Source organism: Meriones unguiculatus, chromosome 2 (genome assembly GCF_030254825.1).
Source record: "Meriones unguiculatus strain TT.TT164.6M chromosome 2, Bangor_MerUng_6.1, whole genome shotgun sequence".
NCBI classification, from domain to species: domain Eukaryota; kingdom Metazoa; phylum Chordata; class Mammalia; order Rodentia; family Muridae; genus Meriones; species Meriones unguiculatus.
Window position 1 is genome coordinate 41028527 of NC_083350.1, and position 242123 is coordinate 41270649.

The following is a 242123-nucleotide window of genomic DNA, read 5'->3' on the forward strand; positions in this document are numbered from 1 at the left end:
TAGAGAAAGGAATACAGTTGATGAGGAGAGCAGAGGTCTTTGAGTTCCTAGAGGACACTCTGAAAATCCCAAGTCTTCCTCCACCAGGAAGCAGAGATGGGCTATACAATACATTCTGTCTTCCCTGTTAGGATTTTCTGATCCTGAAAGTCATATTTTATCTGTGATAAAATGAATAAACCACGATGACAGAGAACATAAAATCCCTACGGATATAGGAACATAGTCTCGTTTCCAATCTAACCCCAGAAATCCCTCTCATAAGTCTGAACAAGATCTTTTACTTGGCTTGGTCAGGTGACAAAGCAGCCTGCAAGTCCAAAGAGGTGCTTAAAGTTCCAGCTCACTCTTAGTTTTGCTCACTGGACATGCTTAGTATCTTTTTAGAGCATCCTTCAGACATATGGAGACATTTGCAGCCTTTACCCCTTGTTCAGTGTGCACGCATGTACACACACACACACACACACACACACACACACACACAGGCACCCAAATGAACAGTCTTGGTTTCTTCAACCCACTTCTCATATGTCATCCTCCCAGGTTCTTGCTTCCCTTTCTGGATTCTGCTACATTTATGGAATATCCTTTCAAAGTGAGAAGCCCAGCGTGGAGCACACTCTCTCAGCCTGTGTTCCTCACAGTGGAGTACTGTTTCAGATACTCAGCCTGGCAGCTCCACTGCCTGTAGGAGCCACACTCTCAGCTGACCCCTCTCCCTCTTCTCTAACAGTCAGTGTGGCCTCTTCTCTTTCCCTACTGTGTCTCTCATCTTATCCTTGTCCTACCTCTGCCACAGCCTAGGGTGGAATGGCCTTCAACTGACTTATTATCTCCACACATTGCAATTCTTCTTTCACCTGGTTACCAGAAAGTTCTCTCTTACCCCAAAATGAACGTTCATTTGCAGAAAGAAAAAGAAAAAAAAAAGTCCTATTCTTCAGTGTGAGTCGTGACTCCATGGTATAGGACTTGAAGTCCCCCCTGAGATCTAACTCAAACCTGTTTCCTGGCCTTATTTGTCCTCAGTACCCTCTCAGCTAAGCCAAACCCCTTGCCATGCTCCTCAGAATCAAATGTTTCATGTGTCCTCCCTGTTTTGTCATAGTTCAAAGCCTTTTTCCTAGAGCCATAACTGATATGAGCCTTAGAAATCCTAACATATATGTATAATAGTTTTTAATATATGATAGTTATATATAATATATTTTTATAAAAACCTATTTTTAAATATTTCTTTAAATACACACTCTTTGTGTATACTTCATTTACCCCTTTCCTGCATCCATCCTCTTTTGCAGGGGAACAAGCACTTTATTTAAAGAGGTTCGTCTCTACTAGAAGTAGCAGCAATGAATAATGAGTTACCAGTACTCTGGGACAGCTGTAAAAGCATGAGTTATGAAGGGTAGGTGTCTCTTTGTAAGTGTCCCTCGAGGCTGGAAAGATGGTTCAGCAGTTAAGAGCACCAGCTGCTCTTCTGGAGGACTTGGGTTCAATTCTCAGTACCCACATGGCAGCTCACTACTCTCTGTAACTCCAGTTCCAGGGGACCCGACTCCCTCAAACAAACATGCAGGTAGACGGAACACCAATGTACACAAAAATAATAAAAATAAAATCACGAGGAAGAAAGAAAGGAAGGAAGGAAGGAAAGAAGCAAGGAATGAAGGAAGGAAGGATGGAAGGAAGCAAGGAAAGAGCGAGGGAGAGAGGGAGGGAGGGAGAAAAGAAAGAAAAGAAAGAAAGAAAGAAAGAAAGAAAGAAAGAAAGAAAGAAAGAAAGAAAGAAAGAAAGCAGTGTCTGTCCCTCAGAAGGCTCCTGTGTTGTAGCACTGATCCACAGGTGGGTGGTGCCTGCTGTTGGGTAGTGTGAGCATTGGTGTGGTTCATTAATTAATCTACTCTTCAATTCACACTGATTGGGCTAGTAGGAGGTGGGGCTGAGATGGAGGACACATGATCTTTAAACTATATTCTGTGGCCCCACCCTCTTCCTGTCTGCATCATGGAAGCCCTCAGGTAAACAGTTCTCTCCCACCATATCTACCTCTAGGCCCCAGGCCTAACAACAGCGCAGCCAGCCAGCCATGGACTGGAAGCTCTGAGACTGTTAATCAAAATAAATTATTCTTCTGGGAAGTTGTTTTCTTCAGGTACTCTGTCTCACGGACAAAAGAAAAATGACTAACCATGTTCAACCAGAGATTGTAGGGTTAGGGAGATCATGACAGCAGAGCTGCGTCCGGACATGAGCAGGAGCTGCAGGCAAAGGGAGTCATCCATAGACACCCCTTTCACAGATGACATCATGGCGGTTTAGAGAAATGAATTTGTAACTTTGTGGCTGCTTTGAACCATAAAAGGTGGGCGTGGTAGAGATGAATGGAGAGAGGTTGGCCAAGGGATGTCAGGCTGGGCCTTGCAGGCTATGCTTCAGAGGTTGGCCCTTACGGGAAGGACAGTGGGAGCCTTTGGTGAATTTTTTTCAGAAGAATATGTCATGATCAGACCTGCTGAGATTTTGAGCTCAAAAATCACCATTCTGGCTAACAGTGGAAGATGGAAATGACAGTCAATTTGGAGTAGGGTCATGAGACTCAGGATCCTTGGGGAAATTTTTTCAAATGCGGTAGTATATAAAAAAAAATGGTGGCTAGGCTCAAAAAGTGAGGAGGAAGCAGAAACTTCAAATATGGTGACTAACATATGAACAGTTAGGAGAAAGAATATATGCTAGGTTTCTAATTAGCTTTTCTTTTACTTTTTCTTATTTTATATAACTACCTCCAAAGAGTGCTTCTGACATACCACAACACCACTGTCCTGGTTGTGTCAGGCACAATTCCTCCTTTACTGTCGGATCCTCTGTAATACCTCAGCTTTGCAGAGACTTAACAGATGCTTGTATAAATCTCCTAAATCTCCTAATTTTGTAGGAAATGTTCATTTATGGCAGTAGACAGGGCACGTTGTTTTCAAGAACACTTCTGCTGGTTGGTCACTTTGCAAAGGGACTGCAGTTGGCTCATCAGTGGTGTCCTATACATTTTCTATGCTACAGCTATTGGCTGGAGGTTTCCAGCCGTTGCTTTAAACGCTGCTGATACAATGATGAATAAGATGATAGTTTTCTGCCCGCACTGCACTTGTGCTACCAGAGGATAAGCACTGACCCAATAAAAGTATAAGTTCGCAAGCATATAATTGAACAGAAGAATAAAAGAGGAAACAAACAGTAAGGCAGTAAAATTAAGGAGTAAATAGTTAAGCTAAAAAACATGTCAAGAAATAGGCTGAGATATATGAGAAGAGAACACTGGACAGAAGGGTTAGCCTCCTGCAGATACGTTATATATGGAACCAAAATAACAGGAGAAGAAAGCGCCCTGTGTTGCGGTTAGAAAGATGGGCACACTTAGAGCCTCACAAGTGATGAAAAGGGGATTTGTATATTCATTAGGAGACTGACATGATCGGAATGTATTGTCCATCTCCTCAGAGGCTGTCATAGTTTATACCTCACATCCATGGAGAAAATCAGAACAGTGCCTCATGACTTTGCCTTTCCTAAGAATGTTTCAGAAGAAAGCTGCCAAACCATGCCTATGACCTTCATTCAGTAGAATTCCACCTGGGCCTTGTTCCAGCGGCTTTAGCAATATCATTGATTATTTTTTCAGGCTCAGGAATGTACACCATTCTTTGTCCAATGAGGCGAGCTGAACAAAACACAGAATAGAGTCTCCATTGTGTGGTGTGTGGAGCCTTAGTGTGTGGTACTCATCTTGTCTTGGAGCATGAGAACTGGGGATATAATGATGGTCCAGGAGAGAGCTAGCAGCGCTTATTATGACTGGAACCCTGAATGGAAAAAGAAGAGAGGGAGGCTGATACAAAGCCAATAGCAGATGGTGGCAAAAGAGCTCAAGCAGGTGATAAATTCAGATTGAAAGAAAAGGGAAGCCAAGGTCAGGAAGACAATGTGGCTTTAAGCCCCTTCGTGTGAGATGGTGGCTGAGTGTCAGAATTGCCGCGGTGCTTCTTTTTCTCTCCTGAGTCACGGAGAAGGGACAGTGATGATTATTTCTACAGTTCCAGTGAGTGAAAACAGCAGTAACCACAGCTAGAAGTGAGACTACAAAGCGGAGCGTGAGAGCCAGCCCTCTGCTCCACTCTGTTTCCCCACCATGTTTTCTCTAGGTCTTGAAGAGTCAAGAACACTTCTTAGAATAACAAAGAGGTGGGCAGCAGGGCTGCTGTTTATATAAAGAAGAAAGATATCAATGGGAAATAGGATTCTACCTAGCAAGTTTTGTCTTAAACATGAGAGCCTTCTACTTTGTTAGTCACTGACAATCTTCCGCTGTCCTGACCCTCTATTCCCTAAACAAGACACCCAACCTTAGAAGAAGCCTGTTTTCAGTTTTCTCTAGATTCCAAGTTGATTATTCTTAGGAATGTGGATGAGGCTGTGCTTGGGCTCTTTTTGCCTAGTCACTAGAATTTTCATCAATGCCCTCACAGTGGAGTGCTGCCCATGTGTTTGTGATCTCACAAAGACACCATTGTAATGCTTCATGATGGTTTTTCTTGGGGTGGGGAGTGAGGAGGAGGGGTCTTACATAGGTTCCAACATGCAAGAAAACACTGCTGTCAGAATATCACTCAGAGTAGAAGCCTGAGCATGTCACTCATATCTCAGGGGAACAGTATTGGCTGCTTGTCAAAGGTTGAATTGATTTTAAAATTGCTTTGATGACTTATATATTCAGTGCACAGTTTGGGGCCTCTGTTTATCCCTCCATATGAGCCTAGTCACAGCTTGAGAGCATTCGAAGCTTGCTCTATTGGCCGTTTGAAAATACAGGTTGTGGTCACGTGGAGTGTGGCTTCCAGTTGCCGAGGCAGAGTCTTGCTCGCGGGAGTTTATTCCTGGCTAGCCTCCAAAGCATTGAATGAATAGGTCTATTTAAGATGAAATTTCAGTTTGATCTCTCCACAGAATGCTTTTGAATTAAACATATACCTAAGTTGTGCATGATTTTACTTGGGGTTATATAGCACATGAGAGCTTGAGGAAAAAAAAAAAAAAAAGACAATCTCTGAAAAAAAGTATCCCTAGCCCACTGGTTAAATTGGTCATATTACCTATTTTTCCTTCCAAGTTCAGTCAGGTGTTCTGTACAGCGGGAGGTCTGACTTTTGCCCAAATCTCCCACCAGGATAGATAAGAAAACCTTGCCAACATAGACTGAAAATTGAGAATTGGACAAGAAAGATTAGACTTTTGTTCACCTAAGAATTGATTAATAAGAGGGAGGAGGAGGAATCTGAAATCAAATCAGGAAGGGATCTCAGCTGCAGCTCTCGTGAATGGCTAAGCTTTTGTGCTATGTGTTAGATTAGTGAGGATGATAATTAGTTGAAGTTAGGAAAATGGAAAGTAAGACTGGAATGTGATAGCCTGAAAAACCAGAGTCCCTGGAGCTCTGTACTTGTCCTGTCATGACTGGCTGATGTTTGCACAACTTCCCCCAGGGTGGGGGCCACACAAATTCCTTATGCTAATGGACACATTTGATGGATTAAACTGGGGATATTCTATCCATTGCCCTGTAAGGTGCATCGTCAATTCACACGGGCTTGGAAATAAATAGTTTTTAGCATGAAGGCAGAGATGAATCAGGCCTGCTTTTTAAAAACTCAGGCAAGTAATGCTGATATTAATGATTTCCTTTTCTGATTATTCTCAGTCTTTGTCCACGATGAGTGGTGGGGTTGGGGGCATCAGTTGTCTTACCTTTAGAGAAATAACAGTATCCTGAAGTCACCCCCGTGGGTGTGAACAGATAACAAGCAAGCACTGGATTAACCTTTTCTTTCAGGGCTCAGCCTGTACTAAAGAAGAGGCAGTGAGGGTTGGTAAAGCATGGCCCAAGTTGCCTCTCCAGTTTTCTTTTCCTTTGTTTTCTAAAACACAAGACCTAACTACTGAATTCAACAGAGAAAAGTGCATCGCCTCCGAGTGAGCGGATCAGGCACATAAGAGCATCGTGGCCTCCAGAGTGCCAAGGCTGTAGCACTGTGTGGTCCAGACGACAAAGGTTAAAGCCAGGCAAAATATGATCATCCTGCTAAGGCCAGTCAGCACCTTTCAGAATACTGGTTTCAAGTGAAGGATTAGAGACGGGTTTCCAGCAAAGAATCAGACTTAACTCCGAAGTCCTTTACTTTTCAGAGACCGTAAGGAGAGCAGTAAGCATGGGGTCCTGTTTTTTGGACCTGGGAAAACAGAGCTATTTTAACTGCTATCCTGTTACACTGTTAAACAGTTACACTGTTTCTTCCCCTCTCTGACTTGCCTTCCATTTCCTCTTGCATAGGATTTGGAACAGCTGTGTGCATTGTGGGTATCTGGCAGGGTGAGGTAGGGTTAGGAGCCCTTTCACTTGGGTTTCGTGTGCTTATGTTCATGTGGCTTACAAGGACTTCTGTGTGTACTTATTACTAGTCACCCCAGGGTTTGGTTTTTCCTGGGGAGTGGTCCTATCACCCACAGTACCAATTTACTCAGGGCTGGGACACAACAGATGCAAGACATAAAGCAATATTGTGACTTTGATTTGTCCCACAATGCTCAGCTGCACTTTTGGGGTAACATAAAAAAAACCATCTTTTTTAAATGTGTGGAGCCAGTAGCTATTCTGGTTTTTTGTTGTTGTTTTGTTTTGTTTTCCTATCTTTGCACTATTTGTAGAACTTGACAGATTATTTGAGTATGTAATTTTCTTTTACATTCTAGATAAGTATCTATTTTTATAGCTAATGTATATTTGTATTGTGTGCTATTCTCTAAGTTCTGAAACCCTGGACCTGACCCTGCCAGTGAGTAATGGGCTCATCGTACAGGTCAGATAATACTACCAGGGACTAGAGGTCACCACAGGAAGCCTTCCTAGAAACTGAGAGTCCAGAATTTGGCAGGATCACCATCTCTGCAGTCAGCCTTAAGCCTCCGGGAAGAAACCCCATACAGACCAACCCCACCTGACCAGTCCATTCAGAGATACTGAAATCTGCACACCCCTGCCCCAAAAGGTGAATGCACTGAAAGAGGGGTGATTCCTATTGTGAAGCATATCCCCACACCGCTTCCATCCTCCAAGGGCTGGGCAAGTGTGTGGCAGGATGGACTGTGATCATCTGTCAAACGCGTTTGGTAAAACCCCCATTACCACTTAAGGTCACACATGGTGCGCCAAGTCAGCCCTTCCCTATCATCTCAAATCCCCACTGGAGCTCCTCCCCTGTGTCAAGCTCTTTAGTACCTTCAAAGGGAAAACAAAGAAGCAGAAACTGAACTGAATATGATGTACTTACTTCTGAGAAAACACTCCCTCTTTTATTCCTTAAAGCTCTGAAGCATTTTTCCATATGGACAGAAGGCTTTGCTAGTGTCTGCCTTGATTTTCTCATTTCTCAACCTCTCTGCTTCTTTCACGGCCCATCTATAAGCCATATTCCAAAAGATGTTAATTAATAAAGTAGCTAATGGGATGCAGCATGGTGTCAGGACCATATCACACATTCTTTCTTCTGCTGTTTAAAGCATAATTGAGACGATAGAATCCCAAGCAATTTCAGTCATCAAATGAGTTAAACACCTTTTTCAGTATAAATGGGTTATTCATACTTATATTCAAATGAAATAATGGCATTTTAGAGACATTTTGAGAAAAAAGTCATAACTCTGAAAATATAAACACTAGCTAAGTCTAAATTTCACACATTATAATTGATGACGAGTTTTGAGACAGGGATATACTTTTAAATGTACATTGACCATTGATGTTCTTCACATGTCAGCAACCAGTTTTAAATTATATTTTTGTGAGACATTGTTTACTTTTAGTTTAGTAAAACTTAATCCTCTTTTCAAAATCATCAGACTTCAAGTATAATAAAACATAATATTATTTCACATATCCACCAATAAAGCCACTAGAAGTAAAAAGTGTTTAGCATCCTATTTTTTTTTTACCTTACATTTTGTCAACACAACATAAATTGGAAACTTTTACAGTCTAAAGTATAAGTGTATCTGATGGCAGTTGGTCATGATTGACACCATCAGCCACCACAGAACCTGTGTAGTTTTCTTCTACATTGTAACAGATTGAGATTCTGTTACCAAGAGAACATGACACAAGAGAGAAGATGTGACTTTTAAGATGAGGTTAGAAAAGATTGCTGCTCCTGGGTTCTTGGGGCTCATTCTCTCCTCCCCTTCTTCTTCCCTCCCATCCACCACGAAGGAAGCTAGTTGTGTGATGTGTGAGCAGCTTTCAATGCAGAGTATGTGACAGAGAAACTGAAGCCTCCAGCCAGTAACCAGCTCGGAGCTGCAGCTTGCCAGCATCTGTATGAGTGGACACACAAGTAGAAAAGGAGACTTGCCTGGCACTCCCACCACATCAGGTCCAAAATTCAGTCACCTGTTGACTGGAGAGCATATTTCTATGACCATACAAACTTGAGAAAAGACTGTGTATGCTTGAAACATGGAGGATCACATACTGAAGAAATAATCACCTCCTCTCTTCAAACACTACACAAGCCAGTGCTCTCGAAGGCATGAGAGGGGCAGAGTGCAAATGATATTATCAATGGCTTTGCTCTGTTTCAGCTTTAAGCTCATCTTTCATCCACAAAGAAACCCACAAGACCCCACATTTCTGAGGTCTATTTAAATCACATTGAATTCCTGCAGCGAATTCTTTGAATGTGACTTTGCGTTTGCGATGAACGGAAAGACGGATGCTGCTAGGTCAATTTGTGCTTTCTTAGAAATTGTTAACTTATGCAGTGTCAAGTCAAAAAAGCACTTTTTTTTAACTTACCAAGGAAATAGAATGTGAAATATTTAATTTTGAAAGTCCCCAAGGTAGAGGTCACTAATTCACTGGTGGCTAATTCACTGGTATTTCTTGTGCTTATTCTATAGACAAGAAGTCAATCTTTCAAACACAAAACTGTGGAGAAAGCAGGGTAGGTTTTGAATCGCTATGAATATTTTAAGATGCCCTTTTCTTTTTCTTTATTTCTTCTGCTTTGCCAAACACGCCTTTCGTTTATGGCTTTTCTAGTATGATATTCTGGAGGGAAGAGACCAGAGCTGGTTTATTTCCGAATCACCCTCTGAGAGTTTGTCACAATGCTGGTGCACAGCAGACATGACACACGATTTGATTTTACCCAAGCCCTCTCTTCTCAGGCAACCCCTAATGAGATTCCATGAGGGAGAACAACACAAGTGAAATAACGTTCCTAACATTTGAGAGCATGAGCGAAGCCATACACAGGCACATTGGCACATTGTAATATCTTCCTAATGAAATCTTGCTTGACTCAAAGATGAAATGTGCCCGGTGCATTGCAACAGAACAAGATCTGGTATGTAGCCCGGCAAGATTTAGATTCAAAACAACATCTATGTGATTTTTTTCTGCTAATCTGTGAGAACAAAGCAGAGTTTTGCTCTTTTTATGATTCTATACATATTTCTAATCTTTGTACATTTTAAACAAGTAAGACAAAGAAAAGCTTTGTATGTAATGTTGGGTAATAGTGAGTAATCGTTCCTACATTATATTCCCATTGAAATGTTTTTCCATGAAGAATTCATCGTTACCCAAGAATCCTGGAATTTGTCTCATCAAAACATACGGAAACTCACTCCATCTTCCAGAAGTTAGTATGTGGAATGTATTTCCATTCCAGGCAACCAGGAAGTAGAGCTTTATTTGCAAAGTTAAAATAAGAGCTGTGATAAATAATTACTGCCAGAAAACTAAAAATAAACTTTACTCATAATTACTACAAGAATAATACAGGGAAATGTTGGGACTTTCTTTTCAAGCACTTCCTGGCTATGCAAATGTCAAAGTGTCGTTTGGCAACAGTTGGACAAACAACCGAGTTTTGTGTAGGCCAAAACAAAGCAACTGGATGTCTCTGAGATGCTTTCTGTGAAGGGTGGGAACTCAGTGCTTTTGTGAACAAGATTAGTGTCTGCACCCTGCCCCCAGCTTTCACTTCTATTCATTATTTATTCATTCATTTATTTATTTTTGCTTTTGTATTAAAAAAATCACTTTTCAATTTCCCATAAGACTGAAAGGAAGTATTCTCAAGGACTGAATATGCATCTGGCCAGAACACAAAGCAACTGTCGGTGAATCAATGTCTTTCCAAAATTGAGTTTGGCCAGTGAAGCAAGCAGACTAGAAGTTCTTTGATGTTCAACAGCATCTGTCACAAACCAAAACATTTCCACCGGCTCTAAAGTTTCTGTGGGCTAAATCGCTCCCATGTCACCAATAAGTCCAGGCTGACTTTACCAAAAAGAGAATCTTCTATAGAAGTAAACACCAAGTGTGTATCTCCGGGGAGAATGGACTGCCTGAGTCTGAATCACCTTGTAGCCCATTTCGGCCTGTATCCCAGAGCAAACAACAGAAGGTAATTTCAATGATGGTATAAAAAAAAGAGAGAGAGAGAGAGAGAGATAACAATAAAATCTGTCTCGTAAGATGGCTCAGAGATGAACATGCGGAAGGGACGTGCAGTAAGTGCTGGCTCCATCGTTCTAGTCATTGTTCCCCGGCCTGCTTCCCGTTGCTAATACCATCACCGTCCTGAAGCTGTGGAGTCTGGTTTCTGAAATGAGGGCTGTGCACTGGAAAATTCTTGTTTACACGTCTAAAAGGGCCTAATGTTATAGAGCATGTTTGTTGAGCCAGTCCATAGGCTTGGGTCTGTGATATGTACAAAATACATACAGCCTGGATTTTAAACATAAAATCCACTACCTGGATTCCTGTGTCTCCTTCCCTGCATTCCGCACAATGATTATTTCTTTTCGTCTGTTTGTCTGTTGGTCTGTTTGTTTGTTTTGAGACAGGATATTGCTGGTAATCTCTTGAAACTCACTATGTGTCCAGGCTGGCCTCAAACTCACAGAGAAGCTCTCTGTGATGAGATTAATGGTGTCTGCCACTTCCCCAGTTCACACCTCTATTAGAAGAACATTTTCCAGTCTCCTCATAAGTCCAGATTCTTTTACTCTACATAAAAATTCTCAGTTTCTTTCATGACAGTGTTCTCAGCATGAATGTTGACAAAAATTTTGAGAAATCCATCTCTACTCCAAAGAACAAAAACCATAGCTTAAAAGGGATGCTATAATGCAATTATGTCCTTATAAAAGTTAAGATAGAGAGACAACAACAAAGGAAGCCCAGAAAGCTTTAAGCTAAATAACTTTCAAAAGGAAAAAGAAAAAGGTATGGGGTGGGTGGGTGGGTGAGAGGGAGCACTCTAAAATGAAGTCTTGTTCATAAAAGCAAAATTTCTGCAGGGCACGTCAGCTGATAGGTTTTTAATGGAGTGCAAAGCTAATTCAGTTACAAACTGAATCACACCCAAATCAAATCAAGATCCCTCCAGCTGACTGAAAGGGCCTAAGAAGAGGCTATCATTCATAAAGACCTTCTGCTCACATGCTTTAGTCCAGTTGAGGGCATAAACACATTTTTAATGGTCAACTCTTGAAGTTGGTATTTGTATTTGTCTCTCTCCAAAAAAAAAATTGCCCCTTTCTTCCCAAGGTCAGAGAATAATCCTTCAAAGGAGGAGGATTGCCCTCAGTAACAACAAAGTCTGCTTCCCTTTGTTTTGAGCTTAGCAAAATTAAGCAAGCAGTTGATGTGTCTGTCATGCTTACATGGCAGAAGGACTTACGGTTGTGGGTAGGGCTCATCTGATCATGGCCAAGAAGAAGGAAGGACTTGTCATTCACAGAGCCTTGTTGTATGTCCAGCAGGAGTGACTTTACAAAGGCTGCCATTTAATCCTTATAACAATCCAATGGTGACAGCACCGCTGTCCATATCTTAGGCTTAATAAAGAAACTTATGTCTAAAAAGTCTTGCAGACTTGTACAGACTCTTACAGCACTAGACCTCAGCCTTCAGTTGAAAACCTGTCTTGTACTGTGCTCTCTAACATTAACCAAGAAACAGGCAAAGGTATTTCACATGTGTATGTGCACACACACACACAAATTACATTTAAACAAGTTTTAAAAATTATTAACCTAGATGTTAGCAGCTCACAGTCATTTTTGATACAGAAACAATATTATAAATGACAGTCTTGCAGACAAGTTTGCAAACAAATAATGAAAACTGGATTGTACTATATTGTTTGATTACTGTTGCATAGTTATTGGTTATTTAATTTTTCTTTATTTTCCTAGATTTAAGGGCTGGTAAGGGGAAAGAACGGGGGGGGGAGAGGAGGAACACAATTTGTGACCCCTAATCCTCAGCATGAGCTCTGGCAGCAAACAACAAAATTCACTTAACCAGTTGAAGAAAAAAGGGAGGATTACAGAGATTCAAACCCAACATGAAAGCTGTCAAGAGCTGATATTTTTTCCTCAACCTCAGGATTTGCATGTTGCCTTTTTTTTTTTTCTGTTTTCTAAGTTACTTCTTTCTTCTCTCTCTGAAGATACTTTTCTCTGCCTCCTTTTACTCAAGGTAGAAAATTCCTTGCTTTGTGTTATGTCCCAGCTCAAATTCATTCCTAAAGATATCTCTGGTTGTGTTTGAGGTTATGCTATACTCCTGGATCAATGCCCTTCTAGTCATCATTAGAGAAGCTTTCTTCTGCAGCAGATATGAACAGATGCAAAGACCTTTAGCCAGACATAAGAGAAAGAGGCCTTGGAAGACACAACTCTAAACGGGATGTTCTCACCAAATCCTTTCCTTCAGAATTCAGAAAACCCCTGCAGAAAGAGGAGGCAGAAAAAGTGTAAGAGCCAGAGAGGGTGGAGGACACCAGGAGAACAAGGTTCTCTGATCAACTGAACAAAGCAAAGATGAGCTCACAGAGACTGAAGCAGCCAACACAGGGCCAACAAGAGTCTGCACCAGGTCTGTTTCATATGTGTTATAGCTTTCCTCTTTCCTGCATGTGTGAATGAGTGGGTCTCTGATTCTTGTGCCTGCTCTTGGGGCTCTCTTTCTCCTACCTGTTGGGTTGCCTTGGCTAGCCTTGATGTGATAGTTTTTGTTTTATCTTACTATATTTTGGTTATCATCTCTAGTCTAAGAAGAGACAAAAAAAAAAAGGGGTGGGGGTGGTCCAGAGGAAAAGAGAGATGGGGAGGAACTAGAAAAAACATAGAGGGAGGGAAAGCTACAATCAGGATATATTGAATGAGAAAAGAATCTATTTTCAATTAAAGGAAACAAAACAGGCTTGGGGGGGTGGGTATGAGCCCTTCACTGCCATTACTGTTTCAGGTAGCATTCGTTCATTCATTCTTTAAATTATTGCTTAGTGATCACTTCTGCCAACCATGAAGAAATGTGTAAGACATAGCAGGCCCTCAAAGAAACCTAGGCCTACCCAGGAAAGGAATATTGATTATCATGAAAACCAGGAGCTCCAAATGGCATTAGGGTGGGCTGACAACACTATAAATTTCAGAGAAGAGGAAAGAAATTTGGGCAATGCTGTTGAAGTTCTTCCGCATGGCTGAGTCCTTACCATGGAAGTGTCACTGAGCTGCATAGAGAGTCAGTTTTTCAGAGTAAAGATATATACAAAGGAAATTCAGGGTCTAGGAGGAATGGGTTCATTGGCCCACATTCTCCTTTAAGCTATAGTTTGTATTTTCTTATGAGAAACAGGAATCAGGGGCTGGAAAAATGGCTCAGAGGTTAAACATACATTCTGTCCTTGCAGAAGACTCAACTTCAATTGACAGCACCCATGTGACTAGCTGCCAACAATCTGTAATGACAGCTCAAGAAGACCCTATGACTTCTTCTGGCTTCTGTAGGGGGTTGCATTCACATGTATACACCCACCCACTACCACATCCCTCTAATGAAAAAAAAAAAGATATTAGGATGACTTCTCCAGCCTGTTTCTTGAATCTCTGATGACTGCTTTTTGATAACTTCCCCTGGAGACAGGCCACAGGAAGGAGGATTTGTTCAGTCCAGATGTGACTTGGCATGTTGGGGTCAGTTGGTAGAGGGGGCTTCCCTTTTCTGAGAAATAGGGGAGCGGGAGGGAGAAAAGGTAGTGAGGATGGGACCAGGCAAAGAGGAGGAGAGAGCATCTATTGGGATGTAACTGAATAAATAAATTAATTAAAAATAAAATATAAAATTAAATTTATAAAACATCTATGTGGAGGATTTGGGTCAATAGGAGTTTTTAGCTTATTTGGGATTGTTGGACTATATAAAATTGTTTAATCTGGCAATAAACATTGTTGTAGATCTTCCTCCCCAAGGTGGATATCATTGGCCTACAAGTTTGAGGCATTCAGATAGGGGTATGATGCTTTTAATTTGCAGTTCCCTAGTGGTATTCAAAGCTTAACCAACTTTTCATATTTTTTTGTCATTTCTATATATTCCTTGGAATAATATCCAGGTATTTTTTCCTTTATTTTAGAATGAGTACCCCGTATCACTGAGTTTAAAGAATATTTTTTTGTAATTTTGGAGAATACTTATTTACTAAGTATATTTTGTAAATATTTTCCAAAAAAATGTGGGAAGGAATATGGCAGAAAGAATATAGGAGTCAGGTGTCTGTCATTTCTAAAGTGTAACCATATCTGCAAGAAGGATGACTGATTCACTGAAGTCCCAGGCTAGCTGGCAGAGATTTGCACGGACCAGCCTGTCACTTCATCAGCATCCATCAGGCACATGTCGCCACACAAAGAAGCAGCACAAACCTGCAACTTCCAGTTCTGACTTGATCCCTCCCTGTTGTCATGCTGTGGCCTGGCTTTAAGTATGAATAGCACATAAAGAGGGTTAAGGTGAAACTGGTCCAGAGTTAATGGCAATGAGGCATAAAAGCAATTTCAATATGCTCACAGGCAAGAAACTATACTGAAACTAACCAAATATAATAAGGATGATGTGTGGCTTCTGTTTTTCCTTCTGAATATGCCAAGGTCCTGTTTTTCCTCCATTTCCAAGTTGCCATTTTGACTCCTTCAGACCGAAACTCCCACAGGCCCAAGGTTTTGCTCCCTGTTTTTCAATTCTACTTTCAATACACGGTCAGAGTATCTTCTTTCCAGTTTCATTACATCATTGCCTTCTCCAGAACCTGTTTCCATACACATCAGATGCATTGGCTACTGTTAAAAGCTTCCTGTTATCCATTCCTGCCGAACTGGTCACACTCCCACCTGTGGTGTGCTCATCCTGTCTCTCTGCCATCCTCCTCTGCTTGAATGCTTGATGTCACTAGCTTGAATCATTTAGTCCTTTAAGGTCAGTGAAGTTCCAGTCTCTTCATGAAAACTCACTGTGACCATCCTGGTTTGCTGTACTTTGTGTCTTAAGTGTCCCCAAAGGTTCATGTGCTGATGGCTTCGTCCCCAAGGAAGATACCATTGAGTGGAGGTAGAACTTTGATACCTAAAACCTAATGGGAGGTCTTCAGGTCTTGGCAGCATCCTTAAAAGCTGATGGTGGGTACCCAGGATTTCTTTTGCTTTTAGACTATGAAGTTAGCAGGTCTACTCTACCACATACTTTCATCATGATAGACAACACGTTCCCAGGACAGACACTGAGAGAATCAGGTCTGACCCCCACCCCCAAAGTCACCAGGAACTAGTGACACCCCCCCCCCAGGAACTAGACCATAGGTCACCAATTATAGGAAGAAGATAATAAAATTTCCTACCCAAGGAATAGCCTGGAGGCAACCACAAGAATGGGAAGGTATCTTATCTCAGGGTGGGGCATCTGTGCTGGGCAGCCCACCTACCTGGTAGTAGAACTTCCATGGCACAGAAATACCTAACATTTCTGAGGTCTATAGATAGCTTGCTCAATGTTATTTAGCCACAATCACTTTGTTACAAGCTTTGCCCATGCTGAATGTCACCCAACTATGTAATTGTGCTGTAACCCTAAATAAAAACCCCTCTCCCCCTGAATTTGGGGAGCTATACACTCTACACCACTGCTGTCGGTGACAGTGTGGGCCTGAGCTTGAGCTTCTAATAAAAGACCCTACTGCATTTGCATAGGAATCAACTCCTTGATGATCATTGGGATCCGAAAGACTTGGGCATAACAACACATTATCAACTAAAACCTCCAAGCTATCACCCTAAATAACCCTTTTCTTTTTAAAGGTTGGTCATTTTGGGTATTTGTTACAGAAAGCTGAAAAATGCAATGGATCAAATGATAGTATATTTTGACATCTTTTAAATGTGCTCTCCTGGCTAGCACCTGGCACCAAACCTGTCAAACAGGTTTGATACTTTTTTAATAAATAAAAAAATGAATCATGTGCTGGCCACAGCATCTATTGTCTTTATCTCCCACATAACAACTTACTCAAGCCAGTGTCAATATATTATCCAAAATTGTATATTAAGTAATTTCCAAGTATGACAAGTGTGTGACTTATCATGATACTGTAGGCAAAGTCCTCCCTCCACAAAGAGGATAACATATGAGAAGGATGATCCCCAAAATAAGTGGCAACTGAAATCTCTGAATCAGTAAAAGCTAAGGCAGCTGTTTTGTGAAGGCCAACTACTGCTGTCTAGCAAATGCATTTCAAGACAGAGTGACAGCAGACAGAGCAAGTAGCACCCTTGTATTAGTGAGTCTTCCTACTTAAACTTTTCCATCCCAGCTTGGACAAGACAGGGGTAGAGGCCCATCAGAGGAGAAATAGGCTCAACTGTATGGACAACCAGGTGTTCCTGTAGGTCTGGTCCTCAAAGTATAAGCACATGCCTGTCAGAGATGGAGTAGGAGGAGGGGGTTTATTTGCTTGGTTGTTGACTGTAACTCCAAGTATCTAAACAGACAGTATCCAGTCATCAATCCCAGGTGTTTTGTGTGGGTTCCACTGGTGATTCACTTGCTCATCAGCTGCTTTGTTGGGTGCTCGCTGTTAGATTCCTCACTAGTTCAAGCATGCAAGACACCCGGCCATCAGATAAAAACAAGACAGATGCAAAGGACAAACGATGAAAGAGAAGTAACCAAGGCCCCAGTGGGTGGGACAAACACTGGACCTGTGAGAGACCACAGAAAACTGCAGGCACCGCATATTGTGGAAATGGCTCCCACTTAGAATGTTAAACTCTATATAAGTGTAAGGCAGCCACTTTGTATTTTACTCAATAGGAACTAAACATTTCGACAGTATTGGTCGTAAAAGGGTGTATTCTGAGTGCTCTGGAAGATCAGCTCGCTACATTTTTACATCAGCACTATGACTAGATACTGTCATTGGCTTCATTCCATAGATCAGGAAACTCAGGCACTGAGAAGCCAAGCAACACCTGTCGAGGGAAACAGAACTTACCAGTGTCCAAAGTAGGGTCCTGGGCTGTCGAATCCATGGTGAGTGTGTGTGTGTAACAGAGACATATCATTTATCTCTTGATATCAATATAGATATAGAGACATAAATATAGATGATAGATAGATAGGTAGATAGATAGATAGATAGAGAATGTATCTTCCTCCATAAAAAAAAATATTAGCAAACCAAAGGTACATTTGTATCCAGGAGCCTTAGTAATCAAGGAACTCTGGACTTGATACAGTATATCAAATCAGAGGGTGAGGATTCAATTTAATTTAGCAAATATTTATTTAGCTGGGGAAGATTAAAAGATGCATAAGATCTAGTCACTTTCCTTAAGGAAGCCAATGCATGGTGCGAAACGGAGACAAATAAGCAGCTCATTACGGTACACTGTGGTAAGTGCTCCGCTACCGCTTCCATTGTGTCAACAAGGCTTGTGGGCTGCAAGAGACAAAAGGATTAAGTCAGCCTGCCAGGTTTATAGAGGCTTCCCAGAGGTGCAGACTGAGCCAAGCCTTGACAGCAGATAGGCTCTGCTCCGGAGTGGTGGGTTAAGAACTGGCAGGAAGATTTTTGCAGGGGATAGTCAGACATGAAACAGTCAGTGTTGACGCTAACAACAATAGTGCTTGAATTCTGCACTCATGGTTGCCTTGCACAAAATCAGCAAAGCAAGCAAGCAAGCCAATATTTTCTTCTCAGTTTCCTGTCCCCCACCCAGTAGGACAGAATCTGACAAGCTGGGTTACACCCATCTAGAAGACCGCCTTTATCCAAACTTAGTTTTTGAAATCTCTCAAAATCCTCACAATGTACAAGGGTTCCTTTAGCTTCCCAAAACCCAAACTGGGTGCATTATGCTTCTCCACCCTGACTGAGGCCAAGCTAAACTTAGACAGAGCATCTGAGTGAAAAGAACAGTTAGAAAACCCAGCCACGAGGCCTTGGGAAGGACAGGTGTGACCTACGTCTCTGGGATTGTCGCAGAAGATGGGGAGGAGAGATTATAAGAGCCAGAGGAACAAGAAGTTTGCTGTGAGATTATAGCTCCTAAAAATCATCTCACCAACATGGCTGCCTAAACTTGACAAAACCAAGCGCGGGTTAATGTGGAAAAAGGAAACTCAGGAGGCCTCAAATCTAGAGGAAGAATTACAGGCAGCTAAGGATTGCTGAGAGCAAGAGAAATAGTCTTTCCCAAACACACAAATTGGTTATCCAAATGCAAATAGTCAGCCCTGAAAACATACATACATGTAACAACATAACAGTATACAGACGACTAAGCCTGTTGTATTTATGTAATTTGGGAGTGCAGGCATGTGTGCATGTATACATGTGTACATGTATAACATCAATTAAAGAAAAAGAAGCCATGAATTTGAAAGAGAGCAGAGGGCCAGGGTATGGTGCATGGGAGGGGCAGGAGGGAGGAAAGGAAAAAGGGAAGTGATATAATTATATCATGATTTCAATTAAAATAAACATTAATACAAATGAAATCCCGGGAAGTTTTTATAAGAGCTGTTTCTAAGGGAACTGCTAGATCTTGGTACAACAGAGAGGGTTAAATATAGAGTGGGTTTTACTTCCAAATTTGGTGGCATCCTTATCCCTCACATTACAGAGGGGACCACAGTCAAATGATGGAGATACTCATCTCCTACAGTGACTGGGACAATTCAGTGAACATGCATATCCCATGCCATGCGTCAGGCTGGGTGCATGGAAGTCATTCCCTCCTCAAAGGGGCCTTAATAATATAGTCTTTGCCCTCAGAGTCCGTGGGACCTCACACTGCTCATGTCATTTGCTACATAGCAGTGAAGGAAGCAGAGTTCACCTTAGGTATTTGAGATAAAGTAGGTTGAAGGTAGGGATTAAGGGGCTTGCAAAAGTGCAGCAAAGGGTGATGTAAATCTCTCAAACCAGCTCTGGAACAGAGAGCAGACCAAGATATGGCCATGTCCCCAGGCAACTACAGGAGGCTAGAGGCCCATTTAGGAAAACCACACTCTTGCTGGCCCGTGGAGGAAAGCAGAAGACCAGAAGCCCAAGCCCTGTTTCTGAATCTTCCGTGAGAAAGCCTGGAGAATGTGGTTTCTTGGTCCAAAACTGTGTGCCAAGCCCAAACTCTAGTATTGCAACAGAACAGAAGAGAAATCTGTAAACAACAAAATGTCTAACTCTTTTAAGATCAGATTGTAGGGGGCCAGAGAGATGGCTCAGCAGCTAAATATATTTAATGCTCTCACAGAGGACTCAGCTTCTGGTCTCAGCAACCTCAAAACAGTTCAAACTGTTTGTGACTCCAGTTCCAGAGGTCCCAATGTCCTTTCCTGGTCTCCTCAGGTTCATGCACACATGTGGTACAAATAACATCATTATGAAGAAATGCACATACAGATATAAAATATTTATATCTTAAGATCAGGTTGGAGGAGGTATTTGAAGGTAGGAAGCAGTGTCAACAAAGCCCAGAGGAAAGGAAGTGTCTTCAAGAAGCGCGTGCTAAGTCTTAAGCAAGCCCCTGGGAGGAAAGCTGGAGATTAGCTGTGTGACATTCTATTCCAGTTCAGGCCTGACCATCCAGACTGCCTACCTTTAGAACAGTTCAAGCTTGTGGGCCTTCCTTTGATCTATGACCCCACAAACTCTGTGTAGAGTCCCATTAACTTGTCACTCTTACCTAGAGCATCATTAAATGGGTCTAGAAAGGATCAGAAGTATCTTCCTCAAAGGCCAGCTCTACCCAGAACTGATCTCCTCAAAGTCCAGGTGCGCTATCCACTTAGCTTAAGTCAGCCTATGAAAAAGTTGCTAACAGTTATCTGTCATAGGGTGTACCTGAGCTTTTCTTTTAAAATGTTTTCATCATCGTCATCATCATTATCATCATCATCACTATTGAAGGTATATGCTTTGAGCAAGTATTTCCTTAGAGTTGAGTATTTATGGAAAAAAAAAGGATGAGAATATGTGAAGGAAAAGAAGATAAAAGTGTGTGAGGATTACTTAAGAACAATAATGCTTTACCTCATCTCCAAGCACAGCCCCTGATGGGTGAAGCCTTCATTTTTTTATTCGTGTCTATGATGCAGGGGAGAAGCTCTAGTTGTTTGCTGGTAAAAATGGAGCGGTAGAGGCAAGCAATGGAAGACAGTGCTGTTTTCATTTTACACTAATGTCCCTAGACAGCCACATACATTTCTCAAAGCTCTTATTGTCCTGGTTTCCTGTTAAAAAAAATCAAGCTCGTGATGGCAGACCCACACAGTCCCATTAGAATACTGAAGGCAGTGTATTATAGTACCAGGCAGGAGAGGGGAGTCAGACAATGAGGATAATGACAAAGCATAAATTCTCACAGAGATAGCAAGCTGCAAGCCACCGCTGCTGCAGAACATGAGGACACAGTCTCAGCGATACTTCGCAAGCCAAAGAGAAGAGGCTGAGGAGAAACAGGGAACAAAGAAGTTGAAGACATCTCTGTACACCAAGACACGGCTACCAAAGACAAGCTCAGTTTGGCCATTGAAAGGACAGTTTAGAACAAAGCTGTTTCGACATTGATCTATCGAATAGGTATGTACCATTGGAGTCTTTGATGCTTTCTCAAGCATGCTTCTCTGTGTACTATCAACCATAAAATCTAATAATAATGTCTTGCTTTGCCTGGGCAGGAGTGAGCAAGAGGAGAAGGTCCTTCAAGAACAGAAGATTGAATTCCAGGGCCAGACCTTATGTACACTTCAATGAATCTGCAGGCTAGCCCGCAGGAGAAAGATCGGCTGGCAGATAAACAACAAAAAGATGAGTGAACCCTAAGTTGGGCCTAGGACATGCACCAGCAGCAGAAGTTTCTGGAACATACTCAATCACTGTAGAGTGTGTTTCTAAAAAAAATGTAGCCCCTGCCCACGTTCAACTTTGTACTAGGTAAGACAAGCTACCTCTTGCAAAGAAAGATTGCTTTGAAAAGCCATTCAAAGGCATTTCTTCCAAGAAAAAGAAGATTTTCTCTTCTTCACATTCTCCTGCCTAAAACAAATGTCAAAGCTTTTTGGATGGAAAGGATTTCTTTCTATTATCTGCTATATACAGAGTTCTCAAAAATTATTGGCCAAAATATTTTCTTTCTTTTCTTTTCCTTTTTTTCATTTATTTGAGACAGGGTTTTCTGCATAGCCCAAGCTGTCCTGAAACTCACTCCATAGACTAGACTGGGTTCGAACTCACAGAGATCTACCTGCCCCTGCCCCTGCCCCTGCCTCCCAAATGCTGGGATTAAAGGCGTTTGCTGCCAACACCCTGTTCAGCAAAAATATATTCAACAGAGATGGATTTGGTACATATATATATATATATATATATATATATCAATACCTGACAAAAGTCAAGGAGACACAAACTACAAGAGAATTCACAGCAAATACATACCTTTCCCTTAAGTCTCATGAGTGAGATTATGTTACTGGAGAAATGTAAAAGAAGAAAGACATGCTGCATTGCTAGGCAGGAAAATAGTTCTGTGAAAATTGCCAGTTCCCTCCAAATTAAGATGCCAGCCTTCTTGGTGTGCTTACTTATGTCACCAGGACCTAGGCCCAAGCCCACCAAGTGATTTTTTTAACCTATCTAAAAAATAAATAAATAAATAAATAAATAAATAAATAAATAAATAAATAAAAATGGAAAGTTAGCTCTTACAACGAATTCTAAAGACAGATTCAAACCAAAATTTAAGAACCAAGTAAAGACTTTCATAAAAGCAATAGAATAAGACATATAACCTAAGCTGCATAGCAACGTTCAGGCCAGTTTGGGTTACATAAAAGAACCAGTCAGGGATCAAGAAAGGGAGACAAAGAAAAAAATCTAGGAGAAAACAGGAAACAGATTGATTAATATGCCTGGGAAGTACAAAATTACTGGATTATCACAAAATACCATAAAGAAAACCATAAGATGTAGAACATTTTATGGTAACAAAAAAAAATTATAATAGCCACAATATATAAAGATCCTAAGAAGTCAATAAGAAATACGGCTAACTCGGCAAAAGGCTTACATGAGAAGCTACAAAGACTGAGTTTCAAGACTCTTCTCTCCCATTCACACCGCATCGCATATCCAACTCACCTCCCTGCTCTTATCTAACTCCATCTTCGATTACTCTCATTTATGCTGCCATCTTTGCCTTCCCTCTTAGCAGCCCCCCTTTGTATCTTTTTAGCTTGCCTTCTTAATCCCAGTTGAGTTTAAGGAAAGCACACACTCCCTCCATTATTATTTGAGTCCCCAAAGAGAGTCTGGAAGACTCTTGTGGCTTCCTGTCCACAGTGGGCTTGGCTCTCCCCGTGACAAACATCCCTAGAAGTTGCCTTCCTTGTTTTTTATTTGTTTTGGGCTGGTTGTTTTTTAAGTATGGCATGCCCCATCTTGACAAAATCTTGACAGTGTCCTCCAACCACAAAGCTTTCTTGCTCCCAAGCTTGCCTGCCTCCTTCCCCTTGATTGGCTCCAGACACTAGACACGCCCCTGACAGCCTTAGAATCTGAACTCAGCATCCTAACTTGCCTCGGAGGAAAGCTCCGGTTTAGCCACTTCCTCCGATTTAAGGCCTGTATCATACCTCTCCTTGAAAGCAGTGGTCACACTGTGTCATGCTGTTTATGACTGTCTACTTAATATCTCCCTCGGTGGGTTGGTAAGGCCGGGGGAGAACCAACCTCTACCTTCCCTCACCGTGGAGATGCTAATAGTTTTTCCTCGAGCAATGTTGAGCAGATGAAATTTGATTTTTAAAAGCATTTAGATATATTTGTGCCTGTTACTTAAGCTTACCTGACATACAAAAAAAATATTAAAAAAAAAAACAGGAAACTGCAATTTTTTTTTTCCTTTGTGTAGCCCTGGCTGTCCTAGAACTCGCTCTGTAGACCAGGTTGGCCTTGAGCTCCGAGATCCACTTGCCTCTGCCTCCCAAGTGCTGGGAAAAGGTGCGCGCCACCACTGCCCAGCTAAAACTGTGGTAAATTTTCACTTCCAAATAATCTGGTTTTCTTTTTCTTTAATTTTTTTTTTTTTTTTTTTTTTTTTTTTTTGAGAGGAAGAAGGAGCAGCGGCTGGGGAGTGGGGTGGGAAATAGCGTCTCCCTGTGTAATCAAAGCTAGACTTGAACTCATGGACCTCCCAAATGCTCAGAATACCACTTCCTGCCCTTTATTTAAAGTTCTTATTTGGTATGCATTGATTTGGCAGGCAAATAAATGTGTAAATAAATAAGTATAGTTATTTCTATATGTGGCAGCTGAAAAATGTAAAACTTTGTCAGACTTGGAGGAATGATTGTATATTATTGCTTTTAATGTCAAGCTATATAAATTAAAAGGCAGTTGGGCATGGTGGCACATGCCTTTAATCCTGGCACTCAGGGAGGCAGGGGCAGGCGAATCGCTGTAAGTTTGAGAGTAGTCTGGTCTACAAAGCGAGTCCAGGACAACCAAGGCTTCACAGAGAAACCCTGTCTCAAAAAATTATATATATATATATATATATATATATATGTACATATATGTAAAAAGTATATATAAGTGTATATATGTATACACATATATGTATATATAATATATCTATATACATCTATGTACATATAATACATATATATGTATACATACACATATTCATAGGTGTATAATAATATATGTATATAATATATATGTATAATATATACACGTGTGTATGTATATGTGTGTATATGTATATATACACATATATGTATATATAACATATATGCTTGTATTAATCACACTAGATTATTGCATGATTTTTTTATTTTTTAGGTGACTTTCAAACACTGCAGTTTACCTATTTGAATTAATTTCTAGGTCTCATCAGATTTTCATTCCCACATTCTAACACATTGTTGTTTTATTACTGTTTTTATTAGCTCTTTAAAAAAAAAAGGTTACAAAAAAGGTTAAGAAAATACATTTGAAAATACCACAAGGCCAAAGTGACCTTTCTCATCCAGTTGGACACAGGCAGCTTTCCGTACACTAGAAAGAGGAGACAGTTGGAAAGTAGAGAGAAATTCCTCCAAAAAGGATAGGTGAGGGTGTGGGAAAAGAGAACCTGAACCTAATTTCTGAGTGGTCACGGAACTCTTCAAAAGTGCTATTTCTCCGGCTGTTATCATAGTGGAGACAGGGGAAGTGTTAAGGCGTGGTGTGCTGTCTTTTCACTTTTGGGGTAATTACTCCTTTTAGGCAGCCAGTGGCCTACAAGGAGCCTACCTCTGCACTGACCAGGGAGTGGAGCTGCGATTAATAAAAGTTTAGGAAACTAGAATTGTAGGCTAAGCCTTAGACTTCAGTCTTTGTGGGATTTCATTCTCCTTGGAACGTTGAGGACCAGCCAGCAAAACATTTTAACAAAATTTAGTTCATGTATCCATTTTAAACCTTGGAGAGCCTTACCTAGTCAGACACTGACACTGATGTCTGGCGGCTATTACAGAAGAGTTGCCATTTTTGCCTTCAAAATTAGTAAGTGGCACTCCATGAACGTAAATGCATTGTTCTGCTCTCCAGAACCCATGATTCTTCTGTGTGTGATAACATGTGATCGGGCCTTCTTGACCCCAGCTGTTTGGAATAATTGCTTGCTGTCCTTCTGAGGAAAACATTTATTAAATGATGCATTAAACAAAATAGTACAACCCTGTTTTCATTGAGTCAGAAGTGGCTTCTACCCAGAATTTCATTCTGTGACTCTTTTGCCCCTTTTTGCAGCATTGCCGAGGAGAATGGAGGAAGATAGGAATGGAGTATTGTGATTAGAACCCCCATGGTTCTATAGGAGCACCACCAGGCTTTTGTCGCTAATTGAAGAAATAGATAATACGCATCTCTTCTTCAGGAGCTCTTATTTCCCTAATAGTCTTTTCCCCCAGTAACTTTAAGAAATGCTTCCCTTTGAAATACGACATCACATAATGGGCCCATCTGGAATGGCGTCTTTGCACTAAGAAATGAGGGACGTTTTTGTCTTTGTCTAGGGTAAATAATTGCAATTAGCTGCTGCCAAATAAGTGTGTGTGTGTACGTGTGTGTGTGTGTGTGCGTGTTGTGTATTAGAGTCATCAAAATCTTTTACTCAAAGGCATTCAAAATCATCAGAACCTTGATAGGCAAGAAAAAAATGTAGCAAAATTTCCTTCAAACTATACACATTTTACTTTTTATTCAGGTCTGTATTTCCTTGGTTTTTTACAATTTTGGGTTTTATTTGGGAAATAGGCATATAGCATAGACTAGCCTTATAGTCGATTTAGCCCAGGGTGATGTTAAACTTCTAATCCTCTTGTCTCCCTACCCAAGGGCAAAGATTGTAAGTGCACACCACCACCACCAGGCTCTGTATTGCTGGGGAGCACACTCAGGGCTTTGTGCACACCAGTGAGCTAGATCTTCAGCCCAACCAAAGCAGTGTTTGAAATTAAGAAAATTCCTTAAAGCTATGATGACTTGTTGACTGAAGAATGTGATTATTTTTGTTTGAGATAGAAGACATGAAAAAATTTTAAAACGGGGGTGGTGGTAGCATGAAATTTGTGGGTCTGGTGGTGCATGCCTGTGGTCCCAGCACTCAGTGAGGGAGAAGCAGGTGGACTTTTGTGAGTTCGAGGCCAGCCTGGTTTATAAAGTGAGTCTAAGACAGCCAGAAAAACACAAATGGCTGCTGAAAGCCTTTATCCCAGGGTTTGGGTGAATGAATACTAGGGAAGCCGAAGACCTCAAGACTAATGAAGAGGATGAGCCAAATTAGAGGGGCTAACTCTTCTTTTAGTAATATTTCCCCAGGTCTACACTCAAGGAAGCTTGTACACTTTAACATTAAGTAGCTCGTGGTGCAAGAAAGCCAAGCTACAAGACCAGGATGAAGACTGGAAGGCAGCAGTAGATAGAAAGATGGGGAGAGGAGGTGATCCATACATTGGCATCCAAGGCAGGAGCTTCCTTACACTGTGCAGGAAAAGACCAAAGGACCCTGCATTCCACAGGATAAAATATCAGGTAAATTAACTGAAATCTTTCACCCCAGCTTTGGGGGACGTTTTTGAGTTGTTATTAGCTGTCCAAACCAGTGACACCAATGCTGGACAGCCTTGTTTCAGGCCAAAGTAGTTGGTTTCACTCTTTCTTTTGTTTTATGACATGATTAAAATTAAAAAAACCCACAAAAAATTTTTTTTCACTCCAGTTTTGGCAGGGTGTCTTCCACTCACTCCCCCCAAATTAAGGAAAGATACGTTACTTGGCAAATGGGAAAGAGGAGCAGAGGGCTGGTTCTAATTGAGAGCAGAACATGCAATTGACTTGAAAGCTGTGGCTTATGAATTCTCGCTGTCACCAAACCTGAGGTCCTTTATAAACTCAGTCATTGCTGTGACAGCCGCATAAGAAGTCTCCTCAGTCTTCCCCAGCCTTCCCATCAGTCTTGAGGACTGCTGTCTGCTGGAATGGAAATTCTATCACACTGGCTGTCTGTGGAAATGGTAAGTGTCTTCCAAGATAAAACAATGAATGCTAACCACGAGGAGAATTCAAAGCAAACTGTCGGTATCTGCAGACCTCAAAGGACTATATCTATCTTTTGAAGATAATGACATTTTGGACACAAAAATCACTACTTTGTAACAGAAATATGTGATATTCAATCTGCCTCTGTAAGCATATGTTCAGGGCTTCAGATGCTGCTTATTTCATTAAGTCACTATAAGCTAGGGATTGAAATCCTCATGTTGTTCCATTGCAGTGCCTTTTTCTAAACTATGATGTTCCCATAAGTGTTTACTTTTGTTCTTTATTGTCCTTCTATCCTGCTTCCCATTTCTGTGCCAATTATCCATGACAGCACGAATTGTTTGACGGTATCACTTTGTCATCTAGGGATACAGGTGCGCATTCAAAAACCCCACAATTAACTTTGGAAGATGAGATCAAAGACTCAGCCCTTACATTTATGATGGAATGAAACTCTATCAGAAATAAGGTAATAGCCTCTTTGGCAAGCTGAAAGGCTCCAACAAGGAGTAATTCCGGCATCTGTGTGTGGTTGGGATCCTCCCGAGGTGTTGTCTGGCAGCCAGAATCTGAAACTCAAAATAAAACCTCCCTGTCAACAAAGGCAGGTCTCCAGGGATCCCGTAAAGCACAGACACGCACTCAGGATGACATGCAGCTTCATGGGAGAGCAGTGACTCTAAGGGAAAAGGTGTGTTTCAGAGTTTATCTTTCAGGAAAGGTGAAAGATGTTCTCTTAGTGATGTTTTCATAAGTTTTTTAAACAACACAAATACTCACACATACAGAGATATATACATACACGTATGTGCACAGACCCATAGACACAGAGAAAGACACAGAGAGAGAGACACACACAGTATGAATTTTCATAACAGTGACAAAAAAATGGTCAAGTTCAGATTTTACCCCATCACCATATAAACTGACAAAAGGGCACTGTTTGCAAGCTTCTTTTAGGCCCGATTAAAGACTCTCTACACTTTTTCTAAAATCCCCATGTTATGACACACTCTCTGGCAAACCCTGAACCCTGTCATTACTGTCCTTAGTTCAACAACACTGAGAAACTGTGGTCCCCAGGGATGCTGTCATCTTCTACAAAGGCCACATCATGTCTCTAATTCTTGATCCTAGCGGCTCATTTTATATGCTCTGCGTGTGCATGTTTGACTTTCAGAACATGACTCATGCCTTTTAAGTTTCTCATCAAGCCTACAAATGGAGAGAAGGAGTGATGAGTTGGCTGATTGGAAATGAAAGAAAGTGTCCTTCCCTCCCTGGACACTATGATCTTTTTTAGAGAGTGCACTAAGTGACTTCCTGGCTCACCAAGACCAATGTGATGTGACATTTGAGAAGGGAAAGGGATAGGGGGTGTTCCCCTTGTATTATTTTTAGACAGCTCATCACTTTCACTTCTGACAGCAATACCTCCTCCTTCCACTGCTTTCAGGAGAATAGCAGAGCAGCATAGGATGTCACCATAGGATATCAAAGCTTGGCTAGAGCTTTACAGCTAGGGAGTTCAACTTACACATTCAGGCAAGTTTTATGGAGCAGTATGTTAAAGTCCTCAGGACGGGTCTGTTATCTGTGGAAACTGGGATGGGCTTTGGGAGGTAAGTTAAATATATTCATGTCCTGTGTTTGGAAGATGGTGGAATGATGCTGTTCTCTCTCTCTTTTTCTTGTTTTGTTTTCAAGACAGGGTTTCCCAATGTAGCCTTGGCTATCCTGAAACTTATTCTGTAGACCAGACTGGCCTGAAAGGGATGAAAGGCATGTGCTACGATGTCTAGCCTCATGGCATTCTCTTTATGCTCTGGGGAAGCCTTCACTGAAGGGACATCCGGTAGAGGATGTCCTAGCTAGCGCTCGAGGTTTAGGACTTGAAAAAAAAAAATCTGTCATTTGGCTTCAAAGAGGCCTTTGGGGTGTGGACTATGTAAAGGCAAAGAGAAACAAGGAAAGGAAGACTGTCTTTGGAGTAAAACTCTGAATTGCCTCTGAAAGGAGTGATCAACAGACATTCTAAGCATGAACCATCCTATCTTCACTGATTAGAGCTGCCATGCGGACTCAGTGACCTTTAACCTTCACTTATTTGACACTGTTGGGATGAACAGTGCAGGACCAAGTCCCTCTGCACTGTGGGAACTGGAAACCTGGGACTGAAGAGAAGGCGCAGCAGTTGAGAGCACTAAAAACTCTTGCGCATGACTAAGTTCGTTCCCAGCACCCGCAACCACCCGTAACTCTAGTTCCAGGCAATGTGGTGCCTTCCTCTGGCCTCCGTGGGCTCCTGCACACAAGTGGTGCACAGAAACTCATGCAAGCACACACATGAAAATAAATAAATAAAACTAAAACAGAAAAAAAAAAGCCCAGAAACAGTAAGGACTTGCATGGCCTTTTCAAACCTGGGAAAGCGGTAGAAGTCTTAAGACTTAGGCCGTGAAGTCGGGAATCGAGGTCTCCCAATCCAAATCTAAATGACAGAATTCCAGCTATGCTTTGATTACGCTTTTCTTTCTATCAATGTTCACGTAGCAGTTATTCTTTTCTTATATGTCTAGTGTGTCCATGCATGTGTGTATGCACATGCATGTATGTGCTTATGCATGTGTCTATCTGTGTATGTGTGTGCATGTGTATGTATGTGTAAATGATATGAGAAAGAATATGTAGAAAGATATCCAGTCCACATAGCCACTCCTGGCTCTTTCTTCTTCTGTGTTCCTAACTAAAAAGGAAGACACTTTTAAGCCAACCTATTAAGTCTTGGGTGAAAACCCTGGAGTCTTGAAGAGATTTCTGCCCTGTCATTGACAGTTATGACTTTTCTGGGGTGGGGCCTCCTGAAATCATCATGATCACAATACTCTTTGTTCTTTTATTATTTTGACTTGTGTCTTTACACTTTCCAAATGAGTTTTACACCCTTTATGTCATTTCAGAATGAGGTTACCCCTGTGAGATGGCAGACAGCCTTATAATAACTCAGTCTTTCACCAGAGCTGAATAAGGATGCCCCAGGGTCCTTAGCAGGAGAGACAATCTAGTAGCTTTATGGCCTTCCCAGAAATATTCTCCAATGTTTACAATGACCAGTCATTGCAGGCGACTAAAGGAACGAATCCAGAAAAAAAAAATGGTGACCTCCTAGATGGACACATGCCAACAACTCTGTTTGGAACGGGTATAGGAAAGAACAAGGCTCTCCTGTAAAGTTTCATTTCTTCTTTTAAGGCTCCTAGGATGCACAGATTTTGACTCCATGGGGACAGACACGAGTCCTTCTATTCAATCTGTAGGATTATAATGCAACAAGACAGGATGGGAACCACAGTCGCTCCCTTTGACTTAGAGCTCTTCCTCTGCAAAACAGAAAGCAAGGTGCTCAGGAGTGAAGATACATAATATTCTCCTTTTCTTTTTCCCCAGACAATCAAATTAATGTGGCAAAATGCTGAACACTTCATAGGCAAATAAGCCATTTCATTTTCCTCAAGGATTTCTGTGACCATTAAATGAGGTAAAAACATACATGTAAAGTGATATTATAAACAGTATATATAAAGTGCCATACAGCAGTTTTATTGAATGTCATCACCTATTTTGTATTTAAGTTCTACAACAGAAAAAAAAATGATAGAAATGTCTGTTCAAATGGCTACTCACCTCTACCATATAGTGTTTCAAATGCCTAGGCATAGGGAGGAAAGAGTAACAGGCATTTGCTAGGTTTGTTTCAATGCTGGGAATTGAACCCAGGACCTCACGCATACTAAACATGTACTTGGCCACTGAGCTATACTTCGAGCCAGAGCGTAACTCTTGAATTTTAAGAAGTGGCATGAGCCAGGTTTGAAAGGAAAAGGCCAATGTATGAAATGCTGCCAGTCTTCCTTGTAACTCACTAAGTGTATTGCAGGCAGAAGACCTCCTTTTTCATAAAGGTAATGTCACCTCAACCAATATCTTATTAGAGTAAGGGAAGTTCTGTCACTGTGTCCAACACACCTATTGACATTTGTTTATGATCTGCCTGTTTGCATGCAAGCAAGAGCTGAAAATGCTTTTTCACATGCATCCAATTCACAGCCAAGTAAAAATGTTTCTGTAGCAAGAACAATCTTACATTAAACTTTTTTTTAATAGATTGTTTAACCAGATGAAATTCTTTGTTTCTTTTCAAAGATACAATTCAACCTTTGAAAATAGAAGAAACTGATTCTAGTTTATCTAGTCATTATTAAAAATTTATTTATTTTTATTTTCTGTGCATTGGTGTTTTAAGGGCATGTATGTCTATGTGAAGTTCCCCTGGAACTAGAGTTACAGACAGTTGTGAGCAACCATGTGGGTTCTGGGAATTGAACTCAGTTCCTATGGAAGAGCAGTCAGTGCTCTTAACTGCTGAGCCATCTCTCCATTCCCAAAGGATCTGATTTTAATGAAAGACATACATTTCATCACAGATGGCATGCAGTGTCCTCCCTTTAATTTCTCTCTCCAAAAGGAACACCTTCATCTCTGTATGCTTAACAGCAAGAACAGACTAAAGAAGCTTGCTTCTGTCCACACCTGCACTGCCGAGGACAGCCTCTTGTCTCCGAAGTGCTGGGATTAAAAGGTGTGTGGCACCACTGCCCAGCTAACAATAGGATTTTCTAAGGGGAGGTGAAACATTCCTTCCTATGGAAAGCTCCAAAAGCTCAGGAAGTAAACAACTCATTGGTTTCAGGAACTCCGTGAGACTAAAATTCACTAGGACCCTCCCTCCTCAAGCATCTATAAATAGAGACCAGCTGAACAGACTATAGACCAATCATATGAAGGCATTTTCTCAACTGAGAGTCTGCTTTCCCGGATACATCTAGGTTGTGTCAAGTTGAAAACAAACCATCACCACCACCACCAACAGTAACAACCAGGATACACACATAAACAAATGTAATTTTTAAAATGGTAAGAGGCAGAATTGGCAGGTTAAAGTGAAAATCAGTTGAACTCTAGTTTGTATTTTAAGTCTTGGAATCTGGATTATATTTTTTCAGTCTAGTACCTCCAGTTCTCACCTTAGAAGAGGAAATGTTAATTCTGGCTTTGTCAATACCACCAAACTACTAAGCACAGTAGAAATAATGAATATAAAACTATTATTAAAAATAGAGACTCTTTCTAAATGGTGATATGAAGACCCTTTAACATGAGGCAATCGCTAGTTCGACAGACAAATTGGGGTGATTGAATTTTTGAGCAGCCTATATAGGCCAATAACCATTGGCATTTTAGATGGCTCCGGAAGCCAATGGGTAGAGAAGAGACCATTGATCATGCTGTCTAACTTCCACTTCCCTTCTGATGACAAAAAGTATGGATCTCACTTGGGAAAACTTTCTGCTGGACACAGGCCTGACGGGAGCTAGAAAAAGAGCCCCTCGACTTGGTCCTAGGGAGTAGAGTTCTATGGATCCCGGGAAAGTTTGAGCTTACTCCACTCCTGAGGACAGCTTGAGAGACTTCCCACATTTCCTGTATCCCTGGAACAGCCCAGGTCCACAGCTTTGGGCAGGTCTTTCATTCTTTGCTTCAGTTCTCCTCCATATTCTTGTCCTTTCAATGACATCTAGTCATAATCTGTTACTGAGTTAGCTAGTATGAGAGCCAGGAGTTGCAAACAAAACCCATTCATGGTAAAAGCAGCCATGCATGGACATACGTTCCCTTGCAATGAGCAGCACCGTTTAGCAATACCCCAAATACAAAGAGTCCTGGGGGAAAGCAAAGCTGCTTTTGTCTGTCTGCTTTTGCTCTTTGTTGGTGAGTACAGTTTCCCTGTTGCTGCTCTCATTCTTTGCTGGCCCAGATTCTTCAGCCCTCCAATGTGGTCTAAAGACCAGTAACTTCTCAGGTATCTCCTTGGCCAACTGCACCAGCTTGGGATTGCTGAGGCACACATCTTTATGGTCCAAGCAACTATCATGCTCTCGGCCTCTCTATCATGCAGACAGTCAGTGCTGGCCTACCTAAGCCATTCTAATCCAAGACGGAAAGACAACCAAAAGCATTTGTGTTGTATCAATAAAAATATATTTTAAAATAACCCCTACCCCATACTCATAAGGTATAAAAAGGTTTTATAAAACTGTGTAAGATACTTGTTGATACTATTAGTTTTACAAGGCATGTATGGGTAGTCTGCTAATAAATTGTTGTGGTCACCTTTGTGTGACTATCATCCTTCCAAAGGTATGTTCTTCAAAAGGGAAGTTGATTGGTGCCACGTTATCACATAATTAAGTCACAAGAAAGAGCTGTATTCCAAAATCTTCACAAACACTTACAAGACAGATATCCATATGGGTACTTATGTTATTCCTAGATGATCACATGTGGAAAAAATTCAGATATTCATATCCAAATAAAAAAATCACCCTACAAATGTAGTATATTCCTAAATATTAACTTAGTTTTTTTAATTAAATTGAATTATTTTTATTTTATGTACATTGGTGTTCTGCCTGAACATATGTCTGTGTGAGAGTGTCAGAACCTCTAGAACTAGAATTACAGAGAGTTGTGAGCTGCCATGTTGGTGCTTGGAATTGAACTGGGAATTGAATTGTTCTGCTTTGAAAGAACAGCCAGTGCCCTTAACTGCTGAGCCAACTCTCCAGCCCCCAATATTAACTTAGTTTTAATGTCTCTTCTTTTAAGAAACTCTGTTCTCTAGCTATTGTTACCTGACAAACCATTTCAGATCTCAGCGGTGTAGAGCACTGGGCCACGCTAATGGACCTTGTAGGTTTAACTGATATGCTTTCTCTTTGTTCCGTGATGTCATGCCCTATGCAGAGAAGACTTCTGGGCCAGGGTCGCTTGGCAGCTGGGAATGAACATCTTGTCACTGCGTTCTTCTCCAATCTGTTGTTGATACTGGCTACCAGATGAGATAGTTGACCAGAGCATCTTCAAGTAGCTTCTGTCTGTGCCTGGGGCATCCTCACAGTATGGCCATCCCAGGGGAATTGGATTCCTCACATTAACTCACCAGACTGCCCCAAACCTGAGTCTCTCTTTTCAAACTTCCTCTGAGGCCATGCAGCAATGATTCCACAGGGTATTGTGTTGATTACAAGTGAGCTGCAAGCCCACTCAGATTCAAGAGGAGACACCATCAATACTGACTCCCTGTGGGTACCTATGTCTCCTTACAGAAAAGATGGAGGTTAAGAGAGTGGTAGGCATCCTTGAAAAGCCCTGCCCAGACAGTATTCTTGCTGCTGTCTCTCTACGCTCACATAAGGTTCAGTCTTCAAAGTGGTGCTTACCAAATTTCCGTCTATAAATGCCATTATTATGAACATGTGCTATCTTAGCCATTTTTCTAATGGCTGCCAGTCTCTCTCGCTCTCCATCACCAGTTTTCCACAGCATATAACAGAGCTCTCAAGCACTTAGGAAACAAACAAAGTAAGACATATTAAAGAAGTGTGTATTATTTAAAAACCAGTTTTAGCTATGATTATTATATGTCCAAGACATAATCTCAGGCTGGAGAGACAGCTCAGTGGTCAAGAGTACAGCCTGCTCTTCCTATAGACGGAGGTTCAATTCCCCAAACCTACGTAGCAGCTCACAACTGTCTACAACTCCAGTTTCATGGGATCTGATGCCCTCTCTGACCTTTTCAGGCACAGGCACACATGTGGTACATAGATATACATGCAGACAAAATGCTCATACACATGAAAATAAATTTAAAAAAAAACTAAAAGAGAGATGCTCTTAAGTCCTTTTAGAAGGAGGAAAAGGGGAAGAGAAAAACAGCAAGGGAAAAAATAGGATAGAAAGTGTGTCACTTCCCAAAATATTTAAATTACTTTATTTTAAAGGTTAGACAAGAGGAAGGAGCCAGTTCTTCAGTTTTCATGTTCAGTAGCTGGGTAGCTGACCATCCCTAGAGAAAAATCCCCAAGTAAGTTTGTTGGTATAATGTTCTTATGTATTGTATATAATTTATCCTTGTTCATTCAAATGCTGATTTCTCTATCCCATTATCTGGTTCCAATTCGGACATTATATTATGATGCTTATTCCAAGAATCACCTGTCTCAAGTTTGTGTAAACATGACACAGTTTGTTCTCTGTATTGTCAATAAAACAACCAGCCACAATGCTGAGCAATGGAGAGAATAGGGTGGAACAGACTGATCCAGAAGGGAGGAGAAGGAAGCAAGTGGGAGAGAAGGAGAACAGGGATCGGCAGAAGAGGACTTCGAACCACTAGGAGTGATGAACTGGACCTAAGATATGACTAAAAGCAAGTATAATGGGTGAAATCTGAGTGGTAGGAAAACTGTGTGGGCTTGGAGGTTTAGGATGGAGTAACTATTGCCCAGCACTGTGCTCTACCTTAATTAAATAAATCCTAGTCTCTGTGTGGAGATTTGGGTATACAGCTGGTTTAGGAATAACCACTGCTTAACTAAAAGATAAATCAATAGTAAATATTAATAACCCACGACATACATTGACAAGTCTCTTCTCAAACCTAAGACCAGGTATTCCCCTCAGTGAGGCCTGGCAACTGCACGCAGTTCCCTAGCCCATCCGTGTTTCCTCTTTCCCATCTACCTCACATCTCACACACCGCCTCCCTCAAGCTCAAGTATCTTTTCCTCCATTCTCACTTCCACTTGCTGCCTTTCTTATTTCTCTGACAGAATGAAGCAGTTCAGGCAGGAAGGAGACCACCTCCCCTCTCAGCCACCACCCTCTCTGCACATTGACCCTTCACCTTCCAGCTGTCATGCCCCACCTACAGCGGACCAATCTGCAGTTGCACACCTCTCCCCGCTGCTCACCTCAGTGTTTTGGCAACCTGTCCATCTCTATCCCCGTTCCCACAGCAAGCCGACGTACACTTACTTAACCACGTTAAAAAATACTTCTTTGGGCCATATTTCTCCCACATGTCCATTTGTTTTTCTCTAAAAGCAAAACAAAACAACAAACCCTCTCTGAATAAAAAAAGAGAATAAACTACAAACAAATGACAAAACTGAGGTGTTTTTTTTTTTAATGCTCATTTTATTGTTGGGTCTTTTCCATGCTTTTTCTTAACCTCATCAGGAAAAGGTTTCCCATTACTACTCCAGCCATAATTTCCTCAAAGTTATATTGTATTTTTGTCTCATGTGTGAGTGCCCAGGTGCCAATGGAAGCTAGAGAGCATCAGAACTCTTGAAACTGGAGTCATATTGTTGTCATGAGCTGCCTATGTATGTGCTGGGAACAGAACATGGGTCCTTTGAAAGTGCAGCAAGCAGTTTTAATAACTGAGCCATCTCTCCAGCTCCTAAAATTGTTTTTAGTTAAAGTTGTCTTGAGCCATCTCGGTACTGAATCCAACTTCTGATTCTGTTTCCACATCCCTCAACCTATTAGCAACCTTTGGTATGGTTTGCATTCTCTTCTCCTCTGTATGCTTTCCTCAAGAGCACCACAAACTTTCCCACGATCTTCCTGATACCTCCTCTGTATCCTCCCCTGGCTTCTCGTCCTTTCCTTTCCTTTTCAGTGATGCGCCCCATGTTTGTTATATGAAGAATTCCCATATTGAGTTCTCTCTCACATCACAAGTCCCTGCCATCCTTTGTCATAACGAAATTGCTTCCCGACGAGGTTCCCATTTGCTCTCCTCCCTCCCCACTGTCTGCTTTTAACAGTGCAACGAAAATTATTAATCAAACTATCAGACATGTCTTGTCTCCCTTCTGTTTAAGTCCTGCATTACCTCCTCACCTCACCCATGTTCTAAGATGGCCAACGAGTCATTACATGATTTGACACCTGGGTATGTCTCTGACTCCACCTTTTATGGTTTTCCTTCACTGGCCTCCTGCTTTACTGCCAACATTCTAGGCATGGCCATGTAATAAAAACTTTGCCCTGACTAATCCCTTTTGTGAGATGCTCCAAGCACTGAGTGGCTTCCAAGTCTCTCAAAAATGCCTTGCTACCTTGTCAGAGTTACCTGGTCAGAGAGTGCTGCTTGGCTCTGAATCCTGCAGGGGCCAGACCCCCAGCACCACTAGCCCTCCATACACAATTCTATTGATTTGCACATGCTTTATCCCATTGGACCTGTTCCAGTGAGAACCCCAATAAACCAATTTCTTGTTTGTAATAGGTACTACGTATTGTCTCACAAGAACAAGAAGCTTTATCTGTTTCACAGAGGTGCTGTAAGCCCGTAGGATACTGCCTGGCACATGGTAGGTGCTAAATGAATAATTTCTGAATGAATAAATATTGTGAAGACAACAGCTCAAGTATGAATGAAATACAGACCAATTTATATATAGTTGTTAGAGATCTAACAGTTTTTCCTCAAACCTCCAAGTTGCTTTCTCAGCACAACATGAAACTATTATTTTAAATTCCTCTTTAGCCTACAAGGTTAAACGTTATAGTCCTTGATTATAAATACAGAAGTGTAGAATAAAGAAATGAAAAGCTAAAAGAAGCAAAAGACAGAGCCTAGAGAGGGTTGGGCTTTCTTGCAGCATGCCATCTCCTGTTACTCAGAGAATATTATCCATACTTATAAAGAGAAAGACAGAGTATACCTATGGAGTAGGATATATTGGTCCAGCTACTTTAAGGACAGCATGGCAGTGTAAGCGAAATCACTTCTAATTTCAGAAACTTTATTGCCAGTTTTATATCTTATCACAACACTTCCTCACCCACAAGTGACATTTGTGTAAGGTCGTTTGTTTGCAGAAGAGGAAGCAATCCAGAAATCTATCAAAGGGAAACAGGTACAATAAACAATAGTAGATCATCCACTGTAATAGAATACTATGTGGGTCATTAAGACAGAAAGAAATCTCAGTACTGATGTGGAAAATTACAGAGTTCCAGGGTATGCTAATGGGGAAGGATGAGATTTTGAAGGAACTATATTGTAGGGTGCCTTTATGTTAAAGAGAGGCTTAGAGGAAAATCTGTTTGCACCTGCTTTCATATATTAGAAGGTTATGCAAGCATCTAATAAAAAAAATTCAACTAAAGTAAACATCAGGGACCAAAACTGTTGCATAAGCAAAATTTCTCCACACATAACATTTATGGCATGTTCAAATAGTTTTAATTAAGCCTCATGATTGTAATACTTGGTTAAACCTATACAAAATATATTAAGAGTGAAAAATATAACAAATTTCATGAGGAAAAAGAGAAGGCCCTGGAAGATCCATTTCTTCTTCTGAAATTTTAAAGGGTTAATGATCACTGTGCTTCACCCATAAAATGAAGTAGAATGAACAATATCAGATTAGGGATCTAACAACTAGGTTCAAATCCTGTCTCCCTCATGCAGTATCCTCATTTCCTCACACTTTCTCAATGATGGAGGGTATGAAAATGAACAGATCCTAGAAGAGGACATCCATACAAGAGCATGTATCCACAGAACAGACAGTGGAAGGTCATAGGGAAGCGGTGGGAAGGCCTAAACTAAGCCTGCTGCCATCATATGGATATGGCTATGACAAACACGGACTCACTTATTTAAAGGACGTACAGCAACAAGAGAATTGAGATGCGATCTCTCCATCCATTACCCATGACCACACTGAAAATCCAAGAGGAAAGCAGTCCCAGTGGAGATTTGTTTCAGACCATGGCAGATAACTATGGTTTAAAACCACAACGCCAAGACAAAGGTGCTTGAAGCAGGACCATAAAATCTGGCCAAGCCAATCCCCAGGAGCCCACTTAAGGTTCACAGGAAAAGGAACCAGGAGCCAACAGCTCCCGCTGCACAACTTAAGCAAGGAATCTCAGCAAGATGTCAGTTCAGATATTTTTTTCTCTTAAACTAAAGTCCTTTATGAGCTGTATCACCTTGAAAATAGATACAGACAATGAGTACCTACAGCCCCTTCTCCCCCTTTTTCCCTTACCCACCCTTCCTTCCTCCTTCCCAATAATTGTTTCAGAGTGCATCTGCAAGCACTATTTACAGGATTAAGAAACAGCAGTAATGCTCACTCCAAGTAGCCAGACACCAAAAGCAGACACTAGATGATAGCACTTACATGGAGCTGCAGAACTCATGCCTGACGGGAGGTCAAGGAAGCAGGTAATGGAAAGGGACAGGTACAAGGAGGCTCTGAGCCCTGCTAATGCTCACTCTTCTTCGGGTGCCGGAGATACTTTTAATGGGTTTTTTTGTATATTGTCCTACACTGTTTTAAAAGGCAAACTCTGGAGTGCTTTTGAGAAAACAGACTCCATTCTCTTATCAAGCAGGAAGTTCAAGCACACAGAAGTACCGTGTAAGCGCCATCCCCACATCAAGCATATAGCCTAGACAAAAATAATTCCAGGGACAAATAGATTCTATCGCATCTTCACATGTTAGAAAGTCGGCTATCAAATTATCCAAATATCCTAAGTACAAAATCTGAGAAAATCTGAACTGTTCACATTGCTATGACAGCCATCCCCAACTAAAAGGTTCAGTGTATGCAACCTTGGAGCTTAACTGGCCTTTGAAATTTTGGCAGTGCTGTACAGGGGCTGAGAGCAAAGGGGAAGCTGCATGTTAATGGAGCTTCTGAGACACTGCTCAGAAAAAAAGCCCATCTGTCAACAAACTGTTATATAGAACCCATCCTTCTGCATAGGTTCAAAGCAGTGAGCTATCGGGATTGCCTCTGAGGGGACAGAAGAGATCACTGCTCAAAGTGACATGCTCTAAGACGAAAAGAAAGCTCACCAAATAGGTAATTTCAGATATTCTCCTTTTTGTAGAGAAGATGAAGTCTAAAATGTCTGAATTTAGGAGTTGAATTCTCTAGGAAGAAAACATCACAAGTGTAGGCTAAGCCTCTCTACTCCTCACTTATAAATACCAGATTATATTTAATGAATAAAAAGGTGCCTTTTTTTTTGACACAGTGTCTCATGTAGCCAAAGCTGGCCTTGAACTAGCTATGTAATTAAGAATGTTCCAACTCTCCAGTCTCTGACTACCAAGTATTGGAATTAAGGCATACACCATCATATCTACTCAAAAGATATCTTCACTTATGAGATTATTGTTTAAAGTATACTTCACAAAAATTTTAAACAACAAAGAAAGGAATACCAAAAAGCATCTGTTAACTATATAAAATTACTGATTATCACTTTTCTATTCCTGCGAAGTTATATCATGCCCAAGGCAACTTGTAGAAGAAAGATGTTATTGGAGCTAACAGTTTCATAAAGTGAGTCCATGACCATTATGGCAGAGAACATGGCAACAGGCAGGCAATTGCGGCCTTTGAGCAGTAGCTGAGAGCTTACATCTGTACCCCTAAATGTGAGGCAGAGAGAAATCTACCTGAGAACAGTGTGGGCTTTTAAAATCTCAAAGTCCACCCCCAGTATACACCTCCTCCAGCAAAGTCCATACCTCCTAATCCTTCCTAAATATTTCTACCAACTGGGAAAAAAGTATTCAAATATATGAGCCTATGGGGGACATTCTTATTCAAACCACCACTCTGAAACGTAGCCTTGGCCCATGAATTATTAATTTTGTACAGTTCAAGATATCATCAAAAGGAGAAAACCACCCAAAGGCTGGTTTTCTTCTGATTATTCAATAGTCAGGGCTTGCCAAAGGCCAAGAATTGCATCAGAATTTGTGTGTAATGGGTCATTCCTTAGGTAATCCTTCCTTTCATTTGGGCCATAGACACTCACTAGCAAGCACAGGTTGCCCATGGCAATAGATCCACTGAAAGAAAGATGGTTTTCTTTCTTTTTTTTATATTATTTTTCAATACAGGGTTTCTCTGTGTAGCCATGGCTGTCCTGGAGAGCCACCACTGCCTGGGTATCCTACCCAAGAATGAGTGATGGCCAGGTGTGGTGGCGCAAGCCTTTGATCCCAGTACTCAGGGAAGTAGAGGCAGGCGGATTGCTGTGAGTTCAAGGCCAGCCTGGTAGACAAAGCAAGTCTAGGACAGCCAAGGCTACACAGAGGAAAACTTGTCTTGATAAAAGAAAAACAACAAAAAAAAGGAAGGAAAGAAGGAAGGAAGGAAGGAAAGAAGGAAGGAAGGAAGGAAGGAAGGAAGAAAGGAAAGAAGGAAGGAAGGAAGGAAGGAAGGAAGGAAGGAAGGAAGGAAGGAGAAAAAAAGAATGAATAATGCTCCCAAAAGTAAATGTTAGAGGTTTTCTCAGCATTCACTTTTAAGTTATACTACTGTTGAACTGAAAGAGCTAGGAGATGGCTTTCCTACTCTAGGGAATGCCTCCACAGTGTTCCTCACAGGTAAGCGTTCACTGTTGTGGTACAATTGCTTTCTATGTCCATGCACGAAGGTATAAGATACAGCGAAGCTGTCCAGCTCTTGTGGCACACATCACACACCTTTAAGCCCAGCACTAGGGAGGCAGAGGAAGGGGGATCTCTGAGTTTGAGGCCAGCCTGGTCTACAGATCCAGTTCCAGGATAGCCAGGGCTAAACAGAGAAACCCTGTCTCCGAAAAACTAAAAAGAAAATGCAATGAAGCTTTCCCTGCCTGTCCTCATTATCTGGTCCCCTAAAATAAGTATATTTAGGGGTGGCTCAAGCCCTAGGCCAACATAAATGATAGCTTTTAGCTACGAGTATTTATGTTTACGGTTCTTAATTTCCGTAAGTGATCCTTCGTATCCTTGCTTTTCTTCTGCTTTCTCTGGTGGGTGACTGACAGTGCATGACTTCCCATTGTGCAAGGACAGAGAAACATCCTGAAATGTATTTTAGGAGTGTTCTGGAGGAAACAGGAAGTCCCACCAGTGTGCTATACCCCATAGTAGGTGTGATAATAGGTAATCCCACCCTGAAAGTAGCTGAAAGGAAAGGAGAAAAGCCTGCGGAAAATCTTGTCCATGTATGGTTCCCTACTTTTTTAAAACTGCCTCTCTTAGGAATTCCAAGTGTCGACAAAGCAGTTTTGCAGACATGGAGACACACGATCTTGAGAAAACCTGTTTCATCATAGTACACCCAATTTCTAGAAAAATTAATCATTAAGTTGACTCAATATCAACACTTTGATTTCAAAATATTGGTCATAATTTATTAGAGTCAGTAAAGCCAAGAAGCACGGAGAGCAATCCATTTTCAAATCCATATAGCATTTTCTAGTTAAATATTTCTGCTTATATTCTTATATAATTGGGCTTCCTTTTTGTTGTTGTATTTCGGTTTGAGACTCTCTCTCTGTCTCTCTCTCTCTCTCCTTCCCTCCCTGCCTTTCTCTCTCCCCCACCTCTCACCCTGGCTGTTCTGCAACTCACTGTATAGACCAAGCTACCTTCAAACTACTTGCTGGGGCTAAAGGCGTGGGCCACTACACCTGGATTAACTGATAGACTTTTAACAAATAAAAATGTAAACGTCCAGGCTGAGGATATAGTTTGGTAATAAAGTATTTGACTCACATATCCAAGGCCCTAGGTTTGATACTCAACATCAGAAGAAAAGAAAAGAAAAATCAGACACCCAATTAAATCTGAAATTGAATTTTGGACAATGAATAACTTTTAATAAGTTTGCCTGTGAAATACCTACAATATAAGTGCATTTTAAAGTATTCATTGCTGATAGGAAATTTAAATTTAACTAGATCTCCTGTATTATCTGGTAACCTTAGTCCGTTTCTTCATCTAGCTAACAATGTTCTCTTCCTGTGGCCACTTCTCCTTTGCTCTTACTGCCATGTGCTTCGAGATTGGGTTCATCCTTAAGCCGTGGCACAGAGTTCCACAGAGGACCAGAGCTACACTGTCCCTTCAGCCACTTCTATCTGACCCACAATGACTTTATTTACCCCCATCACAGAACTATGATAACAGGGAACCTACATATTTAAACCTTGCTATGCCAAAGGAAGATAGGGCAGGTCCCAGAAGAAAGAGAAATAGACATCTCTGCTATCTCTAAACAGGTCACCAGAAAAGAGCTGACCAGTCCTGCTTTGCTACCTCCCTTCCCTGACCACTGGACCCTTAGTACAAAAGCAATCAGCTCCTGGAGACTGGAATGTTTCAACTTCAGCAGTCTGCATGTTCTAATAATAGCACACAGGATAATGTTGCTGGCGCTTTCCACTGCAAAGACATTACATTTTTGTTATTTAACCTGTACTTTAAAATATTTGCTATGCAAATATTTATTTATTGTAGCTTTCCCAAATTGTGGTTTATCTTCAAGCTTTTTGAGGTAGCCAGAGCAGGCAGATTTCCATCTAACACATCGTATCGCTGCTCAATTAAATATTCATCAACTGGAGCCTGTGAGCCAGGGTGCAGGCCATTGATCCATTTGTTTTGACACTTTAACTAGCAGTCTGAATTGGAGGTGTTGCTTATCAACTGAGTTCAACTGGTTGTTAATGAGAGGAAAGACAAACAGTTGATAGGACATAGTTTTGGCTTTAACTCCTACAAAGCAGTGATTAAGGGAGGAAAGTGGAGAGATGGGGAGATAGAAATGATGTAACGAAGCCAGAAGAAATGAGCAGGGATGGGCATCAATGGCTCTGTGTATTCTGGTTCCTCTCACCAAACCCCATGTATTTCTATTGGTCACCTTTTTGTAGGTAGCCCTAACTAGACAGTCACAATATATTCACCATTCTGTAACCACTCCTTTTCACTTAGCATTATACCCTGAAGAGTTCTCATGTTAGCACTTGAAACTTCACCTCACTGGTTTGACAGCAGTATTCTTTGTCATTGGAAAAACAATACAGTTTATTTAGTCCCTATTAGGTTTTCGCCTTCTTTATTACAGTCACAAACAATTCTGTACTGAATCTTCTTACTTATTCTTATGCATAATCAGAATTTTTTTACAGTGTAGATGCTAGATGAGAGTATTCGTTTCTTTGAAAACATGGAGGCCTGGAGAGAAAGCTCCGCAGTTAAGAGCATTTGGTGCTTCGGCAAAGGATCCAGGTTCAAACCCCAGCACCTACATAGTGACTATCAACCATTGGTAACTCTAGTTCAAGGGGATCTGACATCCTTTTCTGGCCACCACAGGCAACAGCGACCAAGCATGTGCACATGGTGAACACAAATACATGCAGACAAAACATAAAATTTATATATATATGGAGAGAGAGAGAGGGTTGGAAAAGTATTTCAGTTGGTAAAGTGCCTAGTTTGCAAGCATGAGATGGAAATCTAGATCTCCGGAACCCATATAGGTGTGGAAGGATGTTCTTGTAACCCCAGAACCTCGAGGTAGGTGACAAAGAGAGGCAGACTCCTGTAGCTCACTGACCCTACAGTCTAGCTGAATGCATAAACTTCAGGTTCAGTGACCCTATTTCAAAAAATAAATGTGGTGCCTGGTGGTAGTAGATCATGCCTTTAATCCCCGCACCCAGGAGGCAAAAACATGCTGATCTCTGTGAGTTTGAGATGGCTCTGCTCTACAGAGTGAGTTCTGGGCAGCCAGGGCTACAGAGAACCCTGTCTTGAAAACCAAAACAAAACAAAATATTAAATAAATAAATAAATTGATAAATAACTAACTAAATAAATAAATAAATAAGAAAGATGGAAGGCTGGAGAGATGGCTTGGTAAATAAAAGCTCATGTTCTTCCTTCCGAGGGCCCAGACCCCATTCTTCTAGAGGACTGCAGGCCTTCTTCAGGTGCCTGCGTGCATATGGTTGGCACACATACATCCAGATGCACGAACATGAGTACACACACATGAGTGTGCACACAAACACAGACCTCTTTTTTAAAACATTGTTAAATGGACATAGCATTGCAAGGACTCCTAATGGCTTACCGCTGCTCGCATAGATCAGTGTATCTATTACCCCTCATCAGACAAACTTACCGCGGTAGATGGCAGTTAATACGATGTCTTGAGAGTAAGAAAGCAGATTTCTCACCCTTAAATGGGATGTCTGTAACACACTCCTCCCCCCTAAAACGCTTGGGAATCTATGCAGAAGCGTCAGAAAGGTTTTAAGAGCCAGAGGTAGTGGATGACTTTAAGGAAACAGGTGTGTTTTCCCAACACAGCCAGGCAGATATAAACTAACATGTACGTTCCTGGTGGTTTACCTGGTGGGTCTCTCTCTGACCTCTGTCCATGAGATCCGAGCCATTCTTAGGCAATGACTGTTACGTTTGTCCATTTGCTATTAAAGATAAGTGAAGGAATTTCCCGAGCACCCTGGTGTGGAACAGCAGCCCTGCTTTGTGATTATGAGGATCCCTTACTCTTCCTAGGAAGGATGGAGGCCATCCACCTGCATGACAGACCTTGGCCCAAAGATTACATAGAAGCGTAATTAAAATAAGTAAGGCTCCCGATGAGTGTCCTGGAAGGAATGTTCCTTCTGGAAACTTGAGACCTTCCAGCCCTAGAACCCTGAGAGTATAGTAAAAAATGATTCATAGATTTTTGAAAGGGTGATTATGGACTGACATAAGCAGGGTCATGTCTTTTCCATTCCTTGCTTCTGAGATTCACAGTGCTACCTATGCAGAAACTGATTGTAAAATTGTTGCTGGCTTGGGGTGGACACTGTGTCCTGAAGGACGGTGTCCATCTCGAAGCTGTGTTCTCGCTGGTCATTAAAAGTTGCTTCGTCACTTTGTCAGACTTCATCCTCTGGGTGTTGCAGCGTGTGATGAGGCTGACAGGGACTAAGCTGCACCTCCTCGGCTCTAACCAGGTTCCTCGGGCCAATGTAATGCTAAATAGGCTCCTATGTCTGCGAGCCAGGCCTTCTGTAGCCCTTTGATAGCCATGCTGACAGATGCCTTTAGGCAAACATGACAGTCTTGTGCCCAGTGTATATGTTGACTCAGTCAATACACGTCGTTGACTCTTCCAAGATGGAAGGTGTCCAATGTAATCACTTGCCACCAACTGGATGGTTGGTCTCCACTGGGGATGGAGCCAAGCCAGTGGCTCAGTGTTGATCGCTGTGCCTAGATGTCTGGACATTTATCAGTAACAGGTTAGCCTTACTGAGAAGGATCCCACAATACTGGGCTGTACATGATTTCTACTCTGTCACTGGGACATGAAGCTTGTAATTGGTGTCAGCTGACCAAGCCGCTGTGCCTACTTCAGGGTTTATTGCTTCTTTCAGGGCAGATGCTCACTGTAGGATTTTCTGTTTTACACAAAGCTTGTCACACATCACGCTCCCTCTCACACATGCTTCTACATACTTCTTCCACATATTTCTCTATTCCTAATCCTACATTCTTCCTCTGTCTGGGTTCTCAACCTCTAAACATGTCACTTGTTACTAAATGTGGTGTTGGGCTTCAGACCCAGGACAATCTGCCGAAGTACCTTTTTAACCAAAGCAGACCTGGCCTCCAGGTTCTCCCAGCATCCCTCAGTCCCTTACTGTTATAGGATGTGGCTGGCAATAACACAAAACTTCCCACCCTAGAAGAGTGGATTAAAAAGCAAAAGGGGAGATGTTCAGGATGTCCCTACACCCTACCCAGCAAAAGGGCAGAGCCCTGGAGGAACAACAGAACCGGTGCTCCAGGTAGATAGCTTCACAAGTATTCTTTCCCAATTAACCGGTTCATAAAAGTCTACTTCCCAGGAGTAGAACAAGAAAATGGGCAGCCGGAAGTCAGCAATGTACTTAAAGAAAATTCTATTTTTTCCATTGGAAACCCAGCAGGGAACAAAGCATTTCTGCTCTAATAAGCAAGGTGAAATGAATTCTCCAGGGCCAGGAGAAGCAAATGCAATCAGCTAGGAAGAGGTTTATTAAGACCATGAAGGTCCCATGGCTGTCCAGCTCCGGTGCCATCCAGCAAAACTCCTACGAAGGCCAGAACATCCTACAGTTTCCACTGGCTACCTGTGGTTCCAGAGTGCTCGGGAATTTGGCTGGTGAGGCACAGAAACTGAGTCGTCCGCCTTATTGTGTTTCAGTCAATTTACATTTAAATGGCTGCAGGTGGCTAAACAGCAGCCAGACCAGACATTGTGTAGGCCTTGATCCTGGGGATGTATACCTAGAGAGGCAGGCCCCGTGGAGTGAGTGACAGCATGGGACACTTTCAGGTGAAAAGGCCAAAGCAGCCAGTGGGTGTGGGTCAGGCCTTGGACTCCCCAAAAAGCCAGTCAGTCCTGACATTCAATTTAGAACGACAGTTGGTAGGAGAGCATCTAGGAGGCATCCTGTCCAGTGGTCATTAACACTGCCTCCAATCGCAACTTCCTTAACTTCACCTCCTTAACTTCACCTCTCACCTCCTTCTGCATTTCCAAAGCTAATCCCCAGAATAGCACCCCAGCCCGGATCCTGGGTCTAAGCTCACTGTCCCACTGTGAAGGATGAAGGAGGTTAACAGCACCTCCTTGGATGGATATTCAAATTTATTGGCCTTTGAGAGCTGAAGGTATGGATTAGCTGAGTGTCAACATGGAGGACACTCTAATTACAGTTTCAGGGTGTGAAAAAGGGAGCCTGTCCTATAACCTCACAAATACAGCGTTTCCTTCCACACCAATGACAAAATTACCTAATAAAAACCAGCAGCCTTGTTGCATCGGTGGAAGCGAGATTCTCACCTAATTTTTTTGCTGTCAGCTCCCAGGAGTAAAAGTCTAAGGGGAAGCCGAATTTATCAGTGGAGAGCACTTGTCTGGGAATTACGGAATTCCCATAAGGCACAAAGCCAGAAGCGGGGTTTGGCTGCTCACCAGGGTTTGCTGGGGGCTGACTTCTCTGTTGGTTTGGCTCTTTAGCGAGTTGCTTTTGTTTTGGTTTGGGATGTTGGGAGTAGTGTTTTGAGCTATCCAAGTATTCTCAGGTCTGCTTTCTGGCCTGTTGTTTGGGAGAAGAGAGAGAGCACGCTCTCTTTGTTTGCGATTAGTAATGACCTTGTTATTTGTGAGGCAGGAAGTTCAGAGGTTTTGAATTTTAATCTAGCTCCACCATAGGTCCTCCTGATGAATTTATGTTTTAATTTTTTATCCATGTCTCAGCCACCCCACTTCCTATCAATAAATGAATACATAAACAAAATTCATGAACCTGGCCTAGGGATTTGAGACGGAGAAGCCTTGCTGAGTTTCAGGGATGAGTTTTAACATCAGAGCCTCTCACCCTGTTATTTATTATTTCCTATACAAAACCTTGTAATGAAAGAGCAAAGTAGGTCACTCCCAGCAGCACCAGAATAGAACGCAGCAGAGGTGCTATCAAGGAAATTCCACAGCCTGCCCGGTGCACTGTCAGAAGACAATATCATAGCTTTTGTTTTGCTGATAACCCTGGGAATCAGTCCTGTGAGTGGATTGATTCTTCCACCCTTGTGGAAGCGCCAGGAGGAAGGTGGCATTTCCAAGCATCTCGTGTGGAAAAGAGAGCATGTGTGTATGAAAATCAAAAGTCCTGGGGAACTTGTGGCCCTCCTCTGATGTTAATTCTTACATCATTTTCTGCTGTTTCTTGGGGTTTTGTTTTCTTAAGAGAACTGATAAAATAGCATCACTTAGTTCATTCTGATCTCTTTAAAGTCACTTTGTACTCTTTAAAGAAGAAACAAAACAGAGTTCAATCCCTGTTCTTCATAGTTAAAGCATTTTACCAGTTTGCAAGCCCAACTCCCGTTTTTGAAAAACAGAAAGAAAAAAAAATTCTTACAAATTACCATCTGAAAGTAAACCCAAGTCAGTTCCCTAGAGAGAGAGGAAAGTGGCAACAATCACAGCCCCAGTTTCTTCAAAGACAAATACAAGAGTGTAGGCTCAGAGCTAGCAAAAAGGAGACAATGTGTCCTAACCAGGCTGCCTTTGGTCAACAATTGTAAATTCCCTTCTTATTGTCTCTTTTCCCACCTCCATTCAGAAGGCCACCTGGAGGGCAAACCAGCTCCTAAATTGACGCCCAGAAAAACATGAATCAAGTGTTTCCTGGGAGCTTGTTGTCTGTCTACCCTTGGTTTAGTGTTTGTCCCACAACCAGGATGGATTAAGAATTGTATCCTCGACTTGGAAAGGGGCAGGAAGAAGCTGAGGGAGGGAGGGTGGGATTGGGAGGGAATAAGGGAGCGGGATACAGCTGGAATACAGAGTTAATAAAATGTAACTACTAATAATAAACAATAATTAAAAAAATTAAAAAAAAATAATTATATCCTCTGCAGAAAGAAGATGTCCGAAAACTGCTATACTCCTGGTAGCATCCGTGACATCAGATAGAGTGGCACACTGGGTGTTCCCATTCTCCTGTGTCACATCAGGCTAGAAATTTCTTCAGAGCTGAAAGAAGAATAGCAGGGCAGGTTCCCAGGAGTGACAGGTCACCCCTCAGTGTTGCTGTCCTGTGACACTCTTCAACCCCCACCCCCAGGTCCCCACCCCCAGTTCATGGGGCTTTCTCTGTAGAGTCCAGGATGATGCTACCCATAGAATTCTAGAGGGAAGGCATAGCAGAACAGCCCCTGGCTCCATCAGGCATGGGTCCGGAGCACAGCTCCGCCCTCAAGCACAAGCTTTAGAAAGCATAACACAATTTCTTTGAACTATCATTTCTTACACAATTCATTTAGATAATGATACCTGGTTCACAAAACTGAGACAAAGCTCAAATAAAATGATATATAAAAAGCTTCTTGACAGGCATGGCAGCATGGTGACTTATGCCTGGAATCCCAGCACCAAGAGGAGGATGGACACAGGCCAGCCTCAGCTATACAGTGAGTTCAAAACCAGCCAAGTATTTGAGTCCCTGTGTCAACAAGCAATAACAATGACACTAAACAATAATAAGAGCACCTAACCTCAGCTGATAGAGACTTCAACAAATACTGGCACTTTGTCTTGTTTCTATTCTCCTGAATAAAGCGTGTAATGAATTTCTCTATGAATAAATGGCAAGCACCTTCTCTATCTGTTCATTTCTCTCACATGTAAAAAGAATGACAAGATAGGAGAAGCAGAGGCATCAGTGAGATAGGTGCCCATCCAGCTGCGTACAGGAGACACTCAAGTTTCCTGTGCCCCACTAACCCCAACTACAAAATAAAGATGCAGAATTTTGAAGATTGGATAAAAAATGAGCTGGTATACGACTGGAGACAAGAAAGGAAATACTAGCAAGGAATCAGTCTTCTCAGCAGTTTGGGAGATCTGCCACAGTCTATAAAATGCTTAGAAGAGCAAGGAAGGTGCCAGGCGATGGCCACGGCAGTGCACACCTTTGATCCCAGCCCTCAGGGGAGGCCGAGGCAGGCAGCTCTCTGTGAATTGGAGATCAGCCTGGTGTAGAGTAATTCCCCGGACAGCCAGAGATATATAGAGAAGCCCTACCACGATGGTGGTAGTAGGGGTTGGACAAGAGGACTGTGTCTGAGAAAACTAAAGTATTGCCTTCTGACTCCTTGACTCTCTGGAATACCCACACAGTTGAGCCCAGGTAAACTCTGCTAGGCAGGTGGTTGGTAACACAATCAGCAATACTGATCACTCAGAGGAGGTTGGGTATGATTCTTCCCCTGGGGTTTTGGCTTGTTTAGTAGAGCCACACTGAATAGGAGCAGGAGGCAGGAGCGTGCAATGCAGATTGCCCAGCACAAGCACCTTCCTCTGTGCTCACATTGGCATCCAGACCACACAAAGATGCCATCCAATGCCAGTTTCAAAAATGCGGATTCAGTGTAGATTGCAAATACCTTAAGGGGCATCAGTTTCAAACTGTTCCCCAACAGAGCCCACATTGAGTCCTCCCTACCTGGCTCCCTTTCCCTGAAAAATCGACCCTTCTTACAGAGTGGAAGATGCTGAAATCAGCCAAAACTTGGGACACAAACCATCACCAGAACCACGAAGGAGGTATCAGGCAGAATGAATAAAATGCCTATTCTAATATGTGTTTTCTTGATCAAGAGTCTAGAAGACACCCAGCTGGGAGTCAGAAGCTGGGTGGTCTTGGAGAACTGCCAGCGACCCACCCATTCTGTGCCCAGTACAGAACCTAAGCAACAAAATTCTTCACATTTTTGAAAAAGGTGTTGGCTTTCAATTAAAATCCAACTTAATTTCCCCTTGAAATAGTCAGAGGTTATTTGTCCTTGAGTGGGTAAAGGGTTGCCTTTGAGGCCTTTGGTTGGTGACTCAAAAGCTCTTTCTCTCATCACAGTATCATAGATGTAATGCTTGGAAGAATGAAGGCAGCTGTGTGGTACTCACTGATCCTGAAAGATGGCTCCACATTCCCTAACAAATACTTGGCTTTGGATCCAGCCAGATCACAGAAATGAAGCCAAATATTTTTTGCTTCCAAGTAAAAAAAAAAAAAAAAAACCAACCAAAAAGAAAAAGAAAAAGGAGTGAGATTAGCCCTAAAATATATTTTCGTTGCTATTAGGGCTCTTTGATTTTTACCTAAAGTGGAATTGTTATGCTCTAGCATACAGCTGCGGAACAGTAAAAAGTGAAATGGATATAAAATATTATAGAAGCTTTTCCCCCAGGTGCTATGATCAAAGAAATGAAACTTTTTTCTAGAATTTTCTCCGATCCTAACTCTGACCAAGTTGATTTATCTAGAACTCAAGGCCAACACCATACAGCCCGCATTCCAACTCTGTTCTAGTCAGCCATCTGCTTCCCACAGTCAAACCTGTAACAGTGCGGAGCTCAGGGATGACTCAGGCTGTCCAGCCTGTCTTTACTATGTGTGAATGAAAGAAAAGATTGACACAGGAAAGTGTCGCCTCTGAGACCCTCTTTCCTTCCCTTGTAAATTGGCATAGAGCCTGTACATACTGGTAAAGAAACTAGGCAAGGTTCTTTGTTCAATGTTGAGCTGTTGTTTACTTTTGCATCTGGAGGTACAGTCAGAATGGGTGTTTTACCATCCTGGTTTGTTTGTTCGTTTGTTTGTTTGTTTTCAAAACAGTGTCTCACTATGTAGGTTGTCCTGAACTCACTTTGTTGACCAGGCTGGCTTTGAACTCACCAAGTACTGGGATTAAAAGTATGCACCACTATGCCCTACTTGTTCTGCATTTTCATGCAGTATATTTTTAAATTAATTTTTTTTTCTTCTTTGTATGGGTATGTGTCTATGTGTCTGTATGCACGGAGAGAAGGCCAGAAGAGGCTGTTGGATCCCTTGGAACTGGAGTTATAAGTGATCATGAGCCCTCATGTGGGTGCTGGGAACCAAACTTGGGTCCTCTTCAAGAGCAGCAAGCGGGACACAGTAAATACTCTCAACTGATGAGCCTTTCACACAGAAGTTCATTCTGAGTTTTTGCCACTAAATGTCCAACACTATCCCTAAGCATTGTTAGAGTGAACATGGGAAGTATAGCAAAGTCCAGACCTGAGCTTTTTGCTGAAAGAGAGGTCAGCCTGCAGCCTGTGCATGGTTGGGGGATCCAAATCACTGGTGCAGAATGAACTCCCTTGAGTTAGTGGCTGCACCAGTCTCATCTCTTAAATGTTTTCCTAACATATTAAACCAGCTCTTGGGAAAGTCAGTCTGACGGTAATTTGCTACTAATTGTAGTTTCGAATAAGCTACTCTGGGCATGGCAGATAGGAAGACATAAATCCAACTCTCTGCTTTCAGGATGTCCTTGGATGAAGGTGAACTTCAGAACCCTTACCACAGAGGCTTCTAGAGAGTGAGCGATTGCTCTGTCATCTGTGTAGATAACTCTGCTTCCCAGGTTTAGGGAAGTGCCCAAATCATTGGAAAAGAAAAGAATGGTTCTAGGTGGCATTTGAAACTCTGAAAAAGCCAGAGAGGCTAATTATACAGTTTCCTTCCAATGAGCTTTTCCTTGGCTGTTCATCTTCTGAGATGTTTAATCTTCCTCTGGCCACTTACTGTTTAAGCCGTTAGGATCAAAGGCTTGTGCTGGCACCACCCAGATTCAAGGGGACTTTTTAAATCAAATCTTCATCGTCAGTCATCGGAGATCATAGAATTGGAGAAGAAAGGGTGAGTCCCCACGACATCCTCCAGGCACCAAGTCTCCACTGACTGCCCTTGCTCTCTTGGCACCATAGTCTCAAATTGGCCAGGGTGGCTCCAGAGGTGGCTTCAGGATCATGAAACATATTTCAGGATTCTTCCTAATTCGACCTTTATTTCCTCTCACACACATCCTACTATAGTTCATCCAGTGGCTGTTCCTTAGGTCGGCCATGCTATGCCAGTCTCTGCTTAGAAAGACCCACATCCCTACAGGAAGCATTGCCTCTGCTCGTCGACATCTCTCAGTCATCTCTAGTGGTGCTCTGAACACCACAGCCCCTTTCTAGCACATTCCCTGAAACTGCGTTTTGACCCACATATCAAAATTCACATTTAATTCGTATAATTCCCATCTCACCAACCACATTTTAAAGTCCTCTTGCCAAGAGCCTGTCAGGCATTTCAAAATCTCCCTCGGGATGAGCACCGAGCGCAACCACTGACTGATGGGACAGTGTCCCACCAGCCCGAAAGACTGTACCATTCTCTTCAGCAGTCTGCAGAGCTGGCGCCAGCGACTGAGAGTCGGCGGTGTTACGTAAGAAGAAGAATCAGACCAGGGGCTCCAGACAGAGGTTAAGAACATGCACTACCCTTCTAGAGAAATGGAGTACAGGTCCCAGCATCCATAACAGGTGGCTCACAACCACTTTTAACTTCGCTCCAAAGGAACCAAAGCTTTCTTCTTCTTGCCTCTACAGGATCCTGCGCTACTGCTCTCATACACACAAGGGGGCATACACATATAATCTATAACTATGAAAATAATTGTTAAAAAAGAATCACATCAAACAATGCACAATGTTTATTAAACCCCAACTATGCACCTGGCACTGGGTAAGTTGCTAAGAATGTGGTCGTTCTAGTTTGCTCTCTTTTACTATAATAAAACCCCAAGATGAAAATAACATGGGGAAGACAAGGTTTTTTTTGTTTTTTTTTTCAGCTTCAGCTCCAGGTGACATCCCATTACTGAGAGAAGCCATGGCAGGAACTCTAGGCAGGAAACTAGGTGCAGGAATGAAAGCAGAGCATGGGGGAGTACTGCTTCCTGGCATGCTTTCCACAGCCTTCTCAGCCCTCCTTCTTATATCATCCAGCACCACCTGCCCAGGAACAGGATTGTCCCAGTATCAATTGCCAATCAAGAAAATGCCCAACCCCTGATTTCCTTATAGGCTAATCTGATGGAGGCATTTTCTCAACTGAAGTTCTTCCCAGATGACTCGGGCTTGTAGCAAGTTGACAAAACAGTAACCATCGTAATGGGAATGTGTAAACTATTCTCTCTCTAATATATCACAAAATCTTCACACTCCTCATGGAAACAGACATTCCCTTCATGGTGATCATAAAAATTAATAGAAGATTATAGATTATGTATGATAGGATAAAAACTGTGAGGGTGAGATGGGGTACCTTTGGTAGGCCTGTGCCAAGGTGTATCCCTGAGAAATTACCCCAAGCCAAGGAAGGGAGAAGGAAAGGCCATTTTGGAGAGAGGTCATGGGAGAGAGATAGAGGCAGACAGGCAGACAGAGGGAATTGGAGAAAGAGACAGATGAGAGAAGGCACAGAGAAGGCATGGGAGAAGGCAGACAGAGGGCAGAGAGAGATCTAGGTTGGCTGGAGGCCCTTTTATGGACAACACACACCTAGCACACCTGGCGGGTGGCAGGTGATGACTAAGCTGCCGCTAGGCCCTGAGAGGAGGCTAGTGGGAGTTCCTGTTTACTAACAATGCCAGAGACTGAAAACACAAACAGGACCTGACCTAGGACAAGGAATCTGAAAGAAGAGAAGACTGTTGGGTTGAAACAGACTCTGGCCTCAGGTTTAAAACTGCCAAATTCTTCTCCCGTAGACACTTCCCAGCTACAGAAATGGAAGTCACAGACCTGCCCAACTATGAAAGAGTGTATGTGGCTGGTGGCTGAATTATAAAAGCTAGGTGATCAACTTGGTTAATTCAGAATTGATGAAAACCCTAGAAGTTACCTTGGGTTGCCTGGTAATAAAATGGGATTGATAAAGGAATCCCACTAGCCTCACACTGTTAAGATTAAGGAATGTAATATTTGCAACTCCTGGGAAGAAAGTAGAATTCACTATCTAGTCTGCAGAGATTTAACCCTAAATGCTTTGCTAACCAATTCCACAGCAAATGTGAAGAAACTGTATGTGTTTGTGTGTGTGTGTGTGTGTGTGTGTGTGTGTGTGGTGTAAACAAGAAAATATTGGTTCCAGTCCCAGTGGGCTCTTAATAAAACTTGGTTTCACAGTTCAACTGTTCTCTTGTGACTTTCTGTTAATTATGATAAAGGGACATTTTAGGGGGTTCCAAAATAATCCTCTTAGGGGAATCTGACAGCCTATCAGGTGACAGTGTATTGTCTGAATAGCTTTGTCTGCAATAGGCAAATTTAATGAGATAGTTAGCCTGAAAACTCAGTGGGTCAGAAAAGCAATAACATATGGAGATGGAGATGTGTTTTATTGTTTTTCCTTTCTGTAACTCCCACAGAGTGTGCTCATATGTATGTGCCTCTCAAGAGTACATAGGAAGGTATGGAAGAGGTGAGGGGGAGACACCACAGGCGCAGGCCACTCAATAAAGCTCTGCTCAGTCAGATGGGTTTTATTATGTGAGCTCATACATTGAAGACGTTTCTCTTCAACCTTTAAAACACAAGATTCCAAATTTCACGTTGTTGGACCAGAAGACTTAAACAGATAACACACTTTGACTGTGTTTAACCAAATGCTTTTGGTGAGGTCTACAAACACCTTTGCATTAGGTGCAGTTTTCTTCTGATAGTCACTTGATAACTAAGGCCATGAAGGTCAAAGAGTCCTGTGTTTTAGAAAGATTGCTTTTCTGGCCTGTCAAATATAGCACTCAGAAGACAGTTCAACAAGGCCCACAGACTCAACTGACCAGGACTTGTGGAGGCTCACAAGGATCAGGGAGCCTGAAGGGGTCTGAAGGGGTCCTCTGCATATATGTTATGGCTGAATAATTTGGTGTTCTTCAGGAATCTAACAGTGGAAGCAGGGACTATCTCTGGCTCTTTGTCTACTTGTGGGACCCTTTTCCTCCTCCTGGGTTGCCTTGTTCAGCCTGGATGTGATGGTATGTGCCTATTGTATATACCATCTTATTGTAGCATGTTTTGCCATGTTTGGTTGATGTCCCTGGGAAGTCTGTTCTTTTCTGAGGGGAGGCAGGGGTCGGGGTCAGGGGGGCGTGTTTGAATCTGGAGGAAGAGGGTAGGTAGGGTATGGGGTAGAGCCTGGGAGGAGGAGGGAGGGAGGGAAAACTGTGGTCAGAATGTAATACAAGAAAATAATAAAAAAATAATAAAAAGAAGACAGTTCAATAGGAATTCATACTTACACTTCCTTCAATGGCCTGCACCCTTCTTGTCTTTGCTGTCTGAACCCATCTCTTTCTTTCCACAACTCTGGGAGAAAGGAATGAGCTTGAATTACCTCACAACCAAGAAAACCAAAGCACAGAGAGGATTGTGAGCTTGCCTCAGGTCACAGAGCTAAACCCTGGTAAGAGCGTCACTTGAATCCAGGCACAGAGATGTGGGCCAGGGCCCCTACCTGTCCATTTCACAGGCTGATGAAGAAATATTTTATGGCAAATGTAATTGTCTTTGAGTAGTTAGGAAAAATGTAATGTGTCCCTGGGCTTTCCATAGGCCAATTTTCAAAACTCTTGTTTAGCTTGATGGTTAATGATGAAAGAGTCATGAGTCACCTCACGGCTAACTACGTGCCATAAATAAATCAAAAACGGCTAATTTGAACAACCTAACTCAGAATTTGCAATGAAAGCAAGGGGGAGAAAATGTTTGAGAAAACTATCTTCAGAGGAAAAAGCAATAAGTAAAAATTGACTCCCTGAGGTAAGTAGACTCTCTTCTTTGCTGGGAGGTGACTTACAACTCCCAGCCTTCCCTCAGATGCGGGCTAAAACGTGCTTCTCTTAAGCAGCTCTTGCAGGATAAATTATGACTTCAAAGCAGCGATGTCTCCATTCAGAAAACGGGTCGCTGACAAGAGCTCTAGGGTCTAAAGAAACTATAACAAGCGAAGAAATATGGCAACAAGAAAAATGAGTCCTTAGCCTGGGTTCCACCTCCTCTCATCCATTTCACGCTGTATTACGGAGAACCTCATTCTGCCTTGTCACAGAGGGAAAGCACCTGTAAGAACGGACTCAATTCTGTACATTGGGTTTGCTCCACACAGAACGCTACTGGGACAGGGAGTCCGATACTTTTGTGAGGCCTGATGCCTCTCAGGCCCTTCGTGGTGGTGGGCCAAGAAGTTAAAGCTTCAGCTGGGACTGGGCATCTGGGCCCAAATCCCTTCAGCCGTCAGGCACTTCTGCTTGGGTGAGTCAGGTGGTTTATTTCTGCCCATAGCAGCGTTTTTGCGAAATAAAGTGTGAGTATAATTTTACATTGCAGTATACTGAAGTGAATGGGAAAGGCAAGTGTTTACAACCTGAGGAAGAGAGATTGTTTTCCAACAACACAAACCCCAGCCGACATCAGTGATGCAGACACGGGGTGGCCACATAGATCCCTAAGACGTCGCTACGTACATGGAGGGGGCATCATGGTACAACCCGCCCTCTAGCCCGACGGTGAGGAACTTGACAGGGAGTGCCATTCCTCTGTAGGGCAGAACCCGAAGCCGGTGAGCACGGCAAAGAGAAGCTGGGAGCCTGCCTCCAGGTGGCATTCTGGGCTGTGTCTCATTGTGGAGTCCAGCACAGCAGCTTCCTGGGACCGGCGCACGGCTGAGCTTCAGACCATCTGGCTGCTGTTCTGAAGACTTATCTGGCTTTTGACCTGCCTTCTCTCCAACCTGGCAACAGTCGTAACTTTTCCTCCTACTCTAACCCCAAAGGAGGCAAACTTGCATGTGGAGCTGGGGAACAGAGGTAGGGTCGAGGAGCTACAGTTCATGACTCCTTGAGAGTCCTACCTGCCGTGCATCACCCAGCGAGTTTTCGTTCCAGAGCAAGCATTGTGTCAGGCTCTCTAGGTAAGGTGAATTGGGTCCAGCATGGATATACCTTGTTTCTCCTTTTGAGAGGAGAAATAATAAGTTACAAAGTGGGTGCGACTTACCGAAGGCCAGCACTGGACGGTGGAAGGTGGACCCAGGACTTTTGGGCAGATCAACTCTCAATGGCAATGTCAGTGGCTACAATGGTAGAAAGCTGTCTGGTGTTGTCTTCACACTACATAGCCACTATGGAAAGGGAAACTCCATCTTCTTCCGGGACAAAATAAGGAATAAGAGAAGATCAGCACTCTGACCTTTCCCAGTGTCTAGGCTGAACCACAGAAACACAGGATGCAGATCCAACCCCAGGAAACAGAGAATGGAAAGAAGAAAGTCATAATAGGTAAAAATAAATAAGGAAATCAAATTAAAGAAAGAGGAAAAAGCATGAGGCCATGTGTTTTCCACAGTACAAAGGTAAAACACCTTGTGTGAGCATTGCTGAGGATCTGGCCAGGTTTCTATCTTGCTGTGACAAGAGCCATGGCCTCACCCATTTTTGGCCTGCCGTTCTAAGTTGGTTCAACAACTATCCTAACAAACGTCTTCTGATAATTAGTCAACCTACTGGCTCCTGCCTACTGTGAACTGTTCTGACAACTCTAAGGATACAGCATGTATAGAAACAAAATTGCCGGGGGGAAAACGCCACCTTAAGTCATCAGCTTTCTTGACAGAAAATTGTTTCATTTCGGTACTCTTACAAACTAATCCATGTAAATGTTTTGCTCATGAATTTGGTTTCTTTTTTAATGTAATTTATTATTGCTGTGTGCGTATATGTGATGTGTGTGTGAGTGCAGATGCGCATGCCCTAGTAGGCTGTGGGGGTCAGAGGACGACTTTCAGGAGTTGGTTCCTTTCTTCCGCCTTTGGTTCTGAGGAAAGCTGAGGTCCTCAGGCTTATACTGCAAGGGCTTTTATTGCTGAGGCTTTTCATGCCTCCCTCCTGGAGCTTTCAATAATATTTAGACTGACATTTTTAAAAGGAGACAGTAGATAAATATACCATGAACCTTCACATTGCCCTGCTTGAGTCTGGCCATCGTTGAACTGCGGCCAGACCAGATATCAACAATCAGGGCTTGGTGAAGATAATGCCTGTTTCACTTTAAGAAGTTGCTCAGACCATAGTCATCATATAGAAGACTAGCTTGGAGATTTGCCCTACCCCTTTCCTTGTCTCTAGAGTTTAGGAAATAATATAGACTTGATCATAAAAATCCAAGGTTGCATTTTCAGAACATTCTCTCATAGAGAATGAAGCTGCCGTTCATGTTTCTAAATGTTAAGCATGAATAGTGTGGAGCAGACAAGCATTACTAGGCCATCCTGTATCAAAATTCATCTCCCCACCGTTATTGAGAACTCTGGAGTTTCTCTGAATGTTCTGTGATTAATTTTTAATAGACGTCAGAAATGAAAATAACAGCCCTTGTGTAGAAGAGAGAGCTGCGGGGAGCCAGTCTATATGCCACTCACCTATAAGATGCCAAAGGGAGGAGGCTCATAACCTTTGCAATGACATGCTTTCTATTTAATGGACTCAGTGATTTCATTAGACTGCCAATATAAATCTTTGAAAAATAAAATAAAAATAAAAATGTGAGCAAAGTCAGCAGGGGTCCAAGTACTGATGTTCTCTTCCCCACTGCTGGATAAATGGTTTCCACCACCACACCGCAGCCCATGTCCTCATTAGTATGTATGAAATGAGAGCAATAAGCATTGAGAGATTCACACTACTCTATGTCCTACTTCATTAATAAGAAAGGGAGCTCATTTTTAGGGACGGAGTCAGCCTTTTCATCACACCCTTCATAACCGTTCAATTAACGTCATAAATCCATCATAAGCAAGTGGTTTTTAAAAGTGTCCACCTATTTTCTCTACCTTTTACAGCTATTAACAAAATCTGTCCATACCTACAGATTGCTAAGGTGCTGCAATCTTAATTTGCATATTTATTTATAGGCAAGATCTTACACATTCCAGGCTGGCTTCAGACTTGTTTTGTAGCCAAGGAAGACCTTGAAATTTGGATTCTCCTGCCTCTACTTCCTGCGTGCTGAGATTGCAGGTGTGCAGAACTGTGACCTGCCTATGCAGTGTTGGGGACCAACCCCGGGACTTTATACAAGCTAGGATAAAGCACTCTACCATCTGAGCTCCATCCCCAACTAACCCAGCCATGATCTTTAAGCAGACGACGTAATTTAATTATAACGTTAAAGTCTGTATCCAGCACCCAGCTTAGCCACCATTCGGTCAACATTAAGTAAGTGTCAGCGGGTGGCACTAGGGTATGCTAGGCTCAGTAGGTTGTGTAAGACAAAGCCTGGGTTTCCAGTAGCATTCAGTTAACTAGATATGGCAAGGATATGAAGGAAGATGAGGTTGAGAGAGGTTTTAGAAATACATAAATAACAAAAAGTGTCTCAGGCTACAGCAATGGAGAGTGTGTTGGGTTTGGGGTAGAAGCAGAGAAAATTCACTTCAGAGACAGAAGCTTAAAACGCAAGCTTTATTTTCTGTGCATGCAGGGAGGTGGCCTGTTCCAGGTCTGAAGCAATTCCTGAAGGGAGATTGTACAACATTTTTAAAGGATGGGGAGAGGAACAGGGTAGACTGTTGTATTGACCAATCATATTTTGACACAAGGGGCTAAGCAAGGGGTAACTGGGTCTTTCCAGGTCACCTGGTGTCAGGACCCTCGGCTCTGTTCTTATGAGTCCTCTTTTGGACTTTGGCCTGGAATTTAGAGTGATAAGGAAACAAAGGAGTGGGCAAACTTTAAGTCAAGGCAGGCAACGCATTTACAACCTGTTTGCCTTACTTTAGAAACGGATAAGGACAACTTCCCTCTTTACATCTTTTACTGGTTAACAGGCAAATATGAAACACCTGAAGAAGCAGAATAGGCATTCGGGACAGAGCCTGGGAATATAAACTCACTTTTGACCTTGCCAGCAAGATGGAACTTGTTTCTGAGATGGCTGGACCCGGAAAAAAGCCTCTTTTCAGGTAGGTAGAAGAAGTTTCAGATGGAATTAATAGCTGAACAAAGACAAAGAGCTACCTCCTCCAGAAGATTCTAAAACCTAGTAAGAATAAGTGATCAATAAATTTTGTAAAAGAGTTAATGTTTCTAGCAGCTTTATTTGTAATAGCCAGAAGCTGGAAACAGCCCAGATGCCCCTCAACTGAAGAATGGATGCAGAAATTGTGGTACAACTTTACAATGGAGTATTACTCTATAATGAAAAAAAAAAAAGGAAATCTTGAAATTTGCAGGTAAATGGTGGGACCTGGAAAGGATCATCCTGAGTGAGTTGTCCCAGAAGCAGAAAGACACACACGGTATATACTCACTCATATAGGCATATAACATAGGATAAACCTACTAAAATCTGTACATCTAAAGAAACTAAGCAAGAGAGAGGACCCTGACTAAAATGCTCAATCCCTATCCCAAAAGGCAAAGAGGATGGACATCAGAAGAAGAAGAAAACAGGAAACAACCTAGGAACCTGCCACAGAGGGCCTCTGAAAGGCTATGCCCTGCAGACTATCAAAGCAGACACTGAGACTTATGGCCAACTGTTGGGCAGTGTGCATGGAATCTTATGTAAGAAGTGAGAAATAGTAAGATCTGGAGAGGACAGGAACCCCACAAAGAGAGCAACAGAACCAGAAAATTTGAACACAGGGTTCTTTCCAGAGACTCATACTCCAACCAAGTACCAGGCATGGAGATAACCTAGAACCCCCTGCACAGATGTAGCCCATGGCAGTTTAGTGTCCAAGTGGGTTCCATAGTATGGGAAGAGAGACTGCTTCTGACATAATCTGATTGGTCTGCTCTTTGAACACTTTCCCCTGAGGGGGGAGCAGCCTTACCAGGCCACAGAAGATGACGATGCAGCCATTCCTGATATGATTTGATAGACTAAGATCAGAAGGAAGGAGAGGAGGACCTCCCCTATCAGTGGACTTGGGGAGGGGCATGTGTGAAGAAGGGGGAGAGAGGGTGGGACCAAGAGGGGAGGAGGGAGGGATTTATGGGGGGATACAAAGTGAATAAAGTGTAATTAATAAAATAATTTTTTTAAAAAAAGAGTTAATGGAGTACGTTTGTCAGTCACGGAAGGAAATGACAGCATTTTAGGAGGAGGTGCTGGGGCAAAGGTCAAATGGTCTTGCTGAGTTTTTTGTTTTTTTGTTTTTTTGTGGTTTTTTTTGAGAATTATGAAGGAGAACATGATTTGAATGAGAAACGTGGTGAAAGGTTAGCTGGAAAGGAATTATTAAAATTACAACAACAAGGACACGCAAACAAAAGCTCTTGGTCCCTGAGAAGAAGAAAATAACCTTCCAACAATGATTCACAAAACCCTGGAAATGCATCAGCCCACAGGGCAGGCTCATACATAAGCAAGTACAGTAGGAGAAATACCTTAAAAATCACTCAGCATTGTTCTCTGGCTTGTTTACATGGCAAAAAACAAAACAGAGGCAGGTGTCTCTGCAATATGATGTATTGATCGCTCCTTGGAATAGTGAACGTTCTGGAGGTGGGTGGTAATGCTTGTTGCTCAAAGATATGAATGTATTAAACATCATTGGACTGTATGCTTGACATGATTCAAATTATACAGTTCAGTTACGCATATTTTACAACAATCAAAACAAAAGAACTATTCAACATTCTAGAGGTAGAAGCTAGAAGATGGAGAGGCCACTCTGGTCTGCGTCACAAATTGTAGGCCAGCCTTGGCTACACAGGGAGACTTTGTCTCAAAAGAAACAAGGGTTTGGAATGCAGCTGAGCCAATTGCACCCTGAGCTCAGTTCTTTATGAAAGCATAAATATATACAGACCTTAAACATACACACCTTTGTTGGCTTGTTTTTTGTATGTAGGAACTAGTGCCTGAATCCAGCACCTCCATCAACATACTGTTGATGCCAGCACTCCAATGTGTCTCTTCTGCCTTTTTCCAGGAACTGTTTCCCCTTAAAACTAACTGTATTCCTGATTCCCACCATTTTAATTGGGGACGGTGTATGCTTATCTTCCTGTTTTCTTGATTTTTTATGCTGTGGCCTCTGCCCCTTACTGACACACCCACTTAGGTTTTATTGTTGTTTGTTTGTTTTTTGTTGGGGCTCTTCTGGCACCTTGCTGCCCCCTGAATTTTGGCATCTGGCTTGATCGGACTACTGACCAGATACAATAGTGCATTCCTGGCTGACCTGGGGCTTTCGATAAGATCATCTTCCTGAAATACCTTAAATCCTCCTCTCCCTCAGGGCTTCCTAAGTAACACTTCTGAGGAACTTTCCAAATTACCATTATTAGCACATCTTGGTGGGCCATCCTGTGATTTCTAGTCACTTAGTAACCCTGACAAAGGCAATTACGTTCCTTCCACTTCTGCCTATGTAGTTGTATGGAGAATTCGAATAAACGGAGACTTTGATCAGAGTTACTGCCTTGGTCTTCATTTCTCGCGCCCTTGTCCCCTTTTTCATTCCCACTCCCACATTCCGGATATCTGGGGACAGACCTGCGGGACGGGCCATTTTGTATTGTATAACTTGTGTAGAGTAAGACCAATTTATGCTCTCCAGTTCCCACCGTTCAGCATTTCAGGCACTGGTTAACTGGGCTCCGCAAAGGACCTTTCCAGACTGATATCAAGGTATAGGCTGGGCTGTTAGATCATCTAAGGCAGCGTCCTCCCTCATATTTCCTATGTGTTGGCAGAATTTTTTCCCTTGCAGCTGGGCTACAAGATTCTCTGTGCTTGCCAGCTTTCCTTCAGCCCTTTGTAAGGACATCTTCTCTCCTAGCCATTTCACAACTCCTGCCCCAAAACAGCAGCTGAACTCTTCAAGGCTAGGTGAAGGGGCCTGATGATTGCTGTTTCTCAAAAGCTTGCCTAATTTGCTCAGGTCCATACAGAACATTTCACCTGCTGGTTAGCTCAAAATCAACTGAGTTTGGGCTTTAATCTCGTCTATAAAATCTCTTTCTATTTAAGACATTTGCTACAGAAGATTTAGCCAGGCAGTGGTAGTGTATATCTTAAATTCAGCACTCAGGAGGCAGAGGCAGGCAGATCTCTGAGTCTGAGTTCAGCCTGGTCTACAGAGCGAGTTCCAGGACAGCCAGGGCTACACACAGAAACCCTGGCTTGAAAAGACAAAATAAGAAAAATTTAAAAATTACAAACAAAAAAGAAATTAATATGTTCTCTATTATAACCAGATGTAGTTAGCATTTCCGTTAACCTAAAGCACTATAAATACACATATGTAGGTATGCATTTGACTAACATTACACAGGTAACTGAGTTTTTCTATGGTTCTTCACTGGGTCCTTGGAGACCAATTTTCATGTTTTGGTGCTTTTATTCATCTAAAATCCTAGCAATATATGTACAATACTTCAGCCTGCTAAACTAAAGCGTGTAGATAATACATGTTCTAGTATGATCTCTATCACTATGACAAATACCATGAACAAAGCCACTGGGGAAGAAAGGATTTATTTGATTTACAGTTCCATGTCACAGTCCATTATTGAGGGAAGTCAGGGTAGGAACTCAGGCAAGATCTTGAAGCAGAAACCATTTAGGAATACTGCTTGCTGGCTCTATCACTCGTAGGCTTATGCTTGCATAGGCTTTTTCTACTGCCCAGGCCCACCTGCCTAGGGATGGTGCTGCCCACAGTGGATTGAACCCTCCTAAATCAATTAATAGTCAAGACAATCTCCCGCAGATATGCTCATGATCTGATCTGACTCAGGCAATTCTTCAGTTGAGGCTTTTCATCTCAGATGACTCTAGGCTGTGCCCAGTTAATAATCAAGGCACAATCTAGTCTAATCATCTCCCTAAAACAAACGTTTGTCAATTTGATGGGAACAAATCTCTGTCCAGGTATGTAAGGGATTATCTAGATAAGGTTACATGAGGTGAGACTTACTCTAAATATGAGCACTATCATTCCATGAACTGAGGTCATGCGTTGAATGAAAAAGAGAAAGCAGACTTGAGTACAGTCATTCATCATTGCTCCTGGTTTCCTGGCAGTGGGTGCCATGTGACCAGTTGCCTGCTATAGTCATTGCTTCTGCCTTAATGTCTTATCCTTGTTGCTATGACAAACTCCCTAGACAAAAGTAAATTAGTGAAATTGGGGGTTGTTTCAGCTCACAGTTCCATGTTACAGTCCGCCACTGAAGGAAGTTACAGTAGCAGGAGGCTGAGAGAGCAGGTCGCATTGTACTGCATCCACAGTCAAGAGCATAAAGAACTGGACACATGCATGTCAGCTTGCCCTCTCCATTTTATACAGTCCTGATCTTCTGCCCAAGGAATGGTTCTGCCCACAATTAATATGGGCCTGCACATTGCCAGTTAACTTAATCAAGGCAATTCCTCATGGACATCCTCAGAAGCTAGGCTTAGTCTATACAATCCCTCAGAGGTGTGCCCAGAGTCCTGAAGTTGAAACACTATACTGACTGTGACACCATCTCAGCCTTGATGATAGCCCCTGTAACTGTAAGCTCAAATACCTGCTTTCTTCCTTAAAGTGCTCTTGTCAGGTATTTTCTCGTAGCAATAAGACAAGTAAGGAATATAGAGAAGTGTCTGTCATTCACTTAAATTCTGAATTTTGAGTAAGGGTATGGGTAAAGGAATCATGGGAGTAGTTAGTGGCCATAGAAGCCTGTCCTAGAGAACATCTCCCATCTGCTCGACTTCATGGTAAAAAGATTGGAAACTGCAGAACATCACAGTGATGCCAGTTGGGGGTTTAGATCCTTCTACTTACCTTAAAAATTAAGGATTATCCTTTGCTAGTTCCTTGGGTTAGTTAGAAGCTGGCATGAAAAATATCCAAATATTTGTTCGAGTTGTTAAAGCCTAACCCCATTTTTTTAATCTGTTAAAAATTTATTAGTGTATAGTCATTATACAAAGTAGTTTCATTGTAACATTTATATATGCACTTTGGTCATATTCATAGACTCTCATAATTCTCCCTCATACCCCTAAAATTCCCTTTTGAAAGTAGGGTACCATAAGGGATTGCTTTTAATATATATGAATAGGCTTTTATGAGCATACAGCCTTTCACAATTATGTCCAATACGAATTTTCCATGGGTAGAGTCTTCTGACTCAGTCCTGAGAGTAGCCAGTACTTGTGAGCCTTAGGCATACATGAGTCATACGTTTTGTCTTTAATACATAACAGTTAACAAACAAACCCCCAAAACCATCAATCCAGCATAGAGTACTAGGTGATAACAGAATCCTTTTAGAAATGCTGAGTCCTAGCTTATCAGGTTGCACAATTATTGTATTTGAGGTAAATGGCTTTCCTGCCATTCATTCATCATTCACTGTTGTATATGGGCTGTATTTTTTTTTTCAGGTTGCCATGCTTCCAATGAACCATCGTGCTTTGACCAAGATGGAATGTGGCACCTTTCCCACTGAGGGTGAGTGGGCAGCTCAGGCCCAAGCACAGCAAGAATGCATGCTTCTCCCCAAGATTCAAGAATACATGACACTCAGTCTCTGCTCTGTTTGCTCTATCTTTATTCCTGCACATTTCATAGGCAGTGTAAATTTTGGATCGAAGTTTTTATGGGTGGGTTGGTATTCCCTGCCCTTTAGTAAAAGACTAGTTTAGTTAGTGGGTGTCCTCTTCTGTCTCTATGGCCTCTGCTACTAGAAGTCTCTGTTTGAATCCCCCTCATGTCCTCCCAGCAGCCTACCTTGACTTAGGTCTTCAGTTTGTCCCAGAGATGTCCCCACCCTCAGTTTCTCTTTTCTTTATAGGCCTTCTGTCCTCTCACCCTTGCTCGCCTCACGTCTGATCTTCACCCTCTTAGCTCTCCCCTACCTTGCTCCCTCTCTTCAGTCTATTTTGTCTCCCCTTCTCAGTGAGCTTTATGCATCCTCACTTGGGTTCTCCTTATTAATTATCTTCTTTGGTTCTGTGCCTCGTATTATGCTTATCCCGTACTATGTGGCTAAAATCCACTTATAAGTGAGTACGTACCATGTGTGTGTTTCTGAGTCTGGGTTACCTCACTCAGGATGAACAGAGATTGAGGGAATGCCCAACCGATTACTAGCACAACCAAAGTACCACCCTATCAGAGAGTGCCAACCCGTGACACTATGAACAATACTCTGCTGAACTTGCAGACAGGAGCCTGTCAGAGTTGTCCTCTGAGAGACTCTACCCAGAAGCACCTCAAAACTTATGCTGAAACTCACAGCTGAACACTGTGGATGAGTAGGGAGTTTGGGGAAATAGTGGGAGGAAAGAGTCCAGAAGTGACAGGAGCTCCACAAGAAAAACAGCAGAACCAACTAACCAGGGCCCAGAGGGGTTGCTGAGACTGAAGCATCAACCAAGGACCATGCATAAACTAGAGCAAGGCCTGCTACAAATATGTAGCAGATGGGCACCTCAGGCTTCAAGTGGGTCCTCTAGTAAGGGAAGTGGGGACTGCATTCAGACACAGACTTACTTGCTAGCCTTTAGATCACTTTCCCCTGGTGGGACTGCCTTGACACAGGAAAAGAGGACTCATTCACTCCTGATGCAACTTGATAAGCTGGGATGGATGGGAAAGGGAGCTCCCATTTTCTCAGGGAAAGGGGAGGGGGGAGGAGAGAGGGTTGGGTTGGGAGGAGAGGAGGGAAGGGGCTATAAGGAGGTAAATTGAATAAAATAAATAAACAAGTAAGAAGAAGAAGAAAAAAAAAAAAGAATACACGACACAGTAGCTAGGCCAGTAAGACCAGAGACATTTTAGTGACTGTGAAGAAACCACCCTTGCTCTTTCTTGAGACTTCCTTGCAATGACCATCTCTCTGTCTGTCCAAGGACACACACAGGAATTTGTCAGCAACCAGACAGACACCAGCAGATGAGACCAGCTTCACAGTGAACCTTATATCAAGGTAGGAAAAACAGGAAGGATCTCCCCACCTCACCCCTATCGATGATGTTGGGCTTGTGAATGAAACTCGCCCAGATTTACATCCTACTTCCAGATTCTTCAGTTATATGCACCAATATATGCATGTTTTCTTTTCTTTTCCATTTATTTATACAGTGCCTCAGTGCACACAAAGAAGTAAGAGGGCAGCTCCAAAGAATCTTTCCTTCTCCTATGTAGGTTATGGGATCAAATTGGAGCCATCAGGCTTGGTGGCAAGTTCTTTGCCCACTTTACTGCCATCTCAGGGACTCACTGTGCCCCTGAGCACTTAATGTTCACTTAACAGTATTTCTTAGACTTTGGTTTCCTTTATCTGACACAATTAAGAACACACGTTAAAAGTGTGACTAGAAACCCAGTTGCCTAAACTTCAGATGCAGCACAAGCATCATAAAACAGTTGCCTATTTCAGTGCTGGCTATGCTGGCTAGTCTTATGTCAATGTGGCACAAGCTACAGTTATCTGAAAGGAGGGAACCTCAACTGAGAACATGCCTGGTTGCAATGCATTTTAGTGATCAGTGTGGGAAGGCCCAGCCCATTGTGGGCGGCATCATCCCTTAGTTAGTGGTCCTGGGTTCTATAAGAAAGTAGGCTGAGCAGACCGTAGGGAGCAAGCCAGAAAGCAGCACCCGTCCATGGCCTCTGCATCAGCTCCTGCCGCCATGTTCCTACCCTCATTGAGTTCCTGTCCTCATTGTTTTTAATGATGACCTGCTATATGCAACTGTGAGTGAAATAAACTATTTTCTTCCCAAAGTTGATTTTGGTGGTCATGATGTTTCATCACAGTATGATAACCTTAAGTAGGACATTGACCGTGAGGCTAAGTGCCCTGAAATGACAAATAATTGTTTGCAGTGCTAGTCACAGCACCAACAGACAGAGTGGTAAATCATAAAGTCACTTTAGAAGTTTAGAAGACCATCTAAGAAATGATCATGTGATAAAAAGGGAATGTGAAGGAAGAAAATAAGAGAGAGAAAGAGAGAGAGGAAGGAAGCAGAAGAAAGGCAATGGAGGAAAGAAGGAAAAAGAAAAAGGAGGGAGGAAGGGAAGGTAATAGAGATAAAAGGAAAAAAGTTTTAGTAAAAAATGTAGTAGCAAACAGTACACATGGCTTATTGTATGAGCACAGTGCCCTAGTAAGAAAGCTAATTTACTCACACTATAATATCTTATAATACTTTATTTATCCCATTCGGTGAATGAAGGAAGTGGAAATGTCAGAGAAGGCCCTATCCTGATACCATGGTTAATGGTCAAGCCATAGGGTCTGACTTGAGTGTGAGCGTCACATCCCAGCGCTGCTGTTGTCTTTCAGGTGCTTTAAGGATTGTGTAGCGGTACACACCACTGAGCTGAGCTATTCCTTGGATATGCTCTGTTTGTAGCATCCTCTGCAGTTCAGCAACAATAATTTAGATTCATTTGGATGAAGCCAAATTTTCAGAGGGATGTTCCTGGCCTGGCTAACAGATAAACATTGCTTATGAATGAATTTTCTGAAGATTTAGGTCTGCAAGTGGGGTACTGTAGTAGAAGTTTTGGTTTCTTTAAAAACTTAGTCATGCCATGTAAAAACTCAGTTATGCTATGTAAACATGTTCTTGTTTTAATCCCAGGTGTGGGATATGAGGCTGCTTCTGTTTGTCCACAGCACTGGCTATTTACCATGTGCAGTCTCTGAGAAGGGTGTGATCTTTGCCAGCTGCAGATAGTTTAATTTTGAGGACTCTGAGAAAGAATAAATGCCAGAGCCAGGAGAGAGAGAGAGAGAGAGACAGAGAGAGACAGAGAGAGAGAGACAGAGAGAGACAGAGAGAGAGGGAGGAGGCTCTGAGAAAGAAGGCTACTGCTTCCTCCTTGCTGCTCCTGGTTGCTGTTGATGCAGTTTGATGAGAAGTTGGAGATATCCTGAAACAAAGATTGGACCTGCCCCAAGAAACCAGATGACCCTAACCAACAGGAAGTAGCCTAAGAAACCTATGCCTCGTCTCCCTTCTACAGTCTTTCTCTCCTACCTGGTGTTGGGTTGTGGGGAGGGATTGGGGTGGAGTAGGGAGAAAAAGATATAAATAAACCCAAATAAAATAAAATAGATTAAAAACTATGATAACAGGGCACTTCTGCCAGCGACCTGCTTAGACTCCACCTACTTACTTGCTCATCTTGCTGAGAGCCTGTTTCTTTTTTAGAAACAGATGCTACATTTCTTGCTCAGTTTTTTTTTTCCTAGAAAGAGATGTCATTGTAGGATGAAAAGGCACCTATTTGAAAAAAGATGTCTTTTTTATAGAAAAATATAGCAACCTTAATTAAACATAATGCAGAGTAAAAGTGAATAAACAGACAAACATTATCACTAGGAAAACTCACATCCTTGAGCTATTGGTGCCTGATGCTGCCATTGCAAATGTGAAGAAAGCACTGAGTGAGGTGAGGTGACATTTGGCTCCTGACTTATCACCAGTGGTATCTGAAGGTACTATGAAAAACATACACAAATCCTGAGAAGACACTCTTTTCGGGGAGCCTTCAGAGAGTGAAGCACCAACCAAGGAGCATGCATGGACTAGATCTAGGCCCCCTACACATGTATACCCAATGGTCAACTTTTGTCTTCTTGTGGGTGCCCTAGTAAGGAGACAGGGGCCTGTTTCTGACATGAACTCTGTTGCGTGCTTTTCGATTACTTCCCCCTAGTGAGACTGCAGTGCCAGGCTACTATGGAAGAAGATGTGCTCAGTCGTGATAGGACCTGAAGTGCTGGGGGAGGGGTGGTTAGTAGGTTTTGCTCCTCTTTCCTGAGGGGGAAGGGATGGGGAAAAGGGAAAAGAGAGAGAGAGAATGGGACCAACAGGAGAGGAGGGTGGGGACTGATTGACATATAAAGTGAAGAACTAGATACAGTTTTTAAAAATCATAGAGAAGATGCTCTTTTCAAATCTTTGTGTTCCCCTTTTTCTGTATTTCCCATGTTTTCCTCCATTTCCAATGACTCTCTCCCACCCTGCCCCCTCCAGCACCAGATCAGCTTTCTCACTCCAGAGAACAACCACACAACAGAGTGGGAACAGGGCAAACCACAGCTTTTGTTTCTTTGTTTTATAAAAGCCTAGTCCTTGGGGGAAGAGATTCTCTATTCACACCCTGAAGAAATGGGATGAAGAAGTTCCACCAAACTTCCCAAGTTCTCTGGGCTTAGAGAAGAGGGGAAAGGGCGGAAGCCTGGAGCCAGTCCCAGGAGCAGAGGCGGGCAGCGCCCCACATTAAGCAGCCCACTAGGAAGGCTGCCAGCCTTGAGAGGGATGGCCACATTGTGCACATTGACAGAAATATAAGCAGCTTCACAAAGATCCCCAGGCTCCCAGCATGACATGGGAACAGCAGAAGACCATTAAAACTAAAGACAGAAATGACAAGCTCTCAGCCTAACCCATCTCCAGCAAAAACAGAGAACCCAGTGTCTCTTGGCCCCCAGCACTTGGCTCTTCAGAAGATGCCAGAACTGGGGCATAGCCCCAGGGAAGAAGTCAGACTATCCCAAGACAAACTAAAAATCCATTGTTTCATATGTTGACTTGTTTTTCTATGGACCCAGCCGAATAGACAATTTATAATAAGATCTCAGGTTCAGATAAAGAAAGTATAAGAGGACAAATCACAGCTTACAGACCCAAATTTAGTGTGCAAACTTCAAGGGTGCTGCGGGAGAGCCAGGTGATCATTCTGGAAGAGATTAGGGTCTTCCAGATAGAGATTAGAGCTGACTGAATCAGAATGCCACAAACAGAAAGAGGTCAAACGCAGTCATGAACTACAGACAGATAGGACTATCTGCGGTTGATCCCCATGAATCTCTATGAAAGAGGTTATTTGACATGGTTTTCTGACAGTACGAAAATAAGGCTGTGCGGAGGACAGCAAGGGTAAGAACTTGGCAGAGCTGAGCGTGAGTGTTTTAATTCACAGTAATGAGAGCAGGAACACTCATTTGACAACTGCAATGGGGGAGATAATGAATGACTAGATAAAAGCAGGTCAACGCTGAGAGGGTCCTGAGATCCTGACTCAGAAGCAAGAGTCTCACAATCGGCTGTGAAATGATTCTTACCACTAATAGTCTCAGAGTATCTGCAGTTGCCATTATGGCTGGCAGGGAGACTGCGAGCAAAGGGAATGAGTAGGAGATCATTTCAACGATTTGGGGAAAGGTGGGATGAAGGTTTAGCTGTGAATGAAAAAGAAAATAAGCACAAGAAATTGTGGGCAAAAATGCCCTCAAGAGTGGAGGTGGTGTGGTCAGATGCAGCTACGAGTTTCTCATTCTATTTAGGGAATCTCACAATCAATTGATCTCTTCAGACTTGGCATAGTTCATTCACTTGACAGACATCAGGTGACATATCAGGTGACATGCTTCAGTTTGCTGTTTTAAACTATTGTTCACCTTAGTCTTGGCTGGATTGGGAAAGACTCTCAGAAGTGAAAACAAATGTTTCCATCCTTACAATGTTTTCATTGTTATAACATTCTTCACTATTGCTGGCTAATGTCCTCTGACACTTGGCATGTGGTTGCATGAAGCAACTAACTGTGGGGACAAAGGCTTCAGACTGTAGGAACACGCTATGCATCCCTGGATCTGTTAGTCCCGGGGAAGTAAGAAAGAACTGATAACAGAACTGACAGGGTTTGTGCAAAAACTACCTCTAGAATAAAAAGTACATTTAAAGGGCAGGCAAGAGCACAGGGGGATGGATGGTTCAGTAAGAAAAGCTGCCTGCTGCCACTCCTGACAGCCTGAGTTTGGTCCCCAGCACCCACATGGTGAGTGATAGGGGAGGACCTGATCCTTCAAGTTGTCCTCTGACCTCCTCTTTGTGATCTCTACAGTAGCAGGTGCACACGCACGCACACACGCACGCACACACACACACACACACACACACACACACGTGCTTGCACACACAAATGTAATAAAGTCTACAGTTTATTTACAATAATAACGATAACAACAATGACAATAGTGAAGCATGCAGTGAGTTGCTTCAGTGGCATGCCTGAGGTTCACATCTTGACTTTAATGCTTGACAATGATGTGATCTTTGGCCAGATTCTTAACAGATTAGCCCTGAGGACTTTGGTGAAAATTAGGAGCAGGAATGCTTCTTGGCAGATGAAGAACCTGGAGTCCAGAGGACTAGCCTTTTTATCTCCACTTAGCGTCTTGATCGACCACCCATGTACAGCAGCAACCGACACCACTGTGTACAGCGGTTCTGTTATTTGACACCCCTGCATTTTCATTTCCTCTTTGTCCATGGAAAGAAATGAGAGCGCCTGCCTCAATGGAAGCCGTTTTGGGGATTTCATTGCTGTAGAGCATGTACTCTTTAGTATGGTGGTTGGTGCATTGTAAATAGGCTGCAACCACTTATTGTGACCACTGTATTTACTAATCTAAATATCTCACCTGTCTTAAGGCAGGGGTTGGCAAACTGTCACCCATAGACGGACTCCATCCCACTGACAGCTTTTGTAGAGCCTGGGAATGAAGGATCAGTCTAATGCGTTTAAACAGTGGAAGCACAATTAAAAGAAGACTCTCATGACACATGAACATTTTGCAAAAAAAAAAAAAAAAAAAAATGAGAGTTTTATTGCCCATAATAAAGTTCTGTTAGTACACACACTGTGCTACTCATTAACATGCATGTCCATGCACATATGTGTCCATTCGTTATGTAAGGCTGTTTCTGAGTGACAGAGGCAGCAACTAAAGCAGATCCACAAAGCCCCAGGTATTGCCTATCTGGCCTGTGAGAATGGGTCTTGTGGCCTCTATTATAAAATTCTGTCAGCAGCACCATGACTTGCTCTTCAATCATTTCCAAGGATTAAGGAAAAAATAATCAAGATGATTTTTTTTTTTTAATTCTTGAACACCAGTGAGCTTCAAGCTGTTAAAAGGGAAGAATTCTCAGTTTTCCCAAATATTTGGGAATAGCTTTCAAAACACTGTCACCTTTTTTTTTTTTTTTTTTTTTTTTTGGTGGGTGATGACAATGTGCCTAACATTAATTCCCCTTTTAGAACACAAAGATAGTGGCAGCTTAGTGTTGTGCTGGGGCCAAACTGAACACATGCTGGCAAAAGCCATCTAGAGTGAGGCTGCACCAAAACAGAGTCAGAGAGGGAAACGTATTTTCTGTGGACAGGTGCCAAGCAGTTTTTGGCTGTCACATCATGTCAAGATACATAATGCCAAGCAAAAAGTTCAGTCAATCATTGAAATTCTTTATCTTTTTGATGAAAAACCCTAGATATTTGGAAACATCTTGCTAATTACCTATTTCTTGCTTTTTGTATGGATTTGGTACTCAGTCTATTTTGGTTAATGAGAAGAGCCAGATATTAACCTCTAATACAAAAAAAAAGAAAAAAAAATTGTCCTCTAGCCTCTCCTAGATAAACTTTCTGGCCCTATTTCTCCCATTTTAATATGTGAGTTTATTTTCTTCTATTTCTCCCTCTATTTTCTCACCACCTTTTGTCTCCTCCTCCTTGGTTTTCTTTTTGCCCTTTACTATTTCTTCCATCAAAATTTTTCCTGGAGAGATGGCTCAGTGGTTAAGAGCACTGTCTGCTCTTCCAAAGGACCTCGGTTCAATTCCCAGCATCCACATGGCAGCTCAAAACTGTCTGTACAGCCAATTCCAAGGGATCTGACACCTTCTCACTAATGCACATAAAATAAAATTAATTAAAAATTTTTTTTCCTGTCAAAACTTTCCAAGAGTATCACCATTTTCTCAATCCCATAAGGAAGAAAATGTCTGCTTTATAGTATTTGAAACTCTCAATAAGACCTAGCATTCATGCCTCCAGTGGCATAAAGAGCTGCTTACCTATTAGGAGGCTGTTTTCTGCACAGTTCCCAGGCCCCACCCTGTGGTAGAATTCCAAAGAAAGGTCACAGAGAGACAGCTTTTGGGTTATCTATTCATGATTTTCCTGTTGCTTTAAACTGGTTTTTAGCAGGCTGCTTGGCATTCGAACTGCACGTAAACCCCCACGACAGAACACAGATATCCCTGACCCACTTCTTCACAATTGCAGCCTTTCTATAACTTTGGCTCTTTTGGTAGGCATGGTTATGGTCCACACTGGTCCACAGGCTGCTTTTGTAGTAACATAGGCCTTGCCAAGACAAACGTAGGCCTCTCTCCCTGCTCCCCTAAATGTTTGACTGATGCTCTACCCTTATGAAGTCTTGCTGGGCACACAGCATTTAGTGCAGAGGGCTCTTGTCAGAATCTCTTTTGCACATTCCCAGGGAGCGACTTTTCTTCTCCAAATATCACTGTGAGGTTAGCGGGAGCCCCAGATCCTATAAGCAGGCACAGCAGCTGCAAAACTGTGAATTTTATTGTCTTTAGTTCTAAGCTACTGACTGCATATTTTTTAAAAAAGGAAGAGCTTCAAAAAGGAAGGGAGATTCTCCGGTTTTTAAATAATTGCTAAGTGATAGCTTGAGAAGGGTGAACTTCTCAAGAGATCTATATTTTTATAGATCTCTTCCCCTTTTGCTTGAAGTTCACTATAAAATATCATCTTCTGGAAAGTCATTGTAATTAAAGTAGGAAAATACTTTGGGTCCTAGATTGATCAGCTTACATTCAATACCTGCCTATTAAAAAAAGTAAATACAAAGTCTTGGAAAAGTGAATATGGCCAAATGACTGGCAAATCAGGGGTATAACGTTACAAATAACACTTCAAAAGGTTTGGGGATTGCCACATTTCCTTAATATGTTAGGGAATAAATCAGGACGATACTGGTTTATGTTTTTGGTGGTGGTGTTATGGTGTAGATATGAAGTAGCCCTCTGAAAGGCTCATGTGTAAGGGGCTGAGTCCCTAGCTGATAGATCTCATGATTAGAAAGTGATAGAATTAGAAAGGCTTTAACTTAAGCAACAGGTAAATCCCTCAGTGGCTGTGTGGGTTGAGAGCATTGTAGAAAAGGTGATGGAAGGTAGAGAGAGGGGCCTCTTGGAAGGAAGGAAGTCACCAAGGCATGCCTTTAAAGGTATCTTGCACCTGGCCCTTCCTATTAGCCTCTTTGACCCCTGGCTGCCATCTGCTAAGCTCATTATTCTTCCATGCCTCCCATTCATGATGTTTTCCACTTGCCATGGTCCAGTAATGGAGTCAAATGACCAGCAGGCAGGGGACAGAAAACCCTAGAAGCTAAACCAAATAATTGTTTTTTTTTTTTTCTTTAAACTCCTTATCTCTGGTATTTCTCACCCCGGTGAAAATCTAACTAATCGATCTGAGGCCAAATCTAGGACCCCATACATAGAAGGTTAAGTGCACTGAGCTGTACTCCAAGACCTGCATCTAAGTTTTAATTAGATGAACAGTAATTGTAAGCAAGTACCTTACAGTTTTTACACCCATGTGCTCAAGTCTGTGACGTTTCTATTGAAAGACTCCAGGAGCCTATCTAGACGGGGAGACCCCGCTTCCCAAGGAACAGCGAGACCAGCCTTCGGATGCAAACCGCAAGAGGTTTATTTTGATACACGGGTACCCGGGGCGACCAAGCCTATCGGAGGACTTGCGCGCCTCTCGGTTGGGGTGACGGGTTTTTATAGGGCTCGGGAGCAGGAGGCGTGGTTACAGAAGCGAGAAGCATAGTTACAGGGGTTTGATTGGGTGGTTTGAACAAAGCCGTAGTTAAGTCACGTACCCAGAACAGGGAAGGCGGGAAGGCAGATTGTGAGCCCAGTCACGTACCCACCCGGAACCGGAAGGCGGGAAAGAATGCAGCGAGGTAGCTCTTGCTATACCGCGCCTACTCTACATAGTGTTAACAATCGCTGCTTATCTTTTGAAGGAACCCCAGATCCCATTATAAAAAAATAAATCTATAAGATACAAGGGGTCATATCTGGAAGACCCAAGATTGGGTCTTCAAATGATCATAGGAAAGGGGGAAATGAAAGACCAAAAGATAAGCAGCGATTGTTAACACTAGATAGGCTCCTGGGAGTCTTTCACTATGTCTTTTCTCTGTGTGGAGGGGAAAAAATAAAAATGAAGAAATAGAGCCAAGATCGTCTCAGTTCTTATACCAAAGTGTCTATCCCCTTCAACACAGGCTTCAGGCTCTCAAGGGACTGAAGGAGAAGGGTGATATCACTCTTTCTTTCTGCCATCCTTGGCTATACTCAGCATGAAGTCCTAGAAGCAGGTCTGTTCATTCCTAAAACTTCAATCATGAAAGAAATACCTGAAAGTTATTTTTATTTCCAGAAGCTTGTGAAGACTTACCCATCTCCTCAGAAGCCTCCATGAAGCTTCCTAATTCCCTCAGAGGAAGCTCAAGACATACAGCCCTGGTATCCAGCCCACGTGTCTAAGTTCATCCTGCCATGAGGATTCTGCTCTTCCTGGAGAAAGCCTTCAGCCACTTCACTCAGGTGACTTAGGTCCAACTCCTCCCTAACCCCCTGAAGAGGGCAATAGAATAGCTCTGCTGGAGTTCATCATCCTAATCCCTAAAGAAGCCTTGAACCTGGGATTGTCTGGAGATGCAAGGGTTAGCCTGTATTTGCAGGGCAGAGCCAATGCTAACACAGGAATCCTTGGGCTAAGTCAGAGAGAGACTTGAAAATGCCAAGCTACTGACTTTGAAGGGAAGAGGTTAATGAGCCAAAGAATGCAGGGAAACACTTGCCAGGGTAAGAGCTTCCACAAAGAAAATAGCCCTGCTCACATTTTTATTTTAGCCCAAGGAGACCCATGGTGAACTTCTAGCCTAACAGTAGGATACATGCATTTGTGTTGTTTTCAGATCCTGATATGTGTAATTTGTTACAGAAGCAATAAGAGATTCAGTAACAGCCTCTGCTTCTAGCTACTTTCAATCCCCTTGGCCATCTTTATTTTGCTTCACAGCATTTACCACTATTAGACATTGCATTACATTCCTGCGCAAGTTACTTATCTGGCTCCTCTAAAATGATGTAAGCTTTATGGGAACAGAGACTCTCCTGGTTTCTGGATCTCTCAGAATGGATATTGCAGGCATTCAGCAGTCTTTGGTCTGACTAAATCAAGAATACAATGCATACTAAAGCCAGATACTGCTGTAACATACTTTAGATGCTACTGATAGGTGTATGTGTGTGTGTGTGTGTGTGTGTCTGTGTGTCTGTGTATGTGTGTGGTGTGTGTGTGGTAATGGAGTACAAGGGTTAAGTAAGTATTAATAGCAACAATAGTCATACAGTGCCAGCAATGATGGAATTTGATCTTGAGTGTGATGGAGCAGTGACCCTGACTGATAGGAACCAAAATTCGTCAAATATTTTAGAAAGGCCACCGATGTGCCCCACATGAAAATGTCCTCCATCTATAAGCTCAGGGTCATTCTGAACTAGTTTCTACCATTTAGTCAAAGCCTTCAAACGAAAGGTCCTGCCTACAGAGCGATTACCAAAACTCAAGGTCCATTTACTGATTATATACTCTGACACATTTCCAGATTTAGGTGGCTGAAGAAGTCAACCTCGTGTGATAAAAGCATAAAGAAACAAATAAATTGCCAGAAATATTTAAATTCACGGTGTGTAGGGCAGAAGACAGTCTCCACATGACAGAACAGAGAAAATCTGAGAAGCTAATTGATACCAGAAATAAACCTTAAAGGACTTACAGACCCAATTAGCAAATTGGGGCTTGGTTGGCAGTTCTGGTCCTAGTGTAATGATGTATTTATTTAACCACCTTCAGAGATTCTTTGCACTTAAAAAACAGTAATTTTCTTTAAGATACTAATGACTCTTCAAAGAATAAAAGGATAATCTCTAACTTTCTTCAGTTGCCGGGGGACCATCTCACTATTCTACTTATCACAAGTAAATCCAACCAATTAAATCAGTCAGCATCCTCTGCCCATTGTTCCTTGTGCTGGCCATGTTCTCAGTGCTGGGGCTTCTGTTGTAGAAGTTCTGGACCCCACTTTAAAAGAGACAGTACAGTGGAACACCAGACCAAACACAGGTGTTGCCTACATTTGGGGTTGAGGGAGGGGAAAGGATAGTATGAGATCAAGACTTCTTAGAAGAAGTAGAAGAAATCCAAGTCAACGGGATGGGGTCCTGGGAGCTGTTGAGAAGAAACAGGGAAGGCTGGGAGCCATGAAGAATCCTAGCAAGATGGAGGACACCCAAAACCACCTTCCAACTCACACTCTGTATTCTTCCCTGTGTTTCCAACATAGAGTGCTGTACGGTATGAGCCATGCATATTGATGAACATAGGGACAGTTTGCCTTTGTGTGGTTGAAGTTTTCATCTCTCAGTTGTCCATATTTTGTTTCTTCTTTTCCCCATGGATAGATAATTAAATAGTTTCAACTCTTGTTTTGTTTTGGGTATTATTACAACAATGCTGCTGTCACCACAATGAGTGGTGAATAGTTTTGCTATCCCTCCTTTCTTGTGTATACATGTAAGAAACATTATAGGACAGCATTCTAAGAAATGGACAGAGTGTACCTGGAATTTCCCAGGGCTCCTGAGTGAATTTTCATAAGTGAATGGGGAGCCAAGGGATCCAAAGGAAGTTCATAGCTTCTTCTTTTCTTTTCTTTTCTTTTCTTTTCTTTTCTTTTCTTTTCTTTTCTTTTCTTTTCTTTTCTTTTCTTTTCTTTTCTTTTCTTTTCTTTCCTTTCCTTTCCTTTTCTTTTTTTCTTTTCTTTTCCTTTCCTTTCCCTTCCCTTCCCTTCCCTTCTTTTCTTTTCTTTTCTTTTCTTTTCTTTTCTTTTCTTTTCTTTTCTTTTCTTTTCTTGTTGGGTAGAAGCTTAGGCTTTAAATATAGGCAGCACAGCTCAGCCACTGGGACTTTATGGAAGCAAGAGGCAAAGACTTGTGGTGTTTATCTACTGAGAGTTTGGAGTTTAATTTCCATTACCACATATGCCAAACCAGTGAATACCAAAGTGTAGTGCCAATATAATGTAGAGACTGGTGAGAAATCCAAATTCTTTGGCCCCAGCCCCTATGTCTACTCAAAATTCCATAATTGCCAAACTGGATCTTTTATTGTTGTTGTGTCTGAGTTTTTGTTTGGTTCGTTGTTAACTTGGCCTGTCAGGTGGTTCTGATGTAAACTTATGTTTGAGAGCCAGTGGTCTGGATCCTTCTGGCTAACCACATGAGTCACATAATGAAGGAGCAAAAGTGATAGTTCTTATTACTTGGTCAAGCCACCTGTGACAAACTAGTTATTGCAACTGAGTAAACAGACTTCTGGTGATAATCCTTGTGTGTTGGTCATATTCTGTGGATGGAGCCTGATCCCTAGTTAATACCTTTGCTGTTGGGAAATGAAGATGCTGGGACTGTTAACATGATCAAGAATCACACGCAGGCTGTGACAGTCCAGATGCTAAAGTCAAGTTTATGATTGCAATTAAATTGATATGTGAGCTTCATTGGCGAGGTTTAGAAATCCTGTCACCAAAGTTTATAAATATTTCATGATCAATTGTGCAACACAGCTGCAGTTTCCAAACTGTAGAGCTCAGAAAGTTGCAGTCGTTTGCTTTCAGAATTCTGTTTGCCTAACAGAACCCATGCTGTGTGCATGTGCTTGTGGCCAGACTAGGAAGAGGAGCCTTCTTTGATACAGTACGGAATTGTACCCTAATTGACTCATTGCAGCTTGGTTGCTTTCACTTTCTTTGTTTATTGAATTCTGTTGAGGACCTCTAATTGTGTGTGTGTGTGTGTGTGTGTGTGTGTGTGTGTGTGTGTGCAGGCACGCCAGGTAAATTTGTGCCAAGGTGCTCATGCAATATTGAGACAACCTCAGGTGTCCGTCCTCCAACTTTGATAGTGTCATGGTCTCTTCTTGGTGTGCCGTTGCTTACCACAGTGGACACCTGGGTAGCTGACTTGTGAGCTTCAGGGAAATTCTCCTGTCTCCACCTCCCATCTTGCTGTAGGAGTGCGGGAATTACAGAGCCACGCCAGCTAGTCCAGCTTTATGTGGGCCCTGGAGACTAGACTCAACTCCTCATGTTTGCTCAGCAAGGACTTTACCCGTGGAGCCATCTACCTAGTCCCAGCATTTTTTTTAATGGCCTGAAACTGTTAATTGTTTTATCCAGAGCTGAGTGGTAACTTACAACTCCCACGCTAGTCTCATTAATAAAATGTGATAATCCATTTTCCTCTCTTTAATGCGCTGAATGACATATATTTACTTGTCCTAATTAAAGCGAGTTAAAAATAAACTTTGTTTTAAGGATTTGGGGGCATGCCTGAAGCTTTCTTGGAGATCAGCAAAACTGGATCTAGAAACTACTTTTCTAACAATATTACAACTCGGTTGGTACAACTTTGAACTCTTATTTGGAATGCTTGGTGAGAGTGAGAATAATCAAGTTTATTATTTTCTGTCTCTGCTATTTTGTTTTTGTCTTTTACATTACAATCCCGCCCCCACCCATATTCCTTCTCAAAAACCTTGGAGGGAATACCTGACCTACTTTGCTTTCTGTTGGTATGATAAAACATGAAAGCAACTTGTAGGAGGGAAAGGTTCATTTGGCTTGAGGGTTACAGTCCAGTATGAAGGGAAGCCAAGCAGGACCTAAAGGCAGGAACTAGAGCAGAGACTATGGAGGAATTCTACTTGCTGGTTCCATGTCCAGTTACCTTTCATAGAGAGCCCAGTCCCACCGGCCCTAGGAAGATAACATCCATTGTGCTACACCCTCCTCCGTCAATTAACAACAACAACAACAATAATGAAGAAATTTCTTCAGCTGAGGGTCTCTCTTCCCAGGTATGTCAGGTTGACAACAAAACCAACCAGGACACACACTAATGATGTTTGTAAACTCATTTCATTTTTTAATAGTTCCATGCCTTAAAATTTTATGCTCACCCACTCTGATTACATTTGCAGAATCCATTCATCATTTAACAACCATTTCCCCCCTTGTTTTAGCAATTTTTCTATTTTTATTTCCTATATCTAGTTACTCTTTGCTGGAGCGGCCATTCCAATACATTTAATGTGGATGCTTTTGTTCATGCTTTTACAAAATCCTTATTACCCTTCTGACTGCATGTATTTTTATGTTTATGATATTGTGCTATATGCCTAATTTTCTTTCATGTATTTTATACTTAGCACTACACGTTTTGATACAAACTTAGTATTATGTACACTATCAATCTGTTTTTGATAACCCTTTTGTTTTTTTGTCTTTTGGGGCAAGGATCTCACTATGTAGCCCTCACAGTCCTGGAATTTGCTATTAGACCAGAATGGTCTTAAACTCAAAGAGATACTCTTGCCTCAGCCTCCCCAGTGCTGGATTAAAGGAATGTGCCACCATACCTGGCAGTTTTTGCTACCTCTTGTGTAATTCCTCATGACCCTTATTCTATTAAGAAGAAAAGGATCAGGGACTACAGCTATAGCTTGGTTATATAGCACTTGCCTAGCATATACCAGGTCCCAGGTTTGTTTCCCAATACTACCAACTAGCAAATAACAAAACCCCCACCCCCATAGTGACAAAACAGAATAAAGGGTCAGTCAAAAAACCTAAGTCTTTGTTTTCACAGAGTTCTTTATTTGTTTTGTTTGTTTCGTTGGTTGGTTTTGGATTTTCAAGCTTCTCTGCATAGCTCTGGCTGTCCTAAAACTTGAACTGTAGACTACATCTGCCTCTCAAGTGCTGGGATTAAAGGCACGCACCATTACTGTCCAGCAGTCTTACTTTAGTTACAAAATGGATATGTAACAAGTAAGTACACACAGTACATTAAGTGCTCATCACTCACTATTTCTGGTGCTGAGGGGGGTTGTTGACAGGCATTTATTGAATGGTTTTCATGTGTTTCAGATGTTAAGCACTGAAAAAAAAATAGTGGTGATGACAGAAGGGGGAAGCCTGTATTGATTAGCTAGCTAAGTCTTGCAGCTCATAGTACAGATTTAAGGTCAGTGGCAAATTCCCAAATGGTTTAATGCAGCAAGGTGATAAGCTGCGATTTGTGTCTTTGTTCTGGACATAGTATGAATATTTAGTTAGAAAGAAGCAAGTGCAGATTCCAAGAAACTAGCTAGGAAGCTGTCGTAGGAGAGCAATGGAAAACAGGGGTGGTGGCAGTCAACAGAAGAGAGAATGGTGTGACATATTATTTTAGAGACAGAACAAAGAGGAATTGCTAACAGATTAACTGTGGGGGAGGGGTGAAAAAAAATCTTGGTGTCTCTGACATAGAACCAGAGAAGGTTGAATGTGAGTTATTGTGTCTGGGTGACGTTGCTTAGCAGGGAGTGTCAGGCAGAAACTGAGAGCCTCAGGATCCAGTTCTATGAGAAGTGCTGAGGTTCTATGAGAAGTTCTATGAGAAGAAGCTGCATCCAGAAATCATCATACATGGATGGACTTACATTACTCTGTTTAGAGGGATTCTTCAGTCTTAGAAGGAAAGGGACCTAAATCCTTGAAAAGCAATTTGTGTGAAAGTCAGTGTTAAAGAAATGAGGCCCCAAAACAAGACCTCTACATAATTTAGAAGAGAATCAGATTCTACATTGTCACGGGGCAAATTTGGGTGAAGAGAGGGTTGTCTGGTGGACAGAAATTATTCGTTTCTGCCTGGGATAAGGCTGTAGCAGGCTTTGGCGGAAAGTCGACAAACTGTGCCATTGTTCATCGCATTTAATGAAAAGTTGCATATCTCCTCCCTCCTCTGTGTAAGAAGGCATACGGAGCAGAAAACAGATCCTCGGTGATCAATACAATTCAGAAATATCAAGAGAGAGGAGACATAATCAATGCAATAAAGCCAGTTACTATTCAATGGGTCCCTGGGGACCTCCCTCTGAGTTCAAGTCCTGTGTTGAAGTTTCTGCTTAGGCTTTGGGGGAGAGCATATGGAAATGGAGCAATACATGCTCATAGGTAAAGGGTAGATGGACATACACCTAAGCATACTATATCCATCCTCAAAATCTTGGCTAAAGTGTAGAAATGTTTAATTTGTTTATTATGATGTTGGCCTGGTAATGTCCTGGCACTTGCTGAAGTGATGTCCTACACATTTACTGATTGCATCTTGTTTTGATTTTCAGATCTGTATGTCCTGAAGGTGATGGCTCACAATACCGACACTGACTTTGGGCAACAACACTGTGGACAGAGTAGTCAGAAGGGATAATCCCACCCCACATTATTGGACTTTCAAACCCAAGCTTATATAATGAGGTATAGGGGCTGGAGAGATAGCTCAGTGGTTAAGAGCACTGGTTGCTCTTGGGAAGACCTGGGTTGAATTTTCAGAACATGGCACCCCACAACTGGCTGTAACTTCAGATCCAAGGACTCCAACATCTTCTTCTGGCCTCCTCAGGTACAAAAACACAGGCATACATGCAGGCAAAGCACCCCGTACACATGAAATAATAACATACTAAATGATGTTATTAACATGCAGGTTGGGGTGGTACACTTGTTGCAAACAATGCTGGCTTGGGAACTGTGAGGGTTAATGTCAGCTGTCAACTTGACAGGATCTAGACTATCCTAAGAGCTGCACCTCTGGGCCTGACTGTGAGGGATTACAGAGATCAGGTTAATTGAGGTCAGTAGCTCCACCTGGATTGTGGGCAGCACCTCTCTATGTCTAGCGAAGGTGGGTGACTATAAAGGAAAAGGTGAACTGAATGCTGACATTCATCTCCCCCTTTGTGACTGTAGAAACACTGTGACCAGCTCCCGCAAGCTTTTGCTACTGTGAGGTTCCCTCCATGATGGGCTATGCCCATAAACTATAAGCCTAAAGATGCTTGTCCCTTGAGTTGCTTTTATTAGTGGATTTTGTTTCAGGAAACATAATACAAAGATTTCACATTTAGCGCTGGCCCACTATTAACATGGTGATGGGACTTGGGAGGAATTATTAACTAAATAATAATAAATAATAAATACTACTACTAATAAATAATAATAACAACTGAAGTTCTACTTTATTTATTCAAGACTCTGGCTTTGGTTTACAAACCCTTGCTCTGATTAGTTTGATAACAAACGACATCAACATATCTCAAATTGACTTAAATAAGAAGATAAACCTATTGGTTTAATAACTGAAAACTCTTGGCATCCTACTTGATGGCCTCTTCTGAGAAACAGAAAAAGGGGCTTCTGAATGAGTATACATTTTGGTTAACCTTTACTTGAGGGGAAAAAAAATCAAAAACAAAAACTTGAAACCAAAAATCAAACCTTTTGGATTGATTGGACCTTGCTTGCTCTCAGTTTGGATCTCGGCCTCTATTTAGCTTTTGGTTGGCAACCCTTTGTTATTAATCCCAAATTATTTAACTCTGCATAGTGATCCTAAACCTAAAGCAGCCAGGAATCAAATACACCTGGGTCCACAGACAACGGGAATTATGTTTTCTATCAGCTTTGCTTTTCTGTTGTTAGATCTATTTTTGTCTGTGTGAAAACTATGTGTATGTGTGGAGGTGGGGATGTGAAGAGTAACAGAAATGAGTGAGAGGAGGGGAAGGAGTGACATAGAGGTGGAGAGAATAAGAGATTTAGAGAGGCATGGGCACAGAGATAGAGTTGCCAGCAACTATGTGGCCAGTTTGCATGTTAAAGCAGAAGAGCTCAAGGGCTGTCTCTGCAGAAAAGGAATAGATGCTGAGCCCGTTCCTGTGTTGTCATGGTTTTCTTACCAGGAAGTCTTAGAAGTTCTGAGGAACACTCTTCTGAAGTATTTGCATCAACAAAAGTCTTGGACTGACGCTAGCCAAAGCTGACATTGTTGTGATGAAGCTGGTACATTTATGCATGACCAGTGGCATCAACTCAGCACAAGGCTTTGGAAAGCTATTGATCAATTTTGATCAATAGTTATAAAATGTGCTTATATTTGATGACTCAGTTATCCCCCGAAGGAGTTACTGCAGGGGAATAACTCAAATTTAAAAATTCATGCATGTAAAAATGCTTATTGGACATTATTTGTGCTAACAAGTTGGAAATGGTCTAGATGCCACCCACAGGGAATAAATAGGTAAATTATAGCACAACAATTGAATGAAATATCGAGTACTCATTAAAGGGCAATTTTGAAGAGTATATAACAAGCATGCTGGGTGGAAACAGATAGCTACAAAAGTGTACACACCCTTTGATATCATAAAATGTATAAGTGCCAAATCCAGCAGTTTCCAGGGATGGAGCTGACTGGAGGCAACAAAGGAAAGGAGAGACAATAGATGGGCACACAGAAAGGCTGTGTTCCAGTAGACTGAGATCTCTGTTGAGAAACCACAGCACCCCAGAAGCTCACCATGGTTATTACACAGAGTTAAACAGGGAGGCAGGATTATTTCATACAAGCTGAACACGCAGATGGGGTTATTGCATACAATAAACATGGAGTTGACATTTATGTTACACAGTTGGGTCAAAGAGACAGGTTCAGCTAATCTAGGTCAGAGCCATCTCTGTGGGGAGCAGTCTTGAGGCTGTAAGAATCCCAGAGAGAGAAAGCTGTGGTGGATGTTTTCTGCACACACGGTTAACATCCAGGAAGACTTTGGCATTTTCCTCTGCGTCTGAGGCTGGGATCTCTGATGCGGCCATGGCGGTGTCATCAACACGTTCACGATCACTCAGGACTCCTGTCACTCAGGGCTTCCGCGTGTAAGAATTCCACATGTAAGAATATAGCTAAACCTCTGAAAGGAGTGTATCAAAGAGTAACAGTTGGCTAGAGGGTGGCTATAAGGGGGAAATGGTTTCTCTTCCAATTTCTTACAATGTTGCTTCGATAGTGAATTATAAGAAACGTTTTTAACAAGAAATTTCTATGACAAAAGAAAGTTTATCTCAACTTCTTCATAGGGAGTATTTCAAGGATTAATGAGGTCTGCCTAAAATGTTGAGGAAGTGACCGCCACGTACTGAACAAGGAGTAAATACTGGTCATCAATACTGAGCTGGCACACAGAACGTATCACATACTATTAGAAGATAGTGACTGTTTCACTAGAGTCTTTTTTTTAGTGATAAGAGAAAGTGAGTTCTCTTAGCCATAAACCTCCCTATTAAAACACTCTCCCTTACTCTCCTGTTTTGACCTCTAGGGATTCCAGTTGAAAGCATGGTATTTCTAGGGAGTTTATGGCAAGAAGATTTATTGTCTGGCCTTGGACCTGAAGGGCAGTCCTCCTGAGAAGTATTGCTGGGAGGATAAGAAAGTATTGTAAATGTCTGTCAGTGCCTTGATTAATATTGTCCAGTCGGAGTAGTGGGGTGGAGAAGGGTAGATTTAGAGGAAGAGAGAAGAGAAAGTTGACTTTTAAAAGCCAACCACATTCGTAATCCATGAATACATCCCTTTTTGGCAGTCTGAGAACATGACAGCTATCATTTCAGCTCAGCCCCAAATCCTCTGTGACACCTATCTTAGCCTGTTCAAGCCACCATAACAAAATTCCACAGACCAAGTGCCTAAATCAACAGACATTTATTTTCTCACACATCTGTAGACTGGAAAGTCCAAGATCAGGGTTCCCACAGGATTTGGTGTCTAATGAAGGCTCCTGTTCTGGTTCACAGCCAGCCAGCTGCCTTCTTACTCTGTCCTCCTGAGTCCATTCCTTGGTACACATTGTGGGAAGAGGACTCAAAAAACAGAGACAGTTCTGTAATATAAAGGGGCAATAATCCCATCTGATCTAGTACCACCATTATCCCTTCTGGCCTCACTAAGTTGAATTCTTTTAGTACTCCAAATGCAACCATATCAGGGTTAAAGTTTACGATGTGACCTTATTCTGGAAAGATGAGAACAAGTGTCTACTCTCTCCAAATAGAGAATCAAGGGAGGACCACAATAAGGATACCACCAAAGTCCAGTTTGGTGAACCAATGAGTTTTCTCAGGGTTACTTGCAGAAGCATGGGTGAGGCACTGCTTAGAGGAGCAGAAATACAACTGTATCCTCCAACTCTCACCCTAGTCTGGGTGACATCTCATGAAAGCTGGAGACCTGGGACACTGGATAGAGCCTCCAGGCAGCGCAGCAGCTTGGAGTGTGACCTTTGTAGGTTGTTCAATTGTGTGAAGCCTCTCCTAGCCAACTTGGATGTGTGGGAGTGCCAGTCATCAGTGGTTATTGCTTCTATATGCTTGAAGGGGAAAGGCCTGGTGTTATCTGGTCAGTTTTGTGGACTTGTGAAGCTCAGAGTCGATTACTTCCTGAGCCTTCACAAGCCTGAGTTTAGAACATCCTAGATCTTAACAAATTTCTTTGTGGAGTAGAACATTTCACCTAGGAGGAAATTGCTATACAACAAATCTGCACAGATGTATTTGGGGGGACCCAAATGTTTAGTTTATAACAACAACTGTTCCAATTAGGATTTCTATTACCATTCTTAGGAACAGATTTTTCTAAAAATAAAATTATAAACATATATATTTTTATGGAATTATTTTTTGCTCTGAGATGTTTTTAAAATCTTCCTGTGCATAGCCTTTCCTTCCTTCCTTCCTTCTTTCTTTCTTTCTTTCTTTCTTTCTTCTTTCTTTTTGTAAAATATATAATATATTGGTAAATTTTCACAGCAGGACATAAATATTCACTTAAAATTTTTAAGATAATGTTTTAATTCTTTGAGATGATTTTACCCATTTGAGATGAATTTTGCCTATTGTATAATATTTTAAAATGTTTGCCATGTTGAATTAAGTATTTTAAACAAATAAACACCATATTACTAACCATTCATGTGTAAACTCTTTTTATAGTTGCCTCAGTTAGGCAACGAGAGGCTTCAGTTATGCCTCTTATTGTAAAATCTGATGGCTTCTCAAAGTGAGATCATAGAATATACACCTTATCGATTTTAATAGTGATGGCTCCATTGTTGTCCAAAATTTTTGTACCGATTCAAAGCTTTGGAAGGAGGCTCGTCCACCATCCTTGCCAGCATTGATATTATCAAACAGCATTTCTGGCCTATTTCATCAGCACAAAAAAAAGACAGTTATCTTACTGCGAAGCCTGTGTTTTTCTGAGTGATGTTGCAGTGCAGTGTGTTCTGGGATATGTTTTGGCCAACAGCATTCCGAAGTCTTGCCTTTTTATGTCATTTGTTCATTTATGCCTAGCATTAGAAAAAGTTGTCTTATCCAGTTTCTGTAACTTCCTACATATTATACCTTTGTTAATTGGGTCCTAAATGCATCCTCCCAATCTGCCACCAGCCTTCTTACCACAATTATGGCATATTTTGACTTAAAAAGTATTAATTTTTTATATAGACAATTTTTCTGATGTTTTTCCCTTTATAGCTTTTGCCTTCCATGCCTTAAAAAGGTCTCTTCTGTTCTAGGGCCAAAACTGTGTTCTCACAAGTAGTGGCGTAAATGTTGTTTTTATTTCCTCAGAAGAGGGGATGAGATGAGAGGTATGTCCACACTTAGCTTGGTACATGTCTTGGGCTGAGCCCAGACTATTTCTAACTCTCCCTAGGTCTCAAAGCTTCTAGCCTTCATACAATTCAATCTTCCACAAGCCCAGACCTTGAAGGCTTCAGCTTCCAGCCTTTGTCTGCTAGTCTAGGCTTAGAATATTTTTAGCCTCCGAGACTTACTTAAGCTGAATAAACTTTTGCTTTGTAGCTCTTTCTGAACTCTGGCTGGCTGGTTCAACTCAGCAGTTCTGGCTTTAACTCCTATCCAAGCTAACTGATTCAAGTTGGCTTCACTCTGCTTTGACTGAATTGTTGTGCTTTGAAAAACTGCCTCTGAACTCCATGAACTGAATTGCACTGAACTGCCTGCATGAACTCAACTTTATTCCTGTACTGTCTAACTCTTATGTGTGCTGCTTTTAAGTAGTCCCCTACACATACTGTGTATATCCTATCTGACTCATTCTGACAAATCTTTCTCTGATTTGTCACTTTGTCTGCCCCTCAATTAGATGGCATTGTTTGTGATTAAATGTGTATACCATAGCCGTGTCTGTATTCCAGCCAGATCAAACTGTAACCCAGGGAATGTTTGTATTCCAGCCAGATCACACAGACCTAGGAAGTCTTCATATATTATCCCTTGCCAGAGCAGCCGTGTTGCCAGATTGAAATTTCTCTACAGCGTGGTGGCGCATGCCTTTAATCTCAGCACTTGGGAGGCAGAGGTAGGTGGATCTCTGAATTATAGGCCAGCCTGGTCTATAGAGTGAGGGCTAGACAAACCCTACCTCAAAACAACAACATACAAACAAACAAAAACAAAAAAGCCCAAACAAACAAAAACTGTGTTCTCAAACATACTTAGGTCTCATATTACATTTTCATTTTACATATACCACCAACTTGAAATTTAGTTGTCATTTTTAAAAATTTATTTATTTATTTATTTATTTATTTATTTATTTATATGTACATTGGTGTTCTTTCTGCTTGTATGTGTGTGTGAGGGTGTCAGAGACCGTGGAACTGGAGTTACAGACAGTTTCACGCTGCTATGTGGGTGTTGGGAATTAAACCTTTGGAAGAGCAGCCAGTGCTTTTAACCACTGAACCATCTTTCCAGGCCTCTTGAATTTAGTTTAAAAAGTGCTAAATAATTGCCTAAGAGTCAAAAACTTACATTATCTGTTTTCTTAATCAACTGCTATTTGTCTAGTGGGGAAAACAGACATGTTGGAACCTTATTCCTAAGCGGAAGAGTCCCTCTCATAACTCACTGCCTTTGGACCAAGTTGCATGAGAACACTGCCATGCTTACCTCTCTCTCTGAAAAAAACCTGAAGGACAGAGCCTAGAGCAGTGGTTTTCAACCAGCCTAATGCTGTGACCCTTCAACACAGTTCCTCATGTTGTGGTGGCCCTCAACCATAAAGTTATTTTTGTTGATACCATATAATTGTAATTTTGCTACTGTTATGAATCATAATGTGGATATCTGATATGCAGAATAACTAATATGTAACACCAAAGGGATTGTGACCGGCAGGTTGAGAGCCAATGGCCTATAGTATTCTCATTCTCCATACAACAAATACAGGTTGTCAGTATAATTTTATCAAAGTCAAACATTAAACTTGAATTAAAGCTTACTTTAACACTCATCCTTTCAAAAGCCAATCATCTTCTCTACAAATCTAATTATCAACCTCTGCTTTTATTTCTTTTACAATTAAAACTTTTTCTATAATTTGGTTTTTGGTTGAATGAGCCCATATTCGAATATAGACAATTTGCTGACATTGTGTTCAGGAAAGATTTGCTGTAACATTAGCTGCCTTAGGTACTTCTGTTCTGTTAAATTAACAGCAACATTAAACTCCACATCCCACAAAGATATTTTGAACTTCTGTGTAATTTTCAAAAAAGCGGAGCTAAGGGACATAGCAGGCACTTGATGCTTCTGTCCCAACACTGCGTTTGGCATTGACAGTCACTGATGGCCTGAGTCATTTGCAAGCTTTCTTAAGTCATTTGACCAAGCTTAAGATACAGTTGCCTCATTTGCTTTGTCTGTTGCAGAGGGGTAATAAAAATATTTGTATATTCGAGTCATTTTAATGTATAAATGCCCCGGTGTCACCCAAAGTTTCTAGAAAAGCATGCATAAGACAATTTGCAAAGTTGAAGAAAATCTCAGCTCTGTGGGGTGCCGCTGTGATGTTGTCTTACTGTTGTCTGTTAAAATCTCTGCACATTTTCAAGTTATCTTTCTATTATCAGCGTGTGTGTATGTGCATGTGTCTCTGTGTGTTCAATGTTGCGTCTTTGTCTCAAATTCATTCTTTAAGAAAGCTGAGAGGTGTCTTTCTGAGCAGTACCTTGACACCCAGTATAATTCCAAAGAAAGGGGAGCCTCACACACAGGCAGAGCTGGCTCAAATCTGAGTTATGAAAGAGACCTAGGAGATTCTGGGACACCTGACAGGGATATTGTACATGTCCCTATGAAGCTTCTGGGGCATGTGTCCTGGGTGCCTAGGTAAAAGTACCTTTCCTGGGCTGAACTTTGGAAATTGCAGGGATACTATTTCAGAAAAACTAGAGCTCAGAGTTGTCCAGGCCATCTGGGTTTTTCCTGACTCTTCAGCCTGTGCACTTTGATCATATGTGCTATCTTTCCCACCAATCAGACCATACCTTATCAGTCGGCTGTCTTCCTTCCTTTCCTTCTTCCCTTCCTCATTTTTCTTCTTTCTCTTTCTTCTTTCCTCATCCCCCCCCAACCCAGAGCACGGGAAAGACACTGGTGGCGCCGTTGGAAGATAGTGATCTGCAGGCCAGGAACCAAGAGTCCTTAATGACTCATCATTGTTGGCTAAATGTATCATCTTGACTTTCCATCTCAAGAACTCTAAGAAAATAAGTTTCTGTTCTTCTAGACATGTAGTCCATTGCATTTTGCTATTTAACTGAATAACACAAACATCTGGGTGGAGGTCACAGTGTAACACTAACCTCCTCCTCCGGTCTGTGGACTTGAAGGGGCTGAAGCAGACATTAACTAGAAAGAAAAGAGCTACCTGCTCATCTCCAGCAAGCCCCCAACCCTGTTCATAACCTCCTCTCTTAGGTACCCATGGGGACAGAAGGCTGTGAGTCTTTGAGTTGTTGTTGTACCCCTTGCCTTTCAAACCTATAACAAAGACAGATTAGCAAAAGAAAGACATTAACTGAGGCTTTATGTGGCAGGGCAGCCTTCAGAAATAATGAAGGCACAAAGACCCAGAGAAAGCTCAAGTTTTGTGTTGGGTCCTGAGAAATGTATGGGATGGAGAATGAAATTGCAAAAACCTAAGGATAATGAACCAATGGAAAACCCAGCTGGGCCCATTTGTTCCAGTTCTTCTTGGGATCTCTCTGAGACATTCCTTCCTCCTGAGCTAATGAGAGTCTTAGATTGGCTATCAGGCAAGGTGGGTTAGAGAATTACTTTATGGCCAGTTCACACTCAAAAGAGAGGAACCCAGAGTGCTTTCTCTAGGTTTTATGACTGGTTTTGGGAAAGAGAAGATCTGGTTTCCACAAACCATATTAGGGAAGAGGAATTTTCATTTCCATGGCCTGACCAGGAAGGGAGCAAGAGAAAGTCAGGAAAAATTCACTTCTGACAAATCTCCCATGTCTTATAGTCCAAAGTACTCACCATGATAGTGTACCAGACTTCTGGGTTTGATTTCCTGAATCCTGACAACATCCATCCTTACTCTCATTTCTTCACAAAGAAATCTGTGTTATTTTGAAAAAAGACTGAAATTGTCTACTCTAACATTAGACCAAGACATTTCATTCAAGAAAGCTATATACTTGAGTGGACTTCTTGACTTGAAGCTATGTACTTTCTTTGAACATTAGCCTGTGTATTCTATGGGCACAAATACTGGATGTGTCAGTCATTGCTGCTACTGTTAGGTGCCGGACATCAAGTGAAAGGGTCACTTTTCTGCTTGTTTGATTGCTTGAGTTTGTTTGTTTGCTTGTTCTTTGGGGTTTTTTGTTTTGTTTTGTTTTGTTTGGGGGGTGGGAGGGGAACCAGGTATAGAGCCCTGGCTGTCCTGAAATTTGATATGTCCACCGGACTGGCCTCAAACTCCAGTACCAGTTTTGTGTGTATGTGTGTTTGTTTATTTGTTTGTTTACTTGATGAAGCTCATGACAGACTGGCAGGAAACAGGTAGAAAACAAATAAATAAGAGGACATATATAAAGGCAGATGTCAAGAGGAGCTAAAAAGGGCAAATGGTGAGGAAATAGAAGAGACTGTGGAATTGTCATTTCGTATCAAGTCAGGAGTGCTGGCTGAGAAACCCAGCCTTGAGGCAGGATTCTGCTGGAAATGAGGAAGACTCCAAAGGAAATGAAATTTGAGTAAGAGGGAGGAAAAGCTCCAGGTGTATGGTGAAAGAGGTAGGAAAATCAAAGTGGAGTGAGAAGTGGGGAAAAGGAGGAGGTAATGAGGCAGAAAGGCCAGGAGGTAAGGACTGTAGATTTTCACCCTGAGGTTAAGCAGAAAAAAAAAAAAAAAATTCTGGATGGTTTTTTTTGGCTTTTTTTTTTTTTTTTTTTTTTGCTGTTGTTGTTATTGTGTTGTTGTAGCTTTTTGTTTTTGTTTTAATTTTTGAGACAGGGTTTTGGCTGTCCTGGACTTTCTTTGTAGATCAAGCTGGTCTCGAATTCACAGAGATCTACCTGTCTATGCTTCCCTGAATGCTGGGATTACAGGCATGAGCTACCACACTGGGCTGTCTAAATGGTTTTTACAGAGAGGAGACATGATTTTGATGAATGAATCAAAGAGTCATGTTGACTGCTCTTGGGAATTAGCTTGTGGGCAAGTGAGGTCAGCAAGAGGGACATAGGTTCAGATGCTGCTGAGGACTCCGATGAAGATGATGGCTTAGACCCAGGCAGTAATGACGGAAAAGAGGCATCCTAGAATTCTACATCAAGCTTAAAGGCAGGCCACTGAATTTGCTGGTGAATAGTATGTAACAAATGAGACTGGGTGTGGGTGGGGAAGCAAAGAGTCAAATTTGCGAGACTGAATAGCCAAAGGACAGCATCTTTCAGTGGTAGGGTGTGCATTCCATACACAGAACCCCAACAGGAAATGAGACTTCAGGGTGATTCTTGACCTACAGGAGTGGGTTAGTACTGAATGCAATGTTCTTAGTACTTTGTATTTAGAAGAAAGATGGCAGTTAATAACAAAACAAAGAAAACAGACCTTAAAATAAGGTGTGTATTGGCTAAGAAATTAAAGAGCAAGGAGGGAAATCCCCTAAAGCAAGGGAATATAGAAAAAAAAAAAGTCAAGGTCTGGGCTATAATAATGTAAACATTTGAATAGAAGGAGCAATGCTGAGGAAGAGGCAGGAACCAGGGACTTTCAAAAGTTGGCTTCACTAGAAAAAAAGCCTTTGAGGGCTTGTTTGGAAAAGGAAATGACTCAATTGCTTTGAGGCTGGCAAAGAAAGGATGCTGCCTTTTTATTAGTCACTAATACGGGTCACAGCACAATAACCTTTAAGAAAACAGGTATGTAGATTTTCAGCTCAGATGCTAAGGCTTGTCTTCTCTTTTCAATGAGTGACCAGGGAGAGTACAGATCGTGAGGTGGTTGGGTCATTTCACTGTCTGGAGTTGTACTGAGTTACCCAGTATTAGTTACACTCACCTCCCTAAAGGTTTTATCTGGAAACTCTTAGATCTAGCTGGTTAAATGTCAGCATCATAAAGCAATTAACTAGAGACTTCTCCTGAGTGCAAGATTTCAAGTAAAGTTAAGGAAAATGTTCTTATATTTTATAGCTATCCATACATAGGGTAATTTTCCTGAGCCTGATTATATATTCAATAGTATTATTTTTATATAGTTTAAATACAAACATCATTTTTTAAAATTGCATTTATTTATCTATATGTGTGTGTGTCTGGGGGCATATGTGCGGATGCCAAAAGACAACTTTTGGGAGTCTGTTCTCCCTTTCCACTGTTGTGGTGCAGGGTTATTAGGCTTGGCTGCAGGTGCCTTTGCCTGCTGAGCCATCTTACCACCCCCAAGCATTTAATTTTTAAAGTATGTTCATTGTCATTGCCGACACCTATCCATCATGAGTTTAAACATTTGAAGCAGCTGTCTCCTGTTGAACAGTTTTCATGTAAAAGGAAGAGTAACCCAAGTTGTTGCCATGTCTACAGTTATAAAATGATTCCTAAACATAAATTCATCAAAAACAGCCTGGAAACGTCTCTCAGTTGACAGCAACACAGTTTTCCAATGTAATCTAAAAGCTAAAATTGGAACAACCTAAAAGCATAATTTTTTTCTCTGAGCATGTATGTGCCACAGTATCCCCCTCTTTCTAGCTGGGCCTTCTATGAAGAGAAGGTCTTGAGGTGGGTCTCATAAACAAGAGTATTTTAATTTTCATCATCCCTCTAGCCAAATGGCAAATTGCAAAGTGGTATTTAATCAGTCGATTTATCTAATTTTGAGTAGGGTAAACTACATTTAGGCAGTTACATTTTTAAACAAACTCATCTCAAAGTAGATACTGTTAAGGTTAGGCTGGAAACAAGAAAAAAAAATCCAGTGACAGTCTTTACTCTGTATCATGTAACAGATGAATTCAACTGCCTCTGAAGGGCTTTTGTAAGGAAATAAAATAGAGTTGTGAGTTCTGGTTTACTTAACATGCATTGTTCATTCATTATCTTATTTCTAATCTACCATTCTCTTAATCTTGCAAACAATAATTTGATACGTGACGTGAATGGAGGAAGGCTTTGCTGTGTACAGTACAGTGATTGTTAGGCTCTGGGGGAGGCAGCAGGGCACAGCTATTCACAGAGGGGCACACAGTAAATCACTGTTAGCAAGCCCCACTTGCATTACGCCCAGAGGATTCAAAGCACAGCCTTACCTCCTGCCATGAGCCTCTTAGAGTTATGTTTCTTGTTGCTCCTAGTCCCAAGCAGCTTGTCATATTTACTCATCATTTACCTATCTAAGACCTTTTTTTTTTCTTCAATCAAAAATGACAGACACTGTAAGGTGGCAGTTATATGTCTGGGGAGGCCTTTATTCATTTTTAGATCTGGAATCATGGAATAAGAGGTCACAATTATTTTCAAGTGTTTCTTTATAATTTTTAAATACTGATAATTTACACAATGATCTATTCTTTATGTTACTGGATCCAGTTTTTACTAGTTCATCCCTTCTTTTATGAATGGAGCTCTTTTGTCTGCTAGGGGCTGGAGATAATAGCAAAAATAGAGACTGTCCCAGAGCTCAAGGCTTTTAGTCAGACAGGAAAGAAAAACATTCATTCCACCGTTGCACAGGATCTCAGCTCTGGCTATGATGTAGGACATGTTCTATGATATAAACAGACAGAATTCTTTCAGAATAAATGAAGGTGTGTAGGTGTGTGTGTGTCTCTCTGAAGTAGGAGATTTGATCTAGATACCTGAAGGACGAATAGTTTGTTTTTTGTTTGTTTTGTTTTGTTTTGTTTTGTTTTTTGCTATGAAAGAGGAGAGAAAGTTGCAAGCAGAAATATATAGTCTGGCCTTACATAAAAAGAAGAATTCCAGCTTTTTAAGAACACGTGTGCGTGCCATGTGTGTGTGTGCTGGGATCAAACCTGAGTCCTCTGGAAGATTAGCAAGTGCCTTTAATCACTGAGCCATCTCTCCTGCCAGAAAATTAAGCTATATGACCATGTCTTATTTCTTTAAAAAAAAAAAAAGAAAAGAAAAGAAATAAAAAGACAGGGAAGTATGACAAAAATTTAGCAATTGTTAATTCTGAGTGGTAAAAGTTGGTGTTGCTTATAATTCTGCATCTTTTGGAAAGAGATGTGGGAAGAGAAGCAGGGAGACAGTGTATCACAGAAGTCAAGAGCAGAAAGTGTGTCACAAAAGGAGAAACAACTGTGTTTGCTCTGCTGAGAATTCAAATAAAATGAAAACCTTAAAATATCCATAGCATTGGATGCAACTGAAGAATTTAGGAAAAGACTTATTGATGGACAGGTAGTGATAGATACCAAAGGGACACAGGAGTAGATGGACAAGGTCATCATTGACCATCTTTGACACTTGCTTTTGGAAGAGAAAAAAGCAGAAGGTGGCTTTGAAAGGAATAAAGGAATGGAGGGCTTATTCTAAGCTGTCAGAAAATGTTGCTTACAAATTGATGGGGAAATGCAGAAAAGGGACTAAAATCAGTGAGATGGGGTTTCTGAGAATGTGTCAGCTATGGAGAGGATGGCGAGAGACTGGCTTCATATTGAGAGAAACACTTCCACCACATAAAAAGAGACGCTTGAGAAGTGAGGACAGGAGCAAGCATATGCCAGTGTGTTACACAATGGCATATGTGAAGTCTAGCCATGTCCAGCCTCATGCAGTGGATGTTTCAGCAGTCTCTGTCTGGCTCCTGAAAGCCTAGAAGATTCCTGAAGAGTTTCTGGTCTTCAGTTCATGTTGTAAGGCTGAAGATGCTGAGCCTGATGTTATTATTGAGGGCTGGCGGCAGCAGCAACAACAAACAGATGCACTCACCATCAAAAAGCAAATACAGGCAGGCGAAGGACACCGCTTTGTCCTCAGAGCAAATGTAGGAAGGTGCCCTCACAGACCTGTCCAGAAGCTTGTCTCTTAGTTAATTCTAGATCCCATCAAATTGACAGTCAAGATTCACCATTGTAGTTGTCATACAGCTGTCCAGTACAGAAACACAAAGGCCGATTTTAATATAATTCAGGGCTTGTTATTGAATGTTAGGTGTTGACAGAGCAGCTAAGAAACGGAAGAGAGGAGGAGGGGAAGTGGAAAGAGAGGGAGAGACAGAGACAGAGACTGTGCATTGGAGAAAACATTTCAGAACATACCCAGGATGCATTGTGACAGTGGTTCCAAGGCTGTGCGTTAGATTCACCTGGGAAAGTTCAGCAAATATCCATGCCCAGATCCCATGCCCACGGGAAGAACTTGAACCTTTCACGCCTGGCCTTTAAGACACTCCCTCCTGGGTTCTAATAGCAAACGGATTTTGAAACCACAGATTCAAAAGAGAAGAAGGTTGGATAAGATATGTGGATTACAGACAGGTTTCTGGTTGTGAGTGATTACATCCTCAAAGGAGGCTCTCCAGGGTCTCCCAGAATTTCACATCCACAGGGTCAGGAGAGCCAGCAGCCCCTTCTCCCAGGCTTTTAATTTTAAAGCAGCATGTTCTTTAAAGGAATGCTGGATGAGCTTACCTTTCTCAGTCTTATTCTACACCTCCCCCCCTACAACACACCTTTTAAGGTGATTTGAGGGAAGCGGATGCGGTTATCTATTGACGGAAGTCACTGGAAGGAGCTTCCGACCCTGACCCAGTTCTTCGCACAAAGCAAACCTCTGGGCCTCCATCTGACCCCTTTAAAACTGACCTTAGGACTCGTGGAGGATGACAGGTATGCTCGTTAATGCTCTCCAGTCAGTGAGCGTCCTACATTCAGACTTAATCCACAGCATTCCTGGGAAGTGAGCAAGCCACGAAGCCCTGGGACAGGTGAGTCAGCTGTGGCTCCAGAAAGGCAAGTGATTTGCCCAAGATGACCGGTTAACATGCTGTCTAACCCGGGTGGCCTCCCGACACACCCCACCCCATGCCACCGAACTATACATTCTGTGATTCTTTTCTCTCATTGGCTTGCTCTCTTCACTAGCAGGTTAAATGGCAGACTTCAAAGGATCTGGAGGGCCATCAACTTTATTGAAAACTTAAATTTGGCTTTTGGGAGAGTATGAGGTTGTGAAGGGGAAATGGCATAATGTTTCTAGGGTTGGGTTTTTTCCTGGTCCCAGGAGCATCTTTCCTCGGGCAGGTGTAAAAGCGGTACCACGTGGTCAGGGCATGGGCGCCTAATTGGATAGTGAGCTTTTAGGATCTAGTAATTGCCAGGATGATTCTGGGTGGTATTTCTTTATCGTCAAAAATAAGTTCAGATTCTCTCCCTCTTGGATCCCACAGTTTTAAATTAGGTAAATTTAATCTCACCTCATGGCTCGGTATTACTACAAGTTAAACACGCAAGTATTAATATTGAAAATAATTACCCTTTAAACAATATCTTGAAACGCGATGTGGGGCACTTCCAATATATCCATAAAGCAAACAAGACAGCTTAATTGTTTGTTTCTCCAAGGGCAGGAGCTAAACCGGAATTAATTTGGTTCAGTCTGTGAAACAATTCGTTTGCTCTGCCTAATTCTGCCAATTAAAGAACTTTTCCCAGACATAATTAGCATGTAAATCAGCGGTAGGGAGCGAAGAGGGGAGCCTTGGCGACCGGCTCCGAGTGGAGTTGCGGGATGAAGGACCACTGAGCCTGCCCATCGCCAGCCTAAATCTGGGTGCTAGAGAAGTCTCCGCTGAGGGAGCCTAGCCCACTAAGCCCCAGGGCTAGAATGGCGACACCGGGGAGCGCCGTCACCCAGGCCTCCGCAGCAAGAGCCAAGCGGTCACCTCCCATCCCCAGTCTTTTTCCAGAGTCCTGCCCAGAACGGCGGGCGCTGCGCGCGCACCTAGGGCCGCGCCCCCCAACCACCCGGGCTCTGTATCTGCCTTCGCCGGCCTCGGGAGGGTGGAGCGAGCGGCCCCTGCTGGTAGTTTTGTAGAACAACAGAACTGATTTTCCCGGCTTAATCATTCTCCCACCCTTTCCCCAGGTGGTTTTGTCTGAGAAAAAAAAAGCCCGAGGGCGGGGGAGATGTTGAGGCCGATGTCACGCGTTCGTTTTTCTTTCCTGAGCACTCAAGAGCAGATTTATTGATTTATTTATTTTTTTGCACGCGCAGGGATGGAAATCAGGGAACGTGGACTGAGTGGCTCTAGCCCCAAATTGGGAAACAGGTACAATTCCTAACGCGAAGCTCCGCAGCCAACCTGGGTCGGGGACTCCGATCCTCCTCCCCGCTTGCTTTTCCCCGCTGGCCTCCCGTGAAGTAGGTGGCCCCGGGAACGGTTTGGCCCCCCGGCGTTACTTTCTTGGAAGGCAGCGGCCTCAGCGGGCACCATCTGCGAAAGCTACTCCGGGAGCAGCAGCCGGGGCGCGCAGTCGCTGGCGGGGCGCAGCCGGCGCGGCCGCGGGAGCGCCTGGGCGGGGGGAGGGGACCGTGGCGTGGCCTGACCGGTTGGCACAAGCCTGTAACTGCGAGACTTCTTGCCTATTGTGAGTCCCAGCAGCGGAGAGAGGCCGTGCCTGCCATTCTTCATCCTCTCCTAACAATAGAGCCTTGGAAATAGTTGGCGATTTCCCTTTTCCAAGAAGCGGGTCGGAGTCCCCTTTGGTATTGTTTGGGTCTTATTTGTAAAGTTTACTCATTTCTGAGAACAACCCTTTTATCGCGGACTTTGAAACATAGATGTTTGAAGACAGATTGCGGTCGTTAGCCAAGCTCTCGGCACCTTAGTTTATATGTTTATTTAACGTGTGCTAGGACCGGGTGTGCGCGCGAGCTATTTTTAACCACACCGTCTCGTATCTAATTCATCTGGGTAGGAAGAGGGACCATCACTTCCAGAATCTGCCTCCTGATACAGTAATCAGAAGTGGAAAGGTTCGCCGTCTCTTTAAAACTTTTCCATTTAAGAAAATCGATGGAGAAACTCTCTCTTGTAACTCGCTCCTCACTAAGTCTATTTTTATTTATTTTTCTGATTTGGCAGGGCTCAGCAATGTTGTCTGGGATTTCTTTTCTTTCTTTTTTTTTTTTTTTTTTCTTTTGCTAAAGCAGATGTGGGGGTGGGGAGGCAAGGGCTGGGCTTCTCCTAGAGTCGCCCCCTTTGGGACCTCCGGGATGTGCGTCCCGGGGAGAGAAATTGAGGTGGGAAGAAGCGGAGCTGGCGAATTAGTCCCAAACTCCACCTGCCCCTCCCCACGGCACCAGGTCTCCTCTTCCTCTGGCTTCCTCTCTCTCCCTCGCTCACACACACACACCGCAGCTCTCCTTCGGGTCGGACCAGACGCCAGCCCGGGGAGGCGGGGTTGCTGGAGGAGAGTCCGCTCTGCGCAATCCAGTCCGGGACTTGGCTCCGCCCGGAGCGTCGGCCTCTCCGGTGACACGGGAGTAGTGAGCCGCACGGGGTGAGGCTGCAGCCAACTCTGCTCCCCACGCACTCGGCTGCCTAGGCGCTCCGGACGCAGCACAGGCGCTTTCCCGCGGTGCCGACTGCCGGCGATGCCCGCCTAGGAGCGTGCGGCCGCGGCCAGCGTCGCCACGCCCGGGACCCTGCGCTCGGGGCTGCAGAGCCGGCCGGAGCCCGGCACCTCTGCCTCGACCCCCACCCCGCCCCCCGCCCTGAAATGACTAGTTAATGGGCGCTGGCACCGCTGAGGGGACTCAGAAGTGAATCCAAGTGGAATTTGGATTTGGAAAAGAGTTTCTTGAACATTCACCCTGGTCCTCGCTGGTTTTTCTTCTTTCTCTGTTTTTTTTTCCCCTTTTTCTTTTCTTTTTTCCCTTTTCAGTTTTTTTTTCCTTCCTCTCCCTCTTCCTCTTCTGTCATTGGAGATGAACACAGCTCGCTTGCATCCCAGAAAGTAATCGCCGTGACTGTTGCCCCCAAAGAGACAAGCACACATGTAGGAATGACAAAGGCTTGCGAAGGAAAGAGCGCAGCTCAAGGCCCAGAGAGATCTTCTCGATAATGGATTACTAAATGGGATACACGCCGTGCCCGTCCGCTCCGAGCCGCGGCCTCCTGCCCGTCGATGCACCGAAAAGGTATCGCCCTGGCGTCCCTGCGCGCCCCACCTCCTGGATCAGGCTGGGTTGAGGGTCCCGGGGTTGCCCCGGGTGCGCGTTGTGGGCTTTGTAGTGCTTGTGTTTTATTAGATCTCGTGTCTCTGTCTCCCGAGCGCTGTCCCTTTCTGGGAAGAGTAGCCCGAGCCCTGCCTGCAGCTCTTTTCAGTCCTGAACCCCAGAGACCCGGGCTCCATGTAAGGAGCTTCCCCACCCGCGTCGCGCACACCACCGGCGCCGCCCCGGACCGAGACCAAACCGATGGCTGTCCTACCCAGCGGTGTATTTGTGTTTGTGTGTGTGTGTGTCTGTGTGTGTGTGACCCGAGGATAAGAGCTCACTCTTGGGCCAGTAGGGAGGAGAGCGGCCCTGGAGGGTGGGATTCTCGAAAGCTCTGGGTCCTGGTGTCGAAAGCTGGGGAAGGGGGAAAGGGTCTGTCCTCGAGGGCTAAAGAGGGTTGGGGAACACTGGGTTGTTTGTGTCCAGCCACAGGTTTAGGCTCTGATGTGGGAGAAACGGTTGTGCGGAGACGGCGGAGAAGCGATGAGGATCTTTTGTTATCAGTGCGGGGTCTGGGCTGGGCTCGGTGGGGTGCGTGAAACTTGTAATGGCCCTGAGCGTCCGCGCACCCCGTCTCTCGGTGGGATGCACTCTTCAGTCGCCGCTGGCACCGGGGGTTCCGGGCTTTGTTTGCTGGAGAAAGTGCCTAGGAGCGGTGTCTTCGCTTGGCACGAGCCCCCGCCCTAGGTCCTGTCCCCTGCCTCAGCTCCCACCCGAGCGAGCAGGGCACCATTTGTCGCAGCGGCGTCTCTCCCGAGCACTGAGCTCTACTCGGCTAGGGCTGGCCCCTGCTGCGCCCTCCTCCAAGACCTGCGCGGTCCCTCTGGAGAAGAGATGTACCCCGGGAGAGGGAGGGAAGGGTGGGGAGACTGGCAAGAGGTATTTCTGGGCTTGCCACTCTGATGTAGGCTCTGCTGGGCTGCAGATTGTGGGTGTCCTGACAGCTTGCTTTGCTGTGTCCTGGGAGCTCTGGCTGTGGGGCGCCTGGAGCAAGCCGGGCAGTTCCGTGGTAGTGACCCGACTATATGGGTAGCGAGCGTTCTACTCAGCTCCCCGCGGAGGGGACGGTGGCAAAGCAGGATCCCGAGGTTTCCCGGCTGGCAGCACAGAACCGGGCTGCTGCTGCCCCGTTCCTGCATGTGTCAGAGAAAGAAACCGGACCCCGACATTTTTCCCGCTCCCTCGCCGCCCCTTTCCCAGCGCCTCCTCCCCTCCACAAAGCGGGGCCCCTACCCGGCGCTTCTGGAAAGTTTCTGGGAGAGCTAAAGACTCCTGGAAACACCGGACGAGGGCTCGGCGTGTTCATCCCGACCCCGAGCGAAGTGAGCGGACCGCTGGGATGTGACTGCATGCACTAGTCACAACAACCCACTGGAGAATGGCACCTCCTGGCCCGCTGGACCAGGGTCTCAAGCAACTAGAGAAGGGCGGGATGGGGGTGGTGGGGGGAGCGTGATGGGGACGAATTATATGAATTCCGGATGCTGGTGTGACCACAAGTGGCACAGAAGCTTGTGTTAGGGCGCGTGTGGACCCTGGTGCTAGCCCGCAGGCTAAGGAGTCATCCCGAACTCCCCTGCGCCAGGCGCAAGGCGTTGCAGCTCGCACATGTCCAGGGAGGAGAAGGGCACAGCCAGGTGTTCGTGGAGGGGAGGAGAAGGGAACGGTTGGAGGCGCTGTCCTCCTAGCCTGGGCGAGCATTGCCAGGGGCGGCCTCCAGCCTATGGAGGAGTGGGCAGTCCTGCCGGCAGTTCCGCCTCAGTTGGCGGGGAGCAATTGCGGCTGTCTTGAGAGTGCGGCTATCAGGCACAGCCACCGAGGGATCTCTCCTTGTTTACTCTGGGTGGAAAAAGGAGTTACTACTGAATGGGATCCTTGAAAGCTTTAAAATACGGGCGAAACCTGCACACACACACACACACACACACACACACACACACACACTGTTTTTATAACTTTCACTGCTATCTAATTCAGCTGTACTGTTCTAATAGTGGGTCTCATACCCTTCAGCTTTAGTTTTCATGCTTTGCTTGGGTAGGGCAGTCGAGGGCCTTTGCCTTGTTTTTTTTTTCCTTAATCCTGGTGATTTGGGCCTTCTTTCCCCTGGCGGACGTATATTTTGGCGTCAAATCACCATCTGCTACTGTGGTGGCAGGGGGTTAGTGGTTTCAGATACATTAATCCTTTATTTAGCTCACCCCGCGCCCCAGGTAAAGATGCCTGTGCTCCATTTTTGAATGAAAACACCACAATTCTCCTCCCCCCCCCCCCTACCCGGACGACTAGCAGAAGGCAAGAGAGCAAGCATTTTGTATGGTTTATAAGTTCCATGTTTATTCTTCTACAATAAACTTTTATTAAACTACTCCAGGCACCATAGCTAATTATTAGCCTAACCTTAAATACAGTGGCAGATCTGTGTCTCCCCCTATTAACCTAAACTGTCTGTTAAAACATAATTGCACTGGCTGTTTGAATTTGGTTTACCTATTTCTGTTTATAAACTTCTGTTTGAATCTCAGGTAACCTACACTCTTGTTTTTATTTTGGTTTCACAATTCTTGAATGAAGGTCTTTGCAAGCCAATCTAAGCAGAAAAGAATGAACAACAGAATTGAGACCTGGATTTGTTGATGTTGTTGTTGTTGTTAGCATTCTTTAAATTGATCTTGATGCAAAGAAGAATTCTATTTATATTATTTACTGTGGTTGGGTGTAATGGTCTCACTCTTGTGTTATATTTTACAGCTATAGCCATTTAGCAATTGTCACATCCCCCACAATAATGAAGTCTGCATATATGAATGTTTCACTGAATCATGACAAACGGAATCATGATTATGTTTGGAATCATTTGAAAAGTATCTGTTGGACAAAGTGCCTGAATTTAAATAGGATAAAAATACATATGCCCTTGTGTAGAACACTCAAGTAAATGATGAATGAGTAATGGATGAATGAACTTGTCACACATGGTTCACTATTTTCTTGTAGAGTAGGCAGGTTTTCTTCCAGCAGTGAAAACAGGCTATGTTTTCAAGTGAGTGGCTATTACAAAGTGGTAATAAGGGTTGCTCTTTGTATGCAAATACACACCCCTCAAGTTCTTTCCACATCTAGTAATGCTTTTGCTATCATTTTTAAAAAGAGAACATTTGCATTTTGAAGAGGCGGGTAACATCACACCAGTGAAACTGAGTGTGTTAAATAAGGATGGCGAGAACCACACAGGCGTTACCATTGAATAAAAATGAAGCACACAGGTTGAAGAACATGTGCTAAATTTACAGTAAGCACCTATGCTCTGAAAGTGAATGGGTAATTGTACTTTCATATGGAACGGGGGGGGGGGGGCTGTTTTGCATAAGGAAGTTTGTAAATGACCCATACATTGTAGTTCAGTTCTTTTGAGAGGAGGTGTTGATGGGATGAAAGGGCTTTTTGGAACTGGTTTTACAGAGCTAGTATACTCTCGCATCTAATTTGTTTACACAAAGGGAATCACAGGACAAGCCAAACTAATTGAAATTCCTTAATTAGGCACCTGCCATTTCCCTCCATGTAAAGTCTGTCTCAACACTGCCCCTCCCTGCCACACCCTCCCTCAGGTTAAGAGAGTTTCTTGTCCTTCTATGTTCATGGGGGGGGGAAGGGAGGGTGTGAGGCCTTGGAGCATCCTGCTGTGCCCTCCCCCATCAATGCCTCTTCTCTTAGGGTATCCTCAGAGCCAAACAGCTCTGAGATATTTTTATTTCAGAGTGAAGGCTTTAAAAGGTACTGTGAGAGCAACTGAGCTCTTCTCTCTGGCAACCACATGCCTGCCTCTTGGGGATATGGTAAGGTAAGGAAGGGAGGGAGGCATTTAATCCCTTTGAAATGGGCAAATAAGATGTCATACCCACAAACCCCAAGGGAGAAGAAAGTTCAGGACTACCCCCAGCGTGGGACTATTATAGTGTGGTGTATACACCAGGGCATCTTGCTTTCTGAAGCAGATGAGCTCTTGAAAAAAACCATTTTTCTTAGAATAATTGTAATCACATCCATGGAGTGTCATGTTTCACCATCAGTACACGGATACCCAAATCAGACTTTTCCCACACCAGGATAGTAAATAGCCAGGGCACACTGGGTAGGTAGCTCTTCTTGGACCTAATAGACACCTCAAATCTAGCATGTTCAGAAAGTGTTCTTCTGGCTCATTCTGCCCAAATTAGTTTTCTTCAGCTCCACCGTGGTAACTTTATGACTTGCTCAGGCCCCAGAGCTTATCTCCATTCCCGCTTCTCTTGTGCCATATGCCTGTTGCAATGATGTATTCCACCTTCAAGATGCACAGGCACTCCATCCCAGCCTGCCACCTCCCATCGTCCTCCTCAGCTGGGTTATTGTGCAAGAATCCCAGTTAGTTGCCCTGCTTCTGCTTTTGGTTCCTATCAACTTCTCTCAACGCAGCAACTAAAACACAGCAATAATGAAAAGGAAATAAATCCCTGGCTAGCTCGGCTAGCCTGTCTTCCTCTCCTAAATGCTTAAGTCCTTCTTCTGGCACATGATCTACACTCTGACCCCTCCCTGGCTTTTCACTTGCGGTCCTGGAGGTGCTTCATGGAGTCTATTTTACCAGCTTTTTGGAGGTAGAGGGCAGCTCCTTCTCCAGATGTTTGCGTTATTTGCTCCTTATAACCTACAGATATCTTTGCTAAAATATTGCTTTCTCAGCAAAGGTTTTTCATGCACCTGATTGTCTTCACCTCTGACACAGAGTTATTCTTGCCCTCTCGTAGGCCTCAATTTAATTCCTTCCACATTCCAGCAAACTATTATCCTTGTTTGTGTTTTGTCATCTTCTAGAACATAATACCAAGAGGATAAATAGTATCTTTATGTTTTATTCACTATATTATCCCCTCATTCACACCCCCCATAAAACCTGCCTGGCTCATCACAGGCCTTCTATCCATCTCAAATATTTGTTGAATGAATAAGGAGGACATCTTTTTGTAGATCAGTTGTAGATAAGTAGTATAAGTGTAAACTCTTTTTCTGCCTTGTTTTTCCTTCTGTCTCAAATTTGACGCTTCCTTCCTGGATATATGCCTGCGTGTCTGCTGTCTTCCATGGACATAAGCCTGGTCTCTACTATGGTGGAACAGTCACAGTCTTGTTTTTCCAGTCTTGATAATGGATTGGAGTCTTTTCATTCCCACAGGCTCACCCAGCCCACTTCTAGGGCCAAGAGCACACATCTGTTAGACACCTGGTTGTAGCTGGAGGGAGACTGAACTTGGGAAAATCAACTTGCTAAGAAACGGAGCTAAGAAGTAGCCAGCACTTATGAGGACTGAGCTTTTGACTCTGGTCTCATTTCTCTGCATTCTAACCATTGCCTACTGAACTTTTTTTTTTCTTCTCCCCAGTAATTTTCAAATTTTGCTGTTTTGGGGGAGAGTGTAATATGCCTGTTAACCTTTGTGATTGCCCTGTGGCAGAACAGCTGTTAAAGAGCCCAGACCTTGAGGACTTCATCTCCAGGCTCTTATTTTCTAGGATGAGACACTTTATTCCCCCGAGGCAGCATTATATGAGTTCTATGAATTGTAAGTCCACTCTTTCTGCCTTGCAGGACCACAGACAGAATAATACGAAAAAAATAAGAAACGTGAATATATTTCATAAAGTAACTACTGGAGACTTGGAAAGTTTGATGTCAATTCTCCTTTCCGTGTCAGGCTCTGGCATAATGTAGATCCCACGTTATCTCCTATATCGTCAGATGAGTATTGTACACTGTTGACATGGCTTGAATGTAAACCGCATTATGAAAATTAACAGTTTCCTGAGAATCATTGAAAGCACACAGTCCATATCTAGTGTGGATTGCAGCTGTATCAATCAGAATGTCAACTGCATCAAGTAAAGATTGCTTTCAATATGACCATTACTGGGGCAAGGTCATGAGAGTGGCATGATGCCAGACATTATAAAGGGGGAAAAAAAAGGAACAGAATTATTCTGCAATCATATGCATCAGTGTCAGTGCAGCCATTAATGCAGAACAGATATGTCAGGGTGAACCAAGAGTACTGGAAAAAGTTTCCATATTTGCAATAACAAGGGCAAATTCATTGTGGTTGGGGACGTTTAGGTTGCTGGTGGAATGCATTGGGTAGGTTCAGAAAGCAGTTCTGCGGTCAAGTTTGGCAGATGAAATACACGCGTGTGTGTGTGTGTGTGTGTGTGTGTGTGTGTGTGTATACCTGTACTTATATATGCATATAGTGTGTTTGCCATTTACAAATAGGGTGGCTTTGTTTCCTCTGCTCAGTTTTCGTTTGTAGATTTTGAGAATGGTGATATTGTTGTAGATGCTGGGAAGGACTAACCAGGCTAGCACCTGCGCATAACACAATGCCTGGCACACGCAGCGCTCATCTCATACAAAGGCTTGCTTTTATTTGGGTAACTACAGTCATGGAAAATGGCCTGGGAATTGATTTCAGAAACGCTGATACTGCTCTGTGGGGGCAGAGTCCAGAAGGAAATGGCTGCAGATCTGTAATACAGAGAGAGGATGCAAAGGAAACAACCTTTGGACTCCAAAGGAACAATCACACCACGAGCCAGCCACGGTGTTACCGGGTTTGAAGCGTGTGGACCATTCGCTCCCAGAGAAGGGGAGCTGTGATCCTTTTCTAAGTTAGGAAGTTGAAATATCACACCCAAAACATAGAAAGGGAAATGCAAGCGAAACACCACAACACTGTATGACTAAAACAATAGCAAGGCCAGGGATTTGTGGCAGGTCAGAGACTGAAGGGGGCTGTTGTTGTTTCTTCTTGTTGCTGTAGTTACTGCTACTTACCAACATTTAAAAATCAATGCACCTCCTCTGCCCATATTTAGAATCTGAGGGTCATCTCTTCAGGGATGAGCCAAATTCCTAAAGAAAAAATACAGAAGAAGAGCTTGGCTGCCTCTTGCATGTCTCCTGGAAGCAGGGCCACCAGACTCTACAAGACCACTTTCAGGGTGACCACACTTGGAAGAGCAGGGTCTCCGAGCAAAAGCAAAGGACTGCCCTCTCCCTCACATGTGGGAAATAGTGGCTGCCTGGAGCAGATCCCAGCACTTGCTGTACTGACTGATACCCTCCCACCAAATTTGAAGTATGAGTGAAGAGACAAGACTGTTATCAATGAGAAGAAAAAAAAATCTGATTTCTGAAAGACACAACAGAAGTAGAAATAAACTGACGTTGTCAGCACAGTTCCCTGAGGAGGCTACCTACCTGTGTCCTCCAGGACCCCCTCCTGGGAATTACAGTTATTTTCAGCTCCAGGGGTAAGGGGACTTACTAAGTTCTGTAGGTGGAGAGGCAGTGGGAAGAGTGAAAGAAGTCGGTGATTAACATGCCCCAAAGGCTGATGGTCTGGACCCTTGCGGGCAGCAGATGAGATGACCATGGCTTTGAAAGAATGATTAGCACATAGCATATTTCCACATAGGTACCGTCTGTAGACTTGGAACTTCCCTTTAACATGACAAGGTGTGCTTCCCAGCGGTTTCCAATTTCTCCTTGGTCAGTCTTCTGCCACGATTTGATTTGATATGTAAATAGACTAGGGCCGATCCAGCATTTTCTTTTTTTAATTATTTAATTAATTTATTTATTTTATGTGCACTGATGTTTTGCCTGCATGTATGTCTATGTGAGGGTGTCAGATCTTGGAGTTACAGACAGTTTAAGCTGCCATGTGGGTGCCGGGAATTGAACCCAGGTCCTCTGGAAGAGCAGTCCAGGCGCTTAACCACCGAGCCATCTCTCCAGCCCTCGATCTGGCATTTTATATGATGAAAACATAGCCCTGGAAGAAAAACCATTGTATGAGTCCTGGAAGAGGAAAGGGATATTTTAAATACTGTGTGATGCTATGTAGAGTTCTATAGCTGAGCAGTCTGAGTATGGGTCCTCCTTTCCTTTTGCCATTGGGTACTTTTTCCGTGAGGTAAGTAGTCATCTTCTCACTGGTATCACAGGATCTGCAACACAGCCCTCCCCTTTCCAAACTCCTAATGCTCTACAGTGAGACAGCTGAGAGAACACTGATAGACCCAATGTGTGGCCATGCTCCTGTGGCCACCCAATGTGTGGACATGCTTCATGAACAATCCCATCCCGCAGACATCCTCAGGGGACCCAGCTCCTGTCCTTCCTCCTTCCTATCTCAGAGAGCCATGTGACCTCATTCACATGTTTGGGCGTCTGAATGCATTTTTTTTCTTGGGCCTCAGGCACCCAGGTGGGGAAACTCTTCTATTCAGCAGTCCTCTCACTATTCTAGAAACAAGTCAGTATCTGAGTCACTAAGCGGAGTCCGTCCGTCCCTGCCTAGTGAATGGGAAATAGAAACTAACTCACCCAGAGCCTTTGAGACTCCAGTGTGTGCAGCAGAATGGTGGTGTATTGGCTTTTGAAAGAATACTTGTTAATGGCTTTCGAGACGGGTTCTGCGCTAATTCTGCTCACATCATGAATGATGGTCCCAGCTAGACACTGTCGCGGGGATCTTCATCTATTAATCATGGAGGCTGCTTTCTTATTCGGTTGCCATAGTTTCAGTGCCTAAGCTAGTATTGGGGTGTCTTGGGAAAGATTTGAGACATACTAGGGCTTGTGAGCCTTGCAGTTATTTTGGCAGTGGTGCTCTGGAAGAGCTGAGAGCTGCTTCTAGTGTGTGATTCAGTGCTAGATTAAAAGAGGCAACTTTTGAGAGCCTCTCCCTGGGCCTTGTTATGTGCACATCCAGCTGATATTTACTCCAGGATTTGCCTCTTCCTCGTTTTTGAAAAAAAAAAATTCCTCTGTGAAAAAATTACAGTCCAAAGGCTGATGTTACTTTAATCTTTCTGAAAGAAGACAAGGGGGGGGGGTGCACTCTCTTCATTAAAGGCTATTCATAAATGTGGAGGTAAACAAAGGTATTCACGACTTCACTGACAATTTCATCTTCTGGCTTGGTCTGGACATTGCAGATTGCTAAATAAGTGCAATGACATCATAAGGGTCGCGCCTTGTGTTTGGCTTTGCAATGTAAAGGTCTGAACCTTACTTCAGGTTTAATCTTCACTGTTTTTTAAGTTCAACGCTTATGACTGAGGTGTTTGAAGCCATTTTGTTGTCATTTACAACAAAAGGATAACCTTGGACCAGCGGGTCTCCTCCACATGTCAGCTCTCCAGCAGACTAACATTTTTCATGTCTTTGTTATTTTAATATTTTGCCTTGGGGTTGCTGATTAGGAAAAGTTCTCTAGTTGTGTATGTACAGTGTGGCTACATCAAGAAAAGATGTGTGTGTGGGGGGGAAGCAAGCGCTGCGGGAGGGACAGACAAAGGCTGTGATGCTAAGCCACCGGTGTGAGGGAGGCCACAGCGGGCTTTCCTTACCCAGTCTGGTCCCGTGTCACACCTGCTCCTACGCTTCCTAAAGTCTTAGTTCCCATTTCTGAAGTGGACTTTCTGGAACTCCTACATGGGCAAGCCAAGCAATTTGATTCCTTTGTAGATTGAAACATAAAAAAAAAAAAATCTTATACTAGAAGGAGCAAATTGGGCTGAATTCTGGACATGCAAAGCAGCAAGTGAAAATCCAGGAGACTCAGAAGAAGCAAGCTTTGGATCCATTACAAATGGGACTAATCTAGAAAATTAGTCACTTAAAAAAAAAACTGGAAAATGACTAGTTTTTATTTCAAAGTGAGCTTCAAAGCAGCCGTTTTAAATTTCCCCAGATCTGGTTTGCCAAAATATCTGTGTAAGATCAACAATCATTTTTTTTTGAATGCACGCGCTTATTATAAAGACGCCTCCCTTACCCAACCACACTGAAGGATTGATTTTAGAGACCAATAATATGAAGTAAATGAAAAGGATTACATGGCCATAATTGCTACTGCCTTCACCAGGCTTCTGGGCACCGGAATTCCTTGTGGAGAAGCACTTTTAAGTGTCACATCAGGTTTTGATCATGTGGTTGGCCTGCCTCACCCATAGGTTGCAATTACTGCCTGGCCCTGCTTCAGCTCCCCCTCACGTGTCTCTCAGAAGCAAGGAAAGCAGGCTTTTGTAAATTCAGTACCTTTGTTTTATGGCAGAGGTGGGCCAGGGTAAGAAAACATCCCTGCTGATTTTGCAGTGCTTTGCACATGTGAATGCACACACACAAGCACAGGTTCACATCACACACATGTGCACACACATCCATGTACACACATGCATGCACATGTATGTACACATGAATGCATATGCATTTTGTAGAGATGGAAGAGAAGAGGGCAACGAGAAAAAGGATCAAAACTTTTTTGTTGTTTCTAAAAAAATTTTAGTGAATTTGGTTCATTGTCCTCTTGGTGGTAACGATTTTGTGGCTACTGTTGGGGGTTTGCCGTTAAACCTAATGCGGCAATGCAATTTAAAAAATATATCCGATGAGTTCCGTGTGGGCGTCAATAAAAGATAAAGTAGACTTGAAGCAAGTTTGCTCACCAGCGTCGGGGTACCTGACTGTACGTAGGTGCATCATTTCACATAGCAGAGCTGTGGGCATGTCCCCACTGATCTGCTAGGCAAAACAAACCACACTGGGTTCTTGGTGTGACAGAGAGAATGACCCTGCTTCCTCACCAGAATGTCCCTGTAAAGAACAACTGGAGTGCTGCCAGCGATGGAGGCTCAACTACCCTTTACATGAAGAATTTCTCTGTCCCGTCTTCGAATACCTATTGGCTCCATTCTGGATTCAAGACTATTTCTTCCAAAGACTAACATGGGACTTTGAGAGGTGTCCCAATGCTTTCAAATAAAAGCATGCTGTGTGCAGGAAGCTGTGAACCAAATGGCAGTTCCTTTGCCCATCTTTAGTTAGAGCCTAACTTTTGATTAGAAGTGTTTTTCCGTGTAATAAGTTTTCCAACAGATATCAAGAAACTGAATTACAAATGTTAATGTGCTATTTACATTCAACTTTTAACTAGAGAGCCTAATAAAAGTTAGATATAATATATAAATGCCAACTTACGTATTCAATTTCGCTCTGAACAATCATTCTGTAGCTTATATGAAACCTTAATGACATATAGCCCCATCTAGTTTAGCATAATTTGTGCTTATGAATTATAAATGCTTAGCTTTTACAATTAGGCTTACCCATCTGTAGGCATCTTAATGAGAAATTTCCAAAATTGAATTGATTTGTAATCTCCACTACCCTGTGTTCTAGAATAGCGGTAATAGAAAAATTACCCAAAGTAATTTTCAGAGTCCTCGCCCACAGCACACAGCAGAGCCTGACTCTTACTAGAAATGTTCTGTGGTGTGATCCACGTGGTCTGACCAGAGCAGAGACGTCAAAAGTGCAAAAAGCAGAGGCACTTCATATGTAGCCAAGAGAAAAATGTGACACATCTTTTGGACTTTTTATTTATTTATTATTAGTTTGTGTGTGTGCATGAGCACCCACACAATTCTTCACGTGTGCTGTGTGGCCATTTAGAGGTCAGAAGACAAATTTTAGGGATGTAGTTCCCTGTTTCCACCTTTTTGTTTTGAGGCGTAGTCCCTCTTGTTTTTAACTACTCCGATGTGTACTCGAGCTAGCTGGCTCGTGAGCCTCCAGTCAGTGCTTGCCACCACATCTGGCTTTTTACATAGACCCCAGGATTGAATACAGCCTTACACAGTAAGAGCTTTGTATTGGCCAAGCCATCTCCCTGGCTCTGGATACTTTTTATTTTATTTTTTTTAAAGTGATGTTCAGAGTCCAGGGACATTTCTATTAAAAATCAGCTTTTATATGCAAGGTGTTTCCTGTCATTTGTGATGAGGGGAAGCTGAACATCTTGAACATGCTGATTAATTAATTCTCCAGGGATATCTCGGAGGGTGGGGCTTTCATGTCACATTCGGCTGTGCCTAGAACACAAGCCCTGTTACACCACATCCGTTCCCAAGAATAAAGAGGACAACTCAGCAGCCTTTGCTGTGAGAAAACAACCACCCCCAGTCCTTCAGCAACCCCCCCCAGCACGCCAGGTGTGGAAGAGAAGGCTCCAAAATGTTGTGAAGAGCTTGACATTATCACATTATTATTGAAATGCAAATTCTCCCCAGCGGAAATGAAAGGGCGATGACAATGTAATTTCTTGTGTATTATCCCATACCCCCAGCCTTCTTGGCTTTACCTGGAGGGCGTGTTCTACGAAAAGCGTTCATGATATGCATGCATGGTTCATCGCCCAGGTTCAATGTGCCCAGCACCCCTTCCCAGGTGTTGGTAGCGCTTGGCCTTATGCTCAAAGGAAAAGACGGGCTGCCTGCAGTGAGCTGCCCTTATGGGGCCCTTCTATAAAGGAAGGCCTTTCAAGTAGTCTTGCCAAGTCCTGCATCAGAACTAGTTGGATGTATTGGTCATTGTCAAGAGTTAGTAGTAAAGCCTCGTCTATGTAGTGCTTATATTTTTCCAAAGTATGTTAACAAACATTGCCTCATTCTAGCCCATTACAACTCTGGGTTTGTAGGGCAGGTATGGTAATAGGTTAGGCAGGGCAGGTGTTATTATGCTCAATTTAAAGATGAGATAACTGAGGGTTAGAGAGGTCAAAAAAATTGCCTGAGAGCACATCTCTGATAAGAGAAAGGCACAAGGTCTCCAACCTTTAGAGTTTCCCCCTTTAAATCTAAAATGTCACTGTGTGTTACTCAGTACTTAATTTGTAAAAGGAGTACCCTTCCTAGCCATAGTTTGAAGCTGTCTGAGAATGCCACAGAGCAACTGGGTCCTGAATTCTTGCTTCTCAGTAGAGGGAGTTGCTGAAGGTGTGTTGTCCCTGGAAACTCCTGAGATAGGAAGTCAAAAGACTCCCAAAGAAGACCAGTTGGCACTGGAGGGCATTTTTATTTGGAATTCTGCCTCGTGGCTGGAGGGAAAACAGTAACAAATTGAGGTGGCAACTCTGCCATGCTGGGTGGGACAGGAGGGACAAAAAGTTGAACTAGATATTCTGGTAGAGATAACCTCCTAGGGTATTGCAGTTGGCACCTATGGGACAGAAGCATGTTTTTAGCAGGAATAAAGTAGACCTCATAACACAGCCGAGGTGGCTTTTCCCTCTGGCAGCCATCTTACTCTGATTCAGACTAGCTACTAGTGTAAAGGAAAGAGCAGCTGGGCTTAATTCAGGGCTTGGACTTTGGTACTTTCTCAAGGTGAGAAAGCATCGTACCTGCTGCACAGACAGCGGTGAACACTGATCAACTGTGAACCTGTAGAGAGCCCATGCTTCATGTTTTCTGTTTGGTTTGGTTCGGTTTTGCCCATTTATTTATGTATTTGTTTATTTATTTGTGCTCTGTCTGCACATATGCTTGTATGCCAGCAGAGGGCATCAGGGCCCATTATAGATGGTTATGAGCCACCATGTGGTTGCTGGGACTTAAACATGGGTCCTCTGGAACAGCAGAGAGTGCTCTTAGCTACTGGGCCATCATGTTCCATGTTTTTTAGCAAGAAGGTGACATCAGCAAGTAGGTCTTTCTGAAGAAAATATACATGTGGCAGGACTGTGAGAGGTAAGCTCTGGTTGTATGGGCACACTTCAGCCAGCAGGACTTGAGAGCTCATTGGATGTGTGAGGTATAAGAGCTGAATGAGTTTGAAATAGCCTTGTGCTGGCCCATCTGAATAACTGAATGGAGAGTGGTAACACTGGCCAAGACAGGAGGCTGGGTTTACAAACAATGTTTAACCCCCAGCCGACATAGCCAGCGTTTAAGTCCTATGCCGTTGCTTGCACACCGAAGGCTTCCACACAGGTCTGCTGTGCACACTCTGCCTCTAAGTGTGGGAAAGGCCTTCAGAGGAAGGGTTTCACGCTTCACCTGACGGCCCTGACACTTTCTCCAGCCTTAGGAGGGCTCTCAGTGTGTTCAAAGGTCGATAGCGGGAGAAAGCCTGAGCGATATCCTGTGCATCTGTTGCCGCGTAAAAGACGAGGCCGTATATGAGCCGTCTGCTTCCTACTTCTTTCCTTCTCAGTAATTGTACTTTCTGAGTTTTGAAATTAAGCATCGCTATGTTTATTCCTTTCCTTCCCTTCTTCTGGGGCATCTCTAAATAAGTGACTATCTCTTAAGCAACTGAAATGACACCAATGACATTACTTACAAAAGCACAAATAGTAGTTCAACTGTGCTGTTTATTTAATGAGGTAGTGTTAATGAGAAAAGTAGTGTGTGTGCATGTGTGTTTGTCTGTGTACGTGTGCATGAGTGCTCTTGTGTATGTGTGTGTGAGTGCTCTTGTGTAGGCTGCATTGTACTAAAACTCACACTGCTCATACAGTGGAAGGGAGAATGTGATGGTTAATGTTATGTTAAAAACATCTTCACTGTATAGGCAACTGAGGTCTCACATATTTCATCTTGTGGTTCTAATCTTTAGATAAATATTGACATTGTCTAGTTGCCCAGATGAATCTCCCAATGTAGTATAAATATGAAAGAAATATTTATCTCTTTGTAGAGTCTTCAGGAGGGTGAGTATTCTGTGTTTACTTTCACGTTTCATTTTTCTTACAGGGTTTTCTAAATAAAACTTGTAGCATAAAAGTTTTATTTTCATCTAATATTTCCAAAGTGAGGCTGAAAAATACGAGGAAGTAACAGAACTCTAAGTAAGCAGTAAGAACAGTAAAAAGAGAAACTTGAAGTATTTTCCAGGGGCTTACCAGACTACAGTTTCTAGACAGGGAAAAAAAACCTGTGTTTTAAGAGCACATTCAAATTGAAAACTAATACTTTGATTATTTGAAAAAAAAATTGACACCGTGTTTGAGTTGGTGTCATAATGCCCAGAGCTGAATTTAAATCACTAATCGATCGCATGTCAAGTTACTGCACAGATGTGGGGCAGCTAGTGTCTGATGTCACTGGTAGGCTGCCCTCTAGCGGCCCTCAGTCTCAGCGCACATGCTTTTTGTTCCGATTCCCTGAAAGGTGAACATTGTTCCCCTTGAATCAGCAGCCACCCCAGCTACGTGGGGCCCCTAAAGTTAAGAAACTTATAATAAAAGGTCTGAACGGTTGTGATAAATTAAAACATGCCCATCACAAGTGCCCTTGATGGCACAGAGGGAAAAACACATTGATGACTAAAAATCAAAGCCAAAGTAAGCTAATGCCAGACAAGTTTCAGGACTACCAGGTAGTAATATTTTATTATTATTATTATTATTATTATTATTATTATTATTACTATGCTGTATTGCAAAAGATCTGTAAGCTCTGTAAATAAGTTTAGAAGGAATTTTAGATAAGATTAAGTAAAAATAGCAAGTACCAAGCAGTTGTCCTTGGAGCTCTAGGTCTAGTGCATTTGTTTCCCTATTGCAAACCCTCTAAAAGGAAGTTCAGTACTTTGTTCTCTGACGATATGAAGAAGCCCGGTTGCAGCCACACTGGTCGTAAGTCCTGTGCCAACAGTAGGTGCCAGCACTGCTTTTCCTTGGCTGGGGAAGCAGCATTCTCCAGGGTCTGCAGTAAGTGCAGAGGAAATGTCAGACTCAGCAGCTCTTTCTGCATGTGCGATGTTAGCACTCTGTCCGAGTTCGGAGGTGGCATGACAATGATCCAAGTGCATCCAGCGCGCAGCAGCAGAACGGCTGTCATATTTCATAACAATGGCGGTGTGATGCCGCTGCCGCCAATGGTGGTGGTGATGGTGGTGGTGGTGGTGATGGTGGTTTCTCTTGGCATTTTAAAACAGAGAGAAGAAGGAACAAGGAAGAGCATGTTGATGCCACACACAACACCGTGCAGAAAGTCCACTTGATACTTGAGTCTGGAATTTGTGATTTGGTTTACTATGGCTTCTTTTGGGAAGTTACTTTGTCCCTCCGTGTCTTGTTTTCATCATCTGTAAAGTAGGACTACTAATTGTGCCTGCTTCCCAGGGTAATTGAGATAACATACTGGAATGATATTAGGCACATGCAAACTCTCAAGAAGAGCCAGCCATTATTATTTGCTATCAAACTCTACTAATAGAATTAGCCAGACTCGTGTTTTCTGTCACTACCTCGGTGTGGGTTATTGGAATGGAACTCAAAATGGAAAAGGCAAAAATTATGAGAGCATGATTGTTCGTAGTGAGACATTTGTTTCCTCTCCTTAAGATCCTATGCTCCGTTGTGTGTTACGGTATGGTTTAAAATAACTGACTTACTAACCATGACTTCATTAGTGCATGCCTACTCTGTTAGACCTTGTATTTACAAGTCTTGTTTCTTGAGACAGGGTCTCCCTCTGTAAGCCAAGCTGTTTCAGCCATTTAAGTGCTAGGATTTACAGGCATAGAGTAAGGTCTCATAGGTGAGGAAACTAAATTGTGGCTTCCTTGGGTCCAGTACTCAGGCGCATGTTTGTGAGGCCCTTGCTGCCTGGCCAGACTACAGTGTTCTTGTATTGGGGAACAGGCAGGCGAAAGCTGTGTGGGCTTACCTGAGACTCGTGTTAATAGAAAGATTCCTTGCTGGATGAATTTTCTGAGTGCAATGTTTAGACTGTAGGTGACGTTATGCTTGAAACCACAGTGCTCAAAAAATATAATAAAAGAAAAGAAAAGAAAGAAACCACATTGCTCAGGGATTGTCACTAGAAAGCCACCAGAGAGGTCCCTTCTAATTTAATGTGAGACTCAACACCAACATATAAATGCAAACAGCTTTATTTTCTACACCAGAACACTGTTATTAGCTATTTCTACCGCATGCTGGCCTGTCCAATTGAGGCGTTGGCTTTACACCCTTGGTTTCCAATAAACCAAATTCCTGAAGAGCAAAGTGGCCAGTAGAAAAGCACTTATTGCAGACCCCATACTTCAGGAAAGTGCCATGAGGGAATAGAAAAATTAGAGATTAAACAAGAATCCTAGGGGATGTCTCAGCAGTTAAGAACATTTAGGTTTTCCAAAGGACTTGAAGTCAGTCACCAGGTCCAACTGCCAAGTCCAGCGCTCAGGAGATCCAACACTCTTCTAGTCCCCACTGGTGCCCACACTCAAATACACAAACCCCTACACAAAGACATATGTGTACATATAATCAAAGGTAAAATCAGTATTGTGTACTTTTCAAAAGTAAAATATATATATATATATATATATATATATATATATATATATATATGACAAAAGTCGTGGCTCAGTTGGTATGGAGCTTGCCTAGCATGTACAAAGCTCTGGTTCCCTTCCCTAGTACAAACACAGGCTTGGTGGCCCCAACCTGCAATCCCATAATCTCAGCACTTAGGAGATGACAGAAGGATCAGAAATTCAAAGTCATGCAAGTCTGAAGGCAAACCCAGTCTTAGAAACAAGACAAAAGAGAAAGATGGAGAAAAAGTAAGGGCCAAACTAGTCACTAACCCTCAAATATGCAAAATTTAATTCTGGCCTTATCTGTTCCAAGTGTTTACTCAAATGGGCAGCACAGCCTAATTCACAAAAATAAGGAAGTTGTTGTCAGGGTTTGGAGAATGTGCTAATAAGCAGGAGCTTGGAGATGGGGTGTCTCTGGAGACAGAGGATAGAAACTGGGGCCCTCCCCAATGGCCACAAAACGTGTGTTCATTTGGTATTCAACCAAAGTTGGGAACCATCCTGACAGCTAGCTGTTTGGTGTTTTATGAAATGGATTTGGACCCTGACCAGATGCTAGTGGGCAGATGTTTACAACACAAAGATGCTTCATTAAAACAGGCACTAATGGGCACTGTCCTAATGACTTCACGAGTAAGGCAGGAATGGGCAGGGTACCAGTGACCTTCCACCCAAGATTGGCTGTAGGCTGACGGGTGGAGGCCTGTTGAGACCCTGAGCCTTTTTCTCAGCCAGGGACTTTGGATCACAGAGCTTCTAGCATAAAGCCTCCAGAGGGGTGTTTAATACTCGCTTTATGGATACCTATGCCTGAGTGTGTACTGGGCGATTACTCTCAAGCCGGTCAGCAAATCAGAGGCCATTTGGATGTCACCACCTCCTACTTCCTAAGCCAAATCCAATACAGAATTTTTCCACAGCTTTGATTTCTGGGCAGTATTTGTGGACAAATGTTTTATAAAAGTTATTACATATTGCTTTCACATGAACACACCCCACTGAACCAGTCTAGTCCATTTCCCCCTTTACTAAGTATTGGCAGGTGACAACTGCAATGGGGCTTTCAGTTGGTTAAAGTGGACTTAAAAGAAACCCTGACATTAAAGCAAGTGCTTTAGTGGCAAACTGGTTTGACAATGGCTCATCAATAATTATATGGGCTTGCATCTACCTGCGCAGCCTTCAATTAGCTGTTTTTGATTTCAGCAGTCATTGGAGAGTCCGAGGCACTTTTTTGAGCTATAATTCTCTTATCTTTCCCTTTCAATTTTGCAAGTTGGGAACAAACTCACTCTAAGTCACTCCTGGTGTGCACTGACAGAATCTGTTAGCCTTCCAAGGATGGGCGGATGATCCTCAGACAGAGTACAGTTTTACAGTGATATATAAAATCTTGTTATCCATGTTACTGTTCATTGCTTCTCTTTACAGAGTCAGGCCAAATACAGACAAAGAGAGGGACGCTCCCTATCTAGAGGGCTCTCTGTGCTCCACTCCCATCACCCTGTTCATTCCCTATTTCCAGAGATAAAGATCCATCCTGTCCTCTAGGTCCTTCCAAAATATGGTCTGTGTAATCCCAGCCAGGATTCTGTATACGTTCATACCAATCATAGCTGTTTATTTAAAAGAGAGTATAGTCTTTGTTGATGCTGTGCCCAGCGGGGTGTGGAAAAAGCTGTCCGTCTGTCCTAGCACTCATGCTGCAAGTATGTTGGGGTTTTCCTGACAACTTATTCTCGGCATCTCTATAACAGTAAGACACCCTCCTCCCCCCCACCCCATTTTCTACCGTGGCTCCTGCTCCCATGAATGAAAGGCAGCTCTGACTAAAGGAGCTAGAATGTGCCCAGCAACCAGTGTAGGGTACTATTGAGCCCATTGTTTTCTTCCAGCACTGTGGAGCCAAATCTCATTTTATGGCACAGTGTATTCTAGGAATCCCACTCCATCAGTACAACAGACTTTCTCTCATGCCCTCCTATTTTCCCCATTTGCTGCTGTCACAGGCAGCGCCACACAGTCCTGCAGCAGGCAATTAGAATTCACTCCTCCCCAAGGCTCTGCTCTGCCCCATTTGCAAAGGGACCACAAGGCATCAGCTGCCATATTAAATAGACATAATGACGGCAAGCCATGATCAGCTAAAGCAGTGGTGAGGATGATGTGTTTGAGATTTAATTCCTGTGAGGGGCTAAACCTGGAGGTCAGACACGCTCCCACTCCTGTGTTAACACCGAAGGTTAGGAGAAGCTGGGCTAAGATTGTGCTTGACGGATTTTTCAAATCCTGAATCGTCAATGAGGTGCGTGTGTTTAAAGTAAATACATTAGTAGGTTTCCCAGTAGGGTCACAAAAAGTCAGTCTGATACAGAGTTACACAGTGTGCTAATCAGTGTGTTATATGTATTTTTTTCCTCTATACTTTTCAGAGAAGATTGTCCTGTTTTCCAAATTAGCAAGTGTCCTTTGGAGGCTTCCAAGGCATCTTGGAGCCTGTACTCTTCTGGCGGGGCCCCTGAGGTTTAAAGCCGGGGTGTGGAGTCTGCATCATTGCTAACTTGCCCCTGAACACACCCCAGACGCTCTTCAAAAAGACTTTCTAGTGTATTTTGGCAATGGCTGAATGACAAGTTACTCATTTTTGTCACATCTGGCAACACTTGGGACCACTCATGAAATAGTTTCCTATTGGATTTATAAAGCTGCCCTGTTGGTAATATTCCCTGTGCGGTCACGCGTGAGGAACAGAGGTGTGAATGAGCCCTCTCATGATGTAGTCACCCCACCATCTTAAACTGGTTGTGACCTTTCTCCCCATGGAGAGCACAGACCCCCATGCACAGTTAGGGTGGGCTGCCTTACCTTTCTACTCGGCGGGCCTCGTTCATAGAGCCCTCCTCTGCCTGTGCCCTGGGCTGAGGATGGAGCAGTGCCATCCTCTTCTGATGCTGACCCTGGAGGATTTCACTGAGGACCAAATCACTAATTGACCCAGAAGGTGGCCGAGCAATCAGTGTAGCTTTTCAAGGCTTTTTTAATTCACCGCCTCGTTCACCGCAGGCACCTATCCTTGCTTCACTTTGAGCAATGGAGGGTACATTCTCTCCCCACAGAGAGTCTGTGTAAAGTTTTGCGATTAAAAAAAAATCATTGACAAACTAAAGCATGTTGAAAAGGTGGCTACCCGCAAAATCCTTCTATTCAGTGGTATGTGAATATTGCAGGATGCCCTAGGCCACAGACATTGTCTTTTCACATATTTTGGGAGATGCTAAAGAGCAAGGACTAGCCAATGCTCTTCTTATAGTGCTCTTGGTTACTCAGTAGTTCTTTGAGAGGTGTTAATGAGATTCTGGGGGCCCAGTGACTAGCAGGTTTTTCTCCTGCTGTTTGCTCCAGTTAGTCTAGATAACCACAGTGAAACTATAGACTGGGCAGCGTATCTTACCAGACAACGCTTGAGGTTAGGATCAACAGATGTCCCAAAGCCCTGCCTTGGCTGTCAGAGAGTTGATGGTTCCTGATGCTTGAAGTGTTCCCGAGACACTCACACATCCTGAGAATATTGATGTTGGCTTTGCAGTACATCTGCATTTAATTGCAAACACAGAGCTGCTAGCACAAGTTTTGATTACAACTTATGTAATACCTGGTGTGTCCGAGTCCAGTAATCAGAACATGACTTAGAGGTGGCTGCAGGGACATGACTCCAGCAAACAGAAGGACGCGTGGAGCAGACAGCATAGCCAGCAACTAAGCTCAGACCCGCCGGGTGCATCACTCACTGACTGTGACCTCGGGCAAATGGTAACCTCGTTATGCCTTTATTTACCATCTTGAACAGTGGAGCCGTGGTCAGGTCAGCCTCATAGGCAGACATAAGGATGGAATGAGTCAATAGTGTAGATCTCTTTAAGTACCTGTTACACTGTTAATACCGGGGAAGAACTCACCACCCTCATCCTCTGTGGATTTATGTAAGCATGCTGGGGACAGGTGAGCCCAGAGAATCTGTACATTTGTGTGTGTGTGCGTGTGCTGGAAAATAGCACACAGAAAGGATTAGACGTTTGGATTTGGTCTTTGTACCCTTCTTTACCCATTTTGATACCTTCACAGCTATCAAAGTCGCTACATCTACCTTCTTCCTCCATGTTCCTGCTTCTACTCTCCCACCCATGTTTCTTTTAGTCATGGCAAGTATCTCAGCCAGGTGGCTCTCCGTGAATACCATAAAGTCACTCATCTTCAAAGTCACCAGTTATTTGTGCACAGTGTGACTTGTTGAATGTGCTGATGGGTGACAAGTGATTGAAAGTGGAGCTAATTTCTTCTGTCAGTGTCGATATCCTGTTTCCTGTTTTGTTTTGGTTTTGAGACAGAGTCTCATGTATCCCAGGTTGGCCATATCGTCTCAACATTTGGTTAGTTTATGATGACCTTGAATCTCTAATCCTTCTGCCTATGTCCCCCCTTGTGATAAGATTACAGGTGTGTGCCATACCCAGTTTTATGTCATGTTGGCGTGATTAAGCCCGGAGTTTTACGAATGCTAGGCAAGCACTCTGTAAACTAAACTACATCCCAGCCCAGAAACCAACTGGACCAAATTCCTCATGTTTGAGACCCATGCAGTCAATGGGAGTAAATACCCTTCATTTGCTGGCAGTGATGGTCTAGTCTGGAGGCTTCTGACTAGGGAACTATTCTGAGAATAGCATTCCTTGTTCTTGCGATGATTTTGGTGCTGACCACATGATGTCCTATCTGTTTACATGCATCACGAAGCTCCAGTCACACCTAAGGTGTCTCGGTCATTATTAGCTGCAGAACACCCAGATTCTCTGGGTGCTTGTCCAAGGCCCTCAGACTACACAGCACAGAGATGTCCACTGGGCACATGCTGACAAGCCCTTCCAGAGCTGCTCACTGGGGAAGATTGCATCAACCTGTCTGGGAAAAACATCTTGTTTTCATTGAGCTTTGGGAAAGCCAGTCAGAGGCAAAGTTTCACGTTCAGCAGACTCATGGGGCTCTTCCTATCACACGATTTTGTTGGCATTGGCACTTTAGCAGTATTATTTCACAGACTTGATTTCAAGCTCAAGACTAAAAGACAGAATTACGGTGTCAGATAACTCCACTCTTGATAATCTCTCTTCCTTAAAATAATCCAGACATTGCTGACACTGTGAAATTTGTGATGACCCTTCAATAAGTATGTACATTTTTTGCTCTTAAAATAAAGACCTAGTAGGCTCAGAAAAATATGTTAGGGAAATTAACTACTGAAAATTATTAGCAGGAATGTGTAAGATTTATTTTTTTGAAATGACAGTGATCACTTAAAGTTTGCTAAGCATCAAAATAAATGATTGGATGAATGAGAATAAACCAACAACTCTTTAAACCATCAACCGCTTTTCAACCAATCAATCTATAAAGGAAGACATGTGGCTTCTTTTCTAGGTTAGGCTCTGTCGCCAACTTAAGTGTGATGTTAAGATGGCCCTTCAGCAGGAGCATGAGGGAGGTAACTGGTATCTTGGGGTCACAGCTAGTTGAGTTGGTGTGTCATGATGGTCTATATAGGTAATAAATGCCATTGTCAGGGAGATGTCTGTGATGTTGCAAAAATATTAGTGAGCATTCTAATTATTGTCTATATGCTAGCAGCTGTTCTGAAAAGTATTATAATTTGCATGTGGCATAAAGGATAGGGGAAAACTCATGAACTTTGTGTAAATGGTATGCTTCATTTCTGTGGTTGCCAGGAAGGCACTCCATGGTATATTCTGTTAACAGTAATTGCATATTTATGCCTATTAGAAGAGTATAATTTCCTAGTTATTTTAAATAACCTCATTTTTGTTTCATGTCTCCAGTTTCCACCTCTGCTTATGTCAGAGGTAAGGTGAAAAGTGGCTGCCAGCACCCCTGTCAGAGGATGGGCAACTGGGGGAACTAGATCTTCCAATTGGCACTGTCTCCTTGGTAGGTCCCATTCCTTCCTCTTTCTGACACCACCTTGTTTGACATTATGCTATGTCAAACAATAGCATAATCCAGAATCTGTTTCTGGTCTCTCCAAGAAGCGGTATTCCTCTCTTAATGTCTGAGGTTTTCCTATACCATATAATGTTCAAAGCAGGGGATATAGTCAGTTTTTAAAGAGAAAATTTTATTTCTTGACTCAGTTCTCAGATACTAGAAATTTGTGAGGCTTATAAAATAATCTCTTAGTGGAACCTTGGCTGTTTTCATGCATTCAGTATGTGATTTTTCTCCCCAGTGTTTGGGCACCAAGAAGAAAATGTGCTGGGTTCACTTTACTGTTCATATATATGTATGCTTATTTGACCTTTCCATCAGGTAGGGCCAAAAGCCCCCTTAAAGCTAGATGACAGCACTGTATCACTTCTTGTGTGGTTCTTTTTAGAAGGAGGAAGTTTGGGTAGAGAAGATGGTGCATTCTGTTGCACCTTTAGTTTCTAAGGCAGCATTCTTTTAAGTGAAGAGTGTAAAGTACTTTGGTATCCATTGTGGTTTGCAAAAGGACACTGTGCCTCTGTCTGGAGATGAATCTGCGCCATCCAGACGTTGAGAACAAACCATCTTCTTATCTCTTCTACTGACCTTGTATAATCTGCAGGCAGCTGTTCCCTGGCCTCAGTGATCATCACACTTTGAAAAGAAAGCCCCCCCCTTTTTGCGTTGGGGTTATATCCTAAACTCCTCAGCTGAAGATAACTGTATCAGTGAAAAGTGTACTGTGTGAATGTGCTAACTTTTCCATTGTCTGCAACGTTATCTTTACATACCATAAACTGTAAAGAGCTTTGCCCAGGCAGAAGTTTCAAACTTGCCTCCCTTCACCATTCTAAAGGTCATTTCCAGTTTCACAAGGAATGTGATGTTCACCAATGTATCGTGAGCTTTGAGAACTCTTTAACTGCCTTGACAGGAAAGTACCATGTCTAGTGTCAGGAACCTGTTGGTCTTTCCTGAAGGCAAGAATTAAGGTTCACAAATCAAGTACCACCTTCAGAAAAGGAAAGAGCTGTCAAGGAGAGTGAAGACACTTTAAAGTGGCCCTAGCTATTCCACAGAGCCCAGTTATGCTAATTACTGGAGATTTGGAGCCACTTTAAGATAGATCAGCCCAAACATCTCTTTTGGCAGGTGCGAATGAAGAGATAGGGTAGATGGTCTTACACAGTAACCAAGACAATCATAAGGCTAGAAGCCCCAGCATAGAAGACACCTCCAGGGAGGGATACTCTGCTTTATGGCTGGAAATGGTATTAGCTGGTAACACTTAAGGACACTGTAGCTCTGAGAAAGAGGAGTGTGCATATTGCAAGATTCTAAGTATAATATACTTAATTAATCATGCTGGTCATGTCCCCTCCCTATTTGCAGACTGCTTTACGATCACTGGTATTGACCGGAGGTCATTCAGTATCTTAATAAAAGCAGCAGTGGTATAGCAGTTTATATCATTGCATTTTCTCCTGATTTAGATCCAAAGATATTATTTGCCAGTATCAATGCTTGCTTTTTAATAACACTGTTAGATATAAAGCTTCTGTTGTACGGGCTTCCTCAATAGAGAAAACAAAAGCCTCTTCTTAATCAGTATATTACTAAGAAGAATGAAGTAGTAGAGTAATCGAGGAAAATGACAGAAGCTTAAAAAACATCGTCTTTAAGATTATATAAAGCCGACTCATTTTTGATAACACCCCCTTCATATGTTTGAATATTGAAACATAAACATAAATTGCAGTGTGGATACACTCAGAAGCTTTAGTGTATGCCTCTGTAGCAATCAGTTAGGATGACCTGGAAGAAAAGGATCAAAGCAAGGATTTTCCATAACACTGAGTATGGAACTTTTCAGCCACATCAATGCCCACCTTTTCAGGACACTTAGTACTCATAGTATTATCTACCATTTTTCTTTAATGCTGTGAGATTAAAAAGGACGGCTTTTTTTTTCTAATAGATTTTTAGAAATCCTTTTAAAACCTTTTTAGAACAGCAGGAAAAACTGATTCAAAGGGAGAGCACAAACAGAATGACTTAATGGAAATATGGCAACAAACACGAGGGGGGAAAAAACCAGGCTCGGAACCTAAAATAAATTGAATATATAACACCTTTCCATTTTGTTCTCCTTTTTGTTTTTTTGTGAGAATCTGTATTTATGGAAAAGCCAGTTGATTACTTATCAAGCCAAAGCCTGTGTTTGCTCAGACTGTTCATGGTGATAATGAACAGTAAAAAGAGCTAGGAGTGGCTAAAGCGTGCAGGGATGGGACAGGGAAAACGGGTGGGTTCTGTCTAGGCCCTGAGAGCTCAGTACTGAAATCTCTGGAATTCCCTGCAGTGCACTTATGTTAATTGGAGGGGGGTCACTATAAGGAACGGTAATGAGTATGGGGGCTTCCCAGGCAATCTCCTGGTCCCAGGGGCTCTCAGTAATTACTTAGTTACATCCCACGGTTGGTTTGAGAAGCAGCTAAATCCTCCTTGTGAATCAGCTGCAGCATGGTGACCCGAGAAGCGATTAGAAATGCAGATGGTCAGACCCATGCCAGCCCACCCAGAGAGGACTCAGCACCCCTCCATGATCTGCAGGTGACTGGCATGCAGGCTCATTCTGGAGAGCACTGGTTGGAAGGACACATGGACTTGAGGTATAAGGTGCAAACATGAGGTTATCATACGAAAAGGAAGGGCAGGCTATTTTTAACTAGTGAATTACCTGTGTTGTAGACGCTTGAGGGTGTTTTTTTTTTTTTTTAGCAGTTTATCTTTCAAGATGGAAAGGAGTCATGGTGCCTCTGGACCTTGACTTGCTTGTGACTCCACGTAGTACAGTGCAGAGGCTGACATTTACGTAATAACGGAGGGGCCGAGTGACAAATGCAGCAGAGGTAAGAAAACTGGATGATGAGGAGGATCATCATTTCAATGGCCTGTAGGATTATAATTATCGCCAAGTTCTAGGCCTTTCATTTCAGTAAAACATGACTCTGCCTGTGACTTCAGTACATACTTAACTATTGAAGTGATTTATCATTTTATTAAAGCTTCTTGCTTCCAAAATGTGTTATAGCCATTGGGTGGCTGAGGGAGAGGGGGAGACTCAACCCAACCATCATAACAGCCTCATGACCAGCTAACAGCTCAGAGCTGCGTCCCCTTAATCTAAAAGGTAAGTGATTTCTGCCACGGTGCCTGCAGGGTTCTGATGGATGACAGTCCTTAAGAACGCAGTGAGGATGGTGGGATGAAAAGATCCCTCCTTAGCCACACCTGGATGATACCTCTGAACCTACATCAAAGACTGGATGTGCTCCTTTCCCTCATCCAGGGCTGCCATTTCCCAGAGCAAACAAACCCATTAGGTGGTACAGGAGCCAGCTACTTTCCCCTTACATAGCTGCCTGTAACAGTGGAAGGCGATAAATCATCTGCCAATTCATCTTTTAAGTCAAAGTTTAAAAGCAATAAATACCAAGCTAGAGAAACATTGACCAGAAAGGATGACATCATAGTACACACAAGTCTCTCTTTGTCCATGGAAATTTTTTTGTATAATGGTCTCAGTCTATTTGACAGATAGACTCCATTCTCAGGGTCATGGGAGATCTCTCCACCAGAAGTATTAAAGGAAGCTGTAAAGCTGGTAGATGTCATAGACCCTGTGTTCGTGTTACCCCACATCCACGTCCCAGGGTCAACCCTGAGAAAAAATGGGAAGGAAATTCTTCAATTCACTTTGACAAGGAAGGGCCACTCATAGTTGCGATGGTTGGACTGCCTTCAGACTTCCTGCAAACAGCAAGGAAACACAACTGTAAATATGTTGAAAGGAAAGAATAGACTAACCCCATATTTCTCAACACTTAAGTTATTAGCAGAAACATTTAGGGGCCAAAAGAAAAGTCTTATCTTTGCAGGGTGACAATGATCCACCTAAAGACTTTGTCAGGGAATACCACTTCCTGAGATGAAGGAAAAAAGCCTTCAGCTCCATGTTTGGGTTTGTGAGTGTTCTTTAAAGAGCTGCCCCAGAGATCACAGACCTCACTGGAGAAGTAAAGAAAACAGAGATCCAAAGACAAAGTGACAAAGGCAAAAGTGATAAGGGGTGGGTTGTGGCTTATCCCACTGTGGGTTTAACCACAGTGGGGCATTCATCAGGAGCACTGAGGCTTGGCCACGGTATCACCTCACATCTGCTTGCTCTATCCTGTCATCCTTCTTTACTTTTTCTTCTGCCAGAAAAAACCTAGGTCAGCATGTGGGAGTATTATTTCTCCCACCTAATTGGTATAAAACAGTCCTGGAGGGTCAGGAAGCCAGTTAGATTATAAACCTTTGGAGAAGATTAAATAGTCGTCATGTGTTAATCACTCTTGACACTCTTTGGGTTCGAAAGTGGAATTCTTGGCCTTGTTTTCAAAGGTAACAAGTTTAGGTGTTAATGGTACGCTTTAGTTGATGTGAGTGGCGATCTCTCAGCAGCCAGTTCTGTTTCGGGTGTAATGCAAATAATCTCTGTGAGAAAATCGTGTTCTCAGCAGAACCTAGCAAAAGAGAAAAACAGAAGATTAAGGAAGATACAGCTGCAGTTTTGAAGAACACTTCAGAAAAGATGAGAGCAAAGGGCTTTCGAGTGGGAGAGAACCACTTCTGAACTGGGTTATTTTGTCACATATTATATAGGACCGGGTGGAGAAGGGCACTTTACTGGACCAAGGGGTCTTGTGAGAGGCCTCCAGACTATTAAGTACAGTTGAGTTAGTTGAAGTGCAGGGTAACTATTTTATGACTTAAACGAAAAGAGTTATTGTCATAACAGTAAAGCCTGTCACCTCTCCCTTGTACTTGGAAATGACTTTGACATCCCCGTGAAAGAGGAAAGCTACCATTTCCTGAGATTGGGGTAGAAGTCTTCAACTCTGTGTTTAGGTTTGTGAGTATTCTTAGAGTCGCCCATACTACACATACTACTGAATCTCGGCATTATAACCCGAAAGTAATAGTGACTCCCAAATGTCAAAACATAAAAAAGGGTAAAGTGCAAGGCTATGCTGAAGCAGTAGCCTCTGGGAGGTAGTAACAGCCTAGGGGTAAGTTGAGGTGCGGTCATAGAGCCTGCACAGAAGACGGATCCTGCCCTTAGTTCCTGTCTCAGCCCCTTCCCTGCAAATACCTCCTGCTTCCCAAGCTTGATGCAAAGACAGCTTAGTCAGTGTCTAAAGTGATGATGACACCATACGTGAGGCTCTGATTGATGACGTTCCAAAAACTTCATCTTCGAAGACATCCAGACCCTTGGAATCCCAGTAGAATATAGTGTATGACTTTTAATTTTGTTAGTTTCTTTGATGCAACGGATGTGTGTATTCATGGTACTTTTAAATTCTGTGTAGTAGAAAGTAAGGGAGGAGAAGACAAATGTTTTCTGGATGCTGTTAACGAAAGTTAACAGGACAGGAAGGGTTGCTGTGAAGGGGGTATTAAAAATTACATGTCTACGCACATATGTAGAGAGCCTGGAGATGGTTCTCATGGGGAGAAGCACAGAAAAGCAATAAAGAGAAAAATGGTCTGGAGGCCCTTTAGAAGGGAATTTACTTCTCAACATGATGAGATATTTTATTTTTAAGAACACCCAATCATGGATCTTTTTTGGTAGCAGACTTGAGCAGATGAGATGCATGATCCGATTAGTAGATAGCATCTGAAAATGATGCAATAATTATCTCACAGCCCTGCTGAAACTCTTTCGGGCTGAAGGAGCTCCATCATCGTTAAAAGCACTGGCTGTTCCTCCAAAGGACCAGGGTTCTATTCCCAGTACCTACATGGTGACTCACAACCATCTCTAACTCCAGTGACAGAGGATCTGGCCTCTGTGAGAACCAGGCATGTGGGTAGTTCACAGATTATGTGCAGGCAAATAAAACAAACAAACAAACAAAAAAACACATGAAGTAAAAACTCATTAAAAAAAATTTCCAGGGCTGGAGAGATGGCACAGTGGTTAAGAGCACTGTCTGTTCTTCCGAAGGTTCAATTCCTGGGTTCAATTCCCAGCCCCCACATGGCAGCTCACAACTCTATAACACCAACTCATTCCAAGGGGTCTTCACACTAATGCACGTAAAATAAAATAAATAAATTATTTTAAAAATTAAAATAAAAAAAAATCTTCATTGCTTCCTGTATGTCCACTGAAGAGGAAATAGGAAGGCTTAATCTAATGGGTCCCTAAGAGTCGGGTACAGAATCCTCAGAAAACATAAAGAAGATAAATGGGGAGTTACCAGGACCTTTGCCAAGACGTGTGTTTTTGCCAGATTTTCCTAGCTGGTTATAAAAGACATCTTCAGGTATTTTAAGTTTTTTTTTTCCTGGTATCCATTCATATGTAAGATCTTTCTAACTTCCCTGACAGTTAACTAGTGTTTGAATTGTTAATGACAATAATGCAAACTTAACAGTGATGGAACAAACTTGTATGGGCGGCCTCTTAGCACTGGAACATGCACAATAATTAACCCTCTACTTTGTCCCCTTTGTGTAGCATGGCTCCCTTTGAGAACACTGGTTTCAAATGTCACTGGGTACTACCGGTCATTAAAATAATAATAATAATAATAATAATAATAATAATAATAATAATACATCCAAATCTATATAGCATAGGACTTCTGAAAACACATCAGGTTTAGGCAAAGACCAAAACCTTTCAAGTATGAACCTGAAGCTGCCCAGATTTTGAATATTTACTCCACGCCAGACGCTTTGATTATCACCCGCTTGTAGTCTGTGAAGCAAGGACAGCATGTGGTTTAGATGGTTGCCTTCCCCCTCTTCTCTACCCCTCCCTGCTGAACTTCATGAATATTATCAGGCGTTTGCAGCCTGAGAAAGACACGATCCAGATCTGACTCCTGAATTTTGCCCCAAATAATATCAAACAAGGCAGAACAGTCTGCCCTGTAAGTAATTTATGTTGTCATCTTAATATTATCGAGATTGAGAATTTTATTATCTTGGGATGAATTGAGAGCTTTGACATGAGTTCAGCACTGGTGATGGAAAACATTATTTACACAAGACTCTTTCCTGTCTGTTCTCAACCACGTGTGGAAATACACTATCATCTAAGTGCCAAAAGATGCTGATCTGAAGTTAGAAATTGTTGGCAGGTACTGGTGCCAGTCAAATGAGAATAAACTGCCCAGGAAATGCAAGTAAAGTGATAATTTAGGCCATTCATTCCCATATTCTCTCTCCCTCGCCCGTCCCTCTTTTCCACCCTCCTCCCCCACCCCTCTTCTGTGTGGTGCCTATGGACAACGCCAATCCATTGGAGCTGTAAAGAATGGCCGATTTCAAGACAAACAGGGAGCCTCTGAGAAAAACTCTAAAACCCACCCCAGATCTGGCAGCTCTGTGCCCAGCCTGCATCTCTCCAAAGCAGGGTTCATATCAAGTGTCAAATGGGAATGAGGAGGTTGTTGATTTCTTGGATGATATTTCAGAGTGTGACAAGGGCCAGGCCCTCCAGGGAGAGTGGTACAGTGAGAACCATGGTCTTTTCTGTGAACGCCCAAAGCAGGAGGTCACCCAGGGGGAAACACCTATAAAGATGACACTCAGCCCTGGGCAGAAAACAACCTCCGACCACCTGCTAAACCGGCTGAGTTGACCTTGCTTGAAGGCACCATAGTAACTTTTACTCACTTACTTTAAAGGAAGTATTTTAAGTTATTTTCAATCAGGAGTATGATGACACAATTTTTCTAATGAAAACATGACTGTTTTAGTGTTAGAATAACTACGTGCTTTGAACATAGTGAGTATTTGAATCCCATGTCATTATGTAACAAAACCGACTAACATATATACAGAACTCTTTTACTTAGCCAAGGTGATAGAGTGCAAAAATAGAAATTTTATAGAAGTTATGCAGTGAATAAGACAAAATGAACTTGTAATGGAAAGAAAAACTAACATTAAGAAATCGACAACAAAAAAGAATGAGAACGGTAAGCTCTCAAGTTTTAATCTACAAACTAAAATTTAAACAGACAAAGCCATATATTGCTTTCTGTTGGCTTAAGCCATATTAAGAACAACTGAGGCATCTAAAAACCTAAATGATTACAGTTTTATAAAAAAAAAAATCAAGATGCTTTTGTTCGGACCAGAAGTAAAATAATAACTGAGTGTGAAGTATCTGAGTTTCAAGAATTCTGGGAAATAATTTATCTGAGCATCTGCCCCTGGTGTTAACCCTTCCAGGGGTGAATATAAAGAAGGAAATCCATCTGTCTTTTGACATTGGTTGTGTGTATGTGTGTGTGTGGTTTGAGGGGACTTAATTGGGTACAAATTAAAGAAAGAGCGCACATGTCAAGAGGAGAGCCGTTGTTGAAAAGCATTGCAGTGAGGCACAGGGTCATGAGGCTGTCCTCCCAGGAGCCTTCCTTTGGAGAATAGTCTGGCACATGGGAATAGCTCTGCACCCCATTCCATACAGCTGCAGCAGCCCGAGAAATCTCCTTCACGACTCTCACTGATTTGTTTTGTTCTCAGATTGCAAAATAGGCCAACCGCTTTCAAAGCATGTCATGTTAAGTGCACACCCAATACTCTACAGAGCTTTAATTACCTTAGATTTAGGAATATGTGGCATATTTTAGGAAGAACACTATAAAAACAAGACAAAAACTGCAAAAACAACCTACTGTTGCTTCCATCTTCACACTGAAGACCTTGCAATGAGATATCTCCTGGCAGGCATAGAGGTGCGTGCTCTTGACCCTAGCACTAGGGAGGAAGACACAGTTGGATCTCTGTGATTTCGAGGCCAGCCTGGTCTACATAGTGAGTTCCAGGACAGCCAGAGCTGCATAGCAAGACCCTGTCTCGACAAAACCAAACCAAAACAACCAAGCAACCAACAACAAAAAGAGTTAGCTCCTTCCAAAGGAAGAAATGCTATTTCTTGGCAAGATGGAGGTCTGGTACTGATGTACATGAGGATGGAGGTGGAGAGGTGGAGATATTTAAAACTGTGACTGATACGTAACAAATAGTTTGCAGAACACAAAATGTTCTTATTTGCTGTTATTAGTGACTTCCAGGGCAAACAATGGCCAACAAACTCCGAGTACTGACAATAAAATGTGTTGTTGAACAAATATACAAAGAAAAAAAAATAAGAGAGAAAACTTCACAAAGTATCTAAGAATTGGCATGCTCATGACTGTCACTTGTGTGGGATAGCTTGGGAGTGTTGCAGGGTGAGGGAGCTTAAGATTAGAGTGGTGATCATGGTAGATTTGATCACTGACTATTATGTTTACTTATTTATATTCTGAGGAGATCACCATGTATTAGGTATGTAATCTATATGTGAAAAACAGCCACATAACAATAAAGAATAAATAAATGAATGAGGCAACACACACAACATTACCAGTTACTGTTGAGATTAAAGACGACACCTTCTTAGTTTGTAGAATACCTGCCTACCATGTCCTGAGCCCTGGGCTACATGACCAGCCCAGCATAAACCTCCCAGGAGGGTCTATACCTGTGCAGTTTTGATGCCAAGAAAATCCGAGGTCATCCACATTAGTACTTCAGGATACACACTGATCATTGGAAAAAAAATATATAAAATGTTCATCAACAAATTATTTTAAGGAAGACAACGATGCTTCTAATATTGGTACCTGATTACTAATATTGGGAAAAATGAAGTTCAACCATTGAGTTTATTTAACTGGATGAGAGGCAGACTATTAGCCAGGCATGGTAGCTCACGCCTTTAACCCCAGCACTAGGTAGGCTGATCTCTGTGAGTTCAAGGACAGCCTGGTCTACAAAGTGAGTTTAGGACTATGAAGCCAAAGCTACACAGAGAAACACCATCTCGGGGGGGGAGGGGGGCAAGGTGGGAGAAGAGAGGGGGGTCAGCATTGCCTATGTAGAGAGTTTGAGGCCACTCTGAGCTGAGACCCTGTTGAGAGAGAGAGAGAGAGAGAGAGAATGGCATACTATTCAAGTCTAAGGGCTGCTGATAATTACTCACCCTGAGCATTTGGCCCATGTTTCGAGAGCAGATAAAGGCATTAAACCGCTGGCTCTTGTGACCTGCCAACATCTATCTATCCCTCCTATGCTGACTCTCCTACGCCCCTGTAGTTATACTCTATGTATTTCCCATTACCGTGTCCTTCCCTCCTCCTTTCCCTCCCCCTCTCTTTTCAGTGCCTGAGATGTAAATGTGTACTTTTAATAGCAGTGAGCCCACCACGTAACGTGTACTTGGTGCCTACAGCTTTTCTCGGTAGCACGTGTAAAGGCATATGTTACTCTCCCCGTTTGTGACTCAAGTCAGTTGAGATTTGGAACAGTAAAGGAATCTTCCCCAAAAATTCACAACTAGAAAATAACAATGGTAGAGCCTTGAGTCACTAGACTGATCCCTAAGCCAGCGACGAGGGGAGGAGGGGAGCCAGGGGAGGAGGGGAGCCGTCCACACTACTTCAGGTGCAAAGTGGGTGAAAGGGCTGTGACCCCCCAGGGAAGGGTGTGAAGATAATGCTTGTTTATGTAATAGGCAGGTGCTTTTGGGTGAGTGCTTTCAACTCTGGAAGAACAGGCACCAGCGTCTCTTATTCTCTGGTTCATCCTCGCCCTAACCTTTGCCTGGCTACATTTTCTGTCACTGTCTCATTTGTTGTGAAGACGTTGTTTCACAAGGGCAGGCCTTTTAACCCTGTGTCTGTGTGTATGTGTGTGCACACACTTGTGTGATTGCTGCCTGCAGACACTCACCTTCTAACTGCTGGCTAGGTAGGTGTCCCTAACACTGGCCTGCTCTTGCTACGGACTTCATTCTCAGGAACGCCTATCCTTTTTGTCCACACATGCTAATACATTGTCCTTCTTGCCTCTCCTAATAGCCCATGAGTCTTGAACTTGGAGCCAGCAAAGTACTGCCTTTGTAAAGCACAAAAGAACACCAGTTCAGTGTTTTTTTTTAAATCACACAAGGCCTGAATGAAAAGCTTTTCGACTATTCAGAGGCCGCTCGCATTGTGCAGCTGCCCTAGACCGCTGAGAACATCTCCAGGCTGACAATGGAGTACCTGACGGAGGCTCAGCTTGGAGGACTTATTCAGGAGTCCCAGGCCTGGGACTGCTGCCAGTGTGCTCCGAGGAAGATTGAGGCCCTTTTCCTGGTCAGACCCTGATACGCACATTGCAGTTTGTTGTAGCTGTTGTGTGTTGTTTGCCTGCCAGTGAGGGTTTCGCAATCTCAATTGTAGTGCTGTCTTCCCAGCAGGCTGGCTCTCAGGGCAGGTTTTGTTCCTGTTTTGGTCCCACCTCTGTGAAATGTACAGTGAGACTTGGGTCATAGTCCATTCCCAGTGAGCGATACATCACCGTAAGGACTGAATTCCCATGACTCTGGCTCCTCAGGACAATGTCTCTTTCTTCACCAAGCTGATGGTAAATATCTGGTCAGCCTCATCTATTTAAAACCAGCCAAGCAGGAATCCTGACGCTGGGAAGTGGAGTCTTTTATTTGTTTGTAAGTAAAGAGTGGACTCAGCTCTTCCTAACTAAAATTAAATTCCAATCACTCTTAACATAATACCAAAGGACTAATCCAACTTCAACAGTGGGGAGGGACAGGGATACACTGAGGCAAATTTACTATTTCTGGCTGCTGTTTCGCACCTATGCCTAATACCTATTTTTATGATTGATGACCCCTGCGAGAAGAAAAATTATGTTCCTTGTTGGCAGAACTGGGCAAATCTTATTTGAGCATCTTTATTTGAAATCATTCTGTTTAGGATTGATTGAGATGCTTGGGGGTTGGCATGTAAACCTTTGTGGGTCCTTATTTTCAGCTACCTAAAGGGCTGTGCAAAATGACCAGCATATATTCTTGCTCTACAGTGCCCTCAGGTCTCTGAGTAGTCTCTGTAAGTGGAAATCTGGTGCTGAAAACTTTGAGTGAATAGGAGTGATACGTTTTACAAGTTCTGTTGATCAGAAGCTCTGTACTTATGTGTATTATAACTTGGTGTATTTAGAAGCTGGACCGGGCTGGGTAGAAACTTGCCTGGCATATGCGAGGCCCTGGGTTCAATTCTCAGAACCACAAAGATTAATTACTTACATAATGAATGCTAGATATATGTTGAAAGCAGCTATGTATTCCCAACTTCCTCAGAGCTGACATCAGGCTGATATTATGGAGTACATTAGTACCCATGGAATGAATAGCATGCAAATGATGTTGCTCCCTGAATCTAAAATGGTAGGCTAGTCCTTCCCAGTAGCCTACACTGCTATCGAATATTTAACCCATCAGCTTTTTGCCTGTATTTCTTTTTCCCTTTTATGGAAAATATACTCTTTTCTCACGTAATATTCCCTGATTATCGTTTCCCCTCCCTCTGCTGCACCCGGCAACTCCCCACCTCCCCTCCCATCTGGATCCACTCGCTTTCTGACCCTCATTAGAAAAGAACATGGACTGTATTTCTTGCTGGGTACAAACTCAGAACAATATTACTTTTATCGTGGTGTCAAAATCCAAAGATCACACACCTTCCCTGCTCTGTTTCTGCTTGCTCAGATGGGCGCAGTAACCTCCTGTGCTGTGTGTTTTCTGTTTCTGTTCATCACCACCAAGTCCTTTCTGTTCTTATCCCCTCTGCCAGCAGTGAAGCCAGCTGGGGCTGCAGTTCTGTTTCTGTTCTCTACGCAGCTTCCCTGTTTCCTCATCAGGAAGGGACCTTATTACTTGGTTTAAGTTTTACCACTACCTAGGTCCGCACTTTGTCCTCGGCAGGCTTCTAGGCTGCTCTGTCCCTCCTACTTTTTAGCTCCAGGCTACCTTTCCACTTTTCCTCCAGGTTTTCTTATCCCAAGGCTTTTCTCACCTAGGCTGAGTGACTTGATTTACATATGTATGTATGTATGTATCCTTGTATGTATGTATGTATGTATAAAGGTCACTGAATGCCCTTTCTAGCATTTCAATAGTCAGAAAGCTTAAAATTTGAATTTCTTCAATTGCACTTTTGAGTAGGTTTCTGCAGTTCCAGAAAAGCCTTGCATAGTAAAGAAATAAAATCTTCATCTTTTTATTTGTAAATTCAGTAATGGTGCTCCCGATACAGACCTCGGCGCAGGGGTTCGCAGCCTGGAGGAAGTTCCGGATAATTTGGTGAATATGCATATGAGGGCATTTATCTTTCCAGCTGAGCCTCACTCCTGAAGGGAGAGAGTGCTGTGCTGAGAAAGGGTTGCTGATAGCATCTCCAGGCCAGAAGGAGTTGGCTCTAGTTACTAAGCTCACAAGGCAGTCTGGCTGGAAGTCACGGACAAAGCACCAGCTCCTGGAAATGGAGCAGCGGGGCTGTGAGCTGCGCAGGAAATCTGCCCATTGTTCTCTGTGCTTTGGGAAGCACTGATAAGACCCAATTTACACTGGGTACCAGTGAAGTTAAGCAAAACAAAATAGTGGCATCAGTGTTGAGCAGAGAAATGGAACGCTAGTTGAATTTAGGAAGAAACAAACCTTGGATCTGGTGGCCAGTCTTTGATGGAGGGTGCAAGTGGCTCTGAGGAGGTTGGGGGAGGGGGAGATTCTGAGTGGATGGGAGAATATGCAGTAAATGCACCTCATAGCCCAGGCATTTGCCTCCCTAAAAGAAAGGGTAGAAAGGTAGGCATGTTTATAGGAATGTCTGAACCAGGAAATGACACCACCAGAGAAAGGGCAAAGGGATCGAGGCCCTGCTGGAGAGGCTGTGGACCAGAGCAGGCTTTACTGAGGCAGGGCAGCCTGTGAGTCAAGGGAAGAATGAAAGTGGGCAGAAAGGCTGGCTCCTCCTGCGTATTCTTTAGTTCCTGGGTAATTGAGGAAGTCACTGCTACCACGGGCAAGAGGCTTTGAGAAAACAACAAACAAACAAACAAGAAACCCTTGGAATCCTAAACTGCCTCAGGGAACTGCTTTCTAGCAAGAGGAAGACTGACCAGCAGTTAGCAGCTTTTCTAAATTTGCTTTTCTGCCTTTCAAACAGCTCTGTACATTGCTTTGCCTCAGCTCAACCTCACTCCAGAGAAAAGTGTGCTGATACACTTTGGAAAGATTTTTCAATAACAAGGGCTTTCTAAATAACTTTCAGTTTCTCCAGGAAATCATTCAACCAAAGTGCCCTTCCCCCAAGAATTCCAGTTAGTCAAAGTTTTACTGAAACATGTCAGCACTGAAAAATGCAGAAGGCAGCTAAGTAGATCCAATCAAAAAGCGTAAGAAATTTCACATCTGCACAAGAGCAACAGTGTCTGCCTCTTCAGCTGCCGGTCATTTCAAACCTGCCATATCGCACACATAGGAGCCCACTGGCTCCGAAGAAGGGACACAAAGGAGAGGAACAGCTCAGAGCGGAAAGACTGCCTCTTCTCAGGGGTCCAGGACAGGTGTACTTGCTGAGTTCTACAGAACATTCCCGAATGTTAGCTTAGGAGTTACCCATTAGCATTGAACAGCTGTAAGATTTTATTTTCTTACTTTGGTTTTGGGTTTTTGTTTTCGAGGAGACAGGGTTTTTCTGTTTCGTCCTGGTTGTCCTGGAACTCGCTCTGTTGACCAGGCTGGCCCCCAGCTCACAGAGATCTGCCTGTCTCTGCCTCCTGAGCGCTGGGATTAAAGGTGTTCACCTCCATGGCTTGGCTTATTTACTTATTGTGTGTGCGTGATGTGGTGAAAGTCAGAAGACAACATTGTGCAATTGATTCCTTCCACCTTTATGTGGGTTCCAGGGATTGAGCTCAGGTCAGAGGATTGCACAGAAGTGCTTTAACCTGCTGAAGTATTTTACCAACTTCAAATTGTTTAAACATGAACAATTAAAGAGTCTCAAATGGCCAAAGGGCAACCAAATAGATGCACTGCAGGATTTATTTAAAACAACAACAACAACAAAACAGCCCTAAAAGAGTGTGTACAATGCATACATAGAGAGAGTCAGGATCAGATGCGTCTGTGAGCAGTTGGCAGAGCCTGTGGAGAAACCTGATCCTGCCCATGGTAAATTATGAACTGTTTACACCTGTCAGGCCTGTCTGGGTCCCTGCTAATGATACCTTAACAACTGGCTATGTGTGACAAAATGCAAAAGGCCAGCGCTTTCAGGCTCTGTGATGTGGGCAAGGACTTTGCCACCAGGTTTGGGTGGTAAGAAAGGTGGCTCTCGGAGACGCATAGGTCAATGGGAAGGCCCTCACACAAGGTCCTTTGATCTGGGCACGGGTTAAAGCACCCAAAGGAACCAAAGTTCTTAAAAGGAACAACCAGAAATGAGCAATGTTTACAGTCTGTGGTGTGCAGTCATTGAATCATGTCCTGCGGGCTGTCGGAAGGGTATGTGTGCTAGAAGGGTATGGAGGCTAGAGGTAGATGAGGGGTGCCTTCCTTGATTACTCTCTCCCTTTAGTTTTCGAGACAGGGTCTCTCCCTGAACTCCGTTTGGGAACAGAAACACAAATATCCAAGCTCTGCTCTTACAGGCACGCCACCACGGCCAGCTTTCTTATTTTTAAATGTGGGTTCTGGGGACCTGCACTCAGGTCCTCAGGTATGTACAGAAGGCACCTTCCTGACTGAGTTGTCTCCCCAGCACCTGATTTTTTTCTTTTCCTCTCCTACCCCTTTTTCCATTTTATACCTTCCCCCACCTCTACTATAATGCCCTGGACAGACCAAGAGGCAACTAAATGGCACATGTTAAATGTTTGGTGAGTTAAAGATCAGAGAAATGACTATGGTTAAATGAACAATACACATACACAGTAGTTACGAATGTGGCCTTTGGAGCCAGCTAGCCCAGGTCCAAATCCCTGATCCCCACTCACCAGTTAGTGTGTGGCCGTGGGGAGTCTCCTCACCTGTAAAATGGGGTAATAACAGCTTGCACCTGCAGGTGTTGTGAGGCTGAAATGAATGACTCATTTCATATCAACAGCTTGGTCTGAGCCTGACACCCGGGAAACCTACAAAATACTGTTTTGCAAAAAGAAATCCCCTTGAGCAGAGAGCTCACTTATGAAAACATACTACAGAAAGACAAGCGGGTCACTGGTGAATGAAGGACATGCAAGCTCTGCGTTTCCAATAGCCTGCTCTTAAGCTATAAACTTTTTGTAAACATGTGCTTTCGCCCCTCAGAATCCAAACAAAATTGTACATATTCTTATTTTTTAAATAAATAAAGCCCAGTATAAATCTTTAACAACGAGCAAATTTTTCTAAAATATTTTTCCCTTTTGGAGGAGGAAAAGAAACGCTTACTAGAGTCTGTTTTCCTTTTGGAAATAAAATCACATCTGGGATGCCAAATTTCAATCTTAATACAGTGTGGAACAGCTGAGTAATAATTTGTTAGCCTCCTGGAACTCACAGACTTCTGACGGGAACGTGGGAAAGAACATTTATCTTTGCAGTTCAATGAATATGGAGCCCACAATAGTTTAGAGAACTGAGAGAAAAGTTCATACTTAAAAATTAAGACCATGTGTGATGGGGGTGTCCACATAGCTACACCACCAAAGTCCCTATGTTTAGACTTGACTGTCTCTTCCTAACGCTCGGAAGCATTGGTAGTTCTTCTATTGGTCAGTGAGTAATGTGAATGGTGATAATTTAAACACGGAGTGTATAACATTTGGCTCAAATGGATGTACCTGCAGCCACAGTGAACCTCAGCTACCGCTGACTGGGAAAACAAAACGCAGCACTTGGAAAAAAGAGAGGAGATAGAATTCAAAAATTGGTTCCTTAAGGTGCAATTTTCTTCCCTATAGCAACCTTCTTATAGATGGCTACAAGTCTTAAGATACTAAAATAACCTATTGAAGTAGAAAACATCTCCTTAGTCACACCAAGCATTCTTTATTCACCCTGGCTAGATTCCACTTGGTTCTTCTGGTTTTGTTAGGGGCCTAAGGTTAATGATGTCCCCAGAGACTGTGGAAACATCCTACCCACTACTGTCAGAGCCTTGGCTTATTGTCATGCCAATTTCACAACTAGAATCCATTAGTTAATTTAACATGCTCAGAGAAAAACTCATTTGTCTCCTTCACTGGGTTTCACAGTCAAAATGACACCGGGGCAGCACTGTCTGGTGGAGGGGGACAGTGAAATCAACCACCCTCACCCCACCCCCACCCACCAGCACAGCCATTCACAGCCCCGGAGTGGATGAGTTGTGGGGCTGGATATAATTACAGAACCACCACAGCCCCCACAGTCCATCGGGATCTATGATGTATCTACGCCGTGAAGCAGAGTTTTGTGTACCATCAATCCGTACTTAGGCAAAGCACTGTTTGAATTTGGGGAACTGGAAATGCAAACGTTTCGGTTAAGCTCCTGCCTGGTTTTGAGGTGGGAGGAGAGGATAAAGGGCTGGAGAAATGACTACTGGAAAGGCTGGCCCTTCTGCCAGAGTCCTAAAACAGGCTCATTAGCTGAGTGGACATTTGAGCTTAGTCTGTTGGTTTCCTCTGATAATCCACCTGAGCGGGCTCTCCTGAGGTTCAGCTGCTTCTGTAGTATCAGCTTGGTATTAAATGCAGACCAGAGTGGGGCTGGCAAGAGATTCTCAGGGCTGTATGGTTACTCCTCCTTTCAAGAGAGTGGTTACCCAAATGCACAGTGCACCGTGGGTGTGAGAGATAGCAGGAAGTTTGCTAAGCTTGTTAACCGCTTTTGATTTCAAAGGATTACATTGGAAGCGGAGACGGCCTGCTCCCTGTTAATCACTTAAGAATAGCATGCAGTTATTAAGGAGATGAGGCTAGGAAAAGGCAGCAGAAGGAAGACTACACATTTATAACTCTAGTGGGGCTGGAGAGCTGGAAATTGCTTTACAACTAGATCCACTTAACTGATACGGCCTAAAGGAAACCTTATCTACAACATAATCCCCCGTGAGGAGAACCTGGTGGAAAAGAAACCAGCATTGTTCTCTCCCCACTCCTCTCTCTTCAACTTGCATGTTAGCTCTCTTTTGTTTTTATTAATTTTTAAAATTAGTGACACAACAGTCGATTTCATCATGACATTTCTTTTTGTAAGGTTTTTTGTTTGTTTTGTTTGTTTGATTTTTAAGCATTTGGGTGTATGTTTGGGGTCCTGCATATGTTTATGTGAAGCAGATGCATGTGGGAGCCCTCCCGAGGCCAGAAGAGAGCTGCAGGTTTCCTGGCACTGGAGTTGCAAGAGCCAGCATGTTGGGGCTGGGACCTAAGCCCAGCTCCTCCTCTGCTAGGGCAGTAAATGCTGTTAACTGCTGAGCCATCTCTTCAGGCCCACAGTATGACATTTTCATACATATGTACAAGGTACAATAAATTTCTCCCATCATCCCCTTCCCTTTCCCTCTTCCCTCTTTTTAGTTCTCTTGTCTCCCCCAAATAGTCCCTTCTGCCCACCTACCCCCACCACACACATGCAGAAGGGGGAAGAGATTCCAAATGTGAGAAACAGCACAGTCTTGTTTATCTTCCCACTATTACCCTCTTGTTCTCTCCTTATCTCTCCCTTCCCTTTAGGCCCTTTTTTTCTCTCCACACCTTCCTCCTACATTCATGACACACATGTATATACATACACACATCTGGAGACATATGTATATGTGTATAATACATGTGAGAGAAAATGAGACTTTTATGAGTCTGACTTTTGCTTAACTTGATAATAATCCAGCTCCATGTACCTTCCTCTGAACGGAAAATGGGAAATTTTCATTCTTCTTTATGACTGAATAAAACATTACATATTTAACGTTCATCTGTTGATGGACATCTAGGCTGGCTCCATATTTTGGTTTTTGTGATATTTTTTTTCTACAATAAATATGGGTCTGCAGGCATCTTCCTCACATATGCACTTTGAGCACTTTGGAAGTATGCCCAGGAGTGATGTACCTGGGCTGTATTGTAGTTCTATTTTTAGCCTTTTGAGGAGCCTCCAGGCCAGGTTCCATAGCCGCTGCACTCGTGTGCATCCCCTTTTCTCTATATCTGTTCTTCTTTTAATAAGCATCTGCCCTGTACCTTTTTGACTTGAAAGTTGTTAAATTAGTGAGTTGGACTTTTCATCCATGAGACAGGCTTGTACGCTCAACCCTGAGCTGTTTGTTAAAATGTAGTCCTATCCATAGTCTTGTGCAGCACTGGTTGATACCTAACAAAAATTCATACTAAATTTACATATTCCATTGACTCTGACAGCCTAAGATGAATGAATTATTAATTATATGTATATATTCAAGCATGTCACAGTGCACACGTGAAGTAAGCCAGGCGGTAACTTTTCAGAGAAAAGGACTCCCTCTCCTACCATGTAGGACCATGGAATGAACTCAGGTTGTTGTTAGGGTGGCAAGTTGCATGACCCACTGAGCTACCTTGCTGGCCCATTTTCTGAAAGTATTTGTGTGAGAAATGCTTATTCCCTGTGTGTAGGAAAAAAAAGCACATGTATTTTCTTGAATTGAAGCATTAGAAAATGTTTGTTTTATCATCACTGTCATTGTCTTCACCACCACCATCATCACCATCATCATCATCAATATTTTAAAGCAAGCCTAAGTCCGTTTATTTGACAATGCATATCTTTTGACCACGTTCACATTTCCTTATCCAACCAACACCTACGGAGCCTTTGCTGGCCCAGAACTTGCTGTGTAGACCCGGTTGTTCTCTGCCTCCTACAGAGCCACTTATCTCTGGCTCCCTAGTGCTGGAATCCAGGGGTGTGGCACAATACCAGGCAATTTCCTTTTTTTTTTTTGTTGTTGCTTTTTAAGTTCAGATAAAACGATGTTTAATGTTAGGTATGACTGACAATAATTACCTACTTCTTGAATTTATATTTTGCTGGTAGTAGCTTTGGTGACAGTGTTAACTTCATTGTCAACAGTAGATAAAATAAATATCATCATCTTTTCATACTCAAGTGATTTTGGACTAGCAACATCTCTCTGTGTTCTTTTATTGTGCCTATAATTGAATAAAATATCTACTCTAATGCCATGATAAGGTCACAGATTTAATAATTCAGAACTTGGGAATACAAAATTTACTTTTCTCAAGGTAATTTTTTTTCCTGTAATCGGCCTCATATCCACTCAGCTGTACTCCCAGCAATGTAATGAGGTCAGGGATTCCATAGAATGCTGAGGTGCTGCGTTACTTTACGAATCCTAGAATCTTACATTTCATGAGCTTGTGGTTTTGAAGACAAAGACAAATACCACATATCAGTGTGCTGAGTTACCAGGTTGTGTATATGCAATAGGCCTTTAAGATGGAAAATCAAGTGTGATTTATAGGACCCACTTGCTTCAAGGGCATCAACTCATATAAAGTAAAGAGCAAGTTGACCTAAGCTACTATAGAGGAATCTGAAGCAAAGACCTTCAGAGTTTGTGTGAGCGAGTGTGTATGTATATAAGATATGTGTGTAGACTCTATTTTGCAGTTTGCTGTTAGCACATCTGTCTCCTCCATGAATTACATATTTTCCAAGGACAGGGATTGTGTGTAGCACTATTCATTGATTCATTTATTTACACACCAAGCATTTGTGAACCCTTGCCGGGTTCACCATCTAGTGATGTGACAGATTACTAAACAAATAACGCCCATTTGATGGCTGTGATAGAGCATGCTCAGGTGCTGTGGGAAAATGAAGAGGGAAGCTAGTAATCAGCAGCCAGTGGGAATCGGGAGACTTCACCAAAGACATGTTTGGGAGCGTCTTAAGGGAAGGGTCGAATCCCAGAGGCAGAAACAAAAATGGGGCAGAAAACAGGGCTGGGGAGCGGATGTGAAGGGTAAAAATCGTTGGTGTTAAGAGAAAGCCAAACGCTAGCTGGAGGAGGAGTAGTGCAGGTCAGAAAGAAAATGGAAATCCCAGAAGAACCATCCTTCCAAATCCTTTGCTCACCTATCCCATTCAGGTGAATTTGAGAATTTCTGAAACATTGCCACTAGGGAAAGCTCATTGGAATCTGGAGCATACTGTTAGCCCCAGGGAGCAGGCAGGAGAGCCAGGATGTGGCCTGGAGGCAGAACAGCTCAGTCCACTGCTCCATGAGAGACTGCACGGATTCCTACATCTGGCTTCCGTCCCACTGCTCATCCATCACCCACCCTCATCTTGACGAGGCTCATAGTACCACAACAGGGCCTTGCTCAGAAATAGATAATCCATAGTCTGTTTAAATTGTTGAAAAGAATTTTGAAACAGACTCTTTTCTCTGAGATGTTTGTAGTATGGCTGGCAAAAAAGCCATGGGCGAAGTACATCATGACCAGTACTGGTGGCTGTAGGTGGCTCTTGTATTTACATAGGCATGACACTGAAAAAAACCTAAAACACTGACCTTTCCATATCCCGAAGGAATTCTTTCCATCAAGTTTTGCAGCCAAAGGCCACTGCACTCTGCTCAGAGTAGCAACAAAGTAGAGCCAAGTCCAGCTCAAAGGGGCAATAGACTGTGGTTATGAAGTTTGGGATCCAGGAAAAACCTGAAACTAGTGATGAAACAGTTTCAGAATAAAACAAAATGATGATATAAAGATGTGAGAGGCACCTATACAAAAGGTCAGAATGATGAATGGCACAGATACTTAAATTTTTCCACATTACACATTCTTTAAATGGGTTGAGGCTTTTCGTCCTAAGGATAACCAAAGGAAAGGAAAGTGCCGTTAACTCATTTCACATCCAAGAAACCTGAAGTTTACAGAAATTAAACAGCCAGACCAAGGCCACACTGATCACTAATGGGAGGAATCTGCCAGTCACTAGGATATTGGTTCCCTGAAAGCAGAGACTTTTCCGTAAATCCCGGTATCTACAGCATGCTCGCACAGGAGGCGCCTCGAATACTTAACCCAGAATTCAAAGTCCATGTTTATGAAGTGCTCAGGGTCCAGTTAGCCTAAGAGATGATAAACCCTTGTACCTGCTCTCGGGATAAAGAATTGTCGAGATAGGCAAGCAGGCAGACAGTCAAGTGGAATAAATAACAAAGTATAGTACAGACAAATGAGATAAGGAAAATGCAGGGCTGGAGATAGTGTTGCCTAGATCTTTACCCCAAATATTTCTTTCTTACAGTAGCAGAAAAAAAAAAAATAAGTTCATGTTGTCTTTAAAACAATCGCTGAGGCAGTGTGCTGAGCATCTGGCTTCTGGTGAATAATTTCCAAAAGTTGTGTGTGTGTGTGCGTGTAGGTACCACGTGACACCGAGTGACCTTACCCAGATTCTATAGGAGGAAAGCCAGTGAACATCATTTGTTCTACATGAAGCCCGTAACCCTGACTGCAGCATTTGCTGGGTAGAAGCTCTGTAATTACTGGTAGGGTTTTTGGTGGTGACTACTGAAGATTTCTTTCAAGGCTTGACAGCTGCCCTCCTGATATTTATGTGTTTCTTTCGGGGAGCTCACGATTCACAACTCTGAGGCTTGTAATGAGGAAAAGAACACAATACAAATAACATGAAAAGGACTATGCGTCGGATATCACTAGAGAGACAAATCACATATTCTAGCTGCTTTAATTGGAAACCAGCTCTTTCATAGGGTTACTTTCCCTTCAGCTGAGATAATTAAGTCTGGGCTGACACTGGCGACCAGTGCCTGATGATATATAGTTAGTTGCTAACAATGCAGCAATCAGTAATCAAAATTTATATTTCCCAGGTTACGGGTGCACAGCTGAAGAGAAAGGCAGTTTTGATAAGGCTGGGAGATGGGCTTCCTAAGGCGGTATTCACATGACCTCCACTCCTGGAATCTGGGTGGGTTAATTAGGCCTGCTTTCTCTCAACCCTGTCATAAGAGGAAGCACACCTATTGTCCGTGTTTACATTAGGAATACTTTGCAGGCCCCGTGCTGTGTGGCTCCCTCTAATTTGTAATGGATTAAATTATATTTGTAAGTGGATTGGTGTGAGGAGTAGGTGGGCACAAAACAAACTTAGATGTTTTTAGAGCCTCTCCATGAAGCTGCGGCCTAAGCACAGGTTTTTGAATCAGGATTAATTACCTCTGCCTGTGGCTGAGAGGTTAGCAATGGAAGGGATTAGGATTAGAGTTTGGAAACCCTTTGTGTGTGTGTTAGAAGTTTCCAAGGGGGATCTGTTTACCAGTAGACACCCCTAGGCTTCGTCTAAAATTTCTAAAGCCCCGGTCACACCCCCAGGCCCATTAAGTTACCATCTCTGGGTATGGTGCATGGCCGTCTTTAATATCTGCAGCTCCCTAGGCAGATCTGATGTGCAGGCCAGTTTGAAAGGCAGGAAGGCTTAAGTCCACATGTTGAAGATGTCTGCGTTTGGTTATGGACATGACAGTATACCTAGCAGCGTGCTTCCTACAGTCCATTTCAACGTTTGGGAAAGGGACAAGTGGAAAGAGCGGGCAAGGTCCCCTTGCTTCTCACCTCCACACAGGGTGAAGGCTAGTGTGGAAGATAGATACTCTTGGTGATCATAGCCCTACGTCATGGGTACCTCTCCACAGTGCCATGTTTAGCTCAGTAGCCCTGGGACACTCTATGAAGAATTATCCCAGGGAAAGAGCATCCATTCAGCTTCTGAGCAGCCAGTGTCCCTTGGGTATATTTGCAAAGGTGGGTTGGATCTCCTTCCTCTTCCTCCTCTTATCCTCCTCCTCCTCTCCTCTGCCTCTCCTCCTCCTCCACCTCCTGCACAGAAGGCGAGTGAGAAAAAGGTAGTTAAGTTAGAGAATGTGGGACAGGAGTCTGTGCAGACATAGATGTTCAAGAGGAGGAGAGGGAAAACCCAGACACTAAAACCTTATTTTGTGGGAAAAATAGAGCATCTGCCTTGAGCTCACTGATTCCTGCTTTGGATTTCACTGTGTTCTGCCTTTCAACTCAGGTTGGCCGCACTTATAGAGAAAGACCTTGTATGCAGCAGACATTCTTATAGTATACAAGTGGCTGAACACCCTGGGAAAGGATTTTGGGGGTGGAGAATTGGCAGATACTACTGAGCTAAAATTTCAGGTTTGCCTCTAGAGATAAAATTGTGGGGATTTTGTTTTGTTTTGTTTTAAATACAGTAATAGCTCCATTTGTACCCCCCACATGAGAATCCCTCCCATACCCCTCCAAGAAAAACCCAAACCAAAAAACACAAAACCATAAAAGCAACATTTTCCCTGTGACCCTTTGTCCTCCTCCCTCAGAGGCAATGCTACTATATGCTTACAAGTTGGAACAAATATGTACAACACGTTTTAAAGGAAGTCACTCAGTCTTGGCTTGCATTTCCATTTTCATTAACAAAAATAGCCCTTTTACAGCCATTGTAGGACTTCATACACAGATTTAGAAATGATAGAAAGATACGCAAATCAAATGAAGTTAGTTAACAATGTGTATGATTTTTGTCTAAGCAAGCTATTCTGAGTGAGGATTTTACACATGTATTTCATACTTTTAAAACAATCAAAACTAGCTTAAATTTATATTAGCATAACACAGAAGTCTTTGTTTCAGATTATTTTTTCCAACCCAGAAGAGATCTTCTTCCTTTCCCTGGGCCCCCCAGACTTCTCAGCCTTTCATATATTCTCTAACTGAGCTCTATATGTGAGGTCCACGAATTAAGGGTGGATGGTACAGTGTGGTCAGGGTACCATGTCTTATATATTTTGCAGAAGAAATTCCAAAGATCTGTGCACCCCCCCCCCCATAAAACTTCTTCAAACTGTAGACAAAGAAGAGCTTCAGTGTACTGCTTCACACACTGTGCTAAAGGATGAAAGTGGCCAGGCAAAACTGCTCTTCCCACCCACATAGGGAGAGGAAAACATCTAACCCCATGGTCCACTGAGAGAGTCTGAGAGGACAGCGTGAATGAGAGTTCAGAGCCCCTGGAGCTCCAGCCAGCAACATCTGTATGTCTTCCCTCCAGCTGCCTGGCCCAGCTGTTCTGATGTCAGGAGAAAGTTATGAGTCGCTGGGAAGGGATTTGAGACAAGAGTGAAGTTAAATCAGCTCATGGGGTCTGTTTGTCACTGACAATTGAGTTTCAGCATCAAGCCAGTGGCTCACATTCCTGGAAGGCCACACACCCGCCACCCTCTAGGACTGAGCTACCTAGGGTGAAATGAAGTGGGATTATATGGATGCTGTAGGTCTCCACCCTCGGAGACCTCGGGTTATTGCCCATGTCACTAATTGTATTATTAACCTCTGTCTGCTTGCAAGTATGCTTTGACTATTGATCCATAGTCACACGTGCTGGCCAGATTGGAAAGCTGAGGGAGTGACACTTGGCCAAAGCCTGAGGTCTTTAGCTTCTAGGCACATTGTTTCATCAACAGAGCTAGAGGAAAGCAGCTGTCCAGAGAGTCTAAGTCTGGACTTAGGATTTTGCTGGACCCTCTGTGGTTTCCTGCTGTAAGCAGTGCTTTCCCAGGATGTGGGGGGAACGACTGTTGGAGGATGTAAGGACCATAGGCAAGCAAGCTCTCCATCGAGACCATAAATGTTGTGTACTTTGGCTCTAAGTCCTCTGTCTGAGTCCCCTGGATACTATTTCTTCTGTCCTTCTACCCACCTGGTCCTACTGTACCCCAGTGAGGCCAATTCATGTTTGTGTGACTGGGACGGTGGGAAATCTCTCTTTATTCCCAGCAAAAAAATGTGTCCTCACAGTTGCTGCTCATTACTCTTAGATTCATCTCACAACTGCTGCCTTCAAGGTGTCTCTGCAGATAGCTGAAAATGCCTATCCTTGCCTTTGACAGCTCTTCTTTTCTTTGTTTTAATAGTAAATTTTCAAAGATTGTCTGGAGTAATACTCCTTCATTATTCAGTGAGTGTCTTTTAAGAGTTGATTCATTAGGCTTTGTTCTAGAATGAGGGGTCGTAGTGATCAATAGAGCATGTATGCCCATGTGAGAGTATAAATATGAGAATGGTTCAAATCTATTGCAAAAATTAGGAATAAAATGATAGAAAGCCAATTAGGTGTGAAGATATTTTGGAGGCTGGAGGAGAGCTTGCCTGAAGAAGTGATGGTTTAACTGAATGACAGTGAGCTACTTCCATAAACCCTGGTGTGTGATCCTTCTAAAGAGAGGGGGAGAACACATCTGTAGGGAGCACATGCCTTTGAGGAAGGAGAAGGAATGGGTTGGCACAGAGTGGAAACTTCATGGAATGGGGTGTGAGAGGCAGGAAGGTAGGTGATACCTTTTGTTGTGAATGCAGTTTCTGTGTGTTATCGAATATTGAGAACTTGCTTCAGTGTTTACACGCTTGCACGGTGCTTCCTTCTGTCTCAAAGTTTTCCAGGCAACTTCCCAAACACTAAGAGAGGAATCTTTGAGGTACAAATTTGCTGTTCCTCTGGAATAAAATTACTTTCAGAGAATGGGACCCTCACTGATAACAGTTCTCATTACCTTGGAAGGAGAGGCATCTTTCTGCCCCTCACTGGTGGCAAGGTGGGAATCTCACCCAAGCATCATGTGACATCTGCTCTCCCTCTCCACACTGAACATTCTGGAGAATGCCTAGCCTTTCTTTCATGCCTTGGTGCTTCTAGAAAGAACTGATTGAACTGACACATGGAGAGCATATCTACCTATCCTTGCGTCACATTAGAGGATGACTTTTCAATCGCACTCTTTAGAGAGACTCTGTTAACTAAACAGGAAGAATATTGTTATTCTTAATCTTTTGGTTATTCAAAGAAAACCTGGGCTATTTCCTTTCTGACATGACAGTCTTGCTTTATTCACCTCCAAGTTCCACAGCCAGGGAGTCCCATCTGTGTGTTCTGACCCCCCTGCAGTCCTTACCAAGGCAAGCCTGGACAACCCAGGTAGACTTTTGTTCCCAGTAGCCAGGGATCAGAGCCCTTATCTGTGCCTTATCCCTCTATCTCCTCTCAAAGGAAGGCAAGCCAATGCTTGCTTGGCTCTTCTCCTGCAAGAGGGGGATGAGCCTGGACTCTGCGCCAGATGTCCCATACTCACTTTCTCTCTGTTCATCATTTCTCTTTTGTTAGACCCTTAGCACATTAATTTGGTATCTGCCCGTCATATGCAAGCTTATGGACAATTTCGATTTTCCTCCTATTCTGATCTCTCTGGCAGAGATTCCAATTACGGTGATTGTCTGTTGTGCTATTAATTATAAGAATTGTGATTCCCCTTTTTGATTTAAGGGTTAATTGGTGATAACCATGTGTTATCTTCTCTCCAGGTAATTTGAACTACAGTAATTAACCTCGTGTCCAAGTTATATGATATTAATGATTTTCCTCCATTTTACTACATAGTTAACATTGATTACCATTGTGCCTGATACTCAGTGTTCACTTAGAAAGAAAGGAAAAAAGATGGTGAGTAGAGGGGCACATCAGAAAGGGAAGGAAATATGGCGGCCTGAATGACAGTGGCCCTCATAGGCCCTCATTTGAATACTCGCTCCCCAGTCGGTGGAACTGTTTAGGAAGGCTTAGGAATGGTGTTGAGTAGGTGTGTCACTGGGGTGGGGTTCAGGACACTGCAGGCTATTCCCAGTCTTTCTCCCTTTCTCTCCGAGTCCAATTTATGCATCAAGACACAAGCTCTCGGCTGTTCCTGCTGTGCCTGTGGCCATCACTTTGATCCACCATCTCTCAAACTCAATCAAACACTTTGTTTTGTAAGTTGCCTTGGTCATGATGGTTTATCAAAACAACAGGAAAGACAAAACAAACAAACAAACACAAAACGAAACCTAAAAACCCAAAATCCAGGACAGAGTTAGTACCAGAAAGTGGACTTTTACTATTATAGACGGAAGAATATGTTAAATTATTTTTGTGTGGTTTGTTTTAAGTTTTTGTTTTAAGTTTGTTTTGTTTGAAGGAATACGGAAAACTTTGGGACTTTGGACTGGAAAAGCGGTTGATTGCTGTAAGCAGAACTTCACAGGCTTTCCTAGGATCCTGGAAGACAGTGCTGAGAGCCAGGTGGACTGTGGAGGCCCAGAATAAGAGACTCAGAGAAAAGCAAGGATTTTTAATAGCAACTGGGATAGGGGCCATTCTTGTGATATTTTGGCAAAGAAATATGGCTTCTTTTTACCCTTATTCTAAGAATTTGCCTGAAACTTAGTTGAAAAGGAATGGCTAGTTTCTTTGGCAGAGGATGTTTCAGGAAAGCCTAATAGAAAAGTAACTGAGCCCGGGAGGGCACACGCATGTCTTCTAAGCCCATGTTTTCCTGGAAATTCCGGGACAACATGGGGGAGAGGAGAAGAGAAATGAAATTTGCAGGTGTTTGGCAGTTAAATACACAAACAAATAAAGAAGCTTCTGCTGGCCAACCACTGCCTTTCAGACACTGGCTGCAAATGGAAAAGCCCTTTGCTTTGTTATTCCATAGGGAGGGAAAGAGATTACTAATTGCTTACATTATAGACATTACTCGGGGAAAAACTACCACCAACAACACAGAAAACCCTGTGATGTGTACCCTCTATTACAAAAGAGGGAGGGCTGAGCCCCTTGTGCTTGAGGTCAGGTGAGAGAGAAAATGAAGCTCACCCAAGCAGAGGGGTATTGCAGAGGGGTATTGCAGAGGGGTATTGCAGAGGGGTGGCAAGCCTGCTGGAGCAGCCACTCCCCACAGGACACTTTAAAATCCTCCCTACCAAGATGATATCTGATTTGTGAGCCTCATTTATTTTGTGGGAGCCTTTTCCTGGTGTCTTGCAGGAAGAGGAAACCTACAAACCTGTTATTAAAAACACAGTATAGAGGAAATTAGAAAAATGCAACTCAGCAATTCCTAATCATTGAATTATCCCTGAAGGATAATGTGACACTAGGAAAATAAATCATTTAAAGGTTCTTTTTTTAATTTTCTGAAGATTTCACAAGAGACTGTGTGATGATCCGAGTTTCCTGTCTCAGTAAAACCGAGTTGGCAACCCTGTCCTAAGGTGTTTCTGTCCTTACTACTTATCCTGTTTTCACTCTCTTCTAAGACCTCTGTTTTTTAAACCTTGGAAAACATATGTTTCAGAATTTAAAATGTAGCGGGTGATAGAAAAGTGGCAAAGGGGCAGATACCCAAATCAGGTCTGCAGCAATATGCAGCAAAATTAAATCTGCTAATAGTTTTGCAGTGAAACGTGTAAATATTTACTCTGAAGGCAGTCAACAAATGGCCTCATACTAGTTCAAGTCAGATTGTGATGCCAATTGAGTAGGGAAAACTTTCTGGCGTTTAGGAGGTTTCGTTTTGTTTTGTCTGTAGTTGCCAATAAGAGGCTGTGTGCCTGTGTTTCCAGAGTAAGCATGCCACATACGACAGAGCAGGGAGAAACCAATCTGGTTTTCCTTTACACTCAGGGAGAGTTGAGACCGATTTAAAAACAGCAGGCAACACCAAAATGCTTTGTCCAGATGCTGACCACCTCGATGCACTCTGTTACTTTCTAATAAACAGGCCTGTAAATCTGGATCTGTGTTCTGACCCTGAAGTCACCTATGAAGAGAAGCAAATCATTAGGTAGTGGAGACATTTAAACAAAGCCCCGACTTCCTGGAACTTACTTTCATTGGCCTTAAGGAAGCATTTATTCAGGATGTTTGGGAATAATGATTGATTTTGAAGGTTGGACTTTTTATTTAAAAAAAAAAAATTAAGTGAATATTATAGGGAGTGGTGTGACCGAAGTTACTCCAATTTGGGCAACTAGCAAAAGCTTTTCCGTTCGCCCCAAAGCCAATTGATAATGGCCTTTGGGAAAGTCTTGGGTTATTTTCCTCTCAGTAAATAAAGCCTCATGAGTCACTGTTTTATGTGTAAAGTACATGAACACAATACATGCCGATAATTGTGGTATTAAGTTAGGCAAACTTGGCCGTATCTATCCAATCCAATAATTGGTTTAAATGTGGGGGCTTTCGAGTTCACCTGGATTGTTAGCACACAAAGCTGACTTTCTAAAACGCTAATGAACTAAGCATCTAAAGGAATGTAAAGAAATTTGGGAAATGGCACTTCAGTCTCATTTGTTCTGTTTGTGGGTGTGTGTAGACAGACCCAGACATTAATAGACTCTTATAGTCGATCCATTCCAGAGGAGGGTGTTCTATTAGGGAGCAGTCCCTGTAATGCTATTATGTCTCTTTTCTGTACAATCAGAAGCCATTAGTCAATTATAAGTTCTATTTTAGGCTTTCAGTGTGCAAAGAAAGCATCAGACCTCATTGGGAGAGGAGGGAACGGAAGGCAGGGTGGGTGCCATAGGCAGCCAGTACCAGAGGAGCTGACCACAAGAGAAATGTTCTGTGTTCTTTCTAATCTTTTTTTTTTTTTAAAAAAAAAAACAAAGACAAAAGTTTGTAAGCAAGAAAACAATAGGGGTTGGTAGAATTCCAAAGCTTCAGTTATTCACAATTGGTAGCCTCAGTGGGGTGGGGGACCTGTTTCTCAGGTTATTTGGACTTGTTCTGGGCCATCTTTGAAGCTGATGTCTATTCCAAAGCGGGGGGGGGGAGCATCTCCCCACAGGATGGAAGCCCAGCAGGCGAGGGTGAGGAAGGGTCAGGACATTAGAATTGTGGCTCTGGGTGGATGGGTGGGGAGGTTCTGTTCTCTATTAGCTGTACTGAGAGAAAACAAGATAAATTAATAGGGACAGTTGTCCTTTCCTGAACACAGTGATTGCTTTATTTGGTTTACATCCTCCCAGTGCGCTTGACAGAAGCCATGAAAAAGCCCCAGTCACCGAGTTTTTGTAGTTTGATCCCCTCTCAAGTCATTCTGCACATAGTCTTCTAAGCACCTGGGGAAAGTTTCTTAGACCTAATGTGTGCCACTTTTAATGAAATAAAAAATGTATACAAAATTAGGGAGACTGACATAAAATGACCCACACGGTCAGCTCTAGCCACTCGTACCGACATCGTGAGTCTGTACTTTAAAGCACCCCTTCCACGCACACCTTTTCTTCTTCTCTTACATCCTTAGAAGAAAGTCGTCAGATACAGTCTTCATCCTGAGTTAACAATACTTTAACTGAAATGGAAAAAAAAAAAGTCATCCATTATTTTGGACAATAATTTTCCTATGCAAAATTTTCCTCTGGTGCAAGAATTAGACGAAAGGAAGGTCCAACCAGCGTGCAGTTATCCAAGAGCTACTTCGGTGTGGTCCTTACGTCTGAACTGTCTGAACTGGTAGAATAGTGAAGATCTCAAAGCCTGCCTGGCTCTCCCCAAAGTCTGTCTTCTCAACCTACTTACCTCTGCAACACCCCAGCCCAAGGTAAAGGCTTAACTACTTTTGAAAAGTTACTGTTGCATTTATGTTCTATTTTGGTGCAATGCCAAGAGCTGTCAGACCCATCCACTCCACCGGAGAGGTCCAGGGCATAGTCACGGGGTTCCCATCCCGGCATAGCGTCTTACACAGTGCCTGCCTCCTACCAGAAAACAGAGTCAGCGAGATGAAAATCAAGCGAACGTCAGGCAATGAGCCAAGGAGAAATGAATGAATTTTGGCTTCTTTTCAGAAGTCGGTGTCAGGTCAGGAGAGTTCCACTGAGGAGCAGGGAGCGCTCAACTGCTGTTTGGCTTTGCCACTTTCCTTAAGTTCCACATTTGGCAACTGACCCCGCTTCTCAGGGTCTCAGTTTTCTTAGCAGTAAGATGAAAGGCGTGTTTGTTGCTGCAGCTGGGGCAGACATTTGAGTTCAGCAATATTTTTTAAAGTTTGAAAGAGATAGGAATGGCAAAAATCTGGGCATGCCATGGGCGCACTGGGTTGGTCCTTGCTGATTTCTGAGATCAAGATCCATCCCTTGCCTCAGTGTTTTCAGGAGATCATGACTACAGTGGCAGAGACTGAATGATCCCTTAGATTCTATCTGAAGCAACCAAACAAAATCCATTGAAGGCTCTTGCTCAGTGGTGTGTGTTTGCGGAGAGGCAGGGAGGAAACAAAGTATGTAAGAGAGAAGAATCCAAAAACCATGACATGCCTTCTTCTATCTGAAAGATCATAGATACACAGCAGCCTTTATGCAATAAAATAAAATAAAATAAAATAAATTCTAGAAGTACTTCTGAGTTCACAACTGCTTTTTTGTGCCTTTGTGCCAATGGTTCCAGACGTGAAATGGGTCATCTATTATGCATAGTTGATATTTTTACAATCCTCCAGTGAATGCCATCAGCCTTCGCCAAAATGTGTTGAAGTTAGGTCTGTGGCATTTCCCTTTCCTCTGAAATGATACTGTATTAAGAGGCTGATACTTTATTAAGAAGCCAGAGCTATTTTTCTCCTTTTCTGTGATCCTTAGCTCTTACTGCAAACATCACTGAACAGGTGGTTCTATCTCATGGTCGCCTGAAGCCTGCATGCTGTGACCATTTCCACCACAATCAATGGGCCCACGTTGTTTCTAATTTCATTCGGGAAGTGTTCTTTCACCCTGCTCTACATCCTGTGGACAGCAGCATCCTTCTTATGCTGTAGTCCTTGAAGTTGGCCAGTTCAGGTCGCTGAAGGACACCTACTATTTAAACACTCATTAATTCATTACATTTTCTTCTAGTGTGAGAATAATAATCAGCAGTTTCAATCTCTGATAGGTCCCCAGCATTCAATAGGCTGGGTTTTCTGCACAAACGCTTGCTTTTCCACCTCTCTGTAGGTGAAGATTCCTCATTGGCTTGAGAGGTGTCCAATCTGTTTATCATCCACAGAAGCAGGCAGCCTCATTCTTACCCTTAACAAATGACACTGCTTTAAAACATGACTTTAAAACATCACCATCAAAGACCTAGAGGGGACTGGACCTCCACAAGGAGAGCAACATAACCAAAAATTCTGGGCCCAGAGGTCTTTTCTGAGACTGATACTCCAACCAAGGACCATTCATGGAGATAACCTAGAACCTCTGCACAGATGTAGCCCATGGCAGCTTAGTCTCCAAATGGGATCTCCAGTAAGGGGAACAGGGACTGTCTCGGAACTGAACTCAGTGACTGATTGTTTGATCACCTCCCTCTAAGGGGCAGGGGGCAGGAGCTTATCAGGCCACAGAGGAAGACAATGCAGACAGTCCTAATGAGACCTGATAGGCTAGGGTCAGATGGAAGGGGAGGACCTCCCCTATCAGTTGCCTGGGGAAGGGGCATGGGAGGAGAAGAGGAAGGGGGTGGAGGAGGGGGGGACTACAGCTAGGATACATAGTGAATAAATTGTGATAAATTTTTAAAAATTTAGAAAAATCCTCACCATCAAGGGAGTCAGGGAAGAGGCAAGTGGTCCCACTTAACACAGTGGTGTTCTGACATAATCAATTCTTCCTAAATCTGTGCTTAAGAACCATTTGCATCCTTCCATTACCTTAGGCCTGCGATCACAGGCCCATAAAGTGGAATGAGCCTTAGAGCCTACATGTTTGGAAAGTGACTATGTGCTCAGTTGGATTTTTATGACTGAAGCCATTAGGGTGTTTCAGCTACTCCATCCATGTAAGCAAAGATGCATCAACCAGCATTCAGTTATTATCTTAAGTGAAGTTTCTACTTACCCTTTTCTGTCCCCCCTCCTCGATGTCTAGGAAGGACATAAACTTTGCAATCACACAGATCTGGGTTTGAGAGTTAGCTTTCCCCTTTGACTATTGTGCCTTTTCCTACTGTGCTGTACATGCTGACTATGTGCTACCTAGAAAAGTAACTTAGCCTCCTGCCTGGGCCTCAGTTTCCTTATATGGGCATGATAAGGCATGCCTGTCAGGATTGCCATAATTATGTGATTAGGCTCAGTGTAAATGCAAGCTAAACTCTGAATATGGTTAGATGCTGACAGTAGTGCTCTATTTGGACACGTTAGAAGTGCTTATCAGATGTAGGCTTGACCTGGGTGTTGAGATGGGGCAACAGGGTATGCTGGTGATTCTTGGCACCAGGAGATGAAAAGTACACAGCCTTCTATGCTGTGCCCACTGGCGTCCACTAGAGCGGTGCTCAAAGGTCTTTTCCTTCCTGTCCTGTTCATCACACACAGTACCACACATACGCACATGGCTTGTTTCCACAGTTCTCACAGTATCCATATACTGTGTAGGAGCAACCCGGAGAAAGTGGAGGAAGTGGAGCAAGAGAGGAGTCCTGTTGCCGTGATGTACTTGTAAAGCACACTTCCCAGGCATTTGGAACATTTTTCTGCCTGACCTGCAGTCTCAGAGCCTGGCTGCTTTCCCTGTCTTAGGACCTCTCCTCAGTCTGGGCCTTTCATTGCTCTCCTGACACTTCTCCCTGCCTGTGGATAGTTGCCTTAACCTAGAAAACGCAGTGGGGCGTCCTGGCTCAGGTCACCCCCGCGCTGTTGCCTCCTAGTCTCCTTACTCTTCTCTCTTCCCTTCTTTTCCTTCTTCTGCAACTTCACTGGAGTACAATCTCAACCTTGAGGGCTTTTATAATCCATTGCATTTCCTGTCCTTTCATTTTACAGGTGACCGAACTGAGAGCCAGCCCACCCAACTGAGTCAGTTGCCTCGAGTCACACTACAGCATGTTCTTCTTTCTAATAATGACAGCATGAATTATTGATTATCATTAAAGCTTCCGATGATGTCAATAGAAGGCGTGTTTTTCTGAAACTTTGTGGCATTTAACTTTGTTCATGTAGAAAAAGCCTCACCACTACCATTATTTCCTCCCTCTATTCAAGGCCACTAATAGGTGGTTCCAAGACGTGTTTTTTTCACATCAGAATCACCTACTATTCAAACATTCCTTGGGTGTGAACATCCTGGAAGATTCCATTGTCTATACAAAAACAGACAATAGTTGTGTCTCTACAGTTGGATCCACACGCCAATAGTATCCACATGTTTCCTACAGTGGGCCTTGCAGACAGTGAGTGGAGCAACCCCATGTGGTCTTTAAATCAAGCAGCATCCTCTCATGTGTGTAGACGCTGGTCCCACAAGACCAACTTGGTAAAGCAGGCTAAGTTTAACCACTCTCATCCATGTGATGAACTTGTTAACCACATGAAGACAGGAAGATAGAGGAACATATAAAACAACTATTCTTTCCTGGCAGAGAGCACAACTGTGAACCTGGAGATACATCAGTGACCTATCTGAGTTGTGATGCTGACTACATGTAAGCATTTAAAGAAACCATGGGATTGCATAACAGATTTCACTGCACTGGTCTTCCTGCCAACTTCATGGCCTGAGAATCTTGCCCTATGTCATTGCAAGGTAGAAAGAATTAAGATTAAAAAAAAGAGCTTTGTCTTGAGCTCATAGGACATTTGTGCAGAGGTGGATGTAATTGAGGAAGGGTAGAGGCCTTGTTAGGCAAGTAAAGGAAAAAAGTCTTTAAAATCATATATAATATATTTCACAACATTCTAAGGGAATGCCACTCTGACTTCTGAGTCTCCTTTATTCTTGTTCCACGCTGTGAATTCATGCTGTAATTCTGCCCTCCGTAATGCTGCTGCTGCTGCTGCTGCTCCTGGCCTCCTGTTTTCTCACCCAAAATGCAACTGCTGGTGTCTGTGTTGTGTTTCTGTTTTGTTACTCTTGTTACTGATTGCTTCCCCCCTCCCCCCCCCCCCCCCCCCCCCCGCCATCCTACACTGACCAGCGCTCCTGAGAAGCAAGCTAGGACCTCAGAGCTTCTTTCCTTTGTGTTCAGATGCCCCAGATTAGGGAGTACAGGCAAAGAAGGGAATGAATGGGCCTGTTGTTAACTGTCCTGTAAATACATGCTATGTCTCTTCGTAATGGATTGCCTTTGCGAACAAGAAATCATTCAAAGTTTAATTTTAATCTGCACATCAGAGATAGAGATAGAGAATTGTTTAGGCTTTTCTCTCAACTTCTTTCCCGCTTTGATTTTTTTTGAGATAAAGCAAATTAATTAATGTGCACTTTTCAGTTGAAGAAATGATTAAGACCCAGCTGTGTCTGTGAAATTATAACCTACAATGCACCTGGGACTTGTTAATGCTTTTTTTGGCATGAAGAAAAGAGACATAGGTATCTAATATTAAATGGTGTTCCATAAAGTGTAGGTTAGCAGTTTGTTTGCCAAATTAACTTTCAAAGACATTTAGGTTACTAGGTTTGACATTTCTAAACAGAAATCTTAAATGATTGATGGACTACTGTAGAATAGCTTTGTTCAGAAAAAGATAATCTTTGGCAGGCTGCTTCAAAGACTGCTTCTCTGGAAAGATGAAACGATACCCCGTTTTACGTTAATTTCCCTGATACATCAATGCTTATTTGAAATACTCCTGAGAATGATGTGGTATTCACTGTAGCGTGCGGCTGTGTTCACTGTATCCAGCAGCTCCCTGGGACTTTTATTTCTAAGCTGTAGAAGAGGCTTTCTACACTTAAAAGCTGCCTTAACAGAATACAGCTGAGCAGAACCGTATCATTGCAGAGCAAATGTACAGAGATACGATTCTCTTTTAAAAATCAGCAATGCTGGGCAAAGATGCCAGTTCAGATTCTCGTCACAGAATTGGAAACGATGTACTTTTTTTAAAAAATAGATTGTATACCCCCAGACAAAGAGCTACAGGCAACTAACAATTGATGAGAAAGTGAGAATTAAGATTCTCCAGGGATGAGCCCACTAATATGGAGTGGTCAGCCCTGAAATCATATAATGCAAGTAACACTAACCCTATCCAGCAGGTTGTATTTATATATTTATGCATATACATTTATAAATATATGTGTATGTCTATCAAATAGAGTTGTATGGAGAGGAAGGGGTATGGGAGGTGCTTGAGGGAGGAAAGAGAAGGGAAATAATATAGTTCTATTTTAAGTAAAAATATAGATTTTAATAAGTTTTAATAAAAAGTAGATGGTGTAATTCTTATTTAGGTCTAAGGTCACTGTAAAATGACAAACAAGAGGTTAAAAATCTCAACTAAATAAGGGGCACTATAGGAAATAAGAAAACGAGGTCAGTTGTGTTCTTTGTGTGTGTTTCCTTTGTGTGTGTGTCACATGCTAGAGGCAGAGGTATGGTACCATCATAGTGTCGTTAGGTCACAGTATGACATATATTCTGACTTGTATAATGAAGCTGGAAATCTAGGTTGTCATCAGTTATCAGCATTCTTCACTACTGAGAATGCCATCACGTTTCTCGAGACTCTTGACTGGCTAAACAAAACACATGCGGAAGATGGCAATTTTTAACCTCTGTAAAGGAAAAGGAAAAAAAATGCTTTCAGTTGTTTGTCCGTTTTGGAATTCAGAGTTTAATAATTGTGAGATTGCACCACAGTGGCCTGTAATGGCCTAGTCAAAGAAAGTGAGGCTTTCTGCGAAAGCTTTGAGAAGGTGCGTGGTGCCAGGGCGCACTGGACACAATGGGCATTGGGCGCTGTCTTTATGTAAAATGCTGAAACTAGTGAATTCATTGTGGACGAGGCAGAAAACAGACGCCTTTTGTCTTGAATTATCTTCAAGACCATTGAATTTTATGGAATTGAATGAAGCTGACTTGCAAAAAAGCGGGGGGGGGGGGACAAAAACTAAGCAGGTCCCGTTTGCTCTTTGGCAGGGTGAAGTAGAGAAATAAGTCTCCCCGCTGAACTACTATGAGGCCAGAAGCCTTACTGCTATGTCTCACACTGCTACACGGCGCTGGGGCTGCTTTCCCAGAAGACTCTGAGCCAATCAGTATTTCGCATGGCAACTGTAAGTATCACTCTCATCCGCACTGGCTTTTGAGGACAACTTAGCCCGCATCAAGCCAGCCAAAAGTAGAAAGGAAGCAGGGAGGAGAGTCGGTAATTTTCAATTGCCTGTGTGACAAAGGTAGGCAATTCACGTCCAGTTAGATGGATGGAGTAAGAGGAATGGGGCAGCTGCTGTCATCGTCACCAAGTGTTGTATCAATAGCAACAAGCCTTTGAGATGTCCCTGGAGCCTCCTGATGAAATTTCACTCCACACATGGAGGCATGCTTCTGCCTTCTCACCAGCTACAGGGGAGAATATTGCTGTCAGCTGAGGACTGAGAGGGTTACATGTTTTCATCTGTAACCTGTATGTGGGAAATAATGGGTGTTTTTGAAATAGTTAAGAGGAAAAAAAATAACTTTTTAGTCTCAGCTAAGGACTGGCTTTGAATTTATAAAGGATTTATTCCATTTAGACTTTTATTTTGGTACTTGCTTTTGTCAGAGGTTTATGCTGACATAATTAAAACTTCTGGTGACTCCCTAAAGGAGAAAAGTTGTTACCTCTGTTTTGGAAAGAACATCCAATTTCTTATTTTATTGTCTATCCTCCAGAAGACCACTGTGTCCCAGTAAAGATAACGAGAGTTCTCTTCAAGTACCGTTTTCTATGTAATTATCCCCAGACAAACATTGAGTGAATAAAAAGATGTTCAGGATATTAAGTAGATACACTGCTGTTTAACTTCCAGCTGCAATTTTTTAAAAAGGAGATAATTTTATATATAAAGATGAGCCAAGACGGAAATATATAACAGTGAGTAGACAAAAGGTCAAAGGTCAATGCTATCACTTCTGAAATAGCCAAGTTCCCCACACTTAGGATTAGGCACCAAGTATTTATCTTAATTTATATAAGATTTCTATCTTTGGCATCCCAGTATCATAAGGACCTCAGCCCAAATATGCTGTTGACAATCATTAATAGTCTCTCAATCCCATGATAACAGAGACTTAGGAGTTGTCATAGCAACCTTCATGATGACCAGTTACATGAAATTAAAGAACCATGGAATGAAAATAGATAACTGTACACCAAGCTTATTTGGTAGTAAGATATACCAAAGATCTCTAGTAACACACAGCACTGAGAAAACCCAGATATCATGGGGTTAATCTGAATGGTTTCCTACTCGGAGTTACATCCCTATAACTCCCCAGAAAACATAGCCCTTTGAATGTGACTCATCTTTCTTTCCTCCTTTTGGAGGATTGCCAGTGCTCTGGAGACTGTAGGTTTAGAAACAGAGAGATGTTGAGCTGCAGGTATTTCTAAAGGTCAGCTATTACTACACATCACGAACTCAGCCAAAGCGCACAAGAGGAGAGAAATGTGCTCATGGACTCTGCCAGATCACCTGACTTGTTACACTCACTTTGACCCTGTCCTGTCAAAGCCCACTTTTCTGTGAGATTAGCCAATTGCTTAGCTCCAGAGTGCACTTCCCACAGTTCCTAGAATGCCAACCAACCTAGCGGGGCTGCCCTCACTGGTAGATTATTCCACCCCGACGCCTGTGGAGACTGTATTTTTCTTCTGGCTCCTGGATGAAGGCTCTTGCCTCCAGACCACATTGCCTTTGTGGTGATTGATGGGGAAGGCAGCTTTGAAATAGTTTTGTCCGGAGACAAGATCTTTGGCAGCCTGCCCCTTCAGGCTTAGCACTCCACAGAAGATGAAAAGAAAACTGGGAAGAAAAGAGCACCTTCATGCAAAGGGTTGACCAGAGAGTTTTACCCTCAGAAACTGTGACACTTAGAAATGTGAAGACCAGGCTTATTATCATCTGGAACTGAACTGTAACTTGATCATCCTTAAGGAGCACTCTCATAGTGTTTCCTGAAATAACAGCTTTGCTAGAGGTGGGAAATGGTGGCGCGGTCTGAATTAAACATGTTTTTGTTCTGTGGCCCACCTCCTCCCCCTCAAACTGCCCCGTTGTTGAGACTTGGCTTGATCTGCATTTCCCTCTCACCCCGTCCCTGCTTTTCACAGATACAAAACAGTATCCGGTGTTTGTGGGCCACAAGCCAGGACGGAACACCACACAGAGGCACAGGCTGGACATCCAGATGATCATGATTATGAACAGAACCCTCTACGTTGCTGCTCGGTAAGATGCATTCCTCACGTGCACCTTCAGAGGACCGGAAGGTTCCGGTCGCTGTTCACCAGCAATGCATCTTTTTAATAACCTGAGGCTCCTTACTATGCAATTTAAGCTAAAAGCTACTTGTGTTTGTCAAGCAATCCTTTTCTCAATATTTGCTACGTCTATTTAACCTTTTGGGGCTTTTTATATGTCTGTATAACCTTATGTGGATTTATAGAGAAATAATTGCATATTTTGAAGTGTACAGCTCAAATAATCCACTGTGTTTCTTGAACATATATGCAAATATTTACCCAAGTACACAGTAGAGAACTCCACCACTTGATAGTTATTTGTTGTATCAACATGTATTATACAATGTGCAGAGATGTGTGTCTTTTATACCTATTTGTACTTTTGCATTGAATATTTGCCATTGCTTTGACAGAGTAGTAGTGGTGACCAGAGAAAGTACAATACCATGTGTGTTTCATAAGTGCTTTATTTGACAGTAGTGATAGCAATAATAAGCTCCCCTCATCTTTTGGGAAATGACATCTGGGCATGCTGATTTCCTAAGGCAGAGTAGAATGATAAGGATTCACTTAGACAAGGGCCACGTGAATCTGGGCTTTTATTCTAAGCCTGCCTGTAGTTCAGCTTCTCCACAGCTTCCCTGGCTGTATGTGTGCTCTGCAAGGTGAGAGGTTAGGTGAGTATCTTCATGAAGCCCGTGCTGACCCAGCAGGGTGCGGAATTGTGAGGGTAACAGTTCACAGGAGATGTCCAAGTCAACCTGTTTCTCACAATTCCAACTAGGTTTGGGCTAACTCATTCAGGGAGGACCATCCTGAGGTGTTCCTCTGGGCACTCACCTGGCTCTAAATAGATGAATCATTTCACATGGGGCAGAAGTCAGATGATGTTCATATGTGGCTGTGAGCCAAGTACCAAAGCAGCTAAAATAGCAGCAGCACCAGATTCCTTGAAAACTTAGAAAGTCTCTGTAATATGAAGTGAAGGGCCAGGCACATGGTGGAAGTGCCCCAAGCCCAGCACACAGTTGGCTACAGGAAGCAATAATGAATATTTAAAAACAAAACAAAACAGCTTCCACAAATGCCATTCATGCTGGTATATCCATGTAAGTAAATGTACTCATAACTTCATAACCATCAATTTGCTGGATCCTGGAAACAACCTCATGAGAAAGAGCAAGTGCCTTCCCCATTTCCTGCAGAAGGATTCTGATGGATGGGGATGGGAAATAGGCCAGACCAATGAAAGCTGCAGGATTTGAACTAGGGTGAAAATGTTCTGATGACCACACAGCCACTCCCTGCCCTGTACTACCTACTGTGAAGTGAAAACTCTTTGTCCTGTGTTAATAACTGTCTAATAGATGTTGCCTGAGAGAAGCCTTCATGAGTATTCATTATGGAATATTCCAGTGAGGCCTCAGTACCCACTTCTTTGGAAGCATGGCAGCTCCTTCTTCAGTGTCCTTTTTATTTCCTACATGTAGTAATGCACGATTATATTTATATCATAGTGTTAAAAAGGAGGATCAAAACCAACCTGTGAGAAATAAGTTGACTCGGGTATCTCCTGTGAATTCCTCTCTTTATAACTGAGTCACTGGGAACAGGAATGGTTGGAACAGACATTCCTTGAGCCAGTCAGTGATTTAGCATAGGTGTGGGCTGCAGGCCCAGGGGAACAGGAACAGTAGGAGCCAGGTGTTGTGTAGACTAAGAAGCAGTCATTGTTCCAGTTCATTAAAACCAAGACAGTTTCATCTGAGCTCTCTACCTTAAGGAAAGAAAAAAAAAGAGGAAAGAGAAAGGAATAAAAGAGGTGTGTTCCTTTCTAAAGCAATGGAACAGACTTGCCATTCATTGAAGGTCAAGGGTTTAACACCGTACAGGCTGCATTCGCTCCATACCCCGTCACTTCCCTTCTATACACACTTAAAAAAATACTGAAAGGAGTTTTGTGGTTGCCATATTTAGAGCCTCTCCTTTTAATCCTACATTTCCCAACACTGCCCTGAGACATCCAGGTTCTTGGGTACCAAGTTAACATGACTTAACTAAAGTTAATTCTTTCCCAAAGCTCGAGTCTTGCTAACATAACTCAGTGGTAGTCAGTGGACTGGGAAAGAGGAAGTCCTGGGGTGAAGTCAGTTTGTGTTCAGATTGCTACATTCAAGATACAAGAGCATCATCATATGAGTCCTAGGATGCACCCAGGCAGCTAGAAACGATCTTTTACCCCGGATTATAGTTAACCGAAATGCACCATTTCTATCCACTGGGGCCATGTGACTGTAGAGATGTTGAAAAAGATTACCGCTGTCCAGAGGAGATTTCCCTCATGGGACTGCTTTTAAAGGTTTCCCAGTTCTCCCAGACAATTGGTGTCAGTGAGCCAAGGCCAGTTCCCATCCAGAACCCTGGGGACTGATGGGGTTTGGTGGCAAGACCGCCTTCCAATTCTTTCTTATTATTATCCACTTTGTAAATTCTTCTTTCTTTTTAATCTCTAAACTACTAATTAACATAAACAGACCATGCCAAAAGGGGGCAATCTGAGAGCTTTCTGAGGAGCTGCCAATGCATATTAATCAGCTGTTAATTTACAATTCAGATATTCAGCTTCTACTTAAGTTTTGAAGGGAAGAGCGGCAAGGAAAGGCTTCCAGTCATTCCAAACCCAACACCCATGTCACAGGCAATTCCAGCCTAATAATGTGCCTGACCACAGTGCCATCTTAAAGTCAAACAAGTAATAAGCGAATGCAATAAACGGCCTAAAAGGGCAGAGTGATGTTGTCCCCCTGCCCCTCCCCCCACCCCACTGAAGAGCTAGAAGAAGCTGCCCAGTTCAGCAGTTCATAAAGTAGGCTCATCACTCTCCCTTCACTACCCTGATACAAACACACATCTTCCTCTGCCAAATTTACACATGCAGACACAAGCACACACGGTTCAGGAGCAGACAAGGAAGTCTGTTAGCCAACACCCCTGCTTGCTCCTTTTATTTCCATATAAGAAACCATTTTTAGTTTTTCTGTTTTTTTTTCTCCAAAAGCAAAGCAAACAGATTTCTCAAGAATTGATATGTGTGTATTTATATATTTGAATATAGATATACATATACACACATACACATATATATCATATGTGAATCTTATAAATAATTGCTTTCTCCTTTCCTCCAGCCCCTATTTCTTTCTAACAAGGAGCTTTGAAAATCTGCACAGGAGCCCTGAGGTCCTGGTTTAAAGCTGTGGATAATTTTCCAGCCCCAGGACTTCCTGCATTTTAGAAAAAGTCAATGTTATTTCAAGGGAAAATGAGCTGTTTGGATTTACTCCCGCTAACCCCGCACCTCCTCCACTGAGTGAGCTTCTTTTCTTCAGAGTTCCAGACAAAAAGACCCTTATGCTCTGCTTACCCAGAACGGAGGTTTAAATATAGCCCCACACCTGAGCTGCCGATTCTGTGTCTCCACTTCCAAGGGGAGATTGGCAGCACACTGTAAAGAGAGCCAAACTCAGAACAAAACAAGTGAGTGAGCAGACGCAAAAAGTGTCAACCTTAGCTCAAGCACATTTATACTTTAATTCATCGTCGTCTTCTGGAGGGAAGGGCAGCTGCTGGGAGTAATTCTACCTTTCTTCCGTCTTGTCTATCAAAACGGCAAATGTAGCATGTTGGATACCAAGCAACTTGTGCATGGGTTTGAGGTACCTAGAGCCAAAGCAAGCCCATCGGTGTTCCAGCTTCTAAAGCAGGTTAGCCTTCGGAGCCCTCCCAGCTGAGATGAGGAGAACAGTTACGGGAAGTTTTCATCTATGAACCCGATGCCATGATAAATCCTAAATGTTAAATGTGGCTCAAGACAATCTCTTACACTAGATTTTTTTTTCCCATGTGAGTATCTTGTTTGTTTGTTTGTTTTTAACAAACAACAATGGTCATGGACTTTTCTGCCCCACACATGATAAACTTATTCCGTAGGAAAAAAATGAGCTGTCTTAACTCTCATTTGTTTGACTTTAATTTTTCTTTTATAGGGACCATATCTATACTGTTGATATAGACACATCCCACACAGAAGAAATTTATTGTAGCAAAGTAAGTTTTTTAAATCATCTTTTTACAATGGGGGTTCTTAGGGAATACGTACCTTAAAAGCAGTGATTGAGATGGTATGGATAATAGTAGCACACCTTTTGCGAAGTCTGATTTAGGTGTTAGTTAGGGTCTATTACACATGCCAAAACCATGTATTTCATCCGTGTGTCCATATACATTTTAAGGTTTTATGTAATTTGTAAAACTCTTTTTAGTAAAACATTGCCATCTCTATCCAAGAAAATACCAATTTTCAAAAATAAGATTCTTTTCCCAGAACGTACTGAAAGCTGTCCCGGTGTTAATGATTCCATGTCAAGCAGCATGAAAGTTACTTGACTGATGAGGTTCTGGAATTTAGTCCTCATCCAGACTGAAAGTCTAAGGCAAGTTTTCTTCATGCCTCCACATAGAAATAATTTACCTAACAAGACTTTGCAGTATAGGTAGGAGACTCAGCCCACAAATTTACATGAAGGAAGACAACCTGAAAAAAACCCCGTCTGCGTGGAGGGAATGTCCACTTTATGCTTTAAGAAAATGACTCCCATATTTTAAGGGAAAGGTCTTCTTTACTAACACTGATTGGCTAACTGAATAAAAAGGGTAATGACACGTATTTTATTAAAACCAGCGTGATTTGCAAGTTGTTTTGGATATTTTTATATGAAATTCACACACTTTTCCTTTATCATTGTCTCAAAGAGGAGATCGTCCTGAAGGTTAATGAGCATAAAAATTAAGGAAAAATCTCTAATATTTTGTTGTCATGGTGAATTAATCATGGAGAAAGGGTGTAGAAAGGTTTCAGTAAATATATGTTCAGCTTCTAGTCGCCCCAAGGGAACTCTTACCTCTAAAATCAAATGCAACAACCTCTGGGCTCTAATTGATTTTTTTCTTGATCCCTGCAGAAACTGACATGGAAATCTAGACAGGCTGATATAGACACATGCAGGATGAAGGGGAAACATAAGGTAGGCAATTTTCATTTCTCCTGCGGCTGCCACTTCGGGTTACATTTTTGACGGTTATCTCCTGCCGTAGACTATGATTTGAATGCATCTTGCTATTCCCTTTTCCCCAGTAATTGCTTTTTCCATCAACTTATTGAAGGCTTTAATTTGCAAAAATAGTTTGCTTTTAATGTGATGAAACGTTACAACAGCTGCTCAGACTGCATAGAGAACTCCTCAGGAGCAGGAGGGATTATGGACTCAGAGCTGGCCTCCTGAGACCCTATCCTGGTGACCCACCTCGCAGGCCAGGGCACACCTCCAGCCTGTGGCATCAGTCATGAAAAGCACTGCAGACTCACAGGCTTTTGTGCCTTTGGTCAAATAACAACATAAAAGTTGTCTTCACCCGGAAGCCTTGAACCTGAAGGAAGCCCAGAACATCTGGCATTAAAATTGATGGGAGGTTGCTACGTTCAGTTCTCCAGTCTTCTGTGACATAAAAGAGACATGCGTTACCATTCTGTTTTATTTACTGTCGAAATAACCGTCGACACCCTTTCTTGGTTAACATTAGCGACAACTTGGCCATGTGACTGGGGAACCCAGCTATGTAACCTTGGACACTGTGCTCTCCTCACCGTGACCCTGCTGTTGGCGGATCATGGTCTAGGTGATGAATGAATGGGCTTTTGTACTGAGCAGACTCTGTTCAAAACAGTTTGAATTCTGTTTCAGGATGAATGTCACAACTTCATTAAAGTTCTCCTCAAGAAGAATGATGATACGCTGTTTGTCTGTGGAACCAATGCCTTCAACCCTTCCTGCAGAAACTATAAGGTAAATGTCATTTGTCTGTCACAACCGCACTGCCAGGAGGTGTTCTATAATTTACTGTCATCACACCTGCAGCAACTGAAGTGGGGTAACTCAACACCACACGTGTTCCCTTCTCTCACCCAGCTTGGGACAGCGATCCTGAGTGGGCCTCTAACAGAGCTTCCTGTTTGTTCAGAATTGACTGACATCTTTAAAGAGCGTTTCTTGTGAAGGTGGCTTCTGGAAGCCTCTATTCTCTATTGTTCTGAAGACTGCATACTTACCACATATTAATGGCATGTGGGTTTTCTCTTCTTCTCGTTGTCCCACCCACTCCTGTATCACCTCTCTGAGGACAAAAACTCTCTTAATTGATAAGGAATTCCATTTGTAAAAGATATGGCCAAAGCATGCTGTTTGAAACCGTAGACTCTACTTGTAAGATTTCCAAGAGAGGGATTTAATTCCATTTTTTTTTTTTACCAGCTCACTTGGCTATAGCCTTACTTGCTTTGGCCTTTATACAAGAAGAGGGAAAGAAAAAAGGAAGAAGAAGGAGAAAAATTGACCTCAAAGACCCAGGAAATCTAGTGTGTGGGCAAGATGGAGGAGGGCCATATAGCTGAGGAACCTAGGAGCTCTTGAGTTGCCGGGGCAAAAGTGCCAACGCTCAAATATCATGGCTTCATCTCTGTTAGCTTTTTTTTGTGCCACAGTTATTCCTCAGAACACTTACGTCAATTTTCTATTGTGGCCAAGCACTGAGACTGTAAAAGCAGGGGAGTGTCTGCCATTGGGGAGGCCAGGCCCCAAGAAGAATGTTGCATGTCCGTGGAGGTGCTGCCATGGTCAGCACAGATGTCTTACCATCACCTGAGATAAAGTAGGTGAAAGCTGTAGGAAGTGGATGAGACCCCTCTAAAAAGTTTCCTCCTAAAAGTTCTCATAGCTGAAACATTAACATCCCACAGAGACTATGCTGGAGTGTGGGACACACTAATTGCTCAGAACCTGAAATGATGTCTTCCAAGCCGATGCCTGGTAGGACAATCAGAAACAAGACTGTCTGTACCCTTTGTCTTAAAGGACAGTAGGAAATCAGACAAATCAGACAAAAGGCTGAGGGCATTCTGGGTAGGGAGAGCAGCACAGGCAAAGACATGGCAGAACAAGAAATGGTATACTGAGCTGCAGAAACTTCATCTAGCTCTGAAATGTTGGCACCTGAGAGGACAAAGGACAATGAGAAGGGACTGAAGCGGTATGTTGCCCCAGGAATGAAAGAAAGAGAGTAGATTCAGGAAATAGGCAGCTTAACAGAACAGAACAAAACCAACAAACAAGGAGATCTAAAAACTGATGACAGGCACAGACAGGGAGAGAGGGGTGTCAGTGCCTCTTAGATGGACTCTTAATGAGTAGGTGATGGGGATGCCTCCAGTCTAGAACGGAGGGTTCACAGGGCACTGGGGGATGGGAGCACTACAGCGTATGTTAATGAATTGTGCTGTGCAGGTGTTTTAGTGCTTTTATAGCTGTGATAGAACACAGCCACTTAGGAAGGAAAGGGTTTATGTCAGCTTACAACTCCAAGCAATACTCCACCGGAGGGAAGTCAGAACAGGAACTTAAGGCACGAACGTGGTGGTGGTGGTGGTGGTACCAGAAGCAGAGGCCATGGAAGAAGGCTGCACGTTGGCTGGTTCCCCAGGGCTCGCTCAGCCTGCTTTCATTTCCAATAGGACTACCTGCCCAGGCATGGCACCGCCCACAGTAAGCTCCCTCCTACCCCACATTAATCATTAATCAAGAAAATGGCTTCATAGACCTCCCTACACATTAATCTTACGGGGACATTTTCTCAAGTAAGATTTCCTCTTCTCAGATGACTTTAGCTTATGTCAAGTTGACAAAGAACCCGCCCGGGACAGTAGTTATCTAACCCTATGCAGCGGGAATAGACATGTCCAGCAAGACAATGCACTGAAGGAATGTGGGGAGAAATATGTTGGGTTTTGTCATCAGAAAGCAATACCTAAATGGCATGGAAAATGCAAAAAGCAATGTGTGAGCTTGCATCAGAACCATCAGACTCACCGCAAAAAGACTGTCTCCCAACCCAGGCCTTTTCTGACAAAAAAAAAATGTTGAAAAGAAGGTTTGTTTTATCTTCCACTTTATGCTTAGAAACTGGTCTCAGCAGGGTGAAAAACATCAGGGTGAGACAGGAGAGGCACTGTCTCCTTTGTCACAAAATAGAAGGCAACCCTCAAAACGCAGTCATTAAGATGAACCAAAAAGAAAAATAGTACAGAGACGTCTATCCTAAATGAAAGACCCAGGTTTAAAGTAGACATAGTCTATCCGTCTTTAATGAACACAGCCCATCTACTCCAGTTTTTACTCCGGCTAGTTACAGCGTGCAGCTGCAGGTTCAACTTTAATCCCGGCACTTGGTATTCCATTCCTGTTTGTTTCGGACTCATTAACATGAGTGCTTCTAATGCATTCCAAGGAATTTCCTAGCGGGAAAGCTATCTTTGCCTGAAAGATGGCCCTGTGATACACAGTCCATGAGTGGTCTAGCTTACTCCGCCTGTGCTCTTTCCATTCCCCACAGCCCCTCACCGGGAGTAATGCTGTCACCTCTCGCTTGCAGCCACACTCTTGGTGACATGCCCAACCACCTGATCCTCTCAGAAGCCACACACAGGAAGAGTGCTCCCTCTCCTCCTGCCTCAGTGCCTAGCACTGTGAACGTTCCGTCAGATTCAGCGTAGTGTGGCTTTGGTGATGATTTGGCATGTGTGGTGCCATGCAGTACAGCAGTGAATCTCGAAAGGTTGTGACCCTTTTGGGGGCAGCCGAATGGCCCTTTCACATGGATTGCCTATGGGTCAGGAGGCGGGAGCCGTTTTCCTCCGTGCTTTTTATCAACAGGTCAGGACGAAAACAAGGACTGGCCCTGCACTGCGAAACTCGAATCTCTTCCGAGCCAAGAAGTAACGTTATTAGAGTAATTCAGCAGGCCCTCGTTCTCTGCCTCCTCACCACACAATAATTTATCCTTTTTTTTTTTAATTTTAAAAGAAAGTTGAATGTGCTAGAAAGATTTCAGAACCCATTAAAATCATCTAGGGAAGAATTTGAAAGTTTCCCACTATTTCTAAAGCTCTACTCTTTTCTCCTTTGGGGCTGTAGACCTCCTGAACTTTCTACAAAAGTTGGGCAGGTTCTTTCTATAATGATTTACCCTCTATGGGGATTTAATTTCCCAGGGGATGTGCTTTTATTCAGAAATTTGATGACTGAAAGGATTAGGTCTTACTTCATGGAAAAAGGTATTTCACCTTGGTATTTTTTTTTTGACTTGTTTAGTCTCTCGACCGTTCCAAAGACACAAACCAGTACATCAGTTCTTTACTGCTTCCTGCTTTGACTCAGCTGTAGCTGTAGCCACTTTTTTAGGAGGTCTCATATTCCCCTTGCGTTAGGATTAGAGCAGGTCCCAAATGGGATAGATGATTCCAATAGCACGGTATGTGCAGGGCTCCATTGCTGAATTCCTGCCAGACCCACAGACCACAAAGTCTTTGCAGTTCAACAGAAAGCTCTTGCTGGACTAAAGTATCCACAAAAGACCCATATAAAGAATGTTCTAGCGAAGGAGAATACATTGTTTTAAAAGACATCTCTGACTTGACTTTCTTTCCTCCCAAACACAGATATTAAACACCACTGTTTAATGCGATTCACAAATTCAGTTTACAAACACAGGATAGCTTAAAACAGGGACTACCTCAAGGTGGTCACAAAGAGGAAAGGCCTGTCACACCCATGCAATGGAGACATTAGGGCAGGAGGTGCTACTGTTTCCAAGTGCCTTGATTTGGATAGCTTTGTGCACTGCAGGTGACTTTTCTGTTTTAAGTCCATCTTCTCCCAATCCTCAAATCAGTGGTTAGACTGTACAGCTCCCAGATGAGGAAATATCCTAAAGCTAGAGTATGATTAGGCTAGAAATGGGTGTGAAAACAGGAATAGTAGAGATCATTTTTGGACTAGTGTTGAGCTCTTGCCGACTAGAGAGGCCCTAAGAAATAAGTACAAAGACACCAGGAGCAAACACACCATTGGTGACTCCTGTGAAAGGTTTCCTCCATGTTTTCCTCACAGTCACTTGTACTCAGTGACATGGGTCTGTTCTACGGAGGTATTGAGAAGACCAGGCTCTTTCCTGAGAATACCTTTGACATCTCTGAGGCCCCTGGCATCCTCCATGATAAGCTGAGGGTAAAGAGAAAGGACCGTGGCTGAGAGGTAGCGTATACTCGCTAGAGCTGCATCAGAGTACCAGTGAGGTGGGGGAATGTGCTCTCTTGTAATCTGGGGAAAAGAGCAATGGCATTTAGTGAACAACTGGGGAGCCTTTGCCACATCCGCAAACGGCCATGGTCCTGGAGTGTGCTTGTTATCTATGGAGCAGAAAGATGAATAATAACCACACAAGTAAGAAAGACGAGGAAGTAAGAAGACTTTTCTACTATTCAAAAACAAAACAAACAAACAAAAAATACAAAGAAAAGAAATTTAGGGCTTTTTAAGAAAGTTTAAAATTGGTGTTGGGTTTCTTCTCTTCTTTTTCTCTCTATCACTCCATACTGATAGAGCCAAATATACTCAGCAAGCACTTTAGTTGTAACCTCTGATTCCTTAGCGTAAAGGAATCAGGCCCAACGGGCTCTGGGTCAGTGGGTAGCAAGCAGCCTTTCCTCGCACTGTTTCTGACCTACACAAGCCCCTCACCTTTGGGGCCTCCATTTCTCTGCAATTCATTCTGAGGCTGGCCTGGTAGGCGCAGAGGCCGTCGAGTGTTGCTAGCAAGCATGTTTTTCATCTTGGCTGATACTACACTGCTCTGCCAACCAACTGGAGAAAAAAAAAATTCCAGTGTCTCCTACTGGGATTTAATCCACCAAGGAAGGACTCATCGGGCAAAACAAATCCAGAAAAGAAGCTCGTTCTCTATAGAGTTTATGACTCAGGAGATAATTGGGGCAGGTAGATTTTTCCCGGTAATTACCTCAGAAATGCCTTAGTTTAAAATGCTTGTTTATTGACCATTCCACAAGGATATGGAAATCTGTCTATTGTAATGAGTTAAGAGCCAATCAGACATACTTAAATTTCACACTCCGATAATTACAGAGTCTTGATCAAGTAACTGATCTCTCGAAGCCTCCATTTCCTTATCTGAAACAAATAGATTTACCTCAGAGGGCATTTACAAGGATGCATTTGCAAGGTGCCTATGAATTACTTTGCATGTTAATCACTTTTTAAATATCAGTTTCTGTTACTGTTGTCGGTGACTGGCTGTAATTCAGCCCTGCTGTTTTATTTAGATCGATACTTTGGAAACTTTTGGGGATGAATTTAGCGGAATGGCCAGATGCCCTTATGATGCCAAACATGCCAACATCGCTCTGTTTGCAGGTAAATGACCTGATTTCTTCTCATTAACTTTGCCTTTTGCATCTTTCTGCCTGTGGCTGAGAATCTGCTTGGAAGGATTTGTGGAGTCACAGTTGTACTGACTCTCTGGTGAATACTGCAATTAAGAATGCCTCTTCCATTTGAAATTAGGATGGAAACTGTAGTTTTGCTTCTCTAAAGAAGTCTCTGCCCTGCTCCCGTAGGCTTTTGTGCCTTCAGGAAAGGCGGATGGCATAGGGCTGCATGGGTGAAGGCAACTTTGGGCTCAGATGCTGGAGAAGCTTCTGTGGAATCACTGGTGTGGTTTTGATGCTAGCAGGTGGGCGTTGGCTGGACTCCACAACAGTAGTCTGGTGCTGCGTGTCTCCTTTAGCCATTTCCCTGCTCTCCCTTATCTCCTCCCCATGGCAGCTGTTCTCACATCCTTGAAGGCTGCAGGCATTCTTGTCTACATATAGAACAAAAGCGGAGAAAAGTGAAAGGAAGTTTCTCAAAGCTTATTCGCAGCCATAGAGAACAGACTTCTCAGCGGCCACTGACCTGATTCGGCTACATGCATATCTCTGACCAAATAGCCACAGTGTCCAAGAAGGTGATGCTGATTGCCTAGGTGGGCTCGGGTGCCTGCTCAACAGGGTATGCAGCAGTAGCTAATAGGACATTGTTTTCAAATTGAGTGGGATTTTTATGTATGAGTATGTTCTAATGGGGAAGTTTATTTAGGAGTTTGTTGCCAGCTGTGTTTGTGGAAGTGGGTACAGAGAGAAGTGTTGGTGTAAAGAGAATTGATCATTCCAGCATGCAGTCACACTGCTAGCTGTCCTTCCCATCATGACAGGAAAAACCTGGCATAGCCTAACTGGGAAAGGAACATTTAGACAGGTATTTTGTTTTCTTGTATATTTGTGTATCACATACGTGACCAGTACCCTAGAGGCCTGAAGAAGGCATCAGATCCCTTGGGTACAGATGATTGTGAGCTACCATGTAGGTCCTGGGAATCAAACTTGGGTCCTCTGGAAGGGCAGCCAGTGTTTTTAACTGCTGAGCCATCTCACTATAAATTGCCTAACTTATTTGCCTCAAATAAATTGTCTAACTTATTTGGTTTCTGTTTAATTGACATAGGTCTTACTATTCTTGACTATCTTGTTTGGTTTTTCAGTTGTAGAATATTTGCTAACACAGAAAAGAGTCAAAAGTTCATTTTAAAATTTCCTTTGTTCTCTTTGCTTTTGGACATACCCTCAAACTACCTCCCCAAACAGAGACTTCCTAAGGAAAGGGCAATGGGAACTCAGCTCTCTCTACTCCTTGAATCTTTGCTTTGGCCACCGGTATATCACAATGCTTCCGTTTTGTGACTTTGGAAATCCAGAAGCAAAGATCTGCTATTTAAACTAGATTGACGGGGGTTAAGGAGTCACATGACTGAATAAAAAAAAAGGAACTGTGAGTCTCAGGCCAAAAATTGTCATCTAGTTAACCACTGGAGCCTTTGAACCCTCCTTCTTCCATTCCCTTCGCCCAGTCAGTCTCAGCTCAAGCTCAGGTCGTCCATATTTCTGAATGGAATTAAAACCTGTCTTGATAAAATTGCTTCCTTATTTCTCTGGGCTTCTGCCTAATCCAGATGACAATGGCCTAGTGGCAGACGCAGTGTCCAAGGGTCTTTGGCCTTGAGATTGCAGTCAAGGTACATCTAATCAAGTGAAGCAAATAACGTATTTCATTTACCCTGTCCCCTGAGCTGCAGCCGCTGCCACTGTTGCTTAGAAAAATTGCCATGCAATTTTAAAATGAAAAATGTTCCATGTCTCATGATCCCAATTTAAAATGGTGAGGAATGTGGGCCAAGCATTTTCCTGCGACTCTTGGATTTTTCCCAGTTGTCCTATCTCATTTGCCTGATGGAGGAAAGCAGTCTGGGGGACGCCTTTACTGTCATCCACCCCTGCCTTGCTCAGTACCTGCTCAACTCTTTCCTTTTCCTCCTAAGACGGAAAACTCTACTCCGCCACAGTGACTGACTTCCTGGCCATTGATGCAGTCATTTACAGGAGCCTTGGAGACAGCCCTACCCTCAGGACTGTCAAACATGATTCAAAGTGGTTGAAAGGTGAGCAATTAAAGGACGGAAGGGAAGAGGGGACACATACCTCGTAGGAGACTTAGAGCCTGGATGGACCAGACTGTAGATTCATTTTAGTAATGGTTTCTGACAGACAAAACCATGTAAATTGCATCTTTTGCCTCAGCTGATTTATTTACCTCCCTTTTCCCCTTCCCATGAGCTTCTGGAGTATTAACAAAACTACCAGTGCCTCGACAATAGAACACGTCACATTCATCTTTCCCTGCCTCAAACTCTCATTTCAGAGTCCCCCATGAAAAGAGCTGAACGAGCATTCATGAAAGGGAGCAGGGGATTGGAAGTGGTAGGGAACAGGAAAGCGGCTGTTCACAGTGCTGTGTGAGTCAGGGTGATGGAGCAGCGCGCAAAAACTCCTCTAGGCAATGCGGACATTCCATTGGGGAAAATAAAACTACAGAGATTTGCAAAATGTACTTATTCTTCACTCTCGGTTGCAAAGCTTGTGGAAGATGTAATTTGTAGGCTCAAGTGCCTTCTGAAATCACCAGCGCTTGCGCTTGTGAAGTCATTAGAAATGGTTAGTGTTAACCACAGTCTAATAGCCGTGCACTTCCAATTAATAACATGTCTTTGGCTACACTTGATTAAAATTCTTCTAACGCTATGTGACGTATCTCCAATTAAAGTGCCCGTTTGTCTGCAGAGCCATACTTTGTCCAAGCGGTGGATTATGGGGACTATATCTACTTCTTCTTCAGAGAAATTGCGGTAGAATACAACACTATGGGGAAGGTAAGAAGGGAGAGTGTCCTTGGCTCTGTTTGTGACGTTTCGGGAAACCCAATTTTGAACCAGCATTGTTACAAATGACCTTGAAATACAAACTGTAAACCCAGTGACAGCACAACCAAGGATGGGCAGAAGTGACAGACTGAGCTGTCTAGAGGCCAGATCCACTTTGTCAAAGTGGTAACAAATTTCAAGGAACCTCCTGAATATTTCTACCGAAGATCTAACCAACAGATGTTTGGTTGCTTTTATCCCGAATTCTAAGTGTTTTGAGATGTAGCTTCTAGGTACAATTTTCCCTTTTAATTGAGTTACTCCACTGAGAGAATACATACCCAGTATCTTTAGGCAAACTGAGTCTCGGTTTTATTGTAGAAAGAAAGAGAACACTTAGAGGATGTTTATTTCAGTTATTTCTTACCAGACATCCGATCAAGGTCACTAAGTTAGAGGGCACAAATAAAATACCAGGGTGGCTTGCATGGTTAGGGGGACTCACACTCCAAGTATGAGATTTCAGGCCCCAGAGGCAGCCAGTGGGGATGGCAGAGATGGTGCATACAAAGTGTGCTTTTGTCTGAGGAAATAAAAGCTAAGCAGTCTGTATGGAAATGAGTTTATGTGGCTGGGAGCTGATCCCCTGAAGGATTTATGGCTCCATATTAAATGCCACTGCCTTATCTTTTAAAACATTCTGTTTCCATGTTGTGTTTTTTTTTTCTTTTTCTTTTTCTTTTCTTCTTTTTGCTACTGATTTTAGAAATGCAATATTAAATTAAGCACCTTGTTTTTCTGTTTCTGGTGTTAAGCAAAGGCAAATTCTTTTAACCTGTTCTGCACTTCAGAAGGAGATGACTACATTTCACTTTCCCTGTGTGCTTTTCTCTATAGGTTGTTTTCCCTAGGGTGGCTCAGGTTTGTAAGAATGACATGGGAGGGTCTCAGAGAGTCCTGGAGAAGCAGTGGACATCTTTCCTGAAGGCTCGCCTGAACTGCTCAGTGCCTGGAGACTCTCATTTTTATTTCAATATACTCCAGGCAGTTACAGATGTGATTCGCATTAATGGCCGTGGCGTTGTCCTGGCAACGTTTTCCACACCTTATAACAGGTAACCATGCCCTGGCTGTGTTGCCCTAATAAGTCCTTCCCAGACCCCACCCCCCTTCCCTGGGGAAGAGATGTGCAAGTGATAGAAAGTGGCCGTCACTATTTGTAGATAAAAAGCACTTTGCTCTGACTAATTAGAATTTATGAGCATTATTAAATTAAGATTTTTTTTAGGGAGAGTAAGTTATAACAATATGTTCTATTTATATTACTCACATATAAATACTTTGTGTGGGGTTCCTTTCCTGTAAACCAGATTTTATTGTCCTCTTTTTACACATGAGGAGATTGCTTAAAATATTCCTTTACCTGGACCAGGTAATTAATGATAGAAGGGACAGGTTTGGGATTCAGATTTTTTTCTCTGATCTCTTATAGGTCATCTGGAATTCCTGTTTCACTTGTACTATTTCCCTCACTAAATTGAGATGTGTGTGTGCGTGCGTGTATGTATGTGTGTGCCTGTAAATATTGGGCATTTATTAAAATGCTACAGTGAAAAATTTAGGAGAGAGGTCTAGTTATCATAACCAAGGGTCTAATTATAATAACCAAGGGTCTAGTTATCATCCTACTTGAGGATTTAAACCTCCAGTGACTTCACAAGTTGGTTTATGGCCCAGATCCCAATCCCAGCACAAGTGCCTCTGGAAGAGTCCAGTGAGGGTTCAAACGCTATCAAGCACGGTCCCTAGAAATACTGTCCATCACTTCATTTGTATTTTTGTGTTTAGTTCATCAGAAATCTTAGTTAAATAATACATTAATAATTGCTTCCAAAGCAGTGAATATGCAGAATAGAAAAAACAAACAAAAAACTAGAGTTACCATCTTTCTCTGGCATCCAGCTATCTATAAAGCCAATAGCAGTTCAAAGTCCCAACACCGTTGCGGAACAAGCATCACTCTGGGTTATAACTCCTGGCCATGAGCTCTAAATGGACGCACTGTATCTGCCTGTGTGTGTAGGATTTTAGAGATTCTATGTGGACTATCCTCCTCTAGGAGTACACTTTGGATTATACTTTTTGCAAGCACTTTTATGAACTTCATGAGTGCCTGGATGACAGGCATGAAAAATGATAAGAATGGAAGATAGCATCTAGAAAGACATGCCTAGGAATTGGGTAGAGCCCAGAACAGAGCAAGCCGAGGGATGAACTCACGCTCCTCAATTACAGGGAGGGCAAGTGTCAAGAATTTCTCACTGAAGATAAATGAAAGCATGAGCTTATATTGCAGCAAGGAAGCATTCGATTAGACTTAGGTAAGCTTTAATCATCTATAGGGATTTTTAGACTTGAGGACAGGAAAGAGATAAAATATTTCAGGGTTTGTGTATTAACGTTTAAGGTCCCATCTATCTAGGATTTTTGGGAAAGCCTACTGTCTTGGTGTATGGGGATGCAGGGGTTAGTGTAATTTAAGAATACATTTCTAGTTTGGGGGTTTGTTTTCATTAAAAGTGTGGGTTACTCTGTGACTGTAGTACCATAGTGAGTTCTTGAGTATTATAGATAATCCATTTATTTTCCTAAGTGGCCTTCAAACTATCTTCTTACTATGCTTCTGTGGTCTCAGAAATATCATTTGTTCAATAATATCAGACACCATAACTTGCCAATCGGCAAATGTGTTTACTATTTTTATCCTAAGTTATGCGTAGTCTTTACTCACTCTCCTTTCAGCCCTCTCCACTTCCTTCTTTACACAGGCAGATTTGGTTATGCCAGATTGCTGGCAATCCTTGAGGGGTGCTTCTTTACCTGGGAAAAAGGAGCAAGCAAGTACCTTCTTCTAGCACACCAACCCTGTCATGGTCTGGCTTCCTTCCCTTCTCAGCCTGTTTCTTCCCATTTATGGCCACACATTCTATACCCCCATCTTACCAGACCTAAGGTCTGGTTCTCTCTAAAGTTTTTTTCTCTGTGTAAGGTCCTCCAACCTGACCAGTGTCTGCCCGTTAAAATCCTCTGGAGGGGTCTCATGTCACAAAACCTTGTGCTAACTCTCATGTACAGATCTCACTGGCTTGCTCCAATTTTGTTATACTGTCTTCATCCCAAACTGTGGTGGTGCTAAAAGCAGGAGCCTGTTTTCTGTGGGGTTCATGAAAGTTCTGTAACCAGTTCATAATTCTTACCCCATAAGTAAAGGGGGCTCAAAAGGCAATAGGAAATGAAGCCCCCCCCAGTTTACTTTAACTATCCTATTCTTTAAGACTATTGATGCAAATTTGATTGGCAGATACATTCTCTTTACACATTAGGATCCCTTCATTTGTAGTGGTCAGTATTATGGACTTTAAAATTCTATCTGCCTATAATAAGAGGTTCTTTAGAGTATGTTTTCTAAAGGAATGTATTACATGTGTAACACCTTGTGTGAAATGTCATTTGCAGCATCCCCGGTTCTGCAGTCTGTGCCTATGACATGCTTGACATTGCCAATGTTTTTACTGGAAGATTCAAGGAACAAAAATCACCTGATTCTACCTGGACACCAGTTCCAGATGAGCGAGTACCTAAACCCAGGTACATGCAAATATTTATTTACTTAGGTATTTTTTTTTTTAACTCAAAAATGGTGAAACTGGCTTCTCTGATAGTGAGCATCCTTTGGATCACACATGAGTGGCTTCCATCACAAGCCAGATAAGAAAAACAGAGAGACCCTTGTGACCATTTGCATTCATCCACTCTTCCAGAACTCAGAGTTGTCTTTGGTACCAACAAACTATGGCTTTAGTCTTCTACTTAGCATCTGTAAATGTGGATTTGCCCACTACAATAATAGGTGATAGAAGCTAGAGCTAACCCCATTGGTCTATAGGTAGAAAAATTAAGGACAGGAGAGTAAACTGTATTGTGCAAGTTCATATAATTGGAGAGAAACTTCTGCTGTGCCTCCCTCTGACTTTATATGTCCTCTTATCTCTAATTCCAATAAAATGTGAAATGTAAATACTATTTCCTGTATTTTGAGGAACAAGTTGGATCAGAGTTGTGTCCAGAGCTCCAGTTTAAGGGCATGAATTGTTTAGTTGGTGCAGTGGGTTGCTTTTCTGCACCCATATGCAGTATAGTGCTAACCCTACCCAAGCTGTGCCCTAAGCTCTGCCACACAGAAGCCCATTACCCAGAGACACTGGTCCTATAAAATCTCTTCCTATGCTCCCGTTTAATAGTTAACTCTGGAAGAACACTTCTCCCCTCCTGACCCTGTGTTTTCCAGCTGCATGTATCACATACTCCATACGTCCACCTTTGTGATATACGTCACATGGAAATCTCTCCATTGAGTTTATGCAAGACACTGGAAGCAAGCCCAGTGTCTTCCTGGATTTTTTGTTTTCTAATGATCTCCTTCAGCCTTGTATCCTACTTCTACCAAAATACCTACAAGTACATTTAATTGAACCAGCACAGATACTGAGAACCAAGGAATTCCAAGTGGCCATTTCTCTCTTGTCAGATGAGATTCCTGGTGTGTCCCTTCTCCGTTCAAAGCAGACTCAATATAAAACATATGCTCTAGGGACCAGATAGATTTTCTAACTCAGCACCTGGGATTGTTCTGAGCTTTATAAATAGGCAAGAAAGAAAATTAAGATGGATGGGTTAGGTTTTAGGAGAATGTGTATATAAAGCTTGGTGACTGAAGATGGTGTCACTTGGGCATTACAAAACATGTGTTAAATGGTTTTCTCCCATGTCAGTGTGTTTACCCACATGCTTCCATATGCTTGTCTCATCCCTCTGGCAAATATTAGACTGACTGTGAAGGGCTAGAGAGAAGCAGTTACATAGTATGGGGAAAGATTGTGCAGTAAAGGCCAATTTTTCGTCTCTAGCACTAGCAGGCATCTGGGCATCGAGACCGCAGACTGTAGTATTGTCTGATCTGGCTTTGTTGAGATTTCCACGTGACCCCTCAAGCCACAAAATTTCTTGCAAAAGTTCACTTTTGCAATCTTTGCTCAGTTGCAAGGAACTGGTCTTTCAGGAAAGAATCTCCAGAATAACTGGCTTTCATACCTGCTACGCTCATAAAAAGATGAAAACAAAAATGAAAAGTGAGTTCATAACATTTAGCCTCATGCTGTTTACCCTGGCAACTGGGAATCTCTCCTTTTTATACTTGTGAAACATATACCTCCAGAACAGAGAATCTCAATGTGTAGGTTGTGAGTACCAAAAAAAGACCATCAGAAAACACAGATATTTACATTAAGAGTCCTAACAGTAGCAACTACAGTTATGAAGTAGGAACAGAATATTTTTATGGTTGGGGGGAGGGATCACACCAACCTGAGGAACTGAATTAAATGTATCAAATGGTAAGTGCTGTAGAACCTCTAGCAAGATATCCTAGTTTGCTTTTTTTATTGTTGTTTCTCTGATACACACCAAGACCAAAAGTAACTTACAGAAAATTTGTTATAGTCTATCATCAAGGGAAGCCGAGGCGGGACGCCAAGGCGGGAACTTGACCCAGAAACCACAGCGCATGCTGCTTCCTGGCTTGCCTCCTCTAGTTTGCTCAGCCACCTCTCTTGTATAGCCCAGGCTCACTGCCTAGAGGTGGTAACACACACAGTGGGCAGAACCTTCCTGTCAATGACCAAGTAAGAAAATGCTTCACAGACAAGCCTACAGGCCGGTGTGATGGAGGCAATTTCTCAGCTGGGGTTCTCTCTTCCCAGGTGTCTGGGTTAGTTTCAAGTCGACCAATAGTAAAGCATCGGAGAGGCATGGGGACACATACTCACTCATTTCCAGTTCCATCTCTGTTCACTGGGGTTTGTTTGTGCCTCTGGAAGGAAGCCAAGCTGCGTGGAGATGAAACTGAGCTATACTGGCTAAGGCTCCTTCATGGAATGAGGAGGCGGTCCGGAGGAAACCTCAGCATATTGTACTGGGTGGCATTCTACATCGTTCAGCTTCCTCTTTGCTGCCTACAGTGCAGTCTCCTTCGTGCCAGATGCTCAGGGAAGCAGTTCATTCAAAGAATTTGCCAGAGAGCATGAAATAACCCTTTACCTTCCGCCCCTTGTTTTGTTTTAGACCAGGTTGTTGCGCTGGGTCATCCTCGTTAGAAAAATATGCAACCTCCAATGAGTTTCCTGATGATACCCTGAACTTCATTAAGACGCATCCACTCATGGACGAGGCAGTGCCTTCCATCATCAACAGGCCTTGGTTCCTGAGAACGATGGTCAGGTGGGTGTCAAGCAAACTGTGTCCCTAAGTGGCTTTCCTTGACTTTCCCTTGTGACCATAGGTCCTGACAGTGGATCATGCTTTGAAACGCCACAAACATCTTCTGCTATCCCGGGCATTGATTCGGTTAGGAAATGTTGACAGACTGGGTAGATGCCACCAAATCCCCATCGCCACATTCTCAGGGAGAAGAGTGCCAGTATTTTCAGGCCCGTGCTACACATGCGAGCAATTAGAAGAAAGAAAAATATTTCCTTCCAGATCAGCTCATTTAATCCAATCTGTGCGGCACAGAGAGGTGGTGAAGGCAAACCCATGAGAAAGTAGTTACCTGTCTGTGCTTTATACGTGATGGGGTGGCTGGCATGAAGGGACACTACATTTGTAATGATGTGCCAGCGCAAAGGAGTTATACTTTGGTATTTGCTATCTGAAGTGATGCCAACAGGGAAGCTGTAGCTGATTGGAGGTCTCTGATAGCATTAAACATCCTTTGTGATTGGTGTTTACATTCAATACATTACAACAGGCTTTTCTAAACTGTGGCAGTCAGTAACACAAAATTATTTTTATCCCCTGACCTTACTGAACATACTGTGAGAATCTCTTGACCGTAACTTAGAAACCATATTCTATTACTTGTAGGAAAGCTGGTGTTTTCCAGTTCCTGTTTTGGTACTTAGGAGAAATAAATATACGTGAAAGGAGGAATGGTTGCAGAATTCCATCGAAAGAGGCTGCCCACTTAATCCTACACTTGTCTCTCGGCATTCCCTTCCCAGGCGTGGTTTGGCTTGCAAGTCCTAATATTAGTACTGCTCTGAGTCCTACCCATTCAGGATCTTCTTTACGCCTTTGTGTGTGGACAGAAAGTTTTCTGATCTTGTTGACAAAGGTTTTGTGCCTCGCAGGAAAAATATTACTGAATACTAAGTACACTCACTCCCTATGCCTGCCGTCTTCGTTGGCGCCATCAGTCTTTCCTTACTGCCCATGGAAGGGATCATTGCTGAGTGGTTTCATATGGTTATGGATATTTATTTATTATGGAACTTGGCCTCTGTACACACATACTTTCTTCTCCCTGTTGGAGTCATACTAATGTTCGGCATATGAAAATAAGGGACAAGAACATCTTGAGAGCATTACTTACGTGCATATATTTTTCATGACATTGTTACTAGAAAGCTGTGTCACAGTTGTTTGAAGTGGAAAGGGGACCTTTAATGATAGACTAGCAAAGAGATTTTTTTTCCAAATGTGATCCTATCATTTTTAGATACCGCCTGACCAAAATTGCAGTAGACAACGCCGCTGGGCCATATCAGAATCACACTGTGGTTTTCCTGGGATCAGAAAAGGGAATCATCTTGAAGTTCTTGGCCAGGATAGGAAGCAGTGGTTTCCTAAATGGCAGCCTTTTCCTGGAGGAGATGAATGTTTACAACCCAGAAAAGTGAGTTGAACGTTTGGTGCTTTTTTTTTTTTTTTTTTTTTTTTGCTAATTATTTGTCATGTTTCTGTGACCTTTTCCATTCATGGAAAATCATGGCAGACAAGTTAGTTTATGCAGTTTTACGTGGCTTTTCATACCATCTCTTAAAAAAAAAAACACTGAGCTATAAAAAGCATTAGTTTTCCTTGCCAACAATGAATGTCCTATAGCTGCTCATGTAGATGTCCACATAATGTCTGTAAGACCTTTCACTATATCAGATAGCGAGGTCAGCATGCCAGTCCAGACGCGGAGTATGAGGGTGGTGACAAGGGAAAGGAAATTGTTCCTACAAATCTCCTAATGGTGTCCTGATACCTCATAAACTAGGTGCAGCTATGATGGCGTGGAAGACAAAAGGATCGTGGGCATGCAGCTCGACAGAGCAAGCGGATCACTGTTTGTTGCATTCTCTACTTGTGTGATAAAGGTGCCTCTTGGCCGGTGTGAGCGACATGGGAAGTGTAAAAAGTATGTATTTTGCCTCACTGACAATTAGAAAATCCATAGTAGTTAGAAAGCAGTCCTGTGTAGCTGACTGTCATCTTTTTCCTGCAGAACCTGTATCGCCTCCAGAGACCCATATTGTGGGTGGGTAAAGGAAAGTGGTTCCTGTGCCCATCTGTCACCCCTCGGCAGGTAAGGAGCCTGAGGTATGAGGAGGCAAATTGCCTCAGTCCCTCTGCACGCTGGATGAAGGCTTGCTTGTGTTCCCTCAAACCATCAGTTCCCATCCCTCTGTGCATGAGAATTTCAGCCACAAAACCACCAGGTCCTTTTCCATCGCCGACTCAGTCCATAGCCTCTGCATCACACCTAGCAGAGTGTGGAATAATCACCCTCATGCTGGTTAAGATCACAGAAAGGGAGCACAGTAGGCTTCAAAAGTATTCCCTAGAAAGTGGGACACGAAGATAGCCGCCCTGAGCATCACAGTTTGAGGACACAGAGAAAGGAGCCGTGGGGAACCAATTAGATTAGTGGATGGTTTGTCCAGCCACAGCAAAACGGGTTTGCTAATTGACCAAAAGTACAAGGCTGAGACGAAACGGCAGAACATTAGTAAACCCATGTGATCATGTTCCAAACATGGTGTTCACATCCAATAAAGCTTTCTCCCATGTTAAACAAACCTTGACCTTATTGCCCATTAGGCACACAATCAATGTTTGGCCATTTCCCAATTGGTCCCTTTGATCAAGCCCCTCTGCTCTGCCTGTGATGTGTGTGTGAGTGTGTGTGTGTGTGTGTGTCTTCTCTCAATGTATGTCAAATCTAAAATAACATTTGGAAAAAATATTCAAAGCATGTCTCAGAGAGATTGCAGATAATACAAGTGAGGTATCCAGGGCTCTCCTTTAACAAACTTTCCTAGCCCCATCTGTGAAACAGAACTTTTTTCTCATGCTGGGAGTATCCTTTCTGCTTTAAAAATAACTAGACAACCAGAAAGAGACTATCTGGTGACCACCACCCACATAATTTGAGAAATATTCTCTTGAACGGAGCTAATGAGATCTGTAAAATATGACTTGGAAATCTGAGGGCTTCAGCGTTGACCCACTATGTATTATTAGTGTCGCTTTGCAGGGAGCTCTGGTGACTTCTGATAGAGTTGGAGCTTTGTATCTTTTCATGAAAATCCTTGGGGTGGAGCAGAAAGAATCAGTGATAGGGGCGGGCACTGAGAAGGGGGTCATCATTTGTCCTATATTCAACAAGTGAACAAAGGTAACAAGATTTTTCTACACTATTTTAAAGTTACTATCAGAGGCTCCTGAGGCTTCCTTTAAGCCCTGCCTTCATATTTCAGTGCCAAAGGCACTGCTCAACACACGTGAAGCTCTGCTGGGAGATTGAGCTTTGGGACTGGATGGATACTGGCTTTCATTAGAAGAAATCCATATCCTTAGAGGATGAATTTGAGTTTCATTACAGCCAAAGACATTAGAGGCTAGATCAAGGTATGACTTTCAAAGCAGTTTTCTTACGTGGTTCATGATAGACTGTGAAGCAGCCACGGATGAGAATTTTCAATTACATTTTAGAAATATAAGCACAGAGTTCTCCCAAAGGATACTCCCCCATGGACAAATCAGTGTGCTTGTTTTAAAAGTCAAAATGAATGGTGATGACCCATGGAATGGAGGAGAGGAGCGCTGAAGACCAGGCAGGGACAGAGCAAGGTGCTAGCCAGAGTCCGCCCTCTCACAGGCTTCATGTGCTCACTGACCAGGTGTGCATTTAAACACTTATATGTGCTTTGTAGGAAATAAATGGGGGAAAAAGGGGTCCTGGGAAAGCAAGGATAAGAGTGGAAAAGGAAGAAGAGAGGAGCAGACGCTCTAGTCTACACACTCCATACTGCTTATTCGAGGAGCCAGCTTTAGTATGGAAACCTTCTAAAGGTTTAAGTAATGCTCAAGGAACCAGTGTAAAGGAATGGATAAGAATAACACACAAACTAATTAACTTCCTGAATCCGATCTGAGTTCACAGCTATCATAGCTTTTCTTTGGAGCTTCACATAAAACTCATTTTTATAAGCGTCAGAGGGCTGTTTCTCTTGTACACCCACCACTCAGCTTAGCCGAAGGGTCGCTTTTTAAATGAAACTTAAGACTCATTCCAGAGTGATGACTCATGGTATTGTATGTTTTTCTCTTTCCTTGTCCTCCATTTTTTTTTTTTCTCAAGACTGGCTTTTGAACAGGACATAGAGCGTGGCAATACAGATGGCCTAGGAGACTGTCACAGTAAGTAAACTTTTTAAATCTGTGTCTACCTATGGATAAAGACACTTTCATCAACTGGTCTAGCACAGTGGTTCTCAACCTGTGGTCATGACCAATCCCCGATCCTTTCCCAGGGATCACCTAAGACCATCAGGAAACATGTTATAATTCACAACAGTAGAAAAATTACAGTTATGAAGCAGCAACAAAAATAACCTTATGGCTGGTGTCACTACAACGTGAGGAACTGAGTTAAAGGGTCACAGCATTAAGAAGGTTGAGAACCACTGGTCTAGAAACATCATACCACATGATTGTGGACATAACAAAAAGAAAATGGAAGCCAGCACTGTCAGGGTTTTTGCAGGCACCTCTCTCATTTTTCTAATGCACAAATGTGTGCTAGAGGATATTAATTATAGCAATGCTAAGTTATGTCAGTATTTCCATTACAAAAATGACAGTTGTGTTGTTTTTCATAATGTGCTATTACAGTGCATTTTAGTCAAACAATCAAAAATGTAATCATTGTGCTCCAGCTTTTTAATTGGGTGGGACTGTGTTTGTGTTCTTTAACATATTTCCCAATGAAAGTGATTACTTTTCAAAATGAAACCATTTGAGGTAAGAACAAACTTAAGAAATAATCCATCAGCATAAAGCAATTTTAAACAACCCCTTTGCAGAAATTAAACTACAATGTCACTCTTTGAGTTCACACATCACATGCTATTAAGTGGCAATATTGTACTTAGAACTCTCTAGAGAGATCTCAGAACTCTGTCCAGTTGTCTTAGGATCTGATCAATGTCAGGATTCTCCTGAGAATGCTTTAATGTTGTGAACTTAATAATGCCATGCACTTAGAAAAATGTGTTCAGTTTGTGACTTTTAAAAGCAGAGTTGGAGTTTATTAAGAGTTTTTAACACAGTCTCTAAGCACTGGAGTTAAGAGAAAGAAAGGCATTCAGGAAGAATGAGGCGGATCTGAGAATGTTCCTGTGGGCTTCTAAAAGGAGGGTCACCTAGTTTGTGATTTTTTTTAATGGTTTCATGAAACATGCGTTCAAAATGGCCTTGAAAAACAGCTCTTAAGAGAACAAAACTGAATGACTAATGGTGTTTGACTCTAACATACAGATCACGACTATAATTCTAAGTCTTTTCATCTCATAAGTACGAAAATTTCAGAGCAGGCTGTAATTCCACTTTCTATCATATGCCTCTGCAAGACATACAGAATAATCAAAGAAAGGGGGCAATTACCAGTCTTATCTACAAGTTCTTGATTTGTACATAATTTGGATTATTAATAAAGTATACAGCCAACGTTTTCACCTATCATATCTTCACATGAAATATTTACATGTCCAAACTGGTGTAGGAGGTGTGTCATCACCAAAACATCTGTGCCATGTGTGTGACTATTCATCGGTATCAGTAAGACAGTTTGAAGTTTGATCATCGGACCGTAATTATCTAGTGCCTTGTAGTTTCTCCAGGTTTCTGGAGGGTGTGGTGCTGTTATAGATGCAGAAGTCAGTTTGCTTTAGAGAGCATTTCCATTGTGTTTTTGTGATCTGGTGATGTGAGTGTCTGTAGAAAAACACAAACGTGGATTTGGCTTGAATCAGGATATGTACAAAGAAGATGGTGATGGATTGCTACTGTGTGTTTAAGTGTCCACACAGACCTCTCTCAGGCAGAGGAACTGAAAGAACAAGTGTATGTAAAGCAGGAGGTTCCTATCTACTGATTTAGAGTTACGCCCGGGGTCAGCAGTAAAGCCTGTTTCCCTCAGGCTCCACTCTGGGGTCCCCACTGAGGACAGAAAGTGACACTATGCCTCTACCTGCCCTCTGTCCCAAGAATGTGTCCTCTTCGAATGCTCCCTCCAGAACAGGAACAACTTCTGTCTCATATCATGTATGTGTCAGTCTTCAGGGGCCACTACATATCTGCCGCACTGACCTTGACAGGACTCGTAGGAAAGTGATCCAGTGTTTGGTGACCCAGTGATATGGCCTAGACATCAGCACACAAACCTACAGATGTGCTTCCCAAGTGTGTGGGGTTTGGAGTATTAGTCTCCCAACTAAGACTCCCGCTGAGATCAGAACATTATGGATTATGATACTGGACAGTTCCCTGTTTGGTTTGTCCATGAAGATGAAACCAGATAGAAGAGGAAAACTGTTCTTTCTTACAGATGTGGCCTGGTTGCTTTATCCACAGCCATGGCCCCGTCTGTATAAAGTGGACTTGCAGTGACCATTTCCTCTGGTAACTCTTGGGTTTTCTCTGCCTGTTAGCAGTGTCTTTGGGGAAAGTCACCATGGAAATTGAACAAAGTAGGAAGCAGCTTAGGGTACAAGCAGGAAGTGACGGATGCTTCTTATAAGGTGTTGGGGCCTCCTCCACATTGGCCCGGTTCTTACTAGCTCATCCCCACTCTTTGTGTAAGTCGCACTAATCGTGTGCAGCCAAGTAACCACCTCCCTGCTTTTGTCTTTCAGATTCCTTCGTGGCACTGAATGGTAAGGAAGATGTTACTGTCACAGTTTCATGTCCATGGAAATCTATTGCACTAATCTACCTGAGTATTTGTAAACCTTAGGTTTCTTTTTAATTGATTTTATCCTCATTTTTTTATAGACATTTCAACTCTTCTACCAGATTATGAAATGTCTTTCAACACAGTGTATGGTCAGTCTATTGATATATATATATATATATATATATATATACATATCAATATTAATACTTAAATTTACTCACCCTTTGGTAGTTTATAGTTTTCATTCCTAATCACAGACCAGATTCTTTGTTACTTCAGGGCCCCAATTCACTAATTTCTAGATTTCACTATGCTTTAAAAAGAATAAATTCTGCTTACATGAGACAATGGTGAAAGAGCCCAAGTCTTAAATATTTAATTCATATAATATGAAACCTGCCAACATTAAAGAATATGGTAAATCTACCTAATGAATTCTCAAGGGAGAAGAAGGTTCTTCTTGAATATGCTTCTGTATATGGAGATTCGAGATAAAAGAACAATGCTTGTAAGACATAAACTGTAACCCCTCAGCTGATAGGGAATACCATCCCCCTAATCCTGGCTGTAAGGATAACACCCCCCACAGGAAAATTTTTATATAGGGCACAGACAACAGGGTTTTATGAGGCAAACGTGTATGTAGCATGAAATAGACCAACAAAACTTAAGCTCAGAAAGAGTTTGAACATTTAAACATATTTCCAGTGAGATTTCTTCAGAATGTATACAAGGAATCATGGGGCAGTGGGTGTGATATCCAAACAGGATTTCTCTCATTGTTCTCTGCCTGAAACACACAAGCAAGAGATGGTTGTTCAGGAAGTAGCCTTACTTCTTCACATGCGAGCTGAAATGCAGCTGTTTCATTTTTGTTTTTCAAAGTACCTTTAAACATTTATTAAGTTAAACAATTGAATGTTTTTTAAAAATATGATATGACATCATCTCTGTGGTATCCAATTTAAGCTTTTGCCTTTTAATTTGGACCATGAGTTCAGCTGTTTGTAGTTTTTTTGGGGAGGTGTGTTTGAGATACACAACAAAGGAATGGTTAAGGAGCACACTTTAAACATAAGGGTGGAAAAAAATGGAGGGAAAGATGGAAAGGAGAGGAAAGCCACAACATTTAGGGAGCAAAGAATAGTTTAAGGTGGCTACGAATGTGCTCAGTCATTTTATGTAAATGGTTCAGTCCCTGAGCCTGATTAGCATAAATCAGAAGCCTTATTGAAGTCTTCAACACTGTCTTAAAAAGCTGTGCAATGTAGTCCTTCTGCCCAGCCCCCTCATGATGCAAGACAGGGTAGAGCAGATAAGCCTACAGGATTTCTTTACCTTTGACATCCTCTCATCTATGATTCAAACAGGAATATTAAATAGCACAGACCAGGAGAATATTGCTCAGAAGGCAAATGTCATCCAGTTTAACCTTAACCTTCAGGAAGGAAACTCACTTTGCACCTGTTCTTTTGCAATGTCGGACTTTGCAATCATTGCCTATAACAGAATAATTTTTATCAGATGTTGAGAAATTCAGACCTTGAAACTAATTAAACCAGCAACCTTCCTAGCATTCATCAGTTGCTCAAGACCAACTTAACTCCCAGGGAATTCTTTGAACAGATAATTAAATTCTGGTATGCTCTTTATGGACCAAAAAAAAAAAAAAAATCACTCTCCAAGCAAGTGTGGGTCTTTCATTTCCACCTTAAGGAACAGGCATTAATTTTTCCATATGTTAATGGGAAAATTAAAACTTTAAAGGATAATGCCCAGTTTTGTGAGCTTTTGCTCTGAAGTTTCTGTAAGGAAACCAAAGAAGAGTGGGGCTTTAGCTCATGGTCCTGTCTGTTGCAGGTAGGAGCTGTTCAGTATGCAGTGATTAGGTGGCTAATTGACCATCAAGATGAGTTGAGGTCGCAACCATCAAGAGGTCGGAAAATTACTAAGATGCAATAGGGAGAGGCTTTCAAAGGAGGGAAAACATAATAAATTTTTTAAAGAAAAAAAAAAGAGTGGTCCTATAGATAGTACTTATGCATTTTAATAAGTGATGTTTATCTTGTTACTGACTAAGAAAAGATTTAATTAATTCATCCAGCAAATATTCCTTGAGTGCCTGCTATGTACCAGGCATGGAGTATTTGCGGGATTTTATCTCCAGAGAAAGGACCAAATGGCTACTTTTATGAGTGTGAACAGAGATGAGGACAGCCCAGAATGCACCTGTACTGTTAGTAGTTGCATCCTCTGTATGTCCTGCACTTCCTGGCTAATTTAGGGCCGCAGAACAAGCCATAAAAATGTAATTTCCTCTCTTAGGTATAGGGGTCATTTTAGTGTAGTGTACAAGCTTTCTGTTGGCCAAAGCTGTAGGCAACACCAGCCACATGTACAAGAATCTCTTTTAGTGAATTGGGCCCTGACTGCTTTCTCTCTCCTCTTCTTCTCTTTATTAAATGACATTGTTTCTCCTTTCTGTCTAATCGGCCACAGTTGTAGTTAACAGTTAGAAGGGTGGGAAGGGTCTCTAATTGCGGTGACTTGTAGATGTAGAGAAACATGATGCATGAAAGTTAACATTTTGAATCAATCTACAGTTTTGTGTCTTTGAAAACTATCATAGCACGTGTTCCATTGATTAAAATGATTACAGCAAACCTATAGACCTGAAGTACCACACCCACAAGCTCTTGCCTATTTTCCTGATGTGACTTTGGTTACAAAGTCTCACAGACAACACATACAAATCCTACAGCCTGCTCTGATTTCCCAGTGGGTTTAAGTGTGGAGAGTTAACAGAATACTCATCTTGCAATGGCTGCTGCTTCTCCATCCTCTCACCTCTGTGGCAGCCCTACACTTTTTGACACTATTTGCTCTCTGTTTACTTCATCGCCAGCCCATGTTTTCCAACCCGAAGCACCCGTTTAAAAGGTTACAAAGCTTTTTTTTTCTTTTCTGTTGAGTAAATCAGATGCATGGTTTCTCTACATTTACATACAGAAAATCGAGATGCAATGAGTATTAGACTAACACTTCAGAGATAGGAAGAAGGCTGATTTCTCACATTTGTGTAAAACATTTTCCTACCTAACTACCATCTGGTCTACATTAATTTCCTCTCGTAGCCATAGCTTTCCATCACCAATGGGTTTTCCATGTATCTGTAGCATATGGTCCAGGAAATCTTTCTACGGAAAATGTGTCCCTTGGGCATATATTTCCCCTAGATTACCATATTAAGAAATGTTCTCACTAAACCATACTTATGGAATTACCGTAAAATTGCCCCTTGAACACAGCTAAATTGAAAGCGCTCAAACGCCTATAGAAGAAATTTTTGCTACTTGAAGGGGAGAATAATCCCCACCCCCATCCCATCCCAACCCTCCCCACCCACCTACAAAGCTTTCTAATTATTTTTCTTATGTTGGATGCTGAGTTGTATTTTAGGCTGGCCGTATTTTTTTTTAATGTAGTCTTGAATTCAAGCATGGACATAAACATGTTTTAGACCTCAATGTAAGCAGGAAGGAAATTCTTATTTCCATTCCTCAGGCTGACTTTTCTCACCCTTATTCTTTTATCAGCATTAGGTAGGGTGTAGAACTTGGGAATGGAATGTCTAGAATCAAACATTCCTTGAGTCTTAAATGAGCATATTTTTTAGCAGTGGGCTGTGAAGCAGACTTATTTTCAACAAAACAGATGTTGGAAGCTGTGTGGGAACCACCTAGGTTTCTACACAGACAGGCACTTCTTTTTTTTTTTTTTTAAGCACTGGTTCAGATTCTTTTATTTTTTTAAGATTTATTTATTATTTATACAGTGTTCTGTCTGCACACTAGAAGAGAGCAGCAGATCTCATTACAGATGGTTGTGAGCCACCATGTGGGTGCTAGGAATTGAACTCAGGACCTTTGGAAGAACAGTCATTGCTCTTAACCTGAGCCATCTCTCCAGCCCAAATATTTATTTATTTGTTTGTTTATTTGTTATTTATACAGCGCACCAGAAAAGGGCACCAGATCTCACTATAGATGGTTGTGAGCCACCATGTGGTTGCTGGGAATTGAACTCAGGACCTTTGGAAGAACAGCCAGTGTTCTTAACCTCTGTGCTATGTCTCCAGTCCTAGGGACTTCTTATGTTACTGAAGCTTTGTGGCAGCATACAGGAGTGGTGTTTCCAAAGAAATCCTCATTGCTTACATGAACCTCTTCTCTTGGCTTACTTTTGCCTGTCAGCGAAAGTTCAAGATATAATGCTATTTTTCAAATACATTATTTCTTAGTTTATAATATTTAAAAGTTTCCTGAAACCCCAATTTCTAATAATAATCATAGACTAAAAGAAGAGGGATATAAGATGCATCTATCTGTAGAATCTCGCTTTCCGCTGGCTGGTATTTTATCCTATGCAAGATGATCGTACCCTAAGGCTAGAATTTTTAGAAGTACTCTGAGTCTGTTCTCCTTTTTGCCAACGACACTGATTACACACATACAGTAGCTATTTTGGTTTCTTCTCCAGGCTTACCTGGAGCTTACTGTAGTGTTGGCTCTCCCCAAGCTCAGAGCAAGTCTCCTGCCTCAGCTTCCCAACTGCCGGGTCATCACAGGCATGTGCTCTGACCCCAGCGATAGCTTTTTTTAAAGTGTTGAAGATGTTGCTTTAGGCAAGATGGTTTAATAATCCACTCAAAAGTCACAGAGAGGCTAGATTTCATTTCTTCTAGAGAAGACTGCTAATCAGTCTTCTATAAATTATTGCGATAGCTGAGGTGAAAGGATCCGATAAAGTCCGCATTTAATCTGTGCCATGATGGAGAGAGAGCTTCTAAATGTGTTCATGGGAAATGTCTATAGAGTATCTACCATGACTCCCAGGCTTGCCAGTGTTCTGACACTGCCCTCCGCTGGGCCACATCCTAGTTTAAAATCTCCCTTTCTCTAGTTGAATCGTCTCAGTCAGTGAGGCAAGAAAAGCAGTGTCTCAAAAATCTGAGTCATAAAGTGATGCATCCCAAAAGACAGGTAGCAGAGGAGGCTTCCAGGCCAATGAGGTGGGAACAGACCCCTTGGGAGAGGGAGCATCTCCCAGAATAAAGAATGCCCATGAGGATGGAACACTAGATGCACTGTGGAGCTTTGCCGGGAAGGGCTTGAGATAGCTAAGTTATTTGGGAGAGGCTAGCCACTGTCATCGACGCCCTGTCAGTCACAAATCATGTTACTGGAGTGTCTCTCATCCTGCCATGGGAAGTGCTCTAGGGAAGGATGCTAGTAGTTTTTAAGCATCTGTGGATCAGGCACTGTGACGCTTCCACTTTTGTGCCACTTTATCAGGCCAGGCCTGGGAGGGGTCACTGTCCCCATGGTGTGACAAAGGACAGGGTAAATGATTTCCCAGGCTCACGCTACTGGTGTCTGAGACAGTCTCTGGCCGTTCATCCTCTAACTACAAGTCCAAAAGATCTTCTGCCGAGTCCAGCACAGCTCACCCCCACCGGCAAGCCATTGCTAAGGCATGCCCTCGGTCTCAAGGTCATCATGGGTGTCCTAGCTCCTGGCCTCTGAGCAAAGGGAATGTGGTCTGTGGTGATGTTTCCTAACTATATTTGTGATGAAAACAGGGCACGCCAGTTCCCTCTTGCCCAGCACCACCACATCAGATTCGGCGTCCCAAGAGGGGTATGAGTCTAGGGGAGGCATGCTGGACTGGAACGAACCGCTCGAGGCACCTGGCAGCACAGACCCTTTGGGGGCAGTGTCCTCCCATAACCACCAGGACAAGAAGGGTAAGGCCTTGGAAGTGCCTCTTCCTCTGGGGGGAGAGGGGTGGGGGAAAGGGGAGGAGTGTGTACCTGCTTCCAGCTGGATCCTACCTGCCTTAGGAACCTCCTGTGCACCACGATTGGATGCATCTCAGAAAAGACTGCAACCCAGCCCTTGAGCCAGGCTTGATCCCCAGTTGTTCCCTGACCACCAGGAGAAGCCACACAGAACACATAGCACATCCTAAGGGCTTTCTCCCTCCAGAAGAGGCATAGGCTACTCCAGCGTGAGTGCTTGCTCCTCAGATTCCTTCCCACTCCTCTGAATTCCTCCTAGTCTGATTCTATGAGTTTTTAGACCCTCTTTCCCCACCATAACAGGATGGAATGCTGTGCAGGCTTTAGCACGTGAAAGCAATGGAAGTTTAAAAAAAAAAAGCCTGCTCACTAGTCAGTGACTTGAAGAATAAAAGCAAAGCCTTTCCCTCTGGCTAGCATTGCCTTCTCTCTCATGGTGCAGAATCTGAATGGGCTCATGGTCCGCAGACTACTGTAATCACTCTTAGAGGACAAGAGCTGAAACAAAAATATGTTATTTAATCAAGGAGAATTGCTATGCGTTTGCAACGGAAAGGAAGCCTCGCTAAATGAAAGGGGCTGTACTGTGAACTGTCCTAAATTCTCCTTTGCTTTCTGTGCTGGCCTTCAGACAGGAAATGTCACGTCTTTTCTAGCTGTTTGCTGCTTCTGGTAACACATCCTACTTCAGCTGCAGCTGCAATCAGAGAGGCCTTTACTTATCCCGACCACAGTCTTGTGAATGAGTGCCTCGAATGCCCGGTTTGTGTTGGTGAGCCCTCTCCCCCCCATTCAGAATTGTTTGCTTCTATATGTTTTCAAGAGTCCCATCTAAGCTGGGGTTGGAGTTTTGGGGATCAGGAATCCAGAGGGACTCTGAGGACAATCTGTGCCATGCCCTCTCTTGGGGTTTTTGGCATTCATATCTCCCCCGCCCCCACCCTTTGGATGGAGTCCTTTCTGGACAGGCTCCCATGCTAATTTTTCATATATTTTTTTAATCTGCTTTTGTCCTGTGTGCACCGTGCACTCTCTTGCCCTAGTTCCTGAGCCTGAATGGTAAAGATGGCCCTTTTATCCTGTTCTTCCATGTGTCCTCTTTGCTGGCTTTATTATTCTTCAATATAGACTTCTGTTTCTTCGCATGTCCTGCCCCAAATCTATTTAAAGAAGAACAAAGCTGGTTTTGTCTCATCGGCCTCTTTAAGTTAGAGGGATATCTGTCCTTAACAGCCTAAGAAAGTTCTCAATAAAGGGGAAACTGCCTGACCGGCTACAAGCCTCAGCATGTGCCATTATTTGTGTGTGGCTTCAGACCTCAGATACGTCATTCCTGACTGTATTCTGAAGTAGGGACAACTTTAAAAAAAAAAATCACTTTGTTTTTGCCTGCTACAGTTTTCTAGTCAGGCATGGGTTGCAGCCATTTTCTCTGTTCTACAGTGAGAGGGGCAGCATGGATTTTCTCCATTCATCAACTCCCCTAAGGAATGGAGGCTCTCAAGGAGTCCAATTAGCACTTTGACAGATTTTTGATAATTCAGCACTGCTCACTCTCCCGAGTCTTATTACGAGCGCTGACGAAGCTGGAAGCAGTCTGCACAGCGTCAGACAATGGTGGCAGAGGTGACTGCATGGGTGTTTAACATGGTTGCTGTTCTTGTGCTACGACCAACCTCCTTGCCTTGCCCCGTCAAATAGGAGTTTGATTCCTGACAGCTGCGGGATGTGATTGATGGGGCAATGCCAATGAGTTGTTATGCAGAAACTGAAAATGATAGAGCTTAATGTTCCCTGTACCATGACTTTTATGATTTTGATTTCCCTCTTCTCTGAATGATCTTTCCGTTTGCTGTTCATGATTTGTTTCCAACTTTTGTTTTGTTTTGCCAAGCACTGTGTGGTATGACGTGATGATGACGTTACTCTATTGGAAAAGTCCTCGTTCCTTTTCTGACTCACTATGATGTCCCTCCACCTGACCCAACCTGTGGTTTCCTGGCTTCTTCTCATCTCCTGATGTTGGTGCTTTAATGATGTCACATCCTCGTGTTTGGCATCTGCTGAGATGCTGGACTTGTCCGGGTTTCCTGAGGGCCTCTGCTAGTGCTCTTTTCACTGGGCCAATTGTCTCATGGGAATGTAACACATGCGTGCTCCGGCTTTTGTAGCCAAAGATACTCTGGACTTGTTTCTAAGATGCTTCACATTTCTCTACTAAGCAGAAACTGTGTCCACAGACCAGCTTCTGAGGAGGAGTCAAGTGCCTAATGCCCTTTTATTTGAGCCAGTGAAAAAAAAAATGTCAGTGAGCAGCATGAGCCCCAAGGGCTATCTCCGAATGGCTACTGACTGACCTTACGCAGGCTGGGCCCATCTTTGTTCACTCCACGCTCCAAAACATATCTGCATTTCCAGAGTATGTTTGCTGCTTTTTCTTTACTTTCCTTGTCATGTCTTTGGTCTTGATTTAACCCTATGCATCCCATACCTCTGTCACAGCTCTGTACTCACCTTGCAGTCTAACCCCCTTCTGCTACCATTGCTCTTAGCCTCCCCTTTCTAAATAGTAGACCCAAGCCCTCTGCCCCCCTATGGACTGTTCCAAGGCTCTTTCCTTCTATTCCGGGAATAGCGTTTGGATGCTGTGTGCCTATACCATCACGCTGACAAAGCGCAAGTGGACACCTGCAAGGCACAAAGAAGCATTATTATAGAAAATGAAGTAATTTTCTCTCTCAGTAACTGGCCTTGCTCTTCATTACCCTACTGGCCTTCTCTAATGTCTCTTGCCATACTTCTTTTCTTTAAAAATGACTGATATCTTCTAAGCCCTGATTCATTAGTTAAAAAAAAAAAAAGCCAAACACAACCAAACGCTCTGTTTTATCTCTGGGGCCCTAGATATCTGGAGCCTCTCAGACCAGCCTTTTAATCATCTACTTGATAAATTAGATGCAGCCTGACTACTCCTTTCTTGGTTTTTGCCATGTCTAAAAATATATATTCTGTATTCATCCAATAACTATTGAGGTGGTAATGGATGGTTACAAAGGGGCTGGGGCTCTAATTACATATAAATAAAAGGGAAAGTCCAGTTTATTTTTAGGCCTGGGTTATTCTTCACCACACCTCCCCACAGCAAAAGAAATGAGAACTTTCTTTTTTAAATTAAACAAACTCGGGTAGTAAATGGCCACTCTGTATGTTTTTTTCTTTTTCTGAAAGCAGGGGTGGTTTTATAGCCAGATCCCCAAGAGGGCTAGAAGATAGATCAGGGATTTAGGTAGGTGCAAAGCTGCCATTGCTGTGGCAGTGGCACAAATATGAAACGTTGCCCCCCAAGCCTGCTATTGGGAAATACACATGGACTCGGAGCAGAAGAATAACCCCCCTCTTCAGACTTCATTGCATAGCGCTCTCATGAGTCCTCTGAAAGCAGATGAAATGGTAACTAGCAAAGTGGATGTTCTCATTTGGTGAGAAATGACAGAACTGCTGTATGCTTATCCATTTCAGGAAATTGATAGAATGAGATGTTATCATCTGGCCATACTTAGTCAAAACCGTACAGTCATTAGAGACAGGGGGAAGAAGTACAAGCAGCATTTAAATTAAAATAAAATGAATAGTTAACTGTGGACAGTATTTTAATCAGTGTGTAATTAGTTTGGGAAATAAGTTTCTAGTAAGACTTGTGATGTCTACTGGGGATGATGAGTGGATTGCCCATGTTTTCATGCCCATCCTATATGATGCAACTATATGTATTAGAATTTGTCAGTAATTCTCTTTATTGCCAATTGCGTATTCTCTTAATACACCATAGCCTATGACAGTCTCCAAGTGGTCTATGTAGCACCTTACATGGGATGGAGATGGTCTATGTGACCCAGGGACATTGTGGCCTTTAGGAATACCGAGTGCTACTGGAAGGGGTTTATGCCCCCGCCCTCTCTCTTTCAATCCTCTTAATGATGTCAGGGAATAGTCTCTACTTGGTGATTTTTGTCTTCAACAGTTCCCTGAACTTGCGGCTCTTCCTGTGTAGTCAAGAGCAAACAGCAGGCTTCAGAACGGAGCTTTGTTTTGCAGCTGGACCTAACCAGAATGAACATTGTTTTGCTTTCAGTAGATGTTAAGTTAACTCTCTGTCTGTGAAAGGTGACAGTCGTTATATATGTAACAATAGTGTAAATTTTCCATGTGAAATACATTGTTGAAGTTAATTCAAGGCAAACATTAGGGAAGGAGTCATACAGGAGGCCATGGAGATAGACTACTAGGTAAATAACGTGGCGAGAGTTGTCGGGGTTGCTAGAGCTATAGAAATGGTCCATGACTCACTAAAGTTTGGGGAGGCTGGCCTAGAGGGATCAGAAGAGTCCAATAAGGATGGAACCACTACCAAGAACACCACCCGTGGGGCTTGGAAGGAGGTCTGATAACTTGCAAACCCTGGGCTGGGTGGGCTCTGCACTTCAAGGCCAAGTGAACATGAGTCGGCGTTGAAATGGACAACCCTGCGTTCTCATTTCTATCTCAGCATCCAAGCTTTGAGGTTGGGGAGAACTTTAGTCAAACATGAATTAAAGACAAGTGGGTTTAGACTATCAAGAAAGCAGCCTCTGTAGGCTTAGACGCATCTGTCATTTTTCCCCCTCCATCAGCAGTAAACTCACTAGACTAGAATGCAGCTAGCTTTTAATGACACTATGGCCTGGGGGAAAGTTGACCTCCAGCACCTGCTTTCTACAGGGCTGTCCTGAAAATACTCACACTGACCCTTTTCCCCTTTCCTCCCACTCACACTGAGTTCAAGACCCTCAGAGCCAGAGTCTGTACTGACAGATTGAGGACTCCATACAGCTGGAGTCGAGCACACTGAACCACAGAACCTAGATCCAATTATCCTTGCATTTTAATACTTGCCAATGCTTAAAAACCTACCTGACTTGGTATTTTAAAGCATGCCAGTTCTCCCAAAAAGAGAAGTAATTTCTTGGCTCTTATCAAAGTATATACAAGTGGTTTTATGCACAGAAAACTTTACTCCTCCTGACAGTGTGTGAAGGAAAACAGAGCCCTCTTCTTCACTTAGGCCAGATGTTTTGTGCTCTTTCCTCAGTGACACACTGTAACGAAAATGTTTTGCCAAGTGTCTCCGGCAAAATTCATCACTGATGGCGTAGTGCAGTTTTGTATGCCATTGAGGAGTCCTCTGGGCTAAATGTGTGAGACAGACACACTCACTTCCTGTCCAAGGCATATCCAGAGGCAGGCATAGGAGGCACAGTAGAAATAAAAGTGACAAAATACCTGTATGGTCAGCATGTTCTCTAGGAGCCAGGTCGAGACCTACACAGTCGACTTTGGGAACCGATACAGGCCCTGGCAGCAGACTGCAAAAGCGTGGTCCTCTGATGGATGCTGCATCCCAGCCCATTTTCTCACCAGCACATTCCTCCAGCGCCAACAGCACAGCAGTAAAAGATCACCAAACCAGGAAGACAGCAAAATAAGAGTGTTGGATACAAGATTTATATCTAAAATTTTGTAAACATTGACTTTTTGAATAGCTGGCGCTTTCTCTAGAAAGCTTAAAAGCGAACCATACTGACTATGTAGTTTCTATGTAGTATCACAAGTCCTCTTCAGATCTGATTGGAGAGACTGACTGGTCTCTAGGAAACTCCTAGGGAAAAGGCTGCCTTATGGGTACAGTGGTGGGAGGAGCAAAGGGACCTTATCTCACTTAGCAATCTGAAGTTCAAAAGAACCCCACACATGGTCAGGAGCAAGGCGGCAGCAGAGAGAGGGAGGGCTGGCCTTTAGGCAGAATTCATTTCTTTCTGTTTAGGGGGACTGGTAAGAGGAAGGTACCCTGCATTGTTCACGGGAAAATGGTATCCAAGCTGCTACTGATGATAAGGAAAATAAGACTCTTAAAATGCTAGCATTTCTAATTGTGAGTTGTACTAGGCTCACCCCATAAAGATTTAATATTATTTTTATAACTCTTGTCAAGCTGTTCTAACCTCCAGAACTTTCAAGTCTGTATAAACCTGTTGGTTGGCTGGTGAAATGGCTCAGGACATGAATTCCATCTCTGGGATGCACGTGATAGAGAGAGAAAACTGACTAGCTCACTAGTTGTCCTCTGGCCTACACATGCAAGCCATAGCACCAACATGTAGACACACACACACACACACACACACACACACAGAGAGAGCAATTTAAACATTTTTAAAATGATTGTAGGAGTCTTAGAGTCATGGAGCTACAAGGTTGTGAAGTAGCAAAGGAGGATTACTTGGTAAAATACAACATACTCAGATAAATTTGAACTTCAGGTATACTTAAATATGATTTTTTGAATATTTAGATGAAATTGGGTGCTTTTCAATGTAAGCATATATGAAATATTACACGAGACATACTTTTCTCTTAAAGCACTACTGTTCGTCTAAGCTTGTATTCGGCCAGATATCTTGTAGGGTTATTGGTACCTGAATCCTACTCGTTTATCCCATGATTTACCTCACAGAACATACTTTCTCCACAGTGTTGCTCTGTGCCTGAAGTTTTAACCGTTTGCTTCCTGTGGCTGTGAGCAGAGAGCTTACTGGGCTCACAACTTCCCTGTAACAGTCCATTGCTGAGGGAAGTTGAGGCAGGAACTCAAAAAGAAGCAGAGCTGGGAACCTTGGAGGAATGGCGCTTGCTGGCTCTTGTTTCCATGGCTGCCGCTCTTACGTAAGCCAGAACTGCCTTCCCGTGGTGGCACTGCTCAGAGGCCGATCTGATGGAAGCAGTTCCTCAGTTGAGCATCCCTCTGATACTCTGACTTAGGTGACTCCGGCTTATGTCAAGTTGGCAAACCAGCACAGGTATACCGTGCTTGCCGCCATGAAGCAGTGCCAGGAACTTCCTCAGCGAGCTTCCGAAAGCCAGGCTCAGAGATGGCCTCTGGGCCACACTTGGAAATTTAGAATAAACCAGACCAGAGGAATTCAAGTTCAGAATTTCTTCTGCAGCTAAGCGGTGGTGGTGGCACACACTTTTGATCCCAGCACTCAGGAGGCAGAAACAGGCGTATCTCTGAGTTCGAGGCTAGCCTGTCTACAGAGCAAGTTCCAGGACAGCTAGGGCTACAGAGAAACCTTTTCTTGAAACACACATACACACACACATACCCTTCTGGAATAGTTTTATCACATTTGATTTCAGAAAATAATCACTAAAATTTGCATATCGTCGGAAAGATAGTGCTGGTAAAAGCCTGCCACTGAGAGCAGGCTCAAAGTGACGCTGTTACCTGAGGAAGGCTCATAGGTCGATTTGTTCCGAAGCAGGACCGCTAACACACTTGGTTGTTTTCAAGCTTATTTAACAGTAAGTTTTCAACAACTGTCAAGTGATCCAGATAGTTTGGTCTCGTTTTTATCTTTATTTGTGGGGACTGACACGGAGAGACCACTGGAAAATAAATAGCAGTTCAGTAGTGTTGACAAGAACCTTAGTGTCAAAGAAAGAGCCAAGTTTGTTAAGGTTGTGGGTAAGGCCCAGTCCACTGGATGGTGGGCAAGCGTGAGGACCTGGATTCTCATCCTTAACACCCACCTAAACAGCTGAGTAGTGTGGCTTGTGCTTGTCACCCTAGCACTGCACACTTGTGTTTGTCCCTGTGCACAAACACACACAGACACAAAAGATGGATAGCATCCTTGCAGTGACACCCCATGTGGCCTTCGCAAGTGCGCACGCGCACACACGCAACACATAAAAATGTTTCATTGTTCAGTCAACAAACATCCATGTACAAATCCTGTGCCGACTGTTGAAAGGGAACCGCTTACAGGTAGTGGGGGAGACACTCAGCTAGCTTCTGGTGGGACACGTCCATGCGAGAGAAGTCAAGGAAAGGTCAGACAGAGCGCTGCCAGGGTGGAAGCTGGCCTTGAGTGGTTCCAAGTGTGGTGGACCAGGGAAAGGCCTTGAAAAGCATTGAGGGAAAAGTTGAATGTCAATAGCGAGGGGAGGGAGTGACATTGCAAGGAGAACAAATTGAGTGGACAAGCCACGAAAGCTCTTCAAGCACAGAGTGAGTCACTCAGAGGCGTGTCATGTGCAGTGACTAAAGTGATCAAGAATATGAAGGGCTGGAATGCGAACTGAGATCAAAATGGGAGCGCGGTGCCCTAAATGTCGTGCTGAGGTGTCTTAGCTCTCTTGGCAGGCAGTGGGGGCAGAATGAGTGATGGCGGAAGACAGAGGCCCAAGGAAAGGAAAGACAAAGGAAGGTTCATAGAGCCCATGTACCAGGCTGGTTGTTCCAACACATGCAGTTATGGATTCAGGGAAGGGAATTTTGTATCCATTTTGGTTCTAACCTGGTCTGTCACTGCCTCTGGTGACATATTCCTGGTGCTCCTTGCCAAACCAAGTGCTTGATTCCAGGAAAAGCCCTGGCAAGCTAAAGTCCAAAGTGGTGCTTCTCTGTCCCTTCAGTTAAGTGCTGGAGTTTGGTGTGTAAGACATTTCACCCCTGACAGAACTTGAAGTCATGCGAGGGCTAAGAGAAAAGTGAGAATGTAATCCAATGTGCTACTCTTTAGCTTTAGAATTTTCTTCGTGTCACCTCCCAGAAAGAGAATGTAACTTTTGGTCTCTGACCTTTTTTGGGAAAGAGCTAGGACAATGGCACTGTGGGCAGGTTATGCGTGGGCCGTGGGGTGGAGAATGGCAAGAACTTTATTGCATTTCTTAGGGAGGAGGGAGGAGGGAGAAGGCTCAGGCCCATGCAGACCCTACAGTTGTTCCTTTGGTTATGCAGGCAAAGATGTAGATCAGATCTAATTAATTTTCTATCCTCTTGACAACTAGCTGAATTCATCTAAGGTCTTGATGAGATTGTTGTGGAAAGGGTAAGAAAGGAAAAAAAGTTAAATGTCAGCTATGCGAAAGCTATTTCATGTCCCTGCCTGCCTGAATCAGTGCAGCAATATTGGAATTTTCTAGAGACACTCAGTAACCCCCCCCTTTCTTACAAATACCATCCATTTTCTCCAAAAATGAAGGTCTTAAATTATGATTAGGAAAGCTTAAACTTTTACTTTTGAAACAGCAATTTGAACGATGGTGTGTTTGAAATAAAAACTTCCCTGTCCAGTGGCCTGTCCTCTGCATCTGTGTTCTCAGGCCCTATCATTCCAGGCATGACACTTCACCCCACCTCTTCTCTCGGTTTCTCTTTTTTTTCCCCACTCTCGCCCATCTCTTGTACAAATATACACACACAATAGCAAAGGTTTCTGACAGCTCAACAGAACTTTCAAGGAGTCTGGGGACTAGGCTAGGCATGATCTTGTTAAGAGAGCATCTGGAGCCGTTTGTTCTTTAACTGATTCAACCACTCTGTTCCTCCAGGTTCTGTTGTGTCTTCATAATGAAATCGTGAAGAGTCGATTCAAGAGTTTGGGTCCCATTTAAAAATGGAAAAATAATATTAGCTTTCTCTCAGAGCTTAGTGTTGTGTGGTCTATTGGTTTTAAGTCTTCTGAGACAGCCTTCTTGCAGCCCTCCTTGTTCTGTAGGCAGACCGGTCTATAGAGGGCTACGTAAAATGGGTAATTTCCAAAGAGTAGCTTCTCTTTTCTTGACATGAGATGTGAGAGTGGCCTCAAACTCTGTAGGGCTTGTCCAAAATATGTAACAAACACCACTGCCCTGGAGAGAAAGGACAGGATGAGCTGTGTTCTATTGTTGGTACCAGGGAAACACAGGCTGTTTAAAGTCTTAAGCAAAGCCCTGCAAAGTGCATGGACTGCTGAATGGATGGTCAGCAGCCCCACAAGCTTCATTAGACATCAATCTCTTTAGCACTTTAAATCTCACCACGGCCCTGAAGCAAGTTACTGAAACATAGTTGAGTCTATTCATGCCAGACACATGTTAGATGGGATCTTAATCAGTGTCAGGGAGCCCATTACAGGCAATGGAAAGGTGTGTCATCTCCAATTAATATTTCCTAACCTCTTCTAAGTCTGCAGCTCGGGCACTGTCTGTGTAAAGTGGTTTGTTTTTAATGGAGTGATTGGAATTCTCTCACCTTGTTTACGTTTAAAGTTTATATTTTTTACAAGGATGTGTTTATTTTCAAAATGGTGCATCCACCAGTAGTTCACTGGAGTGGAAGGTGGTGGTTATGAATGGTATAGAAATAATAGAATTTCCATATGGACAGCCACTGACAATGCTTTATTCGAAGGGGAAAATGGTGTCAAGAAATTTATAGGGCCGTAAACTATATTATGCCTAACCTTTCAGACATATTAAAGCATGTCATTTGCAGTCCTCTAGCCTCTTGTTATTCATAAATAATAGATAACCCTGGACACAATCATCTGACATTTGTTAAGGTAATAAATACACCCTAAGTGCTGATTGGCCTTGCTTTCTGTGATTTAACAGCACACAACAGAAATTTAATGTAACTTAAAATGTCATGCATTTCTATGGGTTTTCAGATTCAGTTCTCCTTAACAGACCCCAATTGCCAAGTGGAGGGCACTGCCTTCCTGGGCTTTTTCATTATCATAAAGCAGTACCTTAACATGGGAGTGAAACATGAACTCAGGTTCCTCCTTTCAGTTGAGAAAATACAAAGAGAGAGGACCTTCCTGGGTTCCTGTCCTTGTGTCTAGCCACGAAGAGGTATGGGGAGATTTATCGATGCCCCGAGCAATTTTTAATGGTCATGAATGGAGTTTAAGGAGCTGATTTGGGGTGCCGCTAGATGTGGCCCATTAAAGGAGGTGACTTTACCCAATGCTGGGCACTCAGAAGCATTCTGCCTCTTCTTCCCCTGAGATCCAGGCACACCGGGGCTGATCCAACCAGGGACACATCTGATTCCTGCAATCCAATCAGTACCCAATGGCCACTGTTACAGAGATAGACCATGTCCTCATGTTAGGGCCACTAGAGGCCACAGGCATCTTCTAAGGAGCCATGGGATAAGACGTTGGGTGGTTTTGTTTGGTGTTGTAAGCGTAGTGGCATACCTTAGGGCATATGTAATAGTTTTGTCAGGTACTCACACACACACGCCTCCACACAGACACATAAACATGAGTGAGAAACAAGAAAAGCGCCTCTCTAAAAAGACAAAAGAAAGACATTTGCGCAAGAGAAAAATGTGATGGATTTGGTTGTTTTCCAATAAAATAGCATCATTTTTGTATTCTCTGTCAGAATGTTAGTGTTAATCAGGGTAAAAAAAATCACATGTATAACCTAAAGATTGGCATGTTGAACGCCCAGGCACACTTGGTTCATTTACTTACGTTTTTCTTTTTTTTTTTAAAAAAAAATGGAAATCTGTTTATTCATCACTTTAGTCGTGTCTGAGCTAAATCACGTAGGTTTGTTTTCTAAAAAATTGCTGATTACAGTTAAGGTGGCGTTCAAAAATGTTAGTGAACACAAGAATTTACCAGCATCCGTGCCCTGGACCTGAAGAGTTGTGTCTTTAACAAGTTCAAGGTGATGCTGATCCAGGGTAGCACTGACTGGTGACACTGTTCAAGGTGCTCACGGGGTGTCTTTTTGAAGCTCATTTGCCAAGGCTATATGTTTTGATCTTTTTCTCCACTCTTAACTAACACAGCATCTTGGCCCCTCTTCAAGGCAGGCAACTCATCCGAAATTTTAGAAATACTGCCTGTTCCCGAACAGGCCATATGCTCTCCATACTCTCTCATTCGCTTAGCCCATTTCATCCTTCCAACAACCCTCATCTTAGAGCCCATGTTGCTCAAGCTGATTGAGAGACATGCCTGTAGGTCACACAGTGGGTTATTTTTAGAAACAAATCTCAAATCCAGGTCTTCGTAACTTCAGAGTTTATGTTTTTCACTAACACTCCCCCGTGTTGTTTTCAAAGTGGAATATTATTAAGCAGACCTCCTCCCTCTTGTTGTTTTATCTTTGCTTTGTAGAGAAAATCCAAGGCACCACAAATAATCTAATCAAAGAATCATCTGAATTTTCCAATTCCCCATTTCATAATTTGATACCTCATTATAAAGTAAAGGGAGAAGACAGGATGAGGAAGTTGGTGTGATTTTAGGAATCATATAGATGTTAAGATCACAGTCTTACCTAGAAAGAAAAACTCAGGGCAGGAAAATAAACCTTGAATCTTGTGCAAATGGGGCTGAGTTGGTTCTGAGAGTATATTCAGCTTTTCGGAAGACCAGACTTGACTTCTCGACACCCGCATCAGGCAGCTTAAAACTATCGTTAACTCTCCTCCAGAGCAGGCATCTGATGCCTTTACTCTCCACTAACACCAGGATGAATGTGTATACACCCCTCACACTTACAACACATACACACATGATTAAAGATAATAAAATAGATTTTTGTACAAAAACCACAAAAATAATCAGTAAGCGTATGGGTAAAATAACAGTTCTAAAGCATGGGCCCACAGACCAACATTCTAAGGCACGTCTTTAAAAATTATCCTACTGTTACTCTTGATCCAACAGAGACACTAATCTACTGTCTGAATGCACAGTCCCACTGGCAAGGTCATGTCTAAGCCAGCAGAGTAGCAGAGGATGAGTGAGCCAAGCACAGGGGGAAATGAACGCATCGTTCTAAATAAAAATGAAGTCGAATGAGTTTCACACTTGGTCTCCTTCCTCTTCCCATGAAGGCATCCCAGCCAAAACTGTATATGTTTCAGAAGTGGGAGAGCTGGCAGTGGGCTCATCCACAGTCAATTATAAGCATCATTGCAATGTGTGAGTCCTAAACTGGAGTTATTAACTAGCCAGGGTAGGGGCCTGCCTATACTCAGGCATGGTGAGTCACTAGCTTTAGACATCTCAAAGCCTCTGACCCCTCCCAATGCCTAATCTATGTCATGCCAGGGAAATAAAATAGAAAGGAAAGTTTGAGTTATAAATTCGGAGCCCGTTTTCAGGGCTGCTGGCATTTTCAGTCTATTCCAAACCATCTGGTTAACATTAGCCCCTAAGACAAGAAGAAGGCTGTTTCCTGCCAAGATAACCACAGAAAGCTACCATTTCATTTTTCAGTGTGGTCATCCCTGTGGGCTGGGGTGTGGCCCTGTGGAGAGATTGTCTGCAGTTGAGGCTTTCCTGCTGCTTGCTTTCTTCTCTTCATAGGGATTACAGTGGGCTCTGTGTGGTTAGCCCTAGTGGTGCTGGCTCTTGGTTGGTTCATTCATTCTGATTGCCTTGGAGGACTCTGAGCCTGGCAGTTTGTTGCAATAAGATTTTTCAAACAAGAAAAATTGGGTTGTTAGATTCTATTCACTCAAGTTGTTATGAGGATTTCAAGGAAATTGCAGGCTTGTCTTACTATAAAGCAGAACCGAGAGTCTATTTTTAGGGGATCCGACTCCGGGGCTTTTCTTGGGGTTTTGCCATCGTTCTTAGTTCTCAGACCCAACACAAACCCCCTCTGGCTCAATGATGGAGGAAATGTCCATCCTCCTTTTTGCCTTTGCATATTTCTCTAAAGGACACAGAGAAGCTTTGTTGTCTTTGTGGTCACCGGGTCCGCTCGACACAGATGCCTATTAATCACTTCACTATGGAGACAGACACATCCATCATACCGCCGCAGCTCTGAAACAGGCAGCACACTGAGTGAGGGTGAGGGGCTAAAGTACACACTTAACCATTTCGAGTTAACCATGTCTGCATCTTTGAGCAGGAGAGAGAGGTCATTGGAGCGGGTTGGGAAGGGCTCAGGTTTTTAGCTTAATAAGCAAAACTGACTTTATCTAAGTTTCTCTGTTTTGATGGGTCATTTAGCATCTCCCAGGTTTTTTGGTGTAAATGGCAGGTAATAGGTACACTTGAAGACTGAGAGTTCTAATTCTTAAAAAGAATGGTGATAATAATAATAATGATGATGACGATAATAATATGATAGCTGTACTTTTGCAAGGGTACTTAGCTCTGGCTTCTTCGTAAACTGGTTTTTCAGTAATGAATTCAATATAGAACAAAGCAACCTTAGAGTCAGCTTCTCCTGACAGGAGGAAAGAACTTTCCTTCTCCAACTGCTGGGTCTTCTAAATACCTCTTTTGGTCTTTCGGGGCTGCTCAAATCCCTCTCCCCAATGTTTTTATCTTCTATTTTTCTTAGTTTTCCTCCAGCTGTGTTCATTCACCCAAGCGTTTATTTACAGTTGGTTTAACAGATATCTGCTAAACATCTCTCTTCCTGGGACTAAGGGATGAATTCATTTCTCTTAGAACAGTCTTGCAGAGGAAGACAAGCATGAAGTGTGTTTCTTGCCAGTGAAGATTATAGGAGAAAGGAACATAGCCCCAGGATACATGTAGAAAGTAAATCTGGCCCAATGTGAGGATTTCTTCATTAAAGCTTAGACTCTAATAACGGAGCCATGTATATGAGAAGGTGGGAGATGTTCCTGGCCAGAGGGGGCAAAAGCTTGTGAAACTCCAGTACCAAAGGCAGTACAATGGGGTTGGTCTCACCAAAATATAAGTGACCAGAAAGGCATTTCCCTGTTGCTAAATAGAGCTGTCACCTTTCTCCATCTCTACAACCCTATACATCTTTGAGGCTCAGCTCAATTTCATCTCCTTGTTAAAGCTTTGGTTTGGCCTCCGAGTAAGGATGGTTCCTATTCTAGTTCTATACTTTGTGGAATTAAGGACAAGGTCTGCCTTCCCATTCCTGGCTTGTGCCTCATTCACTGCCCCATCCTCCCAGCTCTGCGTTATTATGCTCCGGGAATGTGTGTCTGATGAGGGAATCCACAAAGAGGCTAATATCGGGATAATGAAAAGAAGGACACCAGGAGAATCTCAGTCTAACCCAGAGTTAGAAGCTATCATCCGGTCTGTAGTACAGTGCTCTGGCGGCCAGGTCTGGCTCCCATGAACAGACCAGGCAGGCCAGAGGAAGCACAGTCAGATCTACTTACCAAAGCCACGTTTCTAAACAGAAGATTGGGTTTCTGACATTTCAGAATTCGTTTGCAAGGTCATCATGGGAAAATTCAGAATTGCACTGGGGCTCCTTTTGACTTTACAATATATAATTGCTCTTATTTTTGAATCGTGTGTTTTTAGGGCCATCATTCATAGTCTTTTCATTGTTTTGACCTCTAAAGAGCTTCAAATTCCTTCACTGAGGCCTCCAGGAAACCTGAAAACTCTCACTTCAAAAGGAAAAAAGAAAGAAAAGAAAAGAAAAACAAAGCACAGAGAATCTACTCTTCTTAGGTCTGCCAATTTAAGGCATGTTTTCAGAGAAATCTCTATGCCATTGTGCTCCTTGCTTCCTGCAATAGGAAGGTAAAAAATGAAGATCCATTTAGCACCTTATGACTGGTGAGAAATAGCTGGTGGTTAATGACTCGCTGCATAGCATTTTTCAGATTCTGTTTTTGTTCCTGATGCCCCGTTTTCAACTGGTGAGAACAGAAGTCCCAGGGACTGATAGAAAGCACGTAATAGCCTAGGGTGGGGAAGCCTATTCTTTTACTTCTGCACCGTGGGAGGACTCGGGCAGGTGAGACTGGCATATTCCCAGGACTCCATCCAGCACCTGACGCAAGGGATGTTCCTTCCAGCCCCAGCCTGTGGCCCTTGGCCCTATGCAGAGATGCATTTGTTTCAGATTGAGCAATCTCACTGGAGCATCAGTTGTCATAAACAACCCTTTTGCCCTCACTGCTCCTTTGGAATCATCCCAAAGCCAATTTCTTTTCATTTATAAGACAGTTTCTCCTCTTATTGTTTTGAGCAACTACCTGGGTACCTTTTTAGATCTCTATTTGTATGGTAAGTGTTACTATCAAAATTCTATTGGGATGATAACTGAAGACCATGTCTTTCTGAGATTTTCATATCGAGGTCATACAGACAATCCAAAGATGACTCACAAGGCTTAGAGATGTATTGTTAAATGTCCCTACAATGTACTGAAAACCCACACGTTCAATAGCCACTCATTAAGCTACACAACTCTGAATCCTGGGGAAGGCTTGGGTGACAAGTGCTAATAGCGTGGTAACTGCTTCAAGGAGCTGAATATGGAATTATTAGTCCACTGGGCATCTAACTCTTCTTGCTGGGTTTTGCTCAATATTTTCCAGCTTTGTCTTAATTGTTTCAAAAAAGTTCATGACCTACAAGCTGTCCTGAAATATTTGGCCCCATTTGACAGCATAAAGAGGAGGAAGGATGTGTCTGCCTGCCTCCCCGGGGAGACAGATAACTGACAGGCTGAACCAGAGCTGTTGTGACTTACCATTCTGAAGCCCTCGGAAAACCACTAACTCACCATTCTTCTGACCTTTACCCCCAACACACACACACACACACCGAACTGTGACATTCAGACTCTTTCTTGGTCTTCATTTGATTGTCCTGCCCTCCTGAAAGGCAGCAAGACTGTGTTGAGCTCAAATTATAGATGAAAAAGTGGAGGTCCAGAGCTGTTAAGCCAACTATCCAAAAAGTCACCAGTCTATAGGTGAGGACCCAAGACTCCAGGCCTTTTGAGGTCTTGTGTTGTGCCACTTGCATCAGCACCACCAGCGCTGTGAGACAGAGCACTGTGCTCAAGCCTTTGCCATGGCTAAATGACAGGATTAATTTACTCACTGCCACTCCTTTGTTGGTGTCCATGATGTGCACAGAAATCTTTAAGCTTGGAAGGCATTTCCAAAAACAAAATCCCCCTTCCTAGCTTCCATTTCCATTTAATATCTGTTTTTAACATGGAGCTTAGGGTTTCTGAATTTGTCTAAACAGATGAGAAGGCCCCCTGCTTCACTCACCTGAAAGATGAGGAGAGACAGAAAGTGTTGTTGTTGTTTTAAGATAGTATTTACATAGCGAAATGAGACTGAGGAAAATAGGCACATCATTTTCCTGAAAGGTCAAATCCTACTTGACTGGTTAACAACCTGAAACATGAACTCAAATGTCATCCACTAAAAAAGTCTTTGCTGGTAATAGAGCAAGTGGTTTCTATGAGTCTCAGACAGCTAAAGACCTTTGCACATGAAAGAAGAATATTTAGGGGCTAAAATTATGAATAAGAAGCAATGGATAAATGTGGCGATTACATAAAACTACCATTGAAGTAAGTGCATTGTTCTAGCCTTATGGTACTGAAGTTTCATACTCTGCTCACTGTGTGTGGGGGGTGGGGGGCCACAGGGACATGACACACATGTCAACAGGCAAGGGGTTGACAAAGGATGAACCCAGTCACATGAGCAAACTCATTTTGAGATGAAGGAACGCCTTCTTTTAAAAGGGCAGACTGCGGTGGGAGGGGCTGACCTGGCGGCGCTCTGGTTAGGAGATGGGCAATTTCAGACTGATTGGCACTTTCTTAGAGGTAGGAGTTGTGTGACCAGATGACACGCAGCTAATTAGGATATTCTGGTTAGAAAATTACTTTCTAACCAGAAAAGATTTGCAAGTCTTCCGGACGAAGACCAATATTTTCTGGGACTAACCTTCTAACTTACTGGTCTGCCCTGATCCACATCTCTGTGTCCATAAAGGAGAGGGTGACAGGAATAGCTGCCTTGACTTCCTCTTACTCATCACCAACCTTGCTGGTTGTTGTGTTCGTTGGGGGAAGGATGTGGAGGTTAAATAGGGAATTCTTAGGTATCTGGTCCCAAGGTTCAGCTTTAGTCTTACCTTTCCTTGTACCTTCTAAGTGGAGAGAGCCATGCTAGCTCTAGAATGCCAAAGTCTACTGTAGGAAGCTTCCTCTAATACGTAAACTTTTCTTGCAGTCCCCACTAAATACGAGAACCTAAACGGACTCTGTGAAATGCCCGTTGTGGTGAGAACCTGCTACCTTCTATGGATGGGTAGAACCTGACTAGAACCGTGGAACTCACCAAATCAATGAGAAAAATGAAACCATTTTATTCACAGATGTACACATTGGTTTGTACAATAATGTAGGAAGTTAAGAATATGTGTGATAGAATTCCAAGCACAATCAAAACTGAAGGAAAATCAGTTGCTATTTTAACACGACAAGGAAATGCAAATTTTAGGAAGAAATCTTCATTAGCACATTTTCTTTCAGGGGTAGGTATTAAAACATTTCTGAATGCAAGACAGCCCACTGTCTGGGGCACATTCCACATAATGTGTGAGTTAGAACTGCATTTCCCTGCTGGGTTTTGTTTTGTTTTTTTCTTCGTCTTGGTTTTTACCCCTTAAAAAGTGGAAAGCGTCACTTCGGGAAATTATTCAACATCTTTCCGTCTTCCACTGTGCTCTGTGGGGTCCCTCGCCCCATCCCCCTATCACCAGGGGTATTTGTCTAATCATAAAATCTTACATCTTAAAAGGTGTTTGCTACTTGTGTTTACTCCCACTGGAAGTCACCTCACAATCCTTTGTCACAGGACGGTCACACCCCCTCCTCCCCCACAAGCACGTGTGATGTCACAGTATGAGAGGATCCTTGAGAGGGAAGAGTGTGATCTTCCAGCTGAGTTTTTAGGGTTTCTAAGTTATCAGTTTAGCAATCAAAATATTTTAGGCAGAGCCCACCCACTCCCACCCATAACAGAGCTATGTTTCTCCAAGGTCTCGGCTGTGACATTTAAAATATAACCGCAACAATCAGCAAAAGTTTAAGGGTTGAATATCATAATTTTAGGAGTGGATAGAGATTTTTTTTTGTTTGTTTCATTTTTATTCTAATTTGGTGCCACTTACAATTACCAGTAAAATACATTAAACAATATTCCACAGGGAGTTGATTTAGCAGGTGAAAAATGTGTCTCCAGAGACCAGACAAGGTACATTTTCTGTCCTGCCATCTTTCCATAATAGGAACAATGTTTACATTTCTTCATGCAGTGCCTCTAATATATTCATCTTCTTTCAGTCTCCAGAGGCAGGGATGGAAGTATTTGAGACTTTTTTTTTTTTTTAGCTACCGGCATCAAGCACTTAGGATTTGAGGGCTGTGATGTCTGTTCGCACTTGGTATGAAAAAAATAAAAGCGCCTGTGTTTGCATTCGATTAGAGTGGCTCAGCTTGGTGGCTGATTAGGCAGGATAGAAACTGCAACTTTTTTTTCCTTCAGAAATGAGGCTTCTTGGTTAATGTAGTGGAAGATAATAGATGGGGGTAGCCACATAATTTTTGTTAAACTGAAGAGATCAGCTCTGCTGAAGAATCTCCTAGTGACAGCAAGCCCTAAGAGTAATAATGGGACCTGACACTTTACGAGCCCACAACGGGGGGGTGGGGGATAGTTTAAATATTCTTTCTACTGCATATTTACCTGAAATTGAGTGGAGTGCGGGGTTTTTTTTTTCCTTTTTGATGCAAAATAAATGTAAATATTGTAACTTGTGAGCTTCAGCTATTTTTCACTGTGGTGACATAAACCCTCTACCCTCTTGTCTCTTCAAAAGCAAACATGCCTTTCTCCAGACAGAGGCCCTGTTGTCACGAGGCAGTCGTCAAGAAAAGACTTAGCGGAAAGCTCGGATTGTTGTGTGATTTGTTCATTTAACATGCGTATAATTGTTGCTACTTCCTCCAGCCTCAAATAGCTCGTTTATTCTAAATCTTATAGAAGGTGGAAAAGATCAAAAGGAAAAGACATAAATAAATTCTGACCCTGCCGTCGTCCTTAGAAGGAAGTTGAAAGGTCATGTACCAGAGAAAATGAAAGCCACAAAGAAAGCAACAAATAAAATCAATTTACATACATCCCAGAGATGGCTGGGGTGGGGTGGGGGCAGGGAGGATTAATTAGTTCATGTTTGGTAAGCTGCAGCTTGACAATAAGAGCTATTGTCACTTAGTACTGTTATTCATTAACAGTGTGACTGCCATACATCAGCAATCCTCACAGCGTGCTTTTCACTTCTTAACGCCATGTGCGGTGTCTATTACAGGAGTGATTCGGGAAAGTTACCTCAAAAGCAACGACCAGCTCGTCCCTGTCACCCTCTTGGCCATTGCAGTCATTCTGGCTTTTGTCATGGGCGCCGTCTTCTCGGGTATCGTCGTGTACTGTGTGTGTGATCACCGGCGCAAGGACGTGGCTGTAGTGCAGCGCAAGGACAAAGAGCTCACTCACTCGCGTCGGGGATCTATGAGCAGCGTCACCAAGCTCAGTGGCCTCTTCGGGGACACCCAGTCCAAAGACCCAAAGCCCGAGGCCATCCTCACGCCGCTCATGCACAACGGCAAGCTGGCCACGCCGAGCAACACCGCCAAGATGCTCATCAAAGCCGACCAGCACCACCTTGACCTCACCGCCCTGCCCACGCCGGAGTCCACGCCCACGCTGCAGCAGAAGCGGAAACCCAACCGCGGCAGTCGCGAATGGGAGAGGAACCAGAACCTCATCAACGCCTGCACCAAGGACATGCCGCCCATGGGCTCTCCGGTGATTCCCACGGACCTGCCCCTTCGGGCCTCCCCCAGCCACATCCCCAGCGTGGTGGTCCTGCCCATCACGCAGCAGGGCTACCAGCACGAGTATGTAGATCAGCCCAAAATGAGCGAGGTGGTGGCTCAGATGGCCCTGGAGGACCAGGCCGCCACCCTGGAGTATAAGACCATCAAAGAGCATCTGAGCAGCAAGAGTCCCAACCACGGGGTGAACCTTGTGGAGAACCTGGACAGCCTGCCCCCCAAAGTCCCCCAGCGCGAGGCCTCCCTCGGTCCTCCGGGACCCTCGCTGTCGCAGACCGGCCTGAGCAAGCGGCTGGAAATGCAACACTCCTCCTCCTACGGGCTTGAATATAAGAGGAGCTACCCCACGAACTCGCTGACGAGAAGCCACCAGGCCACCACTCTCAAAAGAAACAATACTAACTCCTCCAATTCCTCCCACCTCTCCAGGAACCAGAGCTTTGGCCGGGGAGACAACCCGCCCCCCGCCCCGCAGCGGGTGGACTCTATCCAGCTGCACAGCTCCCAGTCCTCTGGCCAGGCCGTTTCGAGGCAGCCCAGCCTCCATGCCTACAACTCACTGACGAGGTCGGGGCTGAAGCGCACGCCCTCGCTAAAGCCAGATGTACCCCCCAAACCTTCCTTTGCTCCCCTTTCCACATCCCTGAAGTCCAACGATGCGTGTACATAATCCCAGGGGTTGGGGGCCAGGCGTCAAAGCGTCAGACGAGGCGAGGCACCCACCCAGCTCGGCAAGGTCTCCACTGCCTCGAAGTTTCCATCCGACCAAGATGGCCCTGGAGGAGCTGAGGACGCTGCGTCCTCCTCCCTGGGACACAGGGACACTCTCAAAAGTCGGGCGGTGTGGTTTTGTGAAGGCTTAGCAACAGTCACCTCCATCCTCTTCCTTCACATGCTTCCACATCCGTACAGCAGGTCGGACTCTCAAAAAGACTTCAGTAATCATCACAAACATGAGCCAAAAGCACATCCCCACCCCACCCACATGAACACACATGCACAGGCGCACTTACATGCGTGCACTACACACACACACACACACACACACACACACACACACACAGGTTAAAAAAAAGATAAAAAACAACCACATTTTGTCTGTGACTGCACAGGACCTTGCCAAACTTGGCTAAGCGTTCGAAACTTTAAAACACAAAAACTTTTTTTTTTAAATCATGAAAATTAAAAACAACAAAAACAGAAAAAAAAATAAAGAATTCATTGATAATTCTAACTCAGACTTTTAACAATGGCAGAAGTTTACTATGCGCAGATACTGTGAAATGCCCATCAGTGTTACAGCTTTCTTATAGCAGGTAAATGCCATGTTGGGCAAATGATGTCATAGATTTCTGCTCCTCTTCGCTTTTAATGAATAACGTGACCGTTAACGCAAATAACTCTTATTTATTGTTCACCCTTTTTGTTTTTCCTTAAGGAAAAGACTTCCAAATACCACCCGTACGAACAGCTCTGCAGAAGCCCGTGGAAAGTTAAACTATTTAACGTGAAATCCATTAACTGGAATAATCGAGTTTCTTTATTTTTACAATAAATCCACTGAGTAAAGAAGTTGGGGCTGGAATTCTGAGCTTTGTGTTTGGACCATCGGGTCAGTAGCTAAAGGAAAGTGCTAAGAGGGAATATTTATTTAAATCTCCCAGTTAATTTGTCAGTTGGGTTTCTGGCCAAGAAAAAAAAAATGTTTAACGATCCTTCCAGATCCTAACTTCCAACCAGGACAGAAATGTTTAGAATGGCACCCATACCCCGTTGCCACACACACGGCTTTGTCTGAGGCTCCCCCTGTCATGAAGGCACCAGCTTGTGAAAACCCCTCATCTCATTTCACCTTGCATGTGAGACAGCAAACAAAAATACACAAACTGTGTGAGCTAATTAATATGCTGGCTGCTACCTTGCATAAATTAATGATTTGATCACACGAGTACTTCATGAGGTTGCATCTGTGAATAGCCTGTTTTCCACATGTAAATTTGTGCCTTACACCCTGAGTTGTATACACTTGTAAAACTGTCGTGATGATCGACTTTCTTTTCCTACTTGAAATAAATGCAGATATTTATTTAAACCCCACCCTCCACTCAGCCCTCTGGAAGATTGGAGTCAAGCAAATGGGAAAAGAATGCAGAAGTGATGGCTGTGACGCCGAAGGCTGGGTGACACCCTTTAGTGCTCTTTGCCTTCAGTCATGCCACCTGCAACCAGAGCATGGACACACACACCCCCCCGCCCCAGGGTTGTGGGTGGAAAAGCCCCTTTCCCAGAGCTCTCTGCTCTCATTATATTCCCAGATCATTTCAATATGGTGACATCCTCCTGAGCCAGCAGAGATGGGACTAAAGTCCCAGCCCTCGTTTCTGCTGTGTCCGCTGACTGGAGGATTTGCTGTGGTGGTTGGGCAGGCAACTGGCAGGAGTCTCCAAGCTGTGCCTTTAGCACACCCATGCAGTGCACAGAGAATCAACAAGGAAATGGGCCAGGCAGGCTGGTCCCTGCTGTGATTAATGGGTACCCCAAAATACAAGGCAAACCACAACCGATGCTGCAAAATCCATTTTGAGAGTGCAAAAGGTGTTTTTGTTTTGTTGTTGTTTTTTTTTAAATTTCTTTATGTTTGTTGTTTGTAGAGGGTTGGGAGGGGATGGTGTGTGTGTTATTTTCGCCCCTCCCCTTGGTTTTCATTTGCTAAAGCACAGAGAAGGAACCTTAGTTTACTCCATCATGAGCAAAAGAATTGTCTTCACACTGTAAACCATGAGCGTTGTTTTAATATGAACAGTTTATTTGATGGTCTCTTTGTCTCTTTTTGCAGTTTGATCTGGATTTTAGTTTTGTCTTCAAAATAAAATAATTTAAAAAAAGAAAACCTTTCAGAAAGAAAAAAAAATTGACAAAGCTAAATTTGAACTGGTCAGTCACTCTCCTGTATCCTCAGTCAGAGCAGTCCCGAAGAGCCGGTGGACAGCTGAGCACAGGCGCATAGCTCTTTGTTCTAAGAGCTTCTCGCAGATGAGCCAGGCTGTTGTTTGGGATACCCAAGATATCCTGAGGCTTTGTTTTGCTTTTTAGTGAAGCCATTGTTAATGGCCTATAACTATTGTACCCCAGAACCACGAACACTTTTCAAGAAGCAGATACTCTTTTCTTCCTCTCCTTTTCTTTACACATACAACAATTTTAAAAAGGTGGTGGGTGACAGTCACCCTGACACCTTCTCTTCCTGTTTGACTCCCAAGACTATTGCCCCAACCTCATGCCTGTGTTAATGGGCGTCATTGCCTCAGCTGTGTTAAGGAGACCTGTGTCAAAACGCACATCCCAACCTCCCACAACCCATCACTTTCAGTGTTAACCCTACAGTACCACATGTATTGAGCTGGTCTTCTGCATTTAAGTGTCCCTCTCCCTCTCTGCCCTCACCTTGCGTGGGGTGATTGTCCATAAACCCGAGCGTGCCTTTGCTTTCCACCGTGGCTAGACACTGTAGATGCAAAAAACTCAGACTTACGTTGGTTGTAAAGTTGTAAAAATATTGTGATGTCACCAATTTTCCTTCCGTCTCCACGCATCCTAACATCTGATTCACAGTTTAATGTATGTTGTAAAAAAGGAAAAAACAAAAAAAGAATGAAAAAGAAAAGGAGGAAGAAAGAAAAAGAAAGGAAAGGGCTCTTTATTACTTAAGAGTAATAAAACCAGACTGTTCTACGTTATCTTTTGTGTCCTGAATGCTTTTGTTTATGTCTTCAATTTTTATTTTTATTTTTTAGCCACTCTCCTGTCCGGCCCCGTGTCCTTTTAGGATATGATTCTCTTTCTTCTGTCTCTATCTGGGTTTCCACATTGTAAATAACCAGATAGTTAGACATATTTGCTTGCAGTATCTTTACCCTGCCCCCTTCATCCAATGTATTGATGTGTTTTCTCTGCCTGCTCCCAGCCTGGAGCAGGGCTTTAGCAGAAGCCTCTGTAATTAAAAAGCAGAACACGCGTTGACTCCCTCTATTCATTTCATGTGCTTTCTTTTTATGGGCTTGTTCATCATCAAACATTTATGGTAGGCTTGATAGTTTAAGAGATCAAGGCTAGGGTTTTAGTATGGAGGGTCCACTAAAAATAGATCCTTACATAGATGTGACTTCAGCCTTCTTACATATTGATAGGGTGGAGGGTGCTGGAAATGCTTTCTGTTAGCATCTCTTTCTTGTAACTGGGAAGACGGCTGGAGTTATATTGGGATGAAGAGCTCCCCCCTTCCCCCAGATAGCATTATGAAATGTCTATGTCAGGTTTCCCCTCTGGAGACTTTCTAAAAACAATTACTTAAACAAGTCTTTGGCTAAGGTGTTTTACTTGTGACCTTTAGTAATAAAAACATGTTATAAACCAGTTTGAGTGTGAGAAGCTGCAGGGTGGGTCATGGTTCTCATCTAGAGTGATGTCTTGGTCTGGGCTTGGCATCTTTTCCTGAATCACTTCTAATTGTGTTTTGTTTTTAAATACATGCTTGTATTGGTATGCAGTCATTGTATCTAGTGAATGAGTATCAAAATGACATGTTTATATGCATATCATGTAATTGGCCATACTGTACATGTATAGTGCCAACACATTAGGTACAGAGTTGACTATTTTCTGTCTCATTTGCATAGAGAAATTAGCATACGTTTTTTAATCAATGTTCAAAGGTAAAGACCAAATACTGAACAAGTTCTCCAGAACCTAGGTCACACGACCACCTTTGAGCTGGTCCTGAAAGGAAGCATTCTCTGGCCAGCTAGCTCAGAAAGGGGCTAGGCTATGCAGAGGCAGCTTGTGTTGTTTGGGAAGGAAAAGTTTGGTTGGCTTTGAGCAGGGCTTGTGAGAACCTGGACAGGAGGACCTGAGCACCAGATCCCTCCCTTGCTCGGAGGGTGTGCAGCACGCTCACACCCCTGCTTTTAAAAAGCTACCTGAAAGCAAGGTGGAAAATTGCTGGTCCCAGGGCAGAGGTGCCCCACTGATAGGAGCAACGTAACAGCAAAGCCCACACTCTGAAATTGTCCTTCCAGAACCTGACAAAAGCTTCCTTCTTACATGATTGGCAGGTTTGTCCTGCCCAGTTGTCCCCAAGTGTCCTCTCATAAAACTGCAAGGATGGCCCACAGCTGGTTCATTAAAAAAAAAAAAAAGGAGGGGGAAGATGGAACAGAGGGAAGGGGGAAGGATTTGTTAGTGATCCCAAAGCTGATATAGAACAGCTGCCCAGAACACTAGTCCATCATCTCTTGCCCCCATTCACTCAGAGCCTCGGAGCAACATCTGATAGAAAGACCTGATGCCCTCCCTCACTGCATCGAAACCCCAGTCCTTCATAAGCTAGGGATACTGGGAACTTTCTCTATGCCAAGGCAAGGCGCTGGGGGCTCTGGGCTTGAAGTAAGCCATCCTTCCACGACAACCTTATATTTATCTGGTGCCGTCTGCCACTGTCAGCTTTCACTGGTCTTGCAAGGAGGCAGCAGAGGCAGAACAGGTGTAGCAAGTATTTTAGCTGGAGCCCCAGGGATGCCCCCCACTTAGATGGGGGAAAGAAAACACCCTAGACAACCCGATTTTTAATTGCTGTGTTTGCTTGCTTGGGTGCTTGTTAACAAGACTGGAGGTTTCTGCCAGGTGTCTTTAAACTGTGGTGCCTAAGGACAGACTGTCCTCATACAGTTGCCTGCTCAGTGTTTCATGGTTCCAGACTTCTTTCCTTAAGTTCCGTGTCAGGTAAACTCAGCTTTGCAATTTGTCAGAAGTCAATCAAGATGCCCCCAAACTCAATGCATGAGTTTTGTTGTCTGAACAAAGGCTCTTTCAAAACAAAGTCATTCGGCAAGTGAAAGTGTCAAGAAAGGCAGCTCTGATTTCAGACATTGGTCCATTTGGCTGGAGGGAAAGGGACAGGAGGAATTTAAAAGAAGCCCATAGAAATAAAGTAATGTGATTAAGAACGTAATCCTTTCCCTGGCTCAGCCCTGTGACAGCTGGGCATTTGGACCAGTAGCTCTCAGAAACCCCATCTCACGCTTGCCTTAAAACCAGGTGGTGACGTAGCTCTCCTACAGAAGCAGGATGGAAGGGCTCACATTTATTGATCGGGACCACCAGACAGATGGGGATCTTCAATATTCCATTTAGAGCATTGTATATCCCCTGAGATGGGGGGAGGTTGACCTCAAGGAAGGGTTAGGGCTGAATTGATGTGCATTAAATGTGGCTGGGCAGAAAAATGTGCAGATGTCCTGGTAGTAATGGAAATGAAATTTGAGCAAATCAAGGGAGGCAGCTGATTTTGCTTGGGGTCGGGGAGGTCCCAACCCCCTCAGAAAACATCATGCACATGTGCCCACACATAAATTCTATGCTGTGGCTTTTTTTTTTTTTTTTGGTAGCAAAACTGTCACAGTGAGAACCGCAGAATGGGTGTCTCCTGAAGGCAGTTCCTTCAGAAGCACTTTCTCCTCTTTTCTTGGTAGACTTGGGTTCAACCTAAGCACTTTTGCAGGGGTGGGGGTGGGGAGGGAGTTGCCATGAACTACAACTTCGGAATTGTGATCCGAGGAGGTGGCACAGGAGCTTTATGGAGGTCCCTTACACCAGTGACACTGACTGAGTTGGCTAACAGCTTTTTCTTTCTTCCTAATCACCTTCAGAAGGAAGACTCTCCAGAGATTCATTAGCATCGTCCCCAAGGCGCTCCCTCCATCCTGCTAGCCTGCTGTAATAATGGCCCAAATAAGGGAAGCTAATGAAAGGGAAAGTAGGCAACCACGAAACCAGGAACAGTTTTCATTGGTGGTTTCCAACAACAACAATAAAAACAGGTGAAGGTGACCTTGAGCACAATACTAGATACCGGGAAACCAACTGCAAAGACATTCGCTGAATCGGTTAGGTTCCTTCAGATAGGAACAGTGATAACAGCTCACTTCTTGGATGTCATGACAACTTTCTGTGCACCTGTAAGGGAGGTGAGAAGGTGGGCTTTTCTCAACAAAATGTTGTGCCCACTCTCTGATGTGGACACTGAATGTTTTGTATGGCTAGTGTCCTGTCAGTGAAAAAGTATGAATTTTAATAGTAGAACTAACCATTTTTTTTAAATAAAAGTGGAATGGTCTCACCACCCACAGAAGGTCATGGTTTCCAATGACCGAAAAGCATAATAGTATGCATTTTTATTGTAATTTGCAAGCATCATCTTGTTCATTATATCCCTTCATCTTCATCTTGGCCTAGTGTGACGAGCAGGAGAGTCACGATCATCCCCATTTTACAGAAATTGTAATTCAGGGAAAGACCTCTTAGGACCTCACTTAGCGTGGAAATGTAGTCATGCCTCACAAACCTGTGTTGACATCATCCCTGCAGCTCTCTCGGGGACACCTCAGGTTACACAATTACTGGGCTTCACTGAAAGGAAAGAGGCTCCTGCAGAGTCTCCCAAGAGGGATGATCACAACAATGAAGTCCCCAAAATAAAGGCTCGGTGCCCGTGTTCTATTTTAAGGCCATTGTGCACTAATATTTTTCCATAATTAAAGAACACAACTCTTCCTTCCTGCGTCTGCAGAGTCCCGGGGCCAGCCATGATATTAAGAACTGTCAGCAAAGCAGGGAAAGAAGGAGCCAGAGCTGAGTGTGGTGGCTGCCCTGATGAGGGTGGACCCTGCCACTTCAGACATGGTGATAGCATACCTCCAAGCAAGAAAAAGGACAAAAGACTCTGCCTTGGTAGCTGCTTCACCCTATCTCTGCCACACAAGTCACAAAAGAAGTTTCACAAGCTTATAAGAACCCAGGCTGTATGAGTAGACAAAAAAACATCCTACACATGGCAGCTTGGAGAATTTTCCCAACCTTCTTCTTCCAAAGGACAGGGGTCATTACAAAAAGAAAAGTCCGGAAGGAATCTCCAGCCCCACAGGATGATGTGAAGAGTTAATTTGCTTACATGTCTAGAACGATATCTCAACTTCTGTTCTCTACCTCACATTTGCCCCCTCATCCATTCCCCAAGTTCTGTGCTGTAACACCTACAGACTAGACCTCCCCGAGTAAATGAGCCTAAGCATCATGCTCAATGGGAGAGACTGCTGTCTGCTCTGTTGTCTCCAGGCCACACAGCTGGACAGTTACCAGGCTGGACTTCTCCACAGCACTCTGAGGAAGCCGACCTCCTCCAACCCTGGGCAGCTGACCTAAGGAAGATGAGAGGAAGATGAAGGTGGACATTCCCCAGATCCTACTGTTTTCTATAATCTGATTGCTCTGTGCTTTGTTTGCTTCCTTGTTAGACAATGAAAGGTCTGTTTCCAATCTATGCAGGTTTCTCTATACACAAGCATGCTTTGTGGTAAATAAGGAGTCTTGATTGTGATCAACTACACCTACAGTAACAGAGCATAAAACATGTATGTAATCCCACCTGCACTGCAATGTTGTTTACTGAATGATGCACTCATTAAGGGTAACAACTTTGGAAGCAATTAACTTTCCCTGATCCAAAGGGTCAGAGTCAATTGCCAGTTAACTTAGAAAAGGAAGTCATGTATTTCAAAGTGTGGATTGCCATTGCTGTATGCCTGACTCCTCCGTTCTTGGAGACAAGTGTGTGTGTGTGTGTGTGTGTGTGTGTGTGTGTGTGTGTGTGTGTGTGTGTGAGAGAGAGAGAGAGAGACAGAGAGAGAGAGAGAGAGGAGAGAAATTGTCTGTTGAAGGGTGGTGTAGGTGTCAGCTAATTTGAATTCTTATTGGTGTTTAACTTTACTTAAGAACCAAAGATTTATTCTCCTCTGTTTCCAGGGTAAAGAGAAAGCCTGTGATCGCATTTCTTGCTTCAAGAGAAAAGATAATGTGTTAGACGTATATGTATGAATAGAAACAGGTCTATAGTCATATTTCTCTGACTGTGTAATTTAAACAGTGTAAGTCAGTGGGGAAGGGCGGTAATTGCAGCCAAAGTAAGTGAGGTGAAAATTACAAGGTGCTGGAGCATCTGCATCTCATTTTAATTAGGTGACTATAATAGCAAGATCAAAAACTTCTCCTTGTCACTCAATCTGTTGGGCTTTCTAATCGAGAAACCAAAGGGATCATTTTGTCCTCAAGAAAGAGTTACCACAAAACAATTCTCTCTCTCCTTACCTGGCCAGAGCAACAGATGGATCTGGGCCCAGAAACACAGCTCAGTGTGTGTGTGTGTGTGTGTGTATGTGTGTGTGCCTGCGCATTTGTCTGCACAAGTGTATGTATCTTTATGTGTATGTGTGTTTGTGTGTGTGTGTATGTATGTATGTATGTATGTAAGTGGGTGTAGGAAGCACTGTGGGAAAGGAATGCTCCAAGGCCCACCCCCAAGGCTTAAGAACAATCATTCTTAATTTAGTAGTTGGCACTTTCCCTTCACAGGGTAAGATAGCTGAGAAGAGAGCTGGAGCTGCTCTCTCCAGGTCTCTGTTTGGGACAGTAGTCCACATTTCTGGCCTGCTCCTTTCCTCTCTTAAAAAACAGACTTAGTGACACCTCCCTGTTTACTGCATGGGAGTGAGCGAAAGTCAAATCAGGTGATGTTTTAGAGAGTAATTGAAAAACTCAAAACTCTTTTCCAGTGTGATTAACAAAATGAGAATCCTAGCCCTCAGACTTCTCCATCATCAAATTTAATGACTTTGACGTCCATCTTACTGATGATAAGTCACTTTCTCTCTCTCCCTGCCTAGAAGGCTAAAAGTTCTGTTTCTGCTTCACTGTTGTGGCATGCCATCTCTGTGATGTCCATATGGTGGCCTAGGGGCAGAAATCCTTCAGTGTAGCTCTCTTCGTCCATTCACAAATGGTCTAAACAGACCTGTCTCCTCTGCAGCCCAGGGCTCTACCATACTGTGTTAGCTTTCCTATCATACTGAGTAGGAGAGGACCCAGAAATCTCTCTGGGAAATAATCTTAAATTCACTCACTGCCTTTGGGCCAGGAAGCTTATACTCTATGCCCCAGGTCATGATGCCCAGTAATCTTCGCTTGCCAATCCATTTTGGTGACTTGTACCTTAAACTGATTATATTCACAGCTATATATATATCCCTAGGGCATCTTCAGTACTGCTATCCCTCAGACCTAAAGTGCTTCATTTTTCTACTGCAAAATGACCTGGATAGAACTACTCACCCCATCCCAAATCTGTCTCTATCTCATATCCCAAGAGTTCATGACTTTCCTTGCAGGGGAAAAACTCCTAAGCATCATACCAAAAATATTAGTCATTATTATGTCATAATATTAAAAGACCTAACTCAATACCTTCATTTTAGAGAAGAATACATGCAGCATACCTTTGTAGCAGATATTGGGGAGAAAGACAGGAGATACAAATTATTATCTAACTGGATGAGACCATACTATACTAAAGAATGCTAACTTCTAATGAAAGTAATTCCAGAACCCAGAGGAAAAAGAAAAAAGAAAAAAAGAAAAAAAGAAAGAAAATAAATGGAATTTATTTCACTTTTATATAAAAGCTGTACACCCTATGGTCCAAGGTCAGTGGGACAGCTGTGACCCCCGATTCCAAACTTAAGGTTCTGTAGCTATGCCAAATGGGAAAAGATGCAAGTAGTTGGGGGACATACTCAGTCATTGTAAGGACTGATCTCATGGGTGGAGTGGAATGCTTTTCTTTACATCCCACAGGAAGGGGTATGCATTAGTCAGGGTCCACTGGATCTACCTTGGGCTTTTGAAACCTCAAAGCCCATCCCCAGTGACACATTTCCTCCAACAAGGCCACTCCTCCTAATCCTTCTCAAGTAGTGCCACTCGCTGATAACTAAGCATTCGAATGTATGAGCCTATGGGAGCCATTCTTATTCAAATCACCACATTCCACTCCCTCATAGGCCTGTAGCCATATCGTAATTCAAAATGCATTTTGTCCTACTTCAAAAGTCCCCATAGTCTATCACAGTTTCAACCCTGTTTAAAAATCTGAAGTTCAAAGTGATTTCAGAGACTGGACTATCTCTTAACTGTAACCCCTGTAAAATTAAAAAAACAGATTACATACTTCCAACATACAATGGCACAGACTATAAATTGCCTTTCCTAAAGGGAGAAAAGGAAACATAGTAAGAAAATGCTGGACCAAAGCAAGACCAAAACCTCGCAGGAAAAACTCTAAACTCTACATCTCCATGTTTAATGTCAACATACTCTTCAAATCTCCAGCTCTTCTCATTTTTGTTGACTGCAACACACTTCTTTGTTTGGGGGGGCAGTCCACTCCTTCTTAGCAGCTTTCCTTGGCAGGTATCTCATGACTGGCATCTCCAACGTCTTGGGGTCACCAACAAAATACAAGCTTCTCTTTCACAGCTTCACCCAATGGCTTCTCTAGTCATCCATGGAAGAACACCTCTGACACATGCCTGGCCTCAGCAGCTTTCCTTAACTGTAGATGGACATTCTATAACCCCTTTCTTGACTCTAAAACCAGAACCAGGTGGCTGAAACTGCCAAAAGCTGCTGCTTATTGGTGATGTAATGTGGACTCCTCATTCAAATACATTTGCATCAGCTTTGTTTTCAATGGCTTCCTTCACTGCTTAACCTTCTTTTTAATTCCTTTTCACAAGTTGTGAGCTTGGCTGGGTGAGGTCTTGATGTGAGGTTACCACTCTCTTTATTCCATTTAGCACTGGATTTAGCTCTATTATACTTTCTAATGCTCCTTTTCTTCTGCAACTGTGTATTTTGTATTTTTCTTGCTCCTTTTTAAAATATATCTGTATAAGTGTGGCCACTAATAACCATGTGTCACAGTTCTTATTAGGCTGTATTGAAATCTCCTCTGCCAAAGCCATTAATCCAAAACTCTTCAATTTAGCCTCAGGTAGATTAATTTTGGACAATGGAAGAAAGCATCCATATTCTTTGCCAAAATATCACAAGAATGGTCCCAAGGCCACTTATTAATATTCTTCTCCTGTGAAACCCCTTGAGCTAGGCTGTCATAATCTAAATGCTCTCAGCACCACTGTCTTTCACACTCTTTCAAGTATGGCACATTAAGCACTCAACTGCTTTCCTAACCCAAAGTCACAAAGTCCACATTCAGCCAACAAGCAGCATGGTCAGGCCTGTCACAGAAATACCCAACTCATTGGTACCAACCTCTGCCTTAGTCAATGTTCTATTGCTATGAAGAGACACCATGACCAAAGCAAATATTATAGAGAAAAGTATTTAATTGTGGCTTGCTTACAGTTCGAGAGATGTAGTCCATTTTCTTCATGGCAAGGAGCATGGAGGAATGCAGGCAGACAGGGTGCTGGGTCTGCAACCAGGAGGAATAGTGAGAGCCACTAGACCTGGGTCGGGCTTTTGAAAGCTCAAAGCTTACCTCCAATGACACACTTTATCCAACAAGGCCATACCTACCTCAACAAGGCCACACCTCCAAATCCTAAGTAGCATCACTCCCTGATGACTAAACATCCAAACATATGAGCTTATAGAAGGTTCATTCCTATTCAAAATGTGGCCCAAAAAGCCCTCATTACCACCATCCAGGGTTGTGTATCCCAGGGCTACACTGAACATCAAGGGAGATGCCAAAATACAGGTTTCCGGTTGTTCTAGCCTCACTTCTGTTTCTGTGATAGAAGATGAAAAGCATTTTAGGAGAGAAGGGAGTTTATCTGGTTTACAAACAGCTAGTGACATCACATCCAGGGTCCAGTGCAAAGAGGTAACATACACAGCCTTCCTTGCTTAGCACTCAGCTAGCTTTTTCTACTCCAGGGCCCAACCCCGGGAAATGGTGCCTTACACTATGGGAGTGGGTCTTCCCACCTCAATCAGCAATCAAGAAATCCTCCCAGAGATATGCATGATCCGAAAAATTCCTCTTAAAGAGTCTCCTCCCAGATGAGTCTAGGTTGTATCAAGTTGATAGGTTAAAGTAAAAAAACACAGATATTGTGCTGAAATTCAAGGTATGTAATATTTTTTAAAGCGTTGGTAATGAAACATTTTGATTGCAGAATCAGAAGCTATAAAACTAGAGGGAAACAGCCCCTTGACTTTAGTGTTAACAGTAGTTTTATTTTTAATAAAGCTTGGGCAACAAAAGCAAAATATGTAAGTGAAATTCCATCAAACTAAGAAGCTTCTGTAGCAGGGGATCAAACAACACAAGGAAAAGTCAACTTATAGATGAAGGATTGAAATAATATTTGCAAATCATATATCTAACGGGGCATTAAAATTCAGAATACACAAGGAATTCACAAAATTCGGTGGAGAAAAGAAAACGACCTGTTAAAAACAGGCGAAGGACTTGAATAGACCTCCCAAAGAAGACAAGTGCCCAGTCGATGTACAAAACGTCATCAGCTTCTGTAAATACCAGAAAATGCAACTCAAAACCACAGTGAGACGTTACATCATACATGCTGGGATACTGACTATTAAAAAAAAAAAAAAAAAAAAAAAAAAAAAAAAGGACAAGCTTTGTGAGAAACGGGGGTGGGGCTCTTGTAAATTGCTGGAAATATTGGAAAGCTATTTTGAGAAATAATATGGAGCTTTTTCAATTTTATTTATTTATTTATTTATTTTGGTTTTCTTTTTTTTGGACACAGGGTTTCTCTGTATAGCCTTAGCTGTCCTAGAACTCATGGCAATCTGCCTGCCTCTGCCTCCATGAGTGCTTGGGCTTTCTCAAATTTTGGAATAAAATTATCATAATTTTATTATGATAATTATTAATAATCCATAAACCCCAGACTGAGTACATACCCGAAGGACATGAAATCCATATGATGACAATATCCAAGGATGAAAAGATAAAAGAAAGCGCCGTGCACACCCTAGCAGAAGAATTCTATTAAGCCACAATAGAGGGGAATATTATCATTCGGAACAACATGGGTGAATTGAAAATACATTATGTTAAGTGAAATAAAGCAGCGAAGAGTGACTAGATAGTCTTATGAATGTGTGGAATACACACAAAGTTGACTCACAGAAAGAGGGAGGCAGAACGATAGTTGTCTGTAGAGAGCAAATAGACAAATGCAGGTCAAAGGGTACAAACTTTTAGTTATAAAATGAACAAACTGTGGGGATCTAATGTACAGCCTGGGCATGATATGTATGTTAATTAATTCTACTGCAGTAATCACTACTATATGTATGCATATATATCAAATAGTCATATTGCATATCAAGCAAGCATACACTGGACATAAATTAAATACTGATTAATTATTTTAAATGAAATTTTTAATTAACGAAGGAAAATGGATACTGTGAGAAGCCACCCCTTGTATGTATGCAAACTCACACAAATCTTACTGTACATTGTGAAGATACAGCAGCCAACCAGGCCACACTGTGCACAGGCATTTAGCTTAGGGGTGTCCCCAGCAAGCCTTCCCTGCACCCCTCAGCTGCAGCGTACTCCTGACTCTCAGAGTACCCTCTGCCTGGAAGTTTCTTTCATCCATCACAAAGCTTTGCTCACCCCTGTGCTATAAACATATCAAGCGCCATGATTTTCTATTTCCCACGTTTACAAGCCCTCAGTCTGCACTGAGCCTAGCGAACTGTGGGTGCTCAGTAATCATTTGCTAAACGGAGAGCTCATTAGCAGACAGTAGGCGTTGCGTCTCCAGGCACCACAGAGACAAGATGACTGTTCGTGGTTGCTGTCGACGTAATGATAGCTGAGGCCAAAGCACATCCACTGCTCCTGCACTGGCCTCGGTGTTTTCTGGATAGCAGGGCTATTGGATCCTCACATGAGTCCTATCAGGTGGGTAGCCTGTGTTAGTCCCACTTGGCACATAAAGCAACTCTAGAATAGAAATTTAAAGGGTTTTCCCGTACACAGCAAGGTAGTAATTACTGGATCTGGAGTGTGCATTTGGCTGACCCCGTAACCAAGGCTCTCAGTCGTCATGTCTCATTAGGTGGGATGGGGACCCTTTTTAACATGATCAAGAGTGACGAGCAGAAACCAAGAGACCACCTCCACGGTAGGAACCAGTGATTAACGACATGAGGGATGGGAGCCAGACTAATCCCTTAGCAACTCTCTTCCAACAGCAACAGGGCAGCCGGTCCTGCAGCTAGCCTGTATGTGCACACCCACGTCAGTGCTGCCGAGCTGTGCATCCCAAGGTGCACAGCATCTGAGATGAAGCTAGGGGCCGAAATTTCAGGTGCTTCAAACAAAACAGCCAAACCTTCTAATACCCTCACACTTGACCCCCGCCACGTTCCCCAATCCAGTGGGTGACTTCAGGTCCCAAGTCACTCAGACAAAAAAAGAAAATGACAAGAGACCCCGCACAGCAGTGGACTACGGATCAGAGATGACCCACACCTGCAGAGCAGGCATCCGGGGACATTCTGACCAGAGTGGCATCACAGGCGCATCAGCTCATCATTCATGGGCTGACGAATCTTAGCTGACTAGGAGAGAGGGCTGGGGGCTGAGAGACAGGGGTTTGTTGGTGCTCTGCCACGGAAGCAGGGATAAGAATCTCCCCAAATTTTAAAAGCAACCTGGGTGTACTGCAGGGGAGGGAGGTGGGGTTGACTTGTAATTTGGAAGGGGAAAAGACAACAAGATTTGATTTCACGGCCGATCCAGCAATAATAGCATAATCCCATCCGTTTGCAGCAAATACAATCTGAAACATTCAACCTCCCATAAAGGTATATCACCTTCACTGTAGCAAACTGCAGATTAAGCTTTTTTTTTTTTTTAATGCTGTTCAAATTGCCTGTGAAGCAACCTTTCATGAGATATGATGGCTCAAACAATTTTGGAAAGAGCAGAAGACAAAGAATACATTTTTACCCCGAACTGGTTTCCTTGGAAACACAGAAAAATGTAATACCACATCTCCTAAGGTGGTTCAAGGACCAGGGCTCCTCTTAATTTTTTTTTCAGCAGTGTTTAACATCTGCATGTTCCTCTCTCAGCAGAGGGAAGCTGGATGGATGGAGTAGACTCTTCTAAAAGCCCAGGTTTCCTTTCATTAACTGACTGCCCGTTCTACAGAAAGAAATTAGAGGAGCACCTCCATTGCCCTCTGAAACAGTTGGAAGTAAGACATTAAGATAAACTTACACCATTTTGCTCTACCATTAAAAAAAAAAAAATCCTCAAACCTCAACTAAGAAATCAAGGTGGAAGAAGTCAACCCAACTCTAAAAAAAATCACGTCTAAAGCGGTCTGCCTCCAGGTCTGTAAATACCATTTATTTAAACTTTATTTCCGCTTTGGCTCTCCATCCAGCCCTGTGATGTTCTGGCATATGCAGGCTGACAGGGAGGTGCCTGAATTAGCTTAGAACTCGGAATTGCACGTTCCGAGTCCATGTGCAAGGGGTAGGGGTGGCAGGGCAGCTCAGGCTCGGGTGGGAGAAGCTGCTCCCTAGGGACCTTTTAAGGAGCAGGATGTTAGGATGACACGTCTGTGGTCCTGATTTCCTCCATCCTAACTGGCGAGGAAAGGGAACCCTGAAAAGTCTGGGGGAACATCTGGACTGTGTGGGAAGGAATTAAATTTGATTTTAAAATAAATAGGGAATCAAAGCTTCAAGTTTCACTTTTTCAAAAAAAACTTGGGATGGAAAGCAAAAGGATGTTCTCAGGAAGTCTTGGGACTTTGTGGGGAGTGAGGGAAAGATGGCCCTTGCTCTGTGTTCTTACACGTCATCAGCCCTGGGACTCAGAGAAACACACTGGTGGAGGGGAAGAGGCTGCCCACCTGTGTGTGTGAGAGTATGAGTGTCAGTGTGTGTGTGAGAGGGTGAGGATGTATGGATTTGCATGTGTGTGCAAGAGTGTGTGTGCATTTATGTGTGAGGGTGTACGTGGGTATGCATGTATGTGAGCGTGTGTGAAAAAAAGAGCGTGTGTGTGTGTGAGAGAGAGAGAGAGAGAGAGCATGTGCATGATAGAAAGTGTGAGAGAGTGTTTGTGACAGTGTATATGAGTAGGTTTGCATGAGTATACGTATGTGTGTGAGTGTGTGTGAGAATGTGTGTTTGAATGTGTGGGTGTGTGAATGTGTGTGTGTAAAATGGCAGACAGAAGTCTAAGGTACCCAACTCTATCTCCACCATTTTTTTTTAATAACAGTATCAATCCCAGAGCTCATTGTTCACAGACTGGCTGAAATGACTGGCTGGCAGGCTCTGGGGATCCCCATCTCCACCCCAGCACTGGGGTCACAAGTGCACTACCACACCTGGCTTTTCTGCAAGGAATCTGAGCTCAGGTCCTGGTGCTTACACAGCCAGTATTTTATCCGATGGGCCATCTCCTTGGCTTCTCCTATTTTTCTTTCTGTCTGGGCAGCAAGACTGCATGAACAAGATGCTGAGAAGAAACATCTTTCATTTGAAGACAATACCAGTTCTTTTGCATTCAGGGCCTTAATGGGAGATTATTGGTATGGCATCTACTGTAGTCATCAATACATATTTAGCAAGCTTTATAGGGAGACGCCATATGAGGAATTGTGCAGGACAAGGCTAGGAACTAAGAAATGCCAAAGCGACGAAAGCTTGTGGACACACACAGGCTTCTGCTAAAGGACCTGGCAGGGCAGGACCCCAGTTCCCATCCCACATGGTTTTACTGTGGGCTAAACTGAATTTAAATGAACGTAAGAGCCTTCATCCAAAGATGGGGGATTCCGTTTCAGAAGCAGCCTATGGAAAAGGTGGAGAAGCGATGAGGCCATCCTCCCTGCTCTTCTCAGTCTGAAAAGAGGGCAGGGGTAGGGCTCTTGCCCAGCATGTAAAGGATCCCATATATACACACTCCTGCTGAACACATCACGCTTAATGCATGAGCCCTTGAAAGCCCAGGCCCAAGCTTCACAGCTGGAAGCTTCTGTGCGTCTGGAGATGGTACAATCCCCACATTCCAGGGAAGAACTGGGGATACGTGCAGTTTGAGGAGGAGTGTGCACACGGGCATGCAAGGTGGTAAAACCAGCAGTGGGGATTTTTGTAGGAGCCCGTGGCCTAAAGAGGTAGGGCTACATTCGACCTTATCCAGCTGGGTCATCCCGGGAGATTGCCACCGCCTGAGTCCCTCTGCTTGCAGGTCTGGAGTGGCCACCTCAGGAAGGCAAGATAAGTGTTCAAAGTGCAGTCCACCATGAACCAAGCACTTAGCAGAGACTGGCCAGGGAATACCATTCAGCCTTGGCAGTGTGGACTGGAGCCCCGGGTCTGTAGCTGGTGTGCCCTAGAGGGCTAGCAGCCTTCAAGCTTGAGCAGATCACGGTTTATTTTCAGCCTGTATGTGGACAGGTGCCATCCCAGGGCACAAGAGGGAGTAAGGTTGGATACTAGAGTTAAGTAGCTGGAGAAAATCACTCACATTTTCCGTCTCTATTTCTTCACGTCAATGGGCAATTTCCTCCATCTTGCCTTTCCAGGTGATCAGAGGCTACCCTCTGGGAATATTGACAAGATCCAGGGATTCTAGCACCCTCGGGTGTGTCTCAGTTGTCCTGAAGGTTCTGGCGATGCATGCAAGCTCACTGAGCGTGCTCTCATATCTAGATGTGGTGTGTAAGACCATTAGGCTGAGTGACAGTACAGTAAGCAGTCTCTAGGACCTGAACGCGTTTAAACAAACATGACATTCTACGAGGTTAATGTGACTCAATAGGTGTTCCGTGTAATTTTATGCTTTAATGGTAAAATTAAAATACATTTTTCTCAGAATATCGGGATACCAGCTGTCAAGTAAGGGGGAAAATAATCTCAGCACACAAATTGTATTCCTAGATGAGGATTGTGGGATGCCTGCGTGCAGCCGGCAGGAAATGGAGTTTTAATAATGCAGCGTTCCCCTTGGCTCATCCTCGCTCTCGTTTTGATGTTAGGATCACAAGGATGGTAGCAGAATTCTAGTGGTCAAAACAAACAAGTGTGTTTTCCAGAAAATGACTGCTAGAGAAATTTGAAATTGATTCATTTAGTCAGCAAACGTTCTGCAGATCATAATTCATGGGCCGTTCAAGGGGCTGGAGAAAACGAACAAGTCAAAAGATGAGCATGCCACAGTAGAAGGTACACTAGTCTGTGACTCACAGCTAGAAGAGGGCTCCTCCACAGCCTGTGGGCCTGCATGGAGCTTAAGAAAACATCTTTAGGGGTGGGAAGATTCCTTAGCCAGTAAAATAATTGCCAAACAAGCATGAGTACCTAAAATTGGATCCTTGGCACTGATAAAAAAAAAAAAAGGTCAAGCATGGTGGCATGGCAGAGTTGATAAGATATCTTATCAAAATGGGTTTATTGGGCAACCAGTCTAGGCAAATTGAGGGATTCCTGCTCAGTGAGAATCCTGAGTTCTATCGCCAGAAAGTTCAGTGGAAGGAGAGAATTAACTCTCCAAAGTTATCCTCTCACCTCCAAACTCCACCATGGCACACATGTGCTACAGTCATGCACACCTGCATCATTCACACCCCTCCACTCTAATAGAAAATGAAATAATTTAAAACTGAGGTAGAAAGTGATTGATGAAGACACGTAGCATCAACTTCTGGCCTCCAAAGACAGTATGTGCACATGTACAAACTTGTGTACACATACACACATACACACACACACACACACACACACACAAGGTTACTTGGAAGTGTTCCCAAGTTGTACCTTAAAAGATGAGCAGGTAAATGGTGGGACCTGGAAAGGATCATCCTGAGTGAGCTGTCCCAGAAGCAGAAAGACACACATGGTATATACTCACTCATATAGACATATAACATAGGATAAACCTACTAAAATCTGTACATCTAAAGAAACTAAGCAAGAGAGAGGACCCTGACTAAAACGCTCAATCCCCATCCCAAAAGGCAAAGAGGATGGACATCAGAAGAAGAAGAAAACAGGAAACAACCTAGGAACCTGCCACAGAGGGCCTCTGAAAGGTTCTGCCCTTCAGACTATCAAAGAAGACACTGAGACTTATGGCCAACTGTTGGGCAGAGTACATGGAATCTTATGTAAGAAGTGGGAAATAATAAGATCTGGAGAGGACAGGAACCCCACAAGGAGAGCAACAGAACCAGAAAATTTGAACACAGGGGTCTTCCCAGAGACTCATACTCCAACCAAGTACCAGGCATGGAGATAACCTAGAACCCCTGCACAGATGTAGCCCATGGCAGTTTAGTGTCCAAGTGGGTTCCATAGTAATGGGAAGAGGGACTGCCTCTGACATAATCTGATTGGTCTGCTCTTTGATCACCTCCCCCTGAGGGGGGATCAGCCTTACCAGGCCATAGAAGATGACAATGCAGCCACTCCTGATGAGATCTGATAGACTAAGATCAGAAGGAAGGAGAGGAAGACCTCCCCTATCAGTGGACTTGGGGAGGGGCATTCATGAAGAAGGGGAAAGGAGGGTGGGATTGGGAGGGGAAGAGGGAGGGGTTTATGGGGGGATACAAAGTGAATAAAGTGTAATTAATAAAATAAAATAAACAATAAAACATTTCCAGGCACACACACAAAAAAAAAAGATGAGCAGGAATTAGCTATGGAAATAGTATTTTGTTGATGGGTATCATTGTGAGTTTTTCTGTTGTTGTAATAAAATTCCTTGATAGATGCAGCTTAAGAGAGAAAAGGTTTATTTTGGTGTACTGTTCAAGGTACATGATGGTAAGAAGCCTGGGTGACAGAAAGAGAGAGGCCGATGCTCCTTCTCAGGAGCTGTGGCCTTGTTGGAAGCAGTGAGCCCCTGGGGGTGGGCTTTGAGGTTTGCGTAGCCCATCCTCTTCCCAGTTAGAGCCCTGCTCCTCCCCCTCTCCCTTTGCCCCTGCTTGTGTATCAGAGGTGAGCTCTCAGCAACTGCTCTAGCCCTCTGGAACCACAGAGCCCCTAATTAAATGCTTTCTTCTAGAGGTCGCCTTGGTCGGGTGTTCTTGTCACAGCCAAAGAAAAGTAATCAAGACAGGAAATGACAAGTCTATCTGCAGCAGGATAGGGTCTTCCCACCTCAGCTGATCTGAATAGTCCTTCACAGGTATGTGCAATTGCCTCCTATATCAACTAACAATCAAGAAACTACCCCATAGACTAATCTGACTGAGGCAATTCTTTAAGCGAGGCTCCCTTCTCCCAGAAATGTGAAGCTGGTAACCGAGGTTGGCCTTCATGGGTGGCTTAGAGCTATCCCACAAGAAAGGGCAGATGTATGGAAGTGAAAGTCGAGGCCCTATGAATGTGTCTCCTGTAAGAACAGATCTAAGACAGACGGATGCTAAGACTTCGTCTCTGAAGTCAGATCACGTTATTCAGTCCTATGCTTTACAGTAATATCAATAACAAGTGAAATTACTCTTCTTTTGTCCTGACGTCCCATGCAGGGCCTTTATGTCTTTAAGTATGGCCAGTCTTGGGGATGGGGGGGGAGGGTGAAAAGGCTTATCATTTTAGTTTCACATTCTTCAGTATTAATCAAGAAAAACAAGTTTACATTAACTTTGGAAAACAAAAGGAGAATTTCCTCTTTTTTTGTTCATTGACTTTCTTCTTTTTTTTTAATCTCAATTTTATTCAAGTTTGTCGTTGTCACCTCTTCTCCATACACACAAGTTGTTCTAACCCTGTGTATTGTGTGAGTCTATTCCCCACTGGCTTGTAGCACCCATGTGGTGACTTTGACCTCTGTCACCACAGCTGAGCTACAACTCCCCTTTCCAAAATCCTCTTCTCTGTGTGGTTCCAGGAAGAGACAGTTCAGGAAAAATCTGGAAGTTGGTCGCGACGCAGCTGTGCTTTGAAGGTCACTGCAGGGTGCAAGGTGCTGCGCCAGCTCCTGTGGGCTTCTGGCTGGGACAGCACCCAGGCCTGCTGCTCCTTGTCTGAGGACTAAGCCTGCTGCACACTGGCATCTGTGTCGCGCAGCGTCACCTACAGCTCCCCGACAGCCTCAAGGGTGGAGGGTGAGAGAACAGATTTGGCTCCATGTTTCTCTGTTTCTCCCAATGTCCTCTTTCTCCCAGCTCCAGATCCAGGCTAGTCACTGTGGGCCAGACTGATCTCTGCTGGCTCAGACCCTAACACCATTTCCATGAGGCCTCATGACTGAGCAAGGTCTACATCCCATCCTCAGTCCTTTATCTCACAGTGTCTTAAACTCAGTGTTATTGACATTGGAAGTAGCTGAATCTTTGTTATTATCTTATGTAATCCTGTGCATTACAAAATGTTAGCAGCATTC

General features: G+C 43.0%; 1 protein-coding gene across 11 annotated transcripts; it reads left to right on the forward strand.

Moving 5' to 3' along the window:
- The first annotated feature begins 100666 nt into the window (after window positions 1-100666).
- Sema6a (semaphorin 6A) lies at window positions 100667-240919 on the forward strand. Of its 11 annotated transcripts, XM_060377294.1 has the most exons (22): window positions 101725-102668; window positions 125853-125961; window positions 128779-128909; window positions 163739-163875; window positions 165915-166032; window positions 170093-170153; window positions 171068-171130; window positions 171848-171949; window positions 177334-177424; window positions 179424-179543; window positions 180223-180311; window positions 181200-181417; window positions 183819-183950; window positions 186483-186638; window positions 187918-188094; window positions 188464-188604; window positions 188692-188772; window positions 190831-190889; window positions 193385-193405; window positions 193524-193574; window positions 199067-199231; window positions 219271-223533. In XM_060377294.1, exons 4-22 carry the CDS (start codon window positions 163776-163778, stop codon window positions 220464-220466), a joined length of 3141 nt encoding a protein of 1046 aa, XP_060233277.1. In that variant the 5' UTR covers window positions 101725-102668; window positions 125853-125961; window positions 128779-128909; window positions 163739-163775; the 3' UTR covers window positions 220467-223533. The 11 variants fall into 11 exon arrangements, with proteins under 11 accessions (XP_060233278.1, XP_060233281.1, XP_060233282.1 ...); XM_060377293.1 differs by lacking the exon at window positions 125853-125961; XM_021656413.2 differs by lacking the exon at window positions 125853-125961 and having other exon boundaries at window positions 128782-128909.
- The last annotated feature ends 1204 nt before the right edge of the window (window positions 240920-242123 follow it).

Bases quoted from the DNA above. Each gene is read 5' to 3' on its own strand.
- Sema6a (XM_060377295.1), top strand. From the start codon at position 163,776: ATGAGGCCAGAAGCCTTACTGCTATGTCTCACACTGCTACACGGCGCT. The intron at 188,605-188,691 runs GTATGTATTTTG...TTTTTCCTGCAG, and splicing joins CGACATGGGAAGTGTAAAAA to AACCTGTATCGCCTCCAGAG. The intron at 188,773-190,830 runs GTAAGGAGCCTG...TTTTTTCTCAAG, and splicing joins CATCTGTCACCCCTCGGCAG to ACTGGCTTTTGAACAGGACA.